The sequence below is a fragment of the Apodemus sylvaticus genome, chromosome 3 (assembly GCF_947179515.1).
Source record: "Apodemus sylvaticus chromosome 3, mApoSyl1.1, whole genome shotgun sequence".
Lineage (NCBI taxonomy): Eukaryota > Metazoa > Chordata > Mammalia > Rodentia > Muridae > Apodemus > Apodemus sylvaticus.
This window is the reverse complement of record NC_067474.1, coordinates 70,864,094-71,126,185: the sequence shown is the minus strand read 5'-3', so window position 1 is coordinate 71,126,185 and position 262,092 is coordinate 70,864,094. Positions and strand designations below refer to the sequence as shown.

The window sequence follows — 262,092 nt, the reverse complement described above, 5'->3', positions numbered from 1 at the left end:
AGCTGCCCACAGACCCCACACCAGAAGACAAGAAGAAGGAATGAGTGTTGCCTTGTTTTATGTGACCTAAAACTTTTTTAAATGAAAAAAAGGGGGGAAGCCTCTATTATGGAAATGGATATAAGGATGAAGAGCAAAACTATTGAATAGAAAAGATTAAACATTTTTTTTTTCTGAGACAGGGTTTCTCTGTATAGCCCTGGCTGTCCTGGAACTCACTAGGTAGACCAGGCTGGCCTCAAACTCAGAAATCCTCCTGCCTCTGCCTCCCAGAGTGCTGGAATTACAGGTGTGCGCCACCACCGCCCGGCTAAGATTAAACAATTTTATTAATCAGTTTGAATCTTATCTCTGCCTCTACATCATTTAGACTACCTTCATTTAAAATAGCAAAAGGATCTCAATTGCCATGGAGATTCCCTAATTTAATTTAAGTTCTTAATCTCCTTGAACACCAGTCATAGGACTAAGCCCTTCCCAAACATTTGCATCTGGCTGTCCATTAAGTGACTCAAGCTTTCTTGTTCTAAGCCCTACCAGCTTCTCAGTCGCAAGATTATCTCTCTCTCCTTGTGCTGTGAACAGACACCATGACCAAGGCAACTCTTATGAGGCCAACATTTAATTGGGGCTGGCTTACAGGTTCAGAGGTTCAGTCAGTTATCATGAAGGCAGGAGTATGGCTGCATCCAGGCAGGCACGGTGCAGGAGGAGCTGAGAGTTCTACATCTTCATCTGAAGGCTGCTAGCAGAACACTGGCTTTCAGGCAGCTAGGATGAGGGTCTTAAAGCCCACACCCTCATTGTCTGCACCGCTCTCAGTTCTTACCTTCCAAGCTTCTAAAGAACAGCCCACAGAGCTCTTAACATTCAATGTCTTTTCTAGGCCAAAGCTCCAAAGTCCTTCCACAACCCTCCAAAAACAACACAGTCAGGTCTATCACAGCAACAGCCCATGATCCTGATACTAATTTCTGTTTTATTTAGGGTTGCTATTGTGGTGATGAAACACCGTTACCAAAGCAATCTGAGGCAGAAAGGGTTTACTTAGCTGGCATTTCCACATCTTAGTACATCATTAAAGGAAGCCAGGGCAGGAACTCAAGCAGGACAGGGAACCGAGAGGCAGGCTCTGAGGCCATGGAGGGGTGCTGCTTCCTGGCTTGTCCCCCTGGCTTGCTCAGCCTGCTTTCTTATAGAACCAAGACCATCAGTCCAGAGGTAACACCACCCACCTCTCCAGGGTCCTCCTCCATCTGTCACTAATTAAGAAAAAGCCCTAAGGCTCGCCTACAGCCCAATCTAATGAAGGCATTTTCTCAAATGAAAGCCCCCTTCTTTCGAATTACTTTAACTTGTAGTGCACTAGCTGGCACAGAGCTCAGTCTTTTATGACATTCCAAGTCTGACCCTTTACCATGACCTCCACTGCCACCTCCTGGTTGCCAGATAGTGTTACTTATCTCCCTACTTCCTGAGACCCACAGAAAGCTGCAGGTGAACAGGCGGAGCTCTGCATCTAGAATTAGTCCAGCTCATAGACAACTCCAAACAGTCAGTCCCCTGCCCCCCACCCCAGTCCCCTAAAATCTAATTGGTGTAATAACTCCCCTAATGGGTCAACTTCTCTCTCCCTCCTTCTGCCCATTTCTTCCTATTGGTTTCACTGACTCCTCCCAAGACCCTCAGCTGATCACACACACACACACATACATACACACAAACGTGCCGCACGCGCGCGCGCACATACACACACACATGCACATGCACACGCACACATGCATGTGCTCATATGAATACACATGAACACAGAGATGAGAACACTACTCAAAGCTGTAATGTGCTTAAATTTCCCTCTAGGAGAGATTCTGCTTCCTTTGCATTAAAGTCCTCAAATGTGTCAATCTGAGTCAAAGAACGGAGTGTCAGGGCCTCCTAATCCTATCACAACCTAGTCACCCTAGAAGCACGTTCATCCGACCATATCTTGACATGTACACCAGGACACTACTGACCTGTAGAGACAGGAGATTACAGATGATTAGGTTCACCAATTATTTTTTAAAATATCAAAGAGCAGATCAAGGAAAATACAGTTAGGTTTTTCTTTGAAGTCATAGAATTTTCTTTGAAATTTCTTTAAATTTCATATTCAAATTTAAAAGGTAAAATCCACCTACCTTCCAAACAATTCAAGCACACCCCCTGTACTGCCCTGACATTCTAAACAAACATCTGTTTATTTGACCCAGTCGTGTGGAACTGCTCAGTTCCCTCAAACAAAGGAAGAGCCGGGGTTTGCTTTGGAAGTTTGCCTGATGCACATGCAAATCACTGGACGTCAATTCATTAGTGAAAACCCTTACCTGGAAGCTTATTTGAGGAAGAATAAAGGGATGAAGAGACCCTCCGCTTGCTGCATTGTTAACAGTCCTACACTGGGTCTATGGCTGCAGGATAGCATGCTTCCCTAACAGACATAAAGCTGAGGGTTGAATACTCAGCACTGGGGTGGGGCTGGGGCTGTGTGCACGCCATACTGTGTGCAAGGGTGCTGCTGTCTTGCGGATTGAGCTCCTATTCTCCTTGTCATTGATTTCTTTCTAGATTTATTTATTTATTTATTTATTTAGTATATATAAGCACACTGTAGCTGTCCTCATACACACCAGAAGAGGGCATTGGATCACATTACAGATGTTGTGAGCCACCATGTGGTTGCTGGGATTTGAACTCAGGACCTCTGGAAGAGCAGCCAGTGCTCTTAACCGCTGAGCCATCTCTCCAGCCCTGCCCCCACCACCTTTTCAGAGTCATTGATTTTTGTTTGATTTAGAGAGAAAAGTATTACAAATACATAGCTGGGAGCCTAAGGCTAGGAGTGCCATGCCATTCGAGGTCGGCATGGAGGTCAGGCATGTGGCAGGAGAGGAACCTCAGGAAAAAAGTGAATGAGCACACTGTACCATAGAAATGTTCCTTGGGCTCTGGCCAGCATCTGAAAACAAAGATAAATGAGAAGAAAAAGGGAAATTTAGGCCTTTCCGAGTCAAGATTCAGACTGATCCCCACAGGAACCCCCGGGGACTGCGGAGGCCGTTAATTTTAAATGCTCTCCCCCACTTCCAGAAGAGAAGGAGGAAGATCTGTAGTAGAGTACAGAGACTTTAAAATTGTTCCCAGGCTAAGCTCATGGTGACTTCTCAGAAGGGATCGTAGTGACAGTCTGGCCGTTTTGATGCCTTTCAAAAATTTAGAGGTTTTGGGTCCAGGTGGGTTGACTCAATCAATAAAGTCCTTGCTTTGCAATGAATGATAAGGATCCGCCAAAGTCCACGTAAAAGATGCCAGGTATGATGGCCTGCACTTGTATTAATATTGGGGAGCAGACAGGAGGATACTTGGGGCTTGCTGGCCTAGTCTAGTTGGCATGCTCTAGGCCAATGAGAGACCCTGTATCAAAGGAAATGGGCAACCTTCCAAAGATGACACTTGAGACTGTGCACTGGCCTCCATATGTGTCCATATATGTGCAACCACACCCACACATATGTGCATAACACACACATACACACACACACACACACACACACACACAAAGATCAAAGGCTTTTGATGTGATCTCAAAACAAAAGAAAAAAGAACAAATTACATCCCTACCAAGCTTCTTGTGGTGACCAGAAAATCCCCGCCTCTATTTTTCTGCTTTATATTGTTTGATTTGCCTTCCCCACCCCGACCCCCCGCCCTTTGTTTTTAATGACTCCAGTTTGCACTGTCATCTGAAAAGCTGAGTTTCTGGTTCCTCAAGGGGGCAGGCATTCTCCACCTCCCACAGAAAGAGGGATCCTGCAGGAAGACTCAGTATTAGCAAAAATAATAGTTGAAGGTTAAATTCATTTTTCAAATTCTGTCTAATGCTGGCTGAAACATTTGTTTATAAACAACGATTAGGCCACTGTTGGACAATCTGGGACACTAAGCAAGAGCTTGGCTTTAAACTTCTCGGCATCCCTGGACACTCCACACCCCCTTGGCTCCCGTGCCTGGGAGCCTCTGACAGTACCCATCACTTTTCCTCTGGCTGCAGGATGCTACATAGCTCAGTATCATCACTTATTCATTCCTGTTTGTTCCTCCTTGGAATGCGGAGACAGGGATGGTATCTTTATGTTTGCGTCATGGGTACAAACACAGTGCTCAGCACACAGTAGGCATTTAGCAGTGATGGGTCAAAGGGACGATGAGTACAACAGAAAAGGGGAAGTTTTGAAAGTGGAACAGGCAGTTTGAACAACTTACTTTCCAAGCAGAAAATGCTATGTTAAAATAGATGGAAAAATAATGCCCTTAATTTATAGCCTCTTTATTCAGAATTTGTGAAAATACCTCTATACAAGAGACTACACTTTATGTTTTAGGACTATCTTTGAAAAATAAGATTAAACGAGATAAATCTAGACATAGTGACACATACTTTTACAAGCTTACCACTCACGAGACAGAGGTAGGAAATTATTAAGTTTGAAGCCTGGGCTACAAAGCAAAAGCTTATGTCAATAATAATAATAATACATTTAGAAAGAAAATAATTTGGTGACTTGACACCAAATTAGAGAATATTCATTTGTATAGCATGTTGAGAAATTTATATTTATGTTTAAAGAGTAGGTCAAACACTATGAAGGTGCACTTGTGCAAATAGAATATTAACTAGGAAAGTTCCTTCCTATAAAGAAATGAAGTATCTCTTCAAATAAAATAAGACTCTAAGCCTGCTCATGCCGAATGTGGTTCTTCCTCTCAGGAAGAGAGGTAGGACTGGGTAAACTTTTATCATGATTCATAAGAAAAATGCTCTTTTCAATAGGAAGCAAGAGTATGTTGGAATCTTCTGGAACCGGAGCTCCTTCACGACTGAGTTTGCTCAAAGCAGTGCTCAAGATTCCAGTCCTGTTTTGTAGCTGGAGATCTGGCAATCAGAATGCACACGCCAACAACCTTGGCCAAGTTCCAGGTTGTATTGTGAACTGTATTTCCGAGAAGACATCATCGAAGCATTGTGGTTTCACACACTCTGCTGGAGGATTCCGACTAGAACTAGAAGACATCCTCAGAGTGGGAGGTTGAGGCAAGCTCCAGAAAGACCCTGTTTACAAGGGCAGAGAAACCCATAGGGACAGGGAAACAGCCAGGAAATAGCCAAGCGATAAGGTAGCCATGCCTCCACCTAGCCCCAGGGGACAATGGGAAGGTGTTCAGCAGGAGCTGTTGGAGAGACTGAAGGCAGGAAAATATCAGGAGACTGCCCCTCACCTTGCAGTAAGGGTAGCCCTACAGTAAGGATTCCCACTTCACTCTTCTTTTAATGTGACTCCCCTGCTAGTGCCTTTTGCTGATAGACCCAAGGGCAAGATGGCCGAATGTATGGATGTCCTATGTCAAAGACATAGAGTGCCATGCTGTATGTGTGGGGCAGGTGTCAGGTGGAAAATACCTATCATACACACTTTTTCTAGACTCTTTTTCTGCAAAGAATTAGCCATTTCACTCATACCTAAAAATACATAATAACTGAACTTGCCAGTAAAAATAGTATTTGATGGCCCCAAATATTATTTCATAGGAATGCAAGATTCGTGACACATCCCCACAAAAATATCGCACAGGCAATTTTTCTGTGTATCACCCCAGAACCTGCAGAAATAAACTGAACAGTGGGAAATTTAAAAGTTGCATCTCCTGTGAGATGAGCAGAGTTAAGATTCTGAAACTACAGACTGTGAAAGTATCTTCTGAGAGACTAAAACGTTTGCTTATTCAATGAACAAATCTAAAGGATAATATGTTTTTCTAAAGATTCCCCCAAGAATTTTCAAACTTCTCTCCTGGTAAGAAGAGAGTTCGGGGAAGCACGAGGTTAGTGTGGAGAGGAGGACACTGCAAAGTGTGGTGTGATCTGTGTGGAGTGGCTGGCTTCAGGATAGGAGAATGGCTGCCGGAGAGACTGTGAGCTACTCTCTTTGTATGAATGGAACTGAAAACTCATAGTCTAACACAGATGAAACATCTAGAGGCAGGGTTGAAGAAATCAAAGGAATCACAATGGCCGTGACTGATGATGTCCCCCTCCCTTACCTCATAGATGCTGTGATGAACACTCCCCACTGCCAACTTAACAGGACTTAGAATTGCTACAGAAACACACCTCCGTGTACGTCTCTGAGGGCATGTCCAGAAACGTCTAATTGAGGATGGAAGAGCCACATTGAATGTGGGGGGCGCCATCTCATGGGCTGGGATCCTGTGATGGTTTGAATGAAAATGGCCCCCATAGACTCACAGGGAGCAGCATTATTGGAGGTGTGGCCTTGGAATAGGTGTGGCCTCGTTGAAGGAAATGTATCACTGGGAGTGGCTTTGAGGTTTCAGATGCTCAAGCCAGGCCTTGTGTCTCCCTCTCTCTCCCTGCTGCCTGCAAATGTAGATGAAGAAGTCTCAGCTCCCTCTCCAGCACCATGTCTGCCTGCACGCTGCTAAGATTCCTCCTGTGATGATAATGGACTAAACTTCTGAAACCATAAGCCAGACCAATTGAATGCCATCCTTTATAAGAGTTGCCATGGTCATAGTGCCTCTTCGCAGCAATCAAACCCTAGCTAAGACAGGTCCCAAATTGAATAAGAAGGAAAACGTGACCTAAGTAAGTGCTAGCATTCACCTCTAGTGGTGAATGAAACATGACCAGCTGCCTCACCACCTGGCCGGGCCACTCCTGCCGCAGTAGTGAGCACCTTCAAACTACGACCCCAAATAGTCCTCACTGTCCCCTGTCCTCCAGCTGCCTCTACCAGTCATTTCATCACAGCAGAGAGAAAAACAGGCATTACAGGCATTGACGGAAAGCAACTAAGGAGTAATAAATAAGAACCAAACATTTACCTTTTCTGCACACAAACACATCCAGGGAGCCAGCAAGAATATGTGATCCAAATCATGTGTTCACTCATTACGAGGTTTTGCTTTGCTTTGCTTTGTTTTGTTTTTAACAAAAAGACATGATAAAATTACAAGAAATATTCATGAGACAAAAATATCTAATCTATTTCTATCCTCCCGAAACGGCTGTCTTCATTTCTTTCTTACTGAGAAAACTGTTTTGTAAGTAATAAGGGTGAAGCACTCAGTATGCTTAAGTGTTATGTGCACGCATTCATTTTTAAGGGAGAAGATTTGCAAGCAAGGAGCCGATGAGAGGGTTTTAGAACACAGAGTAAGAAATACATTAGCCAGCCGGGCAGTGGTGGCGCAGCACGCCTTTAATCCCAGCACTTGGGAGGCAGAGGCAGGAGCATTTCTGAGTTCGAGGCCAGCCTGGTCTACAGAGTGAGTTCCAGGACAGCCAGGGCTACACAGAGAAACCCTGTCTCAAAAAACCAAAAAAGAAGAAAGAAGAAGGAGGAGGAGGAGGAGGAGGAGGAGGAGGAGGAGGAGGAGGAGGAGGAGAGAGAGAGAGAGAGAGAGAGAGAGAGAGAGAGAGAGAGAGAGAGAGAGAGAGAAAGAAAGAAAGAAAGAAAGAAAGAAAGAAAGAAAGAAAGAAAGAAAGAAAGAAAGAAAGAAAGAAAGAAAGAAAGAAAGAAAGACATTATCCAAAGAAACAATTCTCTGAGAATTCAAGAAACTTTGTAATATCATGGGCCTGGTAGAAAAACAAGTTCAGTGGCTAGAGAGACAGTTCGGTGGTTAACAGCTTTCACGCCACAAATCATGGGAATGAGGCCTAGCTCTCATGTAACAAGCAAGGTTACATGTAACAAATGCCGTTAATGCCAACTCTGAGAAGGACAGAGATGGGAGGGTTAATGCAGCTTGCTGGCTTTTGGTCTAGCTTAGAAAATGCAAGTCTGGGTTTAGGGAGAAACTCTGCCTCAAAAGAACTGACAGAGAGCATGCCAGAGAAGGACATTCGAAGCTCTCCTTAGGTTTCTACACATGCACTCAAGAGTCCACTCACACATCACATGTGCACACATCCATGCACACACATAGATGAATACATAATAAATAAATCTTGACCTAAGAGGAAAAAAGAAGTGCTAGCAGAATCAAGAAAGAACTGAAAATAACATTAAAACCACTACGAATATGAAAACCACATTCAGATAACAATAAACAAGTGCTGGCTTACAAAGAGAAAGTGTCTGGTATCCATAGACTTTTCAATGTTATAAAGTCTTAGGGAGGGCTGGAGAGATGGCTCAGCAGTTAAGAGCATTGATTGCTCTTCCGAAGGTCCTGAGTTCAAATCCCAGCAACCACATGATGGCTCACAGCCATCTGCACAACTACAGTGTACTTCTATACATAAAATAAATAAATAACATCTTTTTAAAAAATAAAGTCTTAGAGATAAAACAAGCAAAGAACTATTTATGGAAGGCTCAGTTTGAGTTTTATTGCTGTGAGAGACACCATGACCACAGTAACTTTTACAAAGGAAAACATTTAACTGGGGCTGGCTTATAGTTCAGAGGTTTAATCATTGCTTTCATGGTAGGAAGCATGGCAGCATGCAGGCAGATAATGGTGCTGGAGTAGGAGCTAAGAATTCTACATCTACAGGCAGAAGAAGGAGACTGTGGGCCACACTTGGTGGAGTTTGAGCATAGGAGCCCCAAAGCCAGGCCCCATAGAGACACACTTCATCCATCAAGGCCACACCTACAACAAGGCCATACCCTTGCCACTCCTTATAGGCCAAGCATTCAAACACATGAGTCTGTAAATGTCTCTTTTATCCACCAGATGTAGTTGTCATCTCATAGGCTTACTGGTGAATAAACTTACCCTTTATAATTCTTTCTGAACTCTGGCTGGCTGGTTCAACGCAGCTGTTCTGGCTCAAAACTCCTCTCCAAGCTGACTTGATTCTAACCAGCTTCTCTTAGATTCTCATTGAATTGATCTGCTTGGGAAAAAATGACTCTGAACCACCCTCTACTCCTGACTCACTCTCTACTGCTCTTAAGTAAACTTTTTCCTGTCTGCTCTCATGAGAGTTGGGCATAGCTTATCTTTAACTATTTTTGTCAAATCTTTCTCTGACTCATCACTTTGTCTGCTCCTTACTTTCAAACATGGTGCTTCTTTCTACAAACTACCTTTACCTTTGTTGTTTGGGATTAAAAGGTATGTCATATTCCCACCAAATGGATTAAAAGTATGTCATTCCAGCCTGATCACTCAGACCTAGAAGGTCTTCAGATATGATCCCTTGCCAGAATAATAATGTTACTGGATTAAAATTCCTCTACAGAGTCTATGAGGACCATTCCTATTCAAACCACCACAATGATGGCTTATGATTACAATAGGTTTATGATTATAGCAATGAGTTGTCCTTTAAAAATCAGAGTAACCAGATATTTATATGTTGGAGGGCATAAAAATTATCTCCATATATGAAAGCCATCAAGAATGATGTCACACAGATACAACACAACACTCAGGGGGCTAAGGTGAGAGGATCATGAATTTGGGGCAGTTTGGGCAACACCACAGTACAAGGCAAGCCTGGGTTACATAGTGAGACGATGTCTCCAAAAACCAAAACAAGCAAAGAAATGAATATACAAATGGAAAAATGAATCTTCAAATAACAAGAGTCACTATTTTCCAGAAATACCTAACATAGTAACTTGAATTAACAAATACAACAGAGAGAATTTTTAAAGTTTTCAATGCTTAAAAGTAATTTTACCACATGAAACTCAAGAAGAATGAGGACCAAAGTGTGGGTGATTCGGTTCTTCTGAGAAGGGGAACAAAATACTCACAGGAGCAAATATGTAGATAAAGTGTAGAGAAGAGACTGAAGGAAAGGTCACCCAGAGACTGTACCATCTGGGGACCCATCCCATATACAGTCACCAAACCCTGACACTATCATGGATGCCAGTAAATGCTTGCTGAAAGGAGCCTGTTATGGCGGTCTCCTGAGAGACCCTGCCAGAGCCTTACAAATACAGAGGCAGATGCTCACATCTGAGCATAGGGTCCCCAATGGAGGAGTTAAAGAAAGGACTAAAGGAGCTGAAGGGGTTTGCAACTTCATAGGAAGAACAACAATATCAACCAACCAAACCCCCCAGAGCTCCTAGGGACTAAGCCATCAACCAAGGGGTACACATGGGTCTAGCTGCATATGTAGCAGAGGATGGCATTGTCAGGCATCAAGGGGAGGACAGGTCTTTGGTCCTATGAAGGCTCAATAGATGCGCCATTGTAGGGGAATCCAGGGTGGAGAGGTGGGAGGGGGTGGGTGGAGCAACGCCCTCATAGAAGTAGAGGGAGGGAGGATGGGATAGAGGCGATCCAGGAGGGGAGAAACTGGGAAAAGGGATAACATTCGATATGTAAATAACTAATATATCCAATAAAAAAATTTCAAGAGTATAGGAGGGTTGGAGACAAGCCACCCACAAAGATGAAGTAATCAGGTTTGCCTCAGACTTTGCCTCAGCAATGATTTATGTCAGACCGCCAGAAAACAACACATAATAGAATTATGAGAGAGAAAGACATGATTCTAATTGTTTTAGATGGGGTCTTGTGTAGCCCAGGTTAGCCTCCAACTCTCTACGTAGTCAAGGATGATTTTAAACCTCTTCATTTCTTGCCTCAGCCTGTCGAATGCTAGGATCACAGATGTGTAGCGTCATGCCTGCACCATGCCTAGCTTATGCCACACTGGGGATCTACCACAGCTCCTGCATGCTAGGCAAGGGCTCTGCCAACTGAGCTAGATCCATAGCTCTGTGATTCTAAAACTCTATACACATTCAATGTATTGAAGGAAGGAAGAGGGGTAGGTTAGAAATGTGTCGCCTTTGAGTCTTGTTTGAAAACGAATCTTTCAACTAAATACTAAACTCACAGAAGCAGCTCAGGAAAGATCATGGCCCCTAGAACAATATTCCCAGGGCGCCTATGCCATGCACATACATGCCAACACCCAAAGGCTGCTAATGTCACTGCAACAACATGAGATTGACTAGTGGCACAGCCTTTCTGGAGACTTTGATGGTAGTTGACAACATTTATAATATGCACATTCATTCACTCACTCTGCATTTCCAGAGAGCAGTTTTCAGATTCACATTTGAAGCATCCAAGATGTCTACTGTAGCACTGTATCTAATAGGAAGAAACGGAAGCCAAACACATCTCCAATGAAGAGAGGTGGGTGAACCACACTCCCAAAGCAAAACAAGCTTGTTAATAAATGCAAATGAAGTGAATGTGGACATATTGCTATGTCAAATTATGCACAAAATAACATGAAGATAAAACAAAAGCTACAAAGCAACATATAGAGATATTGTGGATGGAAGGGAGTATTAACCCACAAGAACACGTGTTCCTGACTCTGCTGTGGGCATCTAAATTACCCGGGAGGATATCTCCAAACTATTAATGGTAACAACTTCCAGAGGCTAAGGTTTGAAGCAAAGAATGGAATGGAGATGTATGTGACACAGATTCTATAACATTCCAATTGCTTATAATCATAAATTAACTTTTAAGCTACTTGCACACCTATCTTTTGGTGGTGGGGATTTGCACATGCTAAGTACAAGCACTACCATCTGAGCTTCCACATGTTGGGAAATATGTCTGATACCCATAATGCACTGAGCACAAGACATTCCACAGGAGGTGGGATTAGAGAGCAAAACCTTCTAACTTTATACAGCATCTGTCGTCACATGCAGCCCAGCCCATGAGCCCCTTGAAATCAAGGCCATTGGTGCTTTGTCACCATTTATTCCAGTTTACCTCTCACTGCAATGACACGGAAAGGACACTAAGCAAAAGCTCATGAAAGACACGGCTGTCTGCATGAAGGGAGGGAGAAATGGACTCTGGTCCTGAACTTGGGATTCTACGTCTCCAACACACAGTTTGCTGGGCCTGGATTTGTTCATTAACAAAACCCACCTTTAATCACAAATGCCTATTTGTGATTACAGAACTCAAGAGGTAGAAGCAGGAGAATTGTGGGTTCAGGGCCAGGCATCTTGGAAAGTGGGTTCTCAGTCAGCCTAGACAGAAGTGTCTCATTCTCTCCTTCCACAATGCCTCTCCAAAGTCTGGTTGATTTATGATCTTTTCAGAGTGCTTTAAACTCGCCTCTCGGGCCTCTGACTGGGTGGATGGGGAGCGTCAGTTGAGCCTCAGGCTGCCATCGGCATCACCCCAGCCTCAGTGTTTGCAGGGGTGGCAACAGTTTGAACATTTCCCATGCTTTATTTCTTCATGCCTTTCTGATCCCACGCTGTTTTGCAGACTGCTCTAGGGAAGTGTGAGGCAAAGCTTCAAGAGTGGCATCAAATTAGTAAGTGTGAAAACTTCAGAGCGCTCTCAAAGCCACACCCACCTCACACTCAAACCACTGAGAACCACGACCAGGGAACTGCCACCCCTGACACGGAAGACACTGCCCCCAAGTGCTGGCACTGCACAGACCCCCGCCATCCTCATCTCTGGCTTACCATAGTGGATGGAATTTCTCAGATCTAAGCATCCAGGAAAGAACATTACAGCCAGGAGAATTTTAAACCCAGTGATTGAGTGCCCACCCTCTTTGCTTAGGTATGATGGTTCTTTTTCTAATCTAAATTAAGAAGCTATTATTTGACCAAAACCAATAATGCTCATGAATAAATGAGAAGTTCCTTTTGTTCTCATATTGTTTAATTTAGTTGACAACCTTGGCTTATTTAAGTCTATCAAACACTGGCACATAATCAGCCAAATTTTTAAATTGATTGTCCCCTTCCTTGGGGAAGACACTTAGAGCCTCCAGGTAGTTGGCTGCAACAGTTTATAAGTCACCTGTTTTAAGTACCTTAAGAAGAAAAAAAAGTATTGGGATCTTATATCATTTCTAGAATTGATGTTTTATCATTGTCTTCAGCAACCCTCCAAAACACTCAGGATGAAATCTGAAATCTCAAGAAGTATCTAGTACCTACTTTTTCCCTAATATGGTTTGAATGTGAAATGCCCCTTACAGGCGCATGTGTTTGGACACTTGATGACCAGGTGGTGGCGCTGTTTGGAAAGGTTATGGAACTTTTAGGAGGAGCCCTGACGGGGCAGGCTTTGAGAGTTTATAGCCTGGCCCAACATGCTATTCTCATTTCGCTCCTGGGCAATAGATACAATGTGTCAGGCTGCTCTCTTGTCTTCCCTGATAAAATAGATTTTATGCCCTGCTGAAACTATATGCCAACCTAAGTCCTCTAACGCCTAAGTCACTTTGGTCAGCATATTTTTATCACAGTAGAAAAGAAACCATCAAAGAGTGCCTGTACATGCACACACCACACAAAACTTTCCATACATAATCCACACTCACACACACTCATACACACGCGTCAACACGTGCTCATACCACACACACACACCATTCTTCAGCCTTATCCCTGGACCATCTTCTGCCCATTCTTTAAAGCTCCAGTTTCATTCAGTTCTTCCAACATAGCCAGATAACTCCTGCCTCAGGGCCTTAGCACATGCTGCTTTCACAGTTCCCTCTTCCCACCAAGCCTCACTCAACCAACTCTACTCCTCCTTTAGCTCTTATGTTAAATATCCATTCCTCAGGGTGGCTTCTCTGGCCATCCAATCCAACCGCCAAGCGCTTCCCATTAGTTCCTCTGCATCCTTTTTTCTCAAAGCATGTGTTATGTGTTGCATCATATAGCCCCTCTGCTTACTGGTCTAGCATCCACCCTTACATGACTTTGAGCTGTATGCCATGACAATCATGACCGGTTTATCGGCCAACACTAATCTCAACAAATACCCATTGATGAAATGAAAAAGCCAATCCAAATGCATTCCTTCTTTTCATTGTTTCTTCGCAAATCTAAGCTGGTCACAGTAAGTAAAGGGGACTGAAACTGTCTCGCTGAGGGATGAGACAGGAGCTGCCCGAGTGCAAGGCTTAATGTTTGAGAAAACTTGCTAGATCCAGAAAAAAATGTAGTATTATGAAGGAAAGAAAGGAGTAGAAAGCAACTCGCACTAAGGAAGTGAAGAAAGTGCGGCAGATAAACAGCTGGAAATTAGGCGGGCTTGAGGGAAGGTAAGGAGGACTTCAAGTGTCACATGGGGTGAAAAAGCTAAGGTGAGGCTGACCACAGTATATAGGGAGAGGAAGGTATGAAGTAGGCACACCTGGTACCAATCATAGTTAAGGCTGGGAGAAAACAGTGGGGAGCCCTGCAGGGTCTGAGCCACAGTTGTGGAGACCAGATGCTAAGTCTAGGATAGACACGTCATCATAGACACTGTTCCTCACCCATACAGCAAAAACAGGCTCTCATGGACCCAACACTAGAAGGCAACTGGGCCAGCATTCAATCCCTGGTAAATGGCTGTATCCAAGTGAAGAATGTGACCAATGGGGAAGAAGCATTCTAGAGGCCAAGCTGCCCAGTTTCTGTACTGAATAGTAGGAGTTTGCCCCAGTATTCACTTCTACAATGTCGTCATGGGAACTGCAGTAGGCAGTTGCCCTTAGGACATTCTGTTTCTCTATAAATTATCTGTGGTCTGCAGAGCTAGCATAGCAGGTAAAGGCATGCACTGTGGAGCCTAATGACCCAAGATCCACACAGCGCATGGAGAGAACCAACCCTCACAGGCTGCCCTCTGACCTCTATGCCTATGCACTATAGTGTGCATGTGCGCGCGCGCTCACACACACACACACACACATACACAACTAAGTAAATAAATATTTTAAATTATGAAAATTGTCCAAAAAAAAAAACAGCTTTCTGTCAATCAGAGACCCTATAAACTGCTAACAGAAAAAGCTGGAGACTACAGCAATAATAATAAACAATAGATACTACTTACAGACACCAGGTGAGACTTATTACGCATGCTTTGTCCTGGGTCTGTTCTAAGATGTGTATATGTATGTATTAACACATGTATTTATATATGTATATGTATAAAAATTGTTTATTTTTTTCTAAAAAAAAAAACCCTGCATACAACAGCTGCTATTATTTCATTTTCCAGGTGGGAAAGTGAAACCAAAGAGACAGCTATTACTCAGCAATATGTGGAAGGACTCAGTTCCAGCCAACCCAACTCAGAAGGCCAGCTCTTAACCTCTAACTCCTTTATTTGTTCTCATGATTTACAAAACCCTTCAAAGGAAAAGCTAACATTATCTGATCCTCTCAGTAACTAACTAATAAGGATTATCTTTCCTGTTGTGCAATTGGGGAAACTGAGGCTCATGATCATTAAAACACCGGTATTAAAACACTAGCAAGGGAAACCGACAAACGCTGTTGCCAGCCAAGGACTGTTTTCTACAAGCCCCAGCTCAGTCCTAACACCACACTACCTCTCACTCCTCCTTCCCGCTGGCTGGGGATTAGATTGCATCTCTACAACTGGCTATGCAGAAAATAAAAGCTGAATCTTGAGTTGGGAGGGGGGGTTAGGCAGGAGACCTTAGTATCTGAAAACATGACATTATCTGCAACCTGAAATATTTCATACAGCCTCGGAGTCAGTGAGTGTCCGTGGGAAGAGAGCGCGAGGGAGAAACTGACCAAGTGAGCAAAGATGGAATTGCCGGCTGGCTTCCCTGGAGCGGCAGGCTAATGCCTGTCAAGGGGACCTTGCTGCAGTACCAGCCGGGGAGAGCGACCAGGAACACGGAGACGCAAAGACAGAGATGGAGCACCCTAAGTCTGGGTGCACACCCGGAGCCTTCATTGTGTCTTTTTCTGGTTACTGCCTCTCTTGTCTCCATGCCATCTTTTCCCCACCCTCCCATGCAATGCGGGTGATGCCCAACGTTTTTACTGAACCTTGGACTGACGCTAGGACATTTCTGTCTCGTTTCCCCAATTACCCCAAGAGCAAATCAATTATTTTTGGTCCTCTGGTGGCTTCTAGTAGCCAGTTCTGCCTCACAGCTCCTACAACTCATCATCCTTCCGTCACACCATTCGTATCGAACCACATCTGCTTCGAATCCGCAGTGACAGCCCCTACACACACACCTCTTAACTGCAGTCCAATAATGCTGACATGGTTGGAATCGGAAGTAATGGCTATTGAGGCCAACTCCCCAAGAAGAGCAAGGTCGGGGCAAAGACCCAGAGAACCTTAGAACAGATCTGGCTCCTTAGCAACAGGACCCACCAAGTACCCCAAGGCAGTGACACAAATCCCCGCAGCTCAGGACTGCCCGATGCCCGCTCCACAGCGGCTGCTATAGAAACATCTAGACAAACACACTGGACTGAAATTAAACACCCATGCTGGACCCAGATGAGCGGGGATCGGTCACCATGGCAACATGCCCAGAGAGGCAGCGAACGGCGCACGGCGCGGGGATACTCACTCCATCGCGGGGCTCCGGGCAGCCCAGCGCGCTGCTGCGGGGCTCCGGGCGCTGCTGGCCTCTACCAGGGCCGGGGCGCTCTGGCCGCGCTAGGTGGAGCAGCCAAGCCGTCCCCCGGTCCCCGCCCGCTTCCCTCCTCCCCTGGAGCACTGGCAAGAAAACGCTCAGGCTCTCGCAGCTCCCAGCCTGCGAATAACACGGGAAGCAATTGGATAACGTTATTTGCTGGGCGCTAGACCGAGCCTCTTTACTTAAGGGGATCCTAGAGGGAGCGCGCCGCCAGCGGTGCTCCCGGCAAGGCGGCCACCTCGCCCCTAGTCCCCACCCCACCCCCGGGCGCCTGAGGCTCCAGGTGCGCCCGAGACTCCCCTGGGACCCACGGCGGCGCCGGGCGGAGCTCTGGGAGAAGCGTGGGAGGGGGACGAGGGGCGGTAGCGACGGGTGGCACAGCTTAAGGTCCGTAGGGAAACAATGTAGTCCTCCTAGGCAAGATGACAGCTGTGGCCACCTAGAAGTTGCAGGAGGCTTCTGGCCTCTGCAAAAATAGCAAGGCTTGCCACCCGTGGGGTTTGTCTGGGACTGTGAAACGCCTTTGTGCCTGCGCAGCCGGCATCTGCGGCAGGTACTAGAGAAACTCCAGCTGCGCTGCGGCAAGTTCTTGCGGTGTTTCCACTTGGCCGACCCCACGCCCTTCTCAGTGTCACTCCATAGTCTCAGATTTCCTGACTGCCAGGAAGATACTCTTCAGATGTCCCTGGTCTGTTTTCTTGAACGACTATTATATTGGATATGATTTTCCAAGTTACCTCAGCCCCACCCTGTGGTAATAAGCCCCATACCCCCGTCACCACCCGGGGCATGAATTCTCTGCAGATGCCCACTGGAAAAGGTCTCTACTAACAGGCCCCTCACCCACTGCAATGATCAGTAGGTGGGGCAAGCTTCAGTGCTTCCAAGAATTGCCTGATCTATCTAGGAGGAGGGCTGTTGGGTGCCGCCTAGGCAAAGCCATCAATCCCTGCAGTAGCTGAGCTCCAGGCTAAAAGAGAAAGACGATGCATGGGGGAGGGGGGACACCGCATGGATGAAGATGTTATTAATAAATAAATAGATAGATAAATAAATTCATAAATAATAAGGGTCAGAGAGATGGTTCAGTAGGTAAAGGCGCTTGCCGTGTAAGCCTGAAGATCTGAGTTCTATCAAGGTGGGAGGAAATTCCACATTCCAAAATAGTCCTCTGACTTCCACATGTCCTGTCGCACACATCTACCCACAAATACATATTCAAAACATGCATACACACCTATCATAACGTATGTTTCTCAAGACAGGGTTTCTCTGTGTAACAGCCCTGGTTGTCCTGGAACTCTCTTTGTAGACGGGGCTGACCTTGAACACACAGAGATCTGCCTGCCTTTGCCTCCCCCAGAGCGAGCTTGGATTAAAGGTGTGCCTTTCATTAAAGTCACCACTCCTGACTTGTCCCATATAATTTTTTTGATCAGAATATGCAGTGTCTGACGATCTCAAATTAACTTGTGATGTTTGCAGAACTCTATGAATAACCCCAGAATTCATTGATTTTTTTTTTTTGAATGACTTCCTTGGTAATTTACTTACATCTTTTAAAAGGCCTCCCTGGGTGTGGTGATCTTCGTCCCTGTAATCCCAACACTGACCGGTGGGCAGAGGAAGAAGAAGAAGACTAAGTGTCAATGTTAGCTTGAACTACAACGTAAGGTAAGACTGTCTCAAAAATAAACAACCAAGTAAAGTCGAGTCCTCTACTTGGTCAGATGCTGAAGAAAGGACTTTCTACCAGACCATAAAGGACAGTAGAGACAGACATGCAGTCAGCAGGAGCAGCAGCATCAAGTGAGGACTGCAGGCTGGAAAGTGCCCCACCCATCTTCAAGACAAAGAAAACAGAGTTGAGAAGTAATTGCAATGGAGACGCCTGCCCTCCCTCTCTAGGGAGGGAGCCAGGAAGGCAGGACCAGTGACTGTTCCTGGAGCTGTCTGTCCATATATGCTCCTGTCTCCTCAGAACCACGGAGACTGTGGTGTCCGTTTGGAACTCATCAAAGCCGTTAGTTAGCACTCCATGCCTCTCCTGCCGCCATCCTCCCTGGACCCTTCCCTGTCAATGTTTTCATAATCACCAGCTGGACACCAACCCCTTCTCTGTCCTCCCTGTCATGCATTAAGCACAAGTTTGCCCACTGATGAGGCTTAAATAAAAAGCACTATTGGTCTTCTACCCTGAAGGGGGCAGGGGAAGTGTGTGCGCCCACATGCTTGTAGAGACAGAAGTTGATACTGCTTATCTTCCTCAGTCAGGCTCCACGTATTTTTTGGGGACAAGATTGCCCTGGACCAGAAGCTCACTGATTAGTGTGACTGGTTAGCCAGAGATCAGTGAAAATCTGCCTGTGTCAGCTTGCCCAGCACTGGGACTATAAGTCAGTGCCACCATGTTACAGCTGTGCATCTGCTCTTCTTGTGGGACTGCTAACAGTGGAGGCAGGGGCTGTCTCTGACTCTGTTGCCTGCTCTGGGGACCCTTTCCTCCTCCTGGGTTGCCTCATCCAGCCTTAATAGGAGAGGAGCTGCCTAGCCTTAGTGCAACTTGACCTGCTGTGGCAGGTTGATAGCCACGGAGGCCTCCCCTTTCTAAGGAGAAGCAGAGGAGGAGTGGGTGGGAAGGGGAGATGAGGGAGAGGGCAGAAGAGAGGAGGGCAGGGAGGGACTACCAGGAGAGGAGAAAGGTGAAACTGTGGTTGGAATGTAAAATAGATAAACAGATAAATGGATAGATGGATAGATAGATAGATAGATAGATAGATAGATAGATAGATAGACACAGATACTAACATTTTAAAAAGAAAGAATGAATGAATGAGAAAAGAAGGAAAGAAGTCAGTGGTAGGTACTTGGTCAGCTTTCTTTACGTGGATTCTGGGTACCGCACTTACACAGCAAGTACTTTTCCAACCTAGCCATCTCCTCTGGCCCTGACCTACTCAAAAACTCAGATATCCTAAGTCCCGGTCTAACTTACCAAGTGTCTTCAAAAAGCTAAAAAGACCCCGGATTCTTCAAAATTTTGATCCATGTGGGCTTCCTTACTAAAATCATTTCTTTTCAGCCTTACCAGCTCCAGCCTTCGTGTCTCTGCTGCAGCCTCACAAAGGAGGAAGAAGCAGAGAAAGGCCAAGGACCTGTGGTGCCAGTCAGCTCTCAGGAAAGCTCTCAGAATCCTCCACTCATGTCCATGTCCACAGTGGAGTTATATGGTGTCCCAAGGAAACTTCCAGAGAGACTGGGCAAAGCAAACCTCACTAAGCTCACCCAAGAATACAGCCAAAGTCAGCTTGTACTCCCGTGAGTGGAGAAAGATGGATACTGAAAGGCAGCCTGGATCATTGCTTGACCACGCCATGTCACGAGGTTTAACATTCAGGCTTCTGCCTCCCCAGGCCCTTAGCCACTGGCCACCATAAGGTCCATGTGATGGTTTGTATATGCTCTGCCCAGGGAGCAGTGCTATTAGAAAGTGTGGCCCTGTTGAGTAGGTGTGGCCTTGGAGTAGGCGTGTCACTGTGGGTGTGCGCTTAAGACCCTCGCCCTAGCTGCCTGGAAGCCAGCATTCTGCTAGCAGCAATCAGATGAAGATGTAGAAATCTCAGCTCCTCCTGCACCATGCCTGCCTGGATGCTGCCATGCTCCTGCCTTGATGATAGACTGAACCTCTGAACCTGTAAACCAGCCTCAATTAAATGTTGTCTTTTATAAAACTTGCATTGGTTACAGTGTCCACAGCAGTAAAACCCTAAGACAGTCAGTCCTACATGGCATATCAAGTGGAAACGTCTCAGTCTTCTAGTGTGGGTTCTAAGGAGTGCTTGAAGATTTGGTCACTCTATTCTTCTACCTTTCTTCCTCCTCCTCCTTTTTCTTGAAGTCAGTTTTATTGAATTTAACTTACAGATAATAAAATTGGCCCTTTGGGGTATATAGACTTGTCATTTTAGATGTACTAGTCATTTGTGGATTTTTTTTCCCTCAAGGAAACAAGAATATTACCATAGATTGTATATTTATTTACTCAATAAGAAATATATTGACAGAAAATAAAATTAAATTTAAAAAAGAAATTAATATGTAAACCATCATTTAAGTTCTACTTACTTGTTATGTGATTTTCATTGAGACATAAATTTTGTGAACTATTGTTTTTTAAATAAATAAAGATTTTATATAGAGAGGGGGGAGGGAGAGAGAAAGGGAGAAGGAGAGGGAGAAGGAGGCAGGGAAAGATGGCTCAGAGGTTAGAGTATCTACACGCAGCCTGACAACCTGAGATTCTCATATCCCACTTGACAGAAAACGAGAACAAAACCCACAAAATTATCCTCAGACCTCCACAGGCATCCATGACATCCATGCCCACATACTTCATGCATAACAGTAATAAAAATTTCAAAGATTGGCCTACTTATAAATATAGCATAGCTATGAAGTAGCAGGATATGACCATTTTCTAATAATTAACTATAACATAGCAGTTAATTAGCTAACTAATAGCTCATAAGATGAACTTACTGAGGTTTATTTACACAGCAAGCTTATATTAGAACTTGGAAAATTCTCCAGTTTGAACATTGGTAACTTAATAACTCCAAACTATGATCTAAAACTGGGAAATTAGGAAGACAGCATCACAGGTCCCTGAGATAACACACATAGTTTGGGCTGTTCACAGTTCTCTTTTTAATTTTTTCTTCTTTGAGAACATCGCACATATCTACAGTGTATAATCATACAAACTTCCTATTTAACTCCAGCCTCTTCCTGATCTCCCCCAACCACATCTTCTCCTTCCAATGGCCTGTGTCCTCTTTCCTTAGGCATTAATCAGCACAACTCTTAGGTGCACAGGTAGAGGACCAGGCACTGCAGCACGGACAGCCTAACTAGGGTCACTTCTCTAAAGAAAACTGACTCTCCTTCCCCCAGCAGCTGTCACCTGTGAAAGCTCCTCAGCTAGAGGCAAGACTTTGTGACTCACCATCCAGTCATCTTTGTCATTGTCCCCACACACACCCACACCCATGCCCACCCACCCACACCCATGCCCACCCACCGACACTCACCCCTACCTCTCTCTAACCCCGTCTATGCAGAGTTTAGTTGTCTTGCTCTTACCTGGGCTTTGATCACAAATTTTTAGTATAACCTTTTTATTAATACTTTGAAATCTTCATATACTATATTTTGATTATATTTACCCCTCACTCCCTCCTAACTCTTCCCAGATCCCTCCACTTCACCACCTAACCACAACTTCATGTCTTTTTTCTTTTTTTTTTTTAATAAAAAAATTACCACAACATTCCTCCACTGCTGGTGGGATTGCAAGCTGGTTAAAACCGCTCTGGAAATCAGTTTGGCAGTTCCTCAGAAAACTGCACATAGTACTACCTGAGGACCCAGCTATACCAGTTCTGGGCATATACCCAGAAGATGCTTCAACATGTAATAAGGATACATGTTCCACTATGTTCATAGCAGCCTTATTTATAATATCCAGAAGCTGGAAAGAACCCAGATGTCCCTCAACAGAGGAATGGATACAGAAAATGTGATACATTTACACATTGGAGTACTACTCAGCTATTAAAACCAATGAATTCATAAAATTCTTAGTCAAATGGATGGAGTTAGAGACTATCATTCTGAGAGAGGTAACCCAGTTGCAAAAGAACACACATGGTATGCAATCACTGATAAGTGGATAATAGTCCAAAAGCTCAGAATACCCAAGATACAACTCACAGACCACATGAAGCTCAAGATGAAGGAAGACCAAAATGTGGATATTTTGATGCTTATTGGAAAGTGGATCAAAACACCCATGGCTCACAGCCAACCAATAGAATGAGCATAGGGTCCCCAATGGAGCAGCTAGAGAGAGAACCCAAGGAGCTGAAGAGGTGTGTACCAATCAGTACTCCTGGAGCTCCCAGAGACTAAACCACCAACCAAACAGTACACATGAAGTGACCCATGACTCCAACTACATATGTAGCAGAAGATGGCCATTTCAGACATCAGTGAGAGGAGAGGCCATTGGTGCTGTGAAGGTTCCATTCCACAGAATAGGGGAAAGCAAATCAGGAAATTGGGGGAGGGGCTGAGCAGGAGGAGGGGGATGGGATAGGGGGTTTTCAATGGGGTAACGTGGAAAGGGGTTAACATTTGAAATGTAAATAAATCAAATATCTAATAAAAAATGACCAGTTTGTGCTGCCGTTACTCTTGACTGTGGAGCCATCCACTAGAGCAGAGAGTTCTTAAGTAATTTGTGAAAACTGGGATACCTTTTTTACCTGGGGGCAGGGGAACATCTTGCTTATATCAACAATTCACTGACTCCTGAAGGCTGCCCTTTGTCTGGACCCCAGACTCTTGCACCTGCAGTGGGGGGAAGGCAGCTGTTTACCTCTGTGTTGGTTTATTCTTTTCGCCTAACGTAGATGAGGAGACAGTAGTTTGGAGTATTAAATGCCTAGCCTTGTCTTGGTATTAACAAGCAAAAAATATATCACTAGCTCTAACGTCTTCAACCTAGTGGTCTAGAAAAAAGAGAAGCCATCTGAGAGAGGTGACATAGTGGGAGTTTTCTGAAGTCCTATTGCCTAAGTTGTTGAATGAGAACATTTATATTGAGAACCGTGCGGGCTTCTGGGAGCTGCCTGGAATTCTGGGTAGCATTATGGCTTGGGAGGAGGAGGAAGTTGAAGGGTGAGGTCCATTGCTCCAAAAAGGGTTTTAGTGTTCCTTGATTCAAAGTGAACAAACGGTACACCTGACTAGCAATAGCCGTGGGCTTGCTCAGTTCATGTTTTCCAGGTTACTAGGAATAGAAGCGTGTGATTAGAAGGGGCTGGAGAGAAACAGGAACAGTGTTGCTTCAATAGCTCCAAGTGGGGAGAAAAGTGTGACAATGGCCCAAAACAGCACAACATCAGCTTGGGATCACTGGGCAGAGGGGCACACGTCAGGGCAATGGTGTTTGGTACCTGTGGTTAGGAACAGTTTCCCAGCTTTCCCCACACTCATTGGTCTTCATGGAAGTATTTGTTGAAGCTAATGTTTGTTATTTAGAAAATGTGCTCGATGCATGTGTGACATCTTAGCCCTCGTCAGTGGTGGACAAGTGAAGCTATCGCTGTAATTTTACACATCTAGATCAACAAGAAGGAAATATTAGCAAGCTTCCCCGTGCTGGGAAGCTCAAGGTTCCAATTCCAGGACACTAACAAGCCAACAGCAACCACGAGATGGATCACTAGGATACAAAAGCATGCCCCACCTCCTCACCTCCTCAGCTTTACTGGATTTCAGTTGTGCTCTTCAACAAGTGTCACCCATGAGATTTCTGTAATGTTTGTGTTTGGTAACATTCTCTGATTGACGTGTTTAGACTCCTATGTAAATAATGTTACTGTCAGCTCCACGCAGGAAAGAAACATTTCTCATGGAAGAGATGTTTCTTCATCCAGAACTGTGCAGGTGGGATGTGTAATTAAATGAGAAACTGAATTTTGTTGATCTGAAGGTCTACACTCTATTTACAGAGTCATTGTGAGCTTTTGTATCTGTCTTCTGTACTAATAAATTCTCTGTGCAGTATGTCATCTCAAATATTTGCTTGTATGACTACTGACTCTTGGGAAAGTCACCCACAGACTAAGGCAGGAAGGCTGATGCCAGAATATACGTTGTTTCTTTTCTTAAGTTAAGTGTGGGTAAGTGTGGGCAAAGATGCTCTCCATTCTGGGCAGTGCTCCTGTTGATCTGTGCGGGTTTGCGAGTAGACTCAGGCAGAGCCTTTAGAGCACCGAGTCCTGACTCTTGGATAATTCTTGTAATGGCAGTCTATTGACAATAAGAGAGACCTGCAGGGTCAGTGATACAAAACCGTCTATGCTCGACTTAGGACCATCCTCTCGTTAAAGCCAGCCCATTTGTTGTTTTCTTCCAGTTCAGAGGGCTGAAAGGACCTATTTGTTTGTTGTTAGCATCCTCTCACCCACCCACAACATGACGTATGCGTTCAGAACAGCCCATGATTCTGGGTGTACAGATGGAGCCAGAACATTTATTCCACCACTGCCAAGTCTGACCTACAACGGGAGACAAACAATGAACTCTCAGAGATAACATGGTGACACCATGGACTCACACAGGGAACGTTGCCAAGGACAATGGCTACCTCTCAGCCATCGAAGAGAAACCAACCTGATGTCACCCAGGGATCCGACACATTGGTCAAGCCATGAGACAGAAGACCATGATACTGTTCACTTACTAAAAGGCTAATCATCTTGTTCAGCACCATCTGATCAGCTCTTCTATGCTTCTATGGGTGTGTGCTGCTTAGGGTTTTTTTGTTTTGTTTAGGTTTGGTTTTTTGTCCATTCATGTTGGGATGACCCATAAATATTGTATTACTGTATTTAAAAAAATGTGTCCTTGGGTTCTCAATTCCTTTTTTTTTTTAACGAAACCCCTTCTAGGGTTCTCTTTTTCTTTTCTTTTTTAAGATTTATTTATTTATTTATTTATTTATTTATTTTATGTATATCAGTACACTGTAGCTGTACTGATGGTTGTGAGCCACCATGTGATAGCAGGGATTTGAACTCAAGACCTCTGGAAGAGCAGTCAATGCTCTTAACTGCTGAGCCATCTCTTCAGCCCCCAAGTTCTCAATTCTTAACTGTTACACCTCTGGTACCAGACTACCAGGATATATAAATGTTTGTCACTGCTTCCTCATCTGCCCAAAAAGAAAGACAAGCTGCCCTAGGGAATGTCACATGGCCCGCAATGCTAACTGGATGAATAAGAAGTGTGGCTTTTGCATAATAAAGAGCTAGCCAATAAGGCTAGGGCAGAAGGGGTGAGAGAAAGGCAGACAGAATATAATATATAAACCACCAGAACATGAGTCCAACGGTGACAAACACGAATGTTTATAGCTTTATTCTTTTATATGTCCATATGTGTAAGCATGCAGCACACATTCAATACATATTTGTTAAAAAAAAAAAATAAAGAAAAATGACTCTCGATCAAGACCCTAGGAAGTTGTTTTCTTAGATGAATCTTTAATAAGAGCAAAGTCTTTATAGTTGATAGCTGTTTGGTTTCAAACCCCAGGACAAGGGACTGAGGTGCATATTTTACATACCAAAGCAGACCTGGCCCCCAGGTTCTCCCAGCATTCCTCAGTCCTGCCTGGTAGACCCTGTGTCCAACCCTGAACTCTCCAACCCAAAGGCTGGGCTGCCCTTCCCCCAGAGGCTCTTTTCTATATAATCCAGACATTTCAGTCTCTCCTCTCTCTCTCTTTCTCCTGCTGTTTCTCCTCTCTCCCCCTGTGCACACTCTTTCTCTCTTCCCCCTCTCCTCTCCTCTCTCTCTCTCTCTCTCTCTCTCTCTCTCTCTCTCTCTCTCTCTTCCCATGGCAACTTCCCTGACCTTGGTCCTTGGAGCCAATGAACTTACCAGCCTGAGAGCAGCTTCCCAATAAACCTTCGTTTAATATAATCTAATCTGGCTTGAACTGACTCATTTCAACAGCTGAGAAATAACTTATCAATAGTTGCCATGGCAACATTTCTCTTGTACAACAGCTGCCGTATGCCTAGACAGAACTGTTTGTACCTAAAAGATCTAGAATGTCACACACACACACACACACACACACACACACACACACGGCAGGTAAGAAAGTCTGCAAAACTGTCTTCTTTCCCTTTAATGCTGGAGAAAAATTATAAAAATAAATTCATCTGTGCAAAATGGCTTTATCTGATGCTCATATTCTGACGTCGGTGTTCATAGTTTGCACACCAGACCTTAGGCATGTGATTGGGACTATGTGCTGAATTGGATGTCTTTCAAGGGTCTGTGGGATAAGATCGTTTCCTTGGAGGTAGAGGAGGGTTTCCAGGAATAATCTCACTCACATCACCTTTGGAATAGGAAATACGTAGTAAAAGAGAAGTTCATATTAACACTGTGTTAAAGGAAAGAGGCTATTAGATACCCTTATTTGAACTGAGACCACCACGACATATGAGCCCCCCAAAGATTCCAAGGTCTAGTGAGAGAAAGATGTACATATACTTAATATTTAAGCACATTGCTGTAAGCATTGACCAAGATGGAGATGAGAAAGGAAATAGGAGCTTTGCCAGGGGGGATTAATATGCCTTTAAAGATGAACAGCTTTAAAACAGAAGTAATTGAGTGTGTGTGTGTGTGTGTGTGTGTGTGTGTGTGTGTGTGTGTGTCCATGAGCCAGTGTGTCTAAGAATAAGATGGGGAACAGTAGTAAAAATGATTTTTTTTTTTGGAAGGGAAACAAGCAAAATCAAAGGCAAAACAAAACCCAAGAACCAACAGGGAAAGGTCTGTATGTTTACAGAATTGGCTTTAGTGTTGGACAAGGAGGAAGACCACAGTGCTGGTCAATTCCATTTACATACAATTCGATTACATACAGTGTGAGGTGGCATCACTCTCTCGGTTTGGGCAGTGCACTGATCCTGCAGAAAGTGGCTAAAGATGAAGCAAAAGAGGAAACAAGAGGATCTCGAAGGCAGAAACCTAGGTGACGGGCGGATAATGTTGGCAACTGCTCAAAGTGCCTTCTTCACCCCCTCAAATCATGCACAGGTCCTTGTGATTGCAAACAAGTGTCCCTTCATTTATAGCTTCTACTTAAAATTGTGAAAGCACATTGAGAACAAACGGAAGCAGCTTTCACGACTGACTTCAGTGACTTTAACTGGAACCATAACTTATGTTCTATCACGTTTCATACTTAGCATTTTTTCCATCTAGAAAACTGAAAGAGTGTCTTGTGGTGTGGGAGGGGGGATCATCTGAAGGTCAGACAGGGTGGTGGCTCCCACCCAGTCTCCTGTAACAGCTCCATATCATGTTGGCTACATACTAGAATATAGAAAATGATAGATGTTAGTGAGGCCAAGGCTGGACGCCTGCTGCCTCAGTGTAGACCAAACAATGATAAAGTCCTCCGCTAGGGCAGGAGGAACTGGAACAGAGTGGACACGGTGTGGAGAACATGCCAGAACTCAAATGCATGGGTAAGAGAAAGGCATTCAGCCTGGTTCTTACGGCTCAAATGACTCAGGGCAAAGAAATAGCATCAATTCAACAGAGAGGTCAGGGGCAGCTGCCAGGTGCCACTGGGGGATTCTGACTTCAACACGGGAAAGCATATTAGCAATTGAGAAATGAATGAATGAGTACATTAATGGATGGATGGATTGATGGATAGATGGATGAATAAGTGAGAATAAGTGTATTATCACCTCCCTCTAGACTAGGATCACTTTGTGACCTGGGCATGCCCTGCTGAATACAAGTGAGCAGAGGCCAAGACATACAGATTAGCAGGGGCCAAATGAAATGCCATCTTACTCCTTCTACTGCGTGGGTCCCAGACACTGAAGTTGGGCTCTCAGGCTTGGTGGCAAGTGCCTTTGCCTGCTAAGCCATCTCTTTGTCATTTTTATTTTATGCATATGGTGTTTTGCCTGCATGTATGTCTGTTCACCATGTGCATGACATATATACAGAGTCCAAAAAAAGGATGTCAGATATCCTAGGACTAGACTTAAGACTATTGTAAGCCATCATGGGGTGGAGGAGGGGACAGCAGGAATCAAGCCTTTGGAAGAGCAGCCAGTGCTCTTAACTGTTGGTCACCCCTCCAGCTCCATGCTAAGCCATCTTTCCGGTCCCTCAGATGTCGTCCTTGAAACTAATAACCCATAAATCTTTTCTCTCCTGTCACCCACATTCATTAAGACAGCACGTTCCTCTTTACGATGGTTTCCCCCAGCAGTGGCATTGATGGTGTAAATGGCACTCAAATGTCTTGTGCAAACTCTGGCTTCAAAGCCTACCTGACTGCCCCATCCCCAGCAACTTTACTTCCATGCCAGTCAAGTCACCAGTTCCCATCAGCCCCCACATTCACACGCCTAATTTTAATCCAGGATAAGTGAACCACGACCTCATATAACTTTCTCAGAGTCTGAGAAGTCATGTTCTTCCACATCCTTTGTTCCAGTCCCCACAAAGTAAGCACACCAGGAAAATTATGGAGCCAGCCCTAACCTGCACCAAAGCTTAGGAGAGAGCCGGGCTGTGCCATATCCACATTCTTCTTCTTGTCTCCTTCATGGCTGTCTTAGTCAGGGTTTCTCTTCCTGCACAAACATCATGACTTAGAAGCAAATTGGGGAGGAAAGGGTTTATTGAGCTTACACTTCCACGTTGCTGTTCATCACCAAAGGAAGTCAGGACTGGAACTCAAGCAGGTCAGGAAGTAGGAGCTGATGCAGAGGCCATGGAGGGATGTTACTTACTGGCTTGCTTCCCCTGGCTTGCTCAGCCTGCTCTCTTATAGAACCCAAGAGCACCAGCCCAAAGGTGGTACCACCCACAATGGGCCCTCCCCTCCTGATCACTAATTGAGAAAATGCCCCACAGCTGGATCTCAAAGAGGCACTTCCCCAACTGAAGCTCCTTTCTCTGTGATAACTCCAGCCTGTGTCAAGTTGACACACAAAACCGGCCAGTACAGCAGCCATGCTTAAGAGGTGGACAGTCCCTGAGGACATAGTTTGGGGAGCAGAAGTGAAGCAAAGTTTGAGTGGGGACAGTTGTCCTTCCTTGCCAGATCCAGTACTCCTGCTCTAAAAAGTCTCAGACTCTTGCAGGGAAGGAAGATACTCCCCTCCGCACCATTAACCCAATGTAGCTGAGGGAAACGGTCCAAGACAGTATCAGAGGAGGGGTCTGCCACAGCCTGCAGGGAAAATGTCTGTATGAACCATCTTCAAACAGCGTGACTTTGTTTTTAGAGCCCTCCCACTCCTTTTCTATCCGGTCATCTTCTGTGACCTTGCTCCCACATCGTTTAGATGTCAGCCTGCACATGCTTAGGTGAGTTTCTCTAGCTTGACATACTGAGACCGCGATATGTTTTAAATGAGTCAAGTGAGCTATGTCGAGGGTCAAGTCAAGGAGTAGTGGGGACTGCAGCAAACCAGGAGTCTATATGCCATCCCGAGGGTCCACTCTACTTAGGTGTAGGCAGCTACCACCATGTAGGAATATGGGTAGATAGGAGGCATCCAGATCTAAATTTTCTCTGAAAAACAATCTTTACTTTTAAAACAGTGTTTGGGTTTTTATTATAAAGATTAATGTATTTGTATTATTAATATTAATTATATTAATTAATAATTATTGTTAAATTATAATTGTTATATTAATATATTCATTATTCTATATTATATATTAAGTTATATAATTTAAAATATTATATATTTTTAAAAATTAATTTATATTATATATAATAATATTCATATATTATATGAAGACACTGTAGCTGTCTTCAGACACATCAGAAGATCTCATTACATCAGATCTTATTACGGTTGGTTATGAGCCACCATGTGGTTGCTGGGATTTGAACTCAGGACCTCTGGAAGAGTAGTCAGTGCTCTTAACCACTAAGCCATCTCTCCAGCCCAACAATCTTTACTTTTGGATAAACTGTCTTCACTAAGAAGATGATGAGAAAAAAAAAGTCTTAAATAGCCATGAGGATCAGTGGGCTGCAGCTGGCCCACTCAGGTGTAAGGGATGGACATGATGACTTTGGACTTCATAAGTCACATTAATATTTCATAGCTTTCCTTTGGTTACGCAGTTTGCTGATGCAATGGCTATTTCATGGTAGGCTCCAGCAGGGAAGGAGAGTCCCTGTCATTTATGGAGGTGTCTCGGACTGGAGTAATGGCTTGGGAAGGGGAAAGGCTTGTCCTGGAAGCATGGGGACCTGAGTCTGAACATCCAACACCCAGGTTTCGCAGTGCACCCGGGGAGTCCTAGCGCTGGGGAAGCAGGGCTGCGCAACCCTGTAACGCTCACCGGGGAAGTAAGTACTCTTGTCAAATGGGTGGACTCCAGGCTCAGTGATAAACCTTGTCTCAAAAATAAGGTGGAAAGCAGTTGAGTGAAACACTGGTTCTCAACTTCTGGTCTCTATTTGCTTACACGCACATGCACCTACACCTACATGCACATGTGCACATGCATGCACACATTCAAGTTAACATTAAAAATTGCAGACTAAGGCAACAGACTAGCCCCATCAATGTGAATCGATCAATGTAAATTGGCCAGACACTGGGTAAATCAGAAGACTCTCCCATCCAAATGAGATGCAGCGATCCTTTCTAGGCTTGTCTTAGGATTTGGTTCCCTATGCTAGAAGGAAAAAAAAAAATAAAGTCTGGGCAATGCCCTGCTTCTCTGATGCATACCGAGAGTGGCCTCCTACCCTAATCAGTACCCAAAGCCAGGGCTGTCTGCCAAGTCTTCACCAGGGTGAGTCAAGGACACCAGATCCAACAACAAGCAAACTCAAGGAGGCACAAAGGGGGGATTTCAAGAAACCCAAGGAAAATATGTAATCTCTTGAGTGGCAAGATAAGAATACGATGAGGAGAAGAGAGGCTCTCGTGTTCTTCCGATACCAGCTAGGCAGGAATTAACTAAGAAAACTTGCAGCTCTGACTTAGTCACTGCGTCTCCTGACAGTCAGCTAGCTACCCACTGTGGTTAAATAACCTTGAAGTTGCAGTTCGGTTGCTCTTGCTGTATCAGAAACTAAGGCACCAAGACACTGCCACAACTGCCACACCTAACAAAGGTCTGCATCCTCAGACTTCATTATAGAACCAGTTAGATTTTATTCCCACCCCTACCACCTATGGGAGGAATACTCTAAAAGGGAGATCTAATTCACCATTGTTTGGGGAGGAATAAAGTCACATTACCCCTGAATATGCCACCTAACTCATAAATATTTATCAAATACTTCTTTAAAATCCACAGTGCAGTGTCTGCTTCAGGACAACCCACTCTCATCTCTCTTTGGAGAGCTTTGCTTTACTAAAAGTACTTGCATCTCTTGACTGAATTCTTTTCTTTTCAAAAAAGACCCTTCCCAAGCATTTCGGGAAACATTTCACAGGTGAAAGCAAGGCAGAGGGTTCTAGAATATTGATTATATTATTATTGGAACAAAATGTTAAAGAAATTAAGTCTGAAAATTGGGGGTGGGGTGATGATTTAACATACCTGTGAAGCCTTACCTTACCTTATCCAAACCATAGAGTCCCCACAGACAATGGGTGGGTGTTTGTGTATCAATCATTCAAGACATTAACTTGGGCTTTAATATTAATAACCAAGCTTTTCTCTAGATGTTGAGACACCTTCAATCAATTATTGTCTTTTTATTCCCATCATATCAAAATCACAGGCAATTCTGGAGGTATATTGACTGAGAATATGAATGTATTCATATCCAAAGCAAGGATGGCCATGAAGTTCCGATCTCTGGACTCTGCCTTCTGAGTCCTGAGATTACAGATATGGCCACCATGCCTGATTGATGCAATGTTGGGGATTGAACCCAGGGCTTTGTGCACGCCGGCAAGCACTCTGCCGACTGAGCTATACTCCCAGCCTTGGTTTTTGTTTTTTTATTTAAATGGGATGTCACACAATGAAGGTCTGACACAAATTCACTATATAACCGAGTATGACCTTGTACTTCAGACCCTCCTGCCATCACTTCCTGAGGATTGCTATTGTGTGCCACCATATTCACCCAGTTCAGCTATGGATTTAGATAGTGCCGTTGAGAGATACCATGACCTTGGCAACTCCTATAAAGGAGAACATTTAATAAAGGGCTGGCTTACAATTTCAGGGGTTTAGTCCTTTAACATCATGGCAGGAAGCATGACAAGAAGCATGAAGGAATGCATGGTGCTGGAGAAGGAACTAAGAGTTCTACCCCTTGATCCACAGGCAGCAGAAGGAGACTGTGTGTCACATCGATGTAACTTGAGCATAGGAGACCTCAAAACCTGCCCTCAACAAGGCTACACCTCCTAATAGTGCCACTCCCTACGGGCCAAGCATTCTAGCACAAGAAACTATAGGGGCTATTCCTTTCAAACCACCACAGACGGTAACTTTTAAGCCTGTAGTGATGTTGCCTGTATAGTGTGATACAGTTAGCTGAATGTGGAAAACAAGGTATTTTGAAATTTATCAAAACAAAATATGCTGTGATTAGTTTAGTGAGACTGTATCCAAGAATATCACATTAGGACTACCATCAGGACTGATGTAAATCCAGTTACTGTAATGTCAGCTAAATCCAAATGACTACAATAGTAAAGGTGGGAGATTATTACTTTCGGGAAGAGTGAACAAATTAGTAAGTCCATTAAAATGTGAGCCAGCTTCTGCAGGGAAGGGAGTGACTCACACTGAGAGAAGACCAGAATGAAAATTATGGTGTTGAACTGAAATAGATGTTGGCATATGGTGAGATAAATGATAGATAAATATGCATACATATGTATATATGTATATAGATGTACATATATATACAAACACAAACATATTTTCTCTAGTTTTGCCCAAGGAGAGATGGCCTAGGACCACAAACTCCTCAATAAAAATTTGGATCTGTATCCCCCAAGATCCAGATTTTTACACATTATTCTAGACTAAAGGGGGGCTGTCCTATTTTGATCTTTGTCGGTGTGATAAACCATTGAACAAAACCAACTTGCAGAGGAAAGGGTTTATTTTGACAGAGAAGTCAAAAGAAACTCGACAGGAACTTGTCAGGAACCTGGAGGCAGAAACTGAAGCAGAGACGGAGACCATAAAGGAAGGAAGCTTACTGGCTTTCTTCCAGCCTTAGGTGCAGCCACTGTCCAAACCTTTTATCGACTCTGTGAGAATCACATCATGCACCCCAATCCCACCCATCTTCCCACCCCTTTGTATCCACCCTCTGCCCTTGCAACTGCCTCACAAAAGAAAATAAAAAACGAAGCATAGAAAACATCTAGTCATGGAAGCTGTATGTTGTCCACACATCTTTACTTGAAAAATATTCACTACAGGGAGTCTGGTTTGAGCTCGCTGGCTTCTGCTATACCATGAATACTGGGTCCTTACCAGGACTCCTCCCAGTATCCAGTTGTTGCCCTTGTATCATGGAGATCCTGAAGCTTTGGATCTACAGGATTGGCCTTTTTACCCTCTCCAGCAATTTACATATGAGGTAGATATTTAGGGTGGGACAACTCAAAGCTCTGAATCTAAGCCTGGGTGGCAGCTGAGTTGGTCAGCCTGCCAGCTCATCCACACCCATACCACCAGGGTGAGCTCTCCAGCACTGCCCCGGCTAGCTTACCCAATGCCTCAGCTGGCAAGGGCTGGGCCAGCTGCCCCAGTCTCGGGCTCTCCAGGGCTGCTCACCAGCTCTCACACTACCATAGCCAGTTCTACTGTGCTGCCCACTGCCCATAGTGCTACAGCTGGCAGGGGCCTGGGACAGGTCTCCCACTCTCATGCCCTCGAAGCTGGTTCTGTAATCAGAGCCAGCTCCACTGTGTTGCCCAGGTGAGTGGCAGGACTAGCTCTCCCGAGTACTTCAGCCAATGAGGGAAAGGGCCAGCTCTCCAGCTCTCATGATCCTGGGACCAGCTCTCCCAGTGAAAGGCAAGAGAACACATCACCTCACCACTCTCCTCAAGGCTGCTCATTGGAGCCCCCACCACCACGGTCAGATTCACCATGCTGCCCCGGGGAGGTGCAGAGCCTGCTCTTCTGAATGCTCCAGCTCTTGATGACAGCAGCACCCCCATGAAGCAAGAACATGCTAAGGGAAAAAGAGAGTGGATGGTCAGCTATCTTAAATCATTAGCATCTCTAATCCAGGAAGACTTTGAACCAAGACATTGGAAAAAGTTTACACAGTACAACCTTCAGCTTAAGCTAGCTTCTGTTAACATCAGGTGAGAAAGTGTGCATGTATGTGTGTGTGTGTGTGTGTGTGTGTGTGTGTGTGCATCCTCAGCACACCTGTACTTAATGTTTGGTTTGGTTTGGATTGTTGGAAGAAGGTCTTGCTGTGTGTCCCAAGCTGGTCTCAAACTCATGCCCCTCCTGCCTCTGCCTCCCAAATGCACGCCACCACACCTGGCTTTTCAGTTTTGACACACTTAGGACCTATAGCCTGAAAGCTAAAATTTCCTTTTAGTTTCTATACATAATAATATTCTGTTAAAAATAACACTAAACAATAAAATTTCATTGTGAACAAGTAAAATATTACAAAGACAGTTTCTTACAATCAGTTTCAGCCCCAATTCCTCTAAAAACATAAAAATATAAACAGTATGGTTCTTGTCTTCTGCCTATTTTCTCATAAATCTATCATGATATTTGATAAAAATCATAAAGCTTTCATATTGCAAACGTATTTTAAAACTGACACGTCTACATGTTTGATAATGCTATTTCACACAATTGAATTACATTATATTACATTCATCGTGTACAGTTGCTCAATTTTGCCCTAATAGATCATTTGCTTTCCTACTCTGAGTCTTTGTAAACCCAGAACCTTGGTTTGTTTTTCTCAAAAGAGAACAAAAGCAGCAGACAGCCTGGGTGTGATTTAGAAGCACAGATATAGAGGAGACATTGTCTGGTTGTCCGAAGGCAGTTCTATGCATGGAGAATGAAAGGCTTCCCGCTCTCATTCATAAAGCATAGGTGGCTACATTCTTGAATTCAGGAAAAGAGGAAAAGTGAATGAACACTCCTGGGGCAGAGTGGCTGAATGCCTGAATGAAGCAACCAGTCAGTTTAATTTCAGCTTTCAGAAATCTCTCACATAATGAACATTGCAATTATTCTACCTCTAGCAAAAATAAATAAATAAATAAATAACAAGTAGACTGTATTATGTTGGTGACTATATGTATGAAATCAGTGAAGGGAAAAACAAATTGGAAATTCATCCCTTTAATCTGTTTTTTGTTATTCACATACCACTTCTCTATTTTGCCAAGTAGAAACACAGACTCCTAGGTCTTATTTAGATGTCTGAGTCAAAATATGTGAGAGTAGATAAAGACAGAAAAATGTTTAAGAGATAGGGTGAGTGATCCTATAAAGCCCAGGCTAGACTCAAACTCATGGTGCATCTGCCTCAATATCTTCAGTACCTAAGTTCATTTTTAGGACCTTTGCTCTTGGGAGCTAAGGATGACGCTTAGCAATAACATATTCATCTACCGTACGCAAGGCTCTGGGTTCAGTCCTTAGCGCCGTACAAACAACCACCCCATTCCTCCTTAGTCCTTCCATGTTCTGCTTTCTTTCAACAAGTCTAACTGCATTCGTTTCTAATTCTCCTGCTTTGTCCCACACACATGCTCCTCTTGGCTACCATGCCCATTAACCCCAACCAGACTACAGAAAGAGAACTTGTGTATTCTTGGGTCCCACCAGCACCTGATGCCCCAGAGGAAGAGGCGGAATGATTGCAGCTTTGGTTGGGTTTAAGGATCGTCCTTAACTCCCTGTTTTCAGAGACAGGAAACATCTATTCCATAGCAGATGTTATAGATAAAATACATCCTGTGTGGGGGAGGACAGTGCAGATGCAGACATCTCTGTGGGCACTGAAAAAAGCACCTGGAAAGATGAGAGAGCCGGGACCATGGACGGGAGCAGCATCACTTCGTCCATTTTGTCTCTTTGTACCAGCAGTAAGCAGCAGTTACCCTTTAAAAAAAAAAGATTCCTTAATGTGGTGAATCTTGACCATCAACCTGATAGAATTTAGAATCATCATGGAAACACATCTCTATGGATGCCTATAAGGGAATATCTAGTGTAGGTTGGTTTGGGTGGGAAAAGTCACAGTAAATGTGAACGGCATGGAGCAGTGGTTGGGGTCCTGAACTGAATAAAAAGGAGAAAGCCCACTGAGCAGCAAACATTCACTGCACTGAGCTTTCTACATATAGATGCACTGTAGCCTGCCCCTGCCACCATATCTTTCCTGCCACAGTGGATTGTATCCCCCAGTCACCATGGATTGTATCTCCCTGACACCATGGACTGTGTTCCTCAATGTCTTGGATTGTAACCCCTTGTTGCCATGGATTGTTTCCTCCATCACCATTCATTGTAGCCTCTTGTTGCCATGGATTGTATCTTCTTGTTGCCATGGATTGTATCCCCTTGTTGCCATGGATTGTAGCCCCTTGTTGCCATGGATTGTAGCCCCTTGTTGCCATGGATTGTATTTCCTTGTTGCCATGGATTGTATCCCCTTGTTGCCATGGATTGTATCTCCCTGACACCATGGACTGCATTCCTCAATGTCTTGGATTGTAACCCCTTGTTGCCATGGATTGTTTCCTCCATCACCATTCATTGTAGCCTCTTGTTGCTATGGATTGTATCCCTTTGTTGCCATGCATTATATCCCTTTGTTGCCATGGATTCTATCCCCTTGTTGCCATGGATTGTATCCCCTTGATGCCATGGATTGTATCCCTTGTTGCCATGGATTGTAGTTCCTTGTTACCTGGGATTGTAAACCTGTGTCACCATGGATTGTGGCCCCTATAAAACAAAATAAATTCCTCCTTCCAAGGATCCTTGTGTTAGGATATCTTGTCAGAGCAAGGAGACAAGAAACTACTACAATACCTCACCATGATCTTTTCCATGCATCCATTTCATTGTTAGAATTACCATTAAAGGGAAGTTGGGCTAGAAAGATGCCTCAGGGCTTAAAAGCATTTGATGCTCTTGCAGAGGACCCAGCTTCAATCCCTGCACATTCATGCCAACTCACACATCTGTAACTCCAGTTCGAGGGGATCCAACAACCTCTTCCAGCCTCCATAGGCAACAGCACAAACCTGGGACACACAGGCAAAACACTCGGACACATGAAATAAAAAAATTAAATCTTTAAAATTAAATAACATGAAATATCATTGCAATTCTCAGTACAGAACCAAAACTCTAATGTTCATAAATGTGTATGAAGAGCCTTAGGCCTCATGTTCCAAATACTAAGGAAAATTAGCTGGGTGGATATTGCAGAAAATTTTAATTTTCAAAGAAAAGTTGTGCATGTTGTCCATATTTTATAAAAACTGAATGAGTAAAGGTGAATGTATGAATGGGTAAATTTTTGTTTGTTTGATTTTTTTTAAGACAGGGTTTCTCTGTGTAGCCTTGGCTGTCCTGGAACTCACTCTGTAGACCAGGCTGGCCTCAAACTCAGAAATCTGCCTTCCTCTGCCTCCCAAATGCTGGGATTAAAGGTGTGCGTCACCACTGATTGAATGGTTTTGTTTAGTATTTGATTGTCATGGTGCAAAACCCATAAGAATAATTTTCTATCCAAGATGGCTACTGCCCATAAGAAAACTGTGTGGATGCTATCCAAAACTCTTCTCTTTTTTTAAGATTTATTTATTTATTCTATATGTGTGAGTACACTGTCATTATCTTCAGTCACTCCAGAAGAGAGCATTAGATCCCATTACAGATAGCTGTGAGCCACCATGTGGTTGCTGGGAATTCTACCCAGGACCTCTGGAAGAGAAGTCAGTACTCTTAACCACCGAACCATCTCTCCAGCCCCATCTAATATTCTTAATAATGTCCACAAAGAAAACAAAGTCAATTTTAAATCTCCAGAGACGACAGAGTATAGAACACCCAGGAGATGATTTGTCATGAAGACCAGTAGAGATCAGCACTGGAGTTGAGTGGGTGTCAAAATTTCTAAAGTAGAAAAACAGACCTGGCCATGAGTGGTAGGGCATGCCTTTAATTCCAACATTTGGGGGGCAGAAGTGGGAAAGATATTTGTAAGTTTAAGGCTAGCCTTATCTACATAATGAGTTCCAGGCCAGCCAGGACTACAAAGTCTCAAACACACAGAGGGAGAAGGAGAGGAAAAGGGGAGGGGAAGGAAAAGGGAAGATGAGGGAGGAGACAGACAGAAAGAGAAACACACCAGCCAGGGTCAGAATGTGACCACGTGCAAACAGATCCTGACAACACAGTCTAATGTGCACCAACCAATCTCAGGGAATAGGAACTTGTCTCAGGCTCTGCTTTGGCTGGACATTTTCCTCTTTAGATTACTGTCCTTTAGACAAAACAGGAGCAAAAGGGGGATAACTTTTCATGGAACATAAAGTGAAATAAGCTGGCATATAAATGAATAAATTTGCCAGCCTGGACCTCATAATTTCCTTAATAATATAATTTACCTCCTGCCAGAATCCAAAAATGGTTTCGAAAATCCAAATTGTGCTGTGTATTAGTTTAAAAGGGAAATTAGCCAGTTTCCTTGTGGCAGGTTGACCCTCACATGGTCCCAAACAACCTGCTTCCTGCCAGTCACCCCTCTACAGTCACCTCCCAGTGACTGCTCAGCACAGCAGTGGGGGTGGGATCTGACTGGGTTGTGATTTCTGCCTTTCTAGCAGCCTCTGTCGCTCACATCCTTGGCTATAACAAGCAGCCCACAGAGCAGAATTGAGAGCTAAGTTCAGCCAGTAGTGAGCATAGTTCTGTAACCCTCCATCAGACAGCGAATCATGCAACATGAGAAGTCTGAGAAATTGATTCTTCTACCATTGGGCTTTCAGATGAGTGTGAAGCTCTAGGTAAACTGCAAGCAGTTTTTAAAGGAACCCTAAGGAAAAAAATTCAGCTAATTGTGCCAGATGTCTTGTTTCTGGTTCATTTGACTGTTTTTGAGACAGGGTTTCTCTCTGTAGCCTTGGCCATCCTGGAACTCACTATGTAAACCAGGCTGGCCCCAAACTCAGATCTACCTGCCTCTGCCTCCCAAGTGCTGGTATTAAAAGCATGTCTGTGCCAGACTTTTTTTTTAATTAACCTTTATTTTAATATTATGTATATGGGTGGTTTCTGTCTGTGTGTATATCTATGCACCACATCTATGCAGTGCCCTCAGAGGTCAGAAAAGCCATTAGATTGTCTGGGGCTGGAATTACACATGGTTATGGGCTACCAGGTAAGTGCTGGGAATTGAACTCAGGACCTCTGGAAGAACAAGCAGTGCTCTTAACCACTGAGCCATCTCTCCAAAACCCGAGCCAGACTTTTGACCTACAGAAAGTCTAGGATAATAAATAATAAATGGGTGCTCTTTTGAACCACAACTCCTTTTTTAAATTAATTAATTAATTAATTAATTAATTAATTGGAGAGGACGATGAATTTATTTCTTTTTTTTTATTCGATATATTTTTTATTTACATTTCAAATGATTTCCCCTTTTCTGGCTCCCCACTGTCCAAAAGTCCCATAAGCCCTCTTCCCTCCCCCTGTTCCCCCATCCACCCCTTCCCACTTCCCTGTTCTGGTATTCCCCTATACTGCTGCACTGAGCCTTTCCAGAACCAGGGGCTACTCCTCCATTCTTCTTGGACATCATTTGATATGTGGATTATGTCTTGGGTATTCCAAGTTTCTAGGCTAATATCCACTTATCGGTGAGTGCATACCATGACTGATCTTTTGAGACTGGGTTACCTCACTTAATATGATGTTCTCCAGCTCCATCCATTTGTCTAAGAATTTCATGAATTCATTGTTTCTAAGGGCTGAATAGTACTCCATTGTGTATATATACCACATTTTTTGTATCCATTCCTCCGTTGAAGGACACCTAGGTTCTTTCCAGATTCTGGCTACTACAAATAGGGCTGCTATGAACATAGTGGAGCATGTGTCCTTATTGGATGCTGGGGAATCCTCTGGGTATATGCCCAGGATCCTCTGGAATAGCAGGGTCCTCTGGAAGTGACGTGCCCAGTTTTCTGAGGAACCGCCAGACTGATTTCTAGAGTGGTTGTACCAATTTGCATTCCCACCAGCAGTAGAGGAGTGTTCCTCTTTCTTCACATCCTCACCAACACTTCCAGTCTCCTGAGTTTTTAATCTTGGCCATTCTGACTGGTATAAGGTGAAATCTCAGGGTTGTTTTGATTTGCATTTCCCTAATAACTAATGATGTTGAGCATTTTTTAAGATGTTTCTCGGCCATCCGAAGTTCTTCAGGTGAAAATTCTTCGGTTAGCTCTGTACCCCATTTTTAATAGGGGTATTTGGTTTTCTAGAGTCTAACTTCTTGAGTTCTTTGTATATATTGGATATTAACCCTCTGTCAGTTGTAGGGCTGGTGAAGATCTTTTCCCAATTTGTTGGTTGCCAGTTTGTCCTTTTGGTGGTGTCCTTTGTCTTACAGAAACTTTGTAATTTTATGAGGTCCCATTCGTCAATTCTTGATCTTAGAGCATAAGCTATTGGTGTTCTGTTCAGGAACTTTCCCCCTGTACTGTCCTCAAGGGTCTTCCCCAGTTTCTTTTCTATTAGCTTCAGAGTGTCTGGCTTTATGTGGAGGTCCTTGATCCATTTGGCACAACTCCTTTTTAAAGATTTATTTTCTCTTTATTTGCATGGATGTGTGCACAGTCTGCCTGCATATCTCTCTCTCTGTCTCTCTCTCTGTCTCTCTCTCTCTCTCTCTCTGTCTGTCTGTGTGTGTGTGTGTGTGTGTGTGTGTGTGTGTGTGTGTGTGTGAATACCTGTGGGGGGCTAAAAGGTGCCCTGGTTATAGATGTCATAAGTTTTGACTTATAAGTTACAAGTGATTATCTGCTGCTCAGCATGAGTGCTGGTTGGTCCTTTGCAAGAGCAGTAAATACTCTTAACCACTGAGCTGTCTCTCCAGCCCCAAGCCACAACATCTTAAACTCTGGGTCATGACTCCAAGTAGGACCTGATTACTGAATGAGGGGACGAAGGAGAAAATTTTGGCCATAGTAAAAGGTTTCTGAATGTGCAGTGACCAAAACTTAATTCAAAATAAAAAGTGTAATGAATGAAAGTGTAGAGGCATTTCTAGCTCTGCCCACTCTGTTCCATCAAGTGACTCCTCTGTGGTCTTGACTGTATGCACACTAATGTCGGCATATGCTGCTGAAATGCCTCAGATAAGACTAGAAAGTGTCCTGTTATGAGTCACAGTGCTTCTACTGTGTGTATACAGTTTTCCGCTCTTGTAGAAACACAACAGTTTAAAGAAAACAAAGACAGAATTTTCCCACTACCATTTTTCAGCGTGTACATATCAAGAAGTATGACTTTGGGTGGTATTGTGTTAGAGTAGTTGATTTTTCAAAATTGCTGTTTTGAGTTATTGACTTGAGTTTTGTTTTAAACAATTTAAAAAACTGTCCAGTAAGGCTAGAAGATAGTTCTGTTGGTAATGTTCTAAGGAACTAAGTTCAGTTCCCACCCCTAAGGAAAGTGCTGGGCATGATGGCACTCCAGCAATGCTCCCACTGGGATGCCTGGGGTTCACTGCCCAATCAATCTGGCCTAACTGCTGCGCTCTAGACCAAATGAAGCTGTGTTTCAAAGAAGGGTGATAGCATTCCCAAGGATGTCCTCTAGTCTCCACACCTGCACACACACTCATACACACAAACTCATGCACATGCATGCATACACATGCATACACACACAAGAGCCCACACATACTCACACACACACTCTCACACACTCGTACACAAACTTATTCATGCATACAAACGTACACACACACTCACACACACATACTCTCTCACATACACACTTATATACACTCATACACACACATATGCACACTCACATGCACTCACACTCTCATACATACTTACACCCAAATTCATACATGCACACTCACACACACACATGTATACATACACACATTAAATGTACACACTCTCACACACATGCACTCTCACACATTCATCCAAATGCTCATACACACACACACACATATGCACACACTCTCACATACACACTCACATACAAACTCACTTATGCACACACATATTCATACATACACACATTTAAAAAAAAGCTATGGAATTAATTTTGGCTTGGGAGTAGGACATAATCTCCAACAATTTCTGAAGCGGTTCTAAAGATACTTTTTAACATTCTGCACTATGTATTTATGCAAAGCAGCACCATCAGCATTGACGTTTTTAAAATCAAATTCTCAATCAGCTCTGAAAAATACCGGATATGTTCTACATCCTGCAATATCCGATATTAAGCCAAGATTTAATTCTTTATGCAAAAATTAAAAAGCACATCTACCTTGTTACTATGCAATTCTGCTTTCCTCCTCAATAAATGCTAAAATTGTGTGTCTAATAAAGAATGTCTAATGTTTTTAGATTAATGCTTTCACGTGTGTGTTGTGCATGCCACAGCATGAGTGCAGAGGCAGAGGCCAGCTCTGCGGGGGTAGTTCTCCCTTTCCACCTTTCCATGGGCTCCGGGGGCTGGGGGGTGGGGTAAACTCAGGTTACCAGGTTCACTGGCTCTTTATAAATGTCTTAAGCAGGCATGGTGGAATGCACCTTTCATCTCAGCACTTGAGAGGCAAGGGCAGATGAATCTTTGTCAACCTGGTCCACAGAGCTACAGGACAGCCAGACTATATAGAAAAGCCCCATCTCAAAAAAAAAAACATAGAATAAACTTCTTTATGATCTCTCAGTGGATATTTCATTTATACACACCTGTTTCCTATACCTCTGTATCTAGAGTCATGTAAACCTTTCTCAGTCAAGGATAATGGGTGGGAAACCCTAAGCTTCGAGACAAAGCCTCACCTATGAAGCAGCAAGCAACACTATGGTCGTGATCTGAACTGAACCATCCAGGAGAGAAGGTGCCTGGTGTTCAAACTGGAACTCTGCCTTGGTCCTTAGTGACCTTTGGGACAAGACAAGTCTTCCAAGCTACCTGTATCCAGAACACCTGTGACAACTGCCCAAAGAGCCCTAAGGGGACACATGCGAACACATACACACACACAGACACACACACACACACACACACACACCAGGGTCTTTGTAGGAAGATGGATTCCTCAGACCAAATTGTAGCTAATCCTTTTTTTTTTTTTTTGATATGATGGATGGATTCAACCAGATGGGAATCTTGTAGGGTTCCTCAGGTGTCATGGTGTAAAGTGACTGAGGTTATGACCTTTCTTTGCCGTCTCTCCAGGTGACAGCCCCATGAAGCTCTCTGACCAGAAAGAAGACTGCACAACCTTTTGGTTTTCCTGACCACATTACTTTCGAGTTGTTTGGGACCGCATACTAAACCAGAGTGTCCGACCCCCAACCCACAGGTTATGAAGACATACATATGTTTATTTTGCATGACATTATGATGTGAGCTATCCTGACCCATGAGTGGGAAACCTCAGCATGATTCTCAGTGAAAATTGGTGTAAAGGAAGACAGGAGCCTGCTGAGGCCCTTGGCAAAGGGGCACTAAGAGTCTTCATTCTCTTCTCATTCCTCCAGGTTCCACAGATCGGCTGGCTAACAGTAAGATCTGGGTCAGGAAGGACTCCTCTTAGTCAAGTTTATACACTTGCATTGGGAAGTCTGTAAGAACACTCTCACTGCTGAGGGTTACTTCAAGGCTCCCTTGACAAATTCAAAACAGGGACTCAAGAAATGCACTGAATGCCTTGCCACTCAGCCATAGCCTCTTACAACAAAAGAGACATAAAAAGCAGCTTGCAGAAGAGGTGACTTCAGAAGGTCTGGAGGAGCTTACAGCATGAAGCCTCCAGCTGTCCCTGCCCAGCAGGGATGTGGAATTCGCTTAGCTACCATGGCTAACAATATGCAGAATGCTGTCAACTAGACTGTCCTACCATAAACTTGGTGTCCGAAAGTTTTTCTTGAAGCTCAGCTACATAGGCATAAATGCCTGCCTTTGTCAATCTTAATCCCAGGCTGATGCAGTTCCTTCCACAAATCACATATTACCAAGCATGACACGAGGTCCTAGGGAAACAAGTCACATAGAACGCACCAAGCATTCCTTGTTCCTTCCCAGGGAGGAACAAAGTCAACCCTTGGCTGTACAGCACAGCATGTCATAGTCCACCTAGATTCTGTTGTGAGAATTTTGGTTTCTTTAAACACACACACACACACACACACACACAGAGAGAGAGAGAGAGAGAGAGAGAGAGAGAGAGAGAGAAATAGAAATGTGCTTTCATTTTAATACTAGGTGTGAGATATGGGACTGCTTCAGATTTTCCACAACAAGTGACTATGATTTGGCAAGGGCATAATTTTTCCAGTTGCAGATAATTTCTGAGACTGTGACTTTTGTGATTCTGGGACTTTTCAGAAGGTATATAAATGCTAGCGCCCTGAGAGGTGGAATGAGTTGTTGGTTGCTGTTAGTTGTGGTTTGTTAAAAAAAAAAAAAAAAAAAAAAAAAAAGTCATGTGCAAAGAAGAAACAAGAAGAAATTAGATATCCTGATGGTAAAGATCAAATTTTCCCCAAGAAATTCAACACCCCTAATGAGGAAGAAAATGTCTAACAATAACATTGCCTCCTTTCCAACCCCTGACTCTATTCAAGGCTCTCTTTCCTTTCCTCTCTATCCTTTTTTCTCTCTTATCTAGTGTTAGGGGATTGAAAAGCTAAAAGAAAAGCGGTATAGAAGGGTGGAAGAAAGAAGAACCCATAAAGTAAGGACAAACACTGAGTTCCCTGTAACACCCCCTCTGCTCAGATTGGCTGTACCAACCTCCCCTAATCTCCATTCTCAAGAACATCTCCAACAAAGACATCACTGCTCCTCCAGTCCAGACCAGCACCAATTCTCACCTGTACTGTTTCAGCCTTGATTTTTTTTTTCTGTATTCTTATCTCCTGGAAGGCCAGTGCCTCCATAGACTAGAATTCAAATCATTTCCTCTTTGCTTAAACTCAACTTTCCAGCCTACCAAGAAATGCCTTCACATTTCCTTTTCCAATTCTGACTTGCAGAACCCTTAATGTTCACTGTCCTTCCCTATCCAGTTCATACTGTGCCTTCTGCCCACTTTACTGTAGTTACTTTATTCCTGAGATAAGATTATCCCACACTGGGATGCTAACATAGCATGTTGTCTCTGCAGTAGACCCTCTGCCATCAGCCTTGCCAAAGTTCTACTCGAAGATCAATTCTCAGGTTTAGTCATAGTAATAGTACAAGTAACAGTAGTAGTATTCCCTATTATTGATTTTATTTATGTGTATGCATGCTGCCTGCTTGCTTATATGTATACCACATGCATGGAGTGCCTCTGGGGACTAGAAAAAGCAACCCATTTTTTTTTCTCAAGACTTATATAGAAGATTAAAAAGTCACCAGTCCGCCCAGGACACAGTCTGCAGAGGTGAGTTGTGTGCAGTCCTCTGAAACACACTTCCTGGCTCTGGGATCACTCTTGCTGGACCCCAAGAATGCCCTGATCACCCATGAAAGCCTTCATGGATCCCAAGACTAACCAGCTTGTAACCCTGTCCCACCAATCCCATCCCAGTTGGGGCCCCCATGAATCACAGCCTACAGAGCTGAGTTACATGTGGTCCCCTGAACTCCCGTTGCCAGCTCTGAGCTCACTCCTCAATCCTGAGGAGACTTGCAGGAACCCAAGAGTGTCCTGCTTCCCTGTGGAGACCCACAGAGAGCCCAAGAACTACCAGCTTGGAACATTGCCCCACCAATTGCTTGCCAGTGGGGCCCTCCCAAGGTCCAGCCAGCAGAGTCATTTCCCTAACCTTCATTTTCTGGCCCATGGCTCACCCCACCTTCCCAAGAAGTCTTGCTGCCATCAGGATCATCTAGCCAATACTAGGGAAAACCAGATGCTTAAAGGACAATGGAAAAACACAACCGACCAGACCCAGGGCAATATAGCACCACCAGAGCCCAGCTATCCTGCTACAGCAAATCCTGAATATCCTCATGAAAATGAGCATGAGATCTTAAATTTAATCTTATAAAGATGATAGAGGCCATCGAAGAGGAAATGAATAAGTCCCTTAAAGAAAAGGGATCCAAGAAAAGGAAAGAAAATACATCTAAACAGGTAGAGGCATTACAGAAGGAAGCAAAGCTGGGTGGTGGTGGTGCACGCCTGTAATCCCAGCACTGTGGGAGGCAGAGGCAGGCAGATTTCTGAGTTCGAGGCCAGCCTGGTCTACAGAGTGAGTTCCAGAACAGCCATGGCTACACAGAGAAACCCTGTCTCAAAAAAACCAAATCCAAAAAACCAAAAAATAAAAAATAAAAATAAAAAAGGAAGCAAATAAAAATAAAGAAGCACAGGAAAATACAAACAAACAGGTGAAGGATATGACTGAAACTGTCCAAGACCTGAAAGGGGAAATAGAAGAAATAAAGAAAACACAAACTGAGGCAACCCTAGAGATGGAAAAACTAAGAAGGAAAGCAGGAACTATAGACATAAGCCTTACCAACAGATGGAAGAGAGAATGTCAAGTATAAAAAACAAGATAGGAGAAATCAATATATCAATCAAATATAATGCAAAATCTAAAAAGTTCATGACACATAACAACCAGGAAATTGGGGACACTATGAAAAGACCAAACCTAAGAATAATAGGAATAGAAGATTCCCAGCTCAAAGGCACAAGAAAACATCTCCAATAAAATCAAAGAAGAAATGTCCCTAACCTAAAGAAAGAGATGCCTATAAATGTATAAGAAGCTTATAGAACCAACAGATTGGACCAGAAAAGAAAATCCTCCCACCACATAATAATCAAACACTAAATAGACAGAGAAAAGAACTTATTTTAAAAGCTGCAAAGGTAAAAGGCCAAGTAACACATAAAGGTAGATCTATCAGAATTACACCTGATTTCTCAACTGAGAATCTAAAAACTAGAAAGGCTTAGGAAGAAATCTTGCAGATCATAAGAAACCACGGATGTTAACTAACCTGGACCCTTGGGGACTCCCAGAGACTGAATCACGAACCAAAGAAAGAGCATGGGCTGGACCCAGGCCCCCAACACATATGTAGAGAGAGCACGGGCTGGACCCAGGCCCCCAACACATATGTAGCATATGAACAGCTTGGTTTTTATGTGGGTCCCCCAACAACTGGAGCAGGAGCTGTCCCTGAGTCTGTCACCTGCCTCAATGAGAGAGGTTGTGCCTAGTCCTGCAACAACTTGATGTGGGGGAGGGGCAAAGGTTATAATGTGGGGAGTTAACACCCAGAGTGGGGGATCCCCTTCACAAAAGAGAATGGGAAAGTAGAATGGGGTGAAGATATGTGTGAGAGGTTGCTGAGAGGAGAAAGGGGCTGATATAAGGATGTAAAATGAATAAAATAAATTTAATATAAAAAAGAATACATGATAGTACGCAAAAAAGAAAAGGATGTGCTTTTATTTCTTCTAGTTCTTTTACTGATGCATCTTTAGGTGATTTCATGTTTCATCTATTGTGAATAATGTTACAATAAACACTGAGTTGATTTCATGTTTCAACTATTGTGAATAATGTTACAATAAACACTGGATGCCTGTACCTCTGCAACACACTGACTTTGGGCCCTTGGGGGGATATTACATAGTGAGGCATGCTGATGATTGATGGATTGATTGAAAGTTCTCTTTTATTCCAGGGGAAGGGAGATGTTTCTCTCTAATAGTTATGCTAAAGTGCCTGAGCACAGCCTTACCAATACTTGTTACATCTTGCCTTTGTGATAGTGGTCACTCTAACAAGTATCAAGTGGTACCACTCTGATTTTGTTTGCTCCTTTCTTAAAAGTCAACTGGTAATTATTTGTTTATTTCCCGGTCCTTTCTTGCTGGGAAGGATTTGTTGAGCATCCAATAAAAGGATCATGGAACTGAATAAGCTTCCCAAGGTCTTCACATCTCCCAAAATCTAGCCCAGTCATGGGTGCACTAAAGAGTGAATGAATAAGAATAAACTCTGATGAAATCCTATTAGCAATTCAAATGGATAAATATTTTTAAAGAAAAATGATAGATCTGGATGTGATGACACATGCCTTTCATCCTAATACTCAAGAGACAGAGACAGACATATCTCTGTGAATTTTGAGGTCAACTTGGTTCCAGGCCAACCAGAATTACATAGTGAAACAAGATGGGGATATCAGGGAAGTCTTTATGTAGTTTGTTCTGATGGCAGTGGAAGACTCAGCATCTGAGTTATGGAGCTAGCTCAAGTAAAACACAGAGAAAGGAACAGCAAAGGATAATGTAGGAGACTATAAAAGTCAATTCAAGAAGGGAAGCAGAGGGGTCTTGGTATCAGAATTTATAAGGTCCTAAAATTTTAACTTTAGACTGTGTGTAGTTATTAAAGATCCTAGAGTAAGAGATGACCATGACCATGACTGTACTTGTAAGGGCTAAACTCAGGTCAAGCTGACTCCATAAGTAAGCTACCTGTGGGACTTACTCCTCAGACTGTATGCACAGAAGGGCCTTGCATTAGGTTTCAGGCAACTGTTGTGCTGTGTTGAATTACTTTGAATGAGAAACCTCTGTTTTTCCACTCTGTGCTGGTCTCTGTAATGTGTCACGTCCTTATGATGCCTAATCTTGGTTGTTAGCTTGACTGGATCTGGTATCTACTAAAATGCAGGCCGCTGGGCATGCCTGTGAGAGACTTCCTTGATCAGATTATTTGAAGCTGGAAGACCTGCCCTAAATGTGGGCCAACACCTTCTCCTGGTATCCCAGACATAAGCACATGGAAGAAAGAAAGTTTCCATTTTGCCTGCTTCCTCTCATGTTTGCTTGCAAGCTCATCTATCCTGTTGCTGCAACTGGCATTAAATCCAGCTTCTTCAAGGTTCTGGCATGGACTGGAAGCCAGAGGTTCTCCAAGAATCCTCCAGGCTTTCAGTACCAGATTGGGGTTTCTGAGATATCCAGTCCTCACAAAGTGAGAACCTACCAGATTCTCAGCCTCTCAGGAATGAGACAGGCATTATTGAACTACACAGACCATATTGTGTAAAGCAGTCTAGTAAATCCCCTTTTAATGCATATGTTCATCCAATCCATTGTGTCCTTTTAGAGAACCCTAACTAATGCAGTCCTTAATTTAAGAGAGGAGGCTGTGAGTTAAAGTAAGGGAAAATCAAGAGCAAGGAAACCAGACAGGAGACTGTCTCAATGACGCTGGGATGCGGAGTGAGTACTGCTCACAGCTTATTGTATTCTATTAAGGGTCTAAGTATTTAAGAGTAAAATAGGAAGGTTTTCTTTCTGTCACAGACCTAAGACTGTCATTTGCATGCAGAGTCCCTAAACTACACAGAATGATTCATAAGCAGATGATTCTGTTGGGAGGAATTTTAATATTCAGGGAAGACATTCCAGTTAGATAGGTCATTCAATGGGCATCTATTGAAGATCCCTTACTTACAAAGCCTGGCAATGGAGCCAGAAACCACAGCATACAGAGACACCTGGGTGCTGGCACAAACGTCGCTGTAGGTGGGCAGAAGTTTGAACCAGACAAACACGATAAAATAGACTATTTCATGGAAAATGTTACATATAAAATGGCAGATATAAAAACTTTTTCTAAATTAATTGAAAGTGGAATTAGAAACATTTGTGATAAAATCAAAGATTTACATCGAAAGCAGTTCTGATAAAATAGTGTTTGTCTATATATTTCTTGAATTTTACCAGAAATATTGTCCATATAAATCTTCAATTTTTATCTGAAAATGTTTATAATCCCACCTTCAATCAACTTAGAATTATCATTATGCCTATCATTTTATCTGTATAATTTCCATGATAAACTTTAATTTTAACATGTTTTTGTATATATTTCTTCAATTTTATCAGAAATATTTTCCATGTAAAGCTTCAAGTTTATCAGAAAATGTTTATAATTCCACTTTCAATCAACTTAGGAATATTTTTATGCCTACCAATTATTATATCTATATAAAATTTTCCATGATAATCTTCAATTCTAACATGTGTTTCTACATTTTTCTACAATTTTATCAGAAATATTTTCCACATAAATCTTCAATTCTATCATAAAATGTTTCTATTCCATATTTCAATTAATTTAGCAATGTTTTACATGTCTACCACTTTACTCTTGAATTTTCCATGAAAATTGTCAATTTTATCGTGTTTTTCTATGTATCTCTTCTATTTTATCTGAAATGTTTTCCATGTAAACCTTTAATGTTATCATAAAGTATTTTTACTTCCCTTTTCAATAAAAAAGGGAAGTTTGAACCAGGTATTTCATTACAATAGACACATGGTTTGATTGGTTAGGAGAACTCACTGCACCCAAGCAATGCAGGTGACACACAAGTATCTGCAACTCTAGCTCCAAGGGATTCGATACCTCTGACTTCTCCAGGGTCTGCACACACTTACACCTACCCACATGTGTGTGTACACACATGTACATAATTAAAAATGAATCTTTAAAAATAAATATCTAAAAAGATTGATTTTTAAAAAAAAAGGAAGCAATCTGAGAGAGAACGTGACAGCTGTGCAGTGGAGGTGGAGGAGGACGACGCTCTGCTCTTCAGCCTCTTTCCGGGAGCAGCTGTCTGTCACTTGGGGTGACAGGTGACAACTGTGCCCCAGGATGAATTAAACCACCTGTCAAGCTATATTGCCTTCTAAAATACAGGGCTAGCGGTGGGAACATCTAATCAGATCAACCTACCTCTAAGAATATAGTAATCTCTGCATTCTAAGGAAGCTCCAATTTTTCTTCCTTCTCAGCAGCCACAGCTGACAGAAAATAGGCATCCGGGACCTGGCTGAAAATGGAGTATCACTGAAGACCCTTGGGGCTATGGCTGAGCAAAATAAAAGCCCTGCCCAGGTCATAACTCGTCCTTCAGCATCTTCCAACTTAAAAGTAACTGCAGTTTTATTAACGGTCCTATGCCTCCCCACAGAGACGACCCTATTGGTCTTGTCTTTGGTTTATTCTGCCTATTCCTAGAATTCCAGGTCAGTGGGTTCTATATCCTAGAGGAACCTAACATATAGCCTTAGATCATCTTTGGGGGTGAGCACCTAAGGTTGTAGCACCCTATTCCCAGGGCTCTTTGATCTAAACATGGGGCAGGGCAGTGGTTTGCAGATATGTGGTGAACCGAGCTAGGTCAAAGCTCATCCCTGATATCTTCAACTCCTCCCAGAGTGCTCTGTTCTTTCCCACCCTGTATCCTTATGTGGAGACAATCTTTTAGGATGATAATACATGAAGGTTAAGATTAGGGAACTGCAAGTATTAGCAAGAGGGAGATGCATGTGTCCAGAAGGTGCTTTGTTCTGGAGGGAGTGCAAGGTTTCACTGTTATCTGCCCAAGATTCAGCATCTCCAGAACAAAGGTGCAAAGAGGCTTGTCCATCAGGCAAAGTAGCTCCAGGGAAGTAGGGCCCCAAAGGGGTGGAAAAGGATAGAGAGATGAAGGTGATGAAGAATACAGGCATACTAGACACACATGTCATTGCCATGACACAATAACCAACACAAACAACTTAAGACAGGCAGTGCTTGTCTTGAAAGACGCCTAGCTTGAGGCTCTATTATACCATGGCCAGGAAAGTGTGGCAGCAGGAACATGAGGTGACTGGTCACACAGGCATCCACGGTTAGGAAGCAGAGAGTGACGGGTGCTGGCACTCAGCTCACTCCGAGATCTCACCCTGTGAAACGGTGCAGTTCACAAGCTAACAACCAAGGTGCTCATCTCACCTCCGCTAATCAAATCTAGAAATTCCCTCCAGAGTTTTGTTTCTGTGGTGACTCTAAATGCCATCAAGTTGACAACCAGGAATAACCATCTGAAGAAGCCAACTTGGGAAGAGTGTCTAGCCTCCTGTCTTCAGGTGTATTACCACTGAGATCTAAATGTGATTTATTATTATTAATATTAATTTTATTTATTAATATTATTATTAAGGTCAGATTATTTGTCTGAAGAGACACCTGGTGATGTACACATCATATGCCTTTAGTTAGCCCTCTAGGTTGATGTTAATTGGTCTGAATAAGATGCCAGCAATCCTGTGGTGCCTTTCCAACTCTGCTGGCCACCATGACTTCAGTTTTATCGATTTCATAATATAATATTATCCAATGGTACATCGAATGGGCTATGATTGAGATAAGACTCTTCAAGCAAAGTTGCCATTAAAAGATCCTGCCGAAATGACCAAAGAGAGAGGGAAATTGCAGCATTCTAGAAGTTAGGAAACAGTAACAGTAGAGAAATCTGTGCAAAATAAAAGAATCAAATAAAAAAAAAAAAAAGGAAGTTCACTCAATGCACCTTCAGTAAATTAAAGCCCTGGAAATTTCTATCCTTCCAAGCTGAATAAGAACATGGTGAGAAAGCACACTTCCACACACAGACAACCAAATAACAATAATTTATCTGGTTTCAGAGAAGAAAGTCACTTCCCAGCTGCCGTGGAGCAGACTGCAATAAACACATGCTTTGTACCAGGATGTGAGGGCTTACTGTCTCTATGATTTCACATGATCTGCACACATGTGAAAAGCCAACAAGAGCTCACCTCCCAGGGCAAGGGGTGCAGGGTGATGGTTGCACGTCCCAGGGTGTAGAATGCCTGGCACACTGCCCTACCCACTCTCCCACAAACACTCACACTGTCGCTCTGTGAAAGACTCTAACTCCTAACACATACTTTGGATAATGAAAGCAGAAGCACATCTAGCACAGTGCTGTTGGTTTTTAAATAACAGAGAATAAAAATAGAAATGACACTCTAGTAGCCTGTCAGATGACTCAGCGGCTAAAGGCATTTTTTTGCCAAGCTTAAAGACCTGAGTTCAAATCCTGAGACCCACCTGGTAGAAAGTAAGAACTAACTCCTGCAAGTTGGCCTCTAACCTTCGCACAGATGTGTGGCGCGCGCGCGCGCGCGCGCGCACACACACACACACACACACACACACACACACACAAACAAATTAAATTTAATTAATTAATTAACTTTTTTAAAAAAAGGAATGATACTGTGAAATGTTATTCACATTCTGGGCACAAAGGTTGCCACACTAATAGAGCTTTCCTATCCCATGGGGAGCTGAGGAGAGGAAGGCTGTGGGGAGTGTCTCTATGGAAAGGCTATGTGAACAAACCGTAAGGACAGGAAGCCACTTGGCAGGTGAGTTCCTTCGCTAAGATTCTTGTTAACACTTCACCATCCTGATTCATGAAGAAAATACAAAGCTTTCCTTCCATTCAACATCACTGTGAAGGGAAAGCATGCGTCAGCAAGAGCCACAAGAATCACTGGCAGAGGACTTGAGAGCCGCTCTTCAGAGAGGAAACCTGCTCCCTTTTCTAATAACTAGATTTAATGATGGACTATATATTACCAACAGAGATGATATCCCCCCATGGGGCAAACACTGGTGCTTGGCCTGGTAGTATAGTTCAATGGTAGTTTACCCAACATTCCTGAGAACCTAGCTTCAATTTCCAGAACTACAAAATGTTGGAATAGCTAGGGAGATGGCTCAGTCAGTCAAGTGCTTGACATGCAAGAATGAGGACTAGAGTTTGATGCCCCAGAACCCATGTATATGACACATGTCTGTAATCCCAGAACTGGGAGGCTGAGATATGTTAACCAGCCAATGAAACCAAATCAGTAAACTTCCAGCTCAATGAGAGACTCTGCCTCTCAAAATAAATGCAGAGTGATTGAAAAAGACACTCAATGTTGATCTCTATCCTCTCCATGTATATGTGAGCACATATAAATAAGTACATAAGCATGTATACACACACACACACACAAAACTGGTTCTTGAGGTTTGTCATGAATTGAACAAAATCTTCCAATGTTAATGTGCACCTGAGACCTCAAAATACAATGTATCTGAGGCTTCCTCTGACTCCATGAGTTCCTGTAGGCACACCGTGCTCAGGCGTACATGCAGACACACACATATACACAAATATAATAATTTTTAAAGGAAAGATCAAGCTGAGCTCATATGCCTGGGAATAGATTGTAAATCCAATGAGAGTGTCTTAGGAGACAGAATAGGACACAAAGACGGACAGAGGGAAGAAGGCTGGACAGAGGGAAGAAGGCTGAGCAATAGAGGTGGAGAAGGGAATGAGACAGCCAGGATCCAAGACATTTCTGGAGCCAGTAAAGCTGCAAGACGCAAAGCAGAAGCTGGTGGTGGTGGAAGAGGCAGCATATCTCTGTGAGTTTGAGGCCAGCCTAGACTACAGAGGGAAGTACAAGGCTACACAAAGAAAGCACGCCACCCCCAAACATAAACAAACAAAAACAAAAACAATAAAAAATGACAAAACGACGTTTTCCTTGTGACCATTCAGAGGACACCTGTCCCTGTTGATAACACAATTTCAGATTTCAAGCCCCCAGACTCATAAGAAAATTCGTATTTTCTTCAGCCATTGTTGGTATGTTTAATATAATATGTGGAACTGAGTAGTTATGAAGAAGAACAGAGATTTGCTGGTTATGTTTTTGTGGTTGAGTAAAAATGGCCCTCAGAGACCCACAGGCAGTGAGACTATTAGGAGGGGTGGCCTACTTGGAGGAAGAGCGTTTAGAGTGTCTCAATTCTCTTTCTGCCGCCTGCAGGTCCAGAGGTAGAACTCTCAGCTCTGTCTCCAGCACCATGTCTGCCTGCGTGCCGCCATGCTTCTCACCATGATGATAATGGACTAAATCTCTGAAGTTGTAAGCAGCCCCAATTAAATGCTTTCTGCTGTGGTCATGGTTTCTCTTCACAGCAATAAAACCCTAAGTCAGGTTTAAAGATTGGGAATTCTGAAGGAGGGGGATGTTCTGGGTTAAGATTTTCATGCTATGTGGGTTTGTAGGCACTTCGTCACTGTGATCAAACATATGATACAAGCACCTTAAGGAAGGGAATATTCATTTGGGCTCAGAGTGTCAGAGTGTGACTGACTGCCTTCACCACCTTGGGCCTGAGGTGAGGCAGAATCTTCATGACAGATGATGCATGACAAAGCAGAGCTGTTCACTTTACATGGGCAGGGAGCAGAGACAGACAAAGCCACGCTCTCAGTAGCCTACTTCTTCCACTATGTGGGCCTCGCCTACTAAAGTTTCTCCACTCCCCAATAGTTCCACCAGCTGGGGACCAAGCCTTTAATGCACAAATTGCAGAGACATTTCCTGTCCAACTACAGGAAATGTGATGCTGTAACTACATCACAACCCAGTCGTCTTAGTTGCTGTTGCATAGCTGTGGCTTGACACCATGGCCAAGGCAAGTCTTCTGAAAGAGCTTATTTAACTGAGGGTTTCAGAGGGTTAGTCCATGATCGTGATGGTGGGAGGCAGGCAGGCCTGGTGCTGGAGCAGTGGCTGAGAGCTTTACCTGCAGCTCTGCAGGCAGCAGGCAGAAAGCCACACACTCCCTGACCAGGACTTTTGAAACCTCAAAGCCACACACCTCATCCTCTTCTAATATTTCACAAACAGTTCCACTAACTGAGTTTAAACATATGAGCCCATGGTAAGACAGAGTAAACGTGCTGGTTCTCCTCTCTCTCCTTCTCTAAAGCCATGAACCCCATGAACAGGAGCCGTGTCCTCATTCCTTGACCTAAATCCTAATCATCTCTTGTATCAGTCAGAATATATAGAATTCACATATGTGAATTTATTAGATTGAGTTACAAACTGTGATTCCACTAATCTGACAATAACCAGCTATGAATTAAAAGTCCAAGAATCCAGAAACTGTTCAATCTGTAAGGCTGGATGCTCTTCAGTAGAGATTGGAATACCGAAGAAGTAGGCTCTAACACCAGTGGAGGGATGGACCAAGCAGGCAAAGGGCTAAAGCTTCCTTCTTCCATGTCCTTATATAGGCTTCCAGCAGAAGGCATGGCCCGGATTAGATCTGAATTAAAAGTGTGTCTTCCTACCTCAAAAATCAAAAACAGAAATAGATCTTCATACCTTAAAGTAAGCAGAAACCCCTCACAGGTATGTCCTCCATTTTGGGGTTTTAGTTCATTCCAGGTGTAGTTAGGTTGACCACCAAGAATGCCATCACACCTGTCAAACACAGATTTCCAGACATCAACATTTGACTTTGGAGAGTCACTTTCCAATACGTGGACTTTGAAGACACATTCGAAGCACATTCATGCCCCAGTTTCTCATTCAAAATTAACTAAGCAGTTGTAAATGAGTGAAAGGACTCCCCTTCTTATTTTCAAGGCATCAAAAACCTATACTATGCTTAAATAGATTTATCTAGGGCATTAAATTTTCATAGGAAGGGGAGATGAGAAAACAGAAATTCCTTACTGGGTTATGAAAGGTTAAACAGGGCACTGGGCCTGGGCTGTGAGGATCTTGGGGGAGGCCACAGGCAGAGAGAATGTTTTAGTTGAAGTATACTTTTTTCCGTTGGGAAGGCTTCAGGCAGAGAGAATGTTTTAGTTGAAGGATACTTTTTTCCATTGGGGAGACTGCTTATTTTCTGTTCTTGGCATGTGGAGTAAATGTCTCCAATTATTTCTTTGTTCATCCTAGCCCAGACAATTACCACGAGTTCCCGAAAATTGTTTTCCTGCCCATGTGGAATCGGATTCATCCCCAAATGAGGCAGAAGAATCACCTGTGGAGCGCCGGGTTTCAGTCTTGTGTCTCTGCATCATCTATTTTCTTGCTTCCCAGGAGTTGTAAGGAAGGTAGTGCCAGCAGTTTCTAGAGTCTGCATTTGGTCTCCTATTGCCGGCTTTAGGCTACAACTGTAATAGCTGCAGGAAGGGCAGTTTGAGGTAGTCACTCAGCCATTTCACCGTTAACTAGCCTTGGCTCCCCTGACATTTCAAATAACTAAGGAAAAAATTGTGTGTGGCTAAGGTCTGAAGTTCACGTCTCTCTGAAACCTCAGAATGTGTCTTTATTTAGAAATAGACAACATTGAAGGGAAGATCAAGGTGAGATCATGCAGAGAGCGGACTGTAAAACGAATGAGAATGACCTTCTGAGAGATTGGCCAAGACACACAAAGTCAGAACAGAGAAAGCTGGTGACGGGGGAGGCAGAGATGGGTGTGATGTAGCCACAGGCCAAGGAATTCCTGGGACCAGAGAGCTGTGGAGGAAGGTGGTGGGCCTACAACAGACATTCAGTGAGCACCTGCCCAATCATGTTGTGAGTTCAGACAGTCGGAACAGCTCTTCCTCGGTTTAGGATGTTGACAGAGACCCTTTGGAACTCGGTGCAACACGGATATCTCTAGAAGTTCCAAATGCAAGGTGAGCACCAGGATGTTGAATGTATTTAAGTCTCTGGATTCTTCACAGTGAATCACAACAAATGTGATGCTGCTGGCTTGGACAGTTTTGACGAGCATCCCCGCCCACTTCCTTTGTGGTAGAATGGTAATCATCCTTACGACATTGGAATGACTCTTTTTGAATAGCACTGTCTCCACATATGTGGGAAGATTAGAGTTGTGGGGTATGGACTGTGCAAATCACTTCACTGAAGACTTTCAGCTAGAATAACAGGGAGGACACCCGGGTAACAGGGGGAAGCCTTTGGCACATGAGGGCACGCTGAGGATTTGTCACGGAGACTGGGAGGTGAGGTGTGGTTCTTTTGCAAAGTCTCAGTGTGTTGTAGTCTTATCTTTTGTTGGACATTAGAGGATGGGAAAGAAGTGGGGAGTTGTTCTTGTTTTAAGGCAAACATGTGAGGCTGGGTTTTAGGTCTCAAAATCATATCAAGTCCTGACTCTAGAGACTGAATGACAGAAGCTAGAGTTACTCCAGCCTTGCCAAATGGGAGATGCTGCCTGACTGGCCAGAGGAGACATCGACAGAGAGGGGAGGGCTGCATTGAAAATAAGGAAGAAGCAGGGGTAAAGGCACGCATGCAGGGCTGGAGGTGTAGCCTAGTGGTCGAGCACTTGCTCAGCATGTGTGAGGCCTTAGGTTCAGTGCACATTACCAGGCATTAGATAGAAACAGATCTTTCTACAAAGAGGAGTATTAATAACAACTAGGGATGAAGCAACCCCACCAGAAGGCGTGAAGGGAACCACTGAGGCCAGACCTAGTCCCGACCTCCCAGGGTACCTGCACTCGACAGCTGCAGCAAGAGATCTTTGAGGCACTCAAGGAAGAACCCAGAGAAGGAGAAATAAGCATGTGTTCTGATGCCACCAGAGTTCACCGATGTAATTACAACTGTAAGCAATTAGGGAGGTATTTCCTCTACCCTCTTACATGCCTTTGGGTTGTAGCCTAACCCTAGAGAAACAGATCAAACAGAGCAGAGAACTGGGAAAACCAGGAAGGATTAAAGAACTCAACATTGGTTCTTTTCCTCAGCTCTGGTCTCCTGTCTGACACTGGTCCACAGAGTGCTAACAGAAACTTAAGTGGCTGAAAGACTGATATTTTCCTACTCTACCAGACCTCCCTTACTACTTGGAACATCAGGCTATGTGTTGGTATCTAAGGCTGACCACAAACGCTTCGGGAGCCTCCAGGGACCTGCCAACAGGGGCATTTAAAGGGACAATGGTGTTGAAAAGTCCAGTTATGCTTGTTCAAAAAGCTGCTCACATGATGATTTTTAGATAGATATATGCCTGAAAGCTAAGCCAGGATAAAATGGCCTAGTAGATGGGTCTTCAAATATAGACTGCACTATTCAGCTGCCTTGATAGCTTCAGGGGGAAAAATGATGGAATTTGAGTAAAGAGATTACTTGAGTATGATTTCATTGTCCATGTTTATTTTGACGACTGAGAGACAACAGACCACACTGAGAAATCTCAGGCCAGCTCAGCCTGCCCAGTTACTGATGTCCATTTTCTCTTATCTCAGCAGGCACTAAGGCCTATGATTGGGTGCCTCTTAACCCTCACTGACAATTTTACTGGATCTGGAATCAGGCAAAAGACATGTTCCTTGGTAGGTCTGAAGGGCTTTTCCGGGAAGGATTAATCTCTCTTCTAGGGGCAATTTCCTGTGGAGTTGCTAATACAAGGGGAAAGCAGCAGCATTTGCCTGCCTGCCTTTGTCTCATGATGATGAGTACATCCATTCTGTTGTTGCTGCTGCTATCTAAGGCTGATATTGGAACCCAGCTTCCTGGGACCTTCCAATGTGAATTGAACAGCTCTCAAGAAAATCTTCTTAGCCTTCAGAGATGGACTGGAACTAATGAAGTATTTTGTAAATTGATCAGATTCACAGGGTTCACAGATTCTCCAGCATGCAGTGGCCCTTGTTAAGCTAGCCTGGCCCTATTATGTAAGCGAATCTAAGAAATCTCCTGTACTAGACATTCATTCCATCGGTTATATTCCTCTTGAGAACTCTGGTTAATATAGATGACTTATCCACCATGTAGCATCTCCTGAAAATACTCAAGGTTCTCCACGGAAGTCATTTTTCCTCTTTCATTCCTAGAATTCTTTTCATTAGCATTCTCTGACCCGGAAAGGTCTACTCTCTTTGTCCAGTCATGTCATGATCTAGAAAGTTTCTGTCCAGTCACAACTCTTGGTCTCTGCCTCTAAGCATGCTAGTCTTAGTAACAAATGAAGGCCAGAAACTCCATAGCATCACAGGGTACAATGGACAGTAGCAGGCTAACCTCCAGGCTACAGTGACCATCTCACGCCCTAAATCAGCCAAGGGTATTTATCGCACATTCTGATTTGATCCTTATGTAACTCTTCTTGCCTCCCTCTGTGGCTTTAGGACTTGATAAGTGTCCCTAAAGCATTACAGTCTTAGTCCATCTAAACATGTCTGGAAGTTTGAATGAGAATAGACCCTTACATGCATAGGGAGTGGCACTAGTAGGAGGTGTGGCCCTGCTGGAGGAAGTATGTTGACCTGGGTGGGTTTTGAGCTCTCATACACTCAAGCCACGCCCAGTAGAGCATTCTTTTCCTGCTGCCTGCAGATCCAGATGTAGAACTCTCAGCTCCTTCTCCAGCACCATGTCTGCCTGAATACCACCATGCTTCCCGCCATGATGATGGTGGACTAAACCTCTGAACTGTAAGACAGCCCCAATTCAATGTTTTCCTTTATAAGAGTTACCATGGTTATGGTGTCTCTTCACAGAAATAAAACCCTAGCTAAGGCACCCTGGAAACCTTTTTAAATCAGATGAGGCCATTCCTTTCACTGAGCTAAGTTGGTTCCCTTTCTCATCATTGGGTGGAAATGCCTAACAGAACAACTCCAAGGACAAAATGTTTCTTTTGGCTCAACATCCCAGATGCTTCCACTTCATCACAGTGGGGAAAGCAGAGTAGAGGATCTTAGTCCATGAAGCTGGAGTACGGAACTGCAGCTTACGCATGCGGAAGCAGATGGGACCCAGGATATGCTAGACTGGAAGTACAGTAACCTTCAAGGATCCATCCCTAGTAACCTACTTTCCCATCCAGGACCTACCTTGAGCAAAAGCTAGAGTGTTTCTCAACCTTCCTAAGGCTGCAACCCTTAGGTTGCAACCCTTTAATACAGTTCCTCATGTTGTGGTGACCCCCAACCATAATATGTGACACCCAGGTTGAGAGATCCTGCTCCACAGTCTTCAAAATAGAGCCACAATCTGAGACTTTCGGGGCAGCCAGAGCATGAACTTGTGGGGGCACATGTCAAATTCAAACCACAGTATATCTGTTACACATAAATAATGTATCTATCACACTAATAAGCTTTAACAATGAAAACCAATCATCAGACTAATTATTAGGGTCTCTGTTAATGGAATAGGGATGTGTCTTGGTAGTATAGAACTTGCTTAACCTACACAAAGCCCTGTGTTTAATCACCAACACTACAAAAGGGTCTCTTGAGGTGACAAACAGGCTACCCGATGGCTGCAGTAACAGCCCGTGGCCTCTCTGACTAAATGCTTAGTTGACTAAAGCAACTGAGAACGCCTTGAGAGTTTTAACAAATATACACATACTCACATATTAGCATTCACACCCGGGTCTGTGAGCAAATAACTTAAATTACAGACGCCATAGCAATACGCAAATAGACAGGAGCCTAAAGTAATTATTTTGTTAGTCCCATGATTGACATCCATGGGTTTTCCATAAGTAGAAAACTTATTTAAATAATGTAAAAATAATGGAACATGCTGATTTTGTTCTTATAAAACTTAATCTTTTTGTCTTTTAATTTAGAAAACATGAATTAAATGAAACTCGGCCATAATCCTATAGAGAACTAATGTCAGCTTCTAGCATTTTTCATTGCGTTACCATTCAGAGACATGTACATATTCTAAGAAATTGAACAACCCTGATATAGTTGGATAAGCATTATAACATAGTATTAAACTATTAATATTGGCCTTTAAATATATTTCATTAAACGGTCTTTCAAATTTTAAATTTATGTTATTGTATATTTATATGCAGCATAACTTACAAACTAATCCCTAATGAGATTCTTTTGAGTTTCTCCTCTTTGTTTTTCTTTTTGGAAGACAAGGTCATAGTGTATAGTGATAGCTGGCCTGAAACTTCCTATATAGACCGGCTTGGCCTTGAACTCACAGAGATCCACCTGTTTCAGCCTCCTGAGTATGGAGATTACAAGCACACGCCGCATCCAGTTTGTTTCCGGTCTTCTAGTGACACAAAGTTTTATACTTGGCCCTCAGGAAAACACAGATTAAGCTCATGCGCTGTGTAGTAGAGCTTAATACAGGGGCTGCTTACAAAGTGGAGAGGATCGCTAGAATCTGAAAGGGAAGTGGCGCCACCTTTAGGGTGGAGGAAGCAGAGATGCCCTTGAAGGAGCTATCATTGTCTTCTCTCTGCTCTCTCCTTCCTGGCCATCATAAGGTGAGCAGCCTTTCTCTGTCATACTTCCTCCATGAACGTCTGCCTCTCCATAGTTCCAAAGCAAGGGGGTCAAGCAGCCATGGACGGAAACCTCTGAAAGCGTGAGCCAAAATAATCCAGTATTTCTTGTAAACTGGATATCTCAAGCATCTTGTCATAGCACCAGGAAGGTGGCAAATATAGGAAAGATTTAGGAAAAAAGAAGTCAGACAGTATCAAGCCTGCAGCTTACATTGTGGAGAAACTGTTACGTACTCCAGACATGGGTAGTGAGAAAATAGAGAGGGCACGGAGGGAACACTGGATAAGAAATGCACACAGCCTGCAGAAGAGACCTGCAATACACTGATCGGCAGGAAGGAAGCTCAAGGAATAAAAACACCACAGGCTGCACTGCCACCCTGGGCAACTTGGCCAAGGCCACCTCTGATGCCATCTCCAAGACCTACAGTTACCTGACTCCCAACTCTGGAAAGAGACTGTGTTCACCACATCTCCTTATCAGGAATTCACTGATGATCTTGTGAAAACCTACACCAGAGTATCTGTTCAGAGCACTAGACTCCAGCTGTGGCTACCACATAAGGGTTTTTATACAGGAAGGAAGGAAGGAAGGAAGGAAGGAAGTCTGTTAAAAATTAAAAAATAAAGCCCACTGTCTTTATTTATTTACTCCTCTGTCTGTACTTCTCACTGGCTAAACCCACCCAGAAAACCAGGCAAAGGAGGCTCATGGGTCTTATCAGAGATTCCATGATGCTGGATGGAACAGGCCAAAGATGGAAATCAAGTCAGGAGAATACTGTTCATCTTCAGTCACCAAATTCACCCGGGCTTAGGAAGTTAAAGACATGCATCTAATAAATAGCTGCATCTAATAAATAACTGCAGCAATAAGAAACATCAGTGATCATAGGGAGAGACTGAGTTATGTTTAGATTTAAAATCTGATGAATGATGCTACAGATGAATTCTGGTCCAAGATCGGGCAAACAACGCAAACCCGGTGTAACTGATAGGAAGTACTCACATTTAGCATGGGTTTCTGCTTGGGTAGGAAGATGGGGTGAGTCTGTTACATTTTCATAGAAGCAATTTGAGAATTGTTACTTTGTAACATTTACTACCTGGCATGCTCTTGCTGAACACCTTAACAACAAATTGAGCCCTTCCAGTAGTCCCCAGAGTTAATAGGATTATAACATGTCTTCCAGAGGAGGAAGTAATGGTCTAAGAAGTCAAATGATAGGATCAAGGTCACATGTTTACTTAGCAGCAAAACTGGTATCTAGGTATCAATAGACCAGAGTTCAAGTCCAAACAATTCACACGATCCTTGTGGATATTGTCTATATGAGCTGTCCCATGCAGGATTAATTACAAAAGTTATGATGGGTAAAAATTAAGCCATCACAGGGAATTTCTATCAAAATGTAAGGAAAGGGGGCCTGTAAAAATGGCTCAGTGATTAGGAGCACTGGCTGCTCTTCCAGAAGACCCTGGTTCAATTCCCAGCACCCACATGGCTGCCCACATCTCTGTAACTCCAGTTCCAGGGAATCCAATGCCCTCTTCTGGCTTCTACATACAGCTTCTGGTCTCTAAATGAATCTTCTGGTCTCTAAACTTGTCTTCTGCCCTCTACATGCACCAGGCACACATGTGGTACATAGACATACAAATTATCAGAATACCTTTCTACATAAAAATAGAATAAAATATATAAAATAAAGTTTAAAAGTTGAGGAAGTGATAGCATTGAGAGTGCCACTCGATTGTATTGGCGAGGCCGAGGAGATGGCTCAGAGGGAAAGAATGGTTATTGTGCCACCATGAGGACCTGAATTTAAGAACCCAGCACCAACAAAAAAGTCAGGTGTGGTCTCCTGCACACCTGTACTCCCAGATCTGTGGGAGGGGAAGACACGAGGATTGCTGGGGCTTCCTGGATGTCACCACAGCTCCAAGATCAATGAGAAACCCTTCTCAAGGGTAGAAGATTGGGTGACAGAGGGCACACAAGGTCTTCCTTGTCCTCTGCATGCATGTGGACAAAGGTACTCACACACATATACGTATGCATCTCACACATTACACACACATACACAATGTACTAATAATGTCTTAGAGATTTCCAAAATACCAACTCATTATTCTTAAAATTGATAACAGGCAAAAATTAAGAACCCCATCATCCTTTTCCCTTTCGAGCTATATTTCATTAGTATCTAAACAACAGGTATGTGTCTGTGGGAGCAAGGTAGAAGAATCCCAGATATTGCCTACAGAAAGAATGATAAAATTACCATTTTTCCATCTTCTCCTTTTGTAGGTGTGTGGGTATATGTATATATTTATGTATGCATTTCATATGTATTTTATATGTATGCATGTATGCTATGGCATATGTGTGGAGGTCAAAGGAAGTAAAACCAATTCAAACTGTTCTCTGTGGAAGGCAGAAAGTCCACATTTTCAGCACCAACAAAACATCTGGTTCCCTTTCTGTACCTCTCTTAATCTCTCCTAGGCTGCAGATATGGATTAGATAGCAATGTACTTGCCCTGAATGCATGAAGCCCTGGGTTCAACCCAATCAGTACCTAACCAGACACGTTAGTACATACTTGTAATCTCAGCATTCAAGGAGTGGAGGCAGGAGGATCAAAAGCTCAAAGGTCATTTTTGACTCCACAGTGAGTTCAAGACTAGCCTAGGAAACATGATACTCTATCAAAATAACAGTTATTTCTTAAAATAACTTTTCTGTGGTATTTTGGTTCATCATGGGAAATGTACCCGGCCTGTCATGGAAGAAACTGCCACTCCCACCTCAGCAATAAGCACGCAGAAATCCAATACACAACCCTCCCCCTAAAATAAGGTGTTTAAAAATACACAGGTGAGCTCTTTCCCTCTGGCGTGCCACCGACAATCCTATTGTCATCATGGGCCGCCGTCCTGCCCGGTGTTACCAGTATTGTAAGAACAAGCCATACCCAAAGTCTCATATCTGCCATGGTGTCCCTGATGCTAAGATCCACATCTTTGACTGGGACAGAAGAAAGTGAAAGTTGATGAATTCCCACTTTGCCACATGGTGTCAGATGACTATGAACAACTCTCTTCTGAAGCAGAAGAGGCTGCCCATATTTGTGCCAATGTGGTAAAGAGTTGTGGCAAGGCTGGCTTTCATATCCGAATGAGGCTCCACCCTTTCCATGTCATCCCTATCAACAAAATGTTGTCCTGCGCTGAGGCTGAAAGGCTCCAGACAGGTATTCGAGGTGCCTTTGGGAAGCCCCAGGGCACAGTGGCCAGGGTTCACATTGGCCAGGTCATCATGTCCATCCACACCAAGTTGCAGAATAAGGAGCGTGTGATTGAGGCTCTGTGAAGAGCCAAGTTCAAGTTCCCTGGCCACCAGAAGACCCACATCTCAAAGAAGTGGGGCTTCATCAAGTTCAATGCAGATGAATTTAAAGACATGGTTGCTGAGAAACGCCTCATTCCTGAAGGCTGTGGTGTCAAATACATCCCCAATCATGGTCCTCTGGACAAGTGGAGAGCCCTGTGTTCCTGAAGGCTTCCACAGTGCTCTCCTATACCCTACCTACAAAATCATGTTCAATAATAAATCTTGCATCAAGTCCACTTAAAAAAAAAATACACAGGTAAATTTGAAATCAAACTCAGGTATGCTCACAGTGGATTACAAAGAGTGGGACCTGAACCTTGGCCCTGAGAGTTGGAGGGCTCAGAAATAAATAGCAAAGTCTCATATTCTTTGTGGGGGAAGGAGGAAGGCAGGATGGAGAGAAGAGAGATGGAAAGGGTGAAGGGGGATGAAGGGAGAGAGGAAAGGGAAAGGGAGGGTGGAGTCCCAAACTCAATTGCCCATGAACTAAAGCAAGTTTCCAGAGGCCCCAGATGGAAGCTAGAAAATGCCACACACTAAAATGGGGGAAAGGACTCCATGCAACCTGACCTTTAATGTATCTATACAAATGTCTGGAATGGGGGTGGGGGGGTGGACAGATGAGTCAACGGTTTAAAAGCACTGGCTGCTCTTCAAGAGGACCAAGGGTCAATTCCCAGCACCCACATGGAGACTCACAACCATCTGTAACTCCAGTCTCAGGGGAGCTGATGCCTCCTTCTGGCCTCCATGGGTACAGCTTGCACATGCAGGCCAAACACCCATACACATAAAACAAATAATGATTTAAAAGTACAAAGGCACTGGTACTAAAATAACTGGAGTAGTGTTTATATGTGTAAATAACTATTTGCTACATATCTGTGTGCACACATATCTCTATAGATGAGTTTGAGTACAGAGAAAAATAACTGGGGCGGCTGTTTTCAACCTGTGGGTCTCGGCCTCCACAGTGGTTATGACCCTCACAGGGGTCACTTATCAGATATTTACAATATGATTCATAACAGGAGCAAAACTACAGTTATGAAGTAACAGTGATAGTGTTATGGTTGTAGGTCACTACTACGTGAGGAACTGTGTCAAAGGGCCATCACATTAGGAAAGTTGAGAACCACCCTGGGACAGGAGAATACATAAAAGTTTTGAACAAAGAACTAGGGACCAGAGCTAAGAAAGGTGTTTTTTATTGTTTATCTTCTTGTACCATGAGGTTTTTTTTTCTCATGTACTCATCTAGCTCTTCACACACATGCAAAACATCCTCAAATAATTCTATATCTACCAAGGTAAGTAAAGACATCATGTTCTGTCAACCTCACACTACTGTCGTGATGACTTTGAATGAGATGAAGCACATGGAATGCTCTCCACACAGTGAGTTCTGTGAAAACACAGATTGTTATTATAATAATTCATCTGTTAAAGTAACAAACACGGGTCCTGTCTCCTCGTCGCATCTTGATTGGCAGGTGTTGGCAGCACAGTGATAATCCCAAGCCAGGAGCATCCCAGCCCGTTTGGGAGAGATCCAACTAGCGGTTCAGAGGGCCAGGCAAGATGGTTAGACACTGGGCCCTCTCTCTCAGACAGGCTCCATTTCCTCTTAAAGACTGTGAAAGCTACAGGCCTGGGCAATCTCCACATTCTCAAGTGACTTTTTTGATAGTTGAAACATAATAATTAGCTCAGCCAGGACCAGAAATTTCTTCTTACAAAAGAGAAAATCTCATTTGGAGTCATTCTCCAACTACTCCCGAAAGCACCTGACCTGCTTGATCAAGTGGATTCTTTTTGTACAATTTCAGCTTGTCCAGTCTGAATCACTGCTTTCTGCAAGGCTCACCTGTAGATACACCTACCTGTTCCAGAATCTTCTTCCCAGGTAACAGGAAAAATGTCAGGGGAGGTTTCTGTTCTGAAAATACAACTGGCCCATCCAACGTCCTGCATGCTGTTTCATTTTGATTTGTTTTATAAATATTTATTCAACAGCCATAAGGCAACTGGCACCAGTTCACCATTTAGTCTGCGTGTCAGAAGGGCACAAGTAATGGTTTCAGCTTTGCGCCATGAAAAGCAGACACCTTGTATACTATCTCTTTTGTGATGAGAAGAGCGGGCACTCTGGTGGAGACAGCGCCACAAAGGAGCCATTGCTGTCATCCATGTCACAGGATTACATAGCCAGAGCTCCAGGCCCTAATTCAAACCTGCCACTGTCAACTAACTGTGGCTGTGCCATCTCAGACCACGTTTTCTTGGTAAGTTAAGCCTAAACTGCAATCTGTGCAAAGACAAAGTCTAGCATAGACTAAAAAGGAACCTCCTCAGCAGGGCTGCCCAGAACATTGCCAGGCAGTTGCCCTGGTGACATTAGGCAGTCATCTTACCAGCTGGCAACTGCAGGAGCCATGGGGGACACTGACACCTTTCCATAGACCTCAGCATCCCGCCGTGGTGTGCACAGTAGCAGATGGGCAGAGGCGTTGTCCTATGGGGTCCCAGAGGCAAAGAGAGCAAGACGTCCCTCCCAAGCCTGGATGTAAGCTTCCAGGCAGAAGATTAGAGGTGGCAGGAAGGACGAATGAACGACCTGTAAGGCATACCCCGGAGTTCCCAGGAGTGCCTCCACACACCTCCAGCTGAATGTTAATGTGTTAGACCATACAGTGCAAGTTGGGACTGAGTTTGTTTTGTTTCGAGGGTTACCTCATGCTGAATCCCAAGGATGGAGTGGCATCTCTCAGCTTAAAAGAGAGGGAAGTTCAGGAATGAACAACAGGCAAAAATACACCCTGAAGGTCAAATGTACAGCAGCAAGCCTGGAACATGAGAGACAGGATCCTGATTCTCTGATCCTGCTCCACTGGGCTGGCCTCCCCATCGTTCTACTTGAGTTGCTGCAGGAGAGCCTCTGATCAGATCTTTCTACCAGAGTCCAGTGTGTACCCAGGCTAAGGGATGGCGGCACCCCCAGAGCATCAGAGAGGCATCAAATACATCAGCAGAGAGACCTGGCCAACAGACAATTGCTGGGCTAGAAGGACTCACAAGACTGATTCTGCACACTCCCCTACTCCATCACCCCCAGATCTGCAAGCAGTGACTCCGCCCAGGAGTCAACCCCACCCCCCCAGTCCTCCTGGGTTTTCTTTTGTAGTCATGTTCTTGCTTTAAAAATTGGACCAGCCAAAGATTCGCAAAAATAATGTTTAAAATTAATCCATCTTTTTTTCCCAATGTTTGCTGTGAAGAGCTCAGATCTCACAACAACCGAAACCACCCCTGCCTGGCATGAGAATCCACAGAGGCACAGGAAAGCCAGCCCTATTTGGAAACCTTCCTAATAACTATGGGAACCTGTCAGATGCCCCGTGGCAGGGACAGGGGTTTAATTAAGGCAGTGTCTGAGGGCTCTGATCAGGGAATCGAGGACACAGTAACCAGGTGCCATTCAAGCTACGGTCTGCCCCTCTTGTGAAGGCTCAGTGAGGGTCTCTTTTAACTACAACCAACAGAAGGTTGTAATTACACAATGTCAGGCAGCAACTAGGCATGCTATTTTGGATTTTATATTTTCCTGGAGAGTTCCACAGCGTAGAAGATGAAGAGCCTCCCGACTTGAGTAGTGGCTGTGTCCCGTAACACTCCGTAGCCCTAATTATACTCTTTGAGGCAAACAAAGAATCACCAGCCAAAACTCAGTGGTATGTGCTTCTTAGAGCTGTTGGGTGCCTTGTGTCACCTCCTAGCATGGACTGTGTGGTTTAAACAGCAGAAATGTATTCTTTCATAGCTTGGGGAGCTAGAGGTTCATTGCTCCTTCTGAGCCCAGTGAAGGAGATCTGTCCCGTGCCCGCCTCCCTGCCCCTGATGGTCTCTCTTGGCTTGCATATGCAGCACCCCATCTCTGTCTTCATCCTTACATTTATCTCCATATATACACATGCAAACGCCCCCTTCATGAAAGCACAATTATCTTGGTTTAAGGCTTACTTTAAAGACCTCATCTTGACTTTTTCATCTCCAAAGATTGTATTTCTAAGGTTACGGTCCCAGGGAATGGGAGTTAAGATTTCAGTGTCAGCCAGGCGGTGGTGGCGCACGCCTTTAATCCCAGCACTTGGGAGGCAGAGGCAGGCAGATTGCTGAGTTCGAGGCCAGCCTGGTCTACAGAGTGAGTTCCAGGACAACCGGAGCTACACAGAGAAACCCTGCCTCAAAAAACCAAAACATAAACAAAAACAAAAACAAGATTTCAATGTCTTTTGAAGTTAACGCAGTTCAACCCACACTGTACTGGTTCTGATTAAATCTTAGGTAGATGTTCCCTATTGGAACCGGAAATTCTGTGGTTGGTTGGCTTGGGATTGCAGAGTAGAAGCTGAACTAAGTCCCTCTATCAGTCCTCCCAGCAGGAACCCCACCCCTCCCCCACCCCACCTACCTTTCCTCCACCCCACCCACCCCTCTCATCTCAGTGAGCCTTCGAGGCAATGTTCGATATTCGACTTCCTCTGGTTTAAAATTAACTAAACTGGGAGAGAACTCACCTTAATCCATTCCTACCTGCCCATGAGCATGTGCTAGAGATTTATTTAACTCGTTAATGAGAGAAGCAGTAAGATGTTATGGCCAGCTCCAAAGAGCACCTCGAGAACATGCCTATCAGAGTCATCTGGAATGCTACAATGAACTCATAAATAAATGCAGAGCAGCCAGTCTCCAAGCCACAGTATCTCCACTGGGCAAAACCCATTTGCATCTCTATGGGTCAGGATTCCATTTGCACAATGATCAGTTTCCAACAAATTACTCGTAAAATGCAAAGAAAGAAAGGGGGGGAGGGAGGGAGGGAGGAAGGAAGGAAGGAAGGAAGGAAGGAAGGAAGGAAGGAAGGAGGGAGGGAGGGAGGGAGGGAGGGAGGAAGGGAGGGAGGGAAGGAAGGGAGGGAGGGAAGGGAGGGAAGGAAGGGAGGGAGGGAAGGGAGGGAGGGAAGGGAGGGAGGGAAGGGAGGGAGGGAAGGAAGGAAGGAAGGAAGGAAGGGAGGGAGGGAGGGAAGGGAGGGAGGGAGGGAGGGAGGGAAGGGAGGGAAGGAAGGAAGGAAGGAAGGAAGGAAGGAAGGAAGGAAGGAAGGAAGGAAGGAAGGAAGGAAGGAAGGAAGGAAGGAAGAGCTCGAAGACAATGAACGTGGGGATAAGCCAGAAGAGTGCTCTGCACAGGCTTCCCAGCTGCTCAGATGCTTCTGCGCAGAGAGGGGCTGACCTCTCTCAAGTTTCAGAAACTATCAAGATAATGTCTGTGGGACCAGTGAGGTAGCCCAGTGCATAAAGATGCTTGCCACTTAGCCTGGCATCTAAGTTTAATCCCCAGAATCCACAAGGAAGGAGAGTGTGTGTAATGGGGGATGAGGGGTGTTGTGTTCTGAATTGTTCTCTTTCCTTCGCGTATAGTTATTGCTCAAGTTTCCCTAACCTCAAATGTCAGCATGACTAAAAGGGATATGATGACAACAGGGTTTTCCATCCATGATGTAGGACCCCACCATCACCCCTACCCCCATCCCTGACCCCCAACATCACTCATAACACAGCCCCATCTTGGAAACTCCCCTTGCCCAATAGGCAATGACTAGTCTCTACAGAGACAAAAAGTCTCATGTGTTTCTTTAATTAAGAACATGTTGAAGGACTATACGGCCTCAAAAGTGGGGTCAAAAGTGTCTGGGACCACTAGCTGACAACATAGCCTCTCCTGCCCAATCCTGTCTCTTTGGCTCCACAACCAGCTGTTTTCAAGGCACTACCCAATAGGCTTCTTGCATCACAGCCTTAGTGTCTCCATGTTTCTACACTTTAGTGTTGTATTCCATAGCTGCCTGCAGCTATTACGAACTAGGTTGCTGGAACAGAAGCTAAGGGATAGATGAGGAAGGGGCGAAAAGAAAGAAGGGCTAGGACAATGTTTCACTGATCAAGGCCAAAATTTTAATGTCGGTCAGACCTTTTAACAATTTGGGCAAACCCTTCCCCCCGCCCCCCAGACTCTGGGCTGAGTTCCGGTGGAAGTTGTCTAGCTTCTCTAGGAGGTCCTTGTCTCGACTGGACTGTTCGGCGGCTGGGTGGGTCACCTGCTTAATTCAGGAATTCCTAGATCTGGAGGAACAATGAGCTTAACCTTCACTGAGCTTCTCCACCCTAGGATAAAAATTCCTGCTTTAACCTACTTCCCTTTTATGTCCTTGACATATGTCAAAGGGATTGTCCTTGACCAATGTCAAATTCAAACCTTGTGCATGACTGCCCCAATATGGCTCTGTACACTTTAGAACTCAATCCTGCAATGATAAGAGAATTAGAGGATGTAATAGGGCTCAAATGTACTCAACAAATTATGTGGCCTTCATCTCTCAATATCTCCCGGGCCTTGGTTTTATAAAGCCTACGAGGAATGTGTCTGCCCCAGGAGTCACTGCCTTTCTAGTAGCAGAATGATGGGCCCAGAGAGGCAGAAACCAGCCTGTCACTGTCTCCATCACTGCCCAGGCTTCACAAATGCTCACTTGGGTATAGTTACAAGAGACAAGTGACCCAGCCTTAGACCTCAACTACAAAGAACAGGAGAGGGCCAGAGAGGGTGGCTCCTCCTCTGTTGGGCTCTAGCACAAGTTCCAATGGCTAGGTGGACGGGGACATGCCCTGAGATTGTTTTCCCTCCAGTTGCTGCCAGACTCCTGACACTGGATAGCCCTGGGAAAGGCTGGCAGCCAGTTACGGGCTCTCACTGGTCAGCACCATCCTTGGCTATCCCTCTAGATCTCACAAAAGAGCTGGGGCTTATTTATCGGCAACTCAGCAGTACTCTGCTCAGATAAAGCATTCCAGACCCTGGCCAGGCCACTGCTCAGCAAGGCACAGAAACAAAGTCTTCTGCTCTTGTCTAGAGTGCAAAGTGATACCTGGGTTGACGTTGCTCAGTCCCTGCTTAAAGTGCAGAGTATCTCAGGGTCCATAGAGCCCAGAAATACTAATGGGATGGCAGCACCACACACACACACACACACATGTACACACACACACACGTGCGCGCGCATGCATGCATGCATGTATGCATGCATATGTGCACACAGGCGCACACACTCCACTTCTCACTGACACTCTTGTCCTTTCAATTTCAACAAAACACAAGCAATTCACATTTATAGAGAATATGTTCATTGTGAGACTTTGGGTAAATTAAATACTCCTAGACTCAACTTTTTCACCTGTAAAATGGGAATAAGTGTTAGTGTGGGTAATACAGTTATTGTAAAAGGAAAACCCCAAATATCTCAGTCCCTTAGCACAATAGGAGCTTATGATGCCCCCACTAAGTGGAAGCTGTCCCTTAAGTTTGCAGTGTCTACTAGCCCATGCTTATCTGCCCATATGGAGCGGGAGAAAAGAGCATAGAGGGTCCAACATGGAAGGGTTGATTTAGCCAGCACTACACAGTTGTAGCCAAAATAATAACAGCAGTAATCCCATGTGCTTCCTGTAACGTAGCCTGCTAAAGAGAGCTTTGCTATGTGCCCAGAATGAAGAACAAGGCTGAAAGGAGGTAGCCAGTCCCTTCCCAGGATGATACATTATAGCATTGGTGGGCTGAAGAGGATGGTACGTGTTCTTCATCCCTCAGTCGATGGCAGAGCAGGAAGTCGGCCTTGGTTCCCAGTAAGAAGGTGAGGGAGAGTGGGTTCTTCAGCAGTACTGCAGACTTTCTCCACCCACCACTCAGACCATTCTGTTTCTAAGGCAAGTCTCAGGGTTCAATTCTCAAGGTTCTCTGGTATTCAATGCCCAGACCCTGTTTCATGGACAGTCTAACAAAACACAGAAAAACAGTAATGAAAATGTAATTTGTTTAAAAGTGAGAGTAAACACATACAGTACACTCCACAGAATGGAGAAGGCTCAAGGAAACACATGACTGGCAAACTTCTTGTGAGCCTGGGCAGAGGAGAGGACCTAGTGCCCAAGGGCAAGGACGGGATGGGTCCTTAACCTGATTGACAGGTATACTCTTACTTATAACTTCACATAAGCTGTGTGTGGCTGAGCTGTGCATCCCATAGTCTTAAGCATGCATACGATCCATCATGCATTATACGATGAATAGGGGGTTTTGCTCCTTGAGAAGTCGGCTCAAGGACAGATGGCAGGTATTCAGCTTGTGGGACACCCAATACAGGTGTATTAATTACCTTTCTGTTGCTGAGATAAAACATCATGATCAAAAGCAACTTGTGGAAGAGTTTACAGCTCGTGACTCCAGAGATAAGAGTCCATCAAGGTGGGAAAGCATGCCAACAAACAGCAGATGTGACAGTGGGGCCCCAAAGCTGAGCAATTACATCGTCAAACACAAGCACAAGAAGTGAGCGCACCGGAAGTGGCTTCAGGCTTTCAACATTCAAAGTCCACCCTCAATCTTGCTTCCTCCAGCAAGGCTGCACCTCCTAAACCTCCCAAACAGCACCACCGCCTGGCGAACAAGCACTCAAATACCCATACATGCCTGGAACGTTTTGTTGTTGTTGTTGCTTTGGTTTTGGTTTTTCTTTCTTTTTTGGGGGGGTGGTGTTGAAACCACTGCAGCAGGTCTAAGCTGGCCTTTGATCTCTCCTACCAAACGTGCCTGGCCAACCACAAATGCCTGACAATAGCAGAGCTGCCTGCCTGCCTCAATACTAGAAAGCTAGCAAGACCTGAAACCAGAAAAACCTAACACCCTTCTAAACGTATACGTTAGGTGACAAGACAAAAGTATGCTTTTCCTACTGGCTTGATGCTCCCCACATCTTAGGAGGTAAAACTGCATCTCATTTACACAGGTGAATCCGTGCCTCTTTTCTCTTGGTTTTTGTTTTTGTGTTTTGTTTGAAACAGCACCTCATAATGTAGCAGAGACTGACCTCAACCCCCCTGCTCTTCTTGCCTTGGGTTCCTAAATATTAGAATTTTAGGTATGTGCCACTACATCTGGCTCTCCTTTATTTTACATGAAAGGTCCTCCTGTTAGCATTATCTGGACTGAGCAGGTTATAGTTGGAAATATATGCATGTATATGCATATGCATACAATAACAATCAGTGAAAAAAAGAGGCCACAAATCCAAAGGAGAATGGGAGAGGTATACAGAAAGGTTTGGAAGGAGGAAAGGAAGAGAGAAATGTTGTAATTCAATTATAATTTCAAGAATTAAAGAAAAAAGTTTACACATTTACCACACAGAGACTTCACAATCAAATTTCTTCTCTTCTGAACCTGAAGTGTCCGTGATACTAGCTTGGAAAAAAGGGTTTGTAGGTATGCCAGCATGGCTGGGGAGCAGGAGAGGAAGTTATTAGAGTCTAGGCACACTGTAGACTGGTGCTGTTAATCACACTGAAGGAGAGTGAAGACCCATTGACCCAAATATCTCATTATATGTGCACAATACAGCTGGTTCAGTGACTGACTCTCCCTAAGTTTGGGATTTGAGAGTTCAGCTCCAAACAAAGGAGATGTGGGGTTTTTATAGCCCCCAAACTCCAAGACTTTGGGGTTTACAAGAGCTGGAGATTTCCAGGGGAAATTTGGTTTTATAGGAACTTGGCAAAATGTCTTATCTTCTCAGGGTGAAGGTCGGGATATAGGGTATGGAAATTCCAGAAAATGAGACAAGAATTGGTTAAACTCAAGTTTTACAGTAAACAGAAACAAACTTATTTTGACCTTGTAATAAAATGGCTACTGATTCTAAGATGGAGTCCAGTTTGTTGATCACTAACACACTAACACACACACATACAGAGAGAGAGAGAGAGAGAGAGAGAGAGAGAACTTCAGTTCCAAGAATCTAGTCTCCTTAGAAGATAAACAACTCCAGGGACATGACCAGACAACATGTCATAACCCAGGAAGTTTAAATAACTGAAACTCATTTTCTCAGTTTTCTGCAGGCTTAAAGTCTGAGCTGAAAGTGTGAGCAAGGCCCGTTTCTTCTGAGCTCTTTCACCATCACCTGCAGACGGTTGATGTCCCACTCTGTCCCTGCGTGGCCTTTTCCAACATGCACATGCCCTTCTGCTCGCTATAGGATGGTTGGGGGCCTCCTTAGCTACAGAGATTCCATCTTGTATACAGTCTCCATTTTGTACTAAATTCTAAGAAACAACCTAATTCCTTGGGCTAGCTTCTGGCCCCAGGTGCCCCTAGGAACTTAGACCACAACATCTCACCCTATGGTTAGCATATGGCCAGAACCGAAATCCAGTAGCTGCTAAAGAGGCTCTGATTGGCTGGTCTCCATCCAGGCCAAGTTATCAGGAAAGCCATCCAAGGTACTTGACTGGTACCCATCAAGGTGCCAGGTATGAAAATGGCAGGAAACAAACAAAATATGCATGCATCTGACTGGTTGCCTCTACTCTTGCCCCTACCCCACCTTATTTATGGGGGTGTTTTTGATTTAAAAGGTTGCTCTGTCCCACCCCTACCCCACTGATGAAGTTTCGATCCTGAACCCAGCTATCTACCTGAGATATCAGTCTCTGAATAAGGATTCTTTAACTGGCTCAACCTTGGTTTTCATAATGGATTATTTCTCAAATTCTCAGCCCCTAGCAGGATAGATACTAGTTATGTCTGATCACAGTTTCCCTCTAACCTCCTCACTGTCTCAGTTTGCTTTCTATTGCTATAATAAGATAGTGACCAAAAACAGCTTAGAGGAAGAGTTCATTTCCTCTCACAGCTTCAGTCCATCCTTGATGGGAGCCAGGGCAGGAACTTAAGCAAGCACCGACTGAGGCAGAAACCATGGAAACAGCGCTTACTGGCTTACTCTCTGAGACTTACTCAGCTTGCTTCAGTATACAATCCAGGATGTACCCGGAGATGACACCACCCACAGTGATCTGGACCCTCCCATTTCACTAATCAAGAAAATGCCCCACAGACTTGGTGGCACACTCCTTTAATCCCAGCTCTTGGGAAGCAGAGATGGATCTCTCTAAGTTCCAGTCCAGCCTGGGTCCTTATCAAGGTCCAGTGCAGCCACAGCTACACAGTCAAACCTTGTCTCAAAAAAGAAAGGAAGGAAAGAACGAAAAAAGGAGAGACAGAGGCAGCCCTGCAGACATTTCCACAAATGATTTTTCCCCCAAGACAGTGTTTCTCTGTGTAGCCCTGGCTGTCCTGGAACTAACTCTGTAGACCAGACTGGCCTTGAACTCAGAAATCTGCCTGCCTCTGCCTCTGCCTCTGCCTCTGCCTCTGCCTCTGCCTCTGCCTCTGCCTCTGCCTCTGCCTCTGCCTCTGCCTCTGCCTCTGCCTCTGCCTCTGCCTCTGCCTCTGCCTCTGCCTCTGCCTCTGCCTCTCAAGTGCTGGGATTAAAGGCTTGTGCCACCACTGCCCAACTCTACAAAAGATCTGATGGTGGTATGGTGGTATGTTTTTTCCATTGAAGTTCTCTCTTCCAAGATGACTCTAGCTGTGTCTAGGATTAAAAAACAAAACAAAACAAAAAACACACACACCAAAAAACCCCACCTCTACCCAGAGCTACTTATCACACTTGCCTATCTCCAACTACAGTCACTTTCTGATCTAGTATGGGTTAGTATTACCACATGTGACTTTAGAAGGATCCACAACCCAGTTCATAATAGCAACTTTGCATCAAGTAAACATTTTTAAATTTGAAAGTGTAGAAAAACAAAGAGAATGGAATGAAGCTATAACAAGATGGGCAGATCGTGTAGATAATTCTCGTCCCCAGCTCAGCAGCTCCTCCAAATGTTATGTCACTTGATTGATCACACAGCATCAAAAATCCCATTTGTTCATCCCCTGTCCATGCTCATCAGGAAGGTCTGTGAGGACTTCAGCATTGCCATCGGCAAGCTAGCTGGGGCAGGAAAGAAATTCCCAAGATTTGCACTCATGTATGAAAACATGAGTTCGATCGCTGGTAACAAATATTGTTAGTTGTTTTCCTTGGAACAGCGGGCTCATTTTTCTTAAGAAAAATATCTGCCAATTCCCTCATCTGAGCAACCACAGTTGGCCTGTCAGCCGATCCTTCAAACGGAAATGGGTTCCACAAGAGCAGCTCTCACCTTAAGATAGTGTGTGTGTGTGTGTGTGTGTGTGTGTGTATTTTCAGATGCCCGTAGAGTCAAAAGAGATTGTCGGATTCCCTAGAGCTGAGGTCCAGGCAGTGGTGAGCTGTCCAGTGTGAGGGCTGGGAACTGAACTTGAGTCCTTTGTGAGGGCAGTGTGTACTCTTTTTTTAATATTTATTATTTATTTATTTATTTTATGTATATGAGTACACTGTAGCTTCACTGATGTTTGTGAGCCATCATGTGGTTGTTGGGAATTTGAATTCAGGACCTCTGCTTGCAGCCTAAAGATTTATTTATTTATTATATCTTAGAACACTGTAGCTGTCTTCAGACACACCAGAAGAGGGTATCAGATTTCATTATGGATGGTTCTGAGCCACCATGTGGTTTCTTGGATTTGAACTCAGGACCTTTGGAAGAGCAGTCAGTGCTCTTAACTGCTGTGCCATCTCTCCAGCAGCCCCAGTGTGTACTCTTTTTTTTTTTTGGTTTTTTTGGTTTTTTTTGAGACAGGGTTTCTCTGTGTAGCCCTGGCTGTCCTGGAACTCACTCTGTAGACCAGGCTGGCCTCGAACTCAGAAATCCACCTGCCTCTGCCTCCCAAGTGCTGGGATTAAAGGCGTGCGCCACCACTGCCCAGCTCCCCAGTGTGTACTCTCAATACAGCAAGCCATCTCTCCAGTGCCCCTTAAGGTAACCACTGAGTGAAGCCAGTTTCTCTCTTCATACACTGACTTCATGTACAAGAGGCATGAGTGAAGTGTACAGTGTGGAGCCACAACCTTGATCTGTACTAGAGTTCTCCAGGATGATACAACGCTGTTCTTATGCCATTGGTGGGCGTGTCCATTTCATCAAAAAGCCAAGTCATGCCCTAGTGTTTGCTACAGATTAAGTATTTGTGTCCCCTCAGAATTCAGATATTGCAAATTGAATCTCTGATGTGATGATTAAGAGTCATTGCCTTGGCAGAGTCATCTGATGATGAGGGCAGGGCCTTCACCAATGGAATTAGCACACTTATTGAAAGGGCAGGAAAAGAGGCCTCAGAAAACGCCCTTCCCCTTCCTTTGCCTGAGGATACATCAAGCACAAGCCATCCATGAACCAGAAAATGGCTTCCCCAGAATTCCCAGCATCTAGAAGTCTAAGAAGTAAGTCTATATTGTGAGAAGCCACCCAGGCTAGAGCAGTCTCAACACACTAACGCACTGTGTCATGAAAATGCTTTTGACCTTAAAAATCATCTAAAAAGGCCTGTGGAAAGTCCCCAGGACCCTACAAGCATACTCTAAAGAATTGTCACAGCCCTTGTTGAAGATCCATTTCCTACAGGACCAACACCTCCAGCCCTTCTGCAGTCACAATCCCAGAACTGGCATCTCTCCCACCACACACTTACACCTGGACTTTACCCACAGAGTCTATCTATTCATTCAGGGGCTTTTCTATCTAGTCAAATGGCATGCTACAAATGCTCTGCTATGTGCTGTTCCCACAGAAAGTTTCTATCCTTTTAAAGACAGGGTTTGATTAGTCTAGACTGGTTTCTACCTTAGCCACTCAGTATCAGGATCGTGGCTGTGCCAAAACATTCTCTCCTTTGGGCTCTTCCCCTTGATTAAAACAAATGATGTCACTTAACAATTTTTTCCTCCATTTTTACTTTATGCATGTGGGTGTTTTGCCTGCACAATGTTCTTGTGGTGCTCAGAAGGCCAAAGACACTGGATTGGAATCAAATGGATGTGACAGATGTGTACCAAGATGGTGCTGGGAATCTCACGCTTGACCTCTGGAAGAGCAACCAATACGCTTAACCACTGAACCATCTCTCTAGCCCTACAAGGTCACTTTTCAAACTTTCTAGTCATCGATAGGCTGCATTACCATTTTGCCTTATGCATTCTTCCAAGAAAAGTTCTTTAATTTCTTTTTCTTTTCTGTTTGTTTTTTAGAGACAGGGTTTCTCTGTGTAGCCCTGGCTGTCCTGGAGTTCACTCTGTAGACCAGGCTGGCCTTGAACTCAGAAACCCGCCTGCCTCTGCCTCAAGTGCTGGGATTAAAGGTATGGGCCACCACTGCCCAGCCCTTAATTTCTTTTAAAGTCTTGCCTTTTCTTTTTCCACGTACATTCTTACGCAGCTCGTTTTGAGCTATACAGTGAAGTGCTCCACAGATACAAGATGCCACCTGCCATGTGCACGTGATACACAAATAACATATCCCCTGGTGCCTCACACACAAAGCAGCATACCCCGGAGACAGCCTCCCACTCAGTGGGGAAAGTGGAGGCTGCCCAGGGTGTCTGGTTTCCCCCATGGAGGCTTGGAAAGACATCATTCTTGAAGTTTCAGATAAAACATGTTCTTTCTCTTGCTTGGGGACAAGGCCCTTCCCTTTTCTGAAGCAGAAGGAGACACTGGGTGTCCTTGTTCCCCTCAAGCAAGGCTCGGGTAGAAAAGAAATTTCTGCTCAGTGATATATTCAGCCTTTAAGAGCTCTGAGGTGCAGCTGTGCTGTGCCCAGAAAACAAGAGTCTTCTCAGATGATCACCCCAACTACCAGCATTTTGGTCTCAGTGGTCACAGGCAGTAGAGTATTGCAGTTCTCTCTTAGATACTTATTCACTAGGATGTGCACTAGGGAGATTGGATCCCTCCACTGTTAGTAACGTGTTTCCCTTCTAAGTGCAAGGACCTGAGTCTAATCACCAGAATCATAGTGACACACTTGTGACCCTGCCACTGGCGATGCCAAGAGAGCATAACCTACCTCGGGAGTCCCAAGCCAGTGAGAGGCTTTGTCGCAAAAATAAATGAATGAATGAATGAATGAATAAATGAATGAATAAATAAATAAATAAACAAATAAAGTGGATAGCATCTGGGAAGTAACACCCAAGATTGTGGCCTCCACATGCCTGCACGCACGCATGCTCCCACAGTACATGCAGAGGCACATACACAAACACGCACACAAACGCATGCACACACAAAAACAGCAGGAGGATGTTCCCCAGGTTATCCCTGAAGTTCGGAGACATGAGCATGGACTCTGGAACAGTGCTAAGTGGGACCCAGTCTACTGCCGCTCGGTGACCACGTGACACCAAGCGGGCTGCTCAGTCCGAGAGCACTCGTTTGTCTCTGTCCTTTGTCAGTGCCCGATACAGAGCTGTGGGCACCATCACCCAAGGTTGTCTGTACAAAGTGTGAGCATGCTCAGTAACACCAATGAGTATTTGTATGTCCGCCTCAAAAGCTAGGCTGGGAAGTCCTTCCTAGTGGGTGACTATCAGAATTTTGGGCTTAGCTTGACTCTATATTTTTCTAAGAGGTTTTACAAATATGCCTTCACTCTGCCTTTCTCCTCAGCTTGCATGGAAACTGAATTCTCCACAGCCCACCTCCACTCCACAAGGTACATAACTACTCTTTCCAAAGTAGCCACAGTAAGTGTAATCTCGGTTCCACTTAAATGCAATTCTAAGAAACGCCTGTAGAGATGGAAAGTAGGTTAGTGGTTCTGGGGTCTGGGAAGAAGGGAGTGGGCAGTGACTGCTAATGAATATATGGGGGGGTTGTTTTAGGGGCAGGGTGGGGGCAATGCTGAAACATTCTGGATCTAGGTTAGATAGTAGTAGTGATTAAACAACCTTGTGTAGTTGCTGACACTTGTCTATGTTCTCTGGAGGTGAAATTGTACCACATAACTCAGTTGTACAAGTGTATTACAGGACTGGGCCATAGCTCAGCTGTTAAAGGCAAAACCTCATGACTAAATGTCAAAAGTTTGATTTGGGGCTGAAGAAATGGCTCAGTGGTTAAGAGCACTGATTGCTGTTCTGAAGGTCCTGAGTTCAAATCCCAGCAACCACAGGGTGGCTCACAACCATCTGATGCCATCTTCTGGTGTATCTGAAGACACCTACAGTGTACTTACAGATAATCAATCAATCAATCAATCAATCAATCATAAAAAAAGTTTGATTTCCAGCACCCACGTCAAAGCCTATCCCTCCAGCTTCTCTTTAGGATGGAAAGATGGTTTAGTAGTTCAGGGAAATGGCTGTTCTTACGGAGAACCTGGATTAGGTTTCTAGCTCCCATACTATAGTTGACGACCATCTAGAACTCCAATTCCAAGGAATCCGGTAATGCCCTCTTCAGACATCTCTGGGCACCAGGCATGCACATGGTGCACAGTCATACATGGAGGCACAATGCTCATACACATAAAATAATGTTAATAAATCATATTCTAAAACAAAATTTAAGAGTATGACAAATGCATTGTGGTGAATGCCTTTAATCCAGCACTAGGGAGGTAGACACAGGAAGATCTCTGAGTTTGAGGTCAGCTGGTCCACAGAGTGAGTTTGAGGACAGCTAGGGCTACATAGAGAAACTCTGTCTAAAAAAAAAAAAAAAAAGAAAACTAAAACCAAACAAAACAAGAATAAGACAAACTGAGAATCACAGGTGGCCATTTTCAAACTCAGGGGAAACTTCCAGAATGTAACAACCACACCAAAAAGTATGTATTTGTGAACATGTAAGACATGTTTCAATTTATGCTCTCCAACTTACAACTTCCAGAATGTGAACAACTTATTAATTAATGTGTCTAAAAATTGGCTTTCCCTTAACATGAGAGCATTGTCAACACTGTGGGGTGGTTTGAGAATTAAATGAAAGAACAAACTAGTGTGCCCTTTTAATATGCCCCATTATCTAACTGATATTACCATTCTTTATTAGTATTATCATTATCATCATTATCATCGATATTACTTTTCTATCTATTCCTTTTAATAGTTTTCTTATTTGACATTTATAGTTCAGAGATAGTGAATGTCTCTTGTTTGGTGAGGATAATCTTAGAGAAGTCTCTAGAGATATGGCTTGAAGGAAACCCTGCCTTTAGAATACTAGGATGTCTACTCTGTCTCCTCCACTTAAGTGGTACAGTAACTTCGGGAGGGGGAAGAGGGCAGGGAGCTGTGCTAGGCTAAGTCGCTGCAGAACTGTTCTGTTTGCTCAGGGTACCCTCTTGTGGTAACTTGGAGTAACTGCTTCTGCTCTGCCAGTACCAGACATTAACAGTTTAAGGCGAGACTTAGCGAGTTCCACCCCGTAATTAAAATCTGTATCTTCTCTACTCCCAGGAGACTTGTATGTGTGCTGAGTTTGATAATGCTGGCTTAGAGTACATGGGAAACACATCGTCGTCAATGCGAAACCATTTCCTGAGTGTCTGTCCTAGGAACTGAAAACACTGCTATACATATCTTTTCAATAAAGAGTTGTTTACTTAAAACTTTATAATAACGACAATGGATCCCACACCTTTAGGCTGTCTTATGCCCCTTGCAATGTGACTATCAGCTGTGCTAAAATGGGTGTTTCTGCTATGATCTTGGCAGGTGTTTGCTCTTTGATGGATGGAAAGGTGTCATAGTAACCACGAGACCTTGGGCTCATTTTTCACTGGTAATGACAGAGATCAGGAATCTAGCTCACCTTCAAGATCCCAGGACTACTGCCTGCACACTCCTATTTATATTCTTTTGTACTAATTTTTTTTCAGTGCTGGTAACTGAAGCTGTTTCCACGTGTCTCCTCATTGTATTCATTTTCTATGTCCTTCCAAAGACATGTACAAACTCTGCTTTAAATGTTGGCCTCTAATATTTTTAACAAAAATATTTCTTTTTGTACTGACTTAAAAAAATAAGTAAAAGATTGATTTCAGGATAAGTGAATATTATATCCTAATTTTAACAATAAAATAAAAAAATAAAAACAAAGAGGGGGTATAACAAGTTGAGACTCATAGGCCACTTCTCTAAATCCAACAGAAAAAGTCCAAGAATGACTGGAATGTCAGCACTCAGGAAGCTGAAGGAAAAGTCTCAAGCTCAAAACCAACCTGTGCCACAGAGTGAGCTGCTGCCTAAAGACAGACAGTAGGATGGATGGGGGAGGGGAGTGGCAAGGACTTGAGTCAAGGGAGAACACACACACAAGCATGCACACATGCATACACACTATATATGTATGTATATGTATAATATATGTATATATGTATACAGATATAGTATAAAATTAAAAGTCAACCAATTTGACTATGTATTTCTAAAACACTTAATACAAAAACAGCAAATGTCCATTTTTCTCAAGTTCACATGGTGTGTTCAACAGCATACAACATACTGAAGGTCCCCAAATGCTTGTGCTCCAAAGACCTGGTCCTCAGATCATTTTGCTATCAAACAGTTTTGGAACCTTTAAGAGACAGGGCCCTGGAGCTAGAGAACATCATACTAAGTGAGGTAACCCAGACTCAAAAGGTGAATCATGGTATGCACTCACTAATAAGTGGATATTAACCTAGAAAACTGGAATACCCAAAACATAATCCACACATCAAATGAGGTACAAGAAGAAAGGAGGAGTGGCCCCTTGTTCTGGAAAGACTCAGTGACGCAGTATTCGGCAAAACCAGAACAGGGAAGTGGGAAGGGGTGGGTGGGAGGACAGGGGAAGAGAAGGGGGCTTACAGGACTTTCGGGGAGGGGGGGCTAGAAAAGGGGAAATCATTTGAAATGTAAATAAATTATATCGAATAAAAAAATTAAAAAAAAACTTAAGAAAAAAATAAATAAATGTCAGGTCTTGCTATGTATAATATTGATGCTGTGTTACAAAGATGATACTCTATTATACTTAGTGGATTTTCAAAGGGCTAGCTAATTTAACATATTGTCTTACAAGTATGTCAATTTCTATTCTCTCACTTCTAGATTTCTCGTGTTAATAAAATATGTTTGGGTATAACTATTAACTTAGACATAAAAAAACCTCTGTCTTCAAAACTTTCCAAAATAAAATATTTTCACTTAAAAAAAAAAAAAGAGAGACAGGGCCCTGACAGAAGAATATTAGGCCACTGGGAGGTACTGAGGTCCCAACCCCTTGTTCCTCTTCAAATCTCAATATGTCTTACTTTGATTTTCATTCAGTTAAAAAATATTTTCTCATTTTCCTTGTTCTCCTTTGACTGGTGATTGGGTTAAAAAATATGTTGCTTCATTTCCAGGTATTTAGAGAGTTCTCAAATTTTTTGTCTATTATTATTATTGATTCTAACTTACCTCCATCACTGTCAGACATGATGCTCTGCAGCACTTAAATATTCTGATTAAATCTTTTGACATCTGAGATCGGCTCATCTTGAGTCAGCTTTCCATTGCTGGCACAAAATCCTTCCAGCAAACAACTTAGCAGGAGGAAAGGCTGGAAGCTTCAAAGTTCAGTCCGTGGGTTCCAGTCCTGTGGCACCACAATACATCATGATGGGAGGTGTAGCAGGGGAGGCCTAGTTGCCACACCACACCCAGGAAGAGAGGAGAGACAGAGGCTGGTGAGATGGCTCAGCCGGAAGAAGCTCCTTGTTGCTCTAAGTATGATGATCCAAACTTGATCCCCAGGGCCACATTGTGGAAGGAAAGAACTGATTCCTGCAAATTGTCCTCTGACCTATACTCAGACACACACACACAACGCACAATGCACTACGCACTACACACAATCAATTGATGTAATAAAAAAAATTAAGATCTTCTGAGAAAAAAGAAACATTTGTATGAAAGTATAAGAAGAAGAGTTCAACCCCTACAACATCCCAAATGTACAGAAATAAACCTGATGTCTACTACGAATACCCAGCTGATTCCACACAGCTGCTATGGCCCAGGACAGAGCCCACAGTGACTTTCTTCTCTGACAGGCTGTGACTGGTTGCAATGTTTAGAGGAAATTCAGTTGTGTCACAGCTGTCCTCATTTCTCCAGGGATAGACAGAGGCCTTTATTAAAATTGGCATGCCCCCCTGGACTAGCAGGAAATGTCAAGGTCTTCTCAGAGAGCTCCCCAGAATAGGATTTCTCAGAAGGAGTCCAGCAACCCTGAGAAGCAAGTGGAGAGGAACATCTGGGAGTCTGTGCCCCAGATGTTCAAGGATCACCCAGTGAGTCCTGAAACAGATCACAATGCTTTTGGTTACTTCCCTGAAAAGGCACATGAAACCAGACCAGAGACCAGCCAGACTTTATGTTTCAGGAGACTAGCTAGAAGGAACAGTAAGATTATTTGTTGCTAAGTATGTTCTCCGTTTAAAAGCATGGTGTGTGTGTGTGTGTGTGTGTGTGTGTGTGTGTGTGTGTGTGTGCACTCTCGAATGCATGCCTGTGCACACATGTGTATCGGAAAGCACATGGGTAAATTTCTAAAACTGAGGGTGGGTAGAAAAGTAATTAAGAACACAAAGACTCTTTTAAGGCTGAAAACAGTCCTTGAATTATTGACCATATAGACTACATAAAGATAGAAGATACATAAGTATATCAAAACCCACCAAATGCATGTGTAAATGGGTGTGCTTTCATATATGTTATACTTCAAATATTTATCACAAATGCATGCCCATAGGGATTTGTAGTGAAAAAATTCCCTTGGAGGGTTCATACACAGTTGCTGTCCGTTGGCGCTGGACCATAGAATGTTCTGGTATCACTGGTGATGTCAGAGAAGCCTTTTGGTTGGGCTCTGGTGACAGTTTGAATCCTCAACAGTCATACTGGTAGCAGGGGCACAGAGCAGTGCCTCTGGGTTGCTGGTTCAGGAGACATGTCCCTGAGCATTTGAGGAGAGGAGAGGGTGTGGTCAGCTGTTTCGGCTTGGGGTTTTTCCTGACCCTTAGAAGACCGAGATGTGCCTGACTGCAAAGAAGACGAAGATGAAGTCACTCTTCTAGAAACTGCCTTGTACAGGACCAGTGGTGACAGAGAAGAAAGGATGGGCCTTTGGTAAGAATAGAGCTTCTTCGGGGCAGAGGATCTGTTCTAGTGGCTAAAGCCAGCTAGCAGTGAGAACTCAGGCCTGATGGGTAATAAAAGGCCTAGGGCACAGGAAAGGTTTGTGGGTTTAGTGTCCTTCCTGGCCATCTTCCAACACCTGTGACTGTGGGAGATTGGAGAAATAGCCTCAGAATCAGTTTCCCCTCCCCTCAAAATCTCCCTTTACTAAAAGGGAGTCCTGAGAATTGATGATGAAGAATTTCAAATAAAACCTGAATTAATTTTTTTTCTCTCCTATTTATTAGCCAGATCAGTGTCAAGGAGGGCTTACAGTTTATTGGGCCTCCATTTCTTTGTCTGTTAAATGGGTACCATGGCCCCTGGGTTACAGGGCTGGATGGAGAGTTATGTAAGACAATTCTACCATCTGACGGATGTTCTCAGAGGGAGCAAACACTGTACCCTGTCAGGCCTCACTCTGGCCTTTGCTTTTGAGAGAGTGCATCGCAATGTGCATTCTGGTCTCTTACTACCGCCTTTTCTGTGATCTAACTTAAGGCAGCTGTGGGTAGGAGTGGGGCAGCCTGCTGGTGACTTTCTAACCTACCTTTGTGTGGATTTGCCTATACATTTGTACACATTTATACATGTGTGTTCAAGTCCATGTGTGTGTGTAGGTCTGTGTGTACCAGAGGCTAACCTTAGGTGTTGTTCCTCAGAACTCTTGTATACCTTGCTTTATTTGTTCGAGACAGGGTCTTTCTCCAGTCTGGACCTCACCAAGTAAGCATGGGACCTGCCTGCCTCTGCCTCCCTGGTACTAGGATTACAAACTTGTACCACTGTACCTGGCTTTTAGGTTTTGGTTTCTTGTTTGGTTGGCTTGTTTGGGTTGGGTTTTTAACATGGGTTCTGGATATTGAACTCTGGTCCTTGTGTTTACATGGCAAACACTTCACCCCAGCCTCTGCACCACTCTCTTCAGAAGCAGCAAATAGCAGGAACACAAGGCAACAGACAGAAACTCTCCCCACAACCAACACCCACTAGAGGACACTAGAGCAGAGACCGCCACCACTTCCTTCCCAGAACCTTCTCACTGTGTGGGAAGCATGGGGAGCAAGAAAGATAAAGATGGAGTGTTCCCAAGGTCCTGGCCAGACCTAGAGGGCAGAGTATAGGCGGGGCAGGGTCACACGGAGTATGTGTGCTGGGCTTGAGTCTCAATCATAGATGTTTATTCTTCCCAGGTGACCTTGCCACTCCCATTCCAATGCCACTCCACCCAGGGTGGTGTTTGTAAGCCAGACGGAGCTTTGTCTCTGGCTGCTGTCTACCTCCTCAACGTCTGGCTTTGTACCACAAAGCAGCTCAAGGGAGCTGGGGAGGTGACTCTTTGGTTGAGCACTGGCTACTCTTGCAGAAGTTCATCTCTTAGAACCCATCTGATGGAGTACAAACCTCTGAATTCCAGTACTCTCTTCTGGGCTCCTCAGGCACTGTACAGATGTGCTGCCTAAGGAGCACAGATGTGGGCAAAACACTCATAGAAGTTAATAGAAGAAAATAAGAAGAAAAATAACTGTAAAAGGCAACTCAAGACTTAGGTGGCCAGAGGGAGCCTGGAGCCACCCATCTTCCCAAACGCCTTTAGATTTTAGTGTCCCTAGCCAGCTCCAGCACTAAAGTCACAAGAGAACTGGAATTTACCAGGATCCGCCTAAGTCCAACTCCTGCTAAACCTTCTGTTCCAGGACTAGTCTGAAGACACAGCTGATCCTGGCTTGCATTACTCCCAGGGAAAAGAGGAATGGTTGCTAGGAAAGACTCACTCGGGGGAAACTAGAGTCATCCCTTTGGTCATCAGATCTGTCTTCCGTCTCTTAATGCAGAACATGGCTCAGCTTCCAGACACCACATCTGGACCTGGATCCTCCTGGCGTCACCTGGATTGGCTGCCCTAGAGACACACTTTTCGATCCCTGCAAGGTATTCTGATTGCCCTGCTCGGTAGCATAGGATGCTGGGGTCTCACCACGCAGTTTATATGAGCATGTGGGACAGACTTGATAGCCTGAGAAGAGCAGCCCGAGACAGGATCCTCAGCCTCCCCAAAGTCCCTGGGTCAGGGTGGATTCAGTAGAGGGCAGGGGACAAGTTTATGATGGTAGGATTGGTACATGGGCTCTTCTTGGCTTTATGAGGGCATGCAGTGTCAAACTGCAAGTGTAGAAGTGACCAGGGTGGTAGAAACACCCACGAAGACATGGCGTCTATTAAGCAATGCAGCAGAGTATATGGGGGGAAATCTTAGAAGGTAGAGAATGCTTCCAACCTATAAGGAGAAAGAGGGAAGTCTCATGAGACAGGCCAGGTCCTCACAGGGCACACATGTTAAACAGTGGCCAGAGAAGTAAAGAGGGAAAGAGCAGCAGCCAGGCAAGGTACCCAGGGAAGAGGTTCCCAGGAAACACACAGTACAGAGCAGCTGAGGCTGGGACATCCCTGAGGCCCAACCCAGGTCACATCTAGCTGCCAGTTCTGGAGAACACATGGGCAGACACAGGCAAGTGATGGGCTGCTGTGCAGAAAATGTCAGAGTTTCAGAAAACACAACTGAGCAGTCTTGTCCTCACAGTTTTTCCTTAGTAAGTCGGCCAGATAAGACCTTCCTGTTCACTGCCAGAGGCAGGACAATGGACTCAACCTTAGCTTTAGGAGTCTCTGTGCTCATCCCATTCCTAGCAGACGTGGAGACATGGGCCTGGTGCCTGAATACTCATTAGGCAAGGCATTGGTATCACAGTCCCAGTGCCTGTCCTGGGCAGCAGACGCTTCCTGCAGCTGTGCTGGGTAACATGCCCTAGCCTTGAGAAAGAATCAAGGGTATGCACTGCATCTCCCAAATTCCCAAACTCTGGTCCGGTTGTACCTTGGAGTCACCTTAGAATTTATCAGAGTCTTTTATGGAACTCTTACCTTGACCTTAGAGGCACCCAAGAACTGAGCAGGCCAAAGTTGTTGCCCAGAGGAACCTGGGCCTCTTGCCATTATCGGAGTCACCTGCCCTTTAACTGGGCTCATTCCCAGCAGTAGCCTGTTTTCCTGACATCATCCCTGCCCCTCCCATCTTGAGTTTCACGGGCTTCCTAGGAAACCTAGAATATTCCTAGCATCTCCACTTGGTCTACAGTTGCAGACTCTCGGGATTACAACCCAACTGTGCAGACAGTTTGCTTGGTGTCTCCAGGCTTGGCTGAGCCTCTGGGAGAGACTGAGAGCTGGTTTTACATTGGAAGTGTGGGGTGGCTGCTTACGTGATCACACAGAGATCATGCACCTTGTTGCCTATTGGACGGCCATTGGCCGCTAAGTTAGCCCTTTGCATTGAAATTGAAATGTGTTAAAATTAAGTACCATTTAGGGCTAAAGAGATGGCTCAACAGTTAAGTGTTCTTACTTACTGCTCTTGCAGAGAATGTGGGTTTGGGTCCCAGAACACAGTCAGGCTCAGAACTGCCTATGACTCCAGTTCTGAGGAGTCTTAACACCTTTTGGCCTTTGAAACCACCTGCATACATGTGTGGTGCATGTAAACACACACACACACACTAAAAACAAGTGCATTTTTAATTTTAAAAATATAACTTAAAAGTCTACAATTTAAAATCTACTTCCCAGTTGGTATGTTCCTCCTTTAAACACTTGGTAGTTAATATGCGGCTGGCAGATACTTTGTGCTCAAATGCCACCTGCAGCAGCTCCTCCAGAGAAGAACCTTGGAGGGTGGTGATTGTCATTCATGACGCCTAGGTAGGGAGCCATGTCTCACCTATAGGTCATTCTGACCCTGACTTGTCTTTCATTTTCTGCCACCAGCTCATTCCAGTCCCCAGAGCGCCTGGAACCCTTGCCACTGAGATTCAAGTGAAGAATGAGATAAGTCCTAAGAATGTGGCCGATTGGGCTTGCGTGGGCTTGCGTCCCCTCACAAACATATACTGGAGACCCAGCAGGAGAGTTTGCATGCTGAAGCCTCCCAGTGTGATTCCCACAATGACAGGACATTGCTGACTAGAACCGGAGTGTCCCCCAGCCCCTCACTTCCAAACCATGACCATGTTCTGGCCAACTTCTATCTTCAGAAAGCTAGTTTCAGCGACCAAGGAAGGTCCAGTTTTGCTGAAAGTCTGGGTTCCTCTGACTTCTCTACACTCAGAGCTCACATTAGGAGACCCCTCGTTCTCTCATGAGCTCCCACACAGCCCGCTGCTCTGGTTATGCTCTGCTGAAGCAGTCTGCCCATCGTGGCCTGCTAACTGGTCTTCCATGGAGGCACCGAGGCTGCGTCACCTTGACCTTCAGAGCCGTACCCCACAAGGCTGTCCAAATGTGGCCTCCATCTTCCTCGTAAATCTTATGCTGTCCGTCCTCGTCCCTGAGGCTGGGGTGTACCCCAATTGCCTTGGTCTCTGCCTCTCCACTTAACAACTGACTCATTTGTCATGTGCACACAGCTTCCAGAGACCCTGTTCTTTCTTCTGGCTGTGTGTAGGCGCTGCTCAGCCTCTGCTTCTGTGACCTCAAAACCAAAGAGGACAAGGATCTGACTGGTCCTTGCTGGGCATTTCTGGGCTGCTTTTGCCACAGCTGACCCATGACAATGTGGGAGCTAAATGGTCATAGCCCTTCCTATTGAGTATGCATTCCAAGTTCCAGGCTGTAGATACCAGCCACCTGAGAGTCCAAACCAGTATCTTCTCTTTTCCTTACGTAGAGTCTCCACAAGAGAAGCCAGGTCCCTCCCTCTTTGTAGGTTTGTCCCCTCCATGTCAGACAGGATGTTTCTAATGGGCACATCCTTCCTTCAGTAAACCCCTCAAAGGGCCTCACCCCCGGGGGTTGGAGGTTCTTCCCATCAATTGGGAAGTTGCTGCAATCTTTCCTGCTTAGATCTGCAAAAAAGTGAGGACCAAGGACCTTCCTGCTGTTTGGTAACAGAAAACAGGCTAAGCCCTGTGGAAAGGACAGAATGAAAAAAAAATGTGGAAGAAAAGTAGATGGTGAGAAAGAATTGATATGATTTTTCTTTAACTTCACTCTATCTTGATCTGTAGCTATTGTGCTACTGCTTTGTTTAATAGAGAGTCCATATGGGTGGATTAAAGACAGGCATGAAAGGCAATGCTCACAAGGAGACAAGCAAGAAAGCAGAAGTGTCTAAAATGGACCTGTGTTCAATTTCACAGACAGCCAAGAAAAGGAAGCCTGTCACCCTGGGAGGCCAATTCACACCTGTTACCGACAAGATTAGAAAAGGACGGTCACTTCCAGTAGTGGATAACTACTTTGTCAAGAAATTGAAGGGTTTGGGAACTTGCCCTCTCCTTGAGCAATTTGACAGATTTTATATTTATGAATGAATGTTGCAAAAATATGAGGTACTTGGGTCATGGGTGAGGGTTTCTCCCGCCCTGCTCCCTATCCTGTCCCATGGACCTCAAGCAGTGGTCAGCCCAAAGCCACAGCAGAGAAAATTTTTCTCTGTATCCAAGAGAAAAGCATCTGCCTGTCCTTCCTTCTGCACCCTTACACACACCACACACACACACACACACAGTCTGAAAAGGCGGAAGAAAAACCTTTGTTTCTTGGGAGAAAATGGATTCTCACCCTATCCTTTTGGAATATAATAAGCCTCTCTCCAAAAGCCATAATTTGTCTCAAACTTTTGAACCAGAGGGAAGTCTCCAAGGTATAGAATGGAGGGAGATACCAGGGGAGGTGGGGAAGTAGCTGTCCCTTCTCCTGACATCTTAAGAACTTCACCTGAGGTGTTAGTCTGGGCTTTAACTACTTGGTCCTCTTAGAGTGTTAACTGAAAATTATAATTATCCTTATGGATCAGAGAAATAAAATATAATAAATGGATGGGATAAAAAAAAAATCTGAGCTTTAGGGAAAATCAAAGCAAACCGCCTTTAGCTGGCTACCCAGGTCTCTGTCCCAGAATAAAGACAGTCTAAAGAGCTTTGGTTTACCAAAACATAAGATAAAACAAAAACCATCACACCAAAGTTGGACGGGTCAAACTAACAGAAGGAAAAGAGCCCAAGAGAAGGCACTGGAACCAGAGAGTCACTGGTTCCCACGCTCAGGAGTCTCACGAAAATACTAAAACCTGAAAGCTATAATGTTATGTGTAGAGAAACTGACTCAGAACCAAGGTTTTCACTAAGTTGTCCATAGAGTGTAGCTAGGATTTTGCAGATGGAAATGCACATCCCTGCGATTCTCCACAAGGAGGCAGACACCCAGGAAAGTTGGCTCTTTGACTGACACGACTTTGACTCCAGAAATTCCACTCTGTGGAATCATGACAAAGATGAAGCATGAGGTCAAGAGGAGATACGAGAATTACAGTTGCAGGCTGCCTGAGACTGGCAGACCCCGGAAGCAAAAGGGAAAGGAAGCAATGCGGCAGAAGTCGGAAGTCGCGGAGCAGTAGGCCTCGGAAGAGCCTCCCCTGCCCCACACCAAAGGCTACAACCTGTGCTTCCTAGCTTTTTTTTTTTCTTTAAGTCATAAAGCTGGAAACAGTGAATGGCAGCTTTTTTCCTCTTCCCCAATTTGGCCGGCTTGTGTCAATGTTTTGGTCTTTCTTCCAGTTTTCCTTCGAGAAGGTGTCCAGTGACAGACCCGAGAGAAGAGCTGGTGGCAGGCCTGAGCTCACGGGGTGCTATTGTACTGTGCTAGGTTGTTCTTACACGATCCCTCCATACCCTCATCTGGAATACTTTGGGCTACTTAAATGAAAACTGCAAAGCACAGCTCTTGTCCCAAAAGGAATAAGAGAATTTGTCTTGAGCCAAATATGAATGACCAATGCGCAGAAACTCACATGGAAGCTACCTCAAAGGTGACGGTGCTCTCCTCCACGGAAGAGATTACAAGAACAAGAATGTTCATACATATAGAATGAAAAGTCATATGAATGCATTTTCCCAGTACGTTGGCGGGGACATTAGGTACACAGTCACAGAAGAGAAAGGAACCCTCTTCAAAAGGACTCAGGTTGGGGTTTGGGATTTGGGGTTGATGGGAGTTAGTGACCTGATACAGTGAACACAAAAGTTTTGCCTGATGGCAATAAAATAGCATCAGGTCAAATATCAAGACTGGTCATTGATGGCCTTTAAGTGGGTCTGACAGATCATTTTAGCACTTGACGTACAACTGCTCCGGTCTCCTGGCCTGGATTTCTGATGGTCAGTTGCTACAGAATCTTCCATGTGAATGTGGCCTTTTCAGAGAATGACAATTCACAGCATGGAGCAAGGTGTGGAGACACATCAATATTGTCTTTGGAAGAGTGTGGACAAGAAGAGTTTAAATGCAGCCGGGTGGGGGGGAGATGAGGGGGTATTCACGCCTAGCTCAGTGTCAATGGAAATTCTGTGAGTTTATGTTAAGGGACAAACTCACGTCTGCGAGTGGACAGGGCAGGGCTGTGAAAGGAGCAAGTGGAACTATCTTTTTAGGACCTCGGATTCATTCACTCAACAAATAATCTACTCTGTGCCAGGTACTGTATTATTCCCAAACATATGGCGCAAGGCAGCAGCCTGGATACCGGCGAAAATGCTCTCCAGTTGGAGGGGTGAGTCTTTAGAGTCAGACATGTATTCTACAATGCTGGGTGGCAGAAATGTCTGGATGAAAAACTAAACTCGGTGTCCCAGAGACGGGGCTGCTATTTTCAATGGGGTAATGAGGGAAGGCTTCTCTTTAAGGGGCAATAACTGAGCAGAGACCCTAAGAATGAGGGATGCCAAGTGCTACGGCAACGAGCACCATTTTGTGGTTTGCTTCTATTCTAGTCTCCAGAGACTCGGGTTCATAGCACAGCAAACCCAACCCTAGCATGTTCTGGGTGACCTAGTGTGAGAAGACACCTGGGTCCATAACCTGCCACCTTAGTTTCTCTGCAGTCCAATATATGTAATATATAATATATATAATTGGTAATCAATATTGGTAAAGAAAAATGGATTTATTTACAGTTTGGACAAAATGGGAAGAGACAAAGACTTTGATTTTCTCCTGCAGCTCCCTATAGTGTGTGTGTCACCTTTTATACTTGCACAAAACACACACAGAAAGGAAGTGTGAGACTCAGGACCCTGCCAGGTGCAAAGTTGTGGTGCCCGCCTTGTCTCTCCAGGGAGATCCTGGAGAAGCACTAATTTTGCTTTCTTTCCTCCCGGTTTGGAGGTACAATGTTCCACCACCACAGAACAGAGGTGTGGCTACCATCTACCTTTTCTGTCCTGGAAATACATCAGTTGCTGTTGAAAACGGCATTTTCTGTTCCAGAAAATGTAAGGTATGAGAGTAAAAAGCTTGGCTCTGCTTTCCCATTGAGCGACCTTAACCCTGACCCCTCTGTAAAACTATCACCTATCCCATAGAAATAGTGCATTTAAAGATTTCATCAATGTCTGGCATAGAAGTGTTAAATCTGTATTTTACTGTTATTACTGCTACAAGAGAGACAGTTCTTGTTGAGCTTGGAGAATTCTTTTCCCCAAGTGTATTGAGTATAACTAAGCTTTCATGTGTTTAAGATAGAGTGTTGTGTTTTGATCTATGCACTGGGAGATGATTACCAAAATCAGGCCTGTTGATACCAGGACCACAGCTTACCTTCTATGTCAGAAGATAATATCTAAGATCTACCATCTCAGCGTATTTCTAAGTATCCAGTAATCAGGACTCGCTGCAGCCAGTCTCATGGTACCGAGTCTCTAGAGTTAATTCCTGTGACTGAATGATGGGCCCTTCTACTGTGTGTTTCTATTAACTGAACTTTTAAAATTACACAACTGAGTGTCCTGCTTTCCAATATCCGGAACAAAGTGCCCTGATGAAATCCGGCTGGGAGAGAGCTGGTTTATTTTAGCTCACAATTCCAAGTTACAGCCTGTTATTGTGAAGTTGAAACAACTGCTCAGTTTGCTCACTTTCCGCCTATGGAATTCTGCCACCCACCCCATGTACAGGGTAGGTGGTCTCACCTCAGAAGCATCAGGATAGGCTGCCACAGGCCAAGGTGATCAACAGAACGAGACCCTCTTCCCAGGTGACTCTAGACTGTGTCAAGTTGACAAAACTCCCCATCACAAATGTGTCTTCCTGTCCCAGGCCTCTCTTACTTAGCCACAGTGTCCTTCTAGATTATCCGTCCTAACACCAGATATCAAGACTTTCCCTTAGGGGTGAGTGTTGTTCCACCAAATGTTTGCTGACATTTTTTATGAGTCCATCAAGCATGGCACGATTGGGTTGTTTCCATATCTTTCCGAATAGCGCTGCAGTGGACGTAGTGACACATACAGCTCTTTGAGATGGTGATTTTAATTTCTTTGGCTATGTGCCCAGAATTAAGAGTCATATAATCAAATGCTAGTTTTATTTGAATGTGTTGGGTTGCTTCTAGACTGTGTTCCACAGTGGCTCTACTAATTTACATGCCTGCCAAGTATGATTTTTCTCCACATGCTAAGCAGCACTTGCTTTCCTCTGACACTTTGATAACTACCTGTATTTGCTCTTCATTATTAGAGCAACTGAGGCAGACCAACTAATTTTTTAAAATGTTCTGCAGTGGGGTATTCAGCAAATAAAGCCAATTGAAAGCCTTTTTGTTTGTTTTTAAATATTACCAAATTTATTGTTCAATTTTTTTATAAATAAACTTTAAAGTTTATTCTGTTCTTGATTGGCACACTATTTTTACATACTTAAAGATTATAATACCAATTTTGGATTTGTGATTATAGTGTATAAGGATCAACTTGGGAAATTAACATATACATTACATTAAACTTTTACTGATTTTTTATGGTATGTTCCCTCAAGATGCTCCTTTCCACTTTGGTATATGTATTGAATTATTGCTTTGTATTACCCTGCTGACCCATAAGATGCCAGAATCTGTCTGTCCCTGGCTAATACAACACTGAACTCATTGGTGACTACATTGGATGTTTGAGACCCAGTGTGGCCCTGAGCTTTTTAAGCACAGAAACCATGTTCTGGGTTGACATCAGTTGACAAGAACAGTTAACCAGAAGCAGAAGTACAAAGTGGGTTGAAAGGGAAGGTTAGAACATTTAGAGACTTTCCCAAAACTATGTGAACTTTGACAGATTAGACTTTCGTTTTCATTTTGCCAGCTGGTGCTGTCTATGTGCTGAGTCTTGCAGCCTTAATGGCACTTCCAACGTGGAGTCAGTTGTGCTAAGGTCTGGAGGCCTATCAAGATTTCAGGCTCTCATTTTTAATCCATACAGAATGTAAAAGGCCCAGTCAGTACAGATAGCAGAGTAGTTAGCTTAGGGGGACTAAGAGAATAAAGACTGGTACCAATTATCTGACTTATGTCTTTTGGATTTCCAACCCCCCCCCAGCTATGCCAAGATTTTTTTTTATTACTCCTGATCAATTAGTATAGAAATAACAAGGTTGTCTTTTTTCCAAAGTCATAATTTTATCTCATGAGAAGTCTAATCCTTTTCAATTTTGTAGCATCATTTCTACAAGGGAATATGTTTTAATTCAGAAACAGAAATGTTAATACCTTTAGGTTCTGATAAACCTGTCTACTTAGTCTGGAAAGCATCAGAAGAGAAGTATCTAGTCAAATCATTATGTGCCCACCAAGTAGTCTCAGGGGCTTGGTAATATAGCTGTTATCTAGATGAGTTAACCCATAGGGAACAGCAGACAACACTAGAAGGGAAGTGCCTGGGCTAAAGGTTTTGGATATTAGACAAGTTTTTGACCCTTCTAAGTCCTCTGGCATTAATTTGGGCTGCCCCCAGCTGCAGTAAGTTTCGTCAGCCAATGGTCTGATGGACTATTTCTATGTAGTCCAGGGTCCAGGTACATAAGCATAACCAGCAATCCTGGCTGACTATTGTTTTGGAATAATTAACTCTATCCCTAGCATCCCTTCCTTGTAGCACAGAATCTGATTTTCAAGGTTTTTTTTTCCTATTTCCCAAAGGCCGAAATCTTTTTAAATGAATTTTTGAGGAAGCCTCAGTTTTACTACCCCAAGTTTTGCAATGGAAACTCCCTTATTTTTGGCAATTAGAGGGAACCAGCCATAGGTCATGCATTAAATTGTAAACTCTGTATTCCTAACTCAAAAGATAAATTCCCATATCATTCTCTTTCTCCATACAAGCAGACACTTAGGACCAGCAAGTAAAGGTCAGGATAGAATATGGGTTTCTGGTCTGTAGTCACACTAGCTAATGTCTGCATCCATCTTCCTCAGTAAATTCAGGCCTAAGGACCATACAGGATGGACCATGGTCCTGTATTCATACTCATGATGCAAAACACAATACTCAGGAGAAGGTAGAGGGGCAAGGTGTGCAAGGACCCAGGGCCCAAAGAGACCTTACTTTCAACGGATCTATAGTCCAGAGACAGATCATTTGGTTGCAGTGTCTGTGGTTTGGTTTGATTTTCTTTTATTGGTTTTTTATTTTGTTTTTTGAGATAGGGTCTCTCAATGTAGACTTGATTGTCCTGTAACTCACTCTGTAGGCCAAGCTCACAGAGATCCACCTGCCTCTACCTCCCAAGTGCTGAGATTAAAGGTATGCCACTTGACAAATACAGAGGGGTACACTCTCAGCCAGCCATTGAACTGAGCACAGGGTCCCCAATGGGGGAGCTAGAGAAAGGACCCAAAGAGCTGAAAGGTTTGCAGTGCCATAGGAGGAACAACAATATGAGACACCCAGTACTCCCAGAGCTCCCAGGGACAAAAACATCAACCAGATAGTACACATGGTGTTACCCATGGCTCCAGATGCATAGGCAGCAGAGGATGGTCTTGTTGAACATCAAAGGGAGGAGAGGACCCTGGTCCTGGAAAGGCTCAATGCAGCAGTGTAGGGGGAATACCAGGACAGGGAAGTAGGAGAGGGTTGATTGGGGAACAGGGGGAGGGGAGATGGCTTATGAGACTTTGGGGGGTGGAGGACCAGGAAAGGGTACGACATTTGAAATGTAAAAGAATATATCTAATTTTTTTTTTAAAAAGCAATTCTAAAAATAAAATAAAGATGTGCCACTACTACTACTTATTGTTGTGGTTGTTTTTAACCAGGTTTGAACTGGGTTTTCATTGCTTATAACAAAGTCATGAATTATACAATATGACCCCACTCTTTGGAAGGATTGTTATCCATATTGATTCAAAGAGTCCAAACTTGGTATAAACATCAGAATTGCAGACAGAGTTCTCTCTAGCCATCAAGACATTACTATAACTCAAGAACCCTTTGACTAGATCTTTGACATCTGCAAAGTAGCTGGTGAGACCAGCAACTGTACTTCCTCTTCAGTTTAGTAGTGAAACTCCTCCAAGAGAAAGAAGTGTTACTTCTTGTGTTCTATTGAGGAAATTTATTTTTCTATTGGAGAAAATAAGAGGAAGAAGGAAATATCACACTCTTGATAATCAAAGACCTGGGTTTGAAATGACTAAAGTTCACTGTTTCATCTGTCCATCCACCTATTCACACATCCATCTATCCATTCATCCTTCCATTAATCCATTTGACTAACTAGCCACCCAGCCCACCACTAGTCCATTTATGCATGTATCTTAACTATGCACCAGTCCATCTATTCAATAAGCACTAGCTTTTGTGCTAAGTACTGTGCCTCTAAAGACAGACTTGGCCTTGTTTTTAAACTCATTAGAGGCATAAAAAGAGAAAGACAACCAAAACAATACAATAAAGAGAAGAGCCAGGGCAAATGTCGATTTAACAATCCCACCCACCCCAAAAAAGTAGTGGTAGAGTAAGGGTAGGATTCAGAGAGAGAGAGAGAGAAGAAAGGAGTTAGTCAAGGAGTATCAAGGCATGGCACCTTGTCTTTTAGAGAAAGATAGGCCTAACATATTGCTGAAGGGAGTGGTAAGATGAGGTCAACACTCCAGACAACTCTGGTCAGAACAATTGTTCAATAAAAGATTATGATAAAATGCAAACCGGCCAGGTGTGGCGCTGCATGCCTTTAATCTCAGTACTTGGGAAGCAGAAGTAGGCCTGGTGTTCATGGAGGCAGAAGAAAGAGGCAAGTGGAAACCCAAATAGAAACCACAGAATAGACCTTCAGGGCAGGAGGCCTAGGAAGAACAGCTGGGCATGAAGATCCTTACAAAGGACTGTTCCTTCAACAGACATATGCTGACTACCAGGTATACCTGAGGTCTAGGAATCCCAACCTGAGTAAGAAAAGAAACCTATGAATCTGGGAAATGCAATAACTTAATACAGCATGATCAGAGCAAGAGCAGAGGGAAATTCAGAGTTGCCAGAACACACAGGAGAGCAAATAACCGAGCCACAGGTCAGAGACAATTCCAATGAAGGCAGTGACCGAGTGGAGTACTAAAGGCTGAATCAGAGTAAGCTAGGCAATCCCAGATGCTCTAAGGAGTGTCGGCACATGCTGGGCAGCTGGCACATCAGCTAGGTAAGCCCAGATGCTCTAAGGAGTGCAGGTACATGTCGGGCAGCTGGCACATCAGCTAGGTAAGCCCAGATGCTCTAAGGAGTGTTGGCACATGCCGGGCAGCTGGTACATCATAAGCATTGGCAGGGAAGCAGGCAGCCGGACTATATTTCTGGGATGAGGGAGACAACTGGCAGCAGGTGATAGGAGAGGGGAGCAGAGAGATTTACAAGAAAGTTACTGGGAAGCCTGGGAAAACGAGGACGTCATCCCAAAAGTTAGAGAGCGCCACTGAAGCGTTTGAGAGACAGGTGATAGACAGGGAAGTGCGTTTAACCGAAGTCTCTATGACTACAGAGACAAATCACCATGGAAGCTGTGGATCAGAATGAGGAAGACTGACTAAGCAGGAAACTGAAACTTGGAATAAGCAAAAGAGGAGGAAGACACAGCCTGGAGGGAGGGTAGGAAGGAAGTCAGAGGGAGCAGCACTGCTAATAGAAATGGTGACTAGGGTTAGAGAGATGGCACATCCCTTGAAAGCACTTGCTGCTGTTAAAAAGAGTACCTGGGTTCAGACCCCAGCAACTTCATGGTACTTCCTAACCATCCTTAACTCCATCCAGTTCCAGAGGATCCAGTGCCCTCTTCTGACTTTGTGGGCACTAGGCATACGTGTGGTGCACATATATACATGAAGACAAAGCACTCATACACATAAATTTTTAAAATCATGACTAGAGTATTCATATTTATGAATAGAAAGACATTCAAAAGGGCCTGGGGAGCTAGCTCAAGTGGTAAGGAACACTTAGGGCCTGGGTTTAATTACCAGTACTTAACTATCGGCTCCAGTCCCAAGGAATCCAATACCCTTTCTCTGGCCTCTATAGATACCCAGCATGTGTGTAGTACATATGGCATACATGAAGACAAAAGAGCCATACACATATAATTAAATAATTTTAATGTAAGTCAATTAAAAATGTGTCTTAGGGTTTTACTGCTGTGAACAGACACCATGACCAAGGCAACTCTATAAAGACAACATTTAAGAGAGGCTGGCTTACAGGTTCAGAGGTTCAGTCCATTATCATCAAGGCCGAAGCATGGCAGCATTCAGACAGGCACGGTGCAGGAGGTAAGAGCTCTGCATCTTCATCTGAAGGCTGCTAGAAGAAGACCTGTTTAGGAGGAGGGTCTTAAAGCCATGCCCACAAGTGACACACTTCCTCCAAATAGTCCCACTCCATGGACCAAGTATATTCAGACTACCACAAATTGTCAAGGAACTAGAGAGATGGCTCAGTGGTTAAGAGCATTTACTGTTCTTGTAGAGGGTCTGAATTCAGGTCTCAACACCCATAAGGCAGCTCAATTATTTGTAACTCCAGTACCAAGAGATATGATGCCCTCTTCTGACCCCCTTTGGAACTGCACACATGTAACACATATACAAGGCAAAACACTCATACACATAAAAATATTTCTACAAAATTATCAAGTGAACTTGACTATGGTGGCACACACCTTTAATATCAGCACTCAAGACACAAAAGACTCAGAATCTCTGTGAGCTTAGGGCTATCCTGATCTACATAGAGAGTTCTAGGCCATCCTGGGCTACATAGTGAGTTCTAGGCCATCCTTGTCTACACAGAGAGTGGGTAGCAAGAATTTGTGGCCTAAAGGTACTGGGTGATGTTCATGCCACCCTGAAAAATCACTGTCTTAGAAGACGCAGGAATTTGCACCATTCTTGTCACTGACATGAGCTGAGGGATATGTGAATGGTGTTATATCCAAGAATCTCCATTTCCCAAAGTTGTTGATCCTAAAAACCCAAAACAGTCTTGTCCATTCAGACCCCACACACATTTTGTGTAGTGTAATGTATACATTGTGGCTGTATGACTGCCTCCCAAGCCTTTTGTACTTGACTCACAAGTGTGGTGACTTGGTCCCATTATATACCATAACAATAATTATCACTATCACCACATCAGTAACTGCCATGGGTTAAGCCCCTAGTAAGTTTCAAAACACTGTGCAAAATCTTTTATTAGCATTGTCTTCCTTAATGCAGTAATTCTCGGGGGCACATACTGTCATTATCCCCACTGCTCCAGTGAGGACACTAAGATTAAGGGAGGTTACATTCAGGTCATGACCTTGCAAGCAGGAAAGCCGCTTGAACTGATCTAAGTACGAATCCCACGTGGATTTCCCCATTAATGGTCCTGATGCAGTCACCTTCCAAATGTTCCCTGTAGCAATAACAACACTACAACAGTAATAAATTATGGAAATATCAAAGCTCTAAAATGAAAAGGTCGGACCAGCCAGATGGCTGAGCAGGTAAAGTCCCCTGCTGCCAAACCTGATAACCTGGGCTCCACTCCTGAAACCCATGTGGAGGGAGGAGGAAGCCACTCCCACACAGTATGATGAAAACTGTCCTTTGACCGCCGACTGTTGGAAGCACAAACATTTAGTATTGTCTGGTGGGATTTTGAACCTATATGGACATAATAAATGAAGTTTTGCTGTAGAGGGCAGGAAATGTGTAGTGTTCTAAGGTTGCCACATTTTACCATCTTTCATAAAATATCACCTCTAAGCAGAATATAAATCTTTAGGTGTGGAACTGCAGATGTGGTAAAGCACTTGCCTCACACGTGTGACAACTTTGTATTTGGACCTCGGCTCTGCAAAAATGTAAAACAAAACGTTACATATGTATACTAGACTGAGGAAGCAATAAAAACACGTGTTCAAAAATTACAGAATCATAGACAAAAGCTGATGGAAACAGGATATTAAGTTTGTCTAGTCTGAGGAAGGCAGGAAAGAACACCAAGACCAACAGAAAATGATAAACAGTGAAATGAATCCAAATATATCAATAATCGTGTTAAATGTAAACAGCCAAGAAGTCTGAGGAGAGGGCTCAGAGGGGGGTAAGTGTCACCACACAAGCCTGATGACCCGCGTTCAGTCCCCAAAACATACATAAAAGGGGCCCTAAAGGCAGCAGAAAGAATGGAAACAGGCAACCTTAGGAGGTAGGAAGTGGGGGGACCCTTTAGAATGTGCCAGAGACATGGGAGGTAAGAGACTCTTGGGACGTAAAGGGAGGGACCTTGGATGAAATGCCCTACAGTGGAGAGAGGGAACTTGTAGAATCCACCTCCAGTAGGAAGACAGGGCATCAAGTGAGAGATGGAGTTGCCATCCCACAGTCACAAACTCTGACCCAGAATTGTTCCTGTCTAAAAGAACTGCAGGAACAACAATGGAGAAGAGATTGATGGAAAGGAGTTCCAGCGACAGGCCTAAATTGGGATCCAGCTTAAGGGGAGGACCCAAGAACTGACACTATTACTGATGCTATGGTGTACTTACAAACAGGAGCCTAGCCTGCCCTCCGAGAGGCCCAGCCAGCAGCTCAAAGAGTCAGATGCGAATACTTACACCCAACCTGTGGACAGAAACTGGGGACCCCTATGGTTGAATTAGGGAAAAGCTGGAAGAAGCTGAGAAGGAAGGTGACCCCATAGGAAGACAAGCAGGCTCAACTATCCTGAACCCCCGAGATCTCTCAGATGCTGAACAAGGCAGCATATACTGAGCCACCAAGCAAGCAGCATACACCAGCTGATGTGAGGTCCACATATACAGCAGAGGCCTGCCTGGTCTGGCCTCAGTGAGAGAAGATGCACCTAACCTTCAAGAGATTTGAGGCCCCAGGGAGTGGGGAGGTCTGGGGGGAGGGGGGAGGGGGGAGACACATCTTCTTGGAGACAAGGGAGGTATAGGATGAGGAACAGTCAGAGAGCAGACCAGGAGGAGGATAGAAACTGGATTGTAAAAAAAAAAAAAAAAAAAAAAAAAAAAAAAAAAAAAAAGGATTAAAGAATTAAAAAAAGGAAAAGGGGGGGGGGTCCCTAAAAAGTGGTGGACAATGTTTGGGTGTCTAGTGAGATGGGAAGCAGAAACAGGAGAGACACCCAGAAGCCTGCAGGCCAGAAGGCCAGGAGCACACTGCAAAATCAGCAGGAGATTCTGCCTCAAGAAGGTGGGAAGTGCAAATCAACTGCCAAAAGTTGTCCTTAGTCTGCCACAAGCACCACGGCTCATGTGCACAGATCTGAGCACACTTTAAAATAAAGTCCTTTCAAGTCACATATAAATGGTCAATAAATATTGGAAGACATAGGTTGTCATCATGTATTTGTGCTCTCCCCCATATGTTGCCATGTATTTGGAGTGTTGCTGTTGTTTTGTTGTTGTCGTTTAGTTGATTGTTTTTAAGGACCAACTAAATACAGTCTACAAGAACTACACTTTGAAGCTGAGGAGTTGGCTCAGTGGGTTCAGATGCCTGCTGTGTACAGTGGTAACTTTTCTATTACCGTGATAAAATACCATTACCCAAATCAATTATTAGAAGAGTTTATTTTGCTTATAGTTCCAGGAGAGAAAGAGAGAGAGAGAGAGAGATCAACCATAACAGCAGGGAAAGCATAGCAGCAGGTATCCAAAGCAGGATGTGATTAATCACATTTTTTTTAATGTGTATGTGAGGGTTTTGCCTGTGTATGTTTGTGCCCGTGGAGGCCAGAAGAGGGCATCTGGTCCCCTTCGATAGGAGTCATAGGTGGTTGTGAGCTGTCAAATCGGTGCTAGGAATTGAATCAGGGTAGACTCCAGAGCCATCTCACCAGGCTGATCGCATTTTATCACAAAGGAGAGCAGGAGAAGTGGGCCGAGGCTAAACATCTTCAAAGATGGCTCCCAGTGACATACTTCCTCTAGTAAGACAGCATTTCTTAACATTCCTCTAACCAACTGGGACCAAGTGTTCTGCAGGGACCATTGTTCATCCAAACCACCACACTGTGCAAGCCTAGTGACCTGAGTTCAGAACCCCAGAACTTAGACAAAAACCAGAAACAATAATGCAGCTTGTGTAGTCCCAGCAAACCCTACTAAGACATAAGAAACCAAGACAGGACAAGAGAAAGGCGCTTGAAGGTCCGCTGAGCCAAGCTCAGAAAGCAGTTAAGAGACTGTCTCAGGAAAGGCAAGGACCAACACCCAGAAGTTGTCCTCTGACCTCCAGACTTGCTCTGTGCTGGGTAGTGTTGTGTCAACTTGACACTAGCTAAAATCATCAGAGAGGAGGGAGAAAATACCTCCATAATGTATTTTGGTATACCTCCATAAGGTATTAAAATACTCCAGAGAGTATTTTATTAATTAGTGCATTGTGGATAGTGCCATCCCTGGGATGGTGGTCCTAAGTTCTATAAAAAAGCAGACTGAACCGGGAGGTGGTGGTGCACGCCTGTAATCCCAGCACTCTGGGAGGCAGAGGCAGGCAGATTTCTGAATTCAAGGCCATCCTGGTCTGCAGAGTAAGTTCCAGGACAGCCAGGACTATACAGAGAAACCCTGTCTCGGGAAAAAAAAACAAAACAAAAAAACAAAAAAACAAAAAACAAAAAACAGCAACAACAACAAAAAAAGGCAGACTGAGCAAGCCACAGGGAGCAAGCCAGTAAGCAGCATTCTTCCATGGCCTCTGCATCAACTCTTGCCTCCTCCAGGTTTCTGGCCTGTTTGAGTTTCTGTCCTGATGGACTGCTAATGTGGAAGTGTAAGCCAAACAAGCACAATAATACATATATGCCTATATCTACACACATGAACACGCACGTGTGTGCACACACCACTACTCACTTTAAACAGATAAAACTAAAATAAGACCACAAAATCCACTAATTAAAAATAGACAAAGTAGACTCCATCACAAAGAATATTTATCACCAGATATAAAGAAGTATATTACATAGTAACAAAAAGTTTATTTCTATTGCTACACCTAGAAGACATTGAAGTTATAAAGGTATATATTCTTAAAAACAAATCTTCAAAATACATGCCACAAAAAAAGAGAAACACACAATCATAGTTGGAGTATTCTGTGTTTCACACTAACTGGTAGAGGAAGGACACAGAAAATTGGGAAAATATAATAAAACTTGGTGCTGTGGAGAAAGCTGCACAGCAAGCACAGGGACCTGAGTTGTTTCTCCAAAACCCTCATAAAAAGCCAGGCATGCGGGCATGCTCTTTAACCACAGCATTTGGGAGACAGCAGCTGATCTCTGAGTTTGAGGCCAGTCTGGTCTACTAGGCTAGTTCCAGAACAACCAGGACTACACAAAGAAATCTTGTGTGTGTGTGTGTGTGTGAGAGAGAGAGAGAGAGAGAGAGAGAGAGAGAAGAAGAAGAAGAAGAAGAAGAAGAAGAAGAAGAAGAAGAAGAAGAAGAAGAAGAAGAAGAAGATGATGATGATTAGACAAGTGGCTCCGTCCTTGCAGAGAAGCTTGATTTCAGTTCCCAGCATCCACATCAGGGAGTTCACAATAACCTGAAACCCCTGCTCCAAAGAGATCCAAAGCCCTCTGACAACCTCTGCAGGTGCCTGTACCTGCATGCACATACTCACACAGACAATATGCATGCACATAATTAAAAATAAATCTTTAGCCGGGTGGTGGTGGCTCACGCCTGTAATCCCAGCACTCTGGGATGCAGAGGCAGGTGGATTTCTGAGTTCGAGGCCAGCCTGGTCTACAGAGTGAGTTCCAGAACAGCCAGGGCTACACAGAGAAACCCTGTCTCGAAAAAAACCAAATCCAAAAAAACAGAAAGAAAGAAAGAAAAAGAAAGAAACAAACAAACAAACAAACAAAGAAACAAAGAGAGAAACAAAGAAACAAAGAAAGAAATAAAGAGGAAGCAGGGTAGTGGTGGTGCACTCTATTAATTCCATGGGGCTCTCAGGAAGCAGAGGCAGGCAGATCTCTGAGTTCAAGGTCCACCTGGTCTACAGAGTGAGTTCCAGGACAGCCAGGGCTACACAGAAAAATCTTGTCTCTAAATGTGAGGAGGGGGAGAAGAAGGAGAAGGAACAAGAGGAAAAGGAGGAAGGGAGGGAGGGAGGGAGGGAGGGAGGGAGGGAGGGAGGGAGGGAGGGAGGGAGGGAGGGAGGGAGGAGAGGAGGGAGGGAGGGAGGGAGAGAGGAGAGGAGGGAGGGAGGGAGAGAGGGAAGGAAGGGGGGGAGGAGACAAGCGAGGGCTCCTGAGAAATAGCATGTAAGAGTGACTTCTATCCTTCACACACACATTCATACCTACATATACCAGTATACCCATGCACACACCCATGCACACACTCATGCACACACCCACACACAAAAACAAGATAACAGCAAATCTCCAGACTCCCACCAACTTAACCGGGTTGGCCTGACAGAGTATGATAGCCCCAATCAGCAGGTATGCACCCTTTCAGCTCACATGGGACACTCCCCAGGATTATCGATATCCTAGGCCACAGAGAGAGTAAATGTTGACAAACTTAAACCAATGTACAACACGCTGTGAACAATATCCCACTATTCGAAGAGATAAACAAGTAAGGTGTGAGAGTGGTGGTGCTACACACCTGTATGTTCACTTTTCTAAAGTCTGTTCTGTAATAAGAGAATACTGCTAAAGTTTTCTATTCTTGTTTGGTGGGTGTGTGTTCCCCTCAACACTAGACCATGCCTCTCAGGTTGCCCTATGATTGACTAGCACCAGACCAATGGATCTCCTATAACTCTGGATAGTTTTTATAGCTTTCGTGCATTGACACTTCTGCATTGGTGCTTGGCAGGAGGAGAGAGGGGATCTTAATTGTTTGACTTTCCCCCTGTAATAATTTTTAAAGACTTATTTGGTTTTTCAATTGTGTGTATCTCTGTTTGTCTGTGTAGGCATGTGCATACAAGGCAAGTGCTTACAGATGCCAGGGGCATCAGATCCGAGGGAGCTGGCATTACAAGCATGAGCCAACCATTGTGTGTGCTGAGAATTAAACCAGTTTGAAATTTTTGATTGTCAACTGCATTATATCAAGAAACATCTAGGACAGCAATGAGAAACCCTTGCATTGTTCCTGTGAGGGAGTTTCTGGAAAGAACTAAAGAGGGAACACCCACTCCATTGCCCAACCTAGGGTCCCAAACTAAGTTAAAAAGGAGAAAAGGGAGAGGACAACTGAGCGAGCAGTCCCCTTGTTCCCTTCCTGGTCAGCTTGAATGTGAACAAGCAGCCCCACACTCCTGCTGCCACAGCTGAGGCCCCCCTCTGCCTGCTTGGTGATGATGGATTGTATCCTCAAACTGTCAGCCAAGGTAATTCCCCACCCGCCCTACACTCCTCGACACGTGACTGGTCAAAGCAATGAGAAAAGTGAGTAATGCCCTTCTCATCAGAGTTACACCGAAGCAGTCATTCCCCCCACTTGTTAACAGAATAAACACGGGTGGCAAGTGACATGGTGCCACACACAGCCTTTTGTCTCAGCTTTCAGAAGGCAGAGGCAAACAGACCTCTGAGTTCATGGCCAGCCTGGTCTACATTGTGAGTTTCAAGACAACTAAGTAGGCATAGAAAGACCCTGTCTTTAAAAAAAAAAAATAGAGAGACAAACACAGGACTCATGTCACTAATACAGACTTAAGTCATAGCTTTGTCGCTAGCTGTGTGGTCTCAGGAAGCCTCTATTCCTCTCCATTGTAAAACAGTTTGACAAGGAACAAAGAAAAACACTAACAAATAGCCATCTGCCTGTACCTTCTCTTTGTCTGAGGAAAGCACTGTCGGCTTGCCTGGCTCTCCTTTCGCTGCTCGTCCTGTATGGCCACCCCAGCACGCACTGATGGCTCCTTACTCACTGCACTCCTTCCTCAGCTGGGCTATGCAGATGAAGGAGTATTTCTACTTGTGTTGAAAGGAAAAGAGTGTTACTGGCTTTGGAAATGTCAGAAGAGGAGAAATAGGAAGGAAGAGGAGGAGGAAGAGGAAGGGAAGGAAGAGGAAGGGAGGAAGAGGAAGGGGAGGAAGAAGAAGGGGAGGAGGGAGGGAAGGAGGAGGAAGGGAGGAAAGAAGGACAAACAGGAAAAAAGAGAAAAAAAACAAAATGGGAAGGAATTGAGAATATTTTTTTAAACACTGTACTATCGCCAGGCAGTGGTGGTGCATGCCTGTAATCCCAGCATTCTGGAAGGCAGAGGCAGGTGAATTTCTGAGTTGGAGGCCAGCCTGGTCTACAGAGTGAGTTCCTGGACAGCCAGGGCTACACAGAGAAACTGTCTCAAAAAACAAAATCAAAAAAAAAAAAAACTGTACTACCTCAAATTGAGAGATTTAGGATTTAATTTGACTAAGGGAAGAGAAATAGATGTGAGGAAGGCAGGTGAAGGAATAAATGATAAATATAGATACATGTGTAAACATAAAATAGATGGGTAGCTAGAGCAGATGATAAATGATAGAAATAGATGATGATTGATAGATAGATGATAGACAGATGATAGACAGATGGGGCAGGTAGATGGATGGATAGACGGATGAACAGACAAGTGGACAGACAGATGGATGAATGGACAGAGGGATGTATGGATGGACTCAGGGCGGGCAGATGGATGAATGGAAGCAGAGCAGGCAGATGGCTGGATAGAACAAGTAGCAAGGAAAGAGGGACAGGACATGACAGGATCCTGACAGAAGGATCTACTCTATCACAGACAGATTTCCTTCAGGATTTTTTGAGTTACAGGAAAAAAATTCAGATTACATTACTTAGCACATAATAATGCTTAGGCAAGGCCACTGATTCAGGCTTCTTTTATAGGCCACATGAGGATAACCCATTTAGCCCTTACAGAGGTAGAAAAGGCCCAGTGAGGTCCTAGGTACAAGATCACAACAGTGCTGTCCACTTGAAAGTTAGTTTGATTTACTCAACATCCTAAAGGACCCCAAGTCAATTGTGAGTACCCACGTGGTGGCTCACAGCTATCTGTAGCTCCAGTTTGAAGTGTGTAGGGGGGGGGTCTAATGCCCTCTTCTGGTCTCCTTAGGTACTACATATATGTGGTGTGTGACCATACAGACAAAACACCCATACGTATAAAATGTTTAGTCTCTAAAATTTATGAAACGTGAGAAATAGGAAATAGACCTGTCTCGTGGCATCGTCTTGGCTACTCGCCAAGGAAAATGGTAATTACTAAACAGAGCATCTGTCATTTAGCTTTACTTGGCCGCTTACTCCCTGGGTTTCCTTGAGCAGGGCATGAGCCTCTGTGGGCCCCAGTATTCTTACTTCTAAAATGAACATATTGGTGGCCATCCTTCCCTCCTTACAATATCATCAAGAAGATTAAACAAGAGAACATATATGGCGCTTTATGTTGGATCACGCCTGTCTGGTGGCCCAGGCCCCTGGCAGTACTCTTTTCTACTGAACTGTTCTTTCTTTCTTCAGGACTGGCAAGGAGCCGTTCTCACGAGGCGGGGACCTCACTGGCCGCACTCAGCCTCGGGAAAGAGCTCTTCCTCAAGCACAATCATCAGGGCGCAAAACAAATTTATTTGCATTGTGAAACAGTCCGTCTGCTATGCGACAACAAATTACGCTCCGAGTGACTATTCCTGTAAAACATGTCCTGCGCACAGCACTACTATTATGGGGTGGATAGACCTGGTGAAGAATCAATTAAAAACTCTGACACACGAACTGGAGCCCGAAGACCTGTTTCACAGGTTTACCCAGAAGAAAATAATCCTGTAACATTAGCGCTTGGAAGCCGATGGAGGCGAGACTTCTGAAACACGTCCCGGGGTTTGCAGGACAGACCGGCGCATTTCTGAAGTGCTAGTTAAAGGATTACAGCTTCCCAGTCAGCATCGAGCCAACAGGCAGCATGGTGGAGCAAGAGGGGTTACCACCACGTGGGCCACCCGAGGACAACCGTGAGTTTTCTTAAGAAGTGGGGGGAGGGATTGGGGTAGAGTGTGTACTTGCGTTTGTTCACATTTTGAAGCGAAAACCAATGTTGAGGAAGTTAAAGAATAGATATTAAGCTTGAAATGTCTTTCTGTTTTCATCATCGGGGCTCTCCTGTGAAAAGGTAAATCCAATTCTCCAGAAAAGCCCCACAAAAATAAAAGGAGGGGCTAACAGCGGTCTAGGAATCGAATCGTGTTCATTCTGTAACAGCGAGTCAGACCTTCAGTGTTCCCAGTAAATCAGGCATTTGTGTAAGCTATCTTCGCCGCTCACTGCCTGAGACAGTTCCTGTCTCTCAAGCTGAATAAACACAGGAGAATTTGAGGTTCAGGCAGGATCACCCCAGACACGGCCTACTCATGAGCGTCAGTGGCACTCAAGAAGCCAAGCAGGCCAGGGGAAGCGAGGGGTCAGGTCAGCAGTGGCCACAGTCGAGGCTCATAGTATTGGGGCGGGGTGGACCTCCTCTATGTCCTGATTCAGAAGCAAAAAGAGGGGGAACTGTAAGTGGAACAGGGTGTAAACAACATGCTCTCAAGACATTTTGTCAGAAGAGAGAGGCAGAGAAAGCGAAGGAGCCAGGCACAGGACAAGACAAGGCCTGCCCACTCCTGTGCTGAGCCTTGGTACAGGAAATTCTCTCATGGGTCAGGAATCCATTCAGTTCACAGTAAAAGATGTTTGGCAGTTCTGGTCATGAAATCTACCCTCAATATCTTTTCATTTTTAATATAAAAAGTTGAGGAGAGGCTAGGGAACTCCCTTCTGAGCCGAGAACAGGTATTACTCTATTTCAAGAAAGCTTTCTGATTCCATCCTCACTTAAGTTACTTTAAAAAAAAAAATCTTGCATTTGCTTCTCGGTGTTGGGATGGAATCTGGGGCCTCACACGTGAGGGGCAAGCACCACACACACCTTGGAGCTGCGCTCCCAGCTCTCCAGTTGCAACTTAAATCTCTTATTAAAAGATTTATTCATTTTATATGCATGAGTATTTTGCTTGCATGTATGTATATATGTATGTATGTATACATGCATGTATGTATGTATATGAATCTGTGTATCTGATGCTTGAAGAGGCCAGAAGAAGGTAGCAGATTGCCCTGGAACTTGACTTACAGATGGTTGTGAGCCACCATGTGGGTACAAGGAACTGAGCTCAGATCCTCTGGAAGAACAGCCAGTGCTATTAACCACTGAACCATCTCTCCATTCCTGCCATTTAAATCTTAAAGACTCCTATATTGCATTTTTTAAATGCATTTTTGAAGAACACTGTGTCCATTAGCTTTCCTCATCTTTGAAAGGCTCAGAATGCATGGGGGACTTGGAGTCTTGGAGCTTTCGCTGAGGTTCTTGGGATGTGAAGAACCAGGCCAAGCTCGTGCCTGGCCTCCTCCCTACCCACGCCACCACTCTCTCCCGCGTCAAATGAGCCCCATAGGCTCACACCTACGACTTCATACTTTCTTTACCATTCATCCATTTTATTTTACATATATGAGCGCTCCATCCGCGTGTGTGTATATGCACCACGTGTGTGCCTGGTGCCCTCAGAGGTCAGAAGAGGGATTCAACCAGAGTCCTGGATGGCTGGGAACCTTCCCCAGAACCTCTGCAAGAACCACACATGCCCCTAACCTCTGAGCCGCCCCTCCAGCCTCGGTTCATAGCAACAAAAAGACAGTGTATCGCGGAAACTTTCATCTTCCCATTTGGCAGAGGAATGCGATTGATTGCCCATAGGGTTATGAGTTAAAGCAAAGCAAGAGTAAAAGCCTGAAAGCGTGTTATCTAATCCTCCCACAGTGCTCTTCCCCTCTCTGTGTGCTCTTCCGGATGGACCTGCTCCCCCTCCCCCCTCCACTCCCCCCCCTCCCTCTCCCCCTCCCCTTCCCCCTCCCCTTCCCCCTCCCTTCCCCCTCCCTTCCCCCTCCCTCTCCCTCTCCCCTTCCCCCTCCCCCCTCCCTCTCCCCCTCCCCTCCCCTTCCCCCCTTCCCCTCCCTCTCCCTCTCCCCCTCCCTCTCCTTCTCTCTCTCCCTCTCTCTCCTCCTCTCCCTCTCCCCCTCTCTCCTCTTCTTCCTCTCTCTCTCCCTCTCTCTCTCTCCCTCCCCCCCCCCCCCTCCTCTCTCTCTCTCTCTCTCTCTCTCTCTCTCTCTCGGGCTCAATGGACAGCCAACCTACCCTAGTTCCTAGCCAGTGAGAGACCCTGTCTCCAAAACAAAAAGAAAGATGGCTCCAAACGTTGTCCTATGGCTTAGACACATGTGCGCACGCGCGTGCGCGCGCGCTGCGCGCGCGCGCGCGCACACACACACCAGTCCTTCTAAAGGCAACCTAATCCACAAGTATTTATTATCTTTGTGAAGCCCCTGTGCCAGGTTCTAGAAGTGGGCACATGAATTCCAGATATTATCCCTGCCCCCCAAATACCTATACAATCTGTTATTACTAAAGATATCGCATAGTTTACTGTGGCATATATTCTCTTAAATATACTGTTATGGTTACGGAGAAGAGAAGAAAAAAAGTCTGGTAGGTCTTTCAAGTGTTATAGAAGTACTCCGCGAGCCAGCAAGGTCAGGGATAGATATGCATTATACCTCAAAGTATATAAATCAGGTGCACAAACACGTGTGGGCACATATATGCACTATTCACACTAGCCAAAAGATAGGGGTAACCCAAAAGCCCACTAGTGGGTCACTGGATAAATCAAATGTGAACTGTTCACACAGTAGACTATCAGTCCAACCTCTGCCATTAAAGAGAACAAGACTGGGAGACATGCAGCCATGTGGATGAAATTTGAGAACATTAAGCTAAGCCAAAGATGCCAGAGTCGAAAATCTGGGACTATATGATTTGATGTATATGCAGTATACTAAGTAGGCAAATCTATAGACAGAATGTAGATTACTCACTGCTGGGAGCTAGAATAGGAGGTTTCTTAGGACAGGATTTCCTTTGGGGGTGATAAAGATCCCCAGAAACTAGATTACAGATGTACTAACCCTTTCCTTTTAGCTGTGACAAAGTAGCAATTCAGGGAAGAAAGGGTTTACTTTGGTTCACGGTACTAGGGTCTAGAGCGTTGTGGGCTGAAGGACACAGCAGCAGGGGCATGAGGCCAGTGCCTCTGCAGTCAGGACGCAGAGAGAGCAATGATGCTACCACTTAGCTCCGTCTCTCCTGTGGAGTCAGGCCAGACCCTAAACCCACATTTAGGGGAGGACTTCACACCTCAGTTAACCCAAACTAAAACTTCCTCACAGATACCCAGAGGTTTTTCCCCTAAGTGATTCTCGATCCTCCCAGGTTGACAGATTAATACCTGCACAGCACTGTAAACGAACTAAACTCCAGAGTGTTCATTTATTTGACACAGTGCTGGCTAGTTTTGTGTCGACTTGACACAAGCTAGAGTCACTGGGGAGAAGAGAGCCTCAACTGAGGAAACGCCTCTGTAAGATCAGGCTGTTGGCAAGCCTGTGGGCATTTTTTTTTTCATTAGTGATCTGGGTGGGGCTGCCCCAGGCTGGTAGTCCTGTGTTCTATAAGAAAGCAGGCTGAGCAAGCCAGTGAACAGCACCCCTCGGTGGGCTCCGCACCAGCTCCTGCCTCCAGATCCCTGCCCTGCTTCAGTTCCCGTCCTGATGTCCTTTGACGATGAACAGTGATGTGGAACCCTGAGGCAAACAAACCCTTTACTCTGGTCATGGTGTTTCATGACCCAGGAGGAACCCCACAACACAGGCTTAATTCTAGGATGTGTGGATTTTACCCCAATTATAAACAAAGAAAGGGAAAGATAGACCAAGTTGGGGCTAAAGAAGCTGTGGGGAATATGGAAGTTAACTGATAGCATCAAGAGATGATCAGCTTGGGAGCTGGGGAGATGGCTCAGCGGTTAAGAGCACTGAGTGCTCTTCCAGAGGACCTGAGTTCAATTCCCAGCAACTACATGGTGGATCACAACCAAGCATCTGTAATGGGATCTGACGCCCTCTTCTGGTGTGTTTGAGGACAGCTACAGTGTATTCATATACAATAAGTAAATTAATAAAAACCTAAAATAATTTTTTAAAAAAGAGAGATGATCAGCTCTTTTCAAGCCAGGATGACTTTGGGTTTGGTTGTAAGAGATGAGGAAGAGCTGACAAAGGCCTTAAAGCAAGAGGGTGGCTTGACTAGACCTGTGGTTTGCAGGTTTGTGTAGTCTAGTCTGGACTTTTGAGTAGCAGGCTACAAAAATGGATTCACAAAGGCAGTCTGTGAAGGCTGTTGGCCCAGTGAGAGATCATAAAGAACGTCCCAGGTATAAAACACCTGCCGGATCACTTTTGCAGCTAAGTCTCTAGAAATACCCTCTGCCAAATTCAAATCCAGAAATACTAGCTAGGTTGGGGAAAAAAGTACTTTTCAAACTGATTTTTAAAACAGCATAAGCCCGTCGTTTAACACACCCCACAAGCTTTGGCATCCAAATTAACCTACTTCCTATTCCTGTGGGGAGTACTCATAAAAACTTGTCCCAGCACCAACACCTCACCAAAGCAGCAAGCCTATTTTTGATGAGAACAAACCGTAGTCAGAAGACAGATTTGGAAGTGGAGCTTGGATACAAAGTTGACATGTCAGGTTTGGTCGCATTAGCATGTTGAAAATAATGCACACTGGCTTTGTTAAAACTGCCAGTTAGGCTGCTTGTTTATCCAGAGTCCAAATGGAACAAGAGACTGGAGGATGCTCCAGCTGTTAAGAGCACTTGTTCCTCTTTCAAAGAACTGGGTTCCTAGCACCCACAGTGAGCAATACACGATTGCCTATGGTTCCAGCTGTAGGGAGTCCAACGCCCTCTTTTGGCCTCCGTGGGACCTTGCACACACATGTGCATACACACAGAAAAAGAGACACACATAAACATAAATGAAATAATTCTTTTTACAGTTTTTGATTGAAGACAGAACAAAACTTTGATCTGTTTCACTCTATGTAGGTGCTAACATCGCTATGTCCTGACAGAGTCGATCCAATCAAACTGCGGGTGGGATTCAGACCTTAGTCTTGTCACGGTGCATTTGTCTGCCAGCTTTGCCTCATTGTGCTAGAGAAATCAACCACTCAGAAAGAAAACCAAGGCCCAAGGAGTTTTCTGAATTCTCAATGACAAAACCAGAACTAAGCACCCGGCTTCCAATGCCACCAAAACCTTTGCCAAAGCTCGCCTCAGGCACAGACTCGGTTATATTTGGAAGCCGAGTAGATAGCAGTCATGATGTGGAGGGAAGAGCATCAGGCATGCATAACATAGAGGAAATACAGTGAGCCTTTGCTGGCCACCGGTTTCCCATAAACAAGATCCTAAGGCTCCATTCATGTCTGTAGGTTCAGAAGTGTCAAAAACATTCAGGAAAAAGCATGCAGCTGTACTGATTACTAATAGCCTCCTCCCTGTGTTAATCTTGGAACAAGACCACGGGGTTTACTTTCTAAGTATGTAGTTGGAGTATACAGGAGCACTGCATAAGTTACATGCATGTACTACAGCTTGTGTGTATGCGCGTGTGTGTGTGTGTTTGTGTGTGTGTGTGTGCGTGTGTGTGTGTGCGCGTGTGTGTGTGTGTTTGTGTGTGTGTGTGTGCGTGTGTGTGTGTGTGTGTGTGTGTGTGTGTGTGTGTGCGTGTGTGTGTGTGTGTGTATGTGGTTTTTCGAGACAGGGTTTCTCTGCATAGCCCTGGCTGTCCTGGAACTCACTCTGTAGACCAGGCTGACCTCGAACTCAGAAATCTGCCTGCCTCTGCCTCCCAAGTGCTGGGATTAAAGGCATGTGCCACCACTGCCTAGCACTACAGCATTTTTTGTGAGGGACTTGAACATCCAGAAGTTGAGTAACTGGAAAAATTCCGTAACTGAAAAGCTGTTTGTGCATTCAAAGAACAAGAATTCAAGTGAGTTCTCAGACTCTTGATTTCAAGTGTGTACCCTGACCGTGTGGTGGTTTTCAGGAAGACTGCAGGAGAATTTTTTCCTTTCCTTTTCTTTTTTTTTTAAGATTATACACACACACACACACACACACACACACACACTTCAGCTGTCTTCAGACACACCAGAAGAGGGCATTGAATCCCATTGTAAATGATTGTGAGCCATGTGGTTGCTGGGAATTGAACCCAGAACCTTTGGAAGAGCAGTCAGTGCTCTTAACCACTGAGCCAACTCTCCAGGCCTTCCTTTTCTTTTCCAAACCATTCAGTAAACAAATCCTCCTGGGGTCCACCATGTCCTAGGCTGGGCTTTGGGATGCAGAGAGAAAACTGGTCCAGGATGGTCTCTAGAGATGCTCGCATGCTCCAGGCTGAACAGAGGATGTGTAGTAGGAGATAACCTGGAACTAATAATTACAGGTCCCAACATCTAAGAGTGAGAGGTTTGCAAACATTATCTCACATTCTTACAGGAAAAAACCTCAGGGAGAGTATTATTATTCCCCACTTTAAAGATAAGGAAAAATAAAACCTAAGCATCAGGAAGTTGTGGAATTTAGCCAAGGCCACCCAGCCAGAACTAGCAGGACAAAAAGCAAAACAAGGCTTGAACAAGGTCACTTGGCTCCAGTGGCTCTGTCCTTCAGTTGACCTCAGGGCTCCTTTCACTATGAGCAGAATTAAGAAGGAAGGAAGGGAGGGAGGGAGGGAAGGAGGGAGGGAAGGAAGGAAAGAAGGAGAGAAGGAGGGAGGGAGAAAGGGAAGGGAGGAAGGGAGGGAGAGAAGGAAGGAAGGAAGGAAGGAAGGAAGGAAGGAAGGAAGGAAGGAAGGAGGGAGGGAAGGAAGGAAGGAAGGAGTGAAGGAAGAAGGAAGGAAGGAAGGAAGGAAGGAAGGAAGGAAGGAAGGAAAGAAGGAAGGAAGGAAGGATGAATTATGAACTTAATTCACACAGCACCCTCAGCCAGCTCGTCTGCACTTAGTACACACTGTAGACAAGCATGGGCTGCTCACCTCTGGAATTCTACATAGACTGGAGTCGCAGGGTTTAGAACAGTAGAAGATGAAAGTTCAACCCCAGCTAACCCAATGTGGTGAACTAAAAGGCCTGGAAGTCAGAGAGACTTTGAGAATCCCAGCTCAAAGGCTATTTACCACGTCACACGCTGCAAATTGCTGACAACCAGCTGTGTATCTATTAAATTTAAGTACGATAGACTTGGGTGTTTATGTCGACGGATGGTTCTTCTTCTGCTTCCTCCGTGGTGAAAGTGGCAAAGTCATACCCTGGTAACGATGTTGTGAACAGCTTGTTAAATACAAGAACGATGTTGTGCTGCCTGCTTGATAAATACAACTGTACTACGCATCCTCTGCCCAGCCTGGAGCACGCGAGCATCTCTAGAGACCAACCTGGACCAGCTTCCTCTCTGCATCCCAAAGTGTAGCAACGACTATGAAGTGTTTTATCGCCTGGGACAAAGTCATGCCGTTTGCAGGAGGCAGTCCTAAAGAGGTGATTTAACAAAAGAGTAAAGTTACATGCACAGAAGTGTCTGTTGCATCTGAAAGTGGAAAGTATTGAAAGCGCTAAGTAGAAATGGTGACATGAATAGCTTCTCGGCCTTTTGGCTACGATCAAGTGTAGAAGTGGTAACATGGTGACTTTATGAAGAGCCATACGCCTAAATTCACCTGCTTGGGGTTCAGGCATTAAGAACATGACCTCTGGGACTTACGTTTGGTGTAATTGACTGTGAGACTCTAGGAAACCTGACTGACTGCTGAATGCCTCTCTTTCCTCATCTGGAGAGATGGGGATGATAACAGTATCTACTCCACTGGGTTGCTGCAAAGATCAAATGACTTAATTACATTCATTAAAGGGCTTTTAATACTGCCTCTCCATAGATTGATATCACTATTTTAATATGCAAATGAAATGGCCTGATACTCCCACTTCATCTAACATCAGGCTGCCTTGCTCCCCTCCTCAGGCCTTGATATCCTGAGATAAATCCAAGACCCTCAGGACATTTCTCCAGCCCGATCTGCAGTCAGCACAGTATTTTTTTTTTCCCAGACTTAGGGAGAAAGAAGGAGTGTGCTCAGTTCGCTGATACTATCCACCCCATGGTGCCTGTGGTTGTTATTCTGTTGTTAGTGAGACCGGTGATCCACGGGCCTTCTTCTTTTTAATTTTTAGTCTGTCTGTCTGTCTGTCTCCCTCCCTCCCCCCTCTGTGTGTGTGTGTGTGTGTGTGTGTTGTACATGGTCACAGTGCTCATGTGGATGTCACGGGAGTTAGTCCTTTCCTTCCATCTCATGGTGTTCTGAGGATCAAACTCAGATTGTCAGAACTTGGCAGCAAGCTCCTTTACCTACCTGGCCATCTTGCTGGTCCCCAGTGTCATTCTCGAATCTCCACTCTCATCACTAGCTTCTTCTCTTTTATGGTAACTCTGCCATTCCCACGCCTAGACGGACAGCTCTTAGTGTACAGACAGTGTAATGCCCACATGTATGCCCGCGCATGCCCAGCTGCCTTCGTCCAGTCACTTTGTCATGGGGCCTGAGGCCTCCTGTTGCTGAGTGCCAGGGAGAGTCCCTTTCCTCTCTCTCCACTCTGCATCGCCTGCCTTACAGCGTCATTCTTTCAGAAGACAACCCCGTTCCAATGATAACAGACAGCGTTCCTTAAAGTCTAACACTCTCCAGGTATTTCAAGCTTTCCAAACAGTTCTCACAATGCACCTTGGACATAGGCACCACTGTCGGCACTGGAGCCTGTGAAAGTCTTATATGTTTTGTTTTTAAGATTTATTTATGTATGCATGTGGGTGTTATCCTGCATGTATGTCTGTGCTCTACATGCAAACACAGTCTCAGAGAGCATTTGATCCCCTGAAACTGGAAATACAGATTGTTGGGAGCTGTCAGATGGGTACTAGGTCTTGAACCTGGGCCCTCTGGAAGAGCATTCCACATTTTGAATTTCTGTGTCATCTCCAGCCCCAGAAGTCTTACATGTTAAGGATTCTGTTTGAGACGCATCCCCCACGCATCAGAACAAGCTGATATTTGCCCATCTCCAAGCCCACACCTGGAACTGTGGCTCTCCCCTGCCTCCCCAGGTAGGGACACAAGCAGGATGCTTAGACTGAATGGTGAAAAACTACATAGTTTAGTTTAGTCGTAAATAGTTGCCTCTGGTCATGGTTGTTGCATAGGCCCCACGGTATTAGTTCTAAACAAAACAAAAAACGTACCCTCTGTTTGAGAGATGGCTCAGTGGTTATGAACATGCACTGATCTCCCAGGGGATCTGAGTTTCATTCCCAGCACCCACATCAGGCAGCTCATAACCATCTGTGACTCCAAAACTTCCGGTTTCATTTGAGTGAACACTGGGGAGTTTAGTCCAAATTTATATGGCTGCAAAAGACCTGGGAAAGCAGGGACTAAAGGTGGGTAGTGTTAAGAGGCCCACCACCAGTTATAAACTTGCATTAAAAACAAGCTAACTAAACTTGGGTTGGTGGTTCATGTGCCTTTAATCCCAGCACTTGGAAGACAGAGGTAGGTGGATCTCTGTGAGTTCAAGTCCAACCTGGTCTACAAAGGAGTTCCAGGACAGCCAGAGCTACACCACAAGGCCCTACTTCAAACAAAAACTAAACAAAATAAAACAAATCAACTGATGAGCATGGTGCCCACCTTTAATCCCACCCTTGGGAGATAGAAACAGTTGGATCTCTGAGAATTTGGAAACAGTCTGGGCTACATAGTGAGTTCTAGGCCAGACAGAGCTACAAACTGAGGCCTTACCTAAAGAACCACCACCACCACCACCACCACCACCACCACCACCACCGCCAGAAAAACCCTGTCCCCTCCCCCCAAATAACCCTGATGTAATTACAGCATTGAAATAGATTGGAGGTCAGTCTCACTCACATGACTTAGGATGGGCGATCTAACAGCAAATCAGTGGAGATATGGATAAGTGAAATGTCATTATATGAAGTTGAGTCAACTGGGGTTCCAGAAAAGAGAGAGGTGGGAGGGAGGGAGAAAGGAAGAAGGGAGGGAGGGAAGGACAGAGAGGGAGGGAAGAAGGAAGGGAGGGAGGAAGGAAGGGAGGGAAGGAGGGAGGGAGGAAGGGAGGAAGGAAGGAAGGAAGGAAGGAAGGAAGGAAGGAAGGAAGGAAGGAAGGAAGGAAGGAAGGAAGGGAGGAAGGAAGGAACTAGATCCTTCACAACATACACAGGTTACATGTTGTACTGTGGATACAAAGATAAAAGCAATTGCTATAATATAGATTTTAAAAGGAGGGGCTGGAAAGATGGCTCATCGGTTAAAAGCAGTTGATGCTCTTGCAGGGGGTCTGAGCTCTGTTCCCAATGCCCACACTAATCAGGCCACAAACCACCTTTGAATCCAACTCCAGAGGTCACATGCTTTCTTCTGACCCCTGAAGCTACCAGCACTTTACTGCACATACTCTGCACCCCACAGTTAAAAATAAATCTTTTAAAAATTCTAAAAGAAAACATGGCAAAATATCTTCATATACTTAGGGTAAGCATCAGTTTTCAAAATAGAATACAAAGAAGTATAAGGTAACAAATAACTTGATAGATACTTTCATTAAGGTTAATCACTTCTAACAACCAAAAGACCAAAAATCATAAGATCAAGAAGGGAAACCACAGATTGATAGAGAATAACTAAAGATATACATATCTTTGTCAAAAGACTAGTATACATCATATGTAAAGACCCTTAACAAATCAATAAAAAAAATCTATCCCATAACAAAATAGGCTAAAGACTGACGAGAAATATTGAAATGGCCAGTGTATAAAGAAGTACTTATTATTACTCATCAGGATTATGCAAATAAAGCTGCATTTGCCTCTCCCTTATTATTTACAGTAATTTAAACAATGATATTGCCTGGTGTTGGCAAATATATAGAACAATTGGAATTCTCAAGTACTTACTGGATGGTATTAGAGTCAAGTAAATCTTATGTCCAAACAATACCATTCAGCATAGACCCGAGACAGATATTCTCCAGCATGCACATATATGAGTAGTCTTTGAAATACTTACAAGAGCTAAGCGATAGCAACCTGGATATCCACCAACAGCAGTGTGACACTCATCTGTGGGATACACTGACAAAGGACAAGATACTGCCTTCAAGGTACAAGGAGAGTGCACATCATAGACATAAAGAGTCTTTGGTTCCATTTATATGAGGCTTCGGATGAGGCATCTGGAGGATAGAGGGAGAATTATGGGGTCATTGGCTGGGAAGGGAGCCTTCTGCAGAAATGGAACTGATCCATTTATTGATCTATTCTAGTTTTCTTTTTATTTCTGTTTTATTTTAGAGATAGGGTCTCTTTGTGTAGTGAGAAGATTTGAACTCATGAGCCTCAGCCTCTAGACTGCTGAGTGGATGAATGTAGGCCATCATATCTGGGCCTGGGTGTCGTCTTCATTTGGATCTAGGGGGTGGCTTCAAGAGGGCCTACAGTCTAAAATGATTAGAACAACTAGAATGAACTCCAGTTGGTAGCCAAACTCAGTGTTGGTGCATTTTGTATATATTAGGCTTAACAGGTTTCTTCCAGTCTCTTTCTCCTCTCTTTTTTCTCCTCTTTGTGTATCTCTAAAGTGTGAGAATATTATGTGTGTATGAATATATATGTATATATACATATGTACACATATATACATATGTTTATATATACATATGTATACATATATACATGTTTACATATATGCATATACGTATATATACATATATATATCATGTTTTGATTGACTGTACTTCCTATTGTATTAATTCTCTTAGCTATTCTTGGCTGAGGCTTTTTTGGACTTTAGAAATCTGTTAAGCTTACAATGACTGGTGACACAGTTTCAGTAGTCTCCTCTCATTGTGGAGAGGACATGCTAGTAGGTCCTAGTAGATGTCTATTAGTATGGAGAGTCCTGGTCCCTTGAGGGCCCTTGAGTGTACTCTGCACTCTACCTAGGAGAGATGCTGTGTCTTCCCGGGGAGGCAAAGGAGGAGAGAGCGCAGACAAGTACAGCAGCGTCACCCGCTTCCTAAGCTTGGACTTATTAGAAATTCAAAGTCCTCCTCCACCCAGGTCATCAAAATCAGAAAGTCTGGGCGGGCCCTCAGTCTGCTTTCACCAATCTTCTAGGTCCCATGACTTGAGACTGGGAGGGACTGTCCCAGAGGATGTCCCAGTTAACTTCCCGAACAACCGCGGAGGTTTCTCCACATCCCCGTGGCTGTCAATCACCATTTCCCAGTTTTCAGTAGATTCCTGGCACAATTTTTTAAAAACACAATCCAGTGTGATTAGGAACTCATGATTCTCTTACTTCAGTCTCCTGAGTGTTGTTGAGATGTACAGGCCTTGGCCACCACACCCAGCCTTGTCACAGACACTCTTAAAAGTTTTAACTGTAAAATAGACAGCAAGGAGTTTGCCATCTTAACCATTTGAGAGTATATAGACCAGTAGGGTCTAAGTTCGTTATTACACACCCAACCTGTGAGGTTCTTCATCTTGAAGAATTGAAGCTCTGTACCCATTAAACAGATTATTCCACCACTGTGTAAGTTAAATCAAGTTGTTGTTGTTGTTGTTGTTGTTGTTATTGTTGTTGTTGTTGTTGTCATTGTTGTTGTTGTTGTTGTTGTTGCTGCTGCTGTTTTAATTGAGACGAGGTCTTGCTGTGTATAGGCTGGCCTTGAACTTCACGTCCTTCTGCCTCAGTCCCCTGAGTGGTGGGATTGCAGGTGTGTGGCACCATGCCTGGGTTTAATGGATATTTTTGTTTATTATTGTGTGTGTGCCTGGGTGTGCATGTGGAGGTCAGAGAGCAGCCGTGAGGAGCTGCTTCTCCTCTCCCATCTTTTACATAGGTTCTGGGTGTTGAACACGGGTTGCCAGGCCTGTGGGGCAAGCGGCTCAGAAGGTAACCCACTGGGCCATCTCACCCGCCCCTTAGTGGAGTTTTTTTTTTTTTTTTTTTTTGAGACAAGGTTTATGTAGCCCTGGCTGTCTTGAAACTCACTCTATAACCAGGCTAGCCTTGAACTCAAAGTTCTACCTCCCTCTGCCTCTCGAGTGCTGGGATTAAAGCCATGTACCCTTAATGGGTTTTTTTTTTTTAAGTACATTTTTGGCCTATCAAATGCAAATTTGGGGGAATTTGAGATCAGTAGGTGCATGTGTTTGTATGTCACATTGAAAACTTCATGGTGATAAAATATATGATCACAACATAAAATATACGTGACACACACAGTTCCGAGCATTTGTAGGCACAGTTCTGTGCATCCAGAGTGTCCCACTGCCAACATAAGCACTCGTCGCCTCCTCAGACTGACTTCTGAGATTCTGTGTTCATCCAGCACATCCCCCACCCCTGCTCCAGACACCCCATCACCTCTCTCCCCAGGTCTCTATGAACTTGACTCATAGCCGCATACAGCTCTGTCTGTGTGGCTGGCGGGTTTTACTGGATGTAGTGTTTTCGTGTGCGTGTCAGGATCCCCCTCCTTTGAAAGTCTGAAAATTATTCCATCATTGTATGAACGTCCCTTCCTTTGGACCTAACCGTCGAGTGGACCCAGCACACTTTCTTGGGTCAGCCACCAGTGAACACTTAGGCTGCTCACGTGTTTTGGCTGTAGTGACCAATGCTGCTAGGAACACAGGCATGCAAACGTGTTTTCAGGGCTCCACTTGAAATTGGGACTAAAGTAGAGCCACTGGGTCATATGGTGATTCCAGTTTTAGTATTTGCGGTTTTGTTGGTGGTGGTGGTAGTAGTTTTTTGTTTTGTTTTGTTTCTTTTTTGAGACACAGTTTCTCTGTGTAGCCCTGGCTGTCCTGAAACTCACTCTATAGACCAGGCTAGCCTCAAACTCAGTGATCTGCTTGCCTCTGCCTCCCAGGTGCTGGGATTAAAGGCGTGCGCCATTTCATCTGGCTACCCAGTTTAAGCTTTTTAATGCTGCATCATTTTATACTCTCAACAGTGGTATGTGGGAGTTACAATTTTCTTTATGCCTTTTGGCCTAGTTGTTATAATTAAACAATTCTCTCTCTCTCTCTCTCTCTCTCTCTCTCTCTCTCTCTCTCTGTGTGTGTGTGTGTGTGTGTGTGTGGTGAGAGTACCACAAGCCTTCCTTAATTGGTCTCCACCTTATTTTATTTAAACATTTGCTTCTGTTTTTATTTAAGCGTATGAGTCTCTCTGTGTCTGTGCAGTGTGAGTATGGGTGCCCATGGAGGACAAAAGAGGGTGTCAGGTTAGCCGGGTGGTGGTTGCGCATGCCAGGACAGCCAGGGCTACACAGAGAAACCCTGTCTCAGGAAAAAAAAAAAAAAAAAAAACAAATCCAAAAAAACAAAAACAAAAACAAAAAAAAAAAAAAAAAAAAAAAGAGGGTGTCAGGTCCCTGGAGCTACATAGGCAATTGTGAACCCTCGGAAAGTGCGTACTAGGAATGGAATTTGGGTCTTCTGGAAGAGTAGCAAGAGCTCTCAACTGCTCAGCCATCACTTCATCCCCTCCACTTGATTTTTCCAAACAAGGTCTTTCTGGCTGGCCAGTGAACTCCAAGAACTGTGGTGTCTCCGTCACCCCAGGGCTGGGCTTACAGATGTATCAGCAAAGCTGGCTTTTCTTGTGGGTTTGGGGATCTGAACTCAGCACCTCAAGCTCACAGAGCAAACATCTTAGCAGCTGAGCCCTTTCCCCACCAATGGCTGTTTCCATGAGTGTGAGGTAACGCTGTGGGTTCACTCTTTACCGTGTTGCCATAGGGTTCATTCCCACATACGTGGAGGTTTTTTATTTTGATGGAGTTCAGTGAGTATTTTTCTCCCTTGTGCTTTTGGTGTCTTACTTAAGAAAGTGAAGGTCATGAGGGTTCCTGGTATTTTCTCCTCAGTACACTTCCTCTATCCAACCTCCAAAGCAGTTTTCAAATATCCACTACTTACTTATAGGAAGTTCCCATCTACCCCAGCTCCCTCCCCTGCCACTTAGCACGGATGTTTAAAACCTGGCTCTTTCACTGTGAATCCAGACTATAGATGCTGCTGTCTGATAAAAGGCTACAGCAAACCGGAAGAAGGTCAGAAAAGTGGGTGTGACAAGCTAGAGGGGCAGCGGAGTACTTAAGAGCCGAGAGCTTAAGAGCTTCCCTGTCAGAGGACTCTCATTCCCAGCACACACATGCCCAGTGGCTCACAGACACCTATAGCTCCAGCTCTGAGGGAGCCAGTGCTTACTTCTGGACTCTGAGGTACTTACTTGCCATGTGTGCATACCCTCCCCCCTTATATAGGATTACAAATAAAGTAAATCACAGCTCTCCTCTTGGTCACTCAGAGGCCGTCGTATAGTCATTTTATCTACGAGGTCCCTGGAGATCTCCTTACACTGAAAACTCTGAATGAGCTGCTCTGGGAGAGGGGAAGGGAAGGGCCTAAAAATCGACCAGTTCCCTCCGGGGTGCTGCTGAGGGCAGCTTCCTCTAGTTGTAGGTAAGTCAGACAGCAAACAGTGCCCACAGGGTCCCCACTGGACCCCAGATCTGCCACCGACAACCTCCAGGATCTCCGTCTCACCTCTCACTATGCCTCAGTTTCTCCATCTGAGTTCCTAGATTTTCATTTCCATCTACAAATTATTTGAGCCGATCGTATTATTTCCACAGAACACTCATCCAACAAGTAGTTCTTCGATTCAGAGAATGATTGAAGCCCTGTTTAACCACTTAACAAGCTAGATAACAGCCCCGCCCGGCTTCTGTGGAAATCTGATGAGAAAGACAAGCAAACTAGAGAGAGAGAGTCTGGGGAATGAAGGTGCTGATAGGACAGCCAAGGTCACTGTGCAAGCGCAACGAAAATGGCCGTTGGAAGTGATCAGGGTCTTTCCTCCGGGGAACCGTTTTTCAGATTGTCACCTGAGAGATGAGGTGGAAGACAGGTGACACTGGCCAAGGCAAGAGGAGAGTAAAAACCACGGCAGAAGGATCTGAGCCAGAAGAAGCACGTGGCTCAGACACAGGTGATCAGCAGTGTGAAAAGCACAGACATCTTGAGCTTTCCAAAGCACCGGGAGCCTCACGCGCCACGGGTGTGGGCGCCTGTCTAGGACAAGGCCTGTGGTGCCTGAAGAAGGGGCTGGAGCGGAACTGGAATTTAGGAAGATCATGTCTGCTAGTGTGCAGAGACTAGGCTGGGGCGGGGGGGCCAAGACTGGATGTAAGGACATCAGGAAAAGGCCTTGTAAGAGTCTGAGCAAGAGATGGTGACAAGGCCTGCCAGGGACAGCCGTGATGGGAAAGGAGACAATCGAAGAATCAGGACAGACATGGGAGGGGAAACGGGCGGGCTGGATGAGGCCAGTGAGTAGCGAAAGCAGACAGAAGTCCTGGTGGCTGCCGTAACGTGCACACACTTATATATCCTATTCGTGTGTCTGTGAGTTCAAGTCCTGGTGGCTGCTGTAACACACACACACTTAGATCCTATTCGTGTGTCTGTGGGTCCGCTAGGCTCGAGCTTGCTAAGCTGGGCTTGGCTCCTAGCTACAGGTCAAAATCAGGTCTGCTCCAAGCTGCTTCCATCCAGAGATCCAGGCAGATGGCGAAAGAGCCACCTGCAGCATCTCTGTGTCCACAGCACAGTTCCATGAGAGCCTGTTAGAAAATGTCACATGGCCGTTCCCTTGTTTAAAGCAAGACCCATCAAGGAGCTGAGTCTAAGAAATAGACTCTCTGAGTCAAAATGGGGAAGGACTGTGGGTACTGCGTAACAATGATATATTCTAGAACGGGAAGCCAGAAAAGCACCAGGGAGGCACCCACTGAAGTAAAGAACACAGAAGAGAAAAAAAAAGCCTCCCCAGGGAGGCCGGAGAAGATGAAGAGAGCCCTTCCCCAGCATACCGACGGATTGCCACCGAGACCTTCCAGTATCAAAAGGCATCGGGATGGATGGTCCCCAGGGCTTGGTAATGATGGGCTGAGATCGTCTTGGTGAGTCATGAGCATGAGGTTGGTCAGGAGAGGGGATGAGATCACCCGGGGAGAATTTGCAGAGTTAGAAATGGAGCAGGCCTAGCGCAGCACAGTCAGAATTTCAAAGTAAGGTTCTTGGGAAGAAGATACCCGCAAAAGAGACTAGGAATGTGGTTTCTAGAAACTAAGACTGGAGTCGTTTAAGAGAGAGTGTTCAAGAGATTCAAGCACCAAAACAAAACTCAATGGCTCTGACAACAAGAGGCCACTTTCGGAGGCTCAGGGAGATCAAAGACTCCCGGTCTTCCTTCCTGGGAGTGTGTGTGGCTCAGTGTCAGAGTGCTTGCCTAGCACGTGTGACTAAGATAGACTTTAAAACAACAAGTGGTTGGGATTGGAGATGTGGTTCAGCAGTTAAGACCACTTACTGCTCTTCTAGAAGATCCAAGTTCGATTCCCAGACCTGGCATCTCATAACCACCTGTGACTCCAGCTGCAAGAAGAGTCCACGGGACTCCTCTGACCTTCTGGCCTATACCAAAGATGTACATACACACATGTGGGCATACAGAAAGAGAAAGAGACAGACAGACAGACAGACAAACAGACAGACATGGACACAAATGGAAACTGACAACACATACCAAAGAATCTTTTTGTTTTTTTTGTTTTTGTTTTTTTGGGGGGACAGAGTTTCTCTGTATAGCCCTGGCTGTCCTGGAACTCACTCTGTAGACCAGGCTGGCTTCAAACTCAGAAATCTGCCTACCTCTGCCTCCCAAGTGCTGAGGTATCTCATTTAGCTCAGTGGTAGAACACTTGTCTAGCAAGAGCAAGACCCTGGATTTGGGCCTCAGCTTCACGAAGAAAAAAAGAAAAACAACAAGGTAACTAAAAATGGCAAATATGAAAACATGATTTAAAAAAAAGAGAGAGAGCAGATGTGGAAAACACTTTCAAAGAAACCCAATAATCTGCCCCTACCCTGTAACTATGCTTCGGGCATAGAGAATGGACCTGAAATTCAGGAAACTCCCTTCTGCCACAGTGCAGAATAGCCCAGATGGAACTGGAGGACACCATGAAAAACACTGACCAAACTACAGATATGTGGCTAAGTCCCTATCGAGCACCACTCAAAGAACATGTTTCTTGTTGAGTGACATGCAAACCCTAAGCGTGCTCTGAGTGTAGCATTTTCTCAAGGGGAGCACATCTGTGTGAGCAGCTGCATCCCCCAAAGCCCTCCATCTGCACCCTCTATTTGCTGATGCCCTAAACCCCAAAGGTTTGGAACTAGGGAGTTTCCTGTATAGGAAGCCTCCAGACTGTCCCAGCTCCTCCTCACCCCCAAGCCTTCTGCAGCTCACTGAACTCCTTGTGCTCATCTATTCTTCTGTCTGCTTGTCATCCTTTGAATTAACTTGTTTGGAGAGCCCATGTGTCCTATGCTGTAGACAGGGGACAGGGAGAGACTACAAAGGCAAGAGACTTCGAGCTACGAAGACAGGCATGCCCTAGGGCAGTGGCGTACAGTGGCGTACAGACCATAATGATGGCGGGGTGCTGGGTCCGGGTGGAGAGGGCGTGTGCTTGAACAGTCAGGCGGCAGCACTTAGGAAAATAATTGCAACTGTGTGGGCGAGATCAGCAGGACTTCCAAGTTGGATGGGAGGGAAGAGAGAGAACTGGCTTTCTCTTTGTTACATTATGGACTTCTGTAGATGGACTTGGTAGCTTATTATAGGCGGGAAAAGCTGTAGCCCTTGCTTTCAAGAGACCCTTTAACAAATCAGATCAACAGCGCTGCAGCTGAACAGTAGAGGGCGCTGAAGACTTGTACTTGACGCTAAAATTATGCACCCCCTCCAGCACCATCACCCTGCCCCCCCCCCATAATACATAAAAGTTTTCCGAAAATAGATAGAAGGACGCAGATGAAGCCAAAGAGTGTACCGAGCATGGTCAGAGCCACAGGGTTCCTCAGTAGCAGAGGGAACCTGGCTCCCCGGCTCGTTCAAGTCCCTCTGTGCTGCTCAGTTTTCCCAAAATCTCAGGTCCTAAAATCTGGGTGCTTCACGCATCTTTTTTTTTTTTAATTCCTGTTTCTCCTCTTCTTTAAGAGATGGTGAAGGGAAAATGAGTCACGGTGTAGAAACATATGTATGTATGTATAAATGACAAATAATTTGTGACTGGCCTGTGTCTTCCTTTTCTTCCTGCCTCAAGAACAGAGTTGGTAACTCAAAACCAACTGTCTAGGTTGTCTAGGTTTGGGTGTAAGTTCTGCCTCTTCTTGGTATAATCCTAGATCCATATTTTCAAGTCTTTGAAGCCCCGACTGGAAAGCCTGGTGCAGTTCACGTTTATGCCTCCAAGATTGTGCTCGGCGTAAGAGAACTGATGTGAACTTGTTCCAAACAGTCTCCAGCAAGTAACAAGTGTTCTCTCCATTGACCTGAATCCCTGTTGGCCATCTCAACCCTCATGGTCTGCTCTGTCATAAATGACACAGGTCCCTTCTCTGTCACCAGCCATGGTCACCTCATTCTTCAAACAAGGGTCATAACCACGCTGTTATTCCTACTACTTCTTCTACCAAAATAAATAGCTTTAGTTCAGCAAAATAGCTATTTCCTGCTGCCATACTATGTGCTTCAGGAACAGTGCTAGGTCCTAGAAAGAGATGGCTGAGTGGGTCAGAGTTAAATGCCCAAGAGTCTAGCAAGCAAAGGTGCTGTATAAGCTCATAACTGTAACAAATTCTCAGAGACCATATTAGAAACAGGCCTGGTGCTGTAGATGTAATGTCAGCTATTCTAGAGGCTGAGACTGAGGGATCACAAGTTCCAGGCCAGCCTCAACAACTTAGCAAAACCTTATCTTAAAAGGGGGGGGGGGGGAACATGGGGATGGGGAGTTGTTCAGTAGTAGAGGGCTTACCCAGCATGCTCAGAACTCTGGGTTCAATCCCCAGGTTTGTAAATAAGATAGAAAAAGAAAGCACTAGAAAGAACCCAAGTCAGAGGGTCCCAGGACCACTGCTCTTTCCAGTGTTCTCTTCTTAGCCAGAGGAGGTAAATTGCTCTCATTGCTTTTTGAGGGATACAGAGTCTGCCAGGTTCACGCTCCTTGCATCAGCCGCAGTAGCTCATAGACTCAGGAATCCCAGCAGACCATCTAAGGCACAGGTCAGACACAGCTCTCATCTCTACTTTAGGCCTCCCAGGCCCATGATGCCAAGCCTCTCTTCCTCTCCCAGATGCCCCTCTACTGGGAGCCAGGAGTACTTAGCTAGGTAGGCCAGTCTGTTTAGGCCTCCTTGGAAAGAAGCCAAAATTATGACAACTGGAAGATGGTAGGGGGTGCCCAACCAACACAGGTGGCCTAGAGGAAGGAGGACCTCATAGCTCCTGGAGGGAGCACCTCACAGCTCCAGACCCAGGTGTACCCTACTTGGCTGCCACTTAAGATACAGTACATGGTTCCCTTTTTCTCTGCATCCAGCCTCCCGGGAAGCTGTAGCTAGGTCCCTGCCAGTAGGTTCTGTGTCTGTGTTTTCTCTGACCCCAGTTCCTGGCACAGAGCCTGGGAGAGAAGACCTCACTCAGTCAATGTTTGCTAAATTGAATTGAACGGAGCTGCACGGAGGCCAGAATTATTGACCTTTCCAGGCAATGTTTTTGTTTTCCCGTCTTTGCAGGAAGCACAGGGCGCGCTCACAAAGGTAATTGGAGAGTGTGTCGTGGAGAGACTACTGAGCGAGGGCTGAACAGGTTTGAGGAAGGTGAAGATGAGAAAGTGTGCGGCATCTGCAGGCATGGGAAGCACTTACAGCCCCTCAAACTTAAAGGCCCAGAGAAGCAGATCTGGGGAAGAATGTGGCGAACTGCCAAAGGCAGCCAGTGGGCGGGGTGAAGTAAAAATCCATCCCACGTTCTCCCTTCTCCACTCTCTCACATCCTGATGCTGTCTCTCGATGGTTGGACCCAAATAGAAGCTGGAGAAGCCCAGGGTACGAACCTTAAAAGGCAATTTCTCCAGGCTTAGGGAAAAAGGGTTGAAAATCAAGACCGCACATGGATAGGGGAATGAGGAAAGCCTGACACAAGTAAGTGGTTTTCCCAAAAAAAAAACCTCTCCAGTCTGCACTGAGATTAGGACTGCTTCTCATTTTCTTGTTGGTTGGTTGGTTTTGAGACAGGATCTATCTATACAGCCCTTGATCTTGCTCTGTAGACCAGACTGGCATCGAACTCACAATGATCTTCCTGCCTCTGCCACCCGAATGCTAGGATTAAAGGCACACTCCGCCACCTTAGAACAGTCTATGGCCCTGTAGTGGTTGGTGATGTCAACTTGATAGAATTTAGAAGCCACCCAGGAGATGGGCCTCTGGACTGCCTATGGGGGGTTATCGTAACTGTGTTGGTTAAGTGAGATAGGAAGACCTGCCCACTGTGGGCGGCACCATTCCCTGGCTGGGATCATGGACTGTACGAGTGGAGAAATGCAGCTGAGCAGCGGCAGAACTCATGGCTCTCGATTCATGATCATGGGCGTGATCTGACGGGCTGCCTCAGGTTCCTGCTGCCTTGGCTTCTTTACTGTGATGCACTACACACTGGAACTATGGCCCAAACAGTAAACCCTTATTTTTTGTCAGGGTACTTTATCAAAGCAACAGAAGAAGAACTAAGGCATGCGCCTTCTATTCGTCTCTGGCCCTTTCTAAGAGCAGATCATTTATATTCCACTGGCCTCTAATGCATTCAGAGTCTCTTCTAGCCACCATGGATGAGTGGGTAGGTAAGAGGACAGATAAACCAAATTAGTTGTGGTTTTTTGCATGGGAAGGGATCGTCCAGGAGAAGATTCCAGGCAAACTATCTCATTAAGCTCACTAATTTAACAGGAGTTAAGTCAGACTTTAGAGCTAGAAGAGTATTCCGGATAGAACCTCATGTTCCATACCCACGTGCTAGGTTGGAGAGAGGGGTCAATGGTTGGGGTACGTACTCTGTTGCAAAGGACCAGAGTTTAGTTCCCTGTCCATTCGTGGAACCACCACTCCGGGTGCAGGGCATCCAATGTCTCTGAGGACACATGAACTCATGTATATCAACCCTTACATAAACACATACACTAATTAAAAATAATAAAAATTGATCTTTAGAAAAAGAAAATGTTTGCCACCCAGGATGTCTGGATGGTGTCCAGAGATAGCATTTCATCAAATGGTTCTTTCAGGCTATATGGGAAAGAGTCTCGGATTTCCTAGGTGCTGCTGGAACAGCTATATGCCGGTACCATTTCTATGGAATTACTTTCTCATACGGAAGAAATATGAGACCGCATACTAATGCAGGTCAGTCCCTCTGGACCAGAACTTCCAATTCAAAGGTGTCATGTAAATTTCTCAAAAGAGAGAATTAACTATCCATCACCCCCTGTATCAATGCTGAGTAAGAAGCCACTCCCTAAAGTCAATGTCTGGAAACAATCCTTTGTTTGCAGTTTAGTTGTACTTTGTATTTTTTCTCCTTCCTCTGGAACATAGAGTCACCTGGGCAGTCTCTGCAGTAGAAGTGGAATTACACACGATGAACACAACCACACAAGCCCATCCCAAACACCACTGCACTCCATCTTCCAACATGTCCCTGCAAGTCTCAAAGCCAGCTCCAAAGTCAAGCAGCAGGAAATCCTTGTGCTTTTCATAGAAGAAACTACAAAGTCACGTAGCAAAGCGCGTGGTTACAGAGGCACCCAGGACATAGGCAACTGACCACTTGCCTCATTCTCAAGGTGGAGCTGGAGTGGTCTGGTCCTCTTCAGAGCAGATACCAATGACTTCATTATTTGCCTCCCCTTTCATATAAACTCCATGACACCAAAGTCTTCCATGGATCCCTGGGACCTGGAACCACGCACGGCATCTTGTTATTGTAAATCAGTACTTGCCGAATGAATAAAAAGAGTAAATGTCCTTTGCTGCCTCTGCCTCAAGCTCTTGCATCCCAAAGATGACATCTTAAACTAGGTGGTTCAGTGACTGTGACATATGATGGTCTGGGCTCTGTCCACTGTGGAAGTGACTGCATGCTATCATCAGAAGTGTAACCATTTCAAAAGTGCTCTTTAACATGTTGCTTGTATTCGAAGAGGAATGGGGGTGGTTAGAAACTGGTAGATGAATTGGGAGGTTGTTTTCAAGAGGTCAAGGATGATACATGTAACTCTAGGAACAGAAAGCAGAGCTTAGAAAGTGGAGAGAAGTATCATGTGAGTTGAATTGAGAGACTATATCATTTTCTGCGATGGAGAGGGGACAGTATTACTATGTAGGGCTTGGGATCTGGGCAACTGGGAAAAGAGCCAACAGATAAGGAGCAATTTTTATGGGACAAAACTTATTAGTCAGTTTGAGACTTGTGTTTGAAAGCGCCCGTGGGGCATTTCAGGGGAGGATTCAGTAGATGTCAAAACTTCAAAAGCAATGTTCATTAATATATTAATTCAGTCTTCAGACCCATCTCACTCACATATAATACCCATGTAGGCGAACTCTCTCACACCTGCTATTTGGCCCAGCAGACAAAGATCTGGCAAGCACCTTGTGGGAACAAGGAGCACACAAGCCAGCAGCAGAAAATCAGAGTGAGCAAGCGCTCCTGCAGGGAAACGCCCCTGGCTTGCACACATTCAACCAACAACAGTGTGTAAACCCCTGCTCTGAGTCTACCCAGTGTGCTCAGGGCGAGAGACTTGTAAGACACCATGAACAGAGTCCCTGCCATCAAGGAGCTGGGCAGTGGGAAGGGGGTTGAGATTTAAGTACTTCCCCAAAAGCAACCACACTAAGGGTCCCTGGGTAAACATCTAGTTGGGGTGGTGGGGGTGTACTTTTGAAATAAGATTGGCCAATTACATCTGGACAGATGGGTTGACACTAACAGGTACTAAATATTCAAGACCCAAGAGTGTAGAGAGACAATAAAGAATATTCTGGATATGGTAGCTGGCTTGAGCCAGGAATAAGGATAAAGGTGAATATATATTCATTGGTTTATGACAGCAGTTCTCGACCTATGAGTCAAGACCCTTTGGGGTCACATATCAGATATCCTGCATATCAGATATTTACATCACGATTCATAACAGTAGCAAAATGACAGTTTTATGAAATAGCTTTATGGCTGGAGGTCACCACAACATGAGGGACTGTATTAAAGGGTCGCAGCATTAGGAAGACTGGGAAGCACAGGTGTATGGAAAGGGCTGGTCCATAAGGCACAAAAGGGGTGAAGATGGGCGAGGAAAGGAAAACACCAAATGACACTCACCAAGAAAAGGACGCAGACACGCCCAGAGCTGGCTGTAGTCTCCCATGCTTTAATACCAGGACTCAGGAGGCAGAGGCAGGTGGATCTCTGTAAATTCAAGGCCAACCTGGTCCTGGTCCCTATGGATTCCAAGACATCCCTTTCTCTCGTGAAAAACAAACAAACAACAACAAACCAAACCACCAGACAAGTGCGCAGGCATACCCTTCCCTAAGGCATTTTGGGATCGAAAAGACTGAGCTCTTGTAATGAATCCTAATTGGTTTTCTTAAATTGGGTAAAAATGGGGCCAGAGCGATGTCTCAATGGATTAGAGCTGTATTGCTCTTGCAGAGCAACTGAGTTCAGATCCCAGCACCCACTTCAAGAAGCTCACAACCACCTGTAACTCAGTCCAGCAGATCTGCCGTCCTCTTCTGGACTTTGAGTGCAATTACATCCACATGAATTCACCCTACATAGGCCCGTATGCACATACATAATTTAAAGTAAATAAATACATACGTTAGCTGAACTATATTAACCCTCTCCTTAGCCCACATACCGTGAAAGCATTCCTAATTCTGTGCATGGTGTCTGTAATTCTAGCACAGGATCACACACCTTAGTTATTCCAGACTGGCAGCATACAGGAGGCAGACGCCACTCGCATAAATGAGACACACGAGCCCTTAAGACGCACAAAGTGTCCCTGACAGACACTCATAGTGAACACCTTTCTTCAGAAAGCAGGGAGATTGGAGTGGTGGTTTTTCCTAAGCAGGTGACAGAGATGAACAGGGTTGACTGCCACATGCCTTTCAGAGGCTTGCAGTGGCTGGGCCCGTGGTTTCCAGATGCCCTCATTGCTGGACCAATTTCACCCAGAAGTTGCTTAATAATTTAAGTCATGACTCTTCAGGCCTGTGTGGAGACCAGGAACTATCATGGTGAAGGGGTTCTCTCTGGACATCTCAAAAGCACAGTTACTGAAAAATCAGTTTGGTGCAGTGCGTATGCTGTCTGTCTTGGCATCCTTCAGATGTCTTCATGCCAATGTGCTGCCAGGGCCCACTTACACCCTCCAAACCAGTCTCCTGAGGTGGGCTTTGTGATCCTTGTTCTATCTATCTATCTATCTATCTATCTATCTATCTATCTATCTATCCATCTATCTATCTATCTATCTATCTACCTATCTATCTATTTATTTTTATGTATATGAGTACACTGTAGCTGTCTTCAGACACACCAGAAGAGGGCGTCGGATCCCATTACAGAGGGTTGTGAGCCACCATGTGGTTGCTGGTAATTGAACTCAGGACCTCTGGAAGAGCAGTTCATGCTCTTAACCTCTGAGCCATCTCTCCAGCCCCCATGTGATCCATATTTATTTTGTTTTGTTTTTTGGATTTGGTTTTTTCGAGACAGGGTTTCTCTGTATAGCCCTGGCTGTCCTGGAACTCACTCTGTAGACCAGGCTGGCCTCAAACTCAGAAATCCGCCTGCCTCTGCCTCCCAAGTGCTGGGATTACAGGCGTGCGCCACCACCGCCCAGCGTGATCCATATTTTAAACAAACCTCCAAGGTCCGTTTGCTCATTTATTTACAAACATTTCTTTGGGGTCTGGCTATGAGATGGATACCATTCTAGGCTTGGGGATGTACTACTGAATAAGACCAACTGTGTATCTCCCTCAAAGAGACATGTTTTGTCTCAGCTCTTGTAGGTGGGGGTCTGAGAACCATTGCTTTAAGGTAAGAGGGGGGTGTCAATGGAGAAGAGGGGGGGAGGAGAGTTGACCAGAAAGTGAATCACAAAGCACAGTTTGTTGGAAGGTTTTATGACGGCATCCGATACATTGTGTGCCTGTTTTTAAAATTAAAATAATAACAAGGAGCCATTGCAGGGCTATAGGAGGCTGAGCTGGGGTTAGGTGTGCAGTTGCCTAGGCAAGAACTCAAGGATTGGTTAGTTAAAGCCACAGGGATCCCTTACCCTGACCGCCTTAGTTATATGCTGCTGGCAACAAATCCCCCTTCAAACCACAGTGCTTGGGAGCACTTTTTTATTTCTTATGATTCAGGGTGTAGGCAGGCAGCTCAAGTAATCTGCTTCAAGTTGCATGCTGGGTCTCTCCCCTCAGAGAAGTTAATCCTGGCTTTCTTTTGGTGTTGGGGGGGGGGGGGGTGGCTCTTACCTGCTCAGCACATACTCAGCACTAGCAGGGACTGCCAGCTCCATGCTAGGCTTCCTCCCGGCACTGCCTCAGGACTTTCCCAAGGCCAGCACTAACCAGCAGGCATCCTCGACTCCCTACCTGTCTGCACTGACTGATGTACCACTGGTCAGCTCAAGACGGAGCCAGGCTGAACGCACTGTGGGAGGGAAGAACTGGTGCCGTGGACACCTGAGGGTTACTTCTTTGCCTGTTGCTACTAGAACATGCCAGCTGTTCTGGCAGGCTGCGGGCCCAGGGTGTTGTGATCAAAAAAGAGAAAGAGATGTGAGAATATGTTCTACGGTGGTGGGGGGAAAGGGGTGCCTCAGGGGGGTCCCCTGAGGGACCAGATAAATGCAGGCATAGTATAGAGTTTATTCAGGCCATGACATGGGATGGGAGTTAAGGTGGTAGTAGAGGAGGGAGAGAAAGGCAGAGAGGGAGAGAGTAGAGAAGCAGAGGCCAACCATGACCACGTGGAGAAAAGGGGGAGGGGAGGAGAGCCCAAGGGGGCAAGAGAGAAGCTGAGAGTGAGAGAGGTGAGAGAGATAAGAGGTAAGAGAAGTAAGAGAGAGGAGGGGCTGAGCAGCCCCTTTTATAGTAGGCCAGGCCTACCTGGCTATTGCCAGGTAACTGTAGGGAGGGGCATACCTGGCTGTTGCCAGGTAACTGTGGGGTGGAACTTAGACAGAATCCTAACACAGAGTCTGTTTTGTGTACTCTCTCTTTCCTCTTTGGGATCCTGTTGATAAGCTAAACCCTCCCCTGGTTCCTGGAGATTCTTACTCGTGGGCATGTAAGACTCTTCAGTGGGCTGCTGTCAAGGGACCATCAGGAAATCCTAGCCAGTGCTGTCATCACCCTGAGTTAAAGACATACTCCTGGGTCTTTTGCATTTGTTTCTGGTGGCAAAGTTGAAGTTTTGTGGAGAGGGGGGAAAAGAGAGAGAGAGAGCATGCTATGCGCTGGTACCCTTATGGAGAGATCTCTTTGAGTTGTGGGTCTGAGACTGGAACTCAGGTTGCTGTTCCCCTTCTAGAAGATTGTATGTGCACAAGTATCTTTGTTTGCAACGTAATGTTGTGAGTACAGCTTTGTCTTATGATGTTCACCTAGACTGCACCACTAAAAATGCCCCCACGCAATTACAGCCCCTGCCAAATAACCGCGCTACATGATAAGCAACGAGACACTCTATTTTAATTTTCCTTTAGTCACTTGGTTCCTATCTCTAGCTATTATCAGCCATGCCGTCGTGACTCATTCAGTACAGAAGTCCTGATCTGCATTTGGATTTTTTTTTCTTCCTTTGAATGTACTGAGTCCCTGGTTTTCCCCCTTACATTAGTGTAAGGTATTCAAGGTTGCTTCATTGTTTCTCAGTGAACAGCTGAAGAGACAGTTTTCTTCCACTCAGATGAGTGTTTCCCTCTGCTCCAATGAAAAGCTGTGCAGGCATGGCCAAGCCCTTCAGAATGGGCCCGTTTCCGCTTGTTTGGTTTCCTCTTAGCTGACAGTCCTCATCTGTCCCCCGTTTCCCACGCAGGACAGCCTATCTAGGTTGGCTTTTCCCCGATTTTACCACAACTGGAGAAAACTGCATATTCCCACGGTCGCCTTTGTCCAAACTATGGAAAACTGGCCTTTTCATTACTCATAACTGGCATGGGCTGTGTTTGGGTCAGGAGCCCAACACAAACTACAAAGAGTGACCTCAACCCAGGGAACTTGAGAAACATCTAGATAACACTGTTAGGAATTGTTCCCTCACATGAACTGGCATTTGAACTATGTACTGGTTTTATGTACTTTTATAAAATATATATTACTCAAGCTAGTGTAATGGGGGAAAACTGCATTAACATTCATAAGTCGAAGACCTAGCTTAGAGACGGGACTGCAGCTCAGTTGGTAGAAGACAATCCTAGCCTTCACAGGTCCTGGGTTTGCTCCCTAACATTGCATAAGCCAAGCGTGGTGCTGCATACCTGTGATCCCAGAATATAGGACGTGGAGGCAGGAATATCAGAAGCCCAAGACCATCCTTGGCTACACCATATGGTTGAGCCTCAAAGAAATGAGACTCTATCTCCAAAACAAACAAAAACACACAACAAACTTGGCTTGACTAGAGTATGTCAAAAGGGATTCTGGAGCCGGGAGCACAGTTCAGTGGCTGTGAGCACAGTTCAGTGGCTGTGAGCACAGTTCAGTGGCTGTGAGCACAGTTCAGTGGCTGTGAGCACAGTTCAGTGACTGTGAGCAGAGTTCAGTGGCTGTGAGCACAGTTCAGTGGCTGTGAGCACAGTTCAGTGGCTGTGAGAACAGTTCAGTGGCTGTGGGCACAGTTCAGTGGCTGTGAACACAGTTCAGTGGCTGTGAGAACAGTTCAGTGGCTGTGAGCACAGTTCAGTGGCTGTGAGTGTAGTTCAGTGGCTGTGAGCGTGGTTCAGTGGCTGTAAACATGGTTTAGTGACTGTGAGCACAGTTCAGTGGCTGTGAGCATGGTTTAGTGAATGTGAGCACAGTTCAGTGGCTATGAGCATGGTTCAGTGGCTGTGAGCACAGTTCAGTGGCTGTGAGCACAATGCAGTAGTAGAGAACTTGTTTAGCATGTCAAGACCAAGGGTTCAGTCTCCAGCATCCCACAAAATATGATAACTGAAGGTTAAAAAAATGGTTCAGTGGTTAAGAGCAAAGACTGCTTTCCCAGAGAACCAGAGTTTGGTTCCTAATACCCATGTCCATAACTACTTGCAACTTCTTAACTCTTCTGGCCTTCAAGGGTGCCTGCTCTCATCTACACAGACACACACACACACACACACACTTAAGGATAAATGAGAGTTCGCAGTTGGGATGACAGATTGGCACAATTATATATAATGTGTTAATGTGTGAACTTGGGGAATACAAATGCAAGAAAGGGGGGGTGTGGATCCCTTTACCTACCTGTGCAAAGGAAGCCGCTTACTCCAGACTGTGCAAGAAGGGAGAGACCTAACGACCGCCCAAATGTGTTTATCCAGCAGTGCGCAGGTGAAACATTGTCACAGGGTCTGACAGAATTGGGCAGCTTCCTGTGGTTGAGACTGCAGTTGATTCTTAGATTGCAATGAAATTGAAACCATGAGGCACAAAAGAATTGTTACCCTCCTGTTATTGCCTGGCAATTTTGATGAGGATTTTACTGGCTGTGTTATTATTGTCTGTCCTTCTGTCTAAAAGTGGAGGTTACAGCCCCAGAGCTCGTTTGAAAACACCTCACTCAGCAATGCAGGGAGAAGACGAAAGGGTGTGGCCTTCACCTGCGGGTGACTCTACTGTGGAGAATGGGTGGGGAAACCATAAAGCCCTAACTCCTTTGGCTGCTTCAAGTAGGCAAGACACGGAGAGCGCATCTAGACACCCAGTCCAGATTTTTTTTTCTGCCTTTCAGGGGACACTATCAGATGCGTATCAGTCTATCTCTCTACATCACTTCAGTCTAACTAATGACTGATCACTTAGCAAGCCAGGTCCTAAAAGGATTTTGACCTAGGACTGTTAGACACGACAGAACTCCTTTTGTTCAAGGGGGACAAGCAAACATGAGCTGGCATGTGGGTGCTGGGGACCAAACCTGGTTCCTCTGCAAAAGCAACCAGTGCTCCCAACAGCCTATCCAGCTCTCTAGCCCCACCATCAGGGCAGGGCAGGTATGGCAGCTGGAATATGGAGCACCTAGCTGATCCTGTGGCATCCACAGGCAGGAAGAGGCGCCGCTCGAGCGGAGGATGCTGGTGTTTATCTTGCTTGCTCCTTTTGTTTTGGTCTGAACCCCCAGTCCATTGGCTTATGATGCCCACCAGTCTAGAAATTCTCCTACAGCTACGCCCCAAGCAAGATTTGTGCCCTTGGTGATTTTACATAATCACAAAGTACGAACCCTTTCTGGAAAAAACAAAACAAAAACAAAAGGGGTGGGTGGGTGGGTGGAGAACAGCCACAGAACCCTGGCTTTGGGAAGAACTTTTAGGGAATTTCCAGAAATCTTCCATTGTGCAAATGCACAAAACGAAGATCAAACACTGTGAAGTAGAAAAGAGCACCCAAACACTCTACAGGGCAGGGAAGGCTAGTGAGGACCATTTGGGAAGGAGGAAACCTTGGAGACAAGATTTGAACCTAGTACGATCTCAGCAGGCAGCCTTAGCAGTCTGAGTCCTTACAGGATGATCTGAGCACCTTCTATTCCTCAAGCAGAAGCAAGCAAGACACTCGAGCCAGTGCTTGGGCTGCAAGGGCCAGCCGAGGCTGTGGTGAGATCAAGGACCCAAGAGAGGCTTGGAAAGGTTGCTGTGGTTTGAGTTTGGTTTGTTCCTTCCAAAACCTGTGTTGAGACTCGAATCACTGTGTAGTGATACTGAGAAGTGATGGGGATCTAAAAATTGACACCTTTCTCACAGGATTGGGTTAGTCATTGCCCCATACCTGACCCCCTACGCGACCCCCACAAGAACTGATTATACAGTAGTACTGTATGCCTGTAACCCTTCATGGTACCCAGAAGGCTAAGGTGGGAGAAGGAGTTTCAGACCAGCCTAGGCTATAAAACCAGCTCCAGGCTACTTTGAGACTTTGTTACAAAAACAGACCTTTAATCCTATCACTTGGGAGGCAGAGGCAGGTGGATCTCTGAGTTCAAGGCCACTCTGGTTTACAGTGTGAGTTCCAGGACAGCCAGGGTTACAGAGAGAAACCCTATCTTGAAATACATAAAAGAAAAGAAGACAAGACAGTCCATGGCTATGAAGTGAGGCAGCCCTTCCAGAAGGGCCCTCTCCTCACTTTCACAGAGCAATATGAAACCTTCACAGGAAGATCAGATGAGGCTGTCCAGTCCAGGCTTTCTCAGCCTCTAGATCCATGCCTTGGCAACAGAAGATAACAACGAAGAAATGGTAGCATGACATTTTCTCACTTGACTAGTGGAGAACTGCATCTTGGGAGACAAAGCTGGAAACGGAGACGAGCCTTGTGTGTGCAGGGCTCTGAAGCGCTGCTGGGACGTCCTGCCCGGGAACCCTAGAAGCCTCATCAGCCACGTCTCTTACATGAAGACGATGTGCCTTGAGAACTCCAGCTGTCCCCCACCGAACACGAGCCCTTTAACTTCACACGTGACTCCTGTTTACAGAGGCAACCGCTGGACAGCCTGTTTGTACCGTGATGCAATGGATGCGTGTCCCATGGAAAAAATGAAAAAGCCATCCCAGCAGGACGCCAGGGCGCAGTTGAGGAAATCCTGTGATGTGTCATCCGTGCAACGCTAGAAGGTCACCAGAGCACTGGGCGGCCCAGCAGCAACTCTGTTCTTGAAATGTCACCAGGAGGTGGAGCGCTGTGTTCTGGGCACAGATCAAGTTTCTGGTGTCTCGGGGATGAACTGGAAGGCCAAGTGAGCTGAGTTCTCAGGCAAGGTCTTTGCCCTGAATGTGAGTTCCCACAGAGGCCCGGGCACCAAAGTTCTCTCACTGGTTTCTCCCACCACGGGGCTGGGGACCAGCTATGTATGTCAGGAAAGCATCATTCCTGACCCCGAGGTGACTGTGGCCACTTTTCTTTCTCTTTTATCCTCCTCCAAAGCTCTGTTTCCTGTCCACCCTTCAACCATGTGAGTTTCCAGGGGGCGGTGAGAGCCTGAGGCAGGGCGCCCTTCCAGCACCCTCTCCATGACTGGGCCCCGATGTAGCTTTGACATGTCAAACAACCAGTGCTTTCTTTGCTCTTGGGTAGTGGAAACAAAAAGCAAAAATATTTTTCCAAAAAAATTACACATTCTTCCATGATTGTTTTTCCCAGAGATACAACACCTTTATTGTTAAACAGGGTAGAGATCATGTGAGACAAAATTCAGAAGACACCAAAATGTTTAGGATAAAAGGTAAACATTCACCCTCCCTTCACTGACTGGTCCGGTTCCTCCGAGCAATGCAAGGACCTCTCTGGGCTGTTTTTCTGTGTATCCTACGACACACTTTAATATGTTTATTTTAAGGTCCACTCCCCTTAGCAAACATCACCCTTGTGATCACTACCCTCATCCCTCCCTCCTCTCCTGTAACGTGATTAGGCCTCAGGAGTGGGAGCCAAGGCCAAAGGCAGAGAGAGCCTGACATCTGGAAGTCTTGTCAGTAGGGGATAGGATACCCCATCTCCATCTCCTCTTCCTGTCCCCTCTGCCCTTTTGCTTGGTGAGGTTAGAACATGGCCGGGACACTTGAGAGACCATTCTCTCTGGGCTCTGGAAAGATAGTACCCGTTTCCGGAAATATCATTGCTTAAACATGGTGACCATAGATCAGGCTTCCTTCCTCTGGTTTCTCTGTCTCGGTTTCTAAAACCTCAATACATTAGGTTTCCGAAGCAGGACTCCAAAGTCCTTCAACTTACACTTTTGCTTCCCAAACAGAAGCAGATCCGTAGGGTCTATTACGGTCTGATTCTATCACTTGGATGACTCATCCCTGAGGGGCCTCCTCAAGGGTACCTGAAGGTGCAAGCATCCTGAGAGAAGTGGTCAGTGCTGTCTCTCTGAAGGTCCGGCTGACCTTGTCAGGGGCAGCTGCTACATGATTTTCAACTCTTTCTTTGTGTCTGTGATCACTGTCAGGTAGCCCGGGAACAGCATTTGCCTTTGGATGTGTTGGCAGGCGCATTTAACTGCCAGGAAGCTGGTTGTCTCTGACGAAAGCTGAGCCCATCTGGGGCTGGTAGAGAAGGCTCTCATCTCAGGCCTCAGTGTTCTCCAACCTGTTCTCTGCCACTTTCTCCAAGGTTTCAGGCTTCCTTCTTGTATAAATGCTCCCCCAGGTGTAGTAGAATTCGCTGCTCCCCTGTTAGAAGATTCACTGTGTGAATAAATCCCTCTTATTCCTTAGGTCTTTGTATAAGTGATTAAGTTTCTCAGCTCTGTATAAGACTGCTGTCTCCAGTAGCCCAGGAGGGTCTTAAACCACTATGTAGCTGAGAATGACCTTGGACTTTTGGTTGTTTTTGTTGTTTCTTTGTTTGTTTGTTTGTTGAGACAGCATCTCACTGTATGTTCCTGGTTAACCTAGAACTCACTATGTACAAAGACCAGGATGACTTTGAGCTCACAGAGACTGATCTACGTCTGTCTTTTGGATGCAGGGATTTAAAGGGATGTACCACTATGTCAGGCAAGCTTGACTTTTAAATCTCCTACTTCTATCTTCAAGTGCTGGGATTATAGCCATAGGTCAGGCATAGGCCATGCACACTTTTATGCAGTGCTGAGCTGAAAAAGCGGTAGCTCTCAAGCTTCTGAATGCTGCGACCCTTTAATACAGTTCCTGCTGTGTGGTGACCCCTAACCATAAAGTTACTTCTGTTTTTACTTCATAGCTGTAATTTTGCTACTGCTATGCATCATAATGCAAACATCTGATATACATGATAATCTGTTACTCGACCCTGCAACCCACAGGTTGAAAACCACTGAAATAAAGCCTTGTCTGTGTTAAGCGAGCTCTCTCGAGGCTGATCTGCATCCCCGAGACCTGCTCATCATTCCTCCCATCTCCCTGCATTAGAATGCATCTCCCAGAGGAGAGGGAGGGTGCTTAGTTTTGTCCACTGTCACTGGTATTTCCTAAACATGTAGAGCAGTGCCCGGCACACAGTAGGTGCCTAATAAATAGTTGAATGGATGCTCTACATTTGAGGGATCCTGGAGTTGATGAACACTTCTTTACTGATACCTGACTGCTTCCTCCTTTCTCCTTTTGGGTCTCAGAGACCTGCCACCTACAGTCACCACAGGGAAAGGCCTGTTTGGTTCTCCACAGAAAGTTTCTTCCCATTTCTCATAATCTCAGAGTATAACCACTTTCCCTCTCTTTCTGCATTTCTCTCTCCTGACAGCTTTAAGATTGCTTCACTTTATTTCCCACGACAGTAGAAGAAGCCAGGCTTATTGTAAAATGAGAGCCTGCGAGCCCCAAGGACATCCTTCACATATGTAAGACGCCTTCTACCGCTGCGTCTCTACCCTATATGCAATAAAGACCCGGCCACGAGTCCCTTGCTTGTACAGCTGTTAGTCTTCCTTCGTACACCCACTGGGCTGGAATACAGGAAGCCACTTGCATCCAGTCATTCTGACCCACACAGTGGCAACCTTCTACAGTTCAACCCGGTGATTTTAGTCTCCGTGGAGGCCCTCCCGAGCACAGTGCTGTAAGCCTTTCTTTTTTTCTCGTGCTCCATCAACACCACTTACCCATCCCTCTCTGTTCTGGAACCCCTCGTGAGCTTGCATTAACAGCACAAATAATTCATAAGCATTAGCAAGCCAGCGGGGAGCCCCGCCAATCAATCACTGTCCAGATTTCCTGAGTCTTAATGCGAATGACTGATGGTCTGTGGTGCTTTTTCCAGTAAACTCTTCCCACTAATTCTCCCAAACAATGGCTGCTATGCAGTATTGGACACTGGGTATTCTACTACGCAGATGGTGTCTTCCTGGGGTGGCTGCTAACTGCTCGCTGCTCATAGGGAGACCCTCCTCCATCAATCTGGTCTATTACTAGTGGTGAACTTTTAGCCTGCTGCGTTTCTTCCTCTGTCATGAAATCACCCCTTATAGTTTGTTGTTTGGGGATTTTTGGATTTGGGGGCCAGCATCACTAAGACAAAGAGTAAACTAAATTTTTTATTTTTTATTTTTTTATTTTTTTTTGTGCATAATAGCAATAGGGCTGCTCCTGGGGCCTCTGCTTTGCCCCAGCAAAGAGCAGCAGGACTATTTCCTCACAGCTGAGGCCTGAGGAGTCTGCCGACTGTATATCTCTAGTGAGTTGTGACTCTGCCGCCCAAATGACTGTCCAGGGACACCATCTATCTACATGAGTCCCTTCAGGCCCAGGCTCCACGGCTCAGGACAGTCCTGTTCATAACTGGGCCCCATTTGCTTTAGAGCTGGCTAAATTCAATGGTGAAGATTACATGTCCATCCAGAAACCCCATTGACATAAGATTGGGCATGTAGACTCTTAAGATCACCTGTCATTCAGGCTAATAACATTATGCCAATCCAGCTGCGCTAGATTAAAAGGCTGGACTTGAGTATTTTGGCCCCGAGAACAAAACAGTAACTGGAGACCAGAAGGGTAAACGTAATCTGCGGTCTCCAGAGCACATCAAAGGAGGGAAAAAGCAAGGCTGACTAAAAGGACAGCCTCCTCTATTCATCAGTCACACGTGTGTGTGTGTGTGTGTGTGTGTGTGAGTGTGTGTGTGATGTGTGCGCGCACGCGCGTGCGCACACAACAGACCATAAAACCTGACACTCAGCTAGGAGGTCAATGGGCTTGGCTTCAGATCCTCTCCAGTGTCACCAGCTGTGAGCCCACCCCTGTCATCAGCTGTGAACCCACATCCAACTGTTTTCCATGAAACTGAGTCAAAAACTAACAAAACCAAACCAACTATTGTAAAGATCGAAGAACAATTCATGGAAAACATTGGCCTCATTTGAACTTAATCACAGATAAGTTTAGATATACACAAGATGGAATTAATTTGATCTTTTATATGTTTATTTTAGAGGGGAATTTTCTTCATTGTGTGTTTTATTTTTTAATTTTGTTCGTTTTATTTTTAATGACTTATTTCATTTTATTTGCATTGGTGTTTTACCTGGAGGGATGTCAGGGTGAGATTGTTGGATTCCCCTGGAACTGGAGTTACAGACAGTTGTGAGTTGTCATGTGGGTTCTGAGAATTGAAGCCAGGTCCTCTGGAAGAGCAGCCAGTGCTCTTGAGGGCTGAGCCATCTCTCCAGGCCCTTTTTGTTTTCTTGAGACAAGGTCTCTTTATAGAGTCCCAGAATTTTCTATGTAGATTAAACTTGCCTAGAACTCACAGGGATCTGCCTGCCTGTTTTCAATACTAGGATTAAAGATGGAGGCCACCATACCCAGGTCTTTATGTATTTACTATCACAAACACAACATCAAGACATTAATCAACTTAAAAAAACAAAAAAAACTAAAATGTAGAAGGTGGGCATGACTTTAACTCCAGCACCCAGGAGGCAGAGACAGGCAGATCCCTGAGTTCAAGTCCAGCTTGGTCTACAGATGAGTTCCCAGGTAGCCAGAGCTACACAGAGAAACCTGGTAGGTTGGTTATTTGTCTGCTAGTGAAATGACCAATTCAAGCCAGATTAGAATATAATAGGTTTACTAGGAAACTGCTCTGGGGTTGGATGGGTAGGTGAGTTCACTGGCCCCACGGATCTAGGTCAGGGAAGTCGACATGGGAAGGGGTGAGTAGAGAGAAGGTGTGTGTGCAGAAAAGGAGAAGAGGAAGAGAGCTGTAGGGGGAGAGGAGGATGGAGAGGGGCAGAAGAGGCAGACCAAAATGTCTGGATTATATAGGAAGAGCCTCTGGGCTGGAAAATTCAATGTTGGGGGCAGGGTATGTATGCCAGGTAGGTACCAAGGGGTGCTGGGACAATCTGGAGGCCAGCTCTGCTTTGCTACATAAAATATGCACCTCAGTCCCTTGTCCAGGGGTCGGTAACCAAACAAAATCCTGTTTCAAAAAAAAAAAAATCATATACAAAACAACAGCAAAAAACACTTAGGAGTTAGAAGATAAATTTAAAGAGGAAAACCCAACTCCAATACTCCCCAAACTTTATCATTATTATTATTGTTATGCATTTTTTCTTAGTTTTGTTTTTTGAGACAGGGTTTCTCTGGCTATTCTGGAACTTTGTAGACCAGGCTGACCTCAGATTCACAGAGAGCCACCAGCCCCTGCCTCCCAAATGCTGGGATTAAAGGCATGCACCGCAACACCTGGCTTTACCTGGCTTTAAAACTATTATTCTTTTTTTTTTTTTTTTTATTCTTTGGTTTTTCAAGACAGGGTTTCTCTGTATAGCCCTGGCTGTCCTGGAACTCACTCTGTAGACCAGGCTGGCCTCGAACTCAGAAATCTGCCTGCCTCTGCCTCCCAAGTGCTGGGATTAAAGGCGTGCGCCACCACTGCCGGGCCAAAACTCTTATTATTTACATTCTTGGCGAGCGTGTCTCTGTCACCTTTCCACAATTAATTGTTTTTAGCTTTTTCATTCATCATTGTTTTCGTGTTGCAGTGCACTTTGATAATTTCATTTATCTACTGTATATATGTATATATGTATATATGTATGTATGTGTGTGTGTGTGTGTGTGTGTGTGTGTGCACATGTGGACCTTCAGAGAACAACTTGCAGGCGTCTCTTCCACTCTGTGTGGGTCTTGGGGACTGGCTGAACTCAGGGCACAAGGCTTGACTGCAAGTGTCCTTACCCACTGAACCATATTAAGGACCCAACAAGATTTAATTGTAATAATTATTTCAGCGAATGTGTCAGAACATAATCAGTCATTACCTTTTAACATCCACTTATAGCCGGACATGGTGGCGCACGCCTTTAATCCCAGCACTTGGGAGGCAGAGGCAGGTGGATTTCTGAGTTCAGGACAGCCTGGTCTACAGAGTGAGTTCCAGAACAGCCAGGGCTACACAGAGAAACCCTGTCTGGAAAAACCGAAACAAACAAACACACTGACTAACATCCACTTGTTTCCAGTTGGCTGTGTATTCTTTTATTATGCTCCTGGTTCTATTATGATTTCAAATACGAAATTTAAAAACAACAACAACAACAAATCTTGCTGAGTGGTGGTGGCCCAAACCTTTAAGCCCCTTTAAGGAGGCAGTGGCAAACGGATCTCCGTGAATTTGAGGCCAGCTGGGTCTACAGAGCGAGTTCCAGGAGAGACCAGGGCTACACAGAGAAATGCTTGTCTCGAAAAGGGAACAAAAATTTAATTAATTTAAAAATAACTTTTAGCAGTTTTCACTGAGGTTCTCAGCTATTTTCCAGCTCAAATCTGAGAACACTGCTTAAACAGTGATGAGCGGAGGAAAGGTAACGATTTATTCCGGCAGACTTTATTGAAACTGGACAGCTCTGCACAATTTCCAGGTCCCTCACTTTAGCCGTCCAAAAGAGTTAAATGATGGGATAATTGAGCTAGGCACTTCAGAAAGGAGTCTGGGGCAGGGCTTAATTCACTGGAGGAGATTCGTGCTTACTGTGTGCAAAGACCTGGATTCAAGCCTCATCAAGGGGAAATAAATATTTAAAGTGGACTGAATAATTCACGTTCTTTTTTTTTTCCCCAATCCCCACACTCCCCCGGATCCAAGCGTAGGCATTTGTATTATTTAGGGCACAGAGAGCGCAAGTCGCTGGAAGCAGATCACACAGCAGCTGGTAGAGGACACCGTGTGCAGTCAGCTGTCTCTGAGTTCCAAGTCTTCCTACCACGCTTGGGGGAGGAGGGTGACCCAGCACTCCCTGCCGGGAGATGGAACACTGATGGCCAGGTGGGACTCCGTGGGCAGGCTAGTCAGTCCCTCTAGGGGGTTCTTCCTTCCGGACGCTGGGCTCCCTAGGCTCCGAGCATGCCCAGTGTTCTCCCCGCCAGTCCGAATAGTGTTGCCCTGGCGCCGGAGCTCCAGGTTTTGCGTGCGATCCTAGGCGGGGCCAGGACAGTGCAGCCCCTAGGACTCCAGGCTCGGTCGGAATTCCCCGGACGCGACGTTCAGACGGCGCCCGCAGCGGTGCACTACCTTGGGACCGGGAGCTAAGCCAGGAAGTCAGGCACGGCTGAGGGTCTCATGTTGACATGGGAACAAAAGGTTCTCGGGACTTTTAGCACCCAGGTCCGACCCTAGCATCCTAACCATCTCGCCAACCTTTTGTTAACATATTCATTCAACAAAACGTTTTTAGTTCTTACTGGAAGCCCAGCGACGTTTAGAGGCTGGGTCTCTGGAGAGGCGGAGCTACCGAGTGACACTGAGGGGAGGTACTCCTGAAGGGGGAATCTAAGTCTAGAGAGACAGCCGGTAACCGACTCCAGCTGCCCCTCTGCTCGCCTTTCCGTTTCACTGGCACAACGCTTGCGCTCGGTTTTGCTCCAGCTATTTCGTCCCAAGAAAGCTTCCTCATTTAGCTGCGTGACTGAATGGTATTTGTCACCTGATCTGGTTGTTCCACCTGCTCTCACCGGGCCACCCCCTAGCTTTCTTGCCCGGCTCCTCACCCCAGTTCTTAAGAATTTATCACCTAATACACTACGTTGTTTACGGACCTGTTGTTTGTTGCGAGAAACTCCCTTCCAAACTCCCAACAAGGGACAGAAATTTTGTCTATATATTAAGTGTGAAGAACGTAAGTAACTGCTGAATGGATAAGCGATATATGTTCGGGATGCGATAATGGACTTGGAGAGGGAGCAAGAGGTCAGGGTTAATTTAGAAAGGTAGCCAGAAAGGTCTCTCCAACGAAAGGTACCTGAACGGCGAGAGGGCTCAGGGCACCAGCAAAGCAGGGGAAAAGACGTCCTACCCCGAGGGAAAGGCAATGCAAACGTCTCGAGGCGGGTCAAGTTCACCGGGTGTGATAGGGAGGAAGGTGCAGTCGGAGCGCAGGAAGGCAGGTGTGGGAGGAGGCGGAAGAGGCCGGCTGGAACGCCCGCCACTAGGGGCCCTGCAGGCTTGGGGAAGGGCTAACCTGCCTAGTGTCCTAGGACCAGCAAAGGAGCCTTGCGACCCCCGACTCAGCCACGGAGCCACTGGAGTCAGCGCGACCCCCAACTCAGCCACGGAGCCACCGTGCAAGGCTCGCTGTCATTTCAGATTCGTTGAGCGTCAAGCCCTTGCCATTCCTAGGCATGCAATCCGGGAAAGCCAGGCACACAGTAGGTGTTCAATAAATGCTAAAGACACGAATGGCTGCGTGCGTGAGCCAGGGGCCTCGGAGGTCTGCGGGAGTTCGGCAGGTGGTCCACGGAGCCCTGTGGCAGCGTCCCACGGGTTTGCCCCGGGCCCGCCCCTGTCCCGGGTCCCCCGCCCCGCGCGCGGGCCCGTCGCGGCCACAGCCGGGCCGGCGGGAGCCGCCCGCGGGCTGCACTGGGCATGCTCAGACGGCGGCCAGGTCGCGGCGCGAGCGAGCTTCCGTGCCGCCCGCCCGCGCGACCTACCTGGGCGCCCCGCGCCCCCGGATGCTCAAGGTATGGGAGACAGGGTCCTCCGCGGGGAGGGTCGGAGCGCGGACTGCTGCGATCGCGGACACACGGGGCTTACCCCACCCCCACCCGGTCCGGGGCTCGGCGGACACGCGGGAGGACTAGCGGGAGGGCTGGAAGCCCCAGGTCCCCGCGCCACGTCGGGCATCCGGGGGGCGCAGGCCCGGATCACCTGGCTGGGCTGGGGCGGGGCGCGGGAGTGGGCGGCAAAAGGCTGGGCGTTCTGGACGCCGCGGCGCGGGCGTGGGCGTGCGCTCAAGTCTGGCCGAGCCCTGGGCTCGCCGCCGAGGTATCCGCAGCCCGGCAGAGGGGGCGCACGGCTGTGGGGATCCAGCTCTCTGCGGTCCCCGAGGCTCAGCCACCCGGGGCGAATTTGCCTCCAGATTGCAAAGATGGCATTTCCTGGGCCTGGCACAAACTCCAGTGCCAAACCAATCCGCCCCGTTCTGCAGGCGACCGGGGTGGCTTCTCTGTTAACTTGCGGTGACACTGCTGCTTGTGCGGGGAGAGAGCGCGCCCCGGAAACCCCCGCCTCCCAAACTTATTACGAACTTGAGGGTTGCCTTTAAAAATTCATGAGAAGTTAAGATAACTTGACACCTGGGTTCCGTGAAGGTACAGGGAACTTGTGGTTGGGAAACGCGAGACCTAGGTTCAAGTTGGGCTCTTCCCCTTGGCCAGCTGGTGACCTTGGACTAGTTGTTTAACCTCTCTGATCTTCCATTTCCTCCCCTGCACGCAGGCAGCAATAATGCCCACCTCGCCTGGTTGGTGGTGGATTAAGTAGGATAAATGGTGTGGAGGTGTTTGGCTCCGTGCCCAGCACAAAGCAAGCGAGCAGTTGGCGTGATGTGATTTTAATTCAGTTAGAGACCCTCGTGGCTCCCATTTCGTCAGGAAGGTAGAATTAGGCAGTCATTTTATGGGTCTGTGTTTGTGCCCAGGAGAACGTCTGCTGAGGCTTTGAAAAAAGCAGCTCAACAGAGCGGTGGTGAGCTGAAGGCCTCTTGTTTAATGGAAGTCTGTGAGCTCAGAAACTCCAGAAGTTGACACTCGGGGGCCTCACTTACAGAAAGAACTATTTTTGCAAGATGATCCGTCTTTCAAATGTCGAAGCGGATGAATTGGAAAGCCTGCTTGGGGAAAAGATGCCTGAGCTGCTGAACTCTCGGGCTTAACCCTATGTTCTTGGATCGGGGTCTGTTGGCATCTCCCAACGGGTTCCTTAGTTCTTTGTGGCATTATAGAGTGCCGAACAGCCTCCGTAGTCTCTGCGCCCGCTTCCAACCGTGCCTTCCAGGAATGCCTCTAGATAGGGTCTGGGTTGAAATGCCTCCCCACCCCCATCCCCTCATTTTTCTTTTAGTAGAATTAACTGAGATAGCCTCTGCTTTCTGTGTAACCTGGGCTAACTGAGGATTTCATCTAGAGGTTTTTTATGATAACCTTGCAGAGCTGTGCTGGGTATACGGATGATCTCACTTCAGTTTTACAGGTCTCCCTCTAAGACTAAGTGTCACTCCCATTTTATAGAGGAAGAAATTGAGGCTGTGAGCAGGCGACTGTACCATTCTGGGCCTGACTGGGATGGAGGAAACCGAGGCTTCTGGTTCTGGGGTCAGAGCTTTTCCTTCTGGATAAGACTGCCATTTGTGGTGTAGAAAGACCTGACACAGATGTCTTTCCTGATGATTAAATCAAGATCTAGACTGTATTGGAAACTGGAAGCCTTCCTGAGATTGTCTAGTTGAAAATTAACAATGGTAAGCTATTTTCTGACTGAGAGTAGGCCATTCTAGTTAAATATTCTAGTATATGAGCGCTCTCATAAATCCCAGCATACAGTTAATGGAATACCAGTCTGCAGAGAATTAGAATAGAATAAGACATGCCTAATACTCTCTATTGATCTGTGCTGTCCCTGGTGATTTGTCTCCTCCACAGACTGGTGTATGCAAATTAGACCTGAGTGGCAGACTGGAGGTTACCGAGGGCATTTAGAAGAGCTGAGGTGTGGTGTCTGTGAGCAAATGTTTCTGTGTGGCAGGTGTGGGACTGTGGGTAGGTAAGCATGGTGAATAAGCCGAGGGACCCCCCCCCCCAACCTGGAATCCAGGGTATCTCCCATACAGCTCAGACCAGATCTGGGATGGGCCTTAGTGTGGCTCTGGACTCCCGGCTTAGCAAGATCTCAGCTCGAAGCCCTCACTTTACCTGATCTCAGAGCAAAGGTATGTTAGCTTTTAATATGTTTGCGGAGGTCTCAACTCCCTGTCAGCAAGACAAGGTCATAGACAGACCTTATCCCAGGAAGAAATCGAGGTTGTAGGTTGGTCATTGGTCTCAGTTGTGGGCTGGCAATTGCTCTCAGTTTTTGTTGGCTGTGACCTGGAAGTTTAATTACAGTGTCGTGCCCTCCCCCCCAACACATACCACACATATGTGAGCTGGCAAAGAGTGAGACCAGAGGTAAGAGGACTCACTGTGGCCGTGTAAGCCACATACAGGTGTGTGGGTGCAAGGAGCACTGTTTTCTAGAATAGGTGTAGCTTGCTGGAGGAGCCCGAAGACTCTTTCCTTTCAGTTCCCAGGGACTGGTATGTTGGGAAGGGATCGGTGACTTGTGGTCCCCCTCTTGACCGTAATTACAGGGCTCACCTTCCTACATCAGTCAATTCCTGGAAAGCAAAGCCTTTTTCTCTCCTCAGGCTCGGACAGGCTGGAGTGCTGGTGGTACCCTAGCCTGGCTCAGCTAGTGGGTGTGGGCACCGATTCTCTGGTGCCTTTCCCCCAGGCTGCAGCTGAGGAAGGACTGGGTCATGTCCACATCGCTCTTGTCCAGGTCCAGTGATCTCAGGCTCTGATCTCACAGAGGTCTCCTAACTTTTGGCAGAGGAGACTCAGTGAAGCTCTTTGTAGTCCCCCGCCTGAAATCCAGAAGTCTTGCATTTATTTCTAGAGTTTCTGCACCTGAAGCCACCTCTACCTCCAAGTTACCTGGTTATTTCAAGGCCCTCCTAAGCACAGATCCAATAGCAAATGCAGATTTTTTTTTTTCTCTTCGAGACAGGGTTTCTCTGTACAGCCCTGGCTGTCCTGGAACTCACGCTGTAGACCAGGCTGGCTGGCCTCGAACTCAGAAATCTGCCTGCCTCTGCCTCCTAAGTGCTGGGATTAAAGGTGTGTGTCACCACTGTCCGGCCATGCGGATTTTTTTAATGTGAAATCTCTAATATGTGTCAGGCCTAGAGACTTCTAGAAGACACTGCCGAGCTAGAAGATGCACTGGGCTGTGACAGGCTGCACGGTGGGATCGCAGCGGCCATGTGCACGTGCGTATGTGCGTCTATCCACCCATCTGTCTCCTGAGTGATTTGAAGGAGGATCCAGTTAGATGCCAGTGATGGCAGCCATGCTGTGTAACTTTTCTTATTGCTGTGACAAAGGCAGTTTAAAGAGGAAGGGGTTATTTTGGTTCCCATAGAGTAGGACTGGAAAGTCGTCTTCACTGCAAGGGCTTCAGTTATTTGGTCAGGTTGGATTACACAGTCAGGAAGCAGGGAGAAGCGACTGCACACCTCTGCTGTCTTCTCTCTTTTGTGTAGTCTGGGCCCGGGATCAGGGGATGCTACCACCCACATTGTGAATGGTCTCCCCACCTTAATTTAACCTATCTAGAAAATGGCTGACAGTCAGGCTTGCCTCCTGTGTGAGTGATTCTAGGTCCTGTCAAGTCAAAGGTCCTTATTAAGCTGCAAGGACTGCTGTCGGGAAATACCGGCTGTCGGGAAATACACAGGGAAGGGTACGACTTAGCGCCTGCATTATGCCTCCAGGGTAGTTGGCATTCAGAGTAATTGGGGTGCTCTCTAGTTGCTGAGTAAGGCAGGCCTCACTCTGTGTAGAGCTAACTGCTGGATTTTCTTTCTTTCCTCTGCATTGGAGCACCTTGTTCCAGAGATGCCTCTCTGTGTCTCTTATTCCAAATTAGTATGGTCTTTACTGGCCACTGGATGCTGCCTGAGTCCTCACAGCCACAGTCTGGCCATATTGCCTCCCCAAGAAGGCTGTTTGGAAGGCAGGTGAGGGCTGAGCTTGTCCGCCCTGTGTGTCTCCCTCAGTGGTGTAGATGACAGAAGTGCCTGCTGGGCCGCTACCAAATGGAAGATCACAGGAAGACCTGGTGGCCCTGGGCTTTTCTCCCTGGTGCTGTGGGCTCAGCTGACATTTTCTGAAATAAGGCTGGGCTCCATCCTGTGAAAAAAGAAGGTCGGCGCAGGCGCTCTCTGTCAGAGAAGGCCCCGGGAGGTGTTTGGATATCAAGAGAGTGGAATTTCTGAGGTAGTTTGATGGTTTATGTGGAAAGTTAGAATACGAGCTTTGGAACTGGGATAGTTCAGGAAACTGCCAGCCCCTGAGAAACTGCTGGTTTGCACATACTTCAACGAACGTGTGTGCCACTGACCGCAGCAATGGACTTTTGGCACCCAGTCTCCGGTACTGTACAGCATCCCTCCTGGCCTCTGAGACGTTGTAACTCCTCCCACCGAGTCCATTTCACAGATGCATTGAACAAACAAGGCTGAGAGATGGTAGTGACTTCCCAAAAGGCCCTGCAGCGTGGTGAAGACTTGAACCCGCATCTGTCCCTAAATAGATTATTTGCCTGTAAATTGAAGGGTATGGCAGAACTTATGTCTCTTCAACAGGTTTTCTTAAGTAAGCTAATGATCCACTAAAGTCTGGGACAGTGAAAGGTCCCTCCCTTTGGTATGGGAGTCCTGGAATCACTGTCCAGTGGCTTCCCTGTGGAGGCCTTCTCCCAAGTCAGGGCTGTGAGTTCTCTTTTTCGGGCCTGAAGAAAAGCAGGATTCAGGCTGGAGGGCCTTGCTGGCTGGGTGTTGTGTTTATGAGTGGAGATAGGCGTGGGTGTGGGGTGGAGTCCTGGCCTCTGTACCCACCTCCCTTAGATGAGTCAGCTTTGAGGGCCGTACCAGAGAGGCAGCAGCTCCCTGGCAGCCATCCCCTGCCCACTCGGCACATGGCTTGACCCCTTCCTACCCACCACATCCCCTCCCCGTGTCGGGTTGGCAAATACATGTGTGTGGTTTGTAGAACATTACGGTGTCAGGGGGCAGGAGAAACACACATATGGTGCTTCTCCAAGAGGCAGCTGTCACCGCCACCACAGTGACCTCCACATGTCCTGTCACCCGTCCAGTCTATTGCTTCTAGGGTAAGGACAGATTCAAGCTCAGCTCTTCCCTTGGCCCCGATCCACCTACTCTAGCCCTGAGCTTCCAGCCCTGCCTCATGGTCCTGCAGCCTGGGACTGACCGGGTTTGCAAATGGCTTCCTTCCACCCAGGTCAGCTCAGTTCTAGGGTGTAGCTTGGACCGGTCAGGCTATCACAGCCTTGCCTTGGTAGCCCTGTCACGGTGGCAATTTTATGGTAATAAGTCTAGTTTGCATTAGTACCTGTCTCCGTGTCTGCCCTGGGGCCCTGCTGCAAAGACAGAATAGATCTCAATCCCTCCCTTTAGCCTGCCTGCCCTCCCTCCCTCCATCCCTCCCTCTCTCCACCTATCCTTCCCTCCCTTCTTCCCTCTTTCCTTCCCTCCCTCTCTTTCTCTAAGCTTTGGTTTTAACTTTATTCTGACCTAATCAGACCTAAAGAAAAGTTTCAAGAACACCACGAGGGACATCCCCAGCCCTCGGGACCATTTTATCCTGTTTGTCTTATCCCCATGTGCAGTGTTTTTTCCTCACACCATTTGAGGATCGTTGGTGGGTTCGTCCCCTGATACTTGCTGAAAGCTGTCACATCCTTGGACATCACTAGAGTACGCAACTTATTTTACTTTGTAGTTAGAGTGCAAAGACAGCAGGTACACTTGCACCTTGCTCATGTTAATTAACCCTCTTCCGCCCCTCCTGTGCCTCTCCTCTCCTGCTGGTTGGTGTCTTCCTCTCTTCTGCTTTCATAGTTTCAGGTGTGTGTGTGTGTGTGCGCGCGTTATAAAGTGTTTTTGTGCGGGTGCGTGTTTGTAGAGAAAGATTTTCACGTGAGGAAAAAAAGAACATCTCGTACAAATACTACTTTTTTGATTCTGAGATAGCGCCTTATGGAGGCCAGCTAACCTCAGTCTCTATGTGCAGTTGAAGATTACAGGTGTGAGCCACCAACCACATCGGGGTTTGGTGCTGTTAGAACCCGGAGCTTTGTGTTTGCTAGAGAAGTAGTCTGCCAAGGGAGCCTCATCTCCATCCCTCTCCTCTACCCCCATAGACTCTTGAAATTCGCAGTTAGGGTACTATCGCCTAATCTGTAAGCCTTAGCTCCTGCCACTTGCCTCTGTCATGTCCTTTGCTGAGCGAACAAAGCCTCTGCTTGAGTGTGGTGTGTTCCGGTTTTTATGTCTCTGTTAGAATGCTCAAAAGCAGAACAGCTCCCTGGCTTGCCTGTGACCTTGGCATGTTTTGCGCTACACTGGTCGATCCTTTTGTCACGGGTCCTTCCACATAGGCCTTTCTCGTTTGACTCACGCGTGTGTCCCTAGAGCCAGGCACAGCCTGGAAAGTCCAGGGTGCACGGTAAATACTTGATGAGTGAGCGGAGTTACACGGTGGTTGCCTGGCTCTAGGCATCCCCAACCGCTGCCTTGCTGTGAGGGATGCTGGTGTTATTTGTTGCAATCTTTATATAAATAGGTTTGAATCCTATTTTTATCATAGCCTTACCCCCAAAAAGGGTGGGATAGTGAGCCTGCTGTTAGCACAGATATACAAGGCACCTCGATGGTGGGTTGATGGGTATATTGGAAAGGCCAGTGGAATACTCATTGAGAGGAAGGAGACTCACTGTTCAGGTTCCCCTGGCCGCAAATATCCTCCTCCAAGTGCACCTTTGACCCCAAGTATATCGCCTGGAAAAAAACATTTTTAAAGTGAATGGGTGTGATTTTAGTAAACGCATCTGATCTAGGTACGTAAGTGTATGTGTTCACGTTTACCCAAGTCTGACTGTCGGGTTGAGATCAGACCAGCCTAGCAAACCTGGTACTAGAAATCCTCCACCTGGGTGAGGACAAAACCCATCGATGCCCTTGGCACTGCCTAGGGGCCCTGTGTGTTCCCTGCCGCGGTCCTACACCTCTGTGCCTCTGTCCTACCCCCTCAGATGTTTCTGTGGCCTCTTTACAGCCCTTACCCTATTTTGCTCTTTTCTGCCTGGAACTTCACTGTAGGCTCAGGTTGGATGGAGGAGCAGGGTGGATTTGTGATCTAAGGCCTCAGGGAGAAACATGCCAAGCCTGCTGTCCCTCACTGCCTACTCCCAAGGGAATGCCCATGTGATTCAGATGGCAGATGTGTAAGCCAGATGTGGTAGAGCAGGAGACCACAGTCTCCCTAGATCAGGATGTCTTTCCCGAACCACTCCCAGTTCAGCTCTGTGATCAGACCCATTGGCAGAGGCATGCAAGCAGGTGGCATTGGGAACCTAGTCACGAGGAACTGGGTATTGATGCCCAGTAGGTACAGACAGGCTTGGATGCAGAGAAACCAGGCAAGAAGTCATTGGAAAGATCCTAGTGACAATGTCATTCCAGGCCACTTATCAGGAAGCCTGGGTCAGGGTCAGGTGTGCACCGGGTGGGGCATGGGGTGGGTGCCCGTGTCCTTGCGGTCAGGTCCCTAGCTCTTGTTTCTCCCCTCAGAAAACACCAGCCAGAATTCCTGGGTTTCGAAGAACTGTGGGATAGAAAAGTGAAGGAAGTTACGCTGCTGTTTCCTGGGAAGCTGGCCAGGAGGGCTTCAGAACATCATCCAGGGAAGCACGATTTGTGACTGTTTGAGATGGTGTCTTCCTGTGTGACTTGGCTGACCTGGAACTCACAGGCTGCCCTTACAGCAGTTCCCTGCTTTAGCCTTCCTAGCTTGGAATAAAAGTATATGCCCGCAGGCCCTGCACAGTGGGGTGGTTCTTTTTGGTTATTGTTAGATTTATTTGTTTTATTTATGTGAATACACTGATGCTGTCTTCAGACACACCAGAAAAGGGCATCAGAACCCATCACAGATGGTTGTGAGCCACCATGTGATTGCTGAGAATTGAACTCAGGACCTCTGGAAGAGTGGTCAGTGCTCAGAGATGACCACTGAGCCATCTCTCAGGCCCAGTGGGGTGTTTTTATAAACAGGCACCTGTTAGAGAACCAGGTGATGGAGTGTTCTGGTTCTCAGAACACTTGGCACTAGCAATGCTGAGCTTCGCGAAGACTTTCTAGGTTACTGTTAGATTTTGCTGTTTAAGAACAAACTTTCTGTTGGGCGGTGGTGGCACAGGCCTTTAAATCCAGAACTTAGAAGCAGAAGCAGAGGCAGATGGATCTCCGTGAGTTCATGGCTAGCCTGTTCTACAGAGTGAGTTCCTGGACAGCCAGGACCACACAGAAAAACCCTGTCTCAATAGAACAAAAATAAAATAAAATACAAAATAAAAACAAAACAAAACCCTTTCCAGCCAAGCCTGGTGTCACAGGAGGTACATAATTCCAGCTACTCCTGAGGCTGTGGCAGGAGATCACAAATTTAAGTTCAGCCTGGGCTACAGAGCAAGTTGGAAGTTAACCTGGGGAAATTGTTGAGGCCTTGTCTCAAAAGGAAAAAGCACAAAAAGAGCCCTGAGTCTGTGGCTCTTTTTGATTGTGGGTCTCCCGCAAGGCCGTGGGTTCAAAGCCTGAATACTACAAAAATGTCAGCCAACACAAAACTTCTAAAAGAAAGGCTTAGAGAGGCAAAAACATTTTCCTTTGAGTCTCCTTTTTACAGGACAAAATGTCGTCACAGTGTCAAAACTTCAGGGACCTCCAAGCAACCTTAGTCTACTTTCCTTTCATAGATGGAAGTCCTAACAAGGCCCTCAGGCACTGGGCAGCAGCTGGGGCGTACACCTCAGGAGTGTTCCCAGGTCTTGGGTGTACTCTTGGGTCTGCTCCGGCTGAGTGTATCAGACAGCCTGTATATTTTTTTATTATTTGTTAATACCCTTTGGCATTTCTCTTACTAACAAAAGTAAGTATCTTGCCTTTAGAGCAGTTTTCCTATCCTTTTATACAGAAGGGATTAGGCTGGTGAGGATTTTTTTTTCACTTTCACATATATCTTTAAAGGCCATACAAACATTCCGTTGACTCTGTAGACTGTGGTGGTTGTGTTTCTCAAATTCAGAACATCGGAATCCCCTGGAGGACTTGATAAGACTCGGGTTGCCGGGCCACATTCTCTGAGTGCTGCTGGTCTGACTCAGACCCTCCGTGGGCCAGCGCGTTGTCACTGCTCTATGGAAGCCGCTGATTCAGAGACCCTCCTTTGCAGAGCTGTGTAGGAGATGGTTGAAGACGACCGCTCAGTCCTTGCAGCCTACTGGCTCTCCCATGTGGCCCTTCCTTGCTCCGATTGGCTCGCCGATGAAGTCCTTTGCTCCGATTGGTTCACACCCGGCCTTGACCTCTGCATTCATTCCGCCCAGGACTCCCTCCCTTCTCTAGGTCAGGCTACCACTTCTGTCTGTCACTCTGTAATGCTGGAGGCATTTGAAGGAGCCGCCTCACCTTCCCTGCTTCTTTCCATCTTCCGGCCCCTCTCTCCCTACTTTCCCTCCTCCAGTCTGAGAATATTTCGGGTTTGACCTTAGGCCTTCTCTAACCAATCACCGCCTAAGGGAGAAGAGGCCCCACCCACTTCCTGCTAAGTCTCTGTCCAACTTCTCTCTACCGCGGAGCACCCGGAGGGACAGTCAACAGAAACTGGGAAAGCGGTTTTCACCTCTCAGGACAGGTTTGCCATCAATTCCAGTTCAGGGTTTTTGGTTTTACTCGTTATGTTTGTCTTTCCTATAATGAGGGAAAGGGCCTCGTTAAAAAAACAAACAAAAACAAAACAACAACAACAAAATACAAACCGAGGTGGTTTGAATGCGAATGTCCTTCGTGGGCTCCCATACTTGAATGTCTGGTTCCCAGTTGGCAGAACTGTTTGGGAAGGATTAAGGAGTGTGCTCTTGCTGCAGAGGTGTGTCGCTGGGGCAGGCTTCCAGGCTCCAAAAGACTCCTAAGATTTCCAGAGCGCTCTCTGCCTGGTGGTGGTGGTGGTGGATCGAGATGTGAGCTCTCCACTGTTAACTTTGTTCCCATAGATGTCAGCTCTCTGAATTCATAGCTAAATCGAAAGGGTTTTGTTGTTTATTTTGTTTTTGGTTCTTTAGGTCAGGATGCCTCTGTATAGCCCTAGCTGTCCTAGAACCCACTCTGTAGACCAGGCTGGCCTCGAACTCAGAGATTCACCTGCCTCTGCCTCCGGAGTGGGGGGATTAAAGGTGTGCAACACCACCGCCCAGCCTTGAATGCTTTCTTTCATAAGTGACCTTGGTTGTATTTTATGGTGACAGAAGAAGGCTGCTTGTGCTGAGGACGCCGCCTGTCTGCTTCCTGAGTGCTAGGGTTTCAAGTGGCCTCTTTATATGGCTTTCGGTACCCAAGCTCCAGTCCTCATATTCCTAAGTCAAACGCTGTACCCTCGGAGCCATCTCCTTAGCCCCTGCAAGGATCCTTAAGTTCCGCGTTGTAATCCTCATCTTTCTATCTTATATAAAGTTAATCTTAAAAGACCGAAATCAGGAAGGCAGATTCCTTGCCATGAGAGATATTAAGAGAGGTCTCAGTCTTGGAAGGTGTGAAAGGCGCCCCTCTGTGGGGACTCCTGGGTAGAAGCACCCACTTACTCAGCTTTGTCCTCAGGGCCCAGCAGGTGGGGAGAGGGGCTGCAGTGGAGCAGCTTGGGTGAGAGTGTCTGCAGGAGGTCTGCGATTCTGCAGGCCCTGAGAGCCTGTGGGGGTGGGATTTAGGGCCAGAGCCAGCCCTGGAAGAGGAAATTAGGCCGGCAGGTTGCAAAATGGAAGGAAGGTAGGAGGTGTCAAGCAGGGGAGGGAGGATTAAGGTCTTAATCCTGGGGCCCCATAAAGCCTTAGGTGACTGCATTTCTTTCAAAAAACTCTCTGCTTGGTTTTCTTTAAGTTCATCAGAGTTTATCAAAAGTCGCACCACAGATGTGGCATTTAAAAACCTAATACTTTAATTGTTTTTCATATTATAAAATTTCTGTTCCTGTTTTGGCCTACCATTTTGAGACAGGGTCTCATGTAGCCCAGGATAACCCAAGATTCAGTGTGTAGCTGAAGGTGACCTTGAACTCCTGACTTTTATGAATCCCAGATGATGGGAGTACCAACATGTACCCTGGCCATCTCCACCTGGTCATGCTGTGACATTTTCATGGCTGTCTTGTGTCTATTTTATACCACCCTAAAGTGGCCCCCAAAAGTTGGCAGTTGACCTTTTTTAATTTTCAGCGTGGTAGATGCCACCAGGAGGAAGGACTTCGCAGCTACAACCTTTCCCCATGTCTGAATGTTTCCTAGCTGGGGGTTCCTGGGTCTCATTGGCCATCACCACCTTCTGGCTCCATGGAATGTGTTAAGGCTGACAGCCCTTTTCCCAGGGTGAGCACAAGCCCTGTGTGGGTGAGATGGCCTCGTACTCATTCACACGAGCGTCTCACAAATATTTATTGCGGGTAGAGATTCTAGCTCCTGTGGCTAAGTCAGTTGCCACCGACATGCTGAGCTTGACTGACAGATGAAGGAGTGTTGGGTGACCTGTGATGGGCCTGCTCTCCTTGTCCCTGACAAAGCTCAAGGGTCCCAGACAGCCTGCAGGTCCAAAAGTAAGCGTGGGTGCCTCTGAGGCCATACCTGTACATGTGGAACCATCTAGATAACCTCTGGTGTTTAGCGGGATTGTGCAGACCTGGTTGTGCTGTCTTCCATCCACTTACTCATATGCTAAGGAGAAAAGTAAGGGCGAGCTGGGCCTCAGGGATGACGGGGAAGGCCATATTAATAAGGTAATGTGTGAGCACACACATGAGGGCAGGAAGAGAGCCCGATGAATATCTAAAGGGTGTCACGGGAACAGCAAGTGTGAACCCTGGAGCTAGGCTAAGCCTGGCACAAGCTGGGAGCAGTCAAGGGAGCTGTGGTTAGCTAGGCAGGGTGAGCTCGGTGAAGGGGACAGAAGTGGCCATAACCAAGAGCCTGCAAAGCCCTCGGCTAGCTAAGGGAGATCCAGAAGCTGAGGTTCCCACCCCAGCCTTCTGAAGCCTGTCAGGACAATGTCAAGGGTCTTTCTTGCATATCTATGTTGGAGCCAGGCTATGCTTGCTAATGGGGAAAGAAAGGCCTTGGGAGTTGAAGCCCAGGCCGTGGGAAGGTCCTGTCTCAGTTCCTCATCCGTGTGACAAGGACCTGAGACAGGAAGCTGGTTGTCATTCCTTGGAGGTGTTAAGTTGATTCTGTGTCATTTTGGACTAGCCATTGGGTATGTGTGTAAACACCATGGTTGGTTCTTGCACATTTAGTCTTTGATCTGCCTAGTTGATCAAACTTAATATGTGCCTGCTGTGGGTGGTCCTGTAGCAGTCAGGAGCATCAGGTGGATGGTAAGGTTATGCACGCCCCAGGGTGGTTTTTCTCTTTACAGTGGCTTACCCACAGTGATTGGGTAAGTGATTGATTGGGAGCTGATCTTTTACAGGCCCGAGGCATGTTACCCTGTCCAAGAAAATCAACTGGAAATATGTTGATGAGCTAAGTATAAAAGCTAAAGCCACAAAACCTCTGAGGGAAAGCCACAGGGATCAGTCTTCATTGCCTTGGATTTAGCAGTGGGTTCTTGGTGTGCGATACCAAAAGCCTAAACCACAAGGGAAAACACGAAGTGCGTCGAGTGCCATCGAGACGGGAATGTTGGTGCACCAGGCAAGTGAGGGCGATCTACGGACCAGGAGAAAGTGTTATAGCATCATAAGCTCATACAGATTTAATATGAGGAACTTGTTCCTAAAACTGGGGGCTAGAGGGATGGTTCAGGGGTCATCTAGAGGACCCAAGTTCCCGTCTCAGCACCCGTATTAGAAGTGGCTCATAACAACCAGGTTATTCTGTATCCTCCTTGGCTTCTCTGGGCACTGCAAGCATAAACACAAGCTCACACACACAGAGACATGCTTAAAAATAAATCCTTAAAGAAATGTCCTAAAATCCACCAGCTCTAATCTTGACAAGTTCGTTTCAGAAGTGAGCAGAGGACTTGAATGAACATTTCTCTGAAGGTGGATAGCCGATAAGCATTGCATGAAGGAACTCATTCATTCTTAAGTCATTATGATCGGGAAAATCCAAGCCATGAAATACTGCAGTATACCCAGGAGAATGGTCATAACCAGAAGAAAAGGGAGGGGGGACCCCCAAGTGTCAGCGGGCATAGGAAGGAAGCACATTGCTGGTAGAAATGTGAAGTGGGCCAGGGTCTCCAGGAAAGCCCAGCAGGTCTTCTCTCTTAGAGTGACTATTGCTGTGATGAAGCACCACGAGCAAAAGCAACTTGGGGGAGGAAAAGGTTTATTTCTATTACACTTCCACATTGAAATCCATCATTGAAGGAAGCCAGGACAGGGCAGGAACCTAGAGAGGCTGCTGTAGAGGCAGAGAAAGGGTGATGGTTATTGGCTTGCTTAACAACCCCTTCACACACACGTCCTTCCTTTTTTCCCCTTCTTTTTTTCTCTTGTGTTTTCAAGACAGATAGGTTTCCCTGTGTAATTTGTGTGTCCTGGAACTTGCTTGGCAGACCAGGATGGTGTGGAACTTAAAGATCCACCTGCCTCTCTCTGTCTGTCCTGACTCCTGAGTGCTGGGATTAAAGGCCTTCGACACTACTACCCTACTGTGGTTTCTTAATAGATCCTAGAACTGTCCCAGAGATAGTAGCACCCACAATGGGCTGGGTCTTCTTCCTCCATCAATCACTATTTAAGAAAATGCCCTACAGGCTTGCCTACAGCCAGATTTTATGTAGGACATTTATTTTTCCAGTTGAGGTTCTCTCCTCTCTGATGACTCTAGCTTGTGTAATGTTGACATAAAACTAGCCAGTATATCTTGGGAAGGGTAGATATGGAATTCCATATAACCTGGTAGTTTGCCCTTAGGCACAAAACAGAAAAAACATCCACTGGATTTGTTGTTGTTTTAAGACAGGGTTTCCTGGGCAGCCCTGCCCGTCGTGGATCTCTCTCTGTAGAACAGGCTGGCCTCGAACTCAGCGAGCTACATTCCTCTGCCTCCTGAGTGCTGGGACAAAAGGCGTGGGCCACCGTTCTCAGTTCCAAATGGATTCTTGCATGGAGTCTTGCACACTAAAGTTGACTGCATCACTAGGGACCCCTGACAGCAATGGTATCCAAGTGAATGAAAGCCCATGGGAAAATGTGTTGAGCTAAGAAAAATGAATGTTGGGTGGTCGTGACAAGGAGAGAAGTTGTCACACACCCTGAAAAATAGAAGAACATAGAGAACGTGCTGAAGGATAGTCAGCCAGACTCAAAATGAGATGCTTCCTGATGCCATTTTGTCCAGGTTAGCTCCCCCCTCCCCCCTCTTGACACAGGCTCAAGTCAAATGGAAGAGGCTTGTCAATTCAGATGATGCCTCCATCAGATTGGCCTTTAAGCTAGTCAGTGGGGCATATTCTTGACTGCTAGGGGACCCAGCTCACTTTAGGAGATATCACATCTGGGCAGGTGTTCCTGGGGTGTGTCAAAGTGGGCGGAAAGCAGCACATTCCTTCATGGTCCGCCTCACATCCCGCCTTGGTTAGACTGTGGCCTGTAGGCCTAATAAACGCTTTTCTCTCCAAGTGGATTTTGGTTGGGTTTTTTGTATGTTTTGTTGGTTTTTGTTTTTGTCACAATAGAAAGCAAACTAGCACACACTTGCTTACATTAAAGATCAAAACTGGGTAAGATCAAAACACGGACACAGAAGGTAGAGAGGTGTTTGGAATTGGGTAGATGCGTCTTATTGCTTAATGGGTACAGAGTTTGTGTTTGGAGTGATGGAATTTTCTGGAAGTAGTGGTGATAGTTGCACAATGCTGAATGTCACAGAATTGGTACTTACAAGTGCTTAAAATAGTCAGTTCTAGGCCCTATATATTTTGAAAAGCACAGTTTAAAAAAATAAGTTCAGTGTTAGCATCCTGTGCCTGGGGGAAAAAGCTTGGCTCTTTCAGGAGCCCGTGGGATGGATTGTGACATAGGGGAGACACAGGCTCAGAGACTTGGGCTCAGCTCAGGGTCTGAGCCCCGTTCTTGTCTCAGATACAGATTTCCAGCCAGGTACTGGGTGGCCATGAGTGGCACTCACGGTGGCTCTCCAGTATCCGTCTAGTTCAGTGTTAAGGATAGCTCTGCTCAGTAAAAAGACAGAAAACGGTAAAGTTAGGTGATTACTCCCCACCCCCAGGTTGTCCTCAACAGCCTGTTGGTTGGTTGGTCTTGCTGGGTTTTTGCTTGAGCATTGGTCTGGCCTCTTCCTATCGGCTCACACCCTGAGGAAAGGAGTTTCATGGTTTCACCCTAACACACGTCTCTTCTGGGCCCTGTAGCTATGAAATTAGCACCTGCTCCTTCTCTGTGTTTGCGCCACTAATGAAGAGTCAGTCGGTGGATGTTCAGCTGAGGTCACGCACACCCACTTCCACTTGGAACACTGTAAATCCGGAAGACAGGAGGCCTGTGTTGTTTGACGCACCTGAACACATGAAGGCCAGTGATAATGCAAACTGGTATGCTGTAAAGTGGAGGTGTTACAGCTTCCTGAAACCCCGGAACACAACTCAAAACAAAATCCACACTGCAGATTGGCTTGTTGATTGCCCTTAGATATGCTCTGCCGAGCGAGCCTGTCCTTGGTGTGTTAGTCCCCACCCCACCCCCAACTCCGCTCGGTGCTCGGAGCCTCCTGGCTTTGGCACAGGCAGATTCGATTTTGCTGAGCCTGAGCTCCCATTTGTGTTTTAGATTCTGAGGCTGGATTGTATCTTCTTCCTGCAGACTCGGGCCTCTAACAAACCCTAGGTGTCTCCCATGCTTACAGTCCCCACAATGACTGTCTTTCTTGATTAGATCCTCTGTTTGGAATCATTAGGTGTACCTGCAAATGTAAAAGAGCTAGGGGTCAAGTTTATAGAGTCCAGGCTGCTGTGAGGAGCTCCCTGGGGTCAATGGATAGGAGGGGCTCAAGGTCAACTCCAGGGTCAGGCCTCGGGTACTAGGTGGCTCTTAGGAAGCTAATAATTAACCCTGGGATGGCTTCTGATCTGCCGGAATGGCCTCATTGGCACATGATGCTTTCAGCCAGCACCTTTTAGAAGACTGAGGAAATCATTTGCTTTGTTTCTCAGTTTCTAAAGGTGCTGAAATAGCCATGGCCTTCACAGGAAAAGGACTGTCCTTTGGGGGTTGCTTCTTTTTTTAGGTTTTCTGAAACACCTGTTAAAAGCATTGTGTCAGCTTACGGTAGAGGAACACGGGTAATAAACAGCCATATCATTACCTGCCTTTCTAATGTTGCAGAATTAATTGGGGAGAAAGGCGGCTTTTCTGGACCACTTCCTCCATAAGAGGAAATTCACCTCCACCACGTGAGCCTTGGGGAATGCGTATAAAGATTATCTCGAAAGGGTAAGAATAGACCTGTAGCCAGTAAATTACAGAGACCGAGTGATTAAGTATGGGGCCCTGTTTTACCTGCAGTGAATCACCTGTAATTCAACTCCCGCCCAGTGGCATGGGTCAGGAGACTTGGGAGCTGGCAGTTGTGTAATGCTGGAACTGAGTGGGGAATCCGTATGACTGCTGGAGTTGACCATGACTGGGCATGCTCTCCTGAGGCTAATCTACTGACCTATACAACGGGTCGGTGCCTTTAAAAGCCACAGTATCCGGAGATGTAATGGATGGGAAAGCACTTGGAAACCCCTCATGCCCTGTGGGACCTTCTCTTGTTCCTCTCACAGCCATCCCGGCTTGGGGGAGGGGCAGGGTCCTAAGAATGAGGTAGGTCTAGTGTAGACTGAGGCTACAGAAGACCAGGTACTCGGCTGCTCCTCAGAAATGTTTACAGGGCATGTAGCAGAGACCTAGGAAGTAAATTGGTCGGTTTGTCCAGGGTCATGTTAGTCTAGCAGTGGCTGAGCTGGAGGCCTGCTGAGTTAGTTACTCCTGTAAAATGGATTTTCTTCAGTTCACCAAGCACTGGCCTCAACACATGTCAGGCAATCCAAGTAAATGCAACAGTACCAGCAAAATAAACTTTCTTCTTTAAACACTTGCTTTTATTAGCATTAGGAACAATTATACCTTTCGGCATTTTGCACATGTCCAGTTTCTAGAACGTGGTGGTTTGAATGTTCAGATACATTTCTTTTATTAATCTTCTGTCCTCATTCTATCATGAGAAAAAAACAAACCCTGGAAGCCAACCAGGCGCCATGCGGGCACATCTCTACCTCAGTTTTAGAGGCAGTTGCGGCTAGCATGGTTACTGTGTTTGGTCTAACCCAGGATGACCCGTTGGGGTTGAAGCCTTCCAAGCAGAGGGCTTTAGGGCTGGAATGAGCCTCTGTGGCCTCTTTCCTAGGAAGCCCGTGAAGGAAAAGGTGGCGGAAGAAAAGCCTTTCCAGGATGCTGGGAAGTAGGGGCGGGCGTGGGAGCTGGGATAAGGGTTGGAGCATTTTTATGTGTTTCCTTGAGATAAAACCGTGGGGAATGCTGCTCTATGGTACTGAGTATGGGTTTTCTCTGGCCCGGCTGGCCCTGGCTTCTGACATCTTGGCAGGGCGGAGGCTGGCAGGACATTCCACTGTGAGATTCCAGCCTCTTGGCTGGGATGCACCGTGATTAACACATCTCAAACCTTTCAAAGTGACTTTAGCTGGTTTTTTTTTTTTTTTTTTTTTTTTGGCTGTAAAGGGGTGGGGGCTGGAGCCCAAGACCGAAATATCAGAGGCTGACACCCAAATGGGTGTGGCCATGGCTGAGGGCAAATATTAACACAGTATTTTTGTAAAGTTTATGCAACTTGATTCATGTTCCTGTAGAGTAAATTTATTCCATCCTGTTTTTTCCAGTCTGTTTCGAGCTTGGTGGAACTGTCCACCGGCAAGACGAAAAGAGGTTGGTCGCTTAATTTTAGGTGGAAAGTGCTAAGAATGGACTACTTAATTCTCACGTTTTAAGCCTTACGTGATGCTTTGCTCTCTCTAAATAGTATTCTTTTTGTTTTTGTTTTTGTTTTTGTTTTTTCGGAGACAGGGTTTCTCTGTGTAGCCCTGGCTGTCCTGGAACTCACTCTGTAGACCAGGCTGGCCTCGAACTCAGAAATCTGCCTGCCTCTGCCTCCCAAGTGCTGGGACTAAAGGTGTGCGCTGCCACCACCTCCCGGCCAATAGTACTCTTACACCTCGTTTGAGAGCTGATGGGTCATTTAAGACTTTCAAGAATGAGGCATCTATGTAGGATCATGTCTCTGGAAATCTATGTAAGGAGATAGAATCTGAACAGTTCTACAGTTAAATATGGTTTCTATAGACAGAAATATACCCCGGGCACTTCTTTTTTTTTAAAGATTTATTTATTTACTGTATGTGAGTACACCGTCACTCTTCAGACACACCAGAAGAGGTCATCTGACTCCATTACAGATGGCTGTGAGCCACCATGTGGTTGCTGGGCATTGAACTCAGGACCTTTTGGTGCTATTAACCGATGAGCCATCTCTTCCAGCCCCCTGCTGGGCACTTTCAGAACAGAAGTCATCATAGAATTTTGGACCCCAAAGCCTAAAGCTCATTTTTCATACTCTCCAGCTTTTTCAATATGAGCCGTCATAGAGTTCCTTTAATTACCTCTAGTGATGGGTTTTGGTCAGCTAAGAACCAGCCACCTCCCACCCCCAGGTTCCTCGGAGCCCCCCCCCCCCCTTACAGCAGAGAGCTCAGTATCTTCCATGTTGTTGCAGCTTTTACTTGGGGTCTTTCCTCTGTTGTGGAAGTGGTGTGTGTGTGTCTCGTTACATGTCTGTGCAGGTCATAGATGTTGACATGACACTTGGCATCCTTCCACGAATGCCACTTCTCTACCGTATTCCAGGTGAACTGGCCCGTGAGCCTCTGGGAATTCTGTCTGTACCTCACATCAAACTCCAGTTCTCGCTCTCGCAGGGAAAAGATTTACCCACTGAGCCAACTCCCAGGCAATGAAACCTGTTCGTGTCACCTGTTTAGCCATTGGGTTAATACAAAAACCAGTCGAACGAAAATTGCTAATTGGAGTACCTATCCTCTGCCAATGCCAAAACTGGCCTTGGAAAGCCTGGGCGTCTGCTCTTTTCTAAATAACTTAGAAAAAGTAAGCAGTTGCTGAGGTTAACCTCCACTAAAAGTGATTAAATTGGAGTTCCCACCCTCCCACCACCTGATGCTAGACCTTTCACCATATCCTGATTCCTCTCTTTTATGTAAAAGCTTCTCAAAGAACCTGGCCTAATCCTCCTAAGACTCTCACTAAGATATCAGTTATCCCTCGGGCTCCTCTTTTGCCCCGGAGCTCATAAAACCTCCCTGAACTTCCCCTCCCGACCTTGCTTTGCTGTTCCGTGGGTGTGGAGTCTTTGCCACGCCTGGAACTCTTCTCTCCCGGGAAGGTCCCAGCCGCTGGGGCTCGCCCGTCCCCCGTCCCCTAGGGCTTCGCATCCTGTGGAAGCTAGGCTCCCCGCACCCCTCCCTTCCCCCACCCGCTGGCCTCTTCCTGGCTTGGCCTGGGGCCGAGTAAATGAATATTGAGTAAATGGTCCGGAACTCCTTTGCCAAAGTAATGACAAAGGAAGCCAAAAGTAATTACACACAAGATCTACAGGTCCCGGGGGCAGTGGGTGGGGCGACCGAAAATACCCCCTAGAAGACCGGAATTGGGGGATTACTCGCAGGCTAGATAACATCTTCCCAAACATTAAAATAACTAATAAAAATCTTGTCTTCTACCTTCTCCCCAACTGGTAGGTATCTGCTGGGGAGGAGTCGCCCGAGGGCGGCTAGGGACCTTGGTAGTTTCGGTTGCCTTGGCTCTGTGCGACACCCTCCGCTCCTGGGCCTGGCTTCCTCTTGCCCGAGGCAGACGTGAGAAGGTAGCGCGGGCCTGCAGGTTCCCTTTATAACTATAAAGTTTATAGGCACCCTCTCCACCGCCCGCGGCTTCGCAGCCTGCGTTCCCTCCTGCGCTCAGAGGAGCCTAATCCGCTTCTTAACCTCCCAGGGTCCAGGCTAACTTTTTATTTTGTTATTTTTGACGGTGTCTTGGTGTCCAACCTATAAATAAAAACTAAAGATAAACCCTGGGCTCTAGAAGAAGGAAACTATCTTGACATTTTGAAGTCATCTGAGAACAAGGGCGCTAACTACGGGTCTTGGTCTGAATTGAATTGACCGGACAGATTATTTCAGCACTGCTTTGGGTTGGGGGGACTTCTTTGGGAGGTCCCCTCTCTGAACAAATTAAAGGCCAGGAAGCAACTGAGGAGATTGTGCAGGGGCAGTCCGGAAGCAAGAGGATTGGTGCTGCAAGAGAAGTTGATAAGAGTTTTGTGAAAGTCAAGACTGATTGTTAATTCTTAAGTGTACCTCTGATGATGCATTTTATAAATACATATGCAAGTTTTAAAAAAATGTTTTGTTTTTACACCATGTGTGATTATCGTTTGTTAGCGGGCTTTAAGCTTTTTTTTTTTTTTCTTTTTAATGTACATTGGTGTTTTTCTTGCATGTCTGTGTGAGGGTATCAGATCCCCTGGGAACTGGAGTTACAGACAGTTGTGAGCTGCCTTGTGGGTGCTGGGAATTGAGCCAGGGTCCTCTGGGAGAACAGCTGTCCTAACCTCTCTGTGCTGTCTCTCCTAGGCTTTAAACTTCAAAAGTATTATTTTAAAAGTTTTTGTTGTTGTTGTGGGGTTTTTTTGTTCTGTTTTTGGGGGTTTTTTTTTTTTTTTGGTATATAAGTGTGATAGTTTTTTTTAAACTGGATTTTAGCATTAATTTAGCAATAAATATGAAGATGCCTTGTTTTAATGAACAGACTCATTTAGCTAACTTAGTAGGGGTGTGTGGGTGTGGGCTATGTGTTCCCCTGCAGGCCCAAGGTTGGTGTTGGACTCTTTGTCATTCCCTCACCCCACCTTATACTTTGAGGACCATAGCTTCCCGTCCTGTCTCTGCTTCCTGAATGCTGGGGTCATCCACCGCCTGCCATGCCTGCCCAGTGTGGACCTTACTTTACCAACGTTAACCGTGGGCCATCACCATTGTGGAGGTATGCAAGGTTGTGTCTAAGAAATTGAGAAAGCCATGAAAAGGAGAGGCCAGTGGACAGAGAGGACTGGTCAGTTTGCCAGAGTCACAGCCATGAGGGTGAGATTCCATGTGCTACGTCATAATTTTGTTACCAACTGCACATAATTAAACTTGATCAAACAGAACCGTGTTGAGGTGTACATACGTGGATATTTTAGAACCAAAAACTAAAACCGCTCTTTAAAAAAAAAAAGATTTATTTATTTTATGTATGTGAATACACTGTCGCTGTCTTCAGACACACCAGAAGAGAGTATTGGGCTGGGAGGTGGTGGCGCACACCTTTAATCCCAGCACTTGGGAGGCAGAGGCAGGCAGATTTCTGAGTTCCAGGACAGCCTGGTCTACAGAGTGAGTTCCAGGACAGCCAGGGCTACACAGAGAAATCCTGTCTCAGAAAAACCAAAAACCAAACCAAAACAAAACAAAAGAGTATCGGATCTCATTACAGATGTTTTGAGCTGCCAGGTGGTTGCTGGGAATTGAACTCAGGACCTCTGGAAGAGCAGTCAGTCGGTGCTCTTAACCGCTGAGCCATCTCTCCAGCCCCAAACCATTTTTAATTCATTTGGCTGAATTGAACTTTAAAGCATTTGGCAAGCCTAATAAATCATAAGCAACGTAGCCCCACTCCCACTCTTTTTTAGGAAAATGCTAGCGTCTCCTCCACACGTGTCTGAGGGGGATACAGTATGTGCGTGCCTGTCCTGGTCTTTAGTCTCAGGTGTTCCAGAGTGATGAGAATCTGGGGTCTGAGTGACATCAACTCTGAGACACCTGGTTACATGATCGCAAGGTGACAGATCACTTTTGAACTTTTCTTCTCTGTTTGACCTTTGGGTTAATCCCAGCACTGAGCTATAGACTGGAAAATCTGTCACTTCATCAACAATGATTTAAGAAGCTCTCAGCTCGCCCAGCGATGGGCCGGTCGCTGAGCTGTGTAGCTCTGGGAAGCGACATGGTGCATAGACTCACACTGACAGAGCACTCTGGCCCCCAACACCCTAGTCATAAGCACAGATGGGCAGAACCAGAAATCCTGGAGATTGTGGCTGGCAGTTCCTTCCCAGTGTGTTCCGCTCAGGTTGTCTGTATCATTGTCTTAGGGTAGCGGTTGTTAAAGTGTGTCTTCTCACAGACAGTAAAATAAGCATGGTTTCACATTGCATCCTGGGACAGGAGGAAAGAAAGAATCAGAATAATTTGTAAAAATTTAATATCAGCTCTAAGATAAACGCCTGGTCCGGTGTTTGCTTTCTTGAATGCTATAGTTTCACTGTGATTTTGAAATAAACTTGGTTTTAGGAGACCTGTGCTGAAATATGTAGAGGTAAAATGATAATCAGACCTGTAACATGTGCTTGAGAGCAAACCCTGGGTTCTGTGTGTGTGTGTCTGTGTGTGTCTGTGTTGTGTGTGTCTGTGTGTCTGTGTCTCACCAGCATGTGCAAGTGACACCTGCTTTTACTGGGATTAAGGGATAAGCTCTCACACCTGGTTTCCTCTTATTTTTTAAATTATGTGTGTGTGTGTGTCTGTACCCATGTGAGTACAGGTGCCCAAGGAGGCCAGAGGTTGAAGGTAGCCGTTTTCCAACATCTAGCTCCATTTTATTTTCTGATGCCTCCTCTCACTCACCCAGGAGCTTGTAGATTCTTCTAGTCCAGAAAGCCGGCTTGCCTCAGTCTCCGAGTGCTGGGATCTGAACGCCCAAACACCAGTCCTCTTGCTAGAGGTTGAGTGCTTTATCCAGACTCATCTCCCTCCCCTGTGAAGTTTTATTTGTTGAAGGCAGTCTCACTTCCTTTAGAATGCAAGGGCACCTTATCCTGGTCCCAAACCAGAGGGCCTGGGGGCACTGCCTGTCAGGTGGAGGCTGGAGTTGCGGAACTGGTTTATTTTTTTCTAGGAGAATCATAAAGCATGTGATGTGATTGATTGATTTCCTGGTTGATTTCCCCCACCCCCACCCTTCCCCTCCTGCACAATTGTTAAAAAATGCAGCCCGGCTTCTATGTTCCCAGAAAAAAAAGAAAGAAAAGAAAAGAAAAAGAAAAAAGAAGAGGCACTACTGATATTCTCTCAGCGGCTAAATAAACCATCTATGTCCCATCCATTAAATATTGTTAATTGATAAGAATTGCTATTGATTTGGTGAGTCATCCTTCACGAGGCTGATGGGATGCTGTGCTCTTTTCTGTGCTAGAAATCTCCCTGTCCAGCAGATCCTTCATCTGCTGATGCTCTGACTTAGAGAGAAAAGAGAGGAAGGAAGAAAGCTTTCCTCAGCGCAGCAGGGGGGAAGGATTAGGACAAAGAAGCTAAGCCGCAAAGAAATTGTTACAAACCCAGAGAGTGATTGCAAGGTAAAGAATAACAGAGCCAACCCGTGTCACCGCGTCACCTCCTCCTAAATCGTAGGGTTGGAGGCGAGTGCTTTCCTCTTCTGGCCACTAGATGGCAGTATTGGCAAGGTCAGCTTGAATGTGATTACCTGGGTTGGCACTAGTCACGAGGTTCACCCAAGGTTCACTTACACAGAATACCCACACATTTGTTTATAAATCCAGACTGTTTTCTTTAAAAAGATCTGATTGTGGTGAGTCGTGCCTGTAAGCGTGGCATCTAATAGGTAAGAGCACCAAGACTTCCAAGTTTCCTTCACTACTTAGAAGCTTCTAAGCCAGCCCAGGTTACATAAGACCCAGTCTCAAATAAATTAAATTAAGTTGAATCAATATCCATTTGGATAAAATTATCTTTTTCTGAAAGTCTTACAACCTTAAGCTTCTGCTATCGCTACCTCCATCTACTCCTGAGGGACTTGGGTGTCAGGTGGATGTTGCCCAGTTTATGCAAGGCTGGAGATCAAACCCAGGGCCCCAGGCCTGCTACACAAGCAGTCTACCATCCCTGGGCCCTGAAACATGCATTCTTGAATTAAAGGCCTAATTTCTTTCTTTTCCCAGAGGATGTAACATTTATAGTAGCAGCTGCCTTTAAACACCGGTGAATTGCTTTGAAAGGGATAGCATAGAAATGAAGCCTTTATAAATATGTGAGATATTTGACGTTAAGATAATCCTACAAAAATCTGGATTCTAGAGTCAGTTCCTGTTCACATCAGAAATTTAGCGTTAATTAAGAGTCTTGTATTCAGGCATGGTTGCATATACCTGTAATCCTAGCACCTGGGAGATGGAGGCAGGAGGATTACACCTAGCCTTAGTTTTGTAGTAAATTGGACACCAGCCTTGGCTACATGAGAGCCCACCTCAATGGTAAATAGGAAGTACCTTTTATCGCATATGTAGTCTGTGTCCCGTGCAGTATGCTAGGCACCTACGTATTCCAGCTCTAACTCTGCAGTATTTACTGAGCCCCAGCTGTGTGCATAATGAGATCATGCTTTTTCTAAATTGTGTTTCCAGAATACCATCTTTGATTAAGATCTGAATCACAGTAGAACCCACAGCCAGTGTTCCAGCTACCCCAGAGCTCTTTGACTTGAAACACTGTGCAAACAGGCTCAGCTCCCATGTCAGTGGCCTCGCCTGCAGCTGTGATATCCGTGGTTACTGAGGCCAGTGTGTTCCTGTTTGGGTTTTGGCTTTGTTTAGAATTAAGAGGCTTATAAAGGAAGCCATAGAAACCCCGAGTTCCCCAATTGCCATGGTGCAGGAAGCAGGACAATTAGTCAGCGTCTATTGTCCAGCCAGATCGGTCAAGATACAGTTTCAAGACAATCTGGAAACACCTCCTGGCTTGATAATCGGTAGTTAAGAGTCAGTGTCAAGCAGGCTCTTATCAAGGGTTGTTTTAGGGACAATTGCAGGAAGAATATTCTGCAGTTTCCATGAAATATCTTTCAATGACACTGTCCTCAGGTTCCAAGGCCTTCCTTCATGTGACAATCAGAGGGGGGGGGTCTCCCCAATATACTCTGGCCTTGCTAGGAAGCAGCATCAGCCACAGTTCAGTTTCCAGTGCTAGGATCCTCGATGCTGGCCCAGGAACAAGAGGTTGCCTGGGGGGAAGCCATTTGCAAAGCCTTGCCGGGGTTGGCATGCTGCCTCCTTGAAATCCTGGTTGGTTTTCTGTTCAGGGTCTGTCAGGATACTTTATCTGCCCTGCAGACCTAGCTGTGTGAAGAGCCACTGTCTGGACCTCAGCGACCTCAGCTCTCAGACTGCCCCGTGAGGGGCTCCCAAAGGCTCCGGGGCACTGAATGCCCATGGGAGGCAGGACCCAGAATCATCTGTAGAAGTTCCCAAGGAAGCTCTGAGGGCCGCTGCCCATTAATAATGCACTTCATAACTACGCTATTGTATCTTAAAAGAACACAGTCCACCTGGGATTCTCAGAAGAAACATGCAACAGAGCTGACATTTTCAGTTGCGTGTGGGATAAAGCATTTGGGAACACATTTGTTGTCTTTTGATAACTTTTTGTATTACTCAGAAAATGCAGCCCTGATGCCAGTGACATTTTTATTGAAAAGGGCATGGTGGAGGTGGTGGGTGGGTGGAAATTCTGTGATTGAGTGTGTGTGTGTGTCCGCACTTGTTTAGTGGTGGCTTTTTTTTTTTTTGTACTGTCAGTCTCCAGGGAAAAAAATTATTAATATTTGAGGTTTCCTGTCCCTAGCTAGTTATAGAGCTTTACCTAGAGCACCTTGAATTTTCTGCTAGGGACTCAGTGCACAGCTTCTGTCATCTTCCATACCTAGTCTGTGGGCCTTGCTCTCCCAGGGGTTTGATTCTTCAGTCTCTGGTCTGCTCTGCCCTCCTTCCCACAGGTGAGCGACGACACATCTCTCTTCCCACTGCCTAGGCCTTTACCTCTGGCCCTGCCCTGGTGTCTGGTGCTATCTCTCTGGGTGTCTCTCTCTGCCTTGGTCCCCCAAAGCAGATGGAGCCTGGATGGATAACTTGAGCATCACCCAGAAAACTAGGAGATGCTTCATTCTTCATGCATTGATTGGCTTACTTAACGTACTTAACTAGTTGCACATTAGCGCCAGAGAGGCACAGAGAACCAAACCAGGACCAGACCTTAGTCCTGCTGGAACCTCCAGTTCCTGGAGCTAGGCGTGTAGTAGGACATGCAGCTAGAAACATACCTCGTGACTTTTAAGTGCAGAATTACAGTGAGCACAGTTGAGAGACTTCCCCCGGGGGGTGGTGTGTGTGGGTCGAATGCTCAGAAAGCAGGGAGCGCGCGGGAGGGGGGGGCATGCCCTCTTACAACCTTCCTCTGCATTTGCTCTTCCTTTAACCCCTTAGTCTCCCGGTCTCCCTTCCCAGCCGAGTTATAGTTCCAACCTTCTCTGTGGAGGCGTAGATCTGAGCATGTCCACCGGATGCTGCCGTCCCATGTTCAGTTGCAAATCTCGTCGTCTCTTTATTCCACCATCCCACTATCGATCTCTCTAGCAAAACCAGCTTAAAGATGGTGGGTGGGTGTGGGTGAGGTGGCACAGCAGGCAAAAGCATCTGCCCTCAAGCCTGACAATTCTGAGTTCAATTCCCTGGACCCATGCTTGTCAGGGAAGGAGCCACCCGCCTCCTGCGAGTTGTCCTCTAGTCTCCTCAGGTCACTGTGGCACATACACACACAAGCACACACAATCTTAAGATGTAAAACAACAATGTGGAGAGAAGTCCCACAGCAGTGACCTCTGCTGACCTCTGCCTTCCCCTCATATACAGCCTTACAGAAGCATTCGGGACCATCGAGAAGCAGCCGCTAGTCTGTCCTAAAGTTTCAGTACCTGGGATTGTGCTGTAGGTAATATATCGTGTCTGGCCTCTTAACATTAAACATTAAAGTAACATTAAATAAAATCCTAGCCGGGCGGTGGTGGCGCACGCCTGTAATCCCAGCACTCTGGGAGGCAGAGGCAGGCGGATTTCTGAGTTAGAGGCCAGCCTGGTCTATAGAAGTGAGTTCCAGGACAGCCAGGGTTATACAGAGAAACCCTGTCATGAAAAAACCAAATCCAAAAAACCAAAAAAAGAAAGAAAGAAAGAAAGAAGGAAGGAAGGAAGGAAGGAAGGAAGGAAGGAAGGAAAGAAAGAAAGAAAGAAAGAAAGAAAGAAAGAAAGAAAGAAAGAAAGAAAGAAAGAAAGAAAGAAAGAAAGAAAGAAAGAAAATCCTGCTTTGCACATAGCAAGGATTCATTTCTCCGGTTGGCTGTATGCAGGTGCATGGTCTGAGCATGCCACGATTTTTCCATCCTTCAGCTGATGGAAATTTAGATCTTTTCTCATCTGGTGGTATTTATGAAGAGTCATATACATATATATTTGTGAATAAAATGTATTGCTGTTTTATTGGACACATACTCAGGAATCAGATTGTCATATCACAGAAGGTGTGTGTTCAGCTTGGTAGAGATTTTCCATAAGTTTGCCAAAGTAGTTAATTTATGTCCATATAAATTAACACAACTACTCATTCATTCATACACACACACACACACACACACACTGTCATTGTCTTCAGACACACCAGAAGAGGTTCTCAGATCCCAGTACAGGTGGTTGTGAGGCACCATGTGGTTGCTGGGAATTGAACTCAAGACTTTTGGAAGAGCAGGCAGTGCTTATCTCTTCAGCCCCAATTTATGTTCCTTGCAGCAGCTCTGCTTGTAGGACAGCTGGACCCCTCCCACACTGTTCTCAGTCTACGTCAGCCCTGCAGTGGGCATGTGCGACTTCATTTTGTGGCTCTACTTTGCATTTCTTTGACAAGCAGTTGCCTAAGAACATCATTTCTTCCCATTTTTATAAAAGAAAATGCTTTACCTTTATTTTCAGTATGCCATGTGTCTGAGAGTGAGTTTGTGTGGTGCCCTCAGGGGGAGGCAGAGCATTGGTTCTGCTGGAGCTTGCATTAGCATAGCAGTTGTGAGCTGGGACGGAGGTGCTGGGACTTGAACTCAGGTCCTCTGCAGAGCTGGATGTGCTCTTAACCAGTGAGCCAACTCTGCAGCCAAGATAAAATAAATCTTATAAATTTTTTTTACAAAGAAGTATAAGTTCTTAATTTTAACGTGTGTGTGTGTGTGTGTTTATCTTACTAACCAGCTTTTGGGTGTTTTATATATTTCATGCTTAGTTTTGCAAAACTTACAAATACCTAAGGTAGGAATTATGCTCTGGGAAATTAGAAGGTGATTCCTTGGAGATAACAGGATGAACAGATAAGTAAGCCATGCATGCATTTCCTTGACCTAACCTAACACGATATATTATCTTTGAGCAATGGATTCTGCTTAGCAGTGGTTCTCAACCTTCCTAATGCTGTGGCCCATGCATACAGTTCCTCATGTCATGGTGACCCCCAAACCATACAATTATTTTCATCGCCACCTCATAACTATAATTTTGCTGCTATTGTGAATCATAATGTAAATCTCTGTGTTTTCCAGTGGACTTAGGTGACCCCTGTGAACAGGTTGTTTGACACCCTCTCGCCAAAGGGGCCAAGACCCACAGGTTGAGAACCACCAGCTTAGCGCAGCTCTGATTGCAGAGATGGCTTTGTTACCCTGTTTCCCCCCCTTACAGGATCTGCAGCTGATGCTGTGACCCAGGCCAACCTGTGTAGGGCCTGATTGGCTGGCTACCTGGAAAGCACTGACAGGTGTCTCATCTTGCAGGTCACTCGGCGGCCGTTATGACCTCCCGGTTACGTGCGTTGGGTGGAAGAATTAATAATACACGAACCTCTGAATTGCCCAAAGAGAAAACTCGATCCGAGGTCATCTGCAGCATACGGTTTTTAGATGGCTTGGTACAGACCTTTAAAGTTAATGTAAGTTCTCCATGATTTTCTCTTTCTGCCTAAATCCTCTTAAACAGGTTTAAGTTCTTGGTTTACAAAACGAAAAAGGGATGAGCTGACAAGGAAGCTTCCGATTTCAGAACTGGTACAGTGAGGTGGGGCTGGGCGTGGGGCCTGTGCTTCTGTCTCTTAGGGACGCCAACCGTTGGTGTCCTCCAATGTTGATATATCTGGGATGTCATACCTCGCCCTGAACTCCCTCTAGGCTGAGCTGGTCCTTGGACGACTATGTTCCGAATGCAATTTATTCGAGTCCATGTGACTTTATGTTTTTAAAAATAGTTTTAAAAATTTACTAGGATATAAGTGTCCTATGAAAGTGTGAGCCCCTTGAGAACAGGCCGGGTGTCCTGGCACAGGGCGGGGCACGCAGCTGTGCTCTGTGAGATGGTCAGCCTTGCGGGTGGCAGGAGTCCTAAAGGGCCTGCCTGGCTTCTGCTCAGCGCCCTTGATCTCAGATCTTCACGTAAGCAGCTGTGAGAGGTGAGGACAGCAGCTGGTTCCACACCCGGCCACCACCCCTGCCAGGGACTCCTCGTGCCTCTCAGTCCCAATGGCATCGACTCCAGCCCCAAGTCACCTGTGCCCCCAGTTTTATGTGCTGAGAAAGAGAAGGGTGGTCGAGGAGCTGGGCTGGATGTGATGGTAAGGGCTTGGGATTCGGCACTTGGGAGGTAGACTCCAGAGGAGCAGAAGTTCAAGGCCAGTCTGGGCCTAAATATACAAAAAAAAAATTGGAGAGGGGTGACCAGAAAAGGCCATAGCACTTAAACCTTAATGAAAACTGGCAGACCCCTGCTGTCACTGCTACTACTCCCCGTCGCTACCTTCTCCTTCTCACGTAGGCCTGGCTAGCCTGAACTCGCTAACGCTGCCCTGGAAATCACAGAGATCTGTCTGCCTCTGCTTACTGAGAGTTAGGGTTAAAGACTTGGACTACCACCCTGTGGGTTTTTACCCAGTCACCTCTCTCTCTCTCTCTCTCTCTCTCTCTCTCTCTCTTTCTCTCTCTTTTCTCTCTCTCTCTCTCTCTCTCTCCCCCCTCTCTCTCCCTTCTTCCCTCCTTCCCTCTAACCTCTCTGTTTCAGTCTCTGCCACCATTAGTGATCTTGATGCAGGCAAAAGACAAGTTTTAGTTGTCTATACCATGGCTGGGGAGCTGCCCCATACTGTGGATGTGAGAGTGTTCTCAGCAGCACCCAGCACCCAGGGATGCAGAGGCAGTGATTAGCAGAGACTCGTTTCCCAGCCTTCCTCCCCACTGCCCGGCTCTCTTCTTGACCTGTCTGTATGGCCATGTTCTGCTCTTCTGAAGATGGGAGTGTTATTTATTGTATCAAGAAAGAGAAGGGCAGGACAGCTCAGGGAGCGAGGGTGCCTGCCACCAAGCCTGATGAGCCTTGGGACCCACGTGGTGAAAGGCCAGGTCACCGGGAACGGCATGAGCCCTGGGGGAGGAGAGAGGTGACGTCCGAGAGGTTCCAAGTAGGCATGGGGTGAGTGGCCAGCTGGGGCTGGGCACACTGGCTTCTACACGGGGCATAAAGAGCTCTGAATCACAGCCCGACATGGCCTGTCTTAGGGTCACTCAGTCCGAAGTAGCCAGGGAGGGAGAAGGCTGAGAGGCTACCTTAGCAGTCCCTGAGAGAGGTTCTGGAGGTGGGCAGGGCCGTCTTGAGAGCTGGGGCTTGTCGGTGATACCTGGGAGGTGGAGCCAATTGGACCTGCTGGCAGGGCCCTGTCATGTTTTCTTGGTCTAGCTGGTCCTCTCTGTATTTCCCTTCCCCCACTTCTTTCCTTCCCTCCTTTCCCTCCTTCCCTTCCTCCCTCCCTCCCTTCCTCTCTCCTTCCCTCCCTTCCTTCCTTCCTTCCTTTATGGTCTCACTGTATATCTATCTCCTGCTGGCCTGGAATTCAATATGTAGACCAGGCTGGCCTCAAACTCACAGAGATCCACCTGCCTCTGCCTCTGGCATGTTGGGGATGAAAGGTGTGCACCACGACACCTGGGATTCTGTTTTAATTCCTTTGGGAACTAGAATTGAGCAGGATTGACACCTGAATGTTTCTCTAGCTCAGAGGTGAGAGGCTCAATCCAGCAAGAACACAGACAGGGCTTTGGTGTTGTGTGGACTCTGAGTCGGGTTGATGGTGTGGGTGTGCCAGGCATGTCGACTCGCAGGGTCTGTCCTCGGTGGCAAGGCCTATGTTGAGAGCTACTTTGCAGGTGTTCAATAAATTACAGTTAATAATGACATAAGAAGTCAAAGTTACATAAACGATATGCCAAAACAGTAATAATTACAGTAAGTGAGAAGATAGCTCTGCTTTATTAGGAGAGATGGCTCAGTGGGGAGGTACGGTGCTTACTTTTGCAAGCATGGGGAGTTCACATCCTCCATGTATAGGTAAAAAGTGGCCGAAGCTACACGTGGCTGTGACCGTGCACAGGGGCTGGGATGGGAAGAGCCCTCCGGCTCCCTGAGCAGCCAGTCTGGCTGAAACTGTAAACTCAGGTTCAGTGAGAAATTCTGTCCCCACATGAGGTGAGATGTGATTGAAGAGATCCCAGCATCAACCTTTGGCTTCTATACACCCCAGGGGTGAGTGTACCCATAATTCTGTGTGCGCACGTGCGCGCGCGCGCGCACACACACACACACACACACACACACATGAGTATCTGGTAATTTGGGGGAATGGGAGGGCTATATTTTTTTTTAAAACCCATGAAGACTCTTTTCTGACGGATGGTGGCAGGTCCAGAGGCCTTCAGAATGGACAGGTGATACATTCTGAAACTGGCCGAGTTCTTACACAACAGACCAGATCCCATGAAGTCACGTGGAGGCAGCTGCTGCAGGAGTGTCCACACAGCACCTCGTTCTCCCCGCCCTGGTCTCTGCGACCCACTTTCTGCACTTGACCTGCTCTCAGAAGCTCACAGGAAGAACCTCTTCTATACCTGTCTATTTCTGACTTGCATTGTCCTGAGTTGAATGGTTTGGGTTCAAAGCCTTCCTGGAGGTCAACCTCTGAAAACAAAATCTGAAATTCCCCAAGCGCTCCATGCTAGTTTCATGTGCCGGTCCCACACTGTCCCCAGCTGTCTTTTGTTTGTGCAGTCAGCTTCAGACTGGGTGGGTCCACTAGAAAGATGGGAGGGGTGACACTCCGCCCTGTCACCCCCACTAAACACAAAGAGGTTCCTTGTCCCTGTGCCCAGGCAGACCCCACCTTCCGCACTGTGTCTTCTAAGAACTCTGTCTACTGTGCCTTGACCTGTTCAAAGTGTTTGACACTCCATGTTGTCACCCCTCCTGCAGCCAAGCAAGGAGAGAGGTGCTTCCTGTGGTGCTTTCCCAGGGCCCACAAGAGGCTGCCCCATAAACACTGGTGCAGGCCTCCGAGTCCCGCTCCAGAGTGAAGTGTGGCTAAATGTCCCCACCGGCTTCTCACTTCAGATGACGAGAAGCAGCAGGGCAGATAATCCCACAGAGGGACACAAGCCAAGTCACTTTGAGGGTATTTTGGATGGCATTCGAGTATTTTTAGCTGTTAGTAGAGAGTTTTCCTCCCTGTACACTCTCTGGGTTCCTCCAGGGGAAGGAGCTGCAGCTGGGCCCCCAGCGGCCAACAGGAGCTGACCTGGGATTAGCATTTGCTGTGGGTAATCCGCAGCAGGTCATGGCGTGTTTGCTGTGTAATGTGTGAGTTTTCCAACTTAGAAGTCACTGGAGAACCTCAGCTAAGGGAAGGAAGCAACCTAAGAAAGCTAAGTTAAGCTCAGCGTGTTGTGCGCGCACCAGCCACACGCACGCACACCAGAAAGCAACCTGTAATATTATTTCCCAAACGCCTTCAGTCTTTCATTGGCCTGGAGCTTCATGAGTTGGCCAGGCTGGCCACAGCACAGGGCACAGGCCAATATTGGGTATCTTCCTTTATTACTCTTTATTTTATTTTTTCAACATTCTGTCTGTCTGTCTGTCTGTCCGTTCATCCATCCATCCGTCTGTCCATCTTAGTAAGGGTTTCTATTCCTGCACAAATATCATGACCAAGAAGCAAGTTGGGGAGGAAAGGGTTTATTCAGCTTACATTTCCACATTGCCGTTCATCACCAAAGAAAGTCAGGACTGGAACTCACACAGTTCAGGAAGCAGGAGCTGATGCGGAAGCCATGGAGAGATGTTCCTTACTGGCTTGCTTCCCCTGGCTTGCTCAGCCTGCTTTCTTATAGAACCCAGGACTACCAGCCCAGGGATGGCACCACCCACAAGGGACCCTCCCTCTTTGATCACTAATTGAGAAAATGCCTTACAGCTGGATCTCAATGGAGGCACTTCCCCAACTGAAGCTCCTTTCTCTGTGATAACTCCAGTCTGTCAAGTTGACACACAAAATCAGTTAGTACATTATCTTCCTATTTATCATCTATCCATCTATCACTTGTCTGTCTAATCCATTTGCTTATTTGAGACAGAGTCTCACTGTGTAGCCACAGCTGCTCTGAACTCTCCATGTAGCCCAGGTCGGCCTCAAATTCATCAAGATCTGCCTGCCTCTGATCCTGAGTACAAGGATTGAAAATGTGCACCACCACTAAGATATATTTTTATTTTTGTATTTCTGTGTTAATAGTGTACATGCAGCAAGAAAAGGGCAGTAGGCCCCCTGTGGTGGGTGTTACAGGTGTTGTAAGCTTCTCAGCTTAGACACTAGGAATAGAACTTCAGTCTTCTGCAAGTTCCAGAAGTCATCTCTCTAGCCCCCTGCATTAGTTTTTTGAGATATGATCTTACTGAACCTGGAGCTTCCATATTTAGCTAGATTGTTTGGCCAGCAAGTTCCAGGGTTGTGTCTTCCCCCATTACACACACAGGTTCTCACCCTTGCAATGCAAGGGGCTACTGACCTTTCTCCTTAGTCCCTTAAATCCCGAGTGTCTGAAAACATATTAATGTAATTTGTCTTAACCCTACTTCTATATCCCTCCTTGCAGCCTTATAACTTGAAATTTATTAATGCTTTTTGTTACTGTGGAAAGTATTCATAAAAATCCCAATAAATTTTATTTTCTCTTTTGCCCACTGTTAAAAAAAAAAAGTGACTTCTATTTCTTGGTTCATTTTAATACCTGATGGTTTTGATCTAGAAACAAGATTTGGGCCAGTCGCTTCTGGATATGGCTTATGGCCACCTGGGCGTGACGGAGAAGGAATACTTTGGCTTGCAGCATGGTGACGACCCGGTGGACTCCCCTGTAAGTGCCCACACGTAAGATGTGCTGCTTCCCTGCTTGGGTTGGTTTCATAGCTTATTTTTCTCACTCAACAGAGATGGCTTGAGGCAAGCAAACCCCTCAGGAAGCAGCTGAAAGGTGGGTACGATCTCGCTTCGCTCGGTCACTGGGTGCACGGCGAACTGTCTTCTCCTCATGGGGACTTAAGGGGGCGGTGGGGGTGGGGAGAGATTCTTCAGAGCGGCCTTGAGGGTGAGGGAGAGGAGGCAGCTCGGAACAAGGGAGCAGTCAATTATTTTTCTAAGTGAGCAAGTGGATGAAGGATAGTGTTTCTTAGCCTAGAGTAAGAAGGAGAGACATACAAGGGCTGGGCTGATGTCTTAGTTGGTAAAAGTGCTGGCTGTTCAAGCTTAAGGACCCGAGTTCAGATCCCCAGAGCCACCATAAAAAGCTGCTTTCTGTGGTGCATGCCCATGATCCCAGCGCTGGAGACAGAGACAGGAATTCTTGGACTCCGCTGGCCAGGCCGTCTTGCCAAAGGATGAACTCCAGGTTCAGTAAGAGACCTTGTCTCAGAAAACGAAGATGGAGAACAGTGGAAGGCAACACCTGACATCAGCCTGTGGTCTCCATGTTCACATGCAGACACCTGCACACATGTGTGTACACACAAATGCACACACATAACGGAAGACCAACACAACCCCTCATACCTTCCAACAGCTCAGATGCTGGCTCACCCATCAAGAGTGGGCCTCTGTATAGCTCTCAGCTCCCAGTGGGACAGCTACGCCAGCCATGCCCAGCCTCCCCTCTGGCCAGCCCTTCTCCTCCTGGCTTCCCTCACAGCTCTCACTGGCCCCATACCTACCTAGTGTCCCAGACTAACTAGACTAGTCTGCAGGCCTCTTGTCTGAACCGCCCCTCAGGCTCCTCCCTCTTTAGGTGATCTTCTCCTTGTCCCTGAGCTCGTCTCCTGTTCCTCCTGTTATTATCTGAAGGGACTCACTAGTTCTCCCCTACCCTCTCATTTCTTGGCCCTTTCATGGCTGAGTACTCTTACTGTCCCCACAGTGAGGTGCTTTAACTGCCTCTCAAGACTGTTCACTCAGTTCCACAGCCTTCATGATTCTTGACACACAGGAGGTGGCCAGTCACATGAGGCAACTGTTTGTCATTCTTTCTCTGGCTTGTCCTTGCAGCAAACACATCCCCAGTGCTCAGCCCAAGGCAAAGCACTGAGCTGAGTCTGGGCAATGCAGCCCAAACCAGATTCGAACCCTGCTGTTCTGGTCAAGTGTAGAAGTAGAAAAAAGGAATTCTGTGATAATACTGTGCACCCATGCGCACATGGACGGACAGACAGATGGATGGACACACACACATGCACGCACACGTTCTGAATCCACAGAAGAAATGAAAAACAAAGAGACCATACCTGAGACTCCAAAGTAACAATGGTAGAAGGGTGAGACTGAGGGGGGGGGGGGTAAGAGAGAGGCAGGAAATGGGAAAAGTTTTCTACAGAGCTAGCGCCACCCACTGGCAGTTAGGTGTGTGTACAGAGGCACACCTACCGTTGAAGACTCTTGGTACCAGCCCAGAGGTGAAGAAGGAACTAAGAGACTTGGAGGATATGGGGCGGAGGCCTAGAGCCACGACAAACAAGGCAGCAGGCAAGATGAGCAGAAGGACCAGCCAGCTGGGCAGCCTGCAGAAGGACTTGGATTTCAGAGAGCCCGAAAGTGCTACGTGATCCAGGAGACAGGACCTTGGCATGTTTACCAAGAAGTCAGAAGGTCTCTCCATGTCTTGGCAACATGACTTGATCTTCCATTGCCCCAATCATAACTGGTCTGATCTTGTATCAGACACATGGCTAGTTTTAGCCACACAAGCAGACTGGCACTTGGTGGTGATGCCTGAGTAACATCTGAGTGACCTGTGTAGCACTCAGGATCCAGGTGACTATTTTAATATGCTCAGAACTGAAATTATTAAAATGGTTTCCAGTTTTTAAAACCAAAAAACATCAAGTCAGAAACTTTAGTGTTACCGAATGTTCTGTTCTTGTCACGGGCTACCTAATCCAGAGAGCTGTTTACATTTCTCCATCAGTAAAACAAAACCACTCAGCCCGCAGGTAGCCATGGTGGTAAAGGTTCTAGATGCAACATGGGAATGATGGGAAAGTGTAAGGCACTATGTAAATGTGAGTGGCTGCAGTTCTCTATGAGTTTTATGTATAGGTGCTAATTTAAGACTTTTAAACATTCTTAATACAGATGTCATTATTTGAACAAGACCGTAAGGCAAGCATACAGCCGGAAGTGGGTGACACCACCTTCAAAGCTGATGCTGTATAAATGTTTTAGGAGTACTTGGAGACTTCTAAACAGTTAACTTAAACACTCTGGATTTGAACCCGGGGCTTTTATAATGGAAAGCTTGTGGTGATGTGATAAGAATTTCCTTTACGGGGAGAATAGCAGCTATCTATGTACATGGACTCTTGTTGTTTAAAGGGAAAACCTAATTTGTTTTTGAAAAATGTTGTAGGAGGTTTCCCCTGTACCCTGCATTTTCGAGTAAGATATTTTATACCTGATCCCAACACACTGCAGCAGGAACAAACCAGGTAATGACCTCTTCCTCTTGGTGTTCTCTGTCCAGTATATACAAATTAGTAGCTGCTAAAAATGAACTCTTGGTTTGCTGGCTATGGACAAGTAACTTGATTGGGTATAACTTCCGACCATCATGAAGTCCAAGTAAAAATTGGATTGAAATTTTAATCACAGGTTTGTTTTTAGTTGTGGGCTATATCCCTCAGCCCCAGGCTGGTACAGTGCATGTGGGCACCCTCTCTCTCTCTCTCTGTCTCTCTCTGTCTCTCTGTCTCTCTCTCTGTCTCTCCCCCCCCCACACACCTCTATCTGGTAAGTGTTGTGAACACAGAGGTTGCTAAGTCGATTCTTGTGATTCAGGCCTGGAGTAGAGCAGTCACCCATGGGGCACATACGACATCTGATGGGCTGGAATGAAGTCCCTTGGGGATCACAAAGCTTAGCTGAAACCAGAACTTTCCACCAGGTCCCCGTTTGCAGGAGTGAGGAGGGAGAACGGGTTCTGGCTGGACCCGGCCTGTCCGCAGGGTGAATCAGCAGGGGTAGGACATTTGTGAAGCAGGTGAGGGAAGGAAGGCTGTGACAGGAGCCGTTTACCCCGCAGCACTTGCAGGCTGTGCTGGCTCTGGGTGGTCCTGGCAATGGGCTTTCTGGGTAGGGAAAGGAGGTACACTGCCTCAGGATGGGAAGCCTGGCCAGTTAGTATCCCTTTGGTGTTCTTAAGGAGGGAAGCTATCTCCCTGGGAAGAAGCAGAAGCTGTTTTGGATTATTGAATCCCATTTTATGGCAGAAAAATCTCACCAAAGAGATGCTATTAGCTCAGACATAGAATGTTCTCTCGGTTTCTTCTTTCTTCTTTTTTAATGACAATTACACATCGTATTTTAGCTTTCCATATGTTTAAAGGCCAGCTGTTGGTTTATTACTCTGTTTTTCCTCCTTCTGCATGTATTGCTTTCCCCCCACAGGGGCAGGCCTTGGGGTGGGACTGCGTTTATCACTTCGGTAAATGTGATATCTGTGTAAGGGAGGCCTAGGTGGCTCATTGGGAACCACAGTGAAGCGCGTGCTGCTTTGAATCATTTTGGAGCCTACCTTCCACTCTCTCCCCCCCCCCTCTCTCTCTCTCCCTCTCTCTCTCTCTCTCTCTCTCTCTCTCTCTCTCTCACGCACGCACGCACGCACGCACGCACTCGCACTCGCACTCACACTCACCACATTGCTCTGGACTAGGGGCAGGGTGGAGACACTCAACCCAGCATGTCATGTCACAAGTTAACTGACATAAACCTGGTGACATCATCTGTCAGTATGTGCTTTAAACTACCTCTCTGGGGTTTCCTCAGAACAGTATGAAGTAGAGTCTGGTCGAGGGATGCTTTACAGTTATATGAAGAGCCAGACACAATGCTACTACACACCTCTAATTGTTACTGGGGAGGCAGAGGCAGGAGGCTCCCTTGAGCACAGGAGTTTGAGGCTAGCCTAAGCAAGACCCTATCTCAAAAAGTCAGGATGAATACCCTTGAATAATTATGTATGCATGTTGTAACCTCTCTCTCCCTCCTCTTACCCCTCCCTCCCCCTCCTCCCCTCTCTCTCTTAAGTGACCATTGTGACCCACCAAGTTGAGTTTACCTTAACAAGTTCCAGCTCATGTCTGGTCACTGTCCTCTTCTATGTCTCATCCCTGGGTGCTGGAGCCCCGGGTGTATGGCACCCCAAATGCATGCTTAGGCTTCCAAGTGGGAAGCTTGAAGGAGGTGCTCCCAGGGCCAGCCTCATCTCATGGCCCCCCTAGTGCCCTTCTCGGCCATCAGCTTCTACACCCGTAAAGAAAGAAGCTGAGACCTGCGGAGTGAGTTTCACTCACTCCTAGTGCATCCAAGGAGCCTCCAGGGAAATGTAGAGTGGAGAGAAGCCTGTGGAGAAGTGAGGCCATCTTCAAATCCCCAGAGTAGCCGCAGGGATGGGGGGCAAGCAGGGCTACGGTGGGGAGCAGACTTTAGCTGGAGATGAGTTACAAGTCAGTTAGGTCTGTGTTACTCTTCCAAGTCACTGGTTCTGCTCTGGAATCCACCCCCACTCCGTGGCCCACTTCCCACCCTAAGGTGCACAGTGGACAGTCAGTCTGCCAATAGCCGTCTCCCCCTGAGCAGCAGGTACTAGGTATCTCTGACTCAGCAGGAATGGGGCAGCACAGTGCCCTACAGCCGGTGAGCATCTGGGACTCTTTGATCTTTTTCTTAGCATTGGTCTTGGATTCCTCCCTTAATTCACCCACTGGAGCTGGGCAGTGGTGGCGCATGCCTTTAATCCCAGCACTTGGGAGGCAGAGGCAGGTAGATTTCTGAGTTCGATGCCAGCCTGGTCTACATGAAGGTTTTTACCTATATTCTTGGCACATAGGAACTTCTTATGCTCTACGTTTGGACGTAGCCTGTCCAAAGAGTACTTTCCTATTAAGGAAATTTGGCTCCCAAGAGTCCAAGAAGGAATGCAGTGATGGTGGTGTTGATTATTTTGTTTCTTATCTAGGAAGGGGGACAAATCATTAGGGTTTTTTGTTTTTATTTTGTTTTTGTCTTTCTGAAGTTGAGGTCTGTCCCATTTTAAATTCTGTTACTGTAATAAAACACCCTAACCAAAAGCTGCATAGGGAAGGGAGGAGTTTGTTTCAGCCCACAGTTCCGAATTAAAGTCCATCACTGTAAGAAAGTGAAGGGAGAAACGTGAGGAGGTTGATCACATCACCACCCACAGTCGAGAACACACAAGTATCTGAAGCTTACTTGTGTTCAGATAGTTTCCTGCCTCCTTAGGGAATGGGGCTGCCCACAATGGGCTGGGTCCTCCCATATCAATTAACTTAATTAAGGCTGTCCTTTAGACATGCCCACAGGCCAACTGTGTAGATTATAACCCCATGGATACTTTCTTACTGGGTGATGCTAGCTTGTGTCGTACCACCACAGGATCTGGATGGAGTACACTCTCAAAGGGGGTCAAACCTTTCCAAAGTTAGACATGCCAAGTTTCTCCTGTTGATAGCTTTCCTTTCTTCTCAAGGGTACTTACACGTCTGTTTATTGTGAGCCTCCACAACTGCTGTTACATTGATAAATTTAGATCGTTCTGAGCAGCATTCCTCTTACTGACAATCTCTAATGACAGTTTGAGCTCCCTGAAGAAAATGATAAAGCCTCCTAAGTTTGGGGTGCATTCTGTGATTCTCATTTCGTTGCATGTGATTCTGTGGGCTTGATTTGGATTTGCTCTGCAAAGGACCAGGTGGCGTTTGGTGAAGGGTGCCGGAATGTTCACGTTTTCATCTGTGCCCATCAGTGCAGGTTTACCAGTGGATCATCTCTAACACCTCCCTTCTCTTCTTTCTCCCAGTATCCTTCCAGGAGCAGAGAACACTTAATTCTGGTTGAATGTGAGCCTAGATAAACATAGAAGCCAACTAGAAAGAATTGGTTATGTTCTCCTGGGTGGAAAAGATGATCCCACTACTGAGTGTCCTTATTGTGACCAGACTTTTTTTTCAACAAGAAGCTACTGAAGGGTAGAAGGGCTGGTGTTGGCTTACGATCCTAGAGGCTACCTGCCATCAGGGTAGAGGGTGTGGTTGTGAGTGTAGGGCAGCTGCTCACAGTGTACCCACGGTCAGGGAGCACAGATGAGTACCTCATCAGCTCACTTCCACCCTTTATTCTGTCCATGAGTTTATGCCTCCTAGATTGAGGGTAGGTCTTCCATCTTCACTTAAACCTTCTGGAAATGCCATCAGATACACCCAGAGGTGTGTTTCCATGGTGATCGGAAGTCCAGTCAAGTAGACAAAAAGGTTAACCACTCATGCCCATGTTCAACACAATATGGAGTGGTGCTAATTGTGTCAGAGTTAGGGTATAGATCCAAAGCTTAGGAGTGACTTCTGCAGCCCACAGAGATTGTTCTTGTTGAATATCTGTCCAGGGTAACGGGAGGCATTTTCCCAGATTGTCAATTCTGACTGTAGAGAGTTTATTGAGGTGTATGCTCGAGGCCTGCTTAATTTTGTAGTGTTATGTTTTTTATTTGCAAGTTCTTTATCATAAAGAATTTTTAATAAGTTAAAATAGAGATAGTGTTACCCAGTGAATCTGTGAGGCTGACATGAAGAAGAAAGTCACAGAGTATCAGGCTCCCAGCCCCAGACTGCACACGGGAGCTTGCGGTGCTGTTTCAAACAGCCAGGTCTCAAAATGGCCCGCTCCGTGACCTTTGTCCACCCCGAGGAATATGAGACTGGTTTGTTTAAATTGCCAGAATGATCTCTCCCCCGCCCAGCGCTTCTGCGCCTTCTGGATTAGCTTTCAGGAGGCTTCCCCTTTGTCATCTTTGGCCGGACCCTGGAATGTCAATCCCGCTTGAATCTGGGTTTTAAAAAAGAGTGGGAGATGGGAGCCAGGCGTCACATGTATGCCGTGTCCCTAAATATAAATGCCTCCATGGTGCTCCCTGGCCTCACCAGGCTGCTGATGCTTGGCCTCCTTTCCCTCTCTCTGTCCCAGGACAAAGATGCAGCCTGCCGGGCCCAGGGGCCTGTAATAGTTTGCCCCCAGGACAGCACCAGGCTTTCAAAGCTGATGCTTGCTGGTCCTGGTAACTAGGTTACCAATACTTCTCCTCCAGCTCCTGTGGTTCTTAGGCTCCAGGGAAAAGCCCAGCTGGGAGTCACACTCCAGCCAAGCTGTGATCTTCACAGACCACTTCCTCTTAGCAGTTTCACAGAACAGTGTGTGTGTACGTGTGTGTCCTGTGAGTGTGTGGGCAGCTGGTACAGACTGCTGTGGGTCCCTGTGCCTCATTGAAAGCCCATGCAGCAAGCTGGGGGGGGGGCACCCTTGGCTCCTCCCTACCCCACCCACCCCTCAGCCCTCCCTAGCACAGAGCACCCAGGCACTTTGCAAATAGTAAAACGGTATTTGCAGATGCTCCGTTTATCAAATACGTGCTTCTGATGTTCTTGCCCCCTTGTCGTCGCATTTTGAGCACTTATTAACGAACACTTTTGTTTCTCAGGCATTTGTATTTCTTACAACTGAAGATGGATGTTTGTGAAGGAAGGTAATGAGAATTTTGAATTCTTCTTTTCCTGTCAGACTAGCCGGATTCCTGGTTTTAATCTAATGAGCATGCATTCCTGGCAACAGTGTTCAATTTAAACCAAGCCTGCGTGTCAGGCTGGTTTCAGCTCCCTCCTGATTTACAGAGACTCATGATCGAGAAGCTTCATTCCACTTTACCACACTCTTATACAAGACACGCAGTGATCTTTCTGGTAAAGACTTGGGGAATTTTAAAGGGGAAGGAAAGGTTCTGAATGTAAAACAGGCCTCAGCTCAGGTAGCAAACAGGTGTAAGTTAGAGCCACTGCGAGGCAGTCATGATTTGTCTTCTCTCTGGGGGGAACTGTGTTCAGATGAGCACCTGTTTGTGAGTCAGATACAGGCTGTGTCAGTGCTTGGACAGTATCTGAAAGTGGCCAGAAAGAGAATTAAAATTCCAAACCCACAAAATCCCATCTTCCAAATCCTAGGTATCTTCTTTCTTTTAAAAAAGTTTTTTAAATTTATTACTATAGATAGAATGGACGTTTATGTGCATATGCATGCACCCATGTGCCCATGTATGTACAAAGGTATACATATGTGGAATTGATTCTCTCCTTGCACCTTTACATGGTTTCTAGCGATTGAACTTGACTCACCAAGGGGGCATTTGCAGCAAGCCCCCTTACCTACTAAGCCCTCTTGCCTGCCAGCCCCTTCACCTTATGGAGAAAAAAATAAATAAATAAACGGCAGCAAGACAATTCTTCCCCCCCCCCCCCACTTCCTCCTATGAGTTTAGTTCTACTGTAGAGGGTCATCAGAGGCCTTTGGCCAACTGTATCACGAGGAGGCTGGCAGTTGTGACTCATGATGTGAGGCAGGAAGCCCATGAGGCAAGTGAGACCCATATGGGCAATGGGAATCACAGGTGCCTAGGGTTTCAGGAGCTCTGCTGCCACGTGGCCTAGAAAAGTCTCTGTGGGGTGCTGGGGATAAGCCAGGTTTAGGGTTGGTGGAGAAAAGAGATTTCCCTGGACAGCAAAAGGCCACCCCCATTCCAGCTGGAAGCCATATGTGGATGCCTTGCAGGAAAACAGAGAGAAGGGGCTTTTCCTGCCCACTGCAGGCCTGCGTCTCACGCCCACCAGATGGAAAAGAACAGCTGCAGGGTATTAAAGCAGGCCGAGGTTATGATAAGACATCCGTCTGGAGGGATGCTGTCCGTGTGCACCAGGACAGACTGGAAGAGACCAGGGCTTCCCTGTGCTACAGTCCTGCCTGCCAGAGCCTCCTTGAAGGGGCTGGCAGAACTGTTGGCTGCTTAGTGATCACAGAGTTCAGGGCCTTCATGACTTCTGTGTATCCTTCCCCATGGTGGTAGTAGTGCACCCCTTCTCCAGCACGAACCATAGACTGGGTACTATGGGCTCCTCTTTTGTGAGATAGCCCCATTTCACTCCAGGAGAACCCTATGTTGAAATGCCCAGCTCCGCTCTTGAGCTGTTCTGCACCCATGGATACCTGGCCCAGGCTCCCTTAGAAGCAGATGCTTTGCTTTTCTGTAAATACTGTTCACCCACCCATTATGAGGCAGGTCCCAGCCTGTGCCGGCCACCAGGCCGCGGCCTCCCCTTCAGCCTTCCCATGCTCCAAACTCTGGTACTACACTGCCCTCCTTTTGGCTTTCCCAAACAAGATGCCCTGTGGGATTGCCAAAAGGAGGGCAGTGTAGTAAGATGTGGCTACATCCGGGATTCCATCCCCCTAGATAGAGCCTTGCCATTGTCATGTCTCCACCCGCTCTCAAGCTCCAAGAGTGTTGTGAGGTTGGCATTTTCCCTGAGATGCCAGCTGTGAGGTTAGCATTTTCCCTCAGATGCCAGCTCTTCTGACTTGTCTGAGTAGTCACTGGTAGCCATTGCAGTAGGATCGTCTCTCTGCAGAGACAGCTCGTCCAGGGCAGTCCCCTCCCTAGAGGCCTGAACCACAGAGACAAAGAAATGTGCACAGGAGCATGTGGAGTGAATGAGAGGAGTACAGGCTGGCCTTGTTCTCTGTTATGTATTTTAAGCACTAATCATTCTTAGGAAATTATTTTTCTTCAGTCTCCATTGGCTCTTTCTGTCTAGTATGAACCTCCATAGCCCGTTTCTAGGCTGTACCCCCAGATCCACTCAGCTGTCCATCTTGTAGCAAAGGCTAGACATTAAGTGAAGCTGTCTTAGTTGGAGACTCGTAGTCTATGTTTATCACAGTCACCCTGTTCTGAAGATGCTGTTGCTCAAAACAGATAGTGAGCAACCCTAGGACACGTCCACTGACCCAGAGACAAGGACGTCTGCGGGGACCCAGAGTTCCTCATGGGCATCAGGGGCCTTCAGATAGGGTCTGCTTCCTTCAGATGTGCCTTCAGAACCAGCGGGAACAGTGGACAGACAGGGAAACTCTTGGGGGTCAAGCAGACCACACCGGCGAGTGGGATGACTCCCATGAGGACATCACGGGCTGCCATGGAAACTACCACAGGACTGGAAGACGCTTTTAAAATCTTCTTGTCTCGTGGTGCTGGTAAGGGTGGCTCACTTTCCCACCGCTGCCCCCAGCCTTTCCCGGCCTGCTCTCTCGTTCAGCAGTGGCCCGTGCTCCAGGTCAGCTGGCAGAGCTTGAGCAGAACACAGAGTCAGGTTTGAGAGGAGGAAAGAGCAATAAGACAGGCCGAGTCGCTGAGAACAGGCGTTTGGGAGGACTGAGGTTCGCTGGCAGGAAGAACAAGGCCAGGCCACGTCTGGATTTCTTAACGGATGACAGGGAAAGAGGCAGAGATGGTTGAACCTGTCAACCTCGGCAGGGTAGGTGGGTTTAGGAATAGTCAGTAGTTAGTGAATTAAGCAATTTAATAACAGAATTACAAATGTTAAAATATAGACCTCCTCCCCCTGCCCCCTATTTTTTCCATTTTATAAGTTATCACCATTCCGGAGAGGAGGTATCTAAGAGTCCCCCAGTCTCTAGGACTTTAGGACATAGTCAGAGCCCTACAGAAAGTCTAAGTCTTTATTAGAAAGATCAAAGGCTGCATACTTACCTCAGATTCTATTTTCTCACTTCTTCTCTTACAGTGTGAGCATGCTGGCCAATGTCAGACCATTAGCTTCCTGATATTTGTTAATACTTATCATTTTAAACCAAAAATTGTGGTTTTTATCTCCAAAAACCTCTTTACTCTTTCCATGTGTCATTCGAGATTGATGTGTATCAGAGTTGCCTTTAAAATTCACTCACGTTGCTCATCAATAGTTAATGGAGAAAAGAAAGCCACAGGCTGTCTGTGATTTATGGGTGTCTGTGGTTCTTCTGACTTAGCTAATCATTCTTTCTTCTGACAGGTTAACCTGCCCTCTCAACTCAGCGGTGGTTTTAGCATCCTATGCAGTACAATGTAAGTCCTGAGGGAGGTTGACTAGGTATCACTGGCTGCTCGCTGAGGAAGGAAGTCTCTTCCCCCGGGTGCTGGGATGGAGTATATCTCTTGCTGTCTTAATAGTAAGACTTCTAACCTGAGCCATACTCCTCTTGCTTGGGGATATCAGATGGACAGTGGTGCCGGGGGAGGAATGGTGTGGCACTTCCCCCCAGGGAGCTATGAAACAGCAGACAGCTACAACCAGCTTTTTCCAGAGCCTCTGCCCAGGTATTTGGATCTGGTCTCCGTACAAACCCCGGTGGAACAATATTTATATCCCTCACCTCCTCTGAACATGGAAACCAAGACCTGGCTAGGTTAAGGAATTTGCTGGAAGGCACTTCTGCTGCTTGCTTGATACCTATCTAAAGTGCTACTGAGAGCTTACAAATTTATATTCAGAGCTTCAGTGTAGCTAATAGGTTATACACTGGTCTATGACCATTCAGAGCAGGAAGATCACAAGTTCAAAGTCATCCTCAGCTCCATAAGGCCATCCTAGACTATATGAGACCCTCTTTTAAAAATGTGTGTGTGTGTGTGTGTGTGTGTGTGAGTGTTATTTGAAGGTTTGATCCATTTAAATCTTATTTTAATATATAATCAGCATAAAAATGAATGCGCTATGTGGAGTGTGGTTCTGTTGTGTTTTGTTTTGCTTCTTAACTAAATCTTTGAACTCCAGTCTTGGTTTTGCAATTTCCACACTTTTCCGGCTGAACAAACCACACTTCACTGCAGGTGCCATGGTGGGTAGAAAGTCTGGATAGAGTTTTCTAGCCAAGGCCTTTTTTTTTTTTTAACTACAGAAGAAATCTCTTCTTCCTGTCAGCAAAATTGTGATAAATAATTAAGCATACTTGGTGTGTGATCCCGTGCAAGGTGAAACACCACTCTGCTATTCATTAGCTCTGTGGTGCCGGCCCAGAGTGCCCTGTTGGCTGTATAGAGTCATATAGTTTACCATAAGACAGAAGTCTCAGCCCACACACAGCATGGCAGGTAACTAAGAAAGCAAAATGATCAGGTCTCAGAGCAGGTGCAAGCCAAATTACTCATCTTACTGTGGCCTCAGAAGAAATTGGCAAGAAAGGAAGGAAGTCAGTCAGCCAGCCAGCCAGACACTTGGGCTACTGAGGAGGCCCCAGGTGTACTTCCTCCCTGAGCAACAAGGACAGAAACGAGAGAGGTGAAGACCGAGGCTGGTGAGCCCACAGCTTACCTGCCTACTGCACGGAGCCAGAGAACGGAGGAACCCACGACGTCAGGCATACAGCAAGCCTTTCACTGGGAAGGCACACTCAGCCCCAGCCCACCAGCCTCCTCTTCTCATGACAAAAAACTCAGAAGAGGTTGTCCTCTGGGACACATCGGCACGTTGCATCCACCGGGAAGACATGAACCAGGAGATAGGACACCAACAACAGACCAGAGAAAGTATTCCATCCAAGTCCAGCTTAGTGAACTGCTAGGTTTGTGCTTCGAAAGAGTGTGGCTGACTTCAAAGAGAGCTGCATCACCAGTCCCACCCAACACGGATGGCCTCCCTGAGCTGCACAAATGGGCCACCCCTGCAGCTAGCATTCCGCCTCCTGTGTCTGTCTGCTCCTCTTGAGATCAGGAAGAGATAGGGCAGTAGGAATGAGTGGCTGGAGTAATTCTCCTCACTCCTTCTAGGAGGGAAAGTCAATAGACTCTGTCCTGTGAGGCTCTGGGACTATAGTCACAGCTACTATGATTAAGATGGCGTCTGCCATGTCATGACACAGGGCAGTGATCTATAACACATAGCCAGAGTCAGTGTGTTCTCATCAATCTCTAGATTTGTGGCTCCCATTTCTTCTGGGCTGACTGAAGCCAGGCTTGGGTGTTCACAGCTGGAGCTCCAGCCAGAGCAGCAAGACCTTGAGGAAAGAGGATTGTGCTCAGTTTAATCGCGCTTGCGTGCCCTCTTCATCTGTCCCTGTGATGTCACCTGGCTGAACCTCAGGTTCCCACCTGTGAATGGAGGCATCTGGTCCTTATGCAACATGCCTGCTTCGGACTAAACAGTGCCTGAAGGGGCAACAGCCAAAAACCCCTTCATACTGAACCTACCCTGCTGAGTCAGTGAGAACAGGGGTGGAAGCCCTGTTCTCTGGGTCTTGATTTTCCTCTCATCTGCATGGCTTCACCTTCCAGGCCTCATGTGGCCTGGGGAGACAGCATGGACCCACCATATGAAGACCTTTCTCGTAGTCTTCACTCTCGTCATCTTTCCGTGTCAGTTCAGAAGGAAACTTTGTGTACAGAGTGGGAGCGATGACTCCTTGCATTAAAGCTCTTGCAGCCAACAAAGCCTGTCAGCCTGAGGTCAGTCAGGAAACCCACAGTGAGAGGCAAGAACTGACTCCTCAAGGTTGTCATCTGACCTCCACACGTACCATAGAGAATAACAAGTAATGTAGAGGTCGGCCGTGATAAACGGGAAGCTATCATTAGAGAAAAATTAAAGGCCTACATTTAGGACAACCTGTTCCAAGTGTGCGCCGTCGGGCTTCCCACTGTGGAGGATTGACAGAAGAGCCACTGAAGACCGTCCCAGAACCTAAAAGGCAGAAGCTGGCTGAGGCTGGAAACTCAACATTGCTGTCCTACTAGAGGGTTTAAAGTCTAAGCTCTTTATATTCCTCTGGCCTTGATAAATGCAGATACATGTATTTGCATGCTCTGCATATATTTCTTGGGTTTTGTTTTTTTCAAGACAGGGTTTCTCTGTGTAGTCCTGGCTGTCCTGGAACTCACTCTGTAGACCAGGCTGGCCTCGAACTCAGAAATCCACCTGCCTCTGCCTCCCAAGTGCTGGGATTAAAGGCGTGCACCACCACCACCTGGCTCTGCATACATTTCTTATAGGACTGATTCTTAGATATAAAATTATTGGCTCCGAATGTATACTTAGTACATTTTGTCTGGTACATTTTTTTTTCTGATACATTTTGTCAGGTTGTTTCAAGATGGTTGTCTAGTATTTAAAACCTATCTGATCTGCTAACCTAAGCAGGTTCTTATTAGATCAAGAAGTACAATGTTTGAAAGAGAAAATACTTCCAGCCCAGTGGCTGAAAATTGCTGCTGGCGAGTCAGGGGCTTGTGATGCACACAAAAAGGAAGGTTTAGGAACTATGTAGTTAACTCTCTAATGTTCCGGAGCCTCTGCCACAGCAAGCTCTGTGCCAGCCTCAGGATGAAGGGCACCACAGCTACTGGGGATGCACACAGTGTGTGCCCTCTCCTGCTTGGGGAGGGCAAGGGAGTCTAGGAAAGTATCAGAGAAGTGAGCCCCAAGAAGAGGCTCCAAGATGAAGTTAGAATAGCAAATGCAGGTCTTGCTCCGTTGGCCAGATTGATCACTTGAAACGTGGGTATGTGGGATCTCCAACTTGGGGCATGTATGTGTTCAGCAGACAATAAGACAGGCCCTGTGGTGAGACCACAAGGACTCAGGTACTGCCTTTTCTGTCTTCTTGCCTGTGTATTAAGAGTCACCCAAGTTGGGGACGGAGCAGCCCCCCACCCTCCACCCCCAGCTGGAGCCCCCAGCCCTCCCACCCCTCCTCCCTCGGGCTCTTGCAAATGCATGTGGCTGTGGCTGTTAACTGTTTCCCCCTAGTGGTTAGCCCAGAGCTCTGTGCAGGGTAGCAGTGTAAGATTTCAAGTGGAAAAAAAAAAACAAAAAACCGGCCCCGAGGGAAAGGTTCAGTGCTCTCATGTTGATCAAAATGTTGTCAGTGACTTTGCTAAAGCAAGGAGCTTATACTTTATTCCCGTTGAAGGGGAGCTGGGTGAGTATAACTAATTAAGAGGACAGACAAGCAAATAAATGACTCAGGAGGCTCTCCTTGTGTTATGGCAACCAAAAGAAAAATTAAAGAGGTTTTTGCCTTTAGGCGCAGGGAAAGCATTTGCAGCACCTTGTTGGCTTTTCTAGGAGGTCAAGAGAAGACTCAGCAGCTCACGGGACGGACAGACAGGAAATAGGGTGCTAACCTAGGTCCCTATCACCTAGGTCTTTACTCTCCTGAAAATAGCAGGGGTTAGGGGTCCCTTCTTCCTGGGTCTCAGTTCTTCCTCTTTAATGTGAATCCTGATGAAGATATATTAATGCATTCCTACCCAGCGCCCTGTAAGAGCATCCCAGTGCTATCTTTTTAAGCACACTATTGTGTTCTTAATCACCTCTGCCCCTCACCTGCCACACCCCTGCACTTACTTGGAATTTAGCCCTAAGCAGAAGTCCGGATTAGAAGCGTGTAATTGGAAGCTAATGAAGTTAGCTTAATGAAGGTTTACTTGTATTTCTTGTGATGTTATCATTGCTTGTTGATAAGGACCATACTGCTGAGGCAAGGCTAATCATGATTTTTCCCTCGTTGTGTCTTAATAGCTCATTTCGTTGTGTCTTAATAGCTCATTTCGGAGACTTTGATTCTTCCATACATCATCCAGGCTATCTTGCCGACAGCCAGTTCATACCAGATCAAAATGATGACTTTTTAAGCAAGGTGGAGTCACTCCATGAACAGCACAGGTGCTGGGACTGGGGGGGGGGGGGAGCAGGGGAGGGGAGCAGGGGTGGCTGGCAGGGCCGGGCTTAGGAACTCAGGCTGGGTATTTATAGATAACCTACCACTTTGTGTTTGATGCCGCCCATTGCCTTCCTGTGGTTTTCTGTATGTTTAACCTGGGATGGTAGCTAATGTATTTTTAGCATCACTTTCGTTTTTTATGAAGCATAAAAAAATGCCCTAGGAATTGAGGAAGATAGCTGGCCTGTTCCTCCTCCAAGATGTTATTGACCTTGGTTAATTACTCAAGGAGATGCCCATTTTCAATCTGATTGAGTGGCCTCCAAGCTGATTGATCCAGGCGCACCTTTTGTTTACCCCTTGTAATAAAACAGGCCATTCCCTCTGGTGTTGAGTAGAGAGACGGCTGGACTGGAGAGCTGACGGGTGGGAGGCCCTGGATTGAGACTGCTTTTCCTCCACTTAGGGAGTTGCCTTGGGACAAGCTTTGCCTCTACCAACTACTTCCCACTCGAGCCTCTTCCCACTCCTCACGTGACCCAGTGCTACTGTGGCAGCTGTTCTGTTCCCATTAAATGAGAACCATGCTGACCCAGGCCAGCCCTCCAGAGACATCTCATTTCTTGGGAAGGGCCATAAAAACAAAGGGCAAGTTAGCAGCGTACCTTCTCAGAGGGCGCCGCCAGCCCTTTCTCCCGGAATTGCTCCTGGGACAGAAGTCAGCATCCTAAAATAGCACAGGGCCACTGGCGTTTGAAGCCTGAGGCCACTGTTGAGAGAATAGACAAGCAGAATGATCAAAGATTACCTATTAATTGAGCAACATAGCACGACAGAGGGCAGGCATCTTGAAAGGCGATAGACAGTTTTCACTGTCGGGAGACCTCCGGGAGAGCCCACTGAGTGGGAGGGTGTCTTAGTAAAAACTGAGGGGTCCCGAGGAGGTCAGGTTCCATGGAGAAGAAGAAAAACCTGCTTCATTAGGATTTAAAGCTAGAGTGCCTACAGGGTCTGGCCCCAAGGCACTTAGTAACTGTTAATAACTTACAGAGGACTATTACAACGTTTTTCCAGGTATTTTTAATTTTTAAAAGCTCAAGGTTATATTCTCCACCTATTGGGTGAGTTTTGCATTTTCTCTTTTCTTCTGCAGTGGGCTAAAGCAGTCAGAAGCCGAATCTTGCTACATCAACATAGCTCGAACCCTTGACTTCTACGGAGTGGAGCTACATGGAGGCAGAGTATGTACCCTTTGGCTCAGAAACTATTGTAGTATTTTTAATTATGTAAGTTCGAAAACTTCCTTGGGGAATTGTTTCCCTCCCATTATCACAAACAAGATCTTTTAAAATGATACTTAGGGGCTATCGAACTGCCTCGGCTTTAAAGGCGCTTGCTCTCGCAGAAAGAAGACTGGGTTTGATTCCCAGAACTCACATGGAGTATCAAAACCTCGTTGGGAACCAGATATGCATGTGGTGCACAGGCATACATGCAGGCAAAACACTCATGCACACAAAATAATAAATGAAACAAATCTAATTTTTTTAAGAGATACTTGAAAAGTTTATTGAGTTTATCCAGGTCTTATTGGTCATTCAGTTGATGTTTTCCCCATACTTCTGAGGGATCAGGGTGTAGAAGACTAACAAACTTTCAATGGGAAAAAAATCTATTTTTTCTGTCTTAATTTTTTTTTCTTTTTAAGCAAACATGCAGCATGGTGGGTTTGGGTGCTGAGGATGTCTGTTGGCTGGTAAAATGCTTGTCTAGCATTCATGAGGCCCTGGGTTCAATTCCCACATAAGGGACAAGAGGATCAGAGTTCAAGGTCATCCTCACCTACATGGTGAGACTGAGGCCTGCGCGCGCCCTCATCTCAAAAGGGGGAAGGTGTTCAGGGGCGCATATCATTGTATTTGGTTCATGCTTAACTATTCGTTACCTTCCCCTCACCCCCACCTTTCTTTTCCTCAAATGCTCCCTTTTATAAAATATGTTTTTAAGTGGCAATTTGCTGAGCCAAAGTTTTTACTACATCTTAAGCAGTACACAGATTGGAGCTGGATACTCAAATACACTAACATGTATATGTTTGTCTATGGGGTGTGTAAGTTGTGTGTGTGTGTGTGTGTGTGTGTGTGTGTGCGCGCGCATATGTATATATTTGTGGATATAGCTAGATGCAAGGTATACAGGTGCTTATCTACCTTTATCTTTTTTTTTTAAAGGAGTGTGGTGTGTCCCATACCTCACTTCTCATATCCTCCTTTTTTTTAAGGAACTATTATATATATATATTCACACACACACACACACACACACACACACTGTAGATATCTTCAGACATACCAGAAGAGGGCATTGGATCCCATTACAGATGGTTGTGAGCCACCATGTGGTTGCTGGGATTTGAACTCAGGACCTCTGGAAGAATAGTCAGTTCTCTTAACTGCTGAGCCATCTCTCCAGTTCCTCCCCCCCCCCTTTATCTTTTAAAACATTTGTACTGAGCCTGATACCTACTGCCGGACTGCCCAGCGATCCACACACATCTCCACTTCAGTCTGGGATTACAGTCATATAAGACCATGCCTGGAGGCAAGGGATTGGAACTCAGACCTTCACATTTCCACAGCAGGCACTTGATTGCCTGAGCCCACTCCCCAGCCCTATTCAAGTGTAGTTTTGCAGAAGAAATTATGGTGGCGTGATTGTGAGATCAATAAACATTTTACATTGTGATTAGTTTAGAAGACTAATGCATGTGATCTGCTGGGCGAATTTCTGTGTCTGGGGAGACAGTTTTCTTCCAGTAGTTCCATCACCTTGGGGATTATCACTTTTCCTACTCTATAGGTGGGAAACTGATTCTCTGGTGTTATAGAGAATCACTCAGCACCTAGGTGGTCGGTGCACGGGCTCAGCACTGGCCGTCTTAGTCACTCTGATTGCTGTGAAGGGACAACCATGGCCAAGGCAATTTATAAAAGGAAACGTTTGTTGTAGCTCACTCATGGTTCCAGAGAGTTCAGTAGGGAGCATGGCAGCAGACGGCTATGTCTCTCGGGCAGTAGCTGAGAGCTACACGCTGGTCAGCAAGCATGAGGCAGAGAGTGCGTGAGAGCTAACTGGGAGTCTTGTACCAGTTTTGGTACCAGTCTTTTGAAACTGAAAGCATGCCCTGCCTCCAGTGACACACTTCCTCCCACAAGGCCCCACCTCTTAATCCTTCCCAAACATTTCTACTAACTGGGGATCAGGCATTTAAATATATAAACCTGGGCAGGGCGTGGTGGTGCATGACTTTAATCCCAGCACTCGGATCTCTGTGAGTTTGGAACCAACCTGGTCTAAAAATAGTGAGTTACAGGACTACATAGAGAGACCTTGTCTCAAAACAAACAAACCAAATAGCCCATGAGGTCTATTTTCCTTCAAACCACCACACTGACTAATCCTGTTCAACATTTTTGTGATGACACACTACCATTTCTGCCTGTCATTGGCCCAGTTATGCCCACAAAGAAACAGTTACTGAACTGAGGAGACAGCTCACTTCATAAAGTTCTTGTTGGAAAAGCAGGAGGATCTGAGCTGGAGCTCAGAACCCATAAGCCAGGCCTGGTGATCTGTGGAGACAGGAGACTCCTGGGCCACGATGGCTAGAGCTGGACCAGCTTCCCTTTGTGATGAGCTTCTGGCCTCCGTACTCACAAATATACATGTGTACCTTTGAGAATGTGCACACTAACACACATACAAACACACACACACACACACAGAGAGAGAGAGAGAGAGAGAGAGAGATTAAACACTAGCTATAGGCTACTCTTTAGGATCGCAGAAACTTAACCCAATTGGTGTTCTTAATCATCTCCATTTACAGATGAAGCCTGTGGACGTTGACTAACTGATCCAAGCTTTTTCGCCTATTTAAAAATCTACACTGCCAGGCAGTACTGGTGCACACCTTTAATCCCAGCATCTGGGAGGCAGAGGCAGAGTTGGAGACCATCCTGGTATAGAGTGAGTTATACTCACACAAGTTATACTCGTCAAGGTTACACACACACACACACACACACACACACAATCAGTTTGTCTTATGAAAACCTAAATAGGGCTGGAGAGATTGCTCAGTGATTTAAGAACACTGACTGCTTCTCCAGAGGTCTTAAATTCAAATCCCAGCAACCACATGGTAGCTCATAACCGTCTGTAATGAGATCTGATGCCCTCTTCTGGTGTGTCTGAAAACAGCTACAGTGCACTTATGTATAATAAATAAATCTTTAAAAATAAATAAATAAATGTTTAAAAATAAATATCTACACACTGTGTTTGAAACGTATAGAAACATTTGAACTTGTTTGTCTTCTGTCCTATGAGCTCTCTAACATGGGTCATAAATGGGGCAATACATTGGCTCTTGTACATTAACAGCTTTGGAATGTAACTGGTAAGTTTTAGCCCTCTTTTCAAGTTCTATTGAATATCCTTGATAGAATATTTCCAAGAACCTAGTCAGTGGCAAAATTGGAGTCCTGTCAGCCATCAGGGAAATGAACCTCTGAGGGCAGCAGGGTGTGTGCATACCAGTACTTAGGAGGTTGAGGCAGGAGGAATCTAATAACTTTTAGGCCAATCTGGGCTATTTTTACTTTGTGAGTCCTAGGCCAGCGTGGCATACATATACAGACCCTATTTCAAAAGAACATAAAAAAACATTGGTGGTTGAAAGTGTGCATTGCTCTTGTAGAGTGCCAGTGTTTGATTGCCAACCCCCACATGGTAGCCCACATCCATCATAACTCTAGAACCAAGGGCTCCAATGCCCTCCGACCTCTGACCTCTGAGGACACCAAGCACAAACAGGGTCTATTTACATGTGTAACTAAAATGAATAAACCTAATTTAAGCCACACACACACACACACACACACACACACACACACACACAGCCATTCTGGGTTTGGAGGCAGATGATCAGCTGAGATCCAACCTCAGTCCCTCCAGTTGTCAGAGGGATTGCCTACACCAGGCAGTACCTAGTGGACACTCCCATAGCTGAGTGGTACCACACAGAGTAGTTTTCAGTTGAGTTCTGTATTGTCCTTGGGTCCAGACTTCTCTTCAGGCAGTTCTTCCCACGCAGTGACTCCTCACCCAGTGTAGGCTCCTTCTCCATAGCTTCGTGCTTGCCCCTTGTGGCTTGCTTGTTGTCAGAAGCCGAAGGTGGCACACAGCTTCTCCGTGCTTCCAAGGAGAATCATGTCACTAATACTCCGAGCATGGCGGCCAGAATTGGTCACATGGTCCCTTCTGCAAAGGGAGCTGGTATGTGGGGCTGGTGTGAGAATTTAGGAAGTAGGTAACTGGAGTAAACTACCGTTATCTGAGGAAAGGTGCACACTGAACGACAATAGAATGCACGATAAGATTCAGTCCTCAGCCCACCACGCCATTCGCCCGGTGCCATTGGCCCATTCATTCCTCTTTCTACATTGTGGTGAGTGCTTGCGGCTGCTGTGTTCTTCACCACACCATTCTGGCTTTACCTACGTGTGGGATTTTTACCCTGGTGCCTAGTGCAAATACTCACAACTTCCTCTGTATCAACACCACTTCCCTGTCCAGTGTCTGTACCTCCCCTCGTTCCTTAGTTACCTGTGATGGCTCAACCCCAGTAGAAAATGAACATTTGTTACACCTGCCGAGTGCTAATCCATATCCACAGATCTGTTCTGGGTTCTTATATTCTGTACTTCAGTCTGATACAAACCTTTGAGGGTTTGTTTCCTAAATATTTTTATAATGTGAGAAGGGGAAATGGAGGGGCACCTAAGCCCCAGGGAACATAGGCTAGGAGTGGAGGGTCAGCAGTTCACACTGACTCGTAGCTGTCCCTACCGGGTGTTTGTACTTAGCAATATCTGACTGCAAACAGAAATGATGTGCCACCCAAGGAAGGCGTCCCTTTGAATGTTATTTGCTTATACTCAAGTGGATTTAAAACCATTTTAATCCTCTCTGCTTTCCTTCTGTGTCTGTATAATATATGGCAGTGCCAAGCACACAAGCCCTTATCCAGTGTAATTCCATTGGATTCATAAGTAACATTTCTTTCTTAATTGGATTTAGAGTCATGTCTACGTGCGTAACTTTTCTTTTTATCATTTCACAAGAGCTAAAGCTTTTTCAGTAATTGAAATTGAGATTTGTACGGAGCTATATGGGGAAGAGGCCTGTTTGAGTCTCATGTGGCTTCCAAAAGTTGATGGTCGAAAATTCAAAAGTAGCCAGGCAGTGGTGGTGCGCGCCTTTGATCCTAGCACTTGGGAGGCAGAGGTAGGTGGATTTCTGAGTTCGAGGCCAGCCTGGTCTACAGAGTGAGTTCCAGGACAGCCAGAAAAACTCTGTCTTGAAAAACACCCCAAAAAAGAAAATTCAAGTGTTTATATGTGACTCTGTAGAGTACATAAAATCTAGTAACTTCTAAACCAGGTATCATGATGTGTGTGTGTGTGTGTGTGTGTGTGTGTGTGCGCATGACGTGATGTGTATGTGCTCACTTTAGAAGAACTGGGTACCAACTACTTGTTCTTAAGTGGCTGCTAAGTGAGGACATTTCCTGCGCTTGTGGCATCCCCCTCTTGAGCGGGGCACACTGCTATTTATAAAAGCGTGGGTGCTTTAAAGTTAGCAGACTAACACACTGTGAACCTGGACTCTTCGTTTCCCCCCCAGGATCTGCACAATTTAGATCTACTGATCGGAATTGCGTCTGCAGGCATTGCAGTCTACCGGAAATACATCTGCACGAGCTTCTACCCTTGGTGAGTGCGAGCCCTTCATATTGTCTGAATCATGCTGTAAAAATATGCCCAGCAAAAGCAATGCTAGCTCTAATTTTAAACTTTTATTTCTGAAGAATGGCTGGAGCTCCGACACGCTTCCCCTCCCTCTTCCCCTCTTCCCCTCCCCCAGCCCCAGTCCCCAGTTCTCCAAGTTTTAAGCTCTGAACTCTGAATTTGTTCCAGATTTGGCACTTGGAAAAGTTTCCTTTGGTTTTCATTAACTTCCCTCTAGCAGTTGTCCTGTGGTTGGGCTAGTTGGTGGATAAACGACATGGGGCAGGTCTTGTTGAGAAATCCTTCCATCCTCTTGTACGTGCATGGAATCCGACCTAGATTCTGGTAATCCTGAACTTGCAAATAGTGTGCGCTTGTGTGTGTGTGTGTTCTCCTCTACATACATGCCTATGGTAAAGTTTAATCTATGAATTATGTCCACTAAATAATCTCAATCTCTCTCTCTCTCTCTCTCTCTCTCTCTCTCTCTCTCTCTCTCTCTCTCTCAAGAGTCAAGGCCATAGTATTTTCAGACTGATTGACTCCAGGCAACTGAATCTATAGAAAACAAGTAGAAATGGGTGAGGAGGGGAAAGTGGATTGATTTTTTTCAAGATGAGCTTGAGTTTGCTGTACCCAGGCAGCAGACCTTTCTTTGGGAAAATATTACACCATCCAGATGATACATTTTAATAAATGATAATATAATTGAGTGCAGGCAATGGTAGAACAGGTTGAGGAGAGCGAGTGCTGCAGGCATGAGAGATACGGAAGTACACACATGCAAAAAAAGCTGCCACACGGAAATTTATGGACAGGGCGGAGGAGATTTGAGCAGCAGGGTTGTGGCAGGCCCGCTTTGACATTAGGTTTACGCCTGTTCCTCAGTTTGACTAGTTACAACGTCACAGAGGATACAGAACGATGATTATCACAGCATTATTTATAACGGGGATAAAAACCTATAAAGTCACAGGGGCCTTAGCCGTGATCGCAGCTGTCATACTATCGAGTGTTGGCAATATCCAAGTCGTGTTACTCTATATTTTACTTATCTCACTTAAACCCTGAATAAGCCGTTCTTATCCCTGACTTCTCAGCAGAGAAAGCTGTAGAACAAGGAAGTTTGTAAGACCTGTCAGGCTCACGCTGCTAATAATGGTGCATTTGAAAGTCACATCCAGCCTGCCACTCCTGAGTTTTATTCTACCACTAGTAGTTGTGTTTGTGAGGACAGGCTTAATAGGATGTACACTTAGAGTCCCTGGTTTTCAATTAGTTTGATGTACATTAGATTTTCAGCAAACTGTGCCATGGTCCCGCTTAGCTTTACCACCGAATCAGCATGACAGATGACAAGACCTTCTTGAGCCCTCGCTGGAAGCAGGAAACCCCAGCTATGACTTGGCTAACTGGGTGTGGCCTGCGGAGTTCTGTTCTGAAGACCAGGCAGTGAGCACAGGCCTGATTTTCTCTAAGTGTCTCTAATCCTCTAGTTCTGTAACCCAGATGCCACTGGAGTTTAGCTCCATCTATGACTGAATCTATGAAGGTTACAAAAGCAGGTTTTGAACATCACCACATTTAGAGGCAAATTTGGATCCCTTAAGGATACTTCAGATACCTGATAAGGATATCTGATTCTGGATATCCTTAAAGATAGCCAGAAGCCAAAAATTTCACAAAGCACATTTGTAAAGAGAAGCCTTGGGGGGGGGGGGGGTAGGCCGGACAGGGACTCTGGCACACCACCTCAGGAGGCTCTTTCTGATAATCTCGGTTATTCTTCAGATTCAGACTGGCTCCTGCTAAAGCCTGTCTCTGTTGCCAGTGCTGTATTACTTACTTTTTATAACACTGTGGCATAATAGTTGAAAGCAGCAACTTACGGGAAGCAAAGCTGGCTCTCAGTTCGGAGGATCCAGTATGCTGTGCAGGTGAAGCGCAGACACTTGGACAGGATGGAGTGTTCAAACCCATGAGCACCTCAGACTCCAGCTGTAATAAGTGAAACCTCAGGAGCCGGTAGGGAGGTCAGCCCTGGAGAGTGAGGGAGGGCAGGGTGCAGAAGGACCCAGAGCCTACAGAAGTGACTAAAGAGAACAGGCTTTGGCCTCCGGGTGTACGTTCTAGAAAGAAGGTACCGAGAGTGTGTATCTCCAGGAACAGGGAGAACACGGTGGTCAATCCAGGGTAGATGGTTGATGAAGGCTAGAGCATGCTGTGCCGTGGCCAGTGATTAGAGAGTGACTTGGCCATGGAGAGCCTCACAGGACACCAGAGTGGAGACTCAATCGTCGATGCTCTAGTGGGAACTGGATTCTCCTGCATGCAGTGGTCACGAGGCTATGGCTGTGCGCATCATTTGGCACCTGGCTCCTTCCTTAGGTCATACATGTCCAGGTGGCAGTTCCCACTTGTTCTTTCTGTCCCTGGGACGTGGCACAGGACTTGGTCCCTCTAGACACGCAGTACATTTCATAGTCCCTGTGACTGAAGAGCAGTAGGCAGCCCAATGTAGGACCTTCAGTCTGGAAATCACATCTGCGTTCTTCAGATTTGCTCTGGTGAAGAACACAGTCAAAGAGAGAGCTGGAGGCACTCGCTGGGACAGAACCCTCCAAGCCAGGGGGACTAGCAGGGGACCCTCATATGAAGTCAGTAGCACACAGGCAGTCTGTGCCCAGCAAGACAAGGGTGGGAACTCACACCCTGGTGAGTAGTTTCTCCAGAGTCCTGTGAAATAGGAAGTCCTGTGCTTGTCCCTCAACGTGGATTGCATGGAGGAGACCCGGCCATCTTGGTGTAGCATGCTCTGTGATGACCACCTCATAACAGGACATAAGAGCCTTCTGATCTAGCCTGCAGTCAGTCATTTCCAAATTTCACTAGTTAAATAGGTATGCATGCCAGCAGATTATTTATAATAGGTGTTTGTTTCTAATATATAATGCAAGTATGCTCTGTGTATGTGTGTTGTCTGTCTGTCCATCCCACTAAGGAAATATCACTTAAATAAACTTTCCCTTTATCTACTCAATGTCCTGTGTTCTAAGATGCTCTTACTTAGCAAGGTCTTGAATTGGTCCTAGAGAGCAGTACATCTCCTTTCTTCCCCCAGTACTGTGTAGATTATAGTAGTTTGTCATAGTGAATAAAATCTATCTAAAAGGTGAGCTTGTACTGAGCTTGATGTCACACATTTGTAATCCCAACACTGGTGGGTCAGGGAGGGTGATCTCTGAGGTCGCTGGCCAACCAGCCAGGCAGCCTAGCCTCATGTAATTGGTGAGCTCCGGGTCAAATGAGAGACAGATTCTGTCTCAGAATAAGGTGGACAGCACCCGAGGAGAGACATCTAAGGTAGACCTCTGGCCTCCACATATGCAACCACCTAAACATACTCACTCACATACACTCACTCTCTCTCTCTCACACACACACACACACTCTCTCTCTCTCTCTCTCTCTCTCTCTCACACACACACACACACACACACACACACACACACACACAAACACACACACTGGTTTCAATCACCAGTTTTAATGGAGACCCACCACTGCAAGCCTATGGTATGCCATAATCAGGTAAGAACTTTGCGTGCTTCCTCCATCTTAATTGTCATAAGACTGGTGAGAAAGGTTGTCATGGGCCACCACTTAGCAGATACCATAGGGTCCAAGATCCTAGGCTTTGGAGCCTGGCTCCAAGCAGAGACATCTCTGCACCTCAGCTTCCTCTTCTAGAGGATAACTACATACTATTCTGGACTGTTGCAAAACCCAATAGAGACAGTATTTATTTATAAAGCCCCTGACAGTGGCCTGGTATATGACAATCTATTTGGTGATGACGAGTGTCTTTTATTCTGTCTTATGCACATGTGGCTGTTATGTAACAGAGCTGGGGTACAGCCCAGGTCTGTCTTCCTGCTCCACACTGCCCTCAGCTGTCTTCCCCCATGCAGCCACCAGCTCCTGCCGGGCTTCAGTGTCACAAAGAGACTTACAGCAAAGAGTGCGCATGGCCCACGCTCCTAGTTATTTAAAAGCTGCCTCACAATCCAGAGGCCCTGTGGAGATCCAGCTCGGCCAGCTACTTGAGTTCGGCCAAGACACTCTCCCAGCAGCCCGCTGCCATCGGATCATGAACTAGAGGACCCATGCAGGAGAGCGGCAGCCGTAGCCCGCTGAGCCCTGATGTCTTTGTTTGATTTGCATCTTGCTTTATTTTTTGTGCTATGCGTGGTTTTGTTTTGCTTTGCTTTCTACAGGGTGAACATACTCAAAATTTCTTTCAAAAGGAAAAAGTTCTTCATACACCAGCGGCAAAAACAGGTGAGTTCTGTCCCCACTTGCTGTGTCTGCTGCGTTGTTAAGGCTTGTCCCACTCTCAGCTCCTCAGGGATTGCTCTCCGTGTCTTAGGAAGGAAAGACTATGGCCGTCAGGTCTTCAGACCCTGTGGTCCTCTCCGTGAGTCAGTTGGTGCCTGTGTGGAGAATGAACTTGCTTTATAGTTAGACTCTAGGTCTAGACCCTGCCTCTTCCCCTTAACTGCTGGATATTTTCTTTCATCTCCTCTAGTATATATTCCCTTGTTTCTAGAAGCTCGAGTAGTGAGTGCCCACTTCTCAGGGAGCTGTATGAATCAGGCAAAGGGTCCACTTTGGGCGCCTGGCAGAGCATGGCTGGAAGCGTCCACATGGCTAAGTCCCGAAGGTGATAGCTTGTTACTAACTGGGTCTTACAAGAGGAGTTGGCAGGATCCTAGACAACTCTGTTTTGTTTGCTTAGCCACAGCAGAAGTACACTCAGTAGAGAAGCCAGAGCTCCCACAGCCTCAGAGTAAAGGAGCTGGAATTTGAACCAAGGCGCCTGCCCTTTCTGCACCACGCCCTGTCTTGTTATGCTGCATAGTTGTCACCGACTGTCCCTGTGTCCATGCCCCAACATTTCAAATATGATATGCCCTTAGACTAGCCCCACGCAGAGAATAGACCCTTAGAAAATGGGATCACTAAAGCTCAGAGTACTAAGGACTGGAACCTAGGTTGCCTGACTGCCCCCACCTCTGACCCCGACCCCACCTCTAGGGCAAGGAGGGTCAGGGTGGTACCAAAATGCATATGGAATCAGAGAACCTAAACACAAGTAGCCTGAAGGCAAAACTAAGGACAACATTGCTTATTATATATGTGCACTGGCACATATATAATATTCTGAAGTAAGAAATAGAGAACCCTCAGAATTCTAACATCTCTACTGCCTGCTTGGTGGAGGAGTATTTCTTCAGGAAAGAGGTTGACAAAGCTGAATTAAGTTATCAGATAGGAGCCGCAAATAAGCCCTCCCTGAGCCGCACGCAGATTTGAAACGAGTGCCCGCGAAGGGCCCCAGACGGTGAGGAGACATGGACTCGGGCTATTTTTATTATCACAGCCACTGAGGGTTCACAGCTCTGCTCCAAAATATTCCTGGGGCACTGGGGTGCATCTGAGGTGTCCGGAAGCCTGCTCCCTTCCTGTCACATCTGGCTGTTACATATGGGTAGCAAGCCTGACACACTTTACCGTCCTATCTAGACTTTTACTGTTCTTCCTCCCAGGCTGAATCCAGGGAACATATTGTGGCCTTCAACATGCTGAATTACCGATCTTGTAAAAACTTGTGGAAATCCTGCGTCGAGCACCATTCGTTCTTTCAGGCGAAAAAGTTACTACCTCAGGAAAAGAATGTTCTGTCTCAGTACTGGACTCTAGGCTCCAGGAACCCCAAAAAGTGAGTATACGTTCAGGGTACCGTCCGTGTTATCCTGAGATGTTAATGTGTGCTGGTCACCGTGGCTCATGGACTCTTTGGGCACAGAGGCAACTCTGGGGCTGGACTCCAGATTGTAGGTCCCTGAATGGTGGCCGAGTCTCCAGGGGCGCTGAGCCCGTTGTATACACACTCAGGTACATGATACTTTGCCAGCGTTAGCATCTGCACCTGCAACCGTGCTGTCGTCTGAGTTCCCAGACAGCTAATATTGCAACTGCTACCACTCCCTGTCTAATAAAGGTCACTTGAGTATCATTCTGCTGCCAACACATTAGGCTTTTCACACTAAGGCCACTAAGCCAACCGCTCCTCCACAATAGAGGTATCCAGAGTCAGGTGACCTTAGAATATATTACCTATAATAGTTACTAAATAATGATTATAATTGACAATTACCTAGTGGTTAGAGAAGGAAGGCTCATATTTAATTGTATTTGGTTCCTGTAATGAACCTAAGAGATAAAGGTTACCTACAGGAATGATATCCAAAATACTTAATATACCCAAAATAACAACATCCTTTGGGTCTCTAAATTAACTGTTTATTCTCAGCCAGCTTTGTAAGAAACACAGCAGAAATTGTTCACCAAGTTGTTAGGATTTCTAAACCATTTGCTGGTTTTTCAAAATAGTGGTTGATTATCGTTAATGTGGCTTGTTCTAAATGAAGCTCAAGTATGACCTGTTGTTTATATGAAATTTTGTAAGAATGTTCTAGTGGCTTTCCTATTACATGTTAGTCCTTAGGTAATGTAATGATTTAGTAAGTGGCAAATTGCCTCTGACAGGGGTGGTATTTTTTCCATATGAACCAAAAACAAACATTACCTAAACAAAAAGTGTTTAGCTCTTATATTTTAGTCTAGTATTTCTTTGCATTGAGTATTCTACTACTGAGCAGGCCATAAGAATAATGTAGTGGGGACACCTGTGGAGCCTTGTCCCCATGATGCCACATGGAAACTGAGTCCTCTTACTGCATGGTGGTCCCTCTAGCCAGCCAGAGGCCTCAGATGGCATCTGTTCACAAGTGTGATACAGTCCGCCATCAGCAACAGCCCCGCTGTCTACAGAGGGCTCACCTGCTGCTGTTTCACAGCGCCAGGACTGACAGCCCAGACTGCTGCAGCTGGTGAAGCTGCCGTGCGTCTTTGTTGAACACTCAGTGGGTCGTGCCCTCCTGGGGCACTTCCCTGACGAATGCCATGCTGAGCACTCCAGGCCTGGCATCCCTCACCAGGAGGGAGCCTCAGGAACCTAGCGTGTGCAGCCACAACCATAGCAGCTTAGTGGCCCCATGTCTGTGAGAGTCCCAGAGTCAGATTCAGGTGCTCCAGCAGGTCAGATCTGCAGACAGATGGTACAGTCGCGAAAGTCAGGTTAAGGAAACAGAAAGTCCATTTACAGTCCATGAAAATAATACAGTTGAGTGTAAGGCTTAGAAGAACCAGTGAGCTTCTCCACTCTGCACAGCTTCTGTGCTGCCTGCAGATGGGCCCTGTAGAGAGGAATCCCACTACAGTCTAGTTGCAGAAGTACAAGGAGATGGCAGGCAGCCGGCAGTGAGTCTCCCTATTGTTGATGTGTTTATGTGGCCCCCACCCAGATGTTGAAATGTTCCTTCCTGTTCATGTGTTCTTTAGAAGGAAGCAGTTTTCTTCCACAGAAGAATTGCCTAGACCTGATTCTCCAGGCAGATGGGAAGGTGGCGTATGAGAGACTGAAAGGGTATTATTCTAGGACAGTATGACAGAGTTCAAATCCTTCTCTCCCTTGAGTTTTAGTGTGCTGCCTCAGTTTCCTTATCTGCAAACTTCTTCCTCTGTGAACAGTACAGGATGCTGGATGGGTGCTGCTCAAATTCTGTCACACAAGCACCCCTGCTTTGGTGATTACAGCAATAATAGTCTATTATATCTCAAGATTTGTGGGTCAGGAATTCAGGAAAGGTTTACTGGGGACTCTTCTGCTCCATTAGATCCTGCCCTATTACACAGGGATTTTGTGACACACAGTTTAAAAGCAGCCATTTTTTTTTTATTTTAAAGATTTATTTGTTTGTTTGTTTTTTATATATGAGTATACTGTAGCTGTACTGATGGTTGTGAGCCATCATATGGTTGCTGGGAATTTGAATTCAGGACCTCTGCTCACTCGAGCTCAGTCCTGCTCACTCTGGCTTAAAGATTTATTTATTGTTATATCTAAGGACACTGTAGCTGTCTTTATATGCACCAGAAGAGGGGGTCAGATTTCATTAAGGATGGTTGTGAGCCACCATGTGGTTGCTGGGATTTGAACTCAGGATCTTCGGGAAAGGAGTCAATGCTCTTAAACAATGCTCTTAACCACTGAGTCATCTCTCCAGCCCAAAAGCAGCTGCTTTTAAACCTCTATATCGGATCACTTGAATAGAAGGTAGTTTGGGGTACAGGTCATCTGTTTCTTTTTGGTACCATCATTTAGTATGCTGTTAATTTTGAATATATATACATATATATGTATATATATGAATGAATGATACGGGTTTTGTTTTTTGTTGTTTTATTTTGATTTGTTTCGGTTTTTCTTTTTTTTAAATATTTGTTTATTTATTTATTATATGTGAGTACACTACACTGTAGGTGTCTTCAAACGCTCCAGAAGAGGGTGTCCAATTTCATTACGGATGGTTTGTGAGCCACCATGTGGTTGCTGGGATTTGAACTCAGGACCTTTGGAAGAGCAGTCGGTGCTCTTAACCGCTGAGCCATCTCTCCAGCCCCTTGTTTCAGTTTTTCAAGACAGAGTTTCTCTGTGTAGCCCTGGCTGTCCTAGAACTCACTCTGTAGACCAGACTGGCCTCGAACTCAGAAATCCATGAATGATATGTATTATATTTCTAATTTTGACTCTTGTTGTTTTTTTTAAACATCTATCTATCTGTCTGTCTGTCTATGTGTGGGCGGTATAGGGGGAAGCATATGTCTGCTGTGGTACACATGTAATAGTCCAAGGACAGTTTCTGGGAGTCAGTTCTCTTCTGTCCTGTGGGTCTCTTAGACTTGGTGGCAAGCATCAAGCTAAGCCATCTCCCCAGCCTTTATCTCTTCTGTTCATTTCACAGATGAGGAAACCATAGTCAGCTCAGCCCTAGAGAGACATCAGTAGGTCTGTGTGTTGGGTCTTCTTATAGGTTCTGTGAAAGAAGAACTTGTTCATTATTTTCCAGGGACAGTAGGACAGTTCCAAATTTCTATTAATAACCCATGACATGTGCTTTAGGGATCTGCCACATTAAGCCTTGGAGCCTTGCTGCCTGCTTCCCTGACTTTAATTTACAGCCTTAATCAGTGGTCACATGGCTTCTGATACAACTGACCTCAGGGGAATAGGTCTCCTAGTGATGCTGCAGGGAACTTTGATCAGAGTGACAGATGCAGTCGTTACTGTAAACTAGAACCTGAATTTCGTTGTTTCTTTGTTCTGTTGTTTTTGTCAGTTGGTCTTGGGGAAACACAGGGAATGTTCAAGACATTAGAGCATGGTGTGAAATTAAAATGCCAGACCTGACACTGCTAACCAGACTTCAGACAGTTTACTAAGGCGATCTATTCCTTGGGATTCCAGTTCTGTAACTATAAATAAAATTCAGAAATATCCTTCAGTCAGAGGATGGGCCTAAAACTGTTCTAAGCACATCCTCTGCTTCTCTATCAAAGAGTTCCCCGCATCTGGTGGCCAGGATGACAGATATCATCTGCAGGGATGACTGCTTTAGTTCGTACCAGTGGGAGGCAAGGGAGGCAGATCCATTGAAGTTGTGGAGCTGTGCTGGTCTGTGCTGGTCTGTGCTGGTCTGACACTCCTTCTAACCTGGCATATTTGGTACAGTCTAGAAGCAGTTCCACTATTTAAGGCACTTGCTTTCTTGTTGGACAAGTCAGTGCGAACAATGACCCTTCATTTGTTTTTCAGGTCTGTAAATAATCAATATTGCAAAAAGGTGATTGGCGGGATGGTGTGGAACCCAGTTATGAGGAGGTCCCTGTCGGTGGAAAGGCTAGAAACCAAGAGCCTGCCTTCCCGGTCTCCTCCCATCACCCCCAACTGGTATGTCCTCTTTTATGCCATACACCACAGATACCTTCTGTCTTTTAAAAACAGAGTTGGCCTACGGTCAGACGTCCATGTGTGTTCCTCGTGTTGCAGGGGCGAGCCTTCTGATAATGCTAAGGTGGCCTTAAAATTGTAAGTTCACCTAAATAGTTTCATCTGTTCACGAAATACATTGTGATATTCCAATACATACATAGTATTCAGATTAAGCTGGTTGCCATATCCATCAGACAAATAGTATTTTTTTGTGCTGAGAACTTAGAAGGCACTTCTGATAGCTGGACATGGTGGTAGAGCCCTGCAAGCTTAGCATTCAGGAGCCTGAGAGAAGAGAATAAAGAGTTTAGGGCCAGCCTGGGCTATGTGGACCTAACCTCTCATAAATAAATAAGCAAATCCTTTCTGATGGTCCTTTTGGATTTTTTAATTGATTATTGTACATCAGAGTTACCCTGCTGTGCTAGAAAATTAGACATTATCCCGCCTACCTAACTACATTCTTGAACCACTTCTCTGAAAAATTAATAAATCGGAAAGGGCCTGAGGGCATAGCTCAGTGATAAACTACATATACAGCATGTGCAGACCCTGGTTTCATTCTATAACCCTGCAAAATAAATAAATAATATCATTTGGCCTGAGGCCTCCTGAAATGCCTGCCGTAGAATCATAGCATAGGGTAGCATCTTTAAGCTCTAAGAAGTCCCATGGTAAAGACTTGAAAAGGATTAAGGATGGAAAGATGTGAGACCCTTGGGGTTCTAAGTTTGCCACAAATGGAATAATGTATGAACACTTCTTCCTAAGCTTATGTCAGAAAAGGATCAAACGAAATTTTCTATTTGTTATTTTAATGGTCCACAAAGACATCAGCCGCCTTTGTGAATGTCCGAGCATCTGCAAGAGGGCAAGTGAAGCAGGAAAAGATTGTACCCTGACTCCGTAGGATTAGCATTGTGGCCTGCAAGAGAGGCGGACATTTCCTAGCTAGGATATATGGGACTAAGGGATGTGGAGAGAGAGACCTGCTAGAAAGAACCTTCCACAGGGGACCACATGTCCTGGGCAACGGTGGTGATGACAATGATGACATTCGTGCTATAAAGACCCAGCTTAGTTTGTGTGGAAAAGTGTCAAAGAGGCAGAAAGAGCCCCCATGAGCTCCAGGAACTAGCAAGGTTGCATGTGAGCAGACCACTGGCTTGGCTCTCTTGCTGCTAATTATAGATCCTCTCCAGGAGTCACAAGAGCCATCTTCTTACACAATGGACACATAGTATTGATTGTGCAGAACAGTGGGGATTGCAAGTCCCCGGGGAGTCCTAAAGAGAAATAGCTGAAGAGAGCTTGAAGTCAAGTGATAGAAGGCCTGGCACCGGGGGCAGTCCAAGTGTTCCATGAACACTGTCCCATTTGGCTCATTCTCAGGGGCTGTAAGTACAACTGAGGTCCAGAGAGGGTGATGGGACTTATCTGAGATCACCTGACTACTCCCCTGTCACATTAGATGTTTAAAAACAAACAAACAACAACAAACATGTTTATAAAAAGGAGAACATTAAAAAAAAAAACAACCCAAGCATCTCTGGTTCATAGACACCTGTGGAAAGTGCTTGCTATGTGAGCAGGAGGACCTGAGTACAGATGCTAGCGTGCACCTTGGAGAGCAAGGCATGGATGTAGATGCCTGTAATCCCAGGAGTGAGAGGCAGAGACAGGAGGATCGAAGGGGCCAGCCAGCCTAGCCAGGTTGATGGGCTCCAGGTTCAGTGAGAGACCCCCTATCTCAAACAAGAAGCTTGAAAGCAACAGAGGAAGATAATTTGTCTCTAACCTCTGACCCCATACATCCACGTGAATGGGCAAGGAACCCACGTACACACATCCACATACACCACACATGCACACATAGACACATACACATACTGCATACACGCACACAGACGCACAGACAAACCACACATGCACACATTTTTTTTTTAAGGTTAGCTATTCCTTTTTGGATCAAGTGAAATTCAGTGAGACGTTAACACTGCCTTCTAAACCTGTCAGTGTACATTGTTGAATTGGTGAGAAAAGTTTTGTTTTGAGTTTTCTAGAAGACTAACTCACCTTTAATCAATATTCTTGGACCAATGGCATAAGCCAGTTTAGTTCTTCCCATTTCTAAGTGGAGACTGTGGTTTTGAGAGCCACACCACTCACCCAAACCCGCCTGAGATTTGTGTCATCCTGGCTAGACTCTGCTGGATTAAGAACGACCTCACTGGTTCTGACTTATATTTGTGTTGGTTATTTTTGAGACAGGTTCTCATTAATTCCCCCAACTGGCCCTTAACACTTAATCCTTCCTAGTGCTGGAGTTCTGGGTGTGTACCGCCACACCCGGCTCTGGATCTGGCTTTCTAAGCACCAGTCAGGACATCTATGAGAGGCCCGGTCACAAGGTCACACAGCTGCCATTGGGTCAGATCTCTGTGTACTTACTGCTCTTCTCCACTTTGCAGGCGAAGTCCACGACTCCGGCATGAAATCCGCAAGCCCCGCCATTCCTCCGTAGACAACCTGGCCAATGAGATGACGTACATCACAGAAACTGAGGATGTGTTCTATACCTACAAGGGATCCCTGTCCCCCAAAGACAGCGACTCTGAAGTTTCCCAGAACCACAGCCCACACCGGGAGTAAGACTTTGTATCTTTCCTTGTATCTTTCTGTCTTTGAATCTGCTTTGGCCTATTGAGTTTGCTCAGTCCGGGGTGCCAGTTGACAGGAGGCAGTATCTTGTGCCTGCAGCAAACTCGCAGAGGTGCTCTCCTGAGATGGGAACATAAATCCTAATGCCTGTCTGTACAGTAGACAACCTGTGTGCCGGAGCTCAGAGAAAAGCACGTACCACTCTCCCAGAACCTGTAGGTCTTATACTGATATTTCTATATAGCACAAATATAGACCCAGGGACATGCTCATCCTGATTCCTCTACATCACATAAGCTTGGCTGCCCTGTGACCTTAGTCATCAGGACTGAACTAGCATGTAAGAGCCCTCTCAGAACAACAGTATGCCCTTGGGTTTCATTTCCTTTCCATTTTAATACTGTAAAGAGGAAAAACAAAACAAGGCTACCAAAATGGCTCAGTAGGCAAAAGCACTCACTGCCAAATCCGTCGACCCGATACCCACATGGTGGAAGGAGAGAACCAACTTCTACCAGTTGTCCTCTGACCTCTACATGTGTGTGTGTGTGTGTGTGTGTGTGTATACACACGCCAGTTAAAAAATGTGACTGTGGGCTTTTTATTGTCAAATGTCTGCCAAGGACAGTTTCTTCTCAAGCCTTCTGTTGTCACTCTATCGTTTGGGACCAGTGAGGCAGTGTCCTTCCCACTGTGGCTTACAGCATGCGACCACTGAACATCTGGTCTTGCAGTGTTCTATACAGCATTCACTTGTCGCAGGCCTCACGGAGCCTAGGCTTGCCTCTAACTTGCTGTGTAGCTGAAGATGATCTTGAACTCTCGATCCTGCTGTCCTCTCCTCGAATGCTGGGCTTACAGGCACAAGCCGCCACAGCCAGTTTATATCCACTCTTCCTAAAGAGACGTTCCACCCTCGTTGATGAAGGCCAGCAGAGAGCACGTCTGTTCTGAGAGACGGGCTTGAGTCTGAGTTTTCCATCTGTTCCCTTTGGCCTTGATCATCAGAGCTCTGGGCTGCTCAGCTGTTAGACTCAATGTTCTTGCTTCCCCAGACCCGAGTCTGTCTCTTCTCTGCAGGTGTCTCACCTTTACAATTCTGTCATATCTGAGTGTTTGAGGATCAGCTATCCCAAATCATATTTTGAAACAGGTGAACGGTAGATCATAAACCATACCTGTAAGTTAAATCATGGTAGGAAAGGGTAAGGTGTTAGGAGGTCAATCTTAGCCATTGGATATTCAAACTGTTAAGTCCCAGATAACGGCCAAAACCAAGAAAGGTAATGTCTTCGCATTGGAGGAGGATCAGCAAGCAGGCACTTTGGTCATTCTGTACCTCCGAAGCTTCGACGCTTCATGCACATTCAGCACATCCTGCATGTATGTCAGACTTTCCCAGGTGAACTGCAGGTCTCTCCACTTCCATGCAGGGGTCCTGCCCCCAGCATGGTCTTCAACTTGATCTTCGGATGATCTGCACTTTTAACACCTCTGCTTAAATGATCCCTGTGCTCATTGTTTCCTTGTGACCGAAACGCCAGGATTCTGTAGTTGCAGCGATCACTCTCTGTCCCTGCAGCTTGCAGCCTGCTGTACTGCTAGGAAGGTCGCAGTAGGTAGGTGTGAAGTTCATTTCGTAAACCTGTGGCTTCGCAGGCTAGGAGCAGATCGAGAAATGCAAAGCGGGAGTATAGAAGATGGCGATTAGAACCAGTCTGAGTCCTCCATGACTCTGTTACTTTGGCACAAGGCGAAAAGAGGGCTTAGGGGACCTCAGCCACGGGCTTGGGGAAGCCCAGTACACTTTTCCTGTTTATGGCACTGAAGAGCATCTAGATTTTTTCCGCAGGCCAGTGCAGCCACCCACCACAGGCAGCTGCTCAGCTTTAAGGTAACTGAAGTAAGACATGTGTTCAGCAGCAGGAAATGCACACGCATTCTGAGCATTGTCGGTCACGTGGACTGCCCCGCCACATCGGTCAGCAGATTCTGCCCGTTCCCATCATCCCAGCTTGTTCCTGGGATGGCTCTGCCAGTCCTTCAAAGTAAAGCAAACCTAACAGTCAAGCTTAGGATCATAGCCTGGCTCAACAGTGAAGTACTTGCCATGCGTCATCCAGCTGTACATCGGCAGGGTAGGTGGGAGCCTCTGGGAGCCTTGTGGTTCCTTGCCTCCCATGACTAAGGTCAAGACCAGGTATAAGACTTTTGTCCAGTGACAAGTAGACAATTAAAAGAGCTCCATTCCTTCTGAGTTCATCTTTAAACATCCTTGCTGGTTGTGGAGAAGAGACCACAAAGTGGAATTTGATAAGGCTTCAGTTTTAGGTTTCCCCAGACCTGAGTCAGTACTGTGTCATCTGCCTTCACTGTCACACTGTGGGGCTCTGTGGCTTGGGAGAACTGTCAGGGCTGGCAAAGGCATGGCCTACACAGATTTTTCCCGCTAACATCCACAAGGGATGTTAGAATGTCTAGGCTTTTCTGGGCATTTCTTGGTGCCACCACCCAGATCAGGCTGCTTACATTTAAACTCTTGAGAATGAATTACAATTTAACTTCTGCTTGTCTGGGCTCTGTTGACTTCAGTGATTTTTCTTTTTCCCCACCCCGTTGATTCTCTGAATGTCACCATGAAGCCTTCTCTGCAAGGTGACTCCCAGAGCACTTTCCCTTTTGCAGCCCAGGATTCAGAGAAACAGATGATGGTCTTATAAAGGCACTCTTGACAGCTCTGTTTAGTGGCTAGACTTCACATGTGATATACGATTGGAAAACCAGAACCTGGATCCCTTCCGTGGCATCAAGGACCCTTCCTTCCACAGGGGAAATCACTCTTCTTCTGGGCTTTCTGAATCCTTAACATCTGGGGGGGGGGGGGGGGGGAAGGGACTTGAGGAGATCTTTATTGACCCAAGCAAGAGATACTGGCTGGTCTGAACTTAATTGAGAAGAAACTCGGCCGGTATCATTGTATTTACAAAATGTTTAAGAAGCGTTTGACATGTTTTCTGCAGCAGATTTGTGCTAAGAGTCTAAAAGAAGCATTCTGTCAGAGAAATCAGAGGAACGAGCTCACAGACAGCAAGGAGAATTCTTTTGGAGAAGAATTAAGTGTAATGTTCTGTGCTCATTCAAAAAAGAGAAGAAAGAGAAAGAAGCGGGTGGGGGGGGGAAGCTTAGCCCCATCCCCACCCACCTACCCCACCCCCAGTGCACAGGGAAGGAACATCGTCCCGGCAGATGAGTCACTTGCTGGTTTGTTCCATATTTATAGCAGTGCCGCGGAATTTATGATTATAGTTTTGAAGCCTTGGCAGCGTGCTTTGTGCCCAGGCGGGCTGGGCGCTTTTGTTATTCCCAGCGCTGCTCTGAACGTCTTGCTTCCAGGGGAAGTTGCAATGCTGGCAGAGATGCAACTTTTCTTCATGGTAAAAACAAAACCCCAAAATTCCCCATCCCTTCACCCAGATACAAGGGAAGAGGTGTGTGCTAAGGAAGAGCGCATCCTCGGCGCTGATGCTGAAGGAGACAAGGGTCACAGCGTCTCTGATCTGTATACCAAAAACTGTTTCTCTTTCATAGTTGTTTTGGTGGGTCACCAACATGGTACCCCAGAGTCTTCTCTTCTTGTCATAGTAACTTAGTAACATACTAAAGAGGCTATTTGCCTCCTTCCTGAAGGTCTGTCCTCTTGCATAACACACCAGATAGCTCTTGCATTCATTTTAAAATGTATCCTTTGGATGGGACCTTGGGGCAATCCCTCTCCATAGACAACCAAAGAAGAGGAATTCCTGTGGCCCATCTTCTGGGCCCCTGAGGTCTGTGAACCCTATCAATGACAGGAACCCCAGCAGTGTGGCAGTCTGTTGTGCTGTTAAGCAGTCAGATTGTTGGTACAGTTGACCCTCTCTGCCCACATATCCTGGGACCACAGACTTAATCAGCTTCATGTCCAGTGTCATGAGACCTTTCCTAGTCACAAGGTCAGAGCTAAACATATATAGATTTTTTTTTTCTCATCAGGACAGGACAAGTTGTTGTACAACATTGACACTGAATTGGGTACTGTAAGTAACCTAAAGGTGACTTAAAAACACAGGAGGGTGCACATAAATAAAATGAAGCCATTAGAGCATTTTATATAAGAAACTTAAGCATCTGCGGTGGATGCTGTCCTGGAATTGCTCCTCAGGGGATGCTGAAGGACAGTTGTCTTTTTCTCAGACTATGCCATACATCCATCTTCATGCTGGCCTGGCGTGCCGGCTCCTTCCGCAGGCTGAGCACCCACGCCACATTGCCTTCCAGTCCTCCCAGCTGCCCTGCCTCCTTTTCTTTAAGCAATCTTGTTCTTCTTGCCGCTTCTTACGTCTTCCTTCTCATCCGCTATTCTTAGGCAACACATGAGCCCCTTACCAGAGGACAGAGCAACAGCAAATATGGAAGGGAGTCTGTCTCTTCAGGGAGCCAGCCAGGGACAGGGCTTCAGTGTGTGCAGTAGGGTGGTGGTGATGGCCATTATCCCTGAGCCAGACCAGGCCTATGCGTAGACACCCACAAGAGCCTAGAACCTCCCACCTAGACTCTGCTCTTGACCGTTGTATTCCCTGAGATCAAGAGATTTTGTTTTGTTTTGTTTTGTTTTTAGTTTTGTCTGTTTCACTTGTTTTGTTTTTTTTTTTTTTTTTTTTGAGACAGGGTCTCTATATAGCCTTGCTTATCTCGGAATTTACTATGTAGACCTATCTGGTTTAGACAAGAGTTTTGTATTAGGAAGAAAGAAAAAGGCACTTTGAAGCCCTGTGAAATAAAAACTCATGAACTAAAATTTTAAAACATAAGTAAACAGGGTATTTATTGATACCATTTTATTAAAAGTACCTTTTTTTTTCCCTCAGTTTTATGGATTTGGTTTTTCCAAGACAGGGTTTCTCTGTGTAGCCCTGGCTGTCCTGGAACTCACTCTGTAGACCAAGCTGGCTTCGAACTCAGAAATCCGCCTGCCTCTGCCTCCCAGAGTGCTGGGATTACAGGCATGCGCCACCACCGCCTGGCTCAAAAGTACCTTTTTTTATCACAGGCTTGGGAGATGACAACCAATAAACCTTCAGGACAAATTCTTCTCTTATACATATCTGTTTCCACACTGGTCTCCCGGTGAATATTTTGTTCAAATAAATTAAGACTGTGAATCATTGTGTGTGAATAGGTACAGATTTTATATTTAGAGTAGTCTAATTTAGGCAGGGGGTGTGGCTGGGGGTGGGTAAAAGCTCAGTTCTTGCTTACCATGTGAGAGGCCCTGGGTTCTTAACACTGAAGTAAAACAAAACAAAACAAACAAACAAAAAAAAAACCCAACCTGTCCCCCAATTTTAAACTGGTAGTGAACAGAAGCATCATTTAATGAACAATCTCAAGGGCCTGGAATAGGGGGTTAGCGGAAGTCAAAAGCAAAGGTGGCACTGTGTGGGGTGTGTGGAGAAGCCTTGTGCAAGCACGCGGACTTTTGCAGGCTGTTATGTCAGTGACAACAATTATCGATGTATAGCCCCTGCCGCTTATTCCATAAACCGTGCTCTGTTTCCTGGCAAGTTGAAAGTAGTGGGCTCCAGGCAGAGTCCCAGCTAGAAAGCCGAGGCTTTCAGAAAAATATCTTGAGCCAGAAGTTCAAAACCAGCCTAGGCAACAGCTCTCCTGTTAAACTAGAGTAGATGTACACATTTCCCCATCAGCCTTCCAAGCCCCTGAGGAGGGGCTGTTTCCCATGGTCATCAGGCCTCCCTGCCTCCCTGCCCTCCTGCCCTACGTCAGATCTGATTTTACTTAGCCTAGATGAGAGCATGGGTAGCCCGAGGACTTTGGCAGGAATGCTCAGGTTCCAGGATCCCGTGGCAATCTCAAGATGCCAGCCCCCAACAACCAATGTTCTTTACTCTGATAATATTGATTGACTTATTAAAGCGTCTCCTCTTTCCCCACTGTGAAGGAGTTTGTCCGAAAACAACCCAGCCCAAAGCTGCCTGACCCAGAAGTCATCCAGCTCTGTGTCCCCATCTTCAAATGCTCCAGGCTCCTGCTCCCCAGACGGAGTTGACCAGCAGTTCTTAGAAGACTACCACAAGGTGACCAAAGGGGGGTCCATCGAGGATGCCAGCCAGTACTACTGTGATAAGGTGAGGGGCTTCCGGTCCTGTAACATTCGCTTGTGACCTGGTGACTCGCTCTCACAAAGAGAGAATAAGCCACTGCAGAAGGAAGTGGCATAAACAACATTCTTACTTGTATTCTAGAATGATGACGGAGATGGCTACCTAGTCCTGATCCGGATCACACCAGACGAAGACGGAAGATTTGGATTTAACCTTAAGGTATGTTGTGAACCTCTGTAATTTCCTTAGGTTGTATGTGATGAAACAGTCTTCAGGCGGATTTTGAATTTCAGTCAGAAATCTGCTACCTTACCTACACTGCATTAAAAACAAAACAAAACAAAACCAGAAAACCTCACTTAGAGCTACAAAGAGCTCAGCTGGTAAGGTTCTTGCCGTGCAAACATGAGGACTTAGTTTCAGTCTCCAGGATCTGCCTAACAGAGATTGTGGGGTGGGGGTGGGGGGCTCTCCTGTAATCCCAGAGTCAGAAGCAGGTTCCAGGCAAGTAAAGATACCACCTCAGGAAACAAGGTAGATAGCACCAGAGGAATGAGACCCCAGAGTTGACCTCTGGCCTCCACACATACCCATATACTCACATGTGTGATTGCAAACCCAAACATACATGTGCACACACTCATGCAAAACTACTTGGGGCTGGAGATGGCTCAGTGGCTTCCAGAGGTCCTGAGTTCAATTCCCAGCAGCTACATGGTGGCTCTCAACCATCTATAGTGGGATCTGATGCCCTCTTCTGGCACACAGGTGTACATGCAGATAAAGCACTCATACATAATAAATACACCTTTAACAAAACTACTCAGGGCTAAGGACTGGGCTTTTATATGGTTTTTCAACTGCCTTGTATTTCATACTTGTTACATGCCCAACTTTTGCAAGACTATACTAGGTCCCTGCCATCTTAGGGACAAATGCCTTTAACTCCAACATTTCAGAGACTTAGACAGGACGATTATGAGTTTGAAGCCAGGCTAGATGCATATCAAGTTCTTGGCCAGCCAGAGCTATCGAGACCTTATATCTCAAAGGAAATGAAGAAATAAATAAAGCACACGACAGCCACTACACACATCTTAGACATGAACCCCGAGGCTCAGAAAATTGAGTGTGTAGTTGGTGATCAAATGCAGCCACAGCCCACCCAGGAGGGATTGTTTAGAGAACCTTACAGCCCTGCTGAACTGATACCGGAAAGCAGCTAGCTCATGTCTCTGGGCCTCCTCCTTGTCTAATGAGTCCCTCTAGACAGCAGCTGTGCCGCCACCTCCCAGTACCCATCTGTTTGTGTACATAGCGTTATTGAAACAGGTGCTGTACCCTTTTGAGTACAGCTTCAGGGACTGGGGGGTGGAGTTGAATGACTGCCTCAGGGCCCTCTTTCCCACACAGCTTAGGAGAGCATTGAGGAAGCATCTTACTTCTGTCTCACCCACGCCCATGACTGTCACCACCACCACCACTGCCACCATTGCTGCACTCCCTCGCCCACCCCCACTCCTGTACTACTGTGCAATGAGCAGGCTCTGCTCACACAGTGGGGGGGGGGGGCATCCCAGTGCATATGGCCCTTCCTGAGACCTAGTACCTCCTCTTTTAAAGAAGCAAAAACATGTTCTTTTCCAGGAAACGTTCTTGGGTCCTCCAAGGGCATCTTCGGTTCAAGTGATGGGGATGTCAGGACATGCTTCTGGGTAAAGAGGGCTCAGCAGTGTGCACTAGAATTCCAAAATGGGGTCCCCATCCCCGAGATTGGGCCTCCCATACAACCTTCCTGAACTAGAAGGCTCGTATTTATTATGTCTACATACCTTTGTTAGCAAAACTACTCAAATGTTCTGTTTTATTTTTGGTTTTGCTTACTTTAAAAAAATGTTGACAGGGAGGAGTGGATCAAAAGATGCCGCTTGTGGTCTCGAGGATAAACCCAGAGTCACCTGTGAGTAAACATATTCTATATGACCTCCTGTGCTTGCTTCCCCTATGTCAAACAAGTTTCTATCTCTACGCTCCATCCCTGGATTTTGTTGGGATTTAGTTTTTCTTTGGTTGGTTGATTGGTTGGATGGTTAGATGATGAGCTACTTGCATAGTTTGATCGGTAGCTCGGTAGCAGCGTGGATTTGTATTTGTTAATACAGATAGACAGACGGAGACAAAGAATGGGATGTCAGTTAACTGCAACCACGCTGTACAGTGTGGTCATCCCTGAAGCTGCAGTACCGTGTCACCTGGGGCCTTGTTATATGTGCAGCGCCTCTGGCCCCAGCACAGGTACAAGCCCAGGTCCTACCTACTTACCTTGGATCTGTTTTGTGACAAGATCCTTGGATGATTTGTGTGCACATTTAACTTTGGGAAGTACTGCTCAAAGGAAGGAAACTGAGGCAGAGTTTGCTTTTCACATGCTTCCAGTAGAGATCCTTTGCCTCTTTCTGGTTGTTTGGTTGGTTGTTTGGTTGTTTGCTTTGGTTTTTCCTGACAGGGTTTCTCTGTGTAGCCCTAGCTGTCCTGGAACTCACTCTGTAGACCAAGCTGGCCTCAAACTCAGAAATCCGCCTGCCTCTGCCTCCCAAGTGCTGGGATTAAAGTCAGGTGCCACCACTGCGCAGCTTTTGTGTTTTCTTGCTGTGTGCATATTTAAGAAGTAGCACGATGCATTCCCAATCCTATATGGAACAGATGGGCGAGTGTGCCCGCCATCCTCCCTGGCTTGCTTTCAACAAAGCATAAAAGTGAATACTGTGCCTTCTCAGAGAGGGCCTCTGCAGAGGGCTGACTGCTCTGTCAGGCTTACCTCTGGACCTAGGAAGGTGGCTCAGAGGACCACATTCGTGGTCCCCAAGCATGAAGGCTAGAGATTGGCTCCCTAGTACCCACATTAAAGTCAGGGGCCAGGGCTGGCCCTGTGTGAGAGTCAGGGGTTCCCCAGAACAAGACGGAAAGCTAGACTAGATGAATCGGTAAGCTCCAGGATGAGCGAGGGACCCTGTCTTGTAAATAGAGTGGAAGACACCTGTCCATGTCTTGTGGACATGCGTGCGCATGCGTGCTTGCGCGCACACACACATACATGTACACATACAGTTTGTTTGTTTGTTTGTTTGTTTGTTTTTTAAGCTATTTCCCAGTATCTTATTGTTTGTAGTTTCTAGGGATTAGGGGAGGCTTGCTTTCCTACAGCATTAATGTACAGTGGTTTTTGCCCCTGGTATTGGGCTGACAACAATCTATTTCTCCCTTATAAGACAGATACATGTTCATTCTTAACTGGCTAAGCATTTTCAAACAGGATATCTAACAAACAAAAGGTTGGTGGCATCTAGAGAGTCATTCTAATCAGAAAGGGGGGCTCCCATGGAAAAATGGCTTCAGTAAACTTGGCTTACCTGTTCTGAAGTGTCTCAGAGTTTACCACTTTAAAATCCCACCACCAGCTTCTAGGTCCACCTAGCCCCAGCTATACGAATGATGACAGCAATACCTAGGGGAGAGGAGGTGAATTTGATCGCAGTCTCAGGTGTCTGAGGGAGGCGGCCTCCTTCTTCCCCTGGAGGCTGGTGCTATGGTAACAGAGAAAGTCGCTTCCCTCCACCAGGCGGATACCTGCATGCCTAAACTGAATGAAGGGGATCAGATCGTGTTGATCAATGGCCGGGACATCTCAGAGCACACTCACGACCAGGTGGTGATGTTCATCAAAGCAAGCCGGGAGTCCCACTCGAGAGAACTGGCCCTGGTGATCAGGAGGAAAGGTAACAGACTCCTGGGGGCGGAGCCTCAGGGATGCCACCTGAGGAGCAGTGGCTTGGCTACCCAGTTGCTTTGGTTTGGTTTTGTTTTTTCTGGAACAGCTCCCACACTGTGGCCCAGACTGTACTCCAGCCTGCAGCAATTCTTCTACTTCAGCTTCTTGCATGCTCCAGTTACAAGCTTGCATTTCCGTACTGGGATTTATACTACTGGGATAGTAGTCAGCGTTTGAAAAAGAAGAGGTTTTTTTGTTTGGTTGGTTTTTGGTTTTGTTTTTATTTAACAATTAAGATGTCTAGCTTGAGCTGGGCGGTGGTAGCGCACGCCTGAAATCCCAGCACTCTGGGAGGCAGAGGCAGGCGGATTTCTGAGTTCGAGGCCAGCCTGGTCTACAGAGTGAGTTCCAGGACAGCCAGGGCTATACAGAGAAACCCTGTCTCGAAAAAACCAAATCCAAAAAAACCAAAAAAAAAAAAAAAAAAAGATGTCTGGCTTGTTACTGCCAGAAACAAACAAACAAACAAACAAAAACAACAACAACAACAAAAATCTGTCTGCAGGGCTCCTGGCCAGGCCTTTTGGAGAGAGGCAGTCCCATCCTAGTAGCTGGCATCACCTGCTCTAACAACCTAGACATTCAGTGTGTTTACTGTGTGCAGCACAGAGGGTGGAGTTAGCTAGTCTCCACAGGCAGTGTCTGTAGGCGGGCAGTCTTGGTTTGTAAATGTCCTAGAGGAAGAAGCTCTAGTTACTAGTTTTTGCACACACTGGCCACTTCATAAATACTAATACTTGGACCACAGGGAGGCCTTCTATTCTGGTTTTTCATGGGTCTAAGGAATTGGCTTGACATGACTGCGCCTGTGACACCAAGAACAACACTCAACTTCATCTATCTACTCTCTATAAATTTACTCGAGGCTTTCTCGGCTCCCCACACATTTTTTTTTAGTTGTTACATTAATCTATCCATTTTATTTTTGTATGTTTTTATGCACGATTATTGTGTGCACATGCACTGAGAGGTCGAAGGTCCTTGGAATCAAACTCCAGTTGTCAGGCTCGGTGGCAAGTATACCTACTCATGGAGCCATTTTGCTGGCCCTTATATAGCTTTAAATACTAACAGGTCTGGCCTTGGTGTAGGCACAACCCAATGCCTTGCTCTCTGTTCCAACTAGGACTCATTTCCTGAGCCAGCTGGAGTCATGCTCACCCCCCCTCTTCTGAGAGGCCTTAGGGCAAGCCCTCCAGCCCCCATCTATCCCTGTCCTGTCACTCCATTCTTCAAATCCCAGCCGCCCGCCTTCTGGAGCTCAGAGGCTCGATGGGAGTTCAGCAGTAACGGGACACACCGAGGAAAGTGTGTGTTGTGCCAACTACTTTATGGTGGCATCCCCTTTAACCGTCATGATTCCCCGAGTGCAAGGGTCCTCATCCCCATGCAGAAAACTCAGGGACCAAAGCCCCAGGATGGAGAGGCAGTTGCCTTACTGCCATATGGTTGTTTTAGCCACACGTTGATAAGGGGCCAAAGTCCACCATCTGTGACATCCTGGGTGCCCTGGCCCACAGGAAAAGCTACCTGTGTTGGCCATGAGGGACCGGTACCTGCTGGAGGTAAGGAAAACCCAGCGTGAACTGTTAGAGACCACCTGTTTTCAAACAACTGTAATATTAATATTTCTAGCATAAACATACAAGTGAAAAATGTGAATTGATTTAAAGAAAAACAAGATAACACAAATGGTTGCAAGCAAATATGACAGAAATCACACAGCACAAGAAAAACTGATTTGCTCTGGCCAGTGAATGTGGACTTTAAAGTTAAGTAAAGATACACACTGCATTCCCATGCCCCACCCAGACAGGCTGGGTGACTTTTGGACAAGCTCTCTGGAGTGGAAGGCTCAACAGCTGACTCAGAATTCTGAGGATCCAGTTCAACCATATGGCCAAATCCAACGTTGTTTAGTTCTTTTCTGCATTGGGAGTAGAGAGAAAGAAAGTTCAGCGAGGGAGTAATTTCCCAGCCGTCAGAGTAAGAACTAGAATTCAGGTCTCTAGCACCCATGTAAGAAACAGGGTACATTATCCCAGCATGTGGGAGGCAGAAACAGGACCCCCAGAACAAGCAGCCAGCATGACTAGTCAGTTCACTGAATTCTAGGTACACGTGACAACTGCTTCAGTGTGTAATGTGGAGAGCAAGGGAGGACGATGCCTGATGTCAACTTTTGGACGTGTGTGTGTGTGTGTGTGTGTGTGTGTGTGTACATACATGCTTGCACACACACACTACATGCTTGCACACACACACACATACACACACACACAAGATAGGACCTTGAGCCTCTATTTTTCCCATAGAGTTTGACATGAGGGGATAAATTGAGCTTGAAGGGGACAAAGGCTGGTGCATAGAGATGTTAGCACTGGTACTAACCCCTGAGCAGGATTTGAGGAGACGGGACAACCCAATGGGACATGAGGTACCATAGCTCAGCAGGGAAAGGCTCTGCCACCAAGTTCTAAGTTTGACCCCTAGGGCTCACATGGTAGGAGAGAAGCAGCTGTTATCTATGACATCCACAAACGCACTCACACACAGGCACACAAAAATGATAAATAGAAATAATAATAACAACAACAACAACAACAATAATAATAAAACCTAATAATAAACATAATTAAATTTTAAATTTTTTTGTTTGTTTTTCAAGACAGGGTTTCTCTGTGTAGCCTTGGCTGTCCTGGAACTCACTCTGTAGACCAGGCTGGCCTCGAACTCAGAAACCCGCCTACCTGTACCTCCCAAGTGCTGGGATTAAAGGCGTGTGCCACCACCGCCCGGCTAAAATTTAATTTTTTTGTAAAAAGAAACTAGATTCCAGGGAATCGTGGGAGAGCCTGGGCCTCCTGTGTCCCCAGAATGCTGCCTATGTTAAAGATGCCAGGTGGGAACCAGAGAGCAAACCATCCCTATAAGTCTTTCTTTCTTTCTTTGGGGCTCTGGAAACTGAACTTAAAGCCTCACACATGCTGAACAATCTCTCTACCACTAAGCTGTATTCCTAGCCCATGAGCTCTTTCTTTAACGACATTTATTCCCACGTCTCACCTTTGGCCCATAGCCTACCATGATCACTCACCTACGAGCGCCATTGGGTGCAAATAATAACCATTTAAAGAGCCAAGTGGACCGACACACGTGGTGCCCTGGCCGGTAAGCAGGGGAGCCCAATGTCCTGTCTGCTCTATGTGTTCCAGCTGTGCGCTCTTTGGCGGAGATCAGATCAGAAGATGAGCTGACTCAGCTTTTCCCAGAAGCCATGTTTCCTGCATGTCCTGAGGGTGGGGACAGTCTGGAGGGATCCATGGAGCTGCTAAAGAAAGGTCTGGAAAGCGGTACAGTGTTGATCCAGTTTGAGGTAAGGGGGTCCCCGGGCCAGCGTCTCCGCTGAACGACACAGTTACGTCGTTCCCTGTGTGACACCATGTTAGCTGAGCAGCAGGCAGCAAAGCTGGGACAAGGCCCTGTGTCTTCCGTCACGTGACTCTGCCTCACATGCCTCGGGCAGCAGAGTCTTGGTGAGGAGGGCCATAATAAGGACCGATGGGGCCACCTCACAGGCTCAGAGTGGCAAAGCATCAGGGGAAGGACCAGGACATCCCTAGGTGTTGAGCTCTCCCGCTCTGTCCTAGCAGTGGTCTGTAGGCAGGGGCTGCTGAGGATGGGGGCCTCTGAACCTGCAGAGCTGCCAGCAGGAGCTCAGAACGCCACAGGAAAGAAAGTGAGAAGTATACTTAGGGATTCAGAAGGTTCATATCAGCCCGCAAGGGCACAGTGTCTGGCCCTCCAAAACCACCAGATCATAGAAATTTAAAGTCTGTCCTGTTTTCTCAGGAAAGATGGATCTGCGGTACATGGGATAATACAGCAGCACCCCAAGAGGCCTTTCACAACACCCCCAAAAGCAGAAGAGGCCCTGCTTTTAAAGACAGTTTTATCCACCACTAACCAAATGAAAATAGAATGTTCATCTTCCATGTTCGGAAGTAGAAGAAAGCAGTTGTTCATGCCGTGAACAGATAAAAGTGTATAGCACCTCAGTATGCTGGAGGCTAGGCAGTAGGATCGCAAGTTTGATCCTAGTCAGGACCACATAGTAAGAGCCTGTCTCGGAAAGGGAGAATAGAAGAGAGAACACAAAGAATTTAGTGAAAGAAACTAGATCAGAGTTTTAACAATGTCACACATGATCTAGGCTCACCGATGTAAGAGCTCCAGTTAGATTCAGAAACAGGTAAACAACACACTGTTCACTAGAAAAACCCTAGAAAGGAAAGGCCCGCAGTCCGTCAAATATATTTGACTGCAGAGTGACTCAGGAAGAAAGCTCCTATGGCTGGCAGGAAAGGAGTGCAGAGCAGAAAAGCCTTAAGGAGAAGGCTTGCCTCATGGTAGCCTGGGGCCGGCTGTAAATGATGGGGCTGTTAAACACCCCAGAATAATTGAAGTGAGGATTCATTCAGATCTAGGCTGGGACAGTGGGAGGTTTCTCCTTTTGGTGCTGGGGATGCTGTGACTGGGAGAGGCATTGGTGGGTCCTTTGTTGGCTCAGACAGTATATCAGAGGTGCTTTGGGAACCTCAGGTTCAGAGGCTGTATGTGAGAGCAAGCAAGAGTAAAATTTTGTTAATAGTTTATGTTCCCTGGCAACTGGTTGTTCCAGTTGGGCTGAGAAACCACAAGGAGGCGCTGTGGGCTCTTCTTGGGAGCACTTGAACTGTGCTTGAGATCTCTCTGCTCTTCCTGAAAGCTAGCTACCTGTGCTGTGACTCAGCCTTGATGTGCTCTTTACATACAGGGGACCTCTATAAGGTTCTCCTTGCAGTGATTTCATTGGCTTCTGAAAGCCTTTTAAAGGTATTTCTTAAAGGGTGAGCCTGTAGCAACGTGTATAGAAATCACCTGGGGAACCATGAATCTCGCCCACAGCTACTAGACATTGGTTCTTTAACAAGGTCACCTAAGGGTCTGTGTGTGTTGGGGCATTAATTTATTATTATTAGTGGATGCTGTGGAAGTGGGCTTGTGCCACAACAGGGACAGACATAGAAGTCAGAGGACAGCCTCCTGGACTCATTTCCATTCTTGTATGTGGGTTTTGGAGACTGAGCTCAGGTTACCAAACTTTCACATCAAGCGCATCTATCCAATGAGCCGCCTCTCCAGCCAGCTCTTGGGTTTGATGCACTAATTGAGCCCAGAGAGGGAGGTGGAGATGGTATCATGCCCCCTGTACCACTGCTGTCTGTCCCAGCCCTCAGAGATTGTAGTTGGAGATGCCTGTAGAATGCGTACATCTGGAGTTTACTCTCACGTCTGGTACATGGTTTCATGGTCTGGGAAGCTCCTCTTTTACATAATGACTTAGTGAGTTCTAAGATACTGACCGCCCTGAGTTGTAGCTGCTGTGGTTACAGAGCTCTCTCGATGTCCCTCACTGCCCCTCAAGGAGCCCTAGATTGCTGAGAGCATCGTGTGAAACCGCCATCCCCGGGTGGGGAGGGGGTGTCTTCCAATACTACTCGATCAGAGGGACCCCCGGGAAACCAGACCAAAGAGGAAACTCTCAGGAAAGGCAGCCTCGGTGAGCCCTTGTTGTGTAAGGGCTGTAGAAGTCTCCTCACACCCTGTTAGGTGTGGTTTCATCCTGTAACACACAGAAGGAAGGAGAATCTGAGATTAAGTATGTGTTCCAAGGGCTCACAGAAATCACAGAGCCTGACAGGAGCCCTGGCAACGTACCGGTACCTGTCTTAGTCAGGGTTTCTATTCCTGCACAAACATCATGACCAAGAAGCAAGTTGAGGAGGAAAGGGTTTATTGAGCTTACACTTCCACATTGCAGTTCATCACTAAAGGAAGTCAGGACTGGAACTCAAGCAGGTCAGGAAGCAGGAGCTGATGCAGAGGCCATGGAGGGATGTTTCTTACTGGCTTGCTTCCCCTGGCTTGCTCAGCCTTCTCTCTTATAGAACCCAAGAGCACCAGCCCAAAGGTGGAACCACCCACAAGGGGCCCTCCCCACTTGATCACTAATTGAGAAAATGCCCCACAGCTGGATCTTATGGAGGCACTTCCCCAACTGAAGCTCCTTTCTCTGTGATAACTCCAGCCTGTGTCAAGTTGACACACAAAACCAGCCAGTACAGTACCTCAAGCTTGTTCTTCTAACCACCACATCCCCAGGCTGAAGAAACTGAATTGGATGTCCACGACCTGTGAAGTTGTTATTAGATGCATACACGTCACCGCTATCTAGGAGGCTGTCTAGCCACACGGAGCCAGACAGACTTTATATTCTGGCTCTACCCCCTTAACGCCATCCCTTAAAATCTAAGAAAGGCTCCCTGTCTGTAAATTCGGTGTCTCCTGGATTGGATGAGATAGATAAATGCTTAGTGCTTTATCTGGCCTGTGATAAGAACACTATAAAAATTAATAGCTATTATTATTTGTAAACCAGGAGAGACATCAACAGCATGCGGAGCCTGCGTGAGGTCATGGTCACTGGGCACTAAACTTGGAGCCCGAGGCTGTCTCGGTCCTCCCATCCCCCAGGGCCTTGACAACTGGGCTGTTCAGCTGGTGACCGCTGGGCCCTGTGAACCAGTGCAGGAAAAAGGTCCCAGCCCCAGCAGGCATCCACTCTGCCTCCTCCATGACAGAGCACCAGCTTCGAGGTGGTGGTCCGTACACAGGTCCCCCAATCCTCATTCTTGTAAGGCTTATTCTAAGCATTTGTTTTCATTAAGGGAATTCCTTCCTCCTTTTCTGTGTCTCTCAGTAAACAGAAGGCATCTGGTCCCCTGTGTAACAGAATAACAATTAGCATTTCTAAAGCACATTGCAATCTACTGTGTATGTTTCATACGTTACGTTAACTCTCACGTTCTCTATGGAATGGATGTGGAGAAGTTATTAGGACCGGTCTGTATACTCTCTCCATGCCCAAGTCTGAGCCAGGACCCCTGCCACACTCAGCATGCACTCTGCCACCGAGCCACAGCCACAACCCCAGATCCCTCTTAGAAATGGAGAAAAAGGAGGCTCAGAGATATTAAGGAACTCATCCGGTGCCCATACATCGTCAGGGATAGCCCTAGAATTAGAACAATTTTGAAAATGAAGACCTGAGACTAGAGAGAGCTGTTAGGAGCACATACTGGGCTTCCAGAGGACCCAGTGCAGTTCCCTACACATGTGTTGGGTGACTCAGAGCGTCCTGTAACTCTAGTTCTAAGAGATCTGACTCTTCCTCTTCGAGCCTCCTCATGCACCTACATTCATGTGTGTAAATCATCATCATGACACACACACACACACCCCTAAAAATAAAATGAATCTTAAAAACAAGCAAAACCGTAAACTATCAGAGTGAGTGGGTATTGAACTCGGGATGCTGAGACAATAGGATCATCACTTAAACCCAAGAGTTGTGATGTTTTGAGACTACGCTGGGCAAGACCTTGACTTAAATAACAATCCAATCACTGTCAGCGGTTCACACTTAGGTAGAGTTCAGCTCTTTTCCACCCGCTTCTTTCTTGCTTACTGTTATTTATTGCCTCCTTAGAGGCTTGTGGAGTTCACCTGATAGGAAATGAACTTTGCAAGGGAGTAACCTCTTTCCCCGGATGAATGGACAAGTGAGTGTTGGGTAGATGGATTGACAGATGGACGGATGGATGAATGGGCAGGTGGGTGGCTGGATCATTAGATGGGTGGGTGAGTTGATGGTTGGATAACTGTGTGGGTGGAGAGAGAGCAGTGTCCAGGAGAGGCCACTGAGGGTCTTTTCCACCCCACCTAACTTTGGGTGGGGTGGAAATGGATTACCTCGCATCATCCATTTGTACCAAAACCAAGTTCTGTCTGATCCCTGTTTCTTAATTGACGCCTACATTGCCACTCAAGGAACTGCCCATTAGGGTCAAAACAAGTGGCTCACTGGCTCCTGTGGTAATGGCAGAATTTGTTTTTGGAAGGCTAGAGGAGCCGAGTACCACTTCACCAGAGATCGAGATCAGCCCATGTTGCAATTAGCAAGGACAATTGTTCCTTCAAGCTTAGATATGATCCCTGGAAAGAGTGTGATAACAAAAGGTAGTTTCTGTCAGATGTGGTGGCCCACACCTGTGATCAGGAGGCCGAAGCAGGAGGATGGAGAATTCTAGGCCAGCCTAAGGTACATGCCTCATATTCAAACTTCAGGGGGCTGAGGCAGGAGGATTGCTGTGAATTCAAAGCCAACCTTGGGCCACAGAATAAGACCCTACCTCAAAAATGAAAACGAACAAAATTAAATGTTTTTTCTTTAGAAAATGCATTATTGCCTGCCACATACATTTCATTACATACTCATTACCACATACATTATATTACGTCACACGCACATATATTACGTTACATCACACATACATCACCACAGTGCACATGTGGTGGCCAGAAGACGATTTTGTGGAATCCTCTTCTACTTTCATCTGTGTGTCTTTTGGGGAGTTGAACTCTGGTCACCAGATTCTGTGGCAAATCACCTTTGCCCACTGAGCTGTCTCCCTGGCCCAGTGTTTAGTTTTGTTTTGTTTGGTTTGGTTTTCTTTTTGTTCATTAAGAAAGAAAAGGTGAAAGACAGTGTGGCACACATTTAATGCCAGCTCTCGGGAGGTAGGTGGAGCTACATGAGTTCTGGGCCAGCCAGGGCTAAGTGGTAAGAGCTATGCCCCTCTTCCTCCCCCCCCAAAAAACCAACAACAACAACAAAATTGATAAGGAAAGAAGAGTGACAATGGGAAGCACAGAATACCAGGGCCCCTGAATGTCCCTGCATTCAGTGTGTGCATCCCATGCCCCCAGAGAACATGCTGTTCCGTCTTATGTGTCTGTCTGTGAAATGGGTCCAAAGAATCCTTGTTAGGATGCCAGACACATGTGCCTGGGACCGTTAAGGATCCCAGAGTCTGGCACCCGCCCCATTGCAGCATGCCTGCATGGAAAGGCCAGCATCGGCCCCGGGTGCCCTGGAGATGGTGCCTTGACCTCTGGGGGTCAGGAACAGGGGGAAAGAGATGCCCACAGTGTGGGTGAGCTGCTCATGGAGGGGAAACTGCTAAGGCTCCTCCTACCAGACAGTACCAGGAAATCCACCAGATAGTTCCAGGAAAACCACGACTTGGTGCCATTCTGAGACTAGGTTCTCCTTAGCTTAATTATATGGCACTGTGTCTAAGAAAGCTTGGCTTGTCGTGGTGTGGTATGTGGCTTCCACCTTTGGTTTTGTTTTTTATTCTTTCTTGCATAGTGCCTTAGGATTAAACCTAAGGGATTATGAATACTAGGCAAGTGCTCTGCCCCTGAGCTACAGCCCCAACCATTTATTTATATGTTTTTGTCTATCCGTTCTTTCGTTTAGATTTATTTTATGTTATTGAGTGTTTGTCTGTATGAGGTCTTTGTACCACATACATGTCTGATGCCTGTGGAGGTGAGAGGGGGCGGGGTAGGAGGGGTGGGGGAGGGCAGATTCCCAGGAAGTGCAGTTACAGATGATTGTCAGCTGGGAACCAAACCCAAGTCTTCTCTGCAAAAAGTACTCTTAATCACTGAACCATATCTCCAGTCCCTTCTTATTTGTTCTTTGACAAAGGATCTCATTATATTTTAGTCTGTCTTTGAGCTCAGTGTATAACCCAGTCCCTGAACTTGTGATGGTCTTCCTGCCTAGCCTTCTAAGCAGTAAGGATTGTGTAGCCCTTGACCCCAAGCTTCTAACCCTCTGTCAAACAGCAGCTCCCAACACGGCCATGTTTTTATTGAGCACCTACTGTGTGACAGCCACAGTGCTAACCTTCACCTTTATGTGGTTAATGAGATATGATCCCTGCATTCATGGAGGGTCCCACAAGGCTGTGGCTGCAGAGGTAATGTCAGAGGTTCACACTCTGATGTGAACTTCTGTGAGCATCAGGAACCTGGCCAGGGAGGCAGGTCCAAGGTACAGGGTTAAGTGCTTTGGGGGAGAGAGCCTTTCCCCAAGTGTTACAGCTCAGTAAAAAAGCATACAGTGTCAGACAATCCTTGGTGGAATAACTCGAGGGCTTTATTCCATGTGGACAGGGACTATCTAGAACTTTGGAGAGTGGGATGGAATGCCGGGGGTAAATACATTCTATGGGCCGAGGCTAAGATGCTGGTGATGCTCCGTTTGCATTGGGAAGAATTCCCAGTGTGCTACGTAACGGACTGCCTGCAACTGGCTGGGGGTCTCTAGGTTACTTGCTCTAAGGCAGGCTGGCACAGAAACAGGGAGGAAGGCAGCTCACTCCTGATGGTCTCTGGATGAGATCTCTAAATCTCAAACTCTGAGATTGCTGGGATTTTGACATTCTCCACCTCATCAGTTCAAGCCAGTTCCTCTGGTGACACAGTTCACATGCTTCACAACTGAGTGGCGGCTATGGGAGAAGACAGCAGGCATCTTTAAAGTCACCACTCTGACACAGGCTAGTTGGCAGGGTCTCCTCACCTCCTCTTCCTCCATTCCCTTTCCTAGTCTTTGTCATCCAGGCTCCCCCCTGTCTCTAGTTGTGGCCGCTACCATGGAGACCTAATTCACTCCGCTATAACTCTGACCTGTCTCGTAGCAGGCTCTTCACACCCACCCTAGGGTCCTGAGGAAAGTGGGAATATCAGTGCTTAAGGCCAGCACCTGCCGCTGCCGAGACAGAGTGTTGGAATCCTGATCCCAGTGGACAGCTTCCAGCCTAGCCATTGTGAGCCTTTGCAAAGGGCATGCAGACTGGAGAGTTGTCAGACCCTGCAAAAGCCAAACCAGTCTTCATTGTTATTTGTGCACTTATCCTCCTCTGAAAATTCTGTAATTTTCAATTATATAAATAGGTTTTCTGTTGTACTCCTTTTCTGGGCGTGTGTTGATTTTAGAGACAAGCTTTTTATAGAGTCATAGTAGGAGATTAGGAGGGAGGAAGAGGGGAGAGCGAGCAGAGCTGTGTAGCAGGAGGGATCCCGGGTCCTCTTTATTTGGGGTTCCTGTTCTCGGAGGGTGAGGGTCCGAACCGCTGTGTTAGGGAGCATGGCGGCAGGCCTGGCTCTGGAGCCATAGCTGGGAGCTCACATCCTGAGACACACCCTCAAGACACAGACACTGGGAGTGTCTTCTGAAACCTCAAAGCCCCTCCCCAGTGACACACCTCCTCCAAGAAAACCACACCTCTTAGTCCTTGCCAAACAGTTCCACCAAATGGGGGCCATGTATTCAAATATGCGAGCCTTTTGGGGTCATTCTTCCTGAAACCACCACAGCTACATTCAGGAAAGTTTTAAAATAGGTTGCCTTGCACCTCACAATTCTATCAGCAGGTTGTTATTACTGGATACAGGTAAAAGCTATGATCACAGCTTTTTCTGGGTCTGTGTTTATCTCCTTGAATTCAGGTTGATTGCATTTACATTCCTGTTATTTGAAATTCTATCTGGTGCTGGTTCCTAGTCACTTAATTGGATTTTACTTCCATACAGTTAATCTGTTAGAAACAAAATGCTATGTAGACAAATGCGACTGCCTTCTATGACGTCTCTGCCAGAGCTTCCAATAAACCATGACTTCATTTCTAGAATGTACGTACTGGCTATAAAAGCCCACCGGTTCTTAGAGTTGCTTCAGCAGCTTTCTTCAGATTGTTAGGTACCGAAACTGTCTAGTTATTGGTCATAGGTCAGTAGTTGAGTACTTGGAGAATTGGCAAATTTAAAACATCCAGTAGATGTATCAGGTATAGATACAATACCATTATTAGAATTGGCAAATTTAAAACATCCAGTAGATGTATCAGGTATAGATACAATACCATTATTATGACCCTGAATCTCCACATTAACTCTCTTCTGATTAAGTTTTATGCAGTTTGTCTAATGAATAAAACAGGCCTAAACGATGTGAATTTATAAAACAACATAGTACACAGAAATACTGCTGGGGGAGGGGGAAGGGTATTCAGCTTCCCATTCAAAATGCAAAGAAATCTTAATTGAGGATGTTGGCTATAGCTTGGTGACCAGACCGATATTCATTCCTACAGGGCAGTTTGGTGGTGTGTATCAGAGTCCTTGCAGGTATGCTCAGGTGCTGGGATTCTCTTCTCGGATGTTTATCCGAGGGGAAACATTGTAGAATGGACTAATCGCAAAGTAGACCAAGAATGAAAGTAAATTATAATAATTAAATTTCTAAGCCATTAAAAATCATCGGTGTGGAGAATAGTTTGCAATATGGGAAACAGATACTGTTTAATAATGAGGATGAAGTAGGCTTCACAATTGCAGCTGTTTCCCAGAACGCTGACTATGAGATGCTCAGATCTTTCGGTTTAAGTCAGCTTGTGAAATGTTTGGCTGGTGAGAATTAAAAATGTCTATGATGCATTATGGCACTTGTCATGTTAGAGATTTGTAGAATACAGAGTTAAAGAAAATAGTTTTTTTTTCCCCTGAGGAATTTTGTGTTTGCTTTTGTCCCCTTGCTTTGTTTGTGTGTTTGTTTGTTTGTTTGTTTGTTTGTTTGTTTGTTTTTCAAGATAGAGTTTCTCTGTAGCTCTGGCTGTCCTGGAACTCACTCTTTAAAACATGCTCGTCTTGAACTCACAGATCCTGACTCTTCCTCCCAAGTGCTGGGATTAAAGCTATGTGCATGCCCAAGCAAAACAGTTGAAAGGGACAAGGATTTGTTTGGACTCTGGTTTCAGAAGTCCTGGCCCATGGTTGCCTGGCTCCGTGGTTTCTGGGCTGTGGTGAGACAGAGTAGGGAGGCATGAGCCATAGGTAGCAGAGCCGCTTGCCTCTCAGCGGCCAGGAAGCAGAAAGGAGAAGACTGGAATGGACAGCCTCCTCGGGCCTTCCGTTCCACCCTGGTCCGATGGGATGGCCGTTGACACTCTGTCTCCCTGCAAATGGCACCACATATCCAGAGGTGTACTGATCCAATCTAAGTGTCTCTCAGTCCAGTTGACAGTCAGGATTAACTCTCACAAATATCTATTACTTTAAGATACTTTATCTCTATCGACTAACATGAGAAATACCACTGCAGTCTCATCTTTTGATGTTAAGAAGATAATATGGGGACTAGAGAGATGGATGGCTCAGTGGTTAAGAGCTCTTCATGCTCTTTCAGAGGATCCAATTTGGTACCCAGCACCCACGTTAACGCTCAAAACTGTCTAACTCCAGTTGCAGGGGATCCTAGGATCTCTTCTAGTTTCTATGGACACCAGACTCTTATGGTACACAAACACAATGCAGGCAAAACACTCAAACACATAAAAAAAAGTTATAAGAAGGTAGTATCTATGTGTATTGTGTATGTTTGCAGATATACTTATGTACAGTTACATACATATATATATATATAGATACAGAAAATAATAAGCTTGGGAAAATATATGAAAAGACCACCGTAGACTTCTAGAAGTAGGTTTTTTGGTTTTGGGTTTTGTTTGTTTGTGTTTGTTTTGTTTTGTTGGTTTGTTTTTTTTTAAGTTTGGTTTTATTTGGTACAGTCTCAGTTTCCCAAATTTGCAATTAGAAAAAAAAAATACTCCTTCCAACACTGAAATAAGGGTTTAAATTCCGGGGGAGTTAAGAAGCACTTGTGTGAGGGCTTGGTGACAGTTGTGAAAACTGTGGAAACAGCTGTATAGAAAGGAAAAGGGGTGTGGCTGCTTCTTTCATACCCGAGCTGCTTCTTACAATCTTGGGCCAAGCAATTAACCTCCACCTGCCACTTACAAAACCCTACTAATACCTCCACAGCTGTGGTGAAAGTCACAGCGGCCCTGATATCAGCAAGTCCAGTCTGTGCACCGAAGGCTTTATTTTAATTTCTAGTGCTAATTGTGTGGATAGGGAACTGTCCCTTTAAATGAAGTTACTATATCAGGATCAGAGTTACATGCTATGGGAATGTGTTACTGAAACAGTGAATGAAGTGTTCTTGCTCTTAAGCAATGAATATGTTTCGTTCCATTGAACTGGAAGAAAATGTAGTTTTAGACTAATTTAGGTGAGTCAGAATTCTCCTCTATCCCCCACACTTGTCAGTTGTCATAAAAATAAGGTTTTACTTACCTGGATCTATTGTCTGTGACTCAACCCCTGCCTGACTTCTCTCCCCTCCAGATCCTCACGTTTAAAAATATTTAAGACTTTAGTTGGTTTGTTCTACCAGAGTTTCTTACTGAGGTTTTCTTTTTCCGTGTAGCATAGGATCACTTTGAAATGTTAGGATTGGGGGGGGGGGGGGGTCTCGCATGAAGACCTCTGCCATTAAGATATGTGTTCATGGCTCTTTTCATAGCGATGGGGTTTTAAATGTCTTCCTTTGTCTAATAGCAACTCTACCGAAAGAAGCCCGGCTTACCCGTCACATTTGCCAAGCTGCCCCAGAATTTGGATAAAAACCGATACAAAGACGTGTTGCCCTGTGAGTATACGGCCCGAGCCTCCTTCCCCTACAGGAGATAGAGCTTCCTGTTTAAAACAGATTGTCTGGGATTCTGGAATGGTTTTCAGAGCGTCTGTAAACACCGTCATCTTTATTGCAGCCATCTCAGACTCAGAACAGTTGGGGAATAGTGTTTATGCTAATGAGGCGAGAGCCACAGATGGGGCTGGGAACTGAACCCTTGTTTACTTGGGATGATAAAAATAACATTCAGGATAATAGTAAATTTTTCTCTCTCCCACAGATGACACTACCCGGGTATTACTGCAGGGAAATGAAGATTATATTAATGCCAGTTATGTGAACGTAAGCTGGGAATCTGTCCGGGCATTTAAAAAAAAGGACACATTGGTCCTAGCAATGAGGGTGGGGACAGCAAGGGGACATTTCAGTGACAGAGCATGCTTCCATTTACTCCGTCATTGTGCAGTGGTTTGGTGAGACTACAAGTGACCTCGCTTTACAGAGGTGCAAAGCCAGGGTCACCAAATAACTTGAAAAGCCACAAAACTTTGAGAGAGGGGTGCATACACATTCGTATTCCACCATTACCTGCCGATAGACCAGGCGCTTGCTTTTTCCCTCTTTATATAAAGTCATATCCCAAGAAAGAGAAAAAAGGGAAAGGTTTGCCTGTGTTATGGAGACATCCTCATCATGGGCAACTTACTTGAACTTAGATTTCTCCATTTAAAGCTAAGATCAGTAAACTTTAATTGACCACACTGAAAACTACCCTTAACTAGCCAGGCAGCAGAACTGGCTGCTCGGGCCCTATGTACTAAATAAACCATGACTTTGCAAAAGTGCCCTTGTGAAAACTGGTCCTCTCAGAAGTCCCACTCACGGCTCTGTCACGTTATGGTCAAATCTGGAAGTGGCTTTTTGCTGCGCTTTTTTTTTTCTTTCTGACTGTGAGTGGGTAAGATCTGTTTCTGGTATGATTCAGCTAAGCCACTGGGGAAGTGTAAATGGAGAATCCTGCTCACCGTTGTCAGTTGACAGTCTATGGATAATACCTTACCGATCTCACAATAGATGGAGATTCCCGCTGCCAACCTTGTGAACAAGTACATCGCCACTCAGGGACCGCTGCCGCACACCTGTGCACAGTTTTGGCAAGTTGTCTGGGATCAGAAGTTGTCTCTTGTTGTCATGCTGACGACTCTCACGGAGCGAGGGCGGGTAAGTGGCTTCATTTCCAGTTCAAATGTGTGTAGCCTGTGCTGTCGTAGAACATGAGTCTCAGGGCTGGAGAGGACCTTCTGCCAACCTGTAACTCTCCAATGGACACCCGCAGTGACGAGAAAGTCCTCTTCCTGCCTACGTCCTCACATGCATCTATGAAAACAAGCTATAAGGGCTGGAAAGATGGCTCCATGGTGGTTAAGAGAGCCCGGGTTCAATGGCCCAGCACTCAGATGGCAGCTCACAACCATCTGTAGCTCCAGTTCCAGGGACTCTGACATCCGCTTCTCAGCTCCACGGATACTTAGCATATATATAGTGAACAGACAATATATGCAGGCCAAATACTCATACACATAAGATAAATAGATCTAAAAAAGACAAGCTAGAAGGAAGTACTTCCCCCACCACTTCCCCCTACACAACTGCCCCAGAACCCCTGTGTTGCCCGTGTCTGTGGCTGCCTGGGATCAATGTCGCATCTCACAGGATTGTAGTCTGCTGGGGCACCGTCTCGTCCCTCTGATATACATGCCCTTGACTCCTGGCATCTCTATCCAGCACTGGGCCGGACTGCGCTGAAAACACAGTTCCTCCTGATTAAGCCTGTCTGACCTTAGCTTTCTTGAATGTGCAGTAGAGAAACAGTGCCCTCCACATTGGGGGTGCTGGGGGAAACTGGACAGTATGTATAAAGAGCTCAGAGGACTCCCATGTTTCCAGTGTCCCCCAAACGTTGTCATCGTCATTGGAGTTTAGCGCTTTCAGGCCCTTCACTTCTCTGCTGTAGCCTTGACTCCCAGTTTGTTGTCACTCACACATTAGCCAGAGTCTCTGCTCATCCCATAAATCAGAATAGAAAAGTGCGAAGTCCCCAAGGGGCAGAAGAAACCTCTTCCTGAATGCTGGTCCCCGGAGGCACTGAGAGCACGCTTGCTTCGAAGGGCGCTCGCTAATCCTAGCATCTGTTCTTACCTTCCCCAGTTTCCATCTTGCCTTCCCCCTCATTGTGAGAGACTGTCTGCAGCGCAGCTGAAATTACCATCCTCTCCAGCTCAGCTCAGCTCTTTGTCTGAAAGCCTCATTCTTGTGTGGTTTTCGTTTTAATAGGAGATGGAGTTGCTTGGCCCTTTTTTGAACTTAGAGACTCCCAGCCCCCACACGCTAGCTCACAGGGCTTCACCCTCTGTTTTCCTAAAGTGCCTGCATCCATCTGGTTACTTGGTATAGTGGGTAAGAAAGCGGACTTGCCAGCTGGCCAGGGTCAGATCCTGCTGTCCCCTCTACCTGTGTGATTAAGGAATTGTGCAAAATATCACCCATTTCGCAGGGCTGTGGGGAACTGAGCTAGCTGCTATGGGAAGCCTCCAAAGAGTGCTCGGTACAGGGTCTTTGTTGTTGTTGTTGTTGTTGTTGTTGTTGCTGATATTTTTGTGGTTTGTGGGGAATAGGTTTTACTCTGTATGCCAAGCTGATGTTAATCCTCCTGTTTCAGCCCTCCCACATGCTAGGAGGGAACACGTGTGCTATCACACCCAAGTGATTGATCACCATTAATGCTGTACACGTTAGCCAGCAGTGCCAATAACATCAGTTTGTATTTACCTTAATGACTCTCATCAGAATTGCACTGCATGTGTTTCATAGTTCCTTCAAACTAACTTTTCTTTTTGCTTTAATGTTACTAACCTTTATTTTCTTAATGTTTCTTAGACAAAAATCCAGTATTGTTTGCCAAAGGTAAAAGTATGTGTAAAAGTCTCGAAAAAGAGCTAAACAGAGCTGAGCCCGGTGGCAAACATCTGTAATACAGCACTTGAGAGGCAGAAGTACAAGGATCAGGAGTTCGAGGCCAACCTTGACTGCATTGAGATCCTTTTCTCAAAGTGCACCAACAAAACAAATATAAAATGTTATTAAAGCCCAAGTGTTCTTCTCTCCTAAGCCCTGCGCCTGAGGCCAGCAACACTAATCTCATTCTCTGCTATGTATCATGAAAACAAATCAAAAATGTTAGGGATGGAATGTTCAAGTGGCCCTAGACCCAGGCGGAGGCGGAGGCTTTCTTGGTGACACAGTGAGTCACTTGACTTGCATGAAAAAGAATCTGTCCCCATAACCTGGAGGCCTCTGATTCTAGTGTGTTATTGGTCTCAAATATTCTGTGCTCTGTCTGCCTTTATTCTGCCTTGTATTCTGGAAGTTCAATGCGCAGACATCACGTTTCCTTGGGAGCAGTTTGTGGCACTGGCTCTCTGCGGTCCCCTGAGGTCTTTGAGCACAAGATGTAGTTCTTCAGAGCTGACACCTGAATCCACCCAGTGACTCAGCACCAAGGCTGGCTTGCCGGTGTCAGGCTTCTTGCTGCTTCAAAGTTCACTCTCCCCTTTCCAGCTATAGATGGTCATTCTTCTCAGAACAGGGTGCCCCTGACGGAATGGCAGGTGACAGATGCTCTGCCCGACTTGCCTTGATCTGCTTGTTCCAGGTCAGGGAGAAAGGCTCTCTACAATACAAGAAGCCTTACCCTCATCTGTCGCTCTTCAGGGCCTGCCCCTCCAGCTCTGGGCTGCAGCCGTCCTTCCCTGTCATCTGAGGTCTCCCCGGGACCCAGCCTGTTTCTGTTTCCCATCCCTTTCTTCTTACTGTAACTTCACCATGCTTTTGAGAGTTCCCACGAGGCCTGCCCATCCCTTCGGCAGCTCTGGCCCTGCCAACTTACTCCGTCCTTTATCAGTAGTTAGAAACCTGTTCTTTAAAACTCCCAGCTGCCTGCTTCCCTCTCTGTTACAGATTCTCAGGTGACCTGTGCCCTTTGTCCCCGGCCCCAGTCCACGCCCACTTCCGAATCAGTCATTCCAGGTGAATGGCTTTGCCCCTCCTTTGATGTAAGATGAACTTCCCAGTGCATCCAGTTTGTAGTCCCTACTGGGACTTCCTGCCTGAAGGAAAGTGGGTCTCCCAGCAGGCACACACTAGAGTCCCAGACCTTCCTGTGCTGCCCTGAGCCTTAGGGAGGCAGTGCCCAGAATGAAGAGTCTCTCATTACCTGAAGTCGGCAAGTCTGCAGCCTACAGGGTCACTCACCTCTGTCCTTATTTTGGTTAGGTTCTCTGTTGACTACGTGGGGGTTTCTTCTTAGATCGATCGTTTTTCAGTTGAGAAAACCAGTGCCTTCTATCAGATGTCTCCCCCCACCCCCGCCTATATTTTATATCTACACATGAATCGTGTGTATAATCTTCCTTTCCATCACACCTGTCAGTTAAAGTACAAGCTTTGAATAGGACTGTAAGGCTCCAGTTCCCACATCACCACAAAACACACTGCCTATCTCTTGGGTGGTTCTGAGTATTGGGACGAATTTCTAGGGACTAGGCCCCAGAGTCCCACTGTCCAGCTGGACCAGAGGCAGTAGATTTGCTCTGAGTAGCAAGCAGTAAAGCCCACGACTACCATGAGGCTAACAAGAAGGGGATTGGGATAGCACAGTCCTCTTGCTCTCTGTATGTCCTTGAGAATGTGCACTGGGCGGTTAAAGAAATGGCTCCCTCCCACGGGACTTAGTTCCAAATCTGGTTTGCTTCCTGGTGCCCTCGGGTGTCCTGCTGGAAGGTTCAACCCCAAGTCCAGCTGTTTACTTCCTGCTTGAACATATCTACCTAGTGCTGTTCTGTAAGATGATCCCAAAGCCACCAACCTCGTGCATATGCGGCTCAGCTCCACATCTGAGCCACAGCACACATCTGCCTAAGCCCTGACGCCAGCCTCTGGAGCAGGTCTTAGCTCCTCTTCCTCTTCAGTTCATCCGCTCACTGTTTAATGCCATTGGCACTCACGACTCCCACTGTGTCCCTCTTACCCCTGCCTAACCCCAGAACCTTCCTCTTTGTCTCCCACAGCAAAAACAGCAGATCACTGGTCCAGGTTCCCACAGGCTAGTCCATCCACACCTCCCTCACAGGGCCTTGACAGAGGGTCGGTCCAGCATTTCCTGCCCATACCCTGCATGGCTCATAGATGCACAGAGCAAAATGTTACATGTCCCCAGCCCACCTTGTACCCTTTGCGCAGCTCTGCTGAGTAGTAGTCTGTTGTCCCCTAGGTGCCCGGGTGACACTTCACATTCTGTCTCCGTTTTCTTTGGCCTGAATGATTTGTCCTTGCCTCGTCCACCATACCCCTTCAGTCCTGAGCACCCTGCCCAGTCTGTGCAGGACATCTGTCCACTCCTGCCTCACCTGCCCCCACTGTGCCTGTCCTTTCTTCCTGTGTCATTTCGGCTGCATTGGAGAGCACCCGAAGGCGAGGTAATGCCCTAGGGTCTCTGACTCATCCAACCCTCCCCAGGGAGGCTTGTGGACCAAGTGAGCAAGAAACTAAGTGCCGATGACCCAGCCATCTCGCTGGGGTCCACGGCTCTCCTCTCCCACATCCCTACCTGGCCTGTCTTCCTGGGACAGCAGTCTTCCTCTACTAAGAGCTCAGCCTTCAGTGTGCTCTGCTAGTGCCCTAACGCCCTTCCTTTCCAAAACCATTTCGATGTCACCTTTCCTTCCCAACCCTTGTGTCAGAGTGACTGGATGGCTGGGACCTCAAGAAAAGAGCAGTCTTATCAGCCTGTGACTGAATCCTTGTGGAGAGTATTCCAAGGCCCGCCTGTGGCCTGTGGCCTGTGGCCACCAGCCAGCCACAGCGCCCCTTGTCCTTCTACAACCCGCTTCCCCATGGTGGCAGAGTGCCTTGTCTCCTCATAGCCTTGATGTCCCTTCAGAGGGTATCAACCTGGAATGAAAACTGGGCTCTGTCCCCATAGTTCTTGTGACCTGACATGGGGTGAAGCTGAGCCTCCAAGCCCCAGTTAAGTCACGATAGTCGCTGTCACTGCCTTAGGGAGTGGTCTCAAGCCAGAAATGAGCACTGTGCAGAATAGCACTCCCTGGAATATAACAGCTACTATTCAGAAGATGTGGGGCCTTCACAACCCTCCCCCAACAGGCATGAGACACAGGCTCCCAAGACACACTGGGTTCGAGAGCCTGGACCTTCAAGACTCCTGATTCTTCTGGTGTGTCCCTGGTGCATCCAGATCCAAATAGACCGAAAATGAGTCCAGTTCCCTGCAGATTCCTCGTTGGTAAAGACACTCAGGGAGCACCAGCCATGTAGCTAGCTCTGCCTTGCACAAGGGGTCTCTTTGGAGAGTATTGTCCCCCAGCTATCCTAGGGTAGGACCACAGACAGCTTGGGGAGCTATCTTCTCCTGTATACATGAGGGAGATGCAGGTTCAGATGGACAGACAGGCGTGCTGTCAGTGTCTGACAACTCTGTCTCTAGTCCTGTAAACAGAGCCTCTGAATCTTGGAGAGTCAGAGAATAACTCCACACTAGGCGAGGTTTCCAATCTAAACTGTTCCAATAGACCTTTTAATTCCAGCCCCAACGGCATACTTTAATTTCAGATATTCACTGTGACATTTGAAAAGAAGGCTAGGAAAGCTGTTTCCCCAACAAATTCCATGTGTCTGTTGGCTATGTCACCTCTGCTATAAACAAATGTCATTTTTACTTACATGGGAACCAGTTTAGATTTGAGGGGAAATGTTCTTTTTTTTTAAGCTATACATGATGGTACATGCCTTCAGTGCAGGCTATTCAAGGGGTATGAAAGTGGCTTGAGCCATCTGGCCAACACAGAAATCTATAATAACAACAAAAATAGTAATAATAATGTTGTTGTTGTTGTTGTTGTTGTTAAAGGAGTAAAAAGTTGGCAGAGTAACTATAGACAACCACTCAGATTCACACTGGGTGTGGAACCCAGAAGTGGGAACTGCAGTGGTTTATGGGAAGAGGCTGCAGAGTTTGGAAGGGGAAATAGAACATGGGAAGGCCTCTCCTCGCTCTCTCTCATCGCTCTCTCTCCTCGCTCTCTCTCATCGCTCTCTCTCATCGCTCTCTCTCATCGCTCTGCCTCCTGGCACTCTCACCTCCTGCCCCTCTTGGGCTCTCCTCCCCTTCCCCCTCTCTCCACATGGCCATGGCCAGCCTCCATCATGGCCGGCCTCCACTACTCTACTCTCCACTCTTTACTCTCTTTCTCTTTCTCTCTCTCTCTCTCTCTCTCTCTTTCTCTCTCTCTCTACCTCACTAACTCCCATCCTCTGCCCTGAATAAACTCTATTCTATACCAAAAAAAAAAAAAAAAAAGACCGTGGGAAGGCAGTAGGAACATTAGAAAGCCACAGCCACCATATTGAGAGACACTGACATACCACAGGACGAATGCTAGACTGTCACAGTGCAGCTCCGTGGCCAGGGCAAGCCACTTAGTGCCCAGTGCCCTGATCCTGCCTTTGCTGTATGGGAAGTCTTTACGTATATGAATATTTTGCCTGTATGCGTGGCTGTGTACTAGTGTGTGCCTGGTGCCTGTGGAGGCCGGAAGAAGGGATCAGATCCCCTGGCACTGGAGTTACCAGGAGTTGTGAGCTGCCATGTGGGTGGTAGGAATTGAACCCTGGTCCTCTGGGGGAACAGCCAGTTCTTTCAACCTCTGTCCCATCGCCCCAACTCACCTTTGAAGAAGTATTTTACAATTTTTGTTTTGTTTATTATCAGTGTGGTGTCACGTGTGTGTGTGTGTGTGTGTGTACACTGAACATGCTAGATAGAGCACATGGACATAAACAAGTATCTATGGTAGTCGGTTCTCTCTTCCCACCAGGGTTTGGAGGGTTGAAGTCCCCATCAAGCTTACACAAGTGCCTTTACCCTCTGAGCTGCTCACCCTCAGAAGGGCAAGTACAACGCCTGTGGCCCCGCCCCTGTTCTCTATGAATGCATTTGAGGGCGCAGGAGACACAGTACACATGGAAAAGGATAGTTGTCTCAGCCTAGAGATTTTTTGTTTGGTTGCTTAGTTGGTTGGTTGGTTTGGGTTTTTTGTTTTTTGTTTTTTGGATTTTTTTTTTTCAAGGCAGGGTTTCTCTGTATAGCCCTGGCTGTTCTGGAACTCACTCTGTAGACCAGGCTGGCCTCGAACTCAGAAATCCACCTGCCTCTGCCTCTGCTGGGATTACAGGCGTGCGCCGCCACTGCCACCTCCTCCACCACCACCACCACCCCACCCGGTGGTTTTTGTTTTTTTCGAGACAGGGTTTCTCTGTGTTGACTTGGCTGTCCTGGAACTCAGTCTATAGACCAGGCTGACCTCAAATTCAGAAATCTGCCTGCCTCTGCCTCTCAAGTGCTGGGATTAAAGGAGTGCGCCACCACTGCCCAGCTCAGCCTAGAGATTTGTAAATAGGACTTTTGAGGAAGGTCACTAACCTAATTCAGTTGCTGTGTGGATGACCACCGCTGACTTCATTCACAAGTGACCCCACGTTGCACCCTCGCTGGCCTCTGTCAGTGTCTGAAAAATCTGAGATTCAAGGATGTCAGGGGCTGTTGGAAGTCAAACGGCCAGTAAATGGGGCGGGAAATTCTTCCAGTAGAGCCCTGACACCCAAGTGAGATCTTACTTAACTGGTTGTGTCCCAAGTCTCCTGATAGAGGTAGGGCGAAAAATGAGCAGCTCTGGGGTGGGGGAGGTGGGTGCTGAGAGCAGAAAGAGGCCCAAGGAGCCTGGGGCAGCCCGGGCAGGGGTCGGGAGCCCCTGAACTCAGGCCCTGCTGCTCTCGCAGTGAACAAACCCCAGAAGGTAAGCTGACTCCTTTCAGGCCATGGGCACAAGTGGGTCTCATCTGAGTTTCTCCTCTCCTGTCACAGATGTTGGACAGATGTTGGATGCCATGCCGTTACCCTGCCTGTGGTCATGCCCTAAGAAAAGCCTGACTTGTTCTCTGGTTCCTTACAGACCAAATGTCACCAGTACTGGCCGGATCCCCCTGACATCATGGACCACGGCATCTTTCACATCCAGTGTCAGGCAGAGGACTGCACCATTGCTTATGTGTCCCGAGAAATGCTAGTTACAAACACTGAGGTGAGCAAGGCTCGGAGGGGCATATGGAGGGGCAGCAGGCCCAGTCAGTAGCCCCTGGGGGGTCTGGCGTTCAGCTCTGCTGCAATGCTGCCTGGTAGGTAGGTCAGTAAATGAAACTCTTGCTGACAAAGAGCCAGTACCCTGTGTGTGTAGCTCCACCATTCACAGTAGCCAAGCAGGACAGGCAACCCTGGGGTCTGCCTGTCAAGAGTTTTACGGGTAAAACCATGTAATAGAGTAGTAGTCAACCTCAAAAGGAGGACATTGTTGGCAAATCCCACTATAGGATGAGTCCAAAAGACATTATGGCAAATGAAAGAGGCCAGTCAGAAGGATAAATACTGATATTATCTCTATCCAAATACCTAAACTCACAGGCACAGAGAGGATAATGGTGTTTGCCCTGGTAGGAAGAAAGGGGAGAGAAATGGAGACCTATATTGTAATAGCTACAGAGTTTCTATTTGGGTGATAAAAATGGAGTTTCTGGAACAAGATAGTTGGGCAGCATTGTAACTACACTTAATGCCAGTAGGCCTTACCTCTGAAATTAGTTAAGATGGTAAACTTCATTTTATTGTGTATATGTATGGAGGGTAAGGACCAGCAGTAGGAGGGTGTTTAGCCGCATTATCATTTGGGACCTGCAATGATTATGAGCAAGGCCATAGGTAAGAACCTCAGCTCCATACAGAAGGATTATGCATGCATACAAAGTCAGCATGGGCGACCGTTGACTGCAGAACGCATAGGAGCAAGTACAAGGAACCTCTGGAGGCAAAGGGGGTCAAGAAGACAGCATCTTGATATTTTGGGAGGGTGGGGAGCCTGATGGGAGCTGACAGCGATCATGACAGAGCTGGGACAGGAGGACACTGAGGATAAGGCCACCCTGGCTGGTAACGAAGGCAGGGCTCATTGGCTTGATGACTCATGGCCACCACATCCTCCACAGACCGGGGAAGAACACACAGTGACCCATCTCCAGTATGTTGCGTGGCCTGACCACGGCGTGCCTGATGACTCGTCAGACTTCCTGGAGTTTGTGAAGTATGTGAGGTCGCTGCGGGTAGATGGTGAGCCTGCCCTGGTTCACTGCAGGTACTGAGCCTCGCTGTCTTCTCTTTTTTTAATGGTTCTACCCTTGGGAAAGGCCAGAAGAAATGGGCAGCCATCGAACCCACCCTTATTCCACAGTCACAGGCTCCTGTAAACTATGCTCATTTCCTAACAATTGCAAAATACTTGGGACTTAACGAAATCATAAACATGTGAGCACAGCTGGATGCAGAAAAGGAAAAGCACCACGCCTCACTGTCCTGAAGGTTCTGACCTTGACAGCTGGCACAATTTAGGGAAAGTGGATTCTGCACTTCCTGGATGGCTTTCTTGTCCCAGCCTTAAGACCTATGGGGATGGTTTTGTTTTGATTTTGTGTTTTGCTTTGTTTTGTTTAAGGAGCTTAAGATCACACCTGAATGTGTGGTTTTGATTCTTGAAATCAGCAGCCGGGTTGTTCCTGGGTAAACACGGGCCTTGATTAGGGATTCACCTCTGCCTTACAGACATGAGGTCCAGACAGAGCCTGAGCCTCTGCTTCTCTCTCCTCCCTAGTGCTGGGATAGGCCGAACGGGTGTGTTAGTCACTATGGAAACAGCCATGTGCTTAATTGAGAGGAACCTGCCTGTTTACCCACTGGATATTGTCCGGAAAATGAGAGACCAGCGCGCCATGATGGTACAGACATCTGTAAGTAGAAACTCGGTAATAAAACATGGGAGAGATTGGCTAGGTATACTTCTGTGCCTTTACTCCTGCACAGAAGACAGAGGCAGGTAGATCTCTGAGTTTGAGGCTATCTTGATCTATATAAAACATTCCAGGCCAATCAGGGTTCCATTCTGAGACCATGTCTAAACAACAAGTCAGAGATCTACATTTCCTGAGCTCCCACAGACGTCCATAAGCCAGGGATACTGTGAAGAGAACTGAGTTCAAGGGAACTGAGTCAGGTGCCCAGAGTCACACAGCTTGTCAGAGACACAGTGACCACAAAGCCCAGGCCCATCTGATGTACATTCTTTTTTTTTTTTTTGGTTTTTTGGATTTGGTTTTTTCGAGACAGGGTTTCTCTGTATAGCTGGCTCTGTGGCTGTCCTGGAACTCACTCTGTAGACCAGGCTGGCCTCGAACTCAGAAATCTGCCTGCCTCTGCCTCCCAGAGTGCTGGGATTACAGGCGTGCGCCACCACCGCCAGGCCCTGATGTGCATTCTATTTACCTCTGACGTATCCTATTTGCCACTCAGCCTATAAGCAGCCCCCCTTGCATTCCATCATTACTCATCAGAAGAAAGCAATGTCACTCGGGTACCTACCTCCCCATAGGCTATCTCCTATTCTGTCATGCCAGCACGCTTGACATGACAAATGTCCTTAGGAGGAAATAGCTGTCATTTTGAGTTACAAGAAGAGCAGAGTATGGTTGGCCTCCTGCTCAGATACTGACAACCTTTGGGTAACCCGTGAACACCTCTATAGCCTCAATTACCCACCTTGCAGATGAGAGCCATCCAGCCTTTGATAATTCATTCAGCAGGTGGGGTTGTCTAAATAGTAGACAAGACATCCAAGCTCAGTTCGAGTAGAACAGGCTTAGTTTGTAGTCTCTGTCATGATAGGCAAAGTCCCAGGGGTATCTAAGAATTTTCTAGAAGAATATTTAAGAATGAGTTGGTAAAGACAGAGAAATGGCCTCCTGATAAAACCTCCAGAGGTTTTTTTTGGGGGTGGGGGGGATTGAGAGGGGTTAGTGAAGCAAGGAACAGGACGTCTGTGTTCTAACCAGTTCTGAGTAGTTAGAACTTGCCAACCAGCTGCTGGACAGAAGTAAGATTGCCCTAACAGGGCATGAGTCCTTAGTTTGTACATGGGAAATATAGTTGAGAAAAACTAGCTCAGGCTGTGGAGATAAGTTAGGAGTAAGGATGCTTATTACCAACCTGAGCTGGATCTGCAGAAAGACAAGCTGTCCTCCCACCACACACAGATGACTAAGGAAAAAAAGTCATCCATTTATGGCCATTGTCTGCACGGTTGTGCCGTATGGAAGACTAAATAAATGCTGCTGGCTTCAGATCCCAGAACCCCCTCAGCCAGGCCTGCTGGCGCGAGAGTCTAATCCCAGCTATTCTAGAGGTTGAGGCAGGAGGATTACAATCTTAATGCCTACCTGGGCAACTTAACGAGACCTTGTCAGCCTTCTGTATCTGTGGCTTCACATCCAAGGATTTAAGTGATCCTCTATCTAAAGATGGGGGGCGGGGGTGTCTATATAAACATATAAATACTTTTCTCTATTATTCACCACAAAAGACACAGTGTTAGCTATTAGAAATATCTAGAGGTGATCTTTTTGCTTTTCTTTTGGATTTTGGTGATACTTGCAATAGGAGTTGCTTTTAGCCACGCTCTTATTCTGTAGCCCAGACTGCTGTAGAACTCAAGGCAATCCTCCTGCCTCAGCTTCCTGGTTGCTAGGATTACAGCTCAGATGTGAGCCATTGCGCCTGACTTCATAAGGTGATTTTTTTTTTTATACCTGTAAGAGAGGGTCTTAACTTGGTAGTCCTGACTGACATTAAACTCAAGAGATCATCTGCCTCTACCTCCCAAATACTAGGATGTACCACTCTGCCTTGCCAAAAAGATGATTTTTTTAAAAAAATATGCAAGATTATATGTGGTGGGTTCTCACAGGAAAGATCAGAGCAACCGAGAATCTGGGTGTCCATAGTGAGTTCTAGAAGCAATACCCTGTGGATACTGAAGGGCCATCCAAATAGTTACCATCTTTCCCTAACTCTCTTAAGAAGAAAGAGAATCTAGGTTCATCATCCTACACCCAAACCCCCCAGTCCACCTGTGTCCATAACCTCCACCGCCCAGATCCAGGTCCCTACACGTAACTAAGTGTTCTAGGCCAGGATGGTGGGTCCTTACAGACACACCTCAGAACAGATGTCCCCTTGTTGCCAGGGTTTCCATATCAGTGCCTTATTTTTTCTCATTACTGTGGCCAGGAACCTAACAGAGATGGGAAGGGTTTATTTGTACTCATAATTTGAGGGACCTGTCTTGGTAGGGAAGGATGACGGCATGAACTGTGGCAGCTGTGTTTATGGTAATCACGCAGAGAAAGATGAACGCTGGTGCTTAGCTCACACGCCTCACGGCTTTGCTCGGCAGCCAGCTCCCCCTTGGCCCACACTTCTCTGAGGGTGCCCCACTCACCCACCCAGTCTGTTAAGGCCGGAGTTCACCTCAGTCTTTCCCAACACGAGGCCCAGAGTTGGCACTCAGGGCATAAATATAATCTAAGTGCTTCATAGACCCTCTTAAGCATGGCGTGAGGCAACACTCCTGGGGCTCTGGCCTTGACAGCTTTCTTTTCTCTTCCAGAGCCAATACAAGTTTGTGTGTGAAGCAATTCTTCGAGTGTATGAAGAAGGCTTAGTCCAGAGGCTGGATCCCAGTTAGGACAACTGTGAAGCAATCATTCCTCCTTCCCTAGGGTGACTTCCTGAAGAAGGGGACACACATTCCCCTGGAGGCCCCCAGAGATGCTGGTCACTGTGGGAAAGGGATGAGCTTCTCTGAAGCCAGGCACTTTAACTTTTTGTGGAAAAGCTATCCTGTACATAAGAACTGATGGTGTAGATATGCATGCAGCTATGACTCCTTTGGGCCCAGAGATAAGCAACAGGGGATCTCCAGTTGGGAACTGTGTTTCTCCCTACACGTCACCGTCCCCTGTCGTCCATCCTTGAGCAGTGAGAGGGGACGCCAGCAGTGCTGTAGACGCCCTCTCACCAGAAGCCCGACAATGTGGCTACTTGTGGTTGCTCATGTGTTTTGTGTGTTGTTCTGTGTGGGACTCCAAGGGCTGAACTTCCTTGGCAATTGGTGTCCTTTACCCCTGATGCCAGGGAAAACTCAGATGAATGTACCACAGGCAGGGCACAAGGAACTTAAGGCTGGAGGATGAACAAGTTCTATTCTGCCCTCCCTCCCTCCCTCCTTCTGCCTCATCTCTACCCCTTCTGCGATCCAAAGCACCCCATCCCCCACCCCAAATTCCTTTTCTTCAGGATCACACCCAGTGCCTGAACCAGTTTCATGATGTATGTTCAGGTGAATTCTCAGCCGAGACTGGGAACTGGACTCTCCACAATGCTGAGGCCCAGCTTGGAAGTGGGCGAGCCTCTGCTCGCCCCCTTGCCGTACACTCGGACGCCATGACTGGACTCGCCAACTACTGCATCTCTGGATTGCTGCTACTTCAAGCTCTCACACTTGAAACAAGACGATTTTCTTGGGGGTGGAGGGGATGATAGCATCCAAATATTCAGAATTTTGGACCCTTCTGAGAAATGACCTTCTAGTAAGTGACCATGAGAAACACTGCTTCTCAATCAAGGGTAGTATGTATGTCTGTCTCTGTGTCTCTGTGTGTATGTGTGTGTCTGTAGGTGGCTGACTTTCTCAGGATTCCTAACGTGATTCAAATTACTGTTGAGTTTATGTAAAGAATTCATCTCTGTACAGAAGAACAAATGTGTTCATTCGCCCTAGGTTACAATGGTCTCCATTTCATTTCAGAGGAGAGAATCAGACTATCTGAATATAAACACAATTTGATGTTAATTTATTCTAAATACTCTGGGATTTTGATTGTCCTAAAGAATTCTGCTCTGTGAATACCATGTTAATTTTTTTTTTAATTTGTGGCAGGATTGTAGCAAATTATTATTTAAGGAAAATAAATTACATGAATGCTTTAAGGTGGTATTTTTAAATAGCCATTTTTATGTATCGAAAAGAAAGTCAGTAGGTTTCTTAATGGTATTATGGGAAAAGGATACTTTGATGTTATCATGTGTGTAGATGAAGCTACATAGATACGTAGCAGATACCAGACCAATTAAAGCATTTCCTTGTGGCAAGATGGGCAAGGGCCTGAACAAAGGGTCCCAGGGTTTTAAAGGTTCTTTATCTTCAAGCTCAGTTTATCTGTCCACCTACTTCCTGCCTGACTTTTACCCACACACATCTTAGTCGCCCTCAATGACGTGAGTGAGAAGTGCACTCACTGCTCAGTGCCCTGTAGTCTGAGAAAGTAGAATCAGGTGGCCCTTGGCCTAGGAACCTGGGATCTGTGCCTCTCTTTCCGTCTGTGTAAAATAAAGAGAAACAACACTTGGAACTTGAGACCAGGCTTAGATCACACTACGGAAACTAATTCCCAGCCTCTGGGATACACAAGCCAATGGCACTGAAGACAGAGGAAGGGTGACCTCTTTGGTTGATGGCCCCAAGCACATCAGACAGGTGGGACCCACCAGGTTTTCATAGAACAGTGTTGTAGAGGGGGAAAGCACAAGAGGACTGATAACCTCTATTCAAGCTGGATGCTGAGAACACCCTCAGTAAAGCACCAAAACGAGGAGGAGGAGGAGGAGGAGGAGGAGAGAGAGTGCTGGGTACAATTCACGCTGTTTAACAAACCGTCATTGTTGGATAGAAATGTTTATCACCGCCCTGTGTGCAAAGCACTTGCAGAGTCTAAATGTCCTTGGAGATTTTTTTTATTATTTTTC

At 46.0% G+C, this 262,092-nt stretch overlaps 1 protein-coding gene, 1 long non-coding RNA gene and 1 pseudogene across 3 annotated transcripts; all 3 read left to right on the top strand.

Annotated features, from left to right (window-relative positions):
• Positions 1–65,277: 65,277 nt before the first annotated feature.
• LOC127679922 (60S ribosomal protein L10-like) lies at positions 65,278–65,920 on the top strand (annotated as a pseudogene).
• Positions 65,921–86,712: 20,792 nt separating this feature from the next.
• Positions 86,713–92,218, top strand: LOC127679921 (uncharacterized). Its single transcript, XR_007976924.1, has 3 exons — positions 86,713–86,803; positions 88,687–88,783; positions 90,674–92,218. It is a non-coding gene; the product is annotated as an uncharacterized LOC127679921 (long non-coding RNA).
• A 59,232-nt stretch (positions 92,219–151,450) lies between these two features.
• Positions 151,451–260,697, top strand: Ptpn3 (protein tyrosine phosphatase non-receptor type 3). Of its 2 annotated transcripts, none has more exons than XM_052176527.1 (26): positions 151,451–151,706; positions 181,068–181,222; positions 186,411–186,518; positions 186,593–186,635; positions 189,057–189,135; positions 194,196–194,240; positions 197,614–197,666; positions 202,140–202,260; positions 203,412–203,499; positions 209,009–209,097; positions 213,390–213,453; positions 214,722–214,894; positions 218,894–219,028; positions 221,542–221,718; positions 227,730–227,916; positions 228,034–228,111; positions 229,796–229,852; positions 231,512–231,668; positions 234,937–235,097; positions 246,143–246,233; positions 246,499–246,560; positions 247,293–247,439; positions 255,305–255,433; positions 256,389–256,534; positions 257,048–257,183; positions 259,895–260,697. In XM_052176527.1, exons 2-26 carry the CDS (start codon positions 181,085–181,087, stop codon positions 259,970–259,972), a joined length of 2,742 nt encoding a protein of 913 aa, XP_052032487.1. In that variant the 5' UTR covers positions 151,451–151,706; positions 181,068–181,084; the 3' UTR covers positions 259,973–260,697. The 2 variants fall into 2 exon arrangements, with proteins under 2 accessions (XP_052032487.1, XP_052032488.1); XM_052176528.1 differs by lacking the exon at positions 151,451–151,706 and adding an exon at positions 151,944–152,018.
• Positions 260,698–262,092: the final 1,395 nt, after the last annotated feature.

Coding starts and splice junctions, on each gene's coding strand:
- Ptpn3 (XM_052176527.1), top strand. CDS start 181,085: ATGACCTCCCGGTTACGTGCGTTGGGTGGAAGAATTAATAATACACGA. Junction 227,917..228,033: donor GCCAGTACTACTGTGATAAG/GTGAGGGGCTTC, acceptor CTTGTATTCTAG/AATGATGACGGAGATGGCTA. Junction 235,098..246,142: donor CAGTGTTGATCCAGTTTGAG/GTAAGGGGGTCC, acceptor TTTGTCTAATAG/CAACTCTACCGAAAGAAGCC.